At 42.1% G+C, this 288,358-nt stretch overlaps 1 protein-coding gene and 1 pseudogene across 1 annotated transcript; both read left to right on the top strand.

Moving 5' to 3' along the window:
* Nucleotides 1-87,261: 87,261 nt before the first annotated feature.
* On the top strand, nucleotides 87,262-92,448 carry LOC130879935 (elongation factor 1-alpha 1-like; annotated as a pseudogene).
* Nucleotides 92,449-103,838: 11,390 nt separating this feature from the next.
* Nucleotides 103,839-272,844, top strand: Syt9 (synaptotagmin 9). Its single transcript, XM_057779974.1, has 7 exons — nucleotides 103,839-104,192; nucleotides 152,730-153,081; nucleotides 163,723-164,269; nucleotides 218,557-218,677; nucleotides 220,575-220,746; nucleotides 223,435-223,564; nucleotides 270,662-272,844. The coding sequence occupies exons 1-7, from the start codon at nucleotides 104,048-104,050 to the stop codon at nucleotides 270,668-270,670; spliced, it is 1,476 nt and encodes a 491-aa protein (XP_057635957.1). The 5' UTR covers nucleotides 103,839-104,047; the 3' UTR covers nucleotides 270,671-272,844.
* The last annotated feature ends 15,514 nt before the right edge of the window (nucleotides 272,845-288,358 follow it).

The following is a 288,358-nucleotide window of genomic DNA, read 5'->3' as shown; positions in this document are numbered from 1 at the left end:
GTCTCAAAATCAGATAAAGATAGGTCTGGTGGACCCTCAGAGGACAAACATAGCTCTGTCTCAGGTCAGTAGATGTGGGGCAGGAAGTTTACCCACAAGCCCACCTGCTGTTTCTCAGCATCTGGCCCTAGGCAGTCAAGTACCATTATAATTCTTGGAAGAAGTGTGTTGCCCAGTACCATAATGGACAGAGTAGACAACAAGGCCCACACATGCTGCTTATCAGATGGACACTATTATGGGGAGCAAGTGTATGATTTAGTATGGGAGAGAAACACAGAACCAGAATAGTTCATGTCCTAAGGACAAAGGCGTATTTGAGGAGGTAAAAGCAGTGAGGAGCAGGCAGACATGGGTAGTGTGATTGCCACCCAGGTCCTGGTGTTGTCTGTGCCTGGGCTGCATCAGGGGCCCATGTCTGAGATCATGATCTTGATGCAACTATGATTGGCTTTGATATCCACAGCTCCTGATACCACTAAAGGCTAAGAAGAAAGCACTGTAAAAATTTGGTCCTGCTCCATTTATAGTTAATGAGAAGTCTCTGTGTGGTTATTTGGGAGCTGGCTGGTGGGACAACATACTCCTTTTATTCAGAAATATTATATTGTGCCCAATGCCCAGCATGTACACTCACATAAGGCCTGAGAAATCTTAAAAAAAAAAAAAAAACCAGACCAGAGTCAAGTCTGGCTTCCTGGTGATTGAAGTCTCTGAGATAGGCTTAGCATACAAAAAACTGCCTGCAGGCTGGAGCTAGCCACCAGTACCATTTGTTAGTGTCAGCTTAAACTGCTGAGAGCAGTTTAAGATTCATCTCATGGGATTAGAGAATACTACTGATGTTCAGTAAAGACAGAACCAAATGGTGTGTGGGGGGGGAATCCTCTAAAGTGGTTACAGCATATTTATAAATGTACTTAAGCTCAAGAGGGGAAAAAAAAACATGGCTTACACACTCATAGGAAAAATAGCCTAAAAATAATAAAGTTTTTAAGAGTAAAGTAATATTAAAAAATCACAAAAAATGGAAAATACATGGGTATTCTGAATCCTGTATGTTATTGTATTGACTTTAAATTTTTTGTTTGCTGATGAAGAAACAATAGCTGCTGAGAGACATTGGATTATGGAGGCTGCTGGATTAAGCAAACCTATGAATTTTAAAAGTGTCTTGACTTCAAAAATAGAAGTCAAAGGGTGTGTTGCTTTGGGAAAAGATTGTCATTTTGTTACCACAGAAAACAAAAGACTATGGATTTGTTCAGGGTTGAAGAAGATCCTATTTGACCAGGTGAAACCTCCTGAGTATCTTGGTTACAGACATGAAAAAGGAAGCCTAAAATGAATACATGATGGGAACAGCTCTGAGATGAGATGAGTTGAGATGAGATATGATAAATCTTGCTGGCTACAGAGTCCTTATGAGTTACTCTTACACGCCATCCTTTCATATGGCATGAATAGAGATTTATATTACAGTTTGATTATATAATCCAAGTGGAATTATAAAGTTGACAGATGCATTTTACCTGCTCAAACATAAAACAAAAAAGCATCTTTAACTGACTTATATACACCACATATTCCATATGTATAAATGAAGATATACATACTTACCTTTAAAAGTTTATGTTTTCAGAGAAAGTCATTGAGACATAATGAAAACAGATGGCCCAGGTGATTCAGTCTCTCAGAGTGCTTCTCTTGAAGTTCCCTCAGAGTTCTGAATACAGAATATCTTCAAGGCTGCTGGCTAAGATGGTCCAGCCTCACAGACTACTTCAGCCAGGATTTCAGATAAGCCTTGCATTTTTCAATTATACAGACTGGACAACAAATAATGTAGTTAACTGTCCCAAAATTTGACCATTTCCCTGATTTTCTCAGGCTTCCCCAAAGATGCCAATGCTCCCAGACAACAGGAAGCAATCTAGAGGAAACAATACCCATGAATTTTTGTCATAATTTGGGGTGGGGTGGCTTACAAGTTGTTACTGGTCATGGTCAGGAGAAAAGCTAAACAATGGAGTTAGATTTAAGGATATATTTTTGAAAGAAAAAAGAGGAATAGAAATGATTAAATAAAGGGCTAGATTATTGAATCCACTTTAATCCAAAAAGCAACTATTAGTCTCAAAATATTTTATATTGGTGTGGATTTTGGTTTATTGATACAAATTTAAAGTTATTTCTATTATACTATATGTGTGTTTCTATTCTTATTTGGGGTATTATGCTTAGGCATCTCTTTTTAAAAAGTAACTTTTAATTAAAAATACAGGCTAGTAATTAGTGGTCTATAATAATCAAACGTGTAGTCATATTAGGTATGTTTTTAAGGTTAAACAAATATATTTTGATAAATAGATGGTCTTCAAATACTTCAAAGACCTACAGAATATGGCATTTAAAATGTTTTTCTTTGTGGCAAAAGCTAGTCACTGGGCAAAGAAACTGCCCTTGCCTCAATTGCTGACAGTGTACTGTCCAAAATGAACCAACAGGAGTCAAAAGAAAGTGACTGCCAAATTTCTCAAGACAAGATAGAATAGTGAGCCAGGCGGTGGTGGCGCACGCCTTTAATCCCAGCACTTGGGAGGCAGAGGCAGGCAGATCTCTGTGAGTTTGAGACCAGCCTGGTCTACAAGAGCTAGTTCCAGGACAGGCTCCAAAACCACAGAGAAACCCTGTCTCGAAAAAAAAAAAAAAAGATAGAATAGTGATTTCAAATTCTCTGCTTCTCATAAATGTCTGTTAGATATGTTATGTTGACCAAGATTTCTGTCCCACTTGATCCTGCAGTACAAATAAACATACAGAGGCCTACCTTAATTACAAACTGATTGGCCTATTATCTCAGGCTTCTTATTAACTCATATCTTATTTTAGCCCATAAATCTTGCCTGTGGTAGTCATGTGGCTTGGTACCTTTTTCAGTGAGGCAGTCACATCTTGCTCTGTGTCTGGCTTCCTCTGTGTCTGGGTGATGACTGCAGACTAAAACTTCCCTCTTCCCAAAATTCTTGTTGCCCCACCTATACTTCCTGCCTGGATACTGGCCAATCAGCATTTTATTAAAAATAATACAAGTGACAGGATTAAAAAAAACATTGTCCCACAGCAATACTAGGCCAGTAGGCGAAAGTTGGATGCCCTAACATTACAAAGAAACTCTTGGTGATTGTCTAAGCAACCAGATGTTCCTGTCATTTGATAGTATTATATCCTTCTGGAGTCTTTGATTGAGTTAAAAGACTAAAGAGTTAGAGTAATAGGTTTTCATAGTTATGATAAAAAGGTAAATTTTATATAAAACTTTAAGCTCACAAAGATAAGACAGATAATAGAGTGTTTTCTCTAAATTTTCCAAATGCAAATGGACTGGATATTGTAACTATAATTCTTACTTGATAACTCTTTTGTTGTATATAATTTCACTACGTTAAAATTAAAGCCTTCCTGTTAATTATATTTTTTAAAAAGGCAGAAATATTGTAGAATAATCTTCTTCTGCACTATCAAGATGTACCACTCTCATTGTTTTAATAAAGAGTTATCAGTAATTAGTCAGAAAGAGGTTAGGTGAGAGAGCCAGACTGTAAGAATACTGTGACAAAGGGTGAAGTCACCCAGTCAGACCTAGAGGAAGCAGGATATGTAGAAGATGAGGTAACTAGCCATGACCCACATGACAACATGTAAATTAATAGAAATGGGTTAGTTTAAGTTGTAAGAGCTGGTCAGGAATAAGCCTAAGCTATTGGCAGAGCATTTATAATTAATAATGAGTCTCCATGTAGGTTAATTGGGAACTGGCTGCCAGGACAAAATATTTCCTTATTAGCTACAACACTATGGAGAACTGGTCCTGCCCCTCACCAGCTGAAACACTCAGAAGAGAGGGTACTACATCTCACCTGGGCAGCACAGTAGAGATGATCCTGTTTGCAGTGGCAAGGATAAGCTTGCCCTAAGGGTAGGAAAATGGGAGAGCAGGTTATGCCTGCCATGTGGTGAGGAAAAGATGATTCCCCTTGGCCTTTGCCATCTGTAGTGGGTGGGGAACCTGACCCAACCTCTCACTAGCTGCAGCACTCAAAATAACAAGCCCTCTGCCTCCTGGACAACACAGTAGAGTTGACCCTGTAGAAAAGGGCATTGATGAATCAACCCTGAGGGTGTAAGGAGGCATAGCTGGTACCACCACTCTCAGCCAGCCTTAGTACGGTGGTGGGGACAAGGAAAGATGCCCACTCCCTTAACCCAATGGCTTCCAACTGGCAAGGGAAATGACCCCTTACCAACTGTAACAATTGTGAAAACAGGCCCTGCACCTCATCTGGGAGGCACAGCAGAAATGACCCTGTTGATGAGAGCACAAGTACGCTGCCCTAGAAATGTGAGCATGGGAGACCTGGTCCCATCCCTCACCTGCTATATGATGATGTGGGTGGGCAGAGATGCTCCCCCGTCAATACCTGAGACAGATAGGAGAGCTGTCCCTGAGGTCATAAGAGCAGGAAAGCTTCCCCTGCCCCCTACCATCTGCAACACTCAGAAGAGCAGCCCCTGCACCTCATCTGGGAAGCACAAAAGAGCCAACCCAACTGGCAGAGGTGAACTAGCCCTGAAGTTGTGAATATGGGAGAGTTGCCCCATGACTCATCTCTCATGTGGTGATGTGGTTGGGGAAGAGATGTCCCCCTTACCCCTCACTGCTCACCACCTCTGACAGATGAGGGAGCCAATCCTCCCCTTTCCCAGTAGCAGCTCTCAGAAGAAGGCCTTGCTCCTCACCTAGGCAGCATAGTACAGTTGATGCTGTTGGCAGAGGTGTGGGTGAGAAAACCCCGAGGGTGTGAGAGTGGGATAGTTGGCTACACCCCAGTCATCTGATATGTAGTGGCTGATGCAAGAGAAAGATGCCCTTCTCCTCTTATCATTGCCAACTGTGGTGGGTGCAGGAGCTAACACCCCCTTACCAGCTGCAGCACTTGGGAAAGTAAACTCTGCAATTTCTTGGGCATCACGTTAGAGCTGACCCTATTGACAGGGGAACAAATAAACCACTACAAGAATGTGAACATGGGAAGACTGCTCCCACCTCTCATCTGCCATGTGGTAGCATGGGTGGGGTAGAAATTCGCTCCCCCTCCCTGCCTTTTAATGCCTGAGGTAGGTGGGAGAGCTAGCCCTGAGTTCATAAGAGCAGGAGAGATGCCCCTTCTGCCCCACCAGCTCCAACACTCAAGAGATCAGGCCCTGCACCTCACCTGGGGAGAACAATAAAGCCAATCCTGTTGACAGAAGTGTGAAAGAGCCAGCACCAAAGTTGTGAGCATGGCAAAGCTATCCCCATTACTTATCTGTCATGTGTCAGCATGGGTGGGGGAGAGATCGTCTACCTCCCACACCCACACATCAATGCCTGAGGCAGGTGGAAGAGCTGGCCTCAGGTCATAAGAACAGAACTGGTCTTTCACCACATCAACTGTAACACTGGAGAGAATGGCCCCTACACCATGCCTGTGCGATACAGTAGAGCTGACCCTGAAGGTGTAGATATAGAAGAACTGACTCTGAGGACATAGAAGCAGGGGAACTAGTGCTGCCCCTTGCTCATCATTGCAAAGGGTGAACTAGCCAGGGCAATGCAGGAGAACGCCACCCTGGTGATGAAGACAAGGAAGAGCTGGCTGGCTGACAAACCATGGAAGTACTCAGGCCCAGAACCAGAGTGAAGCATGATTAATAAAACTCAGAGACAGATATTGGGGTTCAACCTGAAGACCAGGAAAGCAAAGCAGCCAGCCACTGGCTCTTATCTCAGCCACAGTCCGAAAATGGTGATTCTGCCTCCAGGAAACCTCCAAATGAGACTAAATGCGGTCTTCTCCCATTTTATAATCCTCTCTAATTGTGGGATTAAGGGCATGCACCACTACTGCCTGGTTTCTATATGGCAAGTAAGTGTGGCTACTGGAATTAAAGGTGTGCGTCATTGTGGCTACTGGAATTAAAGGTATGTGTCATTGCTGCATAATGGGATTAAAGATATATGTCATTGCTCATTTGTAAGGATGGCTAATGTTTTACTTTTCTGATCTTCAGGCAAGCTTTATTTATTAAAAGATAAATGAAATGCCACTGCACCATCACAGTTGGCCCACCCTAACATCTACCCCATCTGTGGTCTGCTTCAGCTTGTGAAAGGACTGGTCCTGCAGACCCAAAGCTGCAGGATCTCTACAACACAGGGAAACAGCAGGATAACCATGAGGAGTTTGAGTGAAAGCTGAGCATCAATGGTATAGCAGAAACCAGAGGCCTAGAACCAGACCAATGACTCTGCAATGAATAGTTTCAAGTAAAGACATATGGGAAAAGGGTCTACTGTGTAACTCACTGTGACATACTACAGCTTCCATGCTTGATTTTTTTCATCTCCCTTTTTTTCTTCTTTTTTTTCTCTTAAATTTTGTTTTATTTTATTGGGGAGTAGGTAGCAAAGGCAGATATGAAGCAATGGGAAAATCAATGGGATAGAGATGCATGATGTGAAGGACACAAAGAGTAAATGAAAAGAAAGCTAAAAAAATATCAAAATAAAAACTATGTGGAAAGTTTATTCTTAGAAGAAAATCTAGAAGCATAGATTTATGATTGTAGAATGGAGAATAGATTCTTAATACTTACACAATTTTTTTAGCAAAAATTGTTAGCATACAGAGAGTTTTCACTGTGGGTCCGAAACTGTTCTCCATATTTCATAGGTACTAGTTACAGATAATACATTGTTCAGTTTGGTAGATGTAGCTACTGTTGTGTGTGCATTATACATCCCAGTTAATCTTCATTAGAAGGACAGTAGAGCATTAATTGATGAGTCATCATTAAAAGAATAATTACTTATTCTTACAAACTAGTCTTACAAAGGTGCATATGTAACATGAGGGCTGGCTTGCTAGTTGGGGTTTCCATCCTGCCCAGTTCCCCACAGTCGGCAAGCCCCAAAGAAAATCACACAGATCTCCATAAGTTATAAAACTGATTGGCTCATTAGCTCAGGCTACTTATTAGCTCTTGTAGCTTATATAACCCATTGTTCTTATCTATGTTAGCCACATGGCTCAGTACCTTTCTCAGCGGGGTAACTCACATCTTGCTTCTTCGGTGGGTGGTCTGGGCAGAACTGTGGAGGGAGCTTCCTGTCCCAGAATACTCCTGTTCTCCTTTCCACACCTCTACTTCCTATCTGGTTGACCCGCCTATACTTTCTGCCTGGCCCCAATCAGCGTTTATTTAAAACATGATTGACAGAATACAGACAATTCTCCTGCATCATGCATAGAGCTAGCATCAAACCCAAATGTTCCCACTTTACAGTGGGTTCTATTAAGCCTTCCTCCATGATGTCTCAAGAGCAAAAACCTTACAAGAAAATATCGATACATTTAACTACCTAAGTGTAAGTGTATATAAAATGCAAAGTTGCAAATAAAAACAAAGATATGCATGTGATATAGAAGAAGGTTTTGGTCAATGGTCGACTAATTCTATGCATTTGCTCTGTTAATTCCATTTTTTAAAATGTTAAACTAAGATTTGTTGAAAGTATCCAACCAGCTACTCTCATTTGTTTCCTATCCACCCACATCTGAATAATCACACAGAAACTATATAAATTACAACATCGTTTGTCCAATAGCTTAGGCATATACCTAACTAGCTCTTACACCTTAAATTAATCCATTCTATTAATCTGTGTATCACCATGAGGCTGTGGCCCACCTGTATAGTTCTGACTGCATCTTTGTCCTTTGGCAGCTACATGGTATCTCCTTGACTCTGCCTACTCTCTCTCTATATCTCTGTTAAGATTTCCCACCTGGCTTTATTCTGCCTTGCCATAGGCCAAAGAAGCTTCTTTATTAACCAATGGTAATAAAACATATTCACAGCATAAAGAGAGGAATCCACATCATCTTCCCTTTTCTGTCTAAATAAAAAAGAAGGTTTTAACTTTAACATAGTAAAATTATATATAATAAAACAGGTATCAAGCAAGAATTACAGTTACAATATTTTATTTATTTATTATGTATACAATATTCTGTCCGTATGCCTGAAGGCCAGAAGAGGGCACCAGACCTCTTTACAGATGGTTGTGAGTCACCATGTGGTTGCTGGGAATTGAACTCAGGACCTTTGGAAGAGCAGGCAATGCTCTTAACCACTGAGCCATCTCTCCAGCCCCTAGTTACAATATTTTTGTGAGTCTAAAGTTTTATATCTAATTCATCTTTTATTGTAACTAAGTAAAACTATAACTCTCTGCCTTCAACTCTTCAAAGACCCAAAATGATATAATATTACCTAAGTAAACAGGAAATGCATTGTAAGCAACTTCCAATGTTCTAGAATTAACAATGACATCTTGCTGCCCGAACAGTTACCCAAAGTTGTTCTGTAACATTGGGGCATCCTTCTTCAGCCTACAGAACCATAGTATTCAGTATCCAGTAATTGGTGCTGCCAGAAGCAGATATGTCTCACTGCTAAGAAAAGTCTAAGTTCTTAAAACATTTTAAATGTCAAGTTCTATAGGTCTTTAAAAGGTTTGAAGAATACATATCCATCTGAAATATATCTCTGTATATCTAGAAAACCTAACATGACTACAAGTTTGACTATTATAAATGAGTATCTATTAATGCATGATTTTAATTATATATTACATTTTAAATGAGTTGTACAAACATAATACCTTAAACAAGAGTATATATACATATACATATACATACATACATACATACATACATATATATATATATATATATATATATATAATGAATTGACCTTAAATTTGTATCAATAAACCAAAGTCCATACCAAGGTAAAGTATTCATTTCTATAACATATCCCTCATTATTTTTTTAGAAATAAACTGTGAACATTAATCATTTATAACAAACCATTTTTAAATGAAGATAAACATTTACAAAAAGCGTTTTTGGGAATTTGAGCATTATTTCCTCCAAACTGCTTTCTGCTGTTTGTTGGGTAATGTACTTTTAGGGTTGACAGAATCCTTTTGGGGGTTCTTGTTCCATCAAACCACATTGCCTGAAAGAAATCCATAAGTTCTCATCTTCTGCGAAAGCAAAAGCGGAACCTCTTTTCCAAAGCAACATATCATTAGATTCAAATCTTGAAGTCAAGCTACCTTTAAAACATATATGCTGGTTTAACTTAACAGCTCCTAGAATCAAATGTCTCTCTGTAGTCAAAAAAATTCAAAGAAAACAAAATAATATACATAATCTAGGCTTTTATATATTTTCCATCTTTATGTGGCTTACTCTAATACTTTTTAATATTTATTTTATTATATAGAACCCAGTGGGCATACAACAAAAAGACTTGATCATCCTAACACAGAAGAATCAGAAGAAAACAATCTTAAACATAACTTTATGAGGATGATGGAAATCTTTAAAGATGAAACGAAAAATTCCCTTAAAGAAATGGAGGAAGAGACAAAAAAAATGGAAGAACTTAATAAATCTCTCAAAGAAAACCAAGAAAAAAAAACAAACACGTGAAGCAAACAGTTCAAACAGCTGAAGACTTGAAGACTTAAATCGAGGCAATAAAGAAAACACAAACCAAGGAAATTCTGGAAATGAAAACTCTGAGGAAACAAACAGGAACTACAGAGGCAAGCATAATCAACAGAACAGAAGAGATGAAAGAGAGAATAGCAGGTGTTGAAGACACTACTGATGCACTCTGGGTTGTCCTTCCAATTAATTAAGCAAAATTGTGTTTGATGTTCTAATAGAAGTTAAAACTGGATTAAGCCAGAGAATAAGAATACTTCTGGTTTTTATAGGCAAAATATTTCATTTTAAACCTTTGATAAGGCTGGGAAGCAAACATGAGGATTAGAGTTTGGGCCCCCAGGATGGATGCAATGCCACTTTGGTGTGAGGGCCACCTGTAATCTAACACAGAGGAGTCAGAAACAAAAGATCCCTAGACCATGTGAGCCAATAATGAGTTCTGCATTCATATGAGAAACCTTGTATCAATATTTAAAGAAGAGAGCAGTTTAAAAAGATATTTAATGTCCACCTCTGGCCTCCACAGGCAAGTGCACACACATATATATGAACATAAATAAATACATGCAATGTACTTACCTGATTCACTACCCCCCGCCCAAATCAACAAAACCCACCAACTAATAGAAGAGAGCAAGATGAGGACTCAGTCTGCTAACAGTGAATCATTTATCAAAGCAGACTGTCAAAGGCAGTACTGCTGCTGCTGGCTTAGCAGCTGCCTTGTAGAAATGGGCTGATGGAAAAGTCAAATAAAATAAAATAAATTACTCTAGAGGATTTCATAAAGGAATTGGGAGGGAGAGGTGGGAAAAATATGACACTAGAATGAGCAGGAGACTCTGATAAACTATAACCCCAAAGAGGCCAGGGAGACCCTGGGAAATTGTGGTTACAAGACTGTACCTTAAGGCATAAGAGCAGAGGGCTTCTCACATTTACTTCATGGTTCTCAATCTAATGTACTCTTTGGGGGAAAGGTAGATTGGTAGATAATTAGACTGAGGTTTTGATTGGTGGGAACCACATGAGATTGGGGAATTATGTAATCAGCATTCATTGCTGTGTTTTTCCCCATAAAATGTATTGCCTGGTTCAGGTACTATTATACACAATAACCAGGCAATGAACAAAATGTTCTGAAGTTCCCACACTGTAATGATAAAGTCCTTGAGGGCAGGAAAGCAGGAGAGAGACATCTGGACACAGAATTTAATTCTATGACTAGAAAATCTTCCTCTAATATGGTGAAAGAAATTCAGCATAATCCTTTTATCTTGTTGCTAGATAGCAAGAGCCCCTCAAAGGAGGTGTTGTGCACTTCAAGAATCAACACCAGCTTCATCTGTGGTTGACTTAGTAGGAATGTCATTCTTAATGAAATAAATGTGAATTATTAAACTCATACACGGACTTTCTCCTTTCTATACATTTTTCATAAAATCATTTGTACCTTAATATTTTTTTTAACATGGAAACAGTAGGGATTTATTCATCACCACTCTGGAAGCTGAAAGTCCAAGAACAAGGCCCCAGCATGGCTGGGTTCTGGGGAGCGCTCTCCCGAGACTGTGGCCTTTGGCCCTTGTGTGACAAAGAGAGCCTTGGAGAGCTGGGGACCCTTTCATAGTGGTACTAACCAACCCATGTGACCGAATCACCTCCTAACTCCATCTCCCTGGAGCTTAGGGTCAACTCAACAAATAACAAATGCATAATAATTGTGTGAACAAAATTTTCATCTGTTTAGTGACAAGTGGTTGAGAATTTATGACAGTCTCTCCATCACAAACTCAGCTTCCCTAGCACTACAGACACAGAGAGACAGTGTGGCAATGAATTTTATGTCAACTTGACACAAGCTAGAGTCATCAGAGACGAGAGAACCTCAACTGAGAAAATGTCTCCATAAGATTGAGCTGTACACAAACCTGTAGGGCATTTTTTAAATTAGTGATTGATTAGGGAGGGCCTGATCCATTGTGGGTGGTGCTATCCCTGGGCTGGTGGTCCTGGGTGCTATAAGAAAGCAGGCTGAGCAAGTTGTGGGAAGCAAGTCAGTAAGCAGCACCCCTCCATGGCCACTGCACCAGTCGCTGCCTTCAGGCTCCTGCCCTGTTTGAGTTCCTGTCCTGACTTCCTTCGGTGATGGACCACAGTGTGGAAGTGTCAGCCAAATAAACCCTTTCCTACCCGACTTGCTCTTGGTCGTGGCGTTTCATCACAACCATAGGAACCCTGACGAAGATAATGACCTACAAGCTGGGAAATGGTGGCCCACGCCTTTAATTCTAGCTCTCTGGAGGGCAGAGGCAGGGAGATCTCTGTGAATTCAAGGCCAGCCTGGTCTACAAAGTGAGTTCCAGGACAGTCAAAACTAACCAGTGAAACCCTGTCACAAACAAACAAACAGACAAACAAAAGATATTGACCTACACTGAAAATTAGTTGTTTGATTATTAGAAATATGTATCATTGAGCTTGCAAGGTGGCTTAGCCAACAAAGGCACTTCCCACCATGTCTGACTGCCTGAGCTTGATCACCAGAACCCACACAGTGGAACAAGCGAACTGCCTCCTTCAAAGTGTCCTCTGACCACCACATGTGTGCCATGGCACATAGGAACATGATGAATAAGTATGTTTTTTAAAGAAAGATACATTCTCATTTAAACATATGGATTTTTTCCAAATACCAAAATTGAAATTAAATGTCAACATTTGATTCGATGCTGTATCATTTTCACTGAAACTGGAAATAAGGCATGGAAGCCTTCTGAGTCTTGTTGTCCCCAATGTACATTAGCAATCACTAAGCTGGAGGCAGTGGCTCCTGGGCCTGTTCGTCACATACTCAGGATGCATATTGGGGAGCATCAGTAGAGCTCAAGAGTTAGAGGGAAACTTGGGTGACAACAGGATCCCGTCTCAAGAACAAGCAGACAGACAAAAGAAGTAACAAAACAAAATGTATATATGTGTGCTAATAAGACCTGAGAAATCTAATAAAGACTAAATGAATAACTGGTGGCAGAACTAACTGTAACCCAAATAATACATCTTCTATATACCAGTAAGAACCAATTAGAATGCATCATAGAAAAAGTCTACTTTACTGTAACACCTAAAATCATGATATGAAAAGGGAAATTTATGAAATAACCAAACTTTACCAAAAGTCATTAAAAAAACCAATATTGTTTTTCTCTCTTTTTTTTTTTTTTTTTTTTGGTTTTTCAAAACAGGGTTTCTCTGTGGCTTTGGAGCCTGTCCTGGAACTAGCTCTTGTAGACGACCAGGCTGGTCTCGAACTCACAGAGATTCACCTGCCTCTGCCTCCCAAGTGCTGGGATTAAAGGCATGCGCCACCACCGCCCGGCTTGTTTTTCTCTTTCTTAAGTTAATTATTATTATTGTGCATTTCCATGTATCATGTGGGTAGTAGGCACTCATGTGCCATGGTGTGCATGTGGAGGTCACAGGACAAGTTTGTGGAGTTGGTTCTCTCTTTCAGCTTTTATGAGACTTCTAGAAATTGATCTCAAGTCATTGGGCTTTGATAGCAACCACTTTTATATACTGGGCCATCTCCCTGGCCCTGCATAGCATTTTAAGATAGATTCATACAACAAAGAGACCAAAGTGGGGCAAGGTAGTGCACACTTGTAACCTAGCACTTGGGATACTGAGGAGGGGTCATTACCACAAGTTCAAGATCAGCTTTTGCTACATAGAGTATCAGGTCAGCCAGGGACACATAGCAAGACCCTCTTTCAAAACAAAATCCATGTTACCCTGCATTGTTGTTTATAGCTGTAATTCTAACACTCAGGAAAGTGAGGCAGAGGAAGCGCCAAGAGTTCAAAGCTAGTCTACGATATATGGTGGAGAAAGGGGGAGGAGAGCTTAAATCCTACATCTGTTTGTACATTCAGAGTAACTCCATTAAATTCCAATAGAAAGTCTTTTCAACTTTGCAAAACAATTAGAGAAATACTCAAGTGAAAATACTAAAAAAAATATTGAGAGCAAAGGTTGACTTGATTTAGCACATATTATTGTATTATTATACAGTAAAAGTAATTTTTAAAAATACCACTAGTGGAAGCCAGATGAAATAATGGAAAGGCTTTAACTCCAGCTCATACTCAAGGTAAATGGGACTCATGTATCTTGGTCTTAGTTGGTAGGGATTGAAAAGGTTATGTAGTTAAGACAATTAGCCATTTGAAGAAAAAAAAGATCTTGTACTATTACATACAAAAATTAACTCTTGCTGAAACTGAAAAGCTCACTTATTGGTCCATAGTACAGTCTTAGGTGAGGAAGACCTTTCTAAGTTTGTCTTAAGTCTCAAAAAACATAATAAGAAAGACTGGTAAATTTGACTCCTTTCAAAAAATATAAGTTCTGTACAAAAATAAACATTGTAAAATGCTGAAAGATAAAAGGTGAATTGGAAAACTATTTGCAATAAAATGAAGACAAAGAATCAATATCCCAGACAAATAGAAGGCTTTTAAAAATCAATAAGGAAAATGTTAAATGTTTTAATGGAAAAATGGACAAAATACTTTAAGGTAAATCAACAAAGAAATACAAGGCATATGAAAAGTGCTTCATCTCACAAATAATCAAAGAAATGCTGGTAAAACATGGATAGTTCCTCCCACCCCCACATCAAATCAGAAAACTTTAAAATTACTGAGAGACTCAAATGTGTGGTTTTGAGGGGTCAATAAGCATCTTATTTAAAACTTTTGAGGGTGTGAAGCAGCCAGATGGCCTCAGGGAATACTGTTGCAATCTGTGTTAAGACGTAAGGGGACACCTTCTGCCTCACATTTGAAGGGAATTAGCCATCAGGAGTTACATATGCATTTCTCCTCTGTTCACATCATTGAAATGTGTGAAAAATCCTAGCGTCCACCAACAGTGGATGGGCAATCTAAATTATGATGTCTAAAATTCATATTGCTCTCAAAAATAAACTTTTTATTGACCACGAAGATCTTGTGAATTGAAAAATGAGAGTTTTGGAATACAGACTGTATAAAATTAGAACATTAGGTTTTGTGTCTACTTCTGAAACAGATGTTTGAAAGCATGTCTCTCTTTTCCCCCTAAAGAAACATAAAACCAATACATGTGCCATTTTTAAAAGAAATCACATTATACAGAGGTATTAAAATAAGTTAACATGCTTTGGTTCCATTTCTAAGTCCCTACATGTGCTCCACTGGCAGCAACCAAATTGTCCACCGGTTGATGATTGCTAAGATCAAAACCTCAATATTTGTATCTACTGTTTCACTAGCACAGATGGATATTGAGATATATTGTATTTCAAAGTCTATATTGAGCTGGTTATGGAGGCACACAAATATAATCCCAGCTCACCGGAGGTGGAGACAGGAAGATCAGGAGTTCAAGGTCCAGGCTCAGCTGCAGAATGAATTCTATACCAGCCTGGATTACATGACCAAATGACAAAAGCTGTTCTAATTTCACTGATTTTATATTTCATGGAGTATTGTTTGCATGTATAAAAATGCACATACCACAATGGTATATCTCTATGACTTCACACAAAATGAACATATTTGGACAAGTAGTTCCAAGATTAAACAATAACAAAGTTATCTAGAACTTCCTGGCATCCCAGAAGACCACATTTCTGTCCTACCTAGTCTCTGCTCTAGTCACTGGGGCAGGACATAGCCCTACACAACTACCTACCGCAGCCTGAGAAAGGTCTACTAATTCTTCAGAAATCTCGCTCAGGTAAAATCAGGTCCTTGGATTCAGTGTAGTGTTGTGCTTATTTAAATTGTTCTGTTCTCAATAAAGACTCCGGGGTCAGATATTGCAGTGAATACATGATAGATCAAGGAAGCAGTAGAGGAGCAACCAGCTGACTTCTCTCCATACTTCCTAGACCAAAAAGAAAGTCCAAAAGCCCATGAATCTCCACGTCCCTTCCTATTCCTTTCTGTACCTATTTATATCCTTGGTCCTCTGTACACTCTGTAACTACTTTTTGTCAACTAGTTGCTGACTACATCTCCTAATTCACAATTAACTTTATTAACAGTATCAAGGTGCCATAGTGCGATCTAATATCCCGCAACAATGTAGTAAAGAATTTTAGGACAAGCAAGTGTAAAATAGCATCAGAGTTTCTTAAAAACCTGTTTTTGCATATGTATGTATGTATGTGTCTGTGGACACATGAGTATGTTCATTGTGTGGTTACTTGTGTGTGTGCTGATGCAACTGCATGTGTGTGGAGACTGGGGGTTGACACTGAGCATCGTCCTCAATCTCCCATTTTATATACTGAGGCAGGGTCTCATTGAACATGGAGTTTGATGTTTTACCTGCCCTGACTATCCTGCTTCTCCAAAGATTCCCTGCCTCTACCTCCTAAGCAGTGCTTGGAAAGAAAGACACACCCAAGGGTAAAGGTCTGGGCACTTCTAAGAGTGAGTTGCTCTTAAGCAGCTGAACATTGACAGTGTATTATTTTGATGAATCTCAAGTTGCATCTCAAAAGGCTGCTAAGAAATTCTTTCTCTTATCCATTTCATTCCCTTCTTTTTCAGTTGATGAGATTATAAAGTGGCTTCAGACGTGCCATGGATGGTGTTACACTCTAATAAGACAAACCCAGGAGCCACTAGGATTGAGCAAGGTATGGAACATGTCTTTATATTGTAAAGTAGACTGGGAGTCTTAGAAATTGTATGTTTACATTGAGAATTGTAATTGAGAAAGGCCTTAAGTAAATACTATCAATTATAATGTAATTCTGGATTCTCAGCTAGACCAAAATACTAATAGAAACCAAAATAGATATAATAGATACCAAAATAGATACTCTTCAACTATACTCCTGTGTAAGGGGTCCTCACATGTCCCTATGGTCTTCCCTTACTTTCTATCCTTCCTTACCCTGACTGCAGACTTCTAACAAGAATATTTTAGTCAGCTTTCTGTCTTTAAAAAAAATGGAATGACTACCACAATATTTAAGGGTGTTACTTTTGTGTCTAGATTCTTTTTTAAGGAGCATATACCTAAGATAGTCCACTCTGCTGCATATAGTTGGGAATCACTTCTTACAGAGCTTTCTAGTGTTTTATTGTGTGACTGTGTCACAGCAAATGTACCCAGTGACATTCGGAGGCTTTGGAGTGGTTAATAAATTGTGCACATCCTTGCTGTTATTATAATTGTTTTGTTTGTTTCTTTGTAAGTACTAGGGATTGAACCCAGGGCCTCACCTCTGCTAAGCAAAAACTACACCACCAAAAGGGATTCCCCAGTCTAGAAATTATAGCTCTGGTGAATAGTGCTCCTGTGAACAGTCTTGTGCATGCCTTTGGGAAATAACACATATGCTTTTCTGTTCAACAAAGCATCAAAACAGCATTCAGTTTTGTGTACATGTCAAAGAAATTTTCCAAAGGCAATTTATATATTGCTTGTGATTATTAATTTTACAAAGAAGCTTTGTATGACCTCATTGTCTAGGTAGTTGGTCAGACAATTCTAAGAAAGTATTTAAAGATGATATTAACACACACACACACACAAACACATATATATATATATATATATATATATATCTCAAAGTCTAAACCAGTAGACTTTGAGTAAAGCTGGTTTTAGGTCACGGTGTGGGCTGCCTGGTGGCTATGAGAGTTCTGACCGCACACTGCCTTCAGACTTTAATTGCATGAGGGTTATTTGTGGTCAACTTGACAGGTGCTAGAATCACCTACGAGGCAAACCTCAGAGCAGGTCTATGAGGGAGTTTCTAGACTAGGTTAACTCCCGGGATGTGGATGATATCGTCATATGGGCTAGGGTCCTAGACTGAATAAAATGGAAAAAATGCATCATCTTTGATCTACCCGTTTCCTGACTACAGACGCATCGTGATCAGCTGCCACACACTCCTGCCGCTATGACTTTGCCAACAAGATGGGCTGCTCCTTTAAACTGTGAGCCAAAATAAATCCTTTTGTAGGGATAAGTCCCGCCCCTTAGGGGGCGTGTTCGCCTCTGACTAATGTTTACCTATAAATCTGGCGAGCATGTTCCCAGTGCTTGCTTCTGCTTTCCTGGTCTCCACAGGAACGGTGGTTCTGTAAGTCTATTTCCCCATTAAAGCTGTATATATTTTTACAATCTGTCTGCATTCATTTACACCGTTACATTTTGGCATCCAACATCGGGCTATTTTGCCCCCAACTAGCCGTTTTTTACTTCGCGTGACTCGGGGGCCCCAGTGCCAAGTCGGAGATACACTCGGCCACACAGGCCCATTCTGTCCCGGCTGCTCGCCAGAGCAATTAACCCCTCCCTGCCTGCCTTGGCTAAGTTTGCAGCGGAACCCCACTGCCTGAATTAGCAGAAGCTCGAGTACCTGCGGTTTTGCAACAAAAGCTGCCACAGCGGCAGATTTGGTCTGATACAAAGTGACTTGGCCAGGTGGTGGTGGCACACGCCTTTAATCCCAGCACTTGGGAGGCAGAGGCAGGTGGATCTCTGTGAGTTCGAGACCAGCCTGGTCTACAAGAGCTAGTTCCAGGACAGGCTCCAAAACCACAGAGACCACTACTGGCAGGAACCGGTCATTGCAGGTAAAAAATGTCTGAACACATTACCATTCAAGAATTTAACAGTTTTTTTAATTGTACCATGTGGGAGATTTTACAAGAGGTGTCTATCACCCCACATCTATGGATCCTTCTGGGATTCATAGTTTTCATTGGCACTAAATGGTTTGATAACAGAAATATGATAAAGTCTTTACGAGACGAATCCAGGATTCTTAAGGCAGAGATTGAATGCTTAAAAACAATTGAGAATGACAACGATCTTCTCAAGAATCAGTTTGAAGTTCTCCAGGAAGAGAACAGATCTTTGTTTAACATGACTCGATCAACCGAGCAAAATTTAAAAAAGGTACAGGCTGATGTTAAGGAGAAATTCATTACTATGGAAGAGGGAACAGCTGATTGGGATCGTAAGCTTCAGTCCCTTTCTGTAGGAACTGAAACATTAACTGAGAGAATCAAAACTGCTGAATGTGACAATCGGATTTTGTCTTAAGCTTATGACAGATTGGTGGAAAGATTGTCAATACAAGAAGGCACAGTTTATGCCATAAAAATTATGTCCAAAGATGAGATGTTATCTCTAATGGACAAACCTCATACTTTAGAATCCTCAATGAAGGCTTTGGAATATAATTCTGGACAGGAAATTCAGACATTGCAGAAGGCAATGGTGAATAGAATTGAAAAGATTGAGGAATTTCTAAATTCTGATGAAGAAGAGCAAAGGATAGAAAGGCAAATTTTAACTACATCTGTGGGTAAATCTCTCCGGGACAATTTCCACAAAGCTCTACCTACAGCTCTACCTGCCTTTCCAGTAATAACAACAGAGAAGGTGATTGGTTCCAGAAACCCTAGGGTCATCAAGGAAGATACATGGGAGCCTGTCCGTATGAATGATCTCAAAGAAATTAAACAGGCTGTCATGACTTTTGGGATGCACACCTCTTTTCTTAAAGAGATGCTAAAATCTTGGACCACGACAAGCAGAGCAACCCCCTTGGACTGGCTCCAGCTGAGCTCTGCGGTACTTGAGAGTGGACCGCAATTGAAATGGAAATGCTTATTCAGGCAAGAGGCTAGACTTTTAGAACAGCAGGAAAAAGCTAAAGGAATTGACATTTCCCTAGATAAAATTCTAGGAGAAGGGCTCTTTTCCGACCCTCAGAAACAAGCTAATTTGGATGAAAACACACTCTCCATGTGTACTACAGCAGCCTTAAGGGCTTGGGACAGGGTACAAGACCCAGGACAGAGAATGGAATCATTTGTCAGAGTTAAACAGAGTCAGAGAGAACCCTTTAGTGACTTTTTACAAAGACTAACTAAGGCTGTACAAATAGGGATATCTGACCCAGAAGCAAGACGTATAATGATTGAGTCTTTGGCTTATGAAAATGCAAACGTGGAATGCAAAAGGATTTTGGGGCCTTTAAAGCTCAGATCAGCGCCCTTGGAAGAATGGGTCTTGCATACACTGAATGTTGATACATTTGATTACGGCACTGAAGCATGGGTAGAAGAAGCAATTTCCAATGGTAAAAGGAGACACCAGAATACCAAATGTTTTAATTGTGGCAAAATGGGTCATATGAAAAGGAATTGTAAGCCGGGCAGTGGTGGCGCATGCCTTTAATCCCAGCACTTGGGAGGCAGAGGCAGGCGGATCTCTGTGAGTTCGAGACCAGCCTGGTCTACAAGAGCTAGTTCCAGGATAGGCTCCAAAACCACAGAGAAACCCTGTCTCGAAAAACCAAAAAAAAAAAAGAAAAGAAAAAGAAAAGAAAAGGAATTGTAGACAACGGATTTTCAGAAATAATAATAATGCATCTTCTAGAAATAACAGAAATAGGAGGACTCAGCCTTCAGGTTTATGAAGAAGATGTGGAAAAGGCAGACATTGGACGAATGAATGCAGGTCTACAAGAGATAGACAAGGCAACCTGATACAGATGGGAAACGTGAGAGGGGGGGCCTCACAGGCCCCCATGGCAAACATGGTTCAATCATTTCCAGTTTCTGCAGAGAACGTGCCTTGTCAGGACAATTAGGAAGCCCCATGCCTACTGTTACAAGCAATAATGATCAGAAAGATAAGTTACATGTGTTTTGGCAAACTTCTATAAATGATCAAAGACCTAAACTGAGAGTGTGTGTAAATGGCATTTTTATTACTGGCCTGCTGGACACAGGTGCTGATGTAAGTATCATTACCCCAGAATCTTAGCATCCGTATTGGCCTCTTCAGAATATAAATGTTCAGCTCCTGGGAATTGGAACCCTATCTCGAGTAAGGCAGAGCACGAGATGGGTTGAATGTATAGGGCCAGAGGGACAAATAGGAAAATTAAGGCTTTAGAACAGCTGGTACAAGAGCAATTAGATGCTGGACATATAGAAGAATCTACCAGCCCTTGGAATTCTCCTGTATTTGTGTTTAAGAAAAAATCAGGTAAATGGAGAATGGTGACAGATCTCAGGGCCATCAACAAGGTTATTCAACCTATTGGCCCTCTGCAATATGGAATTTCTTTGCCCTTTTTATTACCAAAAGGATGGCCTCTCATAATTATTGATTTAAAGGATTGTTTTTTCACTATACCTTTACAAAAAGAAGATAGAGAAAAATTTGCCTTCACACTGCCTACTCATAACAATTCTCAACCTTCGAGGAGGTACCACTGGGCTGTCCTCCCCCAGGGTATGTTAAATAGCCCCTCCCTGTGCCAATATTTTGTGAACCAACCATTGCAAATAATATGCAAGAAATTTCCCAAATCTATAGAATACCATTACATGGATGACATTTTGTTATCTGATTCAAACATGGATACCTTGAACAGACTGTTTGAAGAAATAAAGTTACTTTTACCTAAATGGGGATTGCAAATTGCTCCTGAAAAGATTCAGAAGGGAGATTCTGTTAATTATTTAGGTTATAAAATAGGTTTGCAAAAAATTAAGACACAAAAGGCACAAATTAGGAGAGATCGCCTTCAGACTCTCAATGACTTTCAAAGACTGTTAGAAGACATTTCCAGTCTACGACCAGCTATTGGGATAACACCTGATCTAATAATTCATTTGAACAAAACCTTGGATGGTGATAAAGATTTAAACAGTCCCAGAGAATTAATAGCTGAAGCAGAAAAGGAACTGACAATGATTGAGGAAAAATTACAACAGGCACATGTGGACAGGGTGAATCCAGAGCTCAATTGTATTCTCGTCATACTACCATCAAAAATTTCTCCTACAGGAATTTTAATGCAGAGAGATGATATTATCTTGGAATGGATCTTTTTACCACATAAACCAAGTAAGAAACTGAAAACTTATGTGGAAAAAGTCTCTGAGTTAATTATAAAAGGCAAGCTGTGACTTTGTCAACTAGCAGGCATAGACCCAGCAGAAATTATAGTGCCTTTCACTGCTGATGAACTAAAGAAATTATGGGAAGATAATGAACCATGGCAAAGAGCTTGTGCTAATTTTTTGGGAGACATTAATAACAACTATCCAAAAAGCAAGAGACTTAACTTCATAAAGAGAACTTCTTGGATTCTTTCTCAAATCGTCAGTGATGCTCTAATAACTGGAGTCCGTACATTCTATACTGATGCCAATAAATCAGGGAAGGCAGGTTACAAATCAGAAGACTTGGGTAAAGTGGAACAAAGTCCTTATGATTCTGTCCTGAAGGCAGAATTATATGCCATTCTTATGGTGCTAAGGGATTTTAAAGAACCTATTAATATAGTTACTGATTCACAATATGCAGAAAGAGTTATTTTCCATATTGAAACTGCTGTATTTATACCTGATGATACAGAACTAACCTCATTGTTTCTCCAGGTTCAAGATTTGATCAGGAACAGACTTTGCCCTATGTACATAACACACATCCGATCCCATATGGGCCAGCCAGGTCCTCTAGCACAAGGGAATGCAGAAATTGATCAATTATTGATTGGTAGTGTGCTACAAGCCTCTGAATTTCATAAAAAACATCATGTTAATAGCAAAGGTTTGAAGAAAGAGTTTTCTATTACATGGCAACAAGCTAAGGAGATTGTAAAGAAATGCCCTATTTGCTCTTTCTATAACCAAACGCCACTGCCTGCAGGGGATAATCCAAAGGGCACCCAAAGGAATGAAATCTGGCAGATGAATGTGTTCCACTTCACAGAATTTGGCAAATTAAAATATGTTCTTCACACCATTGACACTTATTCAGGCTTTCAGTGGGCAACTGCTTTAAGTTCAGAAAAAGCTGATTCAGTAATCACTCATTTATTAGAAGTCATGAGAAGTCATGACTATCATGGGTATACCTACACAAATAAAGACAGATAATGGTCCTGCTTATGTCTCTAGGAAAATGAAACGGTTTTTTGATTATTACACTATCAAGCATGTTGCAGGTATACCATACAATCCTACAGGTCATAGAAAGATCAAATCGAACTATAAAGGATATGTTGAACAAACAGAAAGAGGTGAAAAACACCCCCAGAAATAGGTTACATAATGCTTTGTTAACCTTGAATTTTCTCAATGCTAATGAGAAGGGAACAACGGCTGCAGAAAGACTTTGAATAATGGAAAAGTCTACTGAACTAAATCAACCAGTTTATTTCAAGGATGTGCTGACCTCACAATGGAAGCCAGGAGATGTGCTATGTTGGGGAAGGGGTTTTGCTCTTATTTCCACAGGTGAGGAAAAATTGTGGATACTGTCAAAATTAATAAAGGTTCGGTTTGAAGAAGAGAAGCCACTTAGAAAAGATAAATAACAATTCATTCACAAGGATGGCGAGCATACTGTTGGTAAGAAATACAGATAGGTTGGGGGCAGGGTTCTTTTCTTATCTCCACAGGAAAATACTCATCTAAGAAAATACTCATCTATTTAATCCCAGCACTTGGGAGGCAGAGGCAGGCGGATCTCTGTGAGTTCGAGACCAGCCTGGTCTACAAGAGCTAGTTCCAGGACAGGCTTCAAAACCACAGAGAAACCCTGTCTCGAAAAACCAAAAAAAAAAAAAACAAAAAAACAAAAACAAAAAACAAAACAAAAAAAAAAAAACAAAAAAAAAAAGGAAAAAAAAAAGAAAATATTCATCTAAGAGAAGCCACTTGGAAAAGATAAATAACAATTCATTCACAAGGATGGCGAACATACTAATGGTAAGAAATACAGATAGGTTGGGGGCAGGGTTCTTTTCCTATCTCCACAGGAAAATACTCATCTTCAAAGAAATTAAGGGACCCTGAATATTTAATTACTGATGGATGGACACATTTTGTAAGTATTAATTTATATATATATATATGTCTTATTAAACATTTCTTTATAAATATGTAGAGCTGGTTTTGAAGTTGGACTCTGGCTCAGTCCCTCTCCAATACCAAGCCTGTTAGTAAGAGAAAAACCCAGAGTTTCTGGAGTTTCTGTCTCATGTCAAGAGCCATGATTGGGACAGAAAGAAATATGAGTTTAGAAAACATCTTTGCTTTTCTTCATATCTATCATACTTTTCATTGAATATATCTATCATGCCTTTCGTTGAATATATATATGTATGTCTATATATGTCTATATGATTAATGTTTAAGTTTTTCACAATGAACAATGAGTTTTTCCTGAAGTGACATTTGAAGTTTCCAGGAAGAAGATGGGGCCCCACAACAACAACTCTACCTGGTTGATATGACATCATGATACTGATAGCGCTACTACAAGACCTGTTTTGGGACCAGCTGCACAAGATGATCCCAACTTGGTTAGCCAAAATGGTGCACATCTTGTACAACATTCTGGCCAGACCTCCACAAAATACTCAGAGACTATTTGCAATTTTAAAAGACATTGATCTTGAAATTTAACCATCATTTTACTTTCACAGGATCCCCCAGAAAGAACGTCGCCCCCATGACAGCTGGAAGTAATTTTAGAGGACGACGTCCCCTCTCCCAGGAAAGTTTGCCCCTGGGTTTAGGGACATCATTTAGGGGTTGGGAGATTGGGGAGGAATTTTATAAGCTTGGAGATCATTTTGAAAAAAAAAGAAGAGGGAATGATGGGATAATAGATTTATAATTGTGAGTTACTATTTTTAGACAAATATATTGGTATCGATTCTTGTATATTGATACAAAGTTAAATTATATTGACTATTGTATGCATGCATGTTTCTACCTCTGTTTAAAACATTTTTTATGTATTGATATATATTGTATTGATATATATATATTGTAAATATTTACCATATTGCAGTGTACATTTCTACCTCTGATTAAGATACTTATATAATGTTTGTGTATTGATATATATTTACCATATTGCAATGTATATTTGTACAGTGTTTATATTTGGAGGTCATTATCCTCATTTGTTACACAGTTGTTTATTGTTTTAGTCTTTAAGTTAGATAGATATTGAGAATTATATAGATTAATAGTCATCTAAGTTTGTCATTTATAATTAGACTAATCAGGTTCTTTAGATATATAGAGATTATACTCAGTATAGATAGATAATCTTCAACCTCTTCAAAGAGCTGTAGAAAATGGCCTTTAATCTAACTCAGAGTTTCATGATAGTGAGACACAATTGCTCCTGGCAACACCGCTTTATTCCCAAGAGAATGTTGAGCACCAAAGACACTCCACCTGGAGCCTTTCTTTTTGGCAGAACTGACGTTTGGGCAAAGAAATGCCCATACCTCAACCACTGACAGAGATACAGAGCGTGCATCAATGGATAAAACAGGACTGTCATATCCTGCCAAGACAGGGTAAGATAGTTTTGAAAAGTTCCTTGCCTTTAATAATGGTATGTCAGTTATGTTAGGCCTTAGCAAAAGTTGGTTGACTCAACATTGCAAACGAGACTTTGAGTGATTGCCCAGGTAGTCAGCTGTCTCTGTCAATTGTTGCACATTTTGGATATATCTCATTTGTTAAGTAATATTTATTCCCTTCTCAGATCTTTGACGGAGTTGAAGATTATATAATTGTAGTTACTCTCTACATTATTTAGACTCCTTGAGATAGAATGTTTAGCAAAACTTTTGTTCTCAATATTGTTTGTTATATTTATTATTTGTTGTTATTGTATATAGTTGTATTTGGTTTAGTTCTGTCTTATTTAGACAAAAGGGGGAGATGTAGGGATAAGTCCTGCCCCTTAGGGGGCGTGTTCGCCTCGGGCTAATGTTTACCTATAAATCTGGCGAGCCTGCTGCCAGCGCTTGCTTCTGCTTTCCTGGTCTCCACGGGGACGGTGGTTCTGTAAGTCTATTTCCCCATTAAAACTGTATATATTTTTACAATCTGTCTGTATCCGTTTACACCGTTACATCCTTTCTTTTTTAAATGCTTGTATCAGGTACTTTGTCACACTAAAGAGAAAAGTAAATAGTGTAAATAACAACTCCACCCTGTATCTACGGCCCACAGCTGGAACGAGTTTCTCAAAATAAATCTCTCTCTTATGGTACCATTTCTGGAAAGTCCCTGCTTAGTAGTCTCATCAGCCAGTATCTGGGAATTACTATTCCTCATCCCATCTCTAAACCCTGGATTTGCTGTCTTTCATTTGTGCAGTCTGATGGGTTCAGAGCCACTTATTTGAGCACCATCTGGGCCCACATAAGATATTTGGTTTTAAGAAGTCTAGTGCTTTAAGAGCTATATAGACCCCAGTTTGTGTTCATAGCATCTTTTATTTGACTACATCCTAATAGCAGTGATTTGAATCATCTCAGTTTTCCATGGCTATAAATAAGAATAATGAAATGGCACAGGAATGTTTTAAAATACAGTGTTTCTTCAGGCTATATTCCTGGATCTGAAATTTGGGGTCCTAAACACATATTTAAAACGATGGCCAGCATTTCCAAAGTGTCTAAATATGTACCAGTGCACGTTCCCACTGTGCTAAGCAATGATGCGCACTCTCTACCCCATTGCCAAAAAGGACGTATTTTGAAAATCTGTTTTTCATTTCATTTGCATCTCTTTATCTGCCCTGTGGAACTGAAAACCTTGTACTAGTCATGTATATTTTATTTTCTGTTTATATCTACTTTTCCTATTGAATTTGTTTCTTTCTGAATCATATGTGGCTGTTCCTTAGGCACTGCAGATATTATGTTGAATAATTTATGATGTGACTACCCCTTTAGGCTTCTGTATGTTTGGGAGGTGATAGAGTATACTGTTTAAGCGAGTAGCTTTGGAACCAGAGTTCAGTTGTTTTATATATATTTTGTTTGTCACAAGAATATCACAAGATGCGGCTCCACCTGACCTTCAGCTCCAGGCTTCCTGCGTAGATGAGACTACAGGAATGAGCTGTAAGTTTGGTTTCCACAGTGGTAAGTGAAGACAACAGCAGTCTCCCTCCCTCACCTGGGGACCTGGGATGTGGATAGTTGTGAGAACTGTCACTTGTCAAACCCCACCCTCTGTCTCTCTGGTGCAGCCTGTTCTTCTTACTGTTGCCATTTACCCTGCAGCTTTGGTTGCTTAAGCAGTTGACTTAATCTTCTTTATGACCTCCCTGTGTTGTGCCATCCTCTGGGGTGGTAAAATAATGCTCTTTGGTCCCTCCTAGCCTTAGTATAGTTGGAGATTCTTTTTTGGACTGCCAAACTATATAAGATTCGTATTTTGTATGCTATAGGGACTCACCTTTATATTCTTCAAAATAGAGAGCAAATAGTCAGAGCTACTTTATAAGTCATTTCTTCCTGGGCTTTAAATGTCACTGTTTTCATAGTAAAATGATATTTGTACTTGGACCTGTTTCAGTGTCCTTTCTGTTCCTATTGATCTGTTCTCTTTTTCACACCATGCATCTTATAGTTCAAAGTTGATGAATATGTTCACATCTGCTGGGTAAGGCTCCTATCACTTTCACTCTTTACAACAGGGTCTAATTATTGCAGATTTATGCCTCCAAATGAAATGTGGACTCAGCTGCCATAATCAACCTCCTGGGGCATGACCCTTGCTTTCTTATTGGTTTATCTTAGCTCCTTTTGATCTGTTAATCTTTCCTTGATGTTTTGATTCAAAGAATGTTTGTCCTCTAAATTCTCTGAGGATATAGGAAGGGTTTGGTCTCAAGTTTCCCTTTTTGTAATTCCCATGCATATGATCCATGCACTCTCATTTCCAGTACTTACAGCAGAGATGTCACATGCAGCTGCCCAGTTTGTCTAGTATACAATTTTAGGGGTCACTTTTTACGTAGATACAGTGCACGTGTTGCAAAATTGAGCAGATCTAATCTGTTGTCCAGAATCTTCAATTTGCTTCAAACTGTTCAACATACCGTTCTCCATGATGTTCATATCCCAAAGAAGTTAGACATGGCCGTATGACTAGAAAATGTGAGTTCAATCATATGTGTCCTTTCCCATATAAGAAGGAAGAAATGAGAGAAGGTTCTACTTTAGAATAGTGGCAATATTTGGTCTCTGGACTGAGTTACTGCACATAGTTCTGGGGAGCAGTGAGATAACTCGGGGGAGCAGAGGCATTTGCCATCAAGCCTGATAACTTCGAGTTTGATCCTCAGAACTCATATATCTAAAGGAGAGAGATAACTGCAGCAACTTATCTCCTAAACACCACATGCATACTGTGCCCCCACACTAATACATATATTAATACTTGCATATATACATGCAAACACCACATGCACACTGTGTCCCACACACTAAATACATATATTAATATATGCATATATACATATAAACACTACATGCACATTGTGCCCCCATACTAATACATACATTAATATGTGCATATATACATGTAAACAGCACATGCACCCCGTGCCCCCCACACTAATGCATACATTAATATATGCATATATACATGTAAAATCTTTACATTATCTCACTTCAGGACCTGTCTCTTTTATAGCAATAGGGTAACCTGGATGAGAGGATGCTGCATGGATACCCCTTGGACAAGGTGCAGTTTGACCAAACTTAGGGGTTGGAGTTGGATCCTGTCATGGGGCCTTAGAAAGGGGACAGGAGGTAAGAGATTCTGCTGGTCTCCAGTAGCCTATCAGTTTACCACTCATGCCAGAGGCCTCCATTAACATTCCTAAGGACAGTGTTCAGGAACCCTCTACTTGGAGAGTGATGTGAAAGTCACATCCCTACTCCCCACCCTGCCCTGACCTTTGTCTGTTCCTGAGTCATGAATGAGTGACAGGCAGTGAAGCCCTTTGTTTCAATGGATTGCCAAACCTGAAGGAGGCATGGACATCCCTGACTTATAGCCAGGCAGTCAGAGGTGCAGGCGACATCCCACAACTCTCACATGTAGTCTGAAGTAGGGTCAGCCATGTGGGTTGTCCTGTGGGCTCATGCTGGGGCCTTGGAAAAGACACCACATCTACCCATTATCCACCTCAGGATGAATGCTAAAGACCACCGCCCAGAAGGTGAAAAAGCTAAGGGCCTGTGACCCAAATTATTGGTAGATGACAGTTAACTTACCAGGAATGCTTCCCTTGGATTATAATGTGAGGAAAAAATGACTTTTTATTGAGTTAAGTCACATTCAGCATGAGGATTTGTGTACTGTAGAATATGTTTTGAAATAAAATATAGAATTTTTTTTTTTTTTTTTTTTGGTTTTTCGAGACAGGGTTTCTCTGTGGTTTTGGAGCCTGTCCTGGAACTAGCTCTTGTAGACCAGGCTGGTCTCGAACTCACAGAGATCCGCCTGCTTCTGCCTCCCGAGTTAAAATATAGAATTAATCAAACCAATGTGTGGCTTTGCTAGGCAGCTAATCAAACGTTAGCAAGCTTTCAGGTTATTGAGGATGGGCTCCTCATCATAGTAAACCTTGGGTTCTACCACCTGTATCCTTGGAAACACATTAATTTTTAAAACAGGTAGTATCATAATTGCATCTTAGTATTTGAAATGCCACGTGAAAGGAGGGAGACAGCACCACAACTTGCCTTCTTAAGGTTTAAAATACTATAAGGAGCTACCTCCCCCGGAGCAGGTACTAGGGAGAGACCTCTGAGGGAGCATGCCCCAACAGCGACCTCTGTGGGACCAGGCCCAAGCCAAAGACCTGCAAGGGATCAGGCCCAGGACAGTGACCTCCACAGGAGCAGGTACAGGGACACCAGTGGTAGCAGGCTTAAGCCAGTGATCTCCACAGGAGCAGGCCCAGGCCAGTGACCTTCATGGGAGCAGGCCCGAGCCAGAGACATCTGCAGGACCAGGCCCTAGCCAGAGATCTCTGCCAGAGCAGGCCTGAACCAGAGACCTCCTTTGGAGCAAGTACAAGGGAACAACCTCCAAGGGAACAGGCCTGAACCAGCAACCTCTGTGGGACCAGACCCAAGCCAGCGACCTCTACGGAAGCAAGCCTGAGCCAGGGACATCTGTGGGACTAAGCCTGAGGCAGCAACCTCTGCTAGGCCCAAGCCAGTGACCTCCATGGGATCAGGCCTAGGCCAACAACCACTACAGGAGTAGGTCCTAGACAGGCACACCCACAGAAGCAGGCTCAGGCCAGTAACCTCTGCAGAAACAGGCCCAAAGAAGCCACCTCCACCTCCACAGAAGCAGCCCTGAGCCACTGATCTCCCCAGGACCAGGCCTAGACCAACAACCTCCATGGGAGCAGGTCTGAGCTAGGGACATTCTCAGGATCAGGATTGAGTCAGTGACCTCCACTGGAGCAGGAGCAGGTACAAGGGAGCAATCTCTGAGGAAGTAGGCTTGAACCAGCAACTTCTGTGGAACTGGGCCACAGCCAGTGACCTCCAAAGGAGCAGGCCCAAGTGAACGACCTCTGTGGGAGCAGGCCAAGCCAGCAACTTCAACAGGACCAGGCCCAGGCCAGTGACCTCTGTACAAGTATGTCTGAGCCAGGGACATCCATGGTACCAGGCCTGAGCCAGTGACCTCCATTGGAGCAGGTACCAGGGAGCAACCTCCAGGGAACAGGACTGAGTTAGGCACCTCTGTGGGACAGGGCCTGAGGCAGCTACCTCTCTGGGAGCAGGCACAAGCAAGTAACCTCTGCAGGACCAGGCCCAGGCCAGCAACCTCCTCTGGAGTAGGCCCAAGCCAGTGACACTCTTCGAGCAGGCCCAAGCCAACCACATCTGCCAGACCAGGCCCACGGCAGTAACCTCTATAGGGGCAGGACCAAGCAACCAACCTTCATGGGAGCAGGCCCAACTGACGTCCAGGATTCCAGAGCAACCTCTAGGAGTGCCAAGAAACCTCTAGGAATGTCAAGTGACTTTTGGCTTGACTGGAACCTTGACTCCAACTCCATCATGAGGAACAAACATCTAAGCCATGGATCCACCTGCACCTGGAAGAGTGATCACTAGAGACATGACCCCAACTATACCAATTAGAGGAAACAACGGGTAGACATTGTAAGAACATTCTCAACAGCACAAAGAGCAACACGACACCAACAAAAACTAGTGACTCTAAAACAGGAAGACTTGAACACCCTAATACAGATAAAACAGAAGAAAATGACCTAAAAATTAACTTTAGGAGAATGTTTGAGGCGTTAAAGAGGAAATGAAAAGTTCTCTCAAAAAAAAAAAATGGAGGGAAAGACATTAAAAATTGGTAGAAACCAACAAATCTCTTAAAGAAAATCAAGAAAAATCAAACAGGTGAAAGAAACAAACTTACCCACAACAACTAGAAGGCAGGGAATAATCAAATTGAGAGCCGAAATCAACAAAATACAAACAAAGAAAATAATACAGAGAATCAATGAGACCAAGAGTAGGTTTTTCAAGAAAATCAATAAAATGTACAAACCTTTATCCAAAGTAACCAAAAGGCAGAAAGAGAATAACCAAATTAACAAAATCAGAAATAAAAAGGGGGACATAACAACAGATGTAGTGGGGAGCTGCAGGCCTTTTCCCACAGCCCGGCTCATGGCTGCCTGGCTAGCTTATGCCCCAAAATAATGACACACAAACGGTATTCTTTTAAACACTGCTTGGCCCATTAGCTCTAGCCCTTACTGGCTAATTCTCATATCCCGATCAACCCATCTCTAATAATTTGTGTAGCATCAGTCTTACCAGGAAAGATTCAGCATGTCTGACCTGGCGGCTTGCTTCATCGCTTCTGGCTCTGAGAGGAGCTGCCCTGCATCTGAGCTCACTTCCTCTTCCTCCCAGCATTCTAATCTGTTTACTCCACCCACCGAAAGGCTGGCCAATCAAATGGGCCAAGGCAGTTTCTTTATTAGCCAATGACCTTCCTCCATCATTTCCCCTTTTCTGTTTAAACAAAAAAAAAGGAAGGCTTTAACTTTAACATAGCAAAATTACGTAAAACAAAATAGTTATCAAGTAAAAATTACAATATTTACATCTATTTTATCTTTATCATAACTAAGAAAAACTATAACTATAACTAACTATCTATTCTTCAACTCCATCAAAGACTCGAGAAGGATACAGTATTACCCAAGCAAACAAAAAATAAGCAACTTTCAAACTCTAGAAATGACAGAGACATCTCACTGCCTTGACAGTCACCCAAAGTTTCTCTGTACCATTGGGGCATCCATCTTCGGCCTACAGGCCCATAGTTTCCAGCAGACATTTCCATGAAGCAGGAAATTTCAAAGGCAGTTCAGTCACTATCTTCTGTGTCCTGCAGAATGTCTCGCAGACTCTTTCATGAATCAGGAACCCCAAAAGATCATCTCACCTTTAGGTAAGTTCGGCAGTCCTCTCTCTGCGGGTTCTCTGTGTCCAGTTTATACAATAGTCCAGGCAAGAGCAGTTTCTTGCCCAAATAGCTATCAAACTCCATAAGATGCCTCTTCGATGCCCGTCTTCTTTCTTCTTGAAGTAGATTGGTGCTGCCAGGAGCAGACGTGTCTCATTGTCATGAAAAACCCTAAGTTATTAAAACATTTAAAATACCATATTCTCTAGCCTTTGAAAGATATGATGACTGCCTATCTGAAATATATCCATGCACATCTAGAAAATCTAACTAACATGACTACAAACTTGTCTATTATAGATGATTATCCATTAACAACCTATATACATTACATTTTTACATGAACTACACAATCACAATATCTTAATCAAGGTCAGAAATACATATACATATAACAAAATTGACCTTAAATTAATATCAATAAACAAAGATTCATATCAATGCAAATTATTCACATCTATATCATCTCCCCCTTTAAATGTAAAAGAACATTTATAAACAATATATGGGAACATGGGTGCAGTTATTTCTCTCCAAACTGCTTCCTGATGAATGGGGGCGCTGTTATTTAGGTCTTTCATGGTATAACCTGTGTGCTAGATATATCTCAGTCAGCAGTCGAGTGAAGTAATTTTTTGAAGGTATTCACAGCACCCCTTCAGGAGGGCGTGGTCCACCATACCATATTGGAATAGAAGCAATACACAGGATCTCATCCTCTGTGAAAACAAAAGAAGAAACTCCTTTCCAAAGCATCATGTCCTTAGATCCAAATTTTAAAGTCAAGGTATTTTGAAAATATCTATCTTGGATTGGTTCAGCAGCATTTATAAACAAATATCTTTTAGCATCTGTTGCTCCTTCCTCAGCATTCAAACAATTCAAACAGAGCATAATAGCATATAGTATCAAGATTCTCATTGTATTTTCCATCTTTGTGCGGCTTTATTTTAACCTCTATTTCGTTTACTTTTACTTTTATTTTATACTTTCTGTATATCTTTGTCCTGGAATAACTATTTAGACCAGGCTGTCCTTGAACTCTCAGAGATCCGTCTGTCTCTGCCTCCCAGGCATTGGGATTAAAGGTGTGTGCTACCACACCTTGAAGTCACAGAGGTCAGTCTCCCTCTGCCTCCAAAGTGTTGGAATTAAAGGTGTGTACTACCACACCCAATTACTCTCTTTCTTCTTTATTTTTTTAAGAACTTTAACTTTTAGCCTGCATATACTTTTAACACACTGTAAACCATTTAGAAATTTTCTTTGTCTTTGAATCTCTCTTACTGTATCTCTCTCTCTTTTTCTGACCACATGAGCCTTTAAATTACTGAGCAACATGGCTAGGATTAAAGCCATGACGTTGCCGGCTGGATCCAGCCCATTCCTTAGCTTTCCAGCCTCATGGCAGAGGTACCGGCTGTAGCCATGTTTATCACCCCAACTCTGTGGCATTTCAAGGTCCTTGCCAGCAAACAAGCTACAACACTCAAATGCTCTCTCTGTAGCTGACCTCCTGCCTCAAACAGTCAGAGTTTGCCCTGGCAGGACGACCCAGAAAGACGGCATTTTTAAACGGCGCATTTTTTCCTGCTACAGCTGAAAACCGAAAAGCATGCATTCAGCTTTTATCAATACCATTTAAGTGTTTCATGGCAGGACCTCTTAATGAGCTGCAGGGTTTTGCAGCTAAAGCTGAGTCAGGAAGCCTCTCTTAGATGAGAGCGCTTGCTTGCCTCTAGCAAGCAGAGCAGACCCGAGAAATTGCTGCTACCACGTTGGGCGCCATTCTGTTGAAGGAGCTGTGGGCTGTGTTCCTGCCACCCCAGCTCATGGTCGCCTGGCTAGCTTATGCCCCAAAATAATGACACACAAATGGTATTCTTTTAAACACTGCTTGGCACATTAGCTCTAGCCCTTACTGGCTTATTCTCATATCCCGATCAACCCATCTCTAATAATCTGTGTAGCATCAGTCTTACCAGGAAAGATTCAGCATGTCTGACCTGGTGGCATGCTTCATCGCTTCTGGCTCTGAGAGGAGCTGCCCTGCATCTGAGCTCACTTCCTCTTCCTCCCAGCATTCTATTCTGTTTACTCCATCCACCTAAAGGCTGGCCAATCAAATGGGCCAAGGCAGTTTCTTTATTAGCCAATGACCTTCCTCCATCAAACAGACACAGAGGAAATCCAGAGAATCATTAGGTCATATTTTGAAAACCTGTACTCCACAAAATTGGAAAACTTAAAGGAAATGGACAGTTTTCTGGATAAATATCACTTACCAAAATTAACTCAAGATCAGATAAGCAAATTAAATAGACCTATAACTGTTAAAGAAATAGAAACAGTCATCAAAAGTCTCCTAACCAAAAAAAGCCATAGACAAGATGGTTTCAATGCAGAATTCTACAAGATTGTCAAAGAAGAATTAATACTAATACTCCTAAAATGGTTCCACACAATAGAAACAGAAGGAACAAACTCTTTTTACTAGGCTACAATTATCCTGATACCCAAACCACACAAAGACATTACTAAAAAAGAGAATTATAGACCAGTCTCACTCATGAACATTGATGCAAAAGTACTCAATAAAATACTGGCAAACGGAATACAAGAACACATTAGAAAAATCATCCACTGTGACCAAGTAGGCTTCATCCCAGTGATGCAGGGATTATTTAACATATGAAAATCTGTCAATGTAATCCACCATATAAACAAACTAAAAAATAAAACCACATGATCATCTCATTAGATGCTGTAAAAACTTTCAACAAAATACAACATCCCTTCATGAAAAAGGTCTTGGAGAGAGTAGGGATACAAGGAACATGCCTAAACATAATAAAGGCAATATCAAACTAAAAGGAGAAAAACTCAAACGGATTCCACTGAAATCAGGATCAAGACAAGGTTGTGCACTCTCTCCATAGCTATTCAATATAGTTCTTGAAATTTTTCTAGAGCAGTAAGACAACAAAAGTAGATCAAGGGGATACAAATCGGAAAAGAAGAAGTCAAACTCCCAGTATTTGCTGATGATATGATAGTTTATATAGGTGACCCCAAAAATTCTACCAAGAAACTGCTACAACGCATAAACACCTTCAGTAATGTAGTAGGATACAAGATTAACTTGAAAAAATCAGTAGCCCTCCTTTACACAGATGATAAATGGACTGAAAAAAAATCAGAGAAACATCACCCTTCACAATAGCCACAAATAACATGAAATATCTTCGAGTAACTCTAACCAAGCAAGTGGAAGACCTGTATGATAAGAACATTAAGTTCCCAAAGAAAGAAATTAAAGAAGACCACAGAAAATGGAAAAAAAAATCTCCCATGCTCTTGGGTACATAGAATTAACACAGTAAAAATGGCAATCTTACCCAAACCAATCTGCAGATTTAATGCAATGCCCTTCAGAATCCCAGCAAAAATTTTCAAAGACCTCAAGAAAACAATACTCAATTTCATATGGAAAAGCAAAAAACACAGGATAGCCAAAACAATCCTGTACAATAAAGAAACTTATGAAGGCAAAATAACCCCTGACTTCAAACTCTACTACAGAGTTGCTTGGTCTTTCACTTTTAAGATGTTTGAAATCCACTGATATTTTGTATCAGCTGCTCCCAATCTGTATTTTGTCTCTGCTATGGTGGCCCTTTCCTTGGCTGGACAGAAGCACTTTCATTTGATATAATTTTGCTTGCCTATTTTGGGGTTTGATGCCCTTGCTCTTTTGGGTCTTATCCAGGAAATTCCATTCCAATGTCCTGAAGCATCTTCAGTATGTTTGTTGTCTCGTTTCATGGTTTCAGGTCTTACATTTATTTGAGTCTTTGATCCATTTTGGATTGATTTTTGTAACTGAGAGATTGGTGTCCCATTTCCTTGTTCTGTATAAGTATATCTAGCATTCCCAGCTGTGCTTATTTTGAAAATTCAGACTTCAGTCACTGAGATAGAGGTGGGAGAGCAGTAGGCATAACTCAGCGCATCTGGTGTTCATGCTGACAGAAGTGTGAAGTCAGGTTGTCAGAGCCCTAGCAGATGTGGTAGAATTTGTATTATCTGTTACATAGTATTACATTGGAGCTTTGTAAACATTTCTGTCATACAGACCAAAGATATTATATTATTTCATGTTATTCATAAATACTTATCCTGTGCACAGTACATATTTTATTAATTTAATTTGACAATTAAAACTATTAAATATTACCAATCACTTAAAAATATTGCAAATATATTTAGTCATGAGAGGTGAAAGATAAATATTGCAATGTATGGTTGTAAACACAGTGAACTCTGTGAGTAGGAAAGAGAATTATCTGTTAAGGAAACAAATATGTTTCCTGCCATCTGTGTAGATAAATAAAAGAATTATAAAGTGAAATAACTGAAACAGAAATGAAAACCAAAGATCCTTGTAGGTACTGGGGAGAGAAATGTGATTTTTCAGCTGTATAAGTGTTTCCTTTAAAATGGAAAGATTTTTAAGTATGCACCCCACAATTCTGCTAAAAGTAATGTTAGCAGTTCCATGTTGTTTATAATATAGCTAGGGGCATGCATTACCAGGACACAAAATGAGAAACTTGTTTAGCAACTTGTTAGTTGCCTACATGCTATAACCCTTAAACACCACAACCTCCATCCAGTTGTGTTAGCATGTTCATGCCATGACAACTCATTTAGTACTAAGGTATTGTTTACATGTTCCATGGTGGCCACACACACATGCACACATGTGCACAAACACATACACCCATAACAGCCCAAAGTATATCAGTGAATTTGTACCACTGCACTGCATTGTCACTGGAATGCCCCCATGGGTCAATCTACATGCAGTGTGATGTGACCACCATTACACTGATTACTGTGCAGCACCAATCAATACCAGGAAGCATCAGCCTCACATACCTGACAGCCTAAGACATCTATAATGACAACCATGTGTGCTAGCCCAGGATCTAGGAGTCCGGATGCTTTATGACAACCATCTTCATGCACTGTAACTGCTCAGTATCTGCTAAGACAGCTTTATGTGAAACAAAGCAGATAGGTTACTATGAACAGAGAGGCATTTCATATTACTTTGCAACCACCCAATATCCAAGTAGAAACTAAACCTCGTAGAAGACCAGAATGCAAAGTAAAGGCCCAGAGTGTGTCAGTTTGCTCATATGTTAACAGTTTAGAACCCTTATATTCCTTCTCAGTGACTGAAAAGTGCATTCTAAGCCATTCTGTGAGCACAATGACAAATTTGGGCAGTGACTGCCCAGAATGTGGAAGCTTGCTTGTATCAGAGCCCTCAGTGTGTACATCTTATCTGTATCAAGTCTTTTCTTCTAGGGATGCAATGCAGTGTGTGTGTGTGTGTGTGTGTGTGTGTGTGTGTGTGTGTGTGTGTGTGCATGAGTGTGTGTGCATGAGTGTGTGTGCATGTGTGTGTCCCTCACCTTGGTCTCAGAGACACTTATGTCAGTGCACTGTCCCATGTTTTGGTTGCTTGTTTTCTACTCCCACTTCCTTCAAGCAGTTTTGTCTTATCACCATTCCCCTTCCTCACTGCAGAAGACTGCAACAGCCTGCTGGCCAACTTAACTTCTCAGACTACAAACAGTTGCCAACACCAACCAGAAACTCCCTAAGATGAAATATGAATAAGTAAATAAGCAGTCACTTTAGGAAGAAATGGATTTTACAGTTTAACATCTTTTTTTCTCTTCTGACTAGGCAATCATTGCATACACACAGACACACACACACAGAGACATGCAACACGCTTGCATGTACACATGTATACACACACACAAAGAAAGGAAGAAGGAAGGGAGGGAGGGAGGGAGAGAGAGAGAGAGAAGAAAGAAACAAAGAAGCAGAGAAAGAGAGAAAGGAAGGAAGGAAGGAAGGAGGGAGGGAGGGAGGGAGGGAGGGAGGGAGGGAGGGAGGGAGGGAAGGAGGGAGGGAAGGAAGGCCAAACCTCCTAGTAAAGAAACAGCTTGGGCTCACTGTCCTCAGCTCCCATAATGCTCTCAAGTTTTCTTGCCAGCTCATTTGTATGTTACACCTTTCTGTTAACCAGGAATAAAGACCTGAAATCCCTGTTCTCTGTTTTTTAAAGATGAGAGTCCTCATGGTTTCCATTCATTCTCTTCTTCATTGCCTCTTATGTCTGGACATCTGACAGTCAGAAAAATGGCATTTCAGAAAAAAGAAAGATACCATGTTAAGTACATGGCCACATGTGAGCTGTTTTAAGAGTATGTTAGTCTAGCATAATTCTTTAAAATTTTGGAGAAGTGTTGCAGTAAGGTCTCTTGTAGCCTGGACTGGCCTCAAACATGGTATGTTGCAAAGGATGGCCTTGAACTACTGGTCCTCCTGCCTGGCCAGCACAGTATCTTCTGAAAGTGAAACATATCTCAGCTCCCAGGTTCAAAGGGGAAAATTTTTTTACCCAAACCAAACAATAGTCTAAGGATATATATGGTTTTCAGGAATTCTCACTAAACTCAGTCCTCAGCCTCCACTTCCTGAGTGCTAAGATATGTGTCATCCATGCGGCTACTGTTTATATTATATTATTTCCCATCAACGCTGGAAACTGAACCAAACCCTGCACTGCTAGCACTGACTGCATTCAGTACCTCCCTAGCTGCTTTTGTTTTGTTTTTTCTTTGAATTTATTTTGAGACCTAGTTTCATTGACTTGTCCAGGTTAGTCTTAAAGTCACTCTATGGCTCAGGCAAGCCTGTAATTTGCCGTCTTCAGCTTCCCAAGAAATCATAATTATAAGCATGGTGCCACCATGTCCAGCTTTTATTAAATTTTAATAAGAGGAAACTGAGTAGTCATGCCTATTCCAAACCTTTCGAATCAGATTTTTGGTTTTTTTTTCTTTTCCTAACCTCTACGCTTTGGAAGACATTATTATTCAAAAACATTTTGTATAGCCATCATTTTCTTAAATGTAATGAAAGAAAACTCTGCATATTTTAATCAAAGTTTCATATTTTAATGAGTTTCAGACACTATGAAAACTTTTGACTATATGAATTTGCATCATGTTAGCCACTTGAATGGGGGTCATAAACTACTATGAAGCCAAAAATCATTTTGAATTTCTGGTCTACCACCTCCACCATCTGATACTGTTGTAATTACAGGCATGTGCCACTAGGTCAAATCTGAGAATTCCTGAATATCAATCAGGCAAGCATTCTGCCCACTGAGCAACAGCCCCAACCTAGTTCTTAAATTTGTAACAAGAAAATAGATAGTATCCATCTCAGAGCATTGTGAGAGTGAGATGAAATAACTCACTGTGGCTGAATGAGTAGGAAGACCAAAGATACAGTCAGAGGGTGGCTGAGCCCCAGGTCACCTGGGACTTTATTGGTCATGGAAAAATCATAGCTTTACTTGCAACCGGATGAAACAGCACAAGCGTAGTTTAGAGCAGAAGAGAGCATGATCTTATTTCAACTTCAGAAGATTTGTTGTCTTGGCTAGAATTACAAACGAGTAGTAGAGAGAGGCAGGTCAGGTAGCAGGGAGATCATTTAGAAAACATACAGGTAGGCAATAACAAGCTTGTCCCAGAGACTATCTCAAGTGATTGATGGCCATGTTTACCTTCTCATTCAGTCATAATACACTGTCTCCAGCTGTATCAGTGTTCAGGTGGACAATTATAACATTACCTCTTACAAAGAAGGAAGATAAACTTTTGTGACTGGGCGATCTTTAGACTCAGAAGTTCACTTATTTATCTAGCTAGCAAATAGTTTAATAACATTTTTAAGTACCTATCATGTAAAACAAATAAAATCTAGAAAGAAATGATAATGAAAATATTTTAATGAGCATTATAAAGGATCCTAGTTATAAAGGATCAGTGATTAATCCTAGTTATAAAGGATCAGTGATTGATCTTAGTTATAAAGGATCAGTGATTAATCCTAGTTATAAAGGATCAGTGATTGATCTTAGTTAAAAAGGATCAATGAGGGGCGGAGACACCGGCGCACAGGCCCAGGCGGCGGAGACACCAGCACACAGACGCGGCCAATGCGGGATACTCCAAGCATGAAACAGTGAAGCCCACACTGAGAGCAGATCACCCCACTACAATTAAATCAAGTAGGTTTTGGGGGGCCTGGCCTGCAGAGTGGTAGGCCTTTTAGTGGCAAGGTTCACGGGCGAACAGGGAGCCTGGTCCTGCCCCTGAAGACCCTCCTGAGTGGGGAGAGTATTCTTGGCCTGCGGCAGGACACAAGAAATGGAGCGGGGGCATTCCCCGACCCCTTTGACCCCCCAGTTAGTCTGTGAGGGCTGGTCCCCTCTCCTGGGGCTGCTCTTCCTCTACTGTGACCTCTCTCTCCCTGACCCATCCCAGCTTGTGCCCAGGGGCCTCCTTCACTCCCCCTCCCTTCCGCGGGGCCGCAGGATCACCCAGTTTAGCCTGTTTGGGCGCTGGGTCGGGAGCTCAGGACAGAGGGCAGCAGGAAATTCTCTGTTTTGGTGACTGGTCTGCAGAGTGGTAGGCCTTTTGTTGGCGAGGTCCCTGGCAAACGGGGAGCCTGGCCCTGGTCCTGAAGACCCTTCTGACTGGTGAGAAGGATCTTGGCTTGAAGTGGGAGCCAAGAAACATATCGAGGGCATTTTGTAAGCAGGGCCCCTGGCCAGCAGGGAAACCTGATCCTGCATTAAAAGACCCATTAGATAGCTTAGATAGGAGGAGATGGGCAAGCGCCAAGGCAAGAATTCACGCAACAATCAGAAAAACAACATGAAAACACCAGAAACTAATGATCTTACAACACAAGGACTTGAACACCCTAACACAGAAGAAGAGGAAAAAATTGACTTTATGAAAGCAATAGAGTCCCTTAAACAACATGTAAAAAATGCCCTCATAGAAATGGATGAGAAGTATAACAAAAAGTTTGAAGAAATGAGTAAATACGTAATGATACCCTGGGAAACCAAGAAAAAATGATCAAACAGGTAACGGAAACAGTTCAAGAACTGAAAACTGAAATGGAAGCAAGGAAAAAAACACAAACTGAGGACCAGCTGGATATGGAAAATCTAGCAAACGAGCAGATATTATAGAAACAAGCATAATTGATAGAATACAAGAGATAGAAGAAAGAATCTCAGATTCTGAAGACACCATAGAGAAAATAAATGCACTAATCAAAGAAAACAGCAAAACCAAAAAATTCTCATCACAAAACATTCAGGAAATATGGGACACAATGAAAAGACCAAACCTAAGAATAATAGGGATAGAAGAAGGAAAAGAGTCACAGCTCAAAGACCCAGAAAATATTTTTAACAAAATTATGGAAGAAAACATTCCCAACATAAAGAAAGATATTCCTTTGAGTATTCAAGAAGCATACAGAACACCAAAGAGACTGGATGGAAAAAAAAAAACATCCCCTCGCCATATAATAATCAAAACACAAAATATACAGATTAAAAAAAGAATATTAAGAGCTGCAAAGGAAAAAGGGCAAGTAACTTATAAAGGTAAATCGATCATACTTATACCTGACTTCTCTATAAAAACCATGAAAGCCAGAAGGTCCTGGATAGAAGTACTACAGAAACTAAGAGACCATGGATGCAAACCCAAACAACTATACCCAGCCAATCTATCGTTCACTATCAATGAAGAAAACAAGACATTCCAGGATAAGAACAAATTTAAACAATACATAGCCACAAATCCAGCCATACAGAAAGTAATAGAAGGAAAATCACAGCCCAAGGAATCCAACATTGCCAACACTGCCTACAATAACTCGGGCATCTAGCGACCCTTCAACAGCACAACTCAAAGAAGGGAGACACACAAACTCTACTATCAAAAACAAGAATAATAACCAGAGTAAACAACCACTGGTCATTAATATCACTTAATATTAATGGTCTCAATTCACCTATAAAGAGGCACAGGCTAAGAGATTGGATATGAAAACAGGATCCAACATTCTGTTGTTTGCAAGAAACACATCTCAACCACAAAGACAGGCATCTACTCAGAGTAAAGGGTTGGGCAAAGGTTTTTCAAGCAAATGGTCCTAAGAAAAAAGCAGGTGTGGCCATACTAATTTCTAACAAAACTGACTTCAAATTAAAATCAATCAGAAGAGATCGAGATGGACACTTTATACTCATAACAGGAACAATTCATCAGGATGAAGTCTCAATCCTGAATATCTACACCCCTAATATAAAAGCACTCACTTATGTAAAAGAAATATTACTAAAACTCAAGGCAGACATCAATCCACACACACTAGTAGTAGGAGACTTCAACACACCTCTCTCACCAATGGACAGGTCAATCAGACAGAAACCTAATAGAGACTTAAGAGAATTGTTGGAGGTAATGAATCAAATGGACTTAACAGACATCTATAGAACACTCCACCCAAATAGGAAAGAATACACCTTCTTCTCTGCAGCTCATGGAACCTTCTCGAAAATTGACCACATACTCGGAAACAAAGGAAACCTCCACAGATACAAAAAAATATCAGTGTCCTCCTGTGTCCTATCAGATCACCATGGATTAAATTTAGAAGGCAACAACAATGCTAACCCCAAAAAGTCGACAAACTCATAGAAACTGAACAGTCAACTACTGACCCACACCTGGGTCAAGGAAGAAATTAAGAAAGAAATTAAAGTCTTCCTTGAATTTAATGAAAATACTCAAACCTATGGGACACGATGAAAGCAGTGCTAAGAGGAAAATTCATAGCACTAAGTGCCCACTTAAAGAAAATGGAGAGACTAAGGCTACCAACCCAGAGCAGTGAGTCCCTGACCAGAGGGCAGGCCTCAAGGTCCCCGCCAGGGAAAGCTGGCCCCTGCTGCTGGGGCTGCAGTCTCTGCTGTGATCTGCTGGACCTGCTCTGCCTGCGCCCTACTTCCCTTAGTCCCTGGCTCATTGGGGCATCCAGGAGTTCCTGTGTAGGTGCCGAGAAGTTTCATCGGGACGGGTGAGTGTGTGCTATCCTGGGGCGGACTGTCCCGGTAGAGAGCACAAACACCCCTCCCCCAGCTCCTGCTGCAGGGCTTGCTCTCCTACACACCCGCCCCCACCCCCACCCCCAAACCTGCCTTGTCTGCAAGGTCCTTAGCTGTGGAACAGTTTCCTGCCATTTCACTAAGGCTACCAACCCAGAGCAGTGAGTCCCTGACCAGAGGGCAGGCCTCAAGGTCCCCGCCAGGGAAAGCGGGCCCCTGCTGCTGGGGCTGCAGTCTCTGCTGTGATCTGCTGGACCTGCTCTGCCTGCGCCCTACTTCCCTTAGTCCCTGTCTCATTGGGGCATCCAGGAGTTCCTGTGTAGGTGCCGAGAAGTTTCATCGGGACGGGTGAGTGTGTGCTATCCTGGGGCGGACTGTCCCGGTAGAGAGCACAAACACCCCTCCCCCAGCTCCTGCTGCAGGGCTTGCTCTCCTACACACCCGCCCCCACCCCCACCCCCAAACCTGCCTTGTCTGCAAGGTCCTTAGCTGTGGAACAGTTTCCTGCCATTTCACTAAGGCTACCAACCCAGAGCAGTGAGTCCCTGACCAGAGGGCAGGCCTCAAGGTCCCCGCCAGGGAAAGCTGGCCCCTGCTGCTGGGGCTGCAGTCTCTGCTGTGATCTGCTGGACCTGCTCTGCCTGCGCCCTACTTCCCTTAGTCCCTGGCTCATTGGGGCATCCAGGAGTTCCTGTGTAGGTGCCGAGAAGTTTCATCGGGACGGGTGAGTGTGTGCTATCCTGGGGCGGACTGTCCAGGTAGAGAGCACAAACACCCCTCCCCCAGCTCCTGCTGCAGGGCTTGCTCTCCTACACACCCGCCCCCACCCCCACCCCCAAACCTGCCTTGTCTGCAAGGTCCTTAGCTGTGGAACAGTTTCCTGCCATTTCACTAAGGCTACCAACCCAGAGCAGTGAGTCCCTGACCAGAGGGCAGGCCTCAAGGTCCCCGCCAGGGAAAGCGGGCCCCTGCTGCTGGGGCTGCAGTCTCTGCTGTGATCTGCTGGACCTGCTCTGCCTGCGCCCTACTTCCCTTAGTCCCTGTCTCATTGGGGCATCCAGGAGTTCCTGTGTAGGTGCCGAGAAGTTTCATCGGGACGGGTGAGTGTGTGCTATCCTGGGGCGGACTGTCCCGGTAGAGAGCACAAACACCCCTCCCCCAGCTCCTGCTGCAGGGCTTGCTCTCCTACACACCCGCCCCCACCCCCATCCCCAAACCTGCCTTGTCTGCAAGGTCCTTAGCTGTGGAACAGTTTCCTGCCATTTCACTAAGGCTACCAACCCAGAGCAGTGAGTCCCTGACCAGAGGGCAGGCCTCAAGGTCCCCGCCAGGGAAAGCTGGCCCCTGCTGCTGGGGCTGCAGTCTCTGCTGTGATCTGCTGGACCTGCTCTGCCTGCGCCCTACTTCCCTTAGTCCCTGGCTCATTGGGGCATCCAGGAGTTCCTGTGTAGGTGCCGAGAAGTTTCATCGGGACGGGTGAGTGTGTGCTATCCTGGGGCGGACTGTCCAGGTAGAGAGCACAAACACCCCTCCCCCAGCTCCTGCTGCAGGGCTTGCTCTCCTACACACCCGCCCCCACCCCCACCCCCAAACCTGCCTTGTCTGCAAGGTCCTTAGCTGTGGAACAGTTTCCTGCCATTTCACTAAGGCTACCAACCCAGAGCAGTGAGTCCCTGACTAGAGGGCAGGCCTCAAGGTCCCCGCCAGGGAAAGCGGGCCCCTGCTGCTGGGGCTGCAGTCTCTGCTGTGATCTGCTGGACCTGCTCTGCCTGCGCCCTACTTCCATTAGTCCCTGGCTCATTGGGGCATCCAGGAGTTCCTGTGTAGGTGCCAAGAAGTTTCATCGGGACGGGTGAGTGTGTACTATCCTGGGGCGGACGGTCCCGGTAGAGAGCACAAACGCCCCTACACTAAGGCTACCCAACCAGAGCAGCGGGCAGGCCTCAGGAACCCCCGAAAGGGAGCGCAGGCACCTCCAGCTTGTACTGCAGTGTCGCCTGTGTTCTCCTGGACCCCGCCCGACCCCTTGCATTCGGCCTTCTTTACGCGGGTCATTGGAATACCACGCATCCATGTTTTGGTGTTGAGGAGTTCACCTGGAAGGGAACGGTTCCTGCCCCTACACTGAGGAGATACACCTAGAGAGTTAGTCACAGCAAAGACTGGTCCAAGACATCAGGCCTCTCCTGGCTCCATTTGAAGGAAAAGATGGGCAGGCGCCAATGCAAGAATTCCCCCAACAACTTGAAAGGCAACGTGACATCACCAGGATCCAGGAATCCCGAAATGAGAAGTCTAAACCCTAATACAGAAGAATTAGAAGAATTCGACTCAAAAGTGAATTTTATGAAAATAATAGAGGACCTTAAACAGGAGGTGAAAAACTGCCACAACCAATTAGAGATTACAAACAAAAAGGTAGAGGAAATGAATAAATATCTCAAAGATACCCAAGAAAACCAAGAGAAACAAGAAAAAGTAATCAAACAGGTAAGGGAAACGGTTCAAGACTTGAAGAACGAAGTGGAAGTAATAAAGAAAACAGAAACCGAGGGAAGGATGGAGATGGAAAATTTGAATAAACGAACAGGAACTACAGAGACAAGTACCACCAACAGATTACAAGAGATAGAAGAAAGAATCTCAGACACTGAAGATACCATAGAGAAAATAAACACTCTCATCAAAGAAAACAGCATAACCAACAAATTCTCATCACAAAACATTCAGGAAATCTGGGACACAATAAAAAGACCAAACCTAAGAATAATAGGGATAGAAGAAGGAGAAGAAGTACAGCTCAATGGTCCAGAAAATATATTTAATAAAATTATAGAAGAAAACTTTTCCAACCTTAAGAAAGATATTCCTTTGAAGGTCCAAGAAGCATACAGAACACCAAATCGACTGGATCAAAAAAAAAAACATCTCCTCGTCATATAATAATCAAAACACAAAACATACAGAATAAAGAAAGAATATTAAGAGCTGCAAAGGAAAAAGGTCAAGTTACCTATAAAGGTAAACCTATCAGACTTACACCTGATTTCTCTATGGAAACCATGAAAGCCAGAAGGTCCTGGATAGATATACTGCAGAAACTACGAGACCATGGATGCAAGCCCAGACTACTATACCCAGCCAAGCTTTCGTTCACTATAAATGGAGAAAACAAAGTTTTCCAGGATAAAAACAAATTTAAACAATACGTAGCCACAAATCCAGCCCTTCAGAAAGTAATTGAAGGAAAATCACAAACCAAGGAGTCCAACAATGCCCACAATAACTCAGACATCTAAAGACCCTTCACCAGCACAACTTGAAGAAGGGAAACACACAAACTCTACTACCAAAGAAAAGAAAGAAAGAAAGGAAAAATGACCGGAGTTAACAACCACTGGTCATTAATATCACTTAATATCAATGGACTCAACTCACCTATAAAGAGGCACAGGCTAAGAGATTGGATACGAAAACAGGATCCAACATTCTGCTGCTTACAAGAAACACACCTCAACCACAAAGACAGACATCTACTCAGAGTAAAGGGCTGGGAAAAGGTTTATCAAGCAAACGGACCTAAGAAACAAGCAGGTGTGGCCATACTAATTTCTAAGAAAGTTGACTTCAAACTAAAATCAATCAAAAGAGATGGAGATGGACATTTTTTACTCATAACAGGAACAATTCACCAGGATGAAATCTCAATCCTGAATATATATGCCCCTAATATAAAAGCACCCACTTATGTAAAAGAAACGTTACTAAAACTCAAGGCAGTCATCAAACCACACACACTAATAGTAGGAGATTTCAACACTCCTCTCTCACCAATGGACAGGTCAATCAAACAGAAACCTAACAGAGAAATAAGAGGATTAAGGGAGGTAATGAATCAAATGGACTTAACAGACATCTATAGAACATTCCACCCAAATAGGAAAGAATATACCTTCTTCTCTGCAGCTCATGGAACCTTCTCGAAAATAGACCACATACTCGGTAACAAAGCAAACTTACACAGTTACAAAAAAATATCGGTAACCACCTGTGTCTTATCGGATCACCATGGATTAAAGTTAGAATTCAACAACAATGCTATCCCCAGAAAGCCTATGAACTCATGGAAACTGGACAGTCAACTACTGAACCTCACCTGGATCAAGGAAGAAATAAAGAAAGAAATTAAAGTCTTTCTTGAATTCAATGAAAACGAAGACTCAACATACTCAAACCTATGGGACACTATGAAAGCAGTGCTAAGAGGAAAATTCATAGCATTAAGTGCCCACTCAAAGAAAACGGAGAAAGCACACATTGGAGACTTAATAGCCCACCTGAAAGCTTTAGAAAAAAAAGAAGCAGACTCACCTAGGAGAAGTAGAAGACTGGAAATAATCAAATTGAGGGCTGAAATCAACAAAATAGAAACACAGAAAACAATCCAAAGAATCAATGAAACAAAAAGCTGGTTCATGGAGAAAATCAATAAGATTGATAAACCCCTATCCAAACTAATCAAACGGCGGAGAGAGAATACGCAAATTAACAAAATCAGAAACGAAAAGGGAGACATAACCACAGACTCAGAGGAAATTCAGAGAATCATTAGATCTTACTACAAAAATCTGTATGCCACAAAATTGGAAAATGTTATAGAAATGGACACTTTTTTAGATAAGTACCATATACCAAAGTTAAACCAGGACCAGGTGAACAATCTAAATAGACCTGTTAGTCGCGAAGAATTAGAAGTTGTTATAAAAAACCTCCCCACCAAAAAAAGCCCAGGTCCAGATGGCTTCAATGCAGAATTCTACCAGAACTTCCAAGAAGACCTAATACCTATACTCCTTAATGTATTTCACAATATTGAAACAGAGAAGTCATTGCCAAATTCCTTTTATGAAGCTGAAGTTACTCTGATACCAAAACCACACAAAGACACAACCAAGAAAGAGAACTACAGGCCAATCTCACTCATGAACATCGACGCAAAAATACTCAATAAAATACTGGCAAACCGAATCCAAGAACACATCAGAAAAATTATCCATTATGATCAAGTAGGCTTCATCCCAGAGATGCAGGGCTGGTTCAACATACGAAAATCTATCAATGTAATCCATCATATAAATAAACTGAAAGAAAAAAACCATATGATCATTTCATTAGATGCTGAAAAAGCATTTGACAAAATTCAACATCCCTTTATGATAAAGGTCTTAGAGAGATTAGGAATACAAGGGTCGTTCCTAACTATAATAAAAGCTATTTATAGCAAGCCGTCAGCTAACATCAAATTAAATGGAGAGAAACTCAAAGCTATTCCACTAAAATCAGGAACACGACAAGGTTGTCCACTCTCTCCATACCTCTTTAATATAGTGCTTGAAATTCTAGCAATAGCAATAAGACAACATAAGGGGATCAAAGGGATTCAAATCGGAAAGGAAGAAGTTAAACTTTCATTATTTGCAGACGATATGATAGTGTACATAAGCGACCCCAAAAACTCCAGCAAAGAACTCCTTCAGCTGATAAACACCTTTAGTAGCGTTGCAGGATACAAGATCAATTCCAAAAAATCAGTTGCCCTCCTATACACAAAGGATAAGGAAGCAGAGATGAAAATCAGAGAAGCATCACCCTTCACGATAGCCACAAATAGCATAAAATATCTTGGGGTAACCCTAACCAAGGAAGTAAAGGATCTATTTGACAAGAACTTTAAGTCAATGAAGAAAGAAATTGAGGAGGATACCAGAAAATGGAAGGATCTCCCTTGCTCTTGGATAGGGAGGATCAACATAGTAAAAATGGCAATTCTACCAAGGGCAATTTATAGATTCAATGCAATCCCCATCAAAATCCCATCAAAATTCTTCACAGATCTTGAGAGGACAATAATCAACTTTATATGGAGAAACAAAAAACCCAGGATAGCCAAAACAATCTTATATAATAAAGGATCGTCTGGAGGCATTACCATCCCTGACCTCAAACTCTATTACAGAGCCTCAGTATTGAAAACAGTTTGGTATTGGCATAAAAACAGAGAAGTCGACCAATGGAACCGAGTAGAAGACCCTGATTTTAACCCACAAACTTATGAACACCTAATTTTTGATAAAGGAGCTAAAAGTATTCAATGGAAAAAAGAGAGCATCTTCAACAAATGGTGCTGGCAGAACTGGTTGTCAACGTGTAGAAGAATGAAAATAGATCCATATCTATCACCATGCACAAAACTCAAGTCCAAATGGATTAAAGACCTCAATATTAGTCTGAACACACTGAACCTGATAGAAGAAAAAGTTGGAAGTACTCTACAACATATGGGTACAGGAGATCACTTCCTACGTTTATCCCCAGCAGCACAGACATTAAGGGCAACATTGAATAAATGGGACCTCCTGAAACTGAGTAGCTTCTGTAAAGCAAAGGACACTGTCACTAAGACAAAAAGGCAACCCACTGACTGGGAGAAGATCTTCACCAACCCTGCAACAGACAAAGGTCTGATCACCAAAATATATAAAGAACTCAAGAAACTAAACTTTAAAATGCTAATGAACCCAATAAAAAAATGGGGCACTGATCTGAACAGAGAATTCTCAACAGAAGAAATTCAAATGGCCAAAAGACACCTAAGGTCATGCTCAACCTCCTTAGCGATAAGGGAAATGCAAATTAAAACAACTTTGAGATACCATCTTACACCTGTCAGAATGGCTAAAATCAAGAACACCAATGATAGCCTTTGCTGGAGAGGTTGTGGAGAAAGAGGCACACTCATTCATTGCTGGTGGGAATGCAAACTTGTGCAACCACTTTGGAAATCAGTGTGGCGATTTCTCAGGAAATTTGGGATCAACCTACCCCAAGATCCAGTAATACCACTATTGGGAATATACCCAAGAGATGCCACATCAAATGACAAAAGTATCTGTTCAACTATGTTCATAGCAGCATTGTTTGTAATAGCCAAAACCTGGAAACAACCTAGATGCCCTTCAATGGAGGAATGGATGAAGAAAGTGTGGAATGTATACATATTAGAGTACTACTCAGCAGTAAAAAACAATGACTTCTCGAATTTTGCGTGCAAATGGATGGAAATAGAAAACACTATCCTGAGTGAGGTATCCCAGACTCAAAAAGAGGAACATGGGATGTACTCACTCATAATCGGTTTCTAGCCATAAAATAAAAGACATTAAGCATATAATGTGTGATCCTATAGAAGCTAAATAAGAAAGTGAACCCAAAGAAAATCATATAGTCATCCGCATGGAGAGGGGGAAGTAGACAAGATTCCAGGGCAAAAACTGGGAACTTGCGGGTGAGGTGGCATGGGGCAAAGGGGAAATGGGATGAGAAATATGAGAAGGGGAGGATGGGAGGAGCTCGGAGGATTGGGATGGTTGGGATATAGGAAGGATGGATACGGGAGCAGCGAAGTATATATCCTATCTAAGGGAGCCATCTTAGGGTTGGCAAGAGACTTGACTCTTGAGGGGTTCGCAGGTGTCCAGGAATATGTCCCCAGCTGGTACCTTGGGCAACTAAGGAGAGGGAACCTGAAATGACCCTATCCTATACTGATGAATATCTTGCATATCACCTTAGAACCTTCATCTGGCGATGGATCGAGGTAGAGACAGAGTCTCAATTTGGAGCAACGGTCTGAGCTCTTAAGGTCCAAATGAGGAGCAGAAGGAGGGAGAACATGAGCAAAAAATCAGGACCACGAGGGATGCACCCACCCACTGTGACAGTGGAACTGATTTATTGGGAGCCCACCAAGGCCAGCTGGTCTGGGACTGAATAAGCATGGGTTGATTCCGGACTCTCTGAGCATGGCGGTCAATGAAGACTGATGAGAAGCCAAGGACAATGGCACTAGGTTTCGATCCTAATACATGAACTGGCTTTGTGGGAGCTTAGCCTGTTTGGACGCTCACCTTTCTGGACGTAGATAGAAGGACCTTGGTCTTCCCGCAGGGCAGGGAATTTGGACTGCTCTTCAGTATCGAGAGGGAGGGGGAATGGAGTGGGGGGAGGAGAAGAGGAGTGGGGATAGGGGGAGGGAAGTGGGGGGAGGGCAATATTTGGGAGGAGGGGAGGGAAATGGGAAATGGGGAGCAGGTGGAAATTTTAATTAAAAAAGAATAAAAATAAATAAATAAGTAAAAAAAAAAAAAAGAAAATGGAGAAAGCATACATTGGGGACTTAACAGCACAACTGTGAGCTCTAGAAAAAAAAAGAAGCAGACGCGCCCAGGAGGAGTAGAAGACTGGAAATAATCAAACTGAGGGCTGAAATCGACAAAATAGAAACACAGAAAACAGTCCAAAGAATCAATGAAACAAAAAGTTGGTTCTTGGAGAAAATCAACAAGATTGACAAACTACTATCCAAACTAATTAAACCACAGAAAGAGAACACGCAAATAAATAAGATCAGAAATGAAAAGGGGGACATAACCACAGACACAGAGGAAATTCAGAGTATCATTAGATATTACTACAAAAGCCTGTATGCCACAAAACTGGAAAATGCAAAAGAAATGGACAGTTTTTTAGATAAGTACCATATACCAAAGCTAAACCAAGACCAGGTGAACGATCTAAATAGACCCGTTAGTCGCAAAGAATTAGAAACTGTTATCAAAAATCTCCATTCCAAAAAAAGCCCAGGACCAGATGGTTTCAATGCAGAATTCTACCAGAACTTCCAAGAAGAGCTAATACCTATACTCCTTAATGTATTTCACGATATAGAAGCAGAAGAGTCATTGCCAAATTCCTTTTATGAAGTTACAATTACCTTGATATCAAAACCACACAAAGACCCAACCAAGAAAGAGAATTACAGTCTTATATCACTCATGAACATCGATGCAAAAATTCTCAATAAAATACTGGCAAACCAAATCCAAGAACACATTAGAAAAATTATCCATTATGATCAAGTAGGCTTCATCCCAGAAATGCAGGGCTGGTTCAACATACGCAAATCTATCAATGTAATCCACCTTATAAATAAACTGAAAGAAAACAACCAGATGATCATTTCATTAGATGCTGAAAAAACATTCGACAAAATTCAACATCCCTTTATGATAAAGGTCTTGGAGAGATTAGGGATACAAGGGTCATACCTAAATATAATAAAAGCTATTTACAGCAAGCTGACAGCTAACATTAAATTAAACAGAGAAAAACTCAAAGCCATCCCACTAAAATCAGGAACAGGACAAGGATATCCACTCTCTCCATACCTCTTCAATATTGTGCTTGAAGTTCTAGCAATATCAATAAGACAACATAAGGGGATCAAGGGGATTCGTATCGTAAAGTAAGAAGTTAAGCTTTCGTTATTTGCAGATGTATGATAGTATACATAAGCGACCCCAAAAGCTCTACCAAATAACTCCTACAGCTGATAAACACCTTTAGTAATGTGGCAGGATACAAGATCAACTCCAAAAAATCAGTTGCCTTCCTATACACTAAGGATAAGGAAGCAGAGAGAGAAATCAGAGAAGCATCACCTTTCAGGATAGCCACAAATAGCATAAAATATCTTGGGGTAACTCTGACCAAGGAAGTGAAAGATCTATTTGACAAGAACTTTAAGTCTTTGAAGAAAGAAATTGAAGAGGACACCAGAAAATGGAAGGACCTCCCTTGCTCTTGGATTGGGAGGATCAACATAGTAAAAATGGCAATTCTACCAAAAGCAATCTATAGATTCAATGCAATCCCCATCAATATCCCATCAAAATTCTTCACAGATCTGGAGAAGACAATAATCAACTTTATATGGAAAAACAAAAAACCCAGGATAGCCAAAACAATCTTATACAATAAAGGACTGTCTGAAGGCATTACCATCTCTGACTTCAAACTCTATTACAGAGCTACAGTATTGAAAACAGCTTGGTACTGGCATAAATCAGAGAAGTCGACCAATGGAATCGAATAGAAGACCCTGACTTTACCCCACAAACCTATGAACACCTGATTTTCGATAAAGGAGCTAAAAGTATACAAGGAAAAAAGAGAGCATTTTCAACAAATTGTGCTGGAAAAAGTGGAGGTCAACCTGTAGAAGAATGAAAATAGATCCATATCTATCACCATGCACAAAACTCAAGTCCAAATGGATTAAAGACCTCAATATCAGTCTGAACACACTGAACCTGATAGAACAGAAAGTGGGAAGTACTCTACAACACATGGGCACAGGAGACCACTTCCTACATATAACCCCAGCAGCACAGACACTGAGGGCATCATTGAATAAATGGGACCTCCTGTGACTGAGAAGCTTCTGTTAAGCAAAGGACACTGTCACTAAGACAAAAAGGCAACCCACTGACTGGGAGAAGATCTTCACCAACCCCGCAACTGACAAAGGTCTGATCTCCAAAATATATAAAGAACTCAAGAAACTAGATCGTAAAAGGCTAATCAACCCAATCATAAAATGGGGCACTGAGATGAACAGAGAATTCTCAACAGAAGAAGTTCAAATGGTCATAAGACACTTAAGATCATGCTCAACTTCCTTAGCGATCAGGGAAATGCAAATCAAGACAACTTTAAGATACCATCTTATACCTGTCAGAATGGCTAAAATAAAAAACACCAATGATAGCCTTTGCTGGAGAGGTTGTGGAGAAAGGGGTACACTCATCCATTGCTGGTGGGAATGCAAACTTGTGCAACCACTTTGGAAAGCAATATTGCGGTTTTTCAGGAAATTCGGGATCAACCTACCCCTGGACCCAGCAATACCACTCTTGGGAATATACCCAAGAGATGCCCTATCATACAACAAAAGTATATGCTCAACTATGTTCATAGCAGCATTGTTTGTAATAGCCAGAACCTCGAAACAACCTAGATGCCCTTCAATGGAAGAATGGATGAAAAAGTATGGAGTATATACATATTAGAGTACTACTCAGCAGTAAAAAACAATGACTTCTTGAATTTTGCGTACAAATGGATGGAAATAGAAAACACTATCCTGAATGAGGTAAGCCAGACCCAAAAAGAGGAACATGGGATGTACTCACTCATATTTGGTTTCTAGCCATAAATAAAGGACATTGCGCCTTTAATTCATGATCCTAGAGAACCTAAATAAGAAGATGAACCCAAAGAAAAACATATAAGCATCCTCCTGAATATTAACCTTCATCAGGCGATGAAAGGAGACAGAGATAGAGACCCACATTGGAACACCAGACTGAAATCTCAAGGTCCAAATCAGGAGCAGGAGACAGAGCACGAGCAAGGAACTCAGGACCGCGAGGGGTGCACCCACACACTGAGACAATGGGAATGTTCTATCGGGAACTCACCAAGGCCAGCTGGCCTGGGTCTGAAAAAGCATGGGATAAGACCGGACTCGCAGAACATAATGGTCAATGAGGACTACTGAGAACTCAAGAACAATGGCAATGGGTTTTTGATCCTATTGCACGTACTGGCTTTGTGGGAGCCTAGGCAGTTCGGATGCTCACCTTACTAGACCTGGATGAAGGTGGGTGGTCCTTGGTCTTCGCACAGGGCAGGGAACCCTGATTGCTCTTTGGGCTGAAGAGGGAGGGGACTTATCGGGGGAGGGGGAGGGAAATGGGAGGTGGTGGCGAGGAGGAGGCAGAAATCTTTAATAAATAAATAAATAAAATAAAAAAAGGATCAATGATTAATCCTAGTTTTAAAGGATCAGTGATTGATCTTAGTTATAAAGGATCAATGATGATTAATCCTAGTGAATGGAGTAAGTTTATATACCTTCAATTTTAAAATGTTTGGGCTTTTATTTGGTTGGGAAGTCTTGCTGTGTAGCCTAAGCTGGCCTGAAACTTGTGATTCTCCTGCCTTAGCCTCCCAAGTCTGTAATGATGGCTACTAACTGTCACGCTTCTCTGTAAGTCATCATTTTAGACAAATATGTTTTCATTGGGGTAAATACACAAAACAAATAATAGTCAAAGAATTTTAGAAGAACTAAATCTATACTATACACACACACACACACACACACACACATGATTATGCATTTTAAGCCAAGAACGAGCATCACTTATTAACATGACCCCACCCCATAGTTCACTGAAAACCTAGCTCTTTCCAGCTTAAAACTTGGAACCATGTAAGAACTCTAGAAGACAGAATAAAACTTCCTAAAAACTGGATTTTAATTTTTATCTCATTGACTTGTCTCTAGTCTTAGAAAATACTATGACTCCTTTTGGTTTTGGTGGGTTTGTTTGTTTGTTTGGTTGGTTGGTTGGTTTTATCATAACTATTTGGTTCTTTTTTTTTTAACTTTCTTTTTTCTTCATTTAAATAACTTTTTTCTTTTATTTTACATTCCCCACCTTCCTGTCTTACAGTCCTCTCCCCTTTCCCATCTACGCCACTCCCCATCCACTCCTCCTGCTTCTCCATTCAGAAAGGGACAGGCCTCCCATAGGCTTGCACAAAGCAGGGCACATCAGGTTGAGACAGAAGCAAGCTCCTCCCCTTCAAGGTGATTCCAGGTAATCCAGCATGGGGAACAGGTTACCAAAAGACAGTTAAGTACCAGGGAGAGGTCCTGCTCTCATGTTAGAAGCCTTACTAAGAGAGCAAGCTACATGATTGTCACACACATGAAGAGGTCCCAGGTCGGTCCCATACAGGTTCCCTGACTGTGAGCTCAGGTCAGCTGTCTCTGTGAGTTCCCCCAACATGACGAACCTTACCAGTACAATCCCTCCTTGCTTTCATCTGTAAGATGCTCAGAGCTCAGTAATCTTTGGATTGCTGACTCTGCTTCCATCCTGGATAGAGTATCTCTGATGGCAATGAGGGAAGTCATCAATCAGCTTAAAGTAGATGATCAGTTCAGGTACCCTTTCCAATCATATTTTGGGTCACCCTTATGGATTTCTGGGGATTTCCCTGGCACCAGGTTTCTCCCTAACCCTGAAATGCCTCCCATCAAGATGTGTGTGTGTGTGTGTGTGTGTGTATTAGCTAGAGAAATAAGACAACAAAAGGAGATAAAGGGGAAACAAATTGAAAAGATAGAAGTCAAACTTCTTTTGCTATTTGCAGATGATATGATAGTATATATAAGTGACCCCAAAATTTCTACCTGGGAACTCCTACAGCTGATAAACACCTTCAGTAATGTGGCAGGATACAAGATTAATTTAAAAATATTAGTAGGCCTCCTATATACAAATGATAAATGAACTGAGAAAGAAATCAGAGAAAAACACCCTTTATAATACTCATGAATAAAATAAAATATCTTGGGTTAACTTTAATCAAACAAGTGAAAGACCTGTATGATAAGAATTTTAAGTCTCTAAAGAAAGAATTTGAAGAAGATACCAGAAAATGGCCTTGTAAGAAGAGGTGTGTCATTAGGGGTGGGCCATTTCCATGCTTAGCCCTCTTACTCTCTACCTGGTACTTATGGATCTGGTGCTTATGGATCAGATGTAAGCTCTTAGCTACTGCTCCGATGCCATGCCTGCCTGCCTGTTATCATATTCCCTGGTATGATGATCATGGATGGACTTTCCCTCTGAAACTCTAAGCCCCCAATAAACTCTTCTTTTTTTCTGTAAGTTTTCTTGGTCATGGTGTTTGTTATAGCAATGGAAAAGTAACTAAGATAGTTATTACGTCTCTGTTCTGAACTTTTAATTCCTTTATCTTTCCATTGAGATGTGTTTAGATGATTTTCTTTATTGAAATCCGACAACTGTGCTGAGGAGATGACTGTTGGTAAAATGCATGCCACACTCACAACTAAGAGCTAGCACCCACCCAGGAAGCTGAGCTCAGAGTGCACATCTATAACCACAGTGCTGTGGCGGGGAGAAGAGACAAGGAGAGCCCTGAATTGTGTTGGCCAGCCAGCCTAGCAGAATCACAAGCCTCAAATTTAATGAGAGACCCTGCTTCAATGAAAGGTGAAGAAGAGTCATCAAGGAAGATACAGACTTGACCGCTGGCCTCTTCATGGCACCTGCATGTATACATGTATGTACATGTGCACACCACATGAACACATTCGTTCACCACAAGAGAGCCAGAATTCAACAACTGTGCCTTTGCTGTTAACATACAACAATGTTGAATAGAAATAAGAGTGTATATACAAAGGCTTTACAGATAACAGTGAAAGTAGAACTGATACATTTTTACTAATAAGGAGATGGCTATATTCATGCTAACATATCCATTCAGTGGAATATGCTGGAGCCCAATAAGAACTTCCCAGGAAATTAGAACTGTCTTTAAGGACTGCATCTTAGTACTTATACAAATTTATATTCTCGCTTTTTGGCAAGCGGAGCAGACTTTCTCCAATTTAATTACTCCAAGAAAATGATATGCTCATGGATGCCACACACAATTCTAGTAGATTTCAGAAGCTCTGTAAACATTATCTCTCTCAATTAAATTGTACATAGTCTCATAAACCTCAACTCCAACCATTTCTTGACTGTTGCTCCATTTTTGTGAGTTTTATCGTGTGCAGTTATCTCCAGTTCTTTTCTCACAGGATTTCAGCAACTGCGAGCCAGTCCCCCCAGAACCTCTGCAGACCTGGCGTTCCCACCTGTGCTTTGTACTCACCTGCCTTTGATATGGGTACTCTTTGTTCTACACGTCTAAAGATGCCCATGCTTCTGTGCCCAGTCCTACTGTGCAGCAATACAACTGCAGGAATCATACATGGAATGCTGATGTCACTGGCTCCAGCATGCATTCACGAGAATGGAGGAGTCACTGTGCCCTTCCTGCAGAAGGGGATGCTGGGAAATCATTTCAAAATGTGCAGTTTCACCGACAGAATAGTAACGTCTCTTCACGAGGTTGGCAGCCCAGGAGTCAGGCTGTGCTGGAGTAGCAATGGTGACTGCAAGCGAGGAAGAGATGAAAGGCTCTTAAGATTTTTAAGAACTACTCAGACCCCCTAGATAGGCCAACCAGAGTCTGTAGGGAGTGTCCAGACCCTTCTTGCTATGAGCTTATCTTAGGGGAATGAATGGGAAGTGGGTGGGTGATATTCCTAGTGAGAGGGAACCCCTTTCACCTGGACAGTTAGGACTCTGGAATATAAATTACAGTGTAGTTGGCAGTTTTGTGTCTGGGTAATAGTGAATACTGATAAAAATAAAAGTTTATCTCTGGCAAAAGAAAGAAAAAAGAAGATGCCTTGTATCTCAATGTCCTTTGATTTAATGTCTGGAGAGACTTGCCCCTCTTACAGGCTGAGGACAGATTTCATTCATTGTGGTTACAGACCTTATGTTGGCAGCTTTTCTAATCTCTGACAGAGCAACTTAAGGGACAGGAGATTTACTATGGTTCACCGTTATCATTCGTCACGACAGGGGAGCTATGGAGTTCATGCCACCAGCAGCATGAAGTGACAACTGCTCTGTGGATCATGAAGCAGAGAGCTCCAATCAGAAGCAGGACTGGGCCATACCCTTCAAACGCTTGGCCATGGTGACCCACCTGCAAAAGTCGTGCCTCTAGCCCCAAAGGTTCACAACCTCCCAAAACAGCACCCCTCCCCCCCGCTCAAGGACCAGCTGTTCTCACAGAGGTCTTCAGGTGGGACATAGCTTAGCTGGTAGAGAACTTGTCTACCATGCACAAAGCCCCTGGGTTCTGTCCTCAGCTCTGCATCAGCCAGGCACTGGAGTGCACACCTGAAACCCCAACACTTGGGAGGTGAAGGCAAGGAGTATCTGAAGTTCAAGGCCTTCCTGGGCTACAGGAGACTTTGTGTCAAAAAGAACAAGAAAAAAAGTAAAATTATTAAAAAATATATATATATTATATTAAACACAGTCCTTAATATTTCATGTGGATAGCATGGATATATTCATCCATGTACCCCAGAGTCTAGCATAGCTTCTGGCACACGGGTGTCTAATATACATTTATTGAATAGGCACAATAATGACCATTTCTTTGCCTATGGCCCATGTCCTAGTTTCTTAGTGCTATTTTGTCTGTGACTGTGCCTACTTCTGCACAGTCCTTTTCTAAGTAGAACACTATCCAAGCAGGGTGGTCCAATTTAGTCGTCTGATTCTCCAAACATCCAAAGTATCAGACTCCTCCTATGTGCTGTGATAAGGCTTGTCCTCACCCATCTCCTCATGGCCACAGCAAATCATTTAATCAGATCTCCCGGCCACACATTATCCCAGTCTTCCTTCTCAAAATGCCCCCATACAAATTTAATTTCCTAAAATATGTATCTCTAGCCTAGACCTCCCTAAACTGAGTCCCACAGATATCAGTTTGTCTAAGAAGAACCTCAAGTTCAAAAGGTTCAAAACTGAGTTTCTAGCCCTAACCCAAACAGGCCCCTTGTGTTCTCCTTGTGATTTTGGTTCATTAACTGCATTCGTTGAATTATCTTTGCTCTCTTTTTCTTTCATTGATTTCAAAGTTCTATACACTATTTTAAGTTTTCTACTGGTTTGCTCAACTTAAATGAGTATTTGAACCTTTTTATCCCTTAGCAATAGTAAGAATTAAATAGCAATTATGTTTCTGTCCTCTGAATGATATGATAATAATAAGAAGAATAGCCTTAATGGTGATAATAACAGATGATAGATCCTGACTATTAAGTTCTTATTGCCCACTAAATACTCTTCTAAATCCTTATATATTCTGATTTATGTATTTCCCAAAACAGTCTTATGAAGCCTGTGCCATTATTAATCTCATTATTACTGAAGAGGAAACCAAGGCACAAGAGGCTAAATAATTTGCCTTTCATTAGAATAGCTAGGACATGACATAAACAGCACTTCAGCCTGGGAAACTGCACTCCAACTTACTCCCATGTTGGATATTAACTTTTTTCTTATGTTATGTCCTTCCAATTTCAAAAATTCTTTTTAAACAATTTCCATAAATTTCCAGACCATAGTAACAACTATTATTTAAGTTGAATTTTCACTAGTGTCATTGATTGCCACTATTGCTCATATATCAATTTTTCTGCTGTTTTGAGATCTTTATGCTAATACAATTTTTATTCAACTGGGTTGCTTTTAATAGATTTCTATTTTTTAGGAAGAAAATATGGGTGTGATATTTTCCGAGTACTCTTACATTTTAAAAGTATGAGTCTATTGTTGTCATGGGTGAACAAAATTTGGTTGGACATGGTAATATGAAATTACCACTTATTTTCCTCTATAAACCCACTAATATCACTCCACTGAGAGGGCATTTACAATACCATAAATGAAGACATTGGTGCCAGTCTTATTACTTTTTAAAGTAATGCATAAACATTTGGATTTCATCTTTTATTTCTGAAATGTCACCAGGATATGCTTGTGTGTACACATTTTTCAATAATCTTGCCTAATATTTGCTTTTTCAGTTCAGAGAAAAATTCTTCCAATTCAATTTTTATTGCCATTTTTCCTCATAGCTTTGTTTTGTTTACTCCGTGAGTCTTCCCCTTTGAAGTGTCAGACTCCCCACTCCAGTGACCCTACTAGAGACAAAGCTTCTGCAAAAGCTAATGTAATCCTGGCATTTTATAAATCTATAAAAATGGCAGCTTCTTTTTATTTTACCCTAAAAGGTCATAGGTCAGCGGAGACTGTGGATCAGTTCATTGACTGCTTACCTAATGTGCACAAAACCTTGGATTCGGTCCATAACACAGCATAAGGGCAGTGGTTCTCAACCTTCCTAATGCTATGACCCTTTAATACACTTCCTCAAGTTGTGGTGACCCCAGTCATAAAATTACTACCATCGCTACTTTATAACTGTAATTTTGCTATTGTTATGAATCGTAGCCAGGAGGTGGTGGCAAATACTTAGGAGGCAGAGACAGGTGGATCTCTGAGTTTGAGGCCAGCCTAGTCTACAGAGTGAGTCCAGGAACAGCCAAGGCTACACATAAAAACCCTGTCTCAAAATAATAATAATAATAATAATAATAATAATAATAATAATAATAATAGCCAGGCAGTGGTGGCGCATGCCTCTAATCCCAGCACTTGGGAGGCAGAGTCAGAATTATCTCTGTGAGTTCGAGGTCAGCCTGGTCTACAAGAACTAGTTCCAGGACAGCTAGGGCTATTACACAGAGAAACCCTGTCTCAAAAAACAAAAAAACAAAAAACAGCAACAACAACAACAAAATAATAATAATAATAATAATAATAATAATAATAATAATAATAATAATATCAGAGTGTAAATATTTTTGGAGATAGTGGTTTGCCAAAGGGTCAAGACCTGCACGTTGTGAAGCTCTGGCATAAGGTGTGTTAGCACACTCCTATAATCCTGGGAAAGTAGAGGTAGGAAGATCGGGCATTCTTCAGGTAGGAAGGTCAGCCTTGGCTGTGTAGGAAATTTGACACCAGCCTGGACTACACAAGACTCTGCCTCAAAGTAAATAAAAGATCATAGGTGAGAATGGGGCAGGCCATCCCATGCATGGCCAGAGCTTCAACACTGGTAATTCTCTAGCCTCACAGAGGATAGAGTTGTCTGCGAAGCTGCAGTTGATGAACAAGTTAACCCCTCGCCAGGCTATACATGAGAGACAGTCAGGGGAGTGGCTGCAGAGTAGGCCCCTCACAGAGGCAGGCAACTGTATACATAGATTTGACTTCCAGCTTTGGCTGGTTCTGGGAAAACAGAGTAACTAAAGGCAGGTGGCACAGACCTGAGTTAGAACCAAGAAATGCCAGCTGACCACCTTCTGCCTGTGAGCAGTAGGTGCTGGCAGACAGTAGACATGAGGTTTCTTTGGCACCTCTCCTTCTGTGAGCCCGTGAAGTTGCAGGCATTCCAGTTTGAGCCCTGTTTCCCAAAGATAATAACTGAGCTTTGATTTTCTTTCAGTCTTTGTTGGACTGTTGCAGTAGTAAACAGAACTTATGTTTCTCCCTTTTCAGAATTGTACATAATTTAAACTTAATTTTTCCAAGCCTTAAATTTGTAGTAATAACATTAATTCATTTAAAGAACAGACTGTGGGGACTGGAAAGATGTCAGTGTTTAACAGTGCTTAGCGGTCTTGCAGAAGATCTGAGTTCAGTTTCTACTATCTACAAGGTGGCTCCTAGTCCAGGTGTTCCTATGACTCTTGGCTTCCTTGGGCACCAGGCACACAGGTAGTTACATACATACATTCAGGAAAATACTCATACAAATAAAATAAACAAACCCTTAAAAAATAATTAGTTAAACCCTGTCTCGAAAAAGGATGAATAAGTAAATAAATAATTAGTTGTGGTCTTAATTAACCTTACAACCCACATTTCATGGGCCACAGAATGTTCATGAGATCCTAACCAGCTGGCCCTTACCCCTAGAGTTCTTTTCCTTAAACAATAAGTCAGGTTAGAAGTGCAACGAAGAAAGTAAAAATAAGCAAAAAAGCAACATTCTCCTCTGAGTTGTATAGGAAAGGTGTGCAAACCAGATCAGCGGGAGTAAGGCACAGTGGTACAAGATGCATGATAGAATCTGGAACGTTCTGAATTTATGAAGTGTCTGATGTGTCTGCAAGAGCCGGAGCTCTGAGAGCTGGGCAGCAGCCAGACCATGAGGCATTTTAACACCATGATAAAGAATTTGAACACTATCCAGAAGGCAATCGGAACTTGCAGGCTTTTAAGGAAGGAGCAATAAGATTTAGACATGTGTTTTAAGCAAATCTTTCTAAGCAGCAGTGTGGGAAATGAGGGGGGAGGGGAAAGGGAGTAAGGGAACCCATTAGGAAGCCATTAAAGAGGTTTGGGTGAGAATTTATGAGACAGGACTAGAGTCTGTAGCAACTCGGGGAGGAGTGGAAAGACTTGAAAGCTTCTCATCAAGGCAGATAAACAAAGCTGCTCTTTGAGTCTAGGCTGAGGTGAAGCCAGAACATAGAACGACTGGATGATGCTATGACCTGAGATAGGGAATAGAGAGAGCAAGCAGACTAAGAAAGGAAGAAGACACAGGGTCTAATTTGCCAAAGATAAGTGAGAGCATATGCCCAAGCAAGCATCATGTATACATGCCAAAACGGCCAAGTAAGGACATATTGAATCATATCATATATAGGGACATCAAAAGCATATGCTTAGGTCACAGGGAAACAATTTTTAAGGCAAATACAATCTGGTGCTCTTTTTTAGTTATTTTTGTTTGTGTGTGTCAGGCTCCCTGAGTCTGTGTGCACCACATGTGTGGATATGCCTGAGGAGACCACAGAGCGTCAGATTCCCTGGAACTGGAGTTGCAGACAGTTTTGATTGCCTGATGTGGATTCTGGAAACCTTGGTTCTCGGCAAGAGCAGTGTAAACTTTTAATCACAGGACCATCTCTCTGGTGCCCCAAATTTGGGCTTCTTAATACTATACTGATGTAGTAGAGACAGACAGAAGACAGAAATCTAGAATCTCATGACTAAGAGCCAAAATCAAACAGAAGTATAAAGGAAACATGATTTAAAAATAAAATGTGGGGAAGGAAGAGAAATGATTTAAAGAATAAAAGAGTCATTCTAGTAATGTCAAAGAGGTTGCAGACTACTTGTGTTCATCAGTTAAGAGCACTGGCTGCTCTTGCAGAGAACCCGGATTCCCTTTCTGGCACCACATGGAGGTTCACGGCTACCTGGAACTCTAGCCACAGGGAATCTGATGTTCTCTTGTGTCCTCTGCAGACATGAGGCATGAATGTGGTACATGTGCATGTGCATGCGCACACACACACACACACAGAGAGAGAGAGAGAGAGAGAGAGAGAGAGAGAGAGAGAGACTCATGAACATAAAATAAAAAGAAATAAAAGTTTTATTAAAAGGCAAGGTAGCCTCAGGATGTGGAGAAGTTCAAATTTCTTCTCTTAGTATTGAATTTGGTGTTGGTTAGTTGCTCTCTGATCTAGTGTTAGAGGAAGTACTCAAGATTGGAAAGAAGTCTCTGAGAAGAAAAAGCGTTGATTGGTTATTGTTGGAAGTGAATAGCACTAAATTCCTATAATGTGAGGAAAGGCTGAGCCAATCCTGTCCCCACAGAGTGGGCGGAGACAAATGAAGGAAAGTACCTCGATGTTGCAGGGAGCCCCCTGACCTCTGCGGAAGTGTAGATGGAAACCTAGCACGATAGCACACTCCTGTGGTCCCGGCACTATGGAGGTGGGGTGAAAAGATGCGGCATGTAAAGCCAGACTCACTTGCATAGTTTGAGACCAGTGTGGACCACAGGAGACACTGCCTTTAAACAAACACCAAAAACAGATGGGAAACTCTAAGGCAACTGAACAGGCTTGAGAAGGGTGGATATCGGGAGAGGAAGATGGTGTTAGATGCTGGGGTCTTCTCAAGTCCACTTGTAGGAATAAGTTCCTCAGTTTTCTAACTCCAGAAAGGTTAAATACAAGTTGTTCATGACTAAGTGCCTCCCCAGAAATTGTGCCCAGAAAAAGTTATGTTTCTTCCCCACAGCAACCTGAAGTTAGTCACCAGTCAGTGTAGGACAACCAGGGTCTAGTCTCCTTGTCTCCGTTTAGCACATGTTCTAAGGGCCTTTTCAACTTCTGTGCTCTCATAAGACTGTCTGGAGTCTCAGCATGGTTTGCGCCTCACTCAACCTTTCTGTGACAGATTCTGCTGTCCTTCAGGCTTCCTGAGTGTTATTCCCAGGGTAGATCAGGAATTCAAGGCCAGACATGGAACCATCTTTAATAAACCTCCTGCATCATAATAATAATGTACAGAATTTCTGCGGCTCTCAGCCTAAGCAGCTGGTTTTTTATTTTAGTTTTTTTTTTTTTTTGTCAACTTGACACAGGTAGGTTCATCTGGGAAGAGGAAGCCTCAACTGAGAAAAACAACTCCATCAGATTTGCCTGTAGGCAAGTCTGTAGGACCATTTTTTTTTTGACTTATAGTTAATGTGGGAGGGCTCATCCCATTGTGGGTGGTGCTGCCCCTGAGCAGGTAATCCTTGGACCTCTTAAGAAAAGAAAAGCGAGCCTGCAAACAGCAAGCTAGTCAGCAGTGTTCCTCTGCTGTTTCTACTTCAGTTCTGGCTCCCGGTTCTTACTTGAGAACCTGCTCTGACGTCCCTGCATGATGTACCGTGATACGAACATATAAGCCAAATAAACCCTTTCCTCTTCTAGTTTATTTTGATTATGGCCTTTATCGCAACAATAAAAGGCAAACTAGTAAAGGGGTGAATTCGTAGGATAACATTTCACACATTCTCTTAGCCAAAAAGCCTTGAAATCATCGTTATAGCATCAGCTTTAGATCTACCTACCAAAACTTGATTACATCATTTTCAGACTGACCAAAAGGCTCCAGAAGTTAATTTGAGGCAGATAGAGATGGTTTCTCCATACCTACATTTTCAGCCCCATAGGCTAGTGAGATTTGATGGGGTTCTGGTACTTTAACCCATTTCCGGATGCTTGATTGCCAGGATCTCAACCCTTGGTGATCACGATGAGAGTAAGTCTCAGCATATTTGGAGTTCTATTTATGACTCTCTGCTTCTCGCCTCTAGCTATCTAGATGGTCTGGGTAGTTCTTCAGCAGCTACCCTTCTTTTTGAATCAAAATCCAAAGGTTAATAAATGCTTCCATATCTAACAGCTAAGATAGGGCTTCACTGAAATTAGAAATCTCTCCTGGATGCTGACACCTCTATCTGAGTTTCAGTCAAAGAATAAATTGGATAAGAAGAAAGCATAGGGCCAGCAGGGGAAGGGGGAAAATTCCCAGAGGTCTGACAAACTCTAGTTTGAGTGCCCTCCCCAATACTGCTTTGGGAAGTAAATCAAATTGCTCTGGTAGGAAATGATTGCTTGGGGGCTATTAGCAAGATATGACCTGAGATGCAATGTTTCCCACGGTTGTAAGGATGACTATATGTGGGAGCTGATCATTAGAAAAATGATGAAGGCTATTATTAACACATTACTCAATTACTTATTAATTACTTTAAAATGTGGCTAGAAATGAGGCAATTAGGAGTTCACAGTAGTAATTGGTATTTGGACTCACAGAGGGTGAATTGATGAGCACCAGCTGCTCTGACATTTTGCCTGGTGATCAACTACTGAGGAAGCAGGCTGCAGAGCAAGCCTGTGATCTCTCTATTCACAGCATGGCTGCACTCAGGGAGGGCAGATGTTTCTCCTGGGAGAATAAAAGAGCATTCATGCTTCCGTTTGACTGAGAGCTGTGAAGTCGGTAGAAAGTAGATGGGAAGTTGTGTCTCAGACATTCCCATAATGGACAGTGGGTCAAATCTTCACTAGAGAAATTATTAGGACAACTAATTGTTGCAGCTTAGACAGATGGGTTATTAACCATAAAGATTCATCTAGTGTGCATGTAAGTCATGCAGCCTCAGAGACTTTGTGCCTCCTAGGACAGGGCCTAAAGCATTGAAGATACCTGCATTCGGGTTCTCGGATGGCACTTCTGTGTCTTGGGATCCTGCACAGCTACTCTGGTAAGAAGTCAAGAAGCCTTAGGAAATAGCCCTCAGACAAGCTTCCCAGGGACTCCACTCTCCAAGGAGATACCTTTCAGTTGTAATTCCTATCTGGAATGTCCCCTAAAGGCTCATGGGTTAACACTTTTAGCTGATGACAATGTGTTGGGAGGTTCTGACAAAGTTAGAAGATGGGATCTAGTTGGGAAAAGTAGTTTATCGGTAGTGGGTCCTGTGCTATCTTGTCCTTGGCCCCTTCCTCTCTCTGCTTTCTGTCTGTTATAAAGAGAAGCTTTTCTTCCATAAAGCCCTGCTAACTATGATGCTCTGCACAAGAGAAAAAGAGTGCTCTGAAACCATTGGCCAAAGCAAATTTTGTTTCAGAGGGAAGAGCTGAAAATCAAATCAGGTGTCATGACCAACAATGTAATCTGTCAGTGTCAGCCTTCATAAAAACCAGAAGGGTGGGGTTCTAGGCTTCTGGATGGTGGAACATATAAAGGTTCCTACAAAGAGGATATATAGGTGAGAGGGACACGAATATGATCAAAACAACATTGTGTGTGTATGAAATTCTCAAGAACAAATAAAAATAGTATGTTAAAAGAAGTGACTAATATATTTTATACTTGTACAGGCTACCATATTACATGCTCTCTAATACTGTTATGCTTGTGTTTTTGCCCCCCCCCGTGCCTTTACTCATTTGCTTTGAAACAGAAGAGTTTTCATTAACTCTTATCTATGAAGTCTTCTCATATTCACTCTTATAAGCAAAATAATAAATTCTTTCCCCACAAAACTCAGAGTTAGTTATTTTCCAAACGTGACTTTTTCTTATAGGAAGATGGAAAGAGGTATGCCATAAAGTGGGGAAGTGAACATAGGAGGTAGAGAAGAATGAGAAAGGAATAGAGGCAGGGCATAGTAGCATATGACTCTAATCTCAGCATTTGGGAAGTTGAGGTAGGAGCATGCCATGAGTTCAAGGTTAGCTAGGGCCACATAGTGAGTACAGAAAGTCAGGGATATACAGCAAAGTCCTGTCTTAGAGAAACAAAGTAAAAAGATGTGAGGGGAGCAGGTTCCTGGCATACCTTGGTGAAATATCCCAACCATATAAAAGTAGGAGCATCTCTGACCACATCTCAAAGCTTTCACTTTCTGTATATTTTGGGAAAGGAATAGTTGCTTTGACATTCATTTCTAGGACAGTTCATGCTTGAACACATCTCTGTCATCATCTGGTCCCCACCTATTATAACATGTGCCTCAGGTGTCTGTGTGCCATTGTCTGGATCTCTGTAACTGCCATCCTCCATCACATCTATCTTCCATGTCAACCTCCATTGTTGACAGGAATTTCTGTCCTGCCCGGTCCCTCAGCCGTTCAGTCCCAAAGAAACACACAAAGGTCTACATAAATTGTAAATTGGCTGGCCTATTAGCTCAGGCTTCTTATTAACTAATTCTTACATCTTAAATTAGCCCATTATTCCCGTCTATGTTAGCCACATGGCTTAGTACCTTTCATCGGCGAGGCATTTTCATCTTGCTTCCTCTCTGTCTGGGTGATGACTGTAGACTGACTTTTTCTCTCTCCAGAATTCTCCTGTTCTCATCGCCCCACCTCTACTTCCTACCTGGCCACCCAGCCTATACTTCCTTCCTGGCTACTGACCAATCAGCATTTTATTAAAATACAAGTGACAGAATAAAATACCATTGTCCCACAGCACTCCATGAAAGACAATTCAAAGAAAGCTATTATCTTTTAGAGTTCCATATTAATTCTCCAGAGATCCATGAATAAGAGAAAATTATATGTAACTAAAGTTTAGGAATAACTAGTGAAAATTAAAGTGAATATTCTAGTGTAGAATATTTTTAATGCATTGTACAAATGACTTTTTGCTATAAGAAATATTTTCACTTTTATTGCCAACATTTTCTCTCCATTGTCTGGTAGTAGCTCCCCTCTTCCATTTGAGAAACCACCGTTTCCGTTCTATTAGCCTGTTATGCTGCCATCATGGTACCCATTCCTCCTGACAGTCTTAATTTTTCCAACAGGTAGACACAAGACAGAAACAAGGAAATCAAAGGCCTTCCTTGAAGATAAACGACACAGAAAAAAAATGGCCATCCTTTTAGTGTAGTGATGCAGATCAAAGATTTGAACTGGGAGTTGTTGCCCAGCACATTCTAGAACCATAACGAAAAAGCTCATCAGCACAACTAGAGACTGGTACCAGCACAGCGCCACATGCCTGTATTTGGTATATACCACTGGAAATTTGGAGGAGTTGGCACATAGTGTGAGCACGAGGAAGCGTTCTGCTGCTTCTGGCCTCCACTAACAGCATGCAATATAAAGTAAAGCAAGGCAAACTTTGCTTCCAGACAACTGATCTGAAAGCAGTAAAACAGCACCAGCAAATTAACATCTGCCTCTATAAGGAGATGTTCCTTGGTTCTGGATACAACAGTCAGTAGAAGAGGGCTGGGAAAATAATCCTAAAGCTTTTGAAAACAGAGAAGTTTCATTCTTTGCCTCTGTAAAGACCAAAAGGTGGTGAAAAGTGGGCAATGCAATTAGGACCTGAAACATTGGGAGTTTTGAGGAATTTATACTTGCTCCAGATAAGAGGAGCCTCCTCTTCCTTTTATTTTTCTCTAAAAATAAATTAAACATATGTAAAAGTAAAGGACAATGCCTTGGAAAGGGGAGAATTGATCCACCTCGAGATCCAGCTATACCACTCTTGGGCATACACACAACTTGGAAAGGGGAGAATTGATCCACCTCGAGATCCAGCTATACCACTCTTGGGCATACACACAAAGTAAACTTTATCCTGCCACAGAGACAGTTGCTCAACCATGTTCACTGCTGCTCCATCCATAATAGACAGAAATTGGAAATAACCAAGATGTCACCTAACAGAGGAATGGATAAAGAAAATGTGGTATATTTACACAATAGAGTATTAATTAGCTATCTGAAAAAATGAAGTCATGAAATTGGCACATAAATGGATAAAATAGAAAAAAATCATTCTGATTGAGGTATCCCAGACCCAGAAGGACAAATATGGCATGTATTCACTTTATGTGGATAGTAGCTGTTAAGCATATAATAACCAACCTACCTAACAGAGGTTAGGTAGGGAGTAAGGAGCTAGAAATGACAGATCTTGTTAGGAAAGAGAAATAGAGTAGATACTTATGGATCAATAGGGGGCTGGAATGGAAGGATCGAGTAAGGATGGGAAGAGCTGAGGGGGATGAAGAAGGGAATATGGGAGAGACAGCTAAAATTAAGGGCCATTTGAGGAGTAGAATGAAAATCTACTAGAGTAAAAACCTTCCTAAATTATATACATATATGAAGGCGATCTCAATAAAATCACCAAATAATGGGGGAGACAAAGCCCCAATTTGACATCTCTTGTCACTAAATGAAACTTCCAGACCAGGAATGAGTTACATCTAATTGTGTTGTTGTTCAAAGAGGCCCCATGGGAGTCTCCAAACAACCTTTGCCAAGACTGTAGGTTGCCCCTCACAAACTGATGGCAAAACCCTATTGCCAAAGAGAACACCTACTACACAACTCACTGAACATGAAGAAGTTCAGCTGACGTCTTCTTAGAGTCTTCAACATTACATTCCAGTGCCTTCGGTACAGGAATATACTCTGCATGTTACCAGTCACAACCTTTTGATCAAAGATGGTGTCCTGCCTGCAGGATACGCTAGTGAAATGATGGCACAAAGCTTGCAGAAGTAACTAACTCATATCTAATTTGAGGTAAGGCCTAGTCCATGAGATGGGACCCATAGCCAGCACTGCATGGGGTGACAAAGATCCTGAGACACCCAGGATAAAACCTAGTACTGCTTGTTTTAGTTATGGTTTCTATTGCGTGGCCACAGCAACTGTTATAAAGGAAAACACCTCATTTAAGTGACTTTAATTCAGAGGTTAAGTCCATTGTCATCATGGTAGGACACAGTGGTATGCAGGCAGACATGGTGCTGGAGGAGGAGCTAATAATTCTACACCTTGATACAAAGGCAACAGGAAATGGTGTGAGACATTAGGTATCACTTGAACATATATGAGACCTCAAAACCGACCTCCACAGAGACACACTTCTTCCAATAAGGTCATACCTATTCCAACAAAGCCACACCTCCTAATAGTGTCACTCTCTATGAACTTATGGGGACAATTACATTTAAACTACCACACTACTGTTAAAAGAGCAAGCAAACAAAAATGACAGCAATAACATGACTTTTAATGGTGTTCTGCTGTTCTCATAAATGAATGCTTTGTTCACCATTATCAGAGAAGCTTCTTCCTGCAGCATATGGAGACAAATGCAGAGATGCACAGTCAGAAATTATGCAGAGTGAGTGAGAGACCTTGGAATACTCAGCCTTAAACAAATTGTCTCCATCAAATCCCTCCCCTCAGGGATCAGGGAACCCCTCATTATAGGAGACAGAAAGAGTCTAAGTATCAGAAGGGGTGGGGAACACCAGAAGAACAAAACCCCCTGAACAAAGCTCATATGAACTCACAGAGACTAAAGGAGCAAGAAGAGACCTGGTCTGCATTATGTCCTTTAGTTACATAATATGGCTTGAATTTGCACATTTTTGAATGTACAAATGAGTGGGTCTCTGGCATGTCAATGTGGACCCTGAATTTCCAAATAGAGCCTTAGCAAGCTGAAAACAAACAAACAAACAAGCAAGCAAGCAAGCAAGCAATATACGACTCCTTTAAAAGGCTCTGCTGTACAGTGAGAGCTTTAATAGCCAGCACATTAAGTAAAAACAACAATCAAAGTAAAAATGCTGCCACAGTGAGGGCACCAACTTTCTAGAGGTGGAGCAGTTGAATGCAGCTCCCATTTAGAGAGTTAGATGGTTAGAAGCAGTTCTCAGTTGAATGCAGCTCTCAGCCAGGCCTGTGGCAGAAGGCTGGGTCTCACAGACTGAAGAAGGGATGAAGGCAGTTACTGGAACCATGACAGAGGGTAAAGCTACTGCTTAGCAGTTTAAGGTTTGGCTCATGAAGTCAGAAAAGGTTACAAATACACAACAAAGACTGGGCCAGATTGGGAGAAAAAAAAATACTCTTAACAGATTACTGTGTTTTAAAATGTCTTTAGGTACTTAAGAAAGAAAAGAACATGGGTATAGATCGTCATAGGAAAAAATAGTTTAAAAATGATAAAGTCTTTGAAGAGAAAGTAAAGTAATATAAAGGGAAAAGTCACATAAAGATTGGAAATACACAGTGAGTATAAATCTTATATTATGTTGTCTTGACATTGAATTTTTGAATGCCAATGAGAAAACAACCGTTGCTGAGAGATATTGGATTGTAAATGGAACTGTTGAACGAGCCAGCTTAGAAACTTTAGGGATGTCTTAACTTTAAAATGAAATTCAGAAAATGTATTGCACTGGGGGAGGGGTTATGGATATATGGTAAAGGCTGTGAATTCCTTTAAGTTTAATAGAGATCAGATCTGATTGAAGAAAACCTCCTAAAAGCCTTGGCCTCAGCATAAAGAAGTAAACCAAGAAAAACTGTAAGACAGGTAACATATACACTGATTCCTCTGCATGGGACAGTTCTGAGACTGACAACAAATGTTAGAACTAGCTTTCCTAGGACTTGACCATTGTCTCAATTTTTTTCAGGGCCCCTTGAAGATGCTGTCACCCCCAAACAACAGGAAACAGTCTAGAGAACACAAAACCCGTATTTCCAAGAAATGGGAAAGGTAGGTGGTATGTCTGTGTGTTGCTTTTACTGGTTAATGAATAAAGAACTGCTTTGAGCCTATGGCAGGGAAGAATAGACCTTGGCAGGGAAAGCTAGGCTGTATGCTGGGAGAAAGAAGGACAGAGTCAGAGAGAAACCATGGAGCCACTGGAGATAAACGCTGAAAACTTTACCAAGCAAGCCACAGCCATGTGACCATATACAGATTAATAGAAATGGGTTAAATTAATATGTAAGAGTTAACCAATAAGAAGCTAGAGCTAATGGGCTAAGCAGTAATTTAATTAATATGGTTTCTGTGTGATTATTTCGGTTCTGGGTAGCCAGGAACAAACCAGCAGCCTCTTCCAACAGGTGGTTTTTGTCATTTGGTGAGTTATGGGTGTTTGTCATCATTTAGCAGGGAAATAGGGATATAGGTTAAAAAGACAACTATTAATCTCAAATATTTTATATTGGTATGTACTTTGGTATATTTATACAAATGTAAAAATATTTTTTATTCATAGTGTTAATTTGTAGATGTTTAAATTAATTCACAGCTCAATTAAGCATCCAGTATTTGACTACATAATTCTATTTAAAGCTTATTTCTTTTACCTACTCACTCTGTAATGGATATTTTTTTATTTGACTCTGCTATATTGCAAATGGGAGATTAATTGTTTTTGCTAGTCATGTTTTATTGCATATGCATGTGAGAATTTCTCCTAATTTCTACACTTAGAAATAGAAGGTAGATTATAAAGTCTGCATAGCTGTAATTTTACCAGCTCCAAGAGTTTCTTTCTGAAATTGTCATTTATAACATACAAGAATTTTGTTTTCCTAAAGTCCTTACAAACAATTGGTACTTGCAGACTTTAAGTATTTGTTTAGCTGCTAACAAAAAATGATACTATGCTGCTATTGAAGTCTGCCTATCACAGAATTGGAAGGAAGTGCAGTTTACTGCCCTGTGATCCTCGGGACACTGTTTTTGTTTTTCTTTCTTGGTGGGAGTTCTTTGTATTCATTCTCATATGGATACTTTGCTTAGGTAGTGCTTGTCCTATCTGGACTTTGGCTCACTCTCCTCAGCCAGAAGTTGTCACCTGGACTCTGACTCTATCTTCCTATGATTGAATGCTGACTTAATCAAAAAGTTACCTTCCCTGCGCTTCATGTAAACTCTAAACTAGAGATGATAATAGTTCATCCCTTGTAGTGTTATCATGAGGATATTTTGCTTTAAGGGTTTTAAAAAAAAAGGTTGATAGTGTGCTTAATAATTTGAGGAATATAGCAGACGGGGAAACACAATGAGAAAAAAATTACAATCTGATATTATTTGCTGCTGCTGCTCCCTCCTCCTCCTCCTCCTCCTCCTCCTCCTCCTCCTCCTCCTCCTCCTCCTCCTCCTCCTCCTCCTTTTTTGCAGCAGAAATGAGACAACAAGCACAGGTCAAAACAAGTTCCTAAACCACACACTTCAGTATCCTTGCAGCATTACTTACTTCGCTTTTCCCATGCAGCAGCTTTGCCTGTCTTTATTTTGCATGCCATTCTTTGCAAAGTTAACATTAATGGTACTTCTTGAAAGAAGTCATCTGATGATACTTGGCTTCCAGAAATCTCTTACACCCAGTTCTGATATACTCCACACCTCAGCTCACCCTCAGATATTCGAGGTCATCACTGTCTCTTGGAGATTGATTAAGTGTCAGAGGGCTAGCTGATGCAGGACAAAGATAATGCTTTAAAGTTCTTTTTCATTAAATCAATAAAGAAGAGAGCAGGAGTATATGGAAGATTCATTTTGTAATCATGTGTCAAGTGTGTTTTTTATGAATTATGACATTTTACTTGGGAAGTTCAGTATACATAATACGTGCATACTGTGTACTGCACATCATGCGTGGACACATACAAACACTACATTATAAAAATGGCAGCACTGCCTGGGGAGGAGAAGAAAGTAGCTGACTAGTTCTTCCTGCAGCTTTTAACAGAGTAATAAATAGTGCTTTTCTGGGCCTTAGTACAGATTTCTGCTAAACTGAATTCCTGGACAGCAACACATCAAAGAGGAAGGAAGGTCTCATTTGGCAATTTGGCAGGTACTGCTGATACAATTGTTTCTCATGAAACAAGTTAGCTCCAGGGGAGGGCTGCCTATGAGAATAGGGTAAGAATGGTAAGTTACCAGAATTGGTACTATGTTGCCTTTCCAGGAAAGCAAGCTATTTTTTTCTGATTATGAGAAAAATGCAACCTATTTATTCTGACTGTGATAATAGTAGAAAAGGTACAGTTGAAAACCAGAAATAAAAATTCCAAGGGACAGACCTAGAGATGGCTTAGCATAAAGAGCACTTGCTGCTCTTACAGAAGACCCAGGTTTGGTTTCTAGGATCTACTAATGGCTCACAACCACCTATAACTCAGTTCCAGAGAATCTGACACATTCTTCATGTACATAGAGCACAAACATATACTCAGGCACTCACATATGAATAAATAAATCCTTTAAAAATAAACACACACACACACAATGACTGAAGTGGAACCTAGTGAGACAACTCTCTGACTTTTCTTTTGGTACTTCCCAAGGACTAGTAACATAAAACAAAGATAATCACATGAAAATATTGGCAAAAGTCCCAGCAGATCCTAAGCAAAGCTATTGTATATTGACCATAACTTTGGAAGATACTAAAGTGTCAAAGGCTAGTTCCCTATCACAGCAGCAGAAAAGCCAACATCTGTAGAACTCTCATGTTCAAATCACATATATTAAGTATGCTCTCTGTGTTTTTAAGGCGTTCAGTTCCCAGGACTCGACACAGCAGAATCAGAGAGAGATAGATTGAGCCTTGTATCCAAATATCAAATGGTTAGTAGGCACGAAAAGAAAACACAGAAAAATTCTACACTTTATCATACCTCTGAGCTAGGCAACAAATTCAGTGGTTTCCACCATATTTCCCTTGTTAGAATCCTTACAATCAATTAATATGCAAAATGTAATTGCCAAAGGTCTGTTCTATTTTAGGCTGTGATTTTCCTGTAATATTGATATTGAAACTTATTTTGAGAGGGTGATTGCAGCAGTGGATTAGCCAATTACAAGTGTGGTAACCTGGTTAATAAAGTTGTCTGGGCAGACTGCCTGGGTTAGAACCCCAGCTCTTCTGCTTGCTGTTTGTGTCACCTTGGGCAAGTGCTCCACTGCCTTCCAGGCCCCGGAGTCCGTGCCTCAGATGTGAGATAGAGGTAATACAGCAGGCAAAGTTAAAAATTATGTTGAAGAATCAGTAAGTTAATTCTTGCAAAGTGCTTAGAACAGCAACAGCTCCACAAATGGACTCTGCCTGTGTTAACACTTAATTCTGCAATGAGACAGTCAGGGAGAGGGGGCAGGGATGGACAGTGGACAAGAAAAGAAACTTTAAGCTTCTGGAGTGCAGAGAAATTCTTTTTGCCTCAGGAATCATCTTGACCCAGAAACAGTGTTAGAGGTATGACACTAGGCTATTTTGTGTCCCATAAAAATCTCATATTAATATTGATGCCCAAGAGGTAGTCCCTGGAGGCCTGCACTTGGGCCTGCTTACAATTGAGCCCTGGTGAGCCTTGACTCATACAGATTTACTCAGGCAAGTATGACCTAAACTTGAGGAAACATTTGCTTAACAAATGATTGACTCCTTTGTCTCTCTGGGAGCAGAGAAAGACATAAGCTTAAAACACCTGCATGCAAAAGAACTTTCCAGACAGCAGTCCCGGTGGTTGGGACATCATCTATTCGGGACAGAAAGCCCAATGTTGGAAGGAAGCTTCTGAGACCTGTGGCTTTCCCGGTGTCCACCTAAAGCTTTACAGTGACTTGGGTGGGGCACTAGCTCTATTAGCAGAGTGCTTAACTAGCATGCATGAAGCACTAGGTTCCACCTTTAGCCCTGCATAAACTGGATATGATGGCTCATGGTCTGGAGTTCAGGGTTATCCTTGGATGTCTAAGGAGCTGGAGGAAAGCCAGGGAGACATGAGACTCTATCTCTAATAATAATAACAACAGTAATAGTAAAAGATTTACACTGAATGGAATCCTTACAAGAACAGAAGACAGCAGCCTGGGTATAGACCAACAAGAGGCATGCGGCTCATTCATGCTTGTTCTTTGTGATAAGATCCATACCAGACAGGAAAAGGCTTCGAAATTAGAGGTTAGACTGGGGATTCTTTAGGGCTTAGAGATCTCCTATCTTCCTCACTGTATTAATCAAGATATATAAGCATATGCTCAGAGCATTTTTCTGAGTTATCTTGCATGTGTGTGCACACACACAAAGACATCTTCAAGTTACATACATACACATACTCAAGTGTGTGATAGCCATGGGTCCATGAAGATAATGAGAGGCTCATAGAAGAGGGAATGTTTTGCTCCCATCATAGAAGGAAACTTTCTGAGATGTGATCAATCTGAAACTTTGACACACAGTCCTTCACGGATCCTTTTGGTGGGATACATTGACAGTACAGTACCAGGCAAGTAATAACTAACTCTCTGTTCACATCTCAAATTATCTTAGATCATTAAAATTAAAATTAAATTATCTTTAATTTCTTGTAGAATTCTGTCAGCTTAGAATGTTGAATTCTATTCTACCATGGGATATTAAAACAAGGGGATAAGACAAATTTTAACAAGCCAATCTACAAACAAAAAAGCTTAGCTGATACCTACTATGGATCTGGCAGTGTCCTGGGCCCAGGAACTGAAATGGAGACACAATTTCTGTCCCATGGGACGCTATCAGAGGAGATGAGACTCTTGTACACATGGAACTGACTAAATCCCAGATAATTTTAGACTATCAGTATCTCAAAGGACTTTATCAAACACATTTGCTTTTGCCAGTGAGACACCTATATCAGTGATATTCTGTTGATGAATATCTATGCATGTATGTTCTTACACAATAGACCAATTCTTCTGAGCAGAATTTATCATTTGTACTCTTCTGCATTGTTTTGTGACTTTATAAATGCTTTAATTTTTTTAATTTAGTGTATCTGTGTTGGCAGGCATGTATGCCATCGTGTGTATGGAAGAGCAGTTAGAGGTCAACTCTTGGGAGTTGGTTCTCTTCTACTCCCTTGTGGGATCTGGGGATCTGAGACAGGTCACCAAGTCCATAAACAAGCACTTCAACCCACTGAGCCCATCTCACCAACCTTAAAGCTTTGTTTTAAACAAAACACTGTGCTTTGTTTTAAATAGATCTACCCATCTGCCCCACCTCCAGAATCTTGACACCCATAGGCAAGAAGATGATCTTGCACATCTATGAAGTCACTGTGACTGATGGAGTCACCATCATCCAGGGAGCACTCAAGTCACCAGCCTATCGTGATGTGAAGGAAGCAAAGAGAGCAGACTGGGAACATACCCTTGGTCCACAGTGTCATTCATTACAACAGATGTAGTGTTGAACATGAATCATGGATATAAAATCAAGGTACAACACTGCAAACACAGCCCAAATGGCAGAACAGTCTTTAAGCCCTTACATTTTCTTTCCTATATTAATCTCCACTCTTGTGTAGTTTTGCCCAGGGTCAAGGCTTTTTCATTTGAGATAGCAGAAAAGGTCAGGTTTTCCAGGTACTGTTGATTCTTCATGGGCAGAATCATGGAAAGCTTTTGATATCTGTCTCCTAAGGTATTTTTTGTTTGCTTGTTTCTACTGCGTTCCTCAGCCATCAGACTTTTTATTTCTTTTTTTTTTTTTTAACAAACTCAATTTAAAGTTTCTACACCTTACCATATACTGAAAAAGCTGTTGCCTTTAATTTGCCTGGCTGAGCTACTAAATAATTACTTTATGATCAGGAAGAAAAAAGGGTGTAACTGTCATGGTAGATGCCTAGGGCTGTTGTGACAAATTGTCACAAACTCTGTGGCTTGTACAACAGAATTATCCCTCTCTATAGTTCTTGAAAGCGTAGGTCAGAAATCCAGGTATCCTCAGAGCCTTTAGAAGGCTCCAGGAAAGAATGCTTCATTGTTGTTTAGCTTGCGGTGGGTCTGAGCAATTCCTTTGTATTCCTGGGCTTGGGACTGCATCACTCTAATTTCTGACTGTCTTTCTCATGCATCTCTCATCTCCCTCTAAGGAAGAAGTCAAGATGGTGCAGCCTACACTACATCAAGGGCGGTTTCATCTCATTCTATATAACTAATCACACATGCAGATCCCTTATTTCTGAATGAAGCTGTCTCTTGAGATTCCAAGGGCATTCGTAAGTCAACCCATGATGGCTGTCATTCCTAGCTTGGGTCTGTGAGTAAAGGACGGCAATGGAAGGAAGCTTAACTTGGTCTGCATGGATGCTTCTCCTACCTTTGTGCTGGGTCTGCAGAGTTCTAGTCTCTTACCTGTGTTTGTCTACATCCAGAATACTCTTGGAATCTGTCACCGGACTCGAATGATTCTCTAGCATTAGACATTGGCTCTTATCAGTTCAATGTTCTCTTGAGTACCCTGGCCCATCTGGATCTGAGTGTGGTCTTTCATTGTCTATTTTTAACAATTTATTCACTAGACATGTCAGGCATGATCTTGGATGCCAGTCCTCAGGACAGGCATGAGGGACAAGCTCTAGCCTTAATTTAGCAAACATGTAGGTTGGCAAAGGAATGGGATGAATGGACTATACAAGAAATAAGCAAACAAAGAAATGTTGTGGTGCACTTCAGTAATTTCAGCATTTGAGAAGTAGAAGTTGGAGGATCAGGAGTTCAAGACTAAGCTCAGTTACATAGTAAATTCAAGGCCAGCCACATAAGAACTGGTCTCAATAGCAACAAAAAATTAAACAAAGCAAAACCCTAGAGTAATAAATATTCAGTACCCAAAGCAGTTTCTGTCGCATAAAGATATTCAATAGATATAAAAATTAGCTTGGAAAGATGTAGAAGGTAGTGTCTGAGAGTGACTAAGGTTACCAATGGAAAGAACTGTTGTGAAATGGAACATCAAGGTATGACCACCATAGAAGGCTGTTGGACAAGGCATTTTCAGTCTGACATATGAAGAAATCTCAGGGGCCAGCTACAGCACATGCCCAAGCAAACAGAAGAGCAAAGGAAGCATTAGTGAGTTAGTAGCAGGCTGGGGACAGACAAGATCAATGGAACTGAGTCATCCTGAGTGAGGGGAGATCAGTTCAAGCTGGTGTGAGGAAAGGTAGGGGAGAATATCACTATCAAACAGACAGTTTCCAGGGCAACTGGAAGCCATCTGTGCATTAAGGAGTAAACTGGTGTCATTGCTGGGATGGATTTGTATCTCTAACGTATGACGTCCAGGATTAAAACCTCTACCCCACAAAAAACAGGCGTGATGGCACAATTCTGTATTCCTAACACTCTGGAAATACAGGCAGAAGGATCAAAAGTTCAGTAGACTACAAATCCTAGTTTGAGACCATTCCCAGCCACATAAGGTTGTGACTCACAAAAAAAATGAAAGAAAGAAAAAAAAAAAAACCAATGGCTAATTTAAAGAGAAAGCTCTATAGGAGGTAGGATGTGAGTGAGAACAAAAAGGAAAGGGATGTGGACCTAACAAAAGACTAGGTTGATGAAATCCGGAAATCTTCAGATTTGCTCTGGTCTTGGTGAGACTCACTGATAACCTGACCATGCTAACCAGGCAGTATCCTTCCTGTCCTTGCCTGCTACCAGGTAGGAAAGTACTGCTTGCCTCAATAGTTTTCTTGCATTCTGACCATCTTTTTATCCAACAACACATTCTTTCCATATTTGAAGAATTTTCCACTGTGGTTAACTATGGTCCTTGTAGCTGGCATCCACATACTGTGTTATTCTCCATCGTTGTATTAGAATTCCCTCTGGGAAGCCAGCATAGCAGAGGTAGTGGTGTAGCCTTGTTTCAGAAACTTTAGAGGGAAAGTCAGGGTTTGAGCAGCCCCAACAGGCTAGGATTAGCCACACAACCCAATAAATTAATTAAAGGGACACATCATGCTGAAATCCAGAGATGATTTAATCAATGTGAACACATTCAGAAAAACAGAAAAAAAAGAGTCCAGTAACCCCAGACCATATTCAGGATTTGTGAGATTTATCTTAGGGAAAGGACTGGGGCAAAAGGTGTGAATAATTAAATAGCCCGGCGTAGTGCCAGGAATTGAATCAGGGCTGCACACAGGTGAGGCAAGCACCCTTTAAACAGAACTAGATTCCTAGGCTACCTGAAACAACTTCTTCTTTCATAAATGGGCAGTGGGCTTTGATATGCAATGCCATTTCCCCAGGTCTGTACTTGGTTAGAAACTGGTTCTATCAGCAATCTCTGCCCTCTGTGTTTTAGGGGAAAGTAATACAGTCGTTCTTGAAATTTTAGTCAGTTGGATCAGATTGCCAAAGCTCCAGGTCATTTTGCCTTGGCCTAACTATTAATGGTGATTAGTAAAGAAAGGCCCTGGCTTGTGCTTGCAGGACCCAAAAGGAAGATGTGTCTGCTAGCATGACATCAGGGAGCAGCTTAGAACAACGAGCAGCACTGTCCGCAATCTCCAGGCCTCTGGTCAAAAGCATTTAATGGGGCTGCAGTCGCTTTCTTCTAACTGAGGCTGCTTTCAAGGCCTTTTTTTTCTAGTTGGTTGTTGGCCCAGCCTCAGTCCCTCAGCAGGCCAGCCTTTCTACAGAGACAGGTGAGTGATCTCAAGAAAGGCTCTGGCTACTGCTCGACTCTGCACAGGCAAGGCCATCCCTCCAGGTGTGTTTATTAGTGTAACCTTTGGATATTTTGATGTCAACATTCAGTGGGCACCTCCAGAGAAGTTGCAGGATCTTGTGTCCCAGAGAGAAGGAATTGAACACCACATGGAGAGCTGCAGAAGCAGGAAGAGTTCATTCAGAGAGGAAAACAACAAACCAAAAGACAAATTTTAGACAAAAAAAAAAAGACAGGGCCAAACAGTTCCTCTTCACTTCCTCAACCCAATTGCTCCTCACCCTGCCCACCGACTCCACTCTGTGGGACTGTTTGAAGGTAATGGCTCTTTTCATTTCAACTTGTACCTGATGTCACAGATGGATTTACTTCCAAGTGAGTTTCACTTCCATTTGAGCCTAATAACCACCAGAGACTGAAGAAAAATAGAAGCATAGTTGCGACAAGGAATGCCTTAGTATTTCTTTCTTGAATACTATTTGCAAGAAAATTTCCTCATAAATGTAATAGCAAAGGCTAAAAAGGGAAAGCCTGTGAAATAAGCCTTGAATCTCTCTTTTCAAACCCAAAACATCTCATTACCAAATCGTGAATGAGACTACCCCTTACTAATTTATTCAGATGACACAGCCAAACAACTCAGATGGAACCACTGCCATAGTAGTGCTAGTTCAAAGGCAGATGGCCACCTCCAGGTCAGTGAAGGTCAAAATCTGCATAAAACTCTCATCTGAACTTTGCAAACTTCCTTTCCTTTCAACAGACCAAACTCTCAGAGGAAGTCTGAATAAAAGATTCTTCAGGAAATGGAAAATCAGCTGTCTCCTTGGTTCACTGGGGTGTTCTCTGAGTCTCAGGGACTCTGACTCTCCCTGGAAATCAATGTTCCTTCTTAGGGAATGAAGTGGTACATGCATGTTTGCAGGGGCAGTGTTTTCCTTTACAATAAAGAGGAAGAGAAAGATAGAAACACAAAGACAGAGAGAGAAAATACTCTGGACCAAGCCCAGAAAAGAGATTTCCCCAACTAGATAACAGAGAGGGAGAGAGGAGAGAGAGAGAAAGAGAGAGAGAGAGAGAGAGAGAGAGAGAGAGAGAGAGAGAGAGAGAGAGAGGTGGGGGGGGGAACCTCTGTATAAAGTCTTTCAGATAGGAGCAGAGAACACCTGTTTGTGTGATAGTGTGAGCTGACTTTCAAAAGGAAGTCTATGTTAAAGATTTCAAGATTCTACAAGGCTGATTGGCGAATTAGAACTTCATGGTTAGAAAGTTGGAATGCTTCTTGTCTAGAACCAAAAGAATCCTGGGTATCTTTTGCTGTGGGATAATATGTCTGAACACAATAAAAATGTATTCCTCTCATTGGTTAATAACAAAAGCTCTTTAACCAATAGCCAGACAAGATAAGATTAGGTGGAACAATCAAACTGAGAACTCAGATGAGGAGGGGGCAGAGTCAAGGGAGATGCAAACCAGCCACCCAAGAAATAAGATGCCAGCAGACCAGCCTTGTGGCAATACATAGATTTATAGAAATGGGTTAATTTAAATTTAAGAGCTGGTTTGCAATAAGCCTGAACTATAGGCCAAGCAGTTTGTAATTAATATTAAGGCTCTAGTGATTATGTAGAAGCAGCTGCATGGCAGAGCAGGACAGAGAAGCCTCTGTTTACAATCTTTATTTCCCTTCAAAGCCTTTCATGATGCTCCTCTGTAATCAGAACTTTGACTACCAGGTAAAACTGTCACAATGTCTTCTTAGCTGATCACTAGCTTCCACCCAGCCAAAAACTAAGAAAGGCATCAGAGAACTTCTAAAACCTATTGCTGAGATTTCCCCATTTTGCTATAACCCACTTACCTGGTATCTCCATAACACATTGTCATATGCGTAGATTTATTGACATTTTTTTGTTCTGTGACTGTAAAAAGTCATGTAACCATGTCCATCCAGGTCAACCTGAATCTGGGTTCCCAGGCCATCCTCACTCGGGTTTGACTCAGAAAAGATCTACATCTTACTGCCTCTGGAGTGAGCCCTGTGATTTGTGTTGGCAACAGAGAACAAAACTTACTCCCGTTTATCAAACGAGAAGAAAACATAGGTGCTGATACTGGGGATGTACCGTGCAAAGTCTGCAATCTGACAGCTGCAGATAGGGAAATTAGCATCTCTCTGTTGGCAGAAGATAATACAACACATAAGGGCGTGAGGCAGAATTGTAGCAGTGGGAGAGGAAGTACAGCCGGAGACAGCCTGGAGGCAGTGCTGCTGCTGAGGAGGTGAGACCGGCTGAGCAGAATATAGGAGCAGCATGCTGCTTGTAGTCTGTGTAGTCTCCCGGGCTTTCATCAATTCTTTAGGAAGTCACATAGAACTTATTTTCAAGTTGTGTAGTTTGATTTTCCTAGGCATCATAAATATCCACTTTAGAAAATGTATTTGACTGCCCAAGGTGATCATAAAAGTCTCCAGAAATTGATATTAAAAATGAGAAGGACTCCTGTAGGTTAATTCAGACAGAAGAGTCATGGGGAGGCACATTGTAGCTGTTGAATTTAGGTCTCTGGAAACCCCTATCCTGGATTTGAATCTCTGCTCCATAGCATGCTAGTGACCTTGGGCAGGTGACCAGAGCTTTAGAGTTTTGATTTTTTTTTATAAAATTAGAATGATAATAATATTAAGGATTTTAACTAGTAGTAGTAATAACTAAAAGCACATTGACTGAAGACTGGATTCACAGCTCAGCAGTTAAAAGTATTGACTACTTTTGTAGAGAACCTGAGTTTACTTTCTAACACCCATACTGAGGATCCCAACCATCTGTAATTTCAGTCCCAGGGAACCTAATGAGCTCTTCTAAGCTTCCGGGGGTTCTGAACACATATGGTCTACAGGCATGCATACAGACAAAAGACCCATACACATAAAATAAAAACAAACCACATTAAGCATAGCAAACCCCTATGGGACACTCAACAGTTGCTCGGTGAGCTTCACCCATAAATGGATGCCCAGGACAGTTTGCAAAGCCCACACAGGTCACAAATGCGCGTTGTCAAGCCCTCCCATCCTCACGTGTAGAAAACAAAATCAAGGTCTAACTGCATTCCGCATGACTGGAGAAGGCATCAAGTCAAAACTTTTCTTTCTGGCCATCTGGACCACTTTAAAACCGGGGTTCTCATCTGGGTAACCTATAGTGGAAAAGTGACCAACAGCCAGGCTTTAAGTCACATGGGCCATGTCTGCTACCAACCAGTGTGTGAACTTGAACAGGCTACATAAATGTCTTTCTCCTCTTCTTGGTTCTCATGTAGCCCAGACTTACCTCAGACTTACTATTTAGCCTAGGCTAGCCCTGAACTCCTGATTCATTTGCCCCCACCTCCACTGCATGCTGGGATTACAGGCATACAAACCACAGCTTATGTATATTTCCAAACTTAGTTTCCTTAGGGAAAGACTAACATCTTTCCCAGTGAATTGTTATGAAGATTACATGAGCTAATTTATATAGCATTTTAAAAAGGTTTTTTGGCACATGGCATGAGCTAAAAACGACAGTAAAAATAATTAAAATATCAAAAATAAGCCTCTAGGATTCTAAATTCTACTTTGCTTCTTGATATGCTTTGCAGAATACATTTCTGGGGATAAAATAAGAAAGAACTGAAGAGGGGGTAGCAAGAAAGTTTTTAATAGAGATAAAGAATTGTGCCAAGAGGATAAAGGTTTTATATATATGTTCAGAAAAATATTTTTGAGGTAAGATAGAAGTAACTTTGCATAATTAATTCATGTGAGATATAAGAAAGCTTATTAATCGTGGAATTCAAAGTCCAACACAGAAGTTAAATTAAAAACAAAACAAAACTTTTGTATTTAATGGGCACTTGCTGGACATTGGCTGAATTGGCTGATTAATTGTAATAAAGAGGACTCCACTCCCCAAGGCTTAACTCTGGTCATGCAGTTCCTGCACCAGACTTTCCTGAGCAGTATAGCTCTCACCATCTTCAAAGAAGTTTTTTTCTACAGCACACAGAGAACCTTACAGAAATCCACCACAGGTCAAAGTGCAAAAAACAACAGGCTGTGAGGTACCAAACCCCAGTTGATACTTTGCAAACTCTACACCCAAGACTTAGGACACATAGCAGAGAGGAGGAGAAAAGATTCTAGGAACCAGTGGTTTAGGATGTCTGCTGTATGATTAACCTGAACCCGGGAAATCTCAACAATGTGGTTACTTAAAAAGATTTGCATGGCAATGTCAGTTGATAGGCCAACTTCCATGGGAGAACCTGCAAGGGGCCCCACCTCTAGATGAAGAACTACAGTCAATTAAGGACTGCAGAGACAATCCCCCTGATTGGTTAGATCTAATCCCATGTAGTCACTACTAAACAGATAAACACAAGCAACACTAAGTGGACTCAACTGGTTGCATAAATACATTCATATGCTTGCATGCATTGCAAACACACTTTGTTACATATATTTAGGTAACAATAACACTTAAAGAACAAAAGGCCTTGTAGTTGTGGAGCAGGAACATGGGAGAAGTTGGAGGAGAGGACAAGAAGGAGTAAAAATGAGGTAAATATAAATATAAATGTCTCAAAAATATTTTAGTGTTATTTTTGGTCTCAAAAATAAAAGAAATAATTATAAATTTTAAAATAAATACTGGTGTTGAGAAAAATTAAATAAATGTGATAGGAAAAGCTAGACATGGTAGACATGGTAGACCATCCTTGTCACCCCAGAAATTGGGAGATAGAGGCAGGAGGTTATCCTGGGCTATGGCTACATAGCAAATTTAGGGCCAGCTTGGGCTACATGAGCACTGTTTTAAAAGGCACACATACATAAGTACACACACACACACGTTTTTAGAAAAGTATTTTTAAAATAAAAATATTATCTGGGACCTGGAAGTAGGCTGTGGTAGAGCTCTTGCCTAGCATGCAGATGTCCTGTGTTAGTTTACCAGCACAGAATAAACCAAACTCTAATTATGAGACTGTAATCCCAGCTGTAGCAGGCAGGCCAATCAGAAATTCGAGGTAACTTCTGTTGCATAATGAATTTGAGATCAACTTGGGCTGCATGAAATCCTATATCAAAAAATAATTTTTATCCAATGGTGGATGGAGATGAGGTCCAGAAATTTGACTTCTGCTCTCTGCTCTGACCTCATTATAAACAAAGACAAACCTGTGTGACGCAGAGAAGACACAGTAAAGGAGTGCCAGGCCTGTGGCCCATCACTTTGCCTTCAGGCCTTTTGTGGTTGTCTTTACAGTGGTGTGGCTTTTAAATGATAGAGCTGATACAACTCTGCTTTCTTTAACACGAAAGAAATGGTAGTTACGATGTTGTAGCCATCAACCATTGCTAGGCTTCCTGAGCCTCCTTATTCCCCAGGGAAAGGTGAGTGCGCTATCTGCTGATTCGGTAGACCCATGATGCAGGGCAATCAGATGCAGGACAATCAGGTGTGATAGGGAGTCGAGTCAAAGCAGGAACTCAGTTTGTTACTGTGAGTGGCTGCTTATAAAGGTTAAGTGACATCCTGTGATGTGAGGGTACCTCCAGCCAATGAGAGGCGGCCAAACCGTGTCGTGTGTCGTCCCCCCCCCCCCCCCCCCCGCTGGAGGGGCGGCTACCTAATTTTTGCTGACTCATCCTCACTCAAACTCGAGTCAGGCTTTTCTCTGTCCTATAGGCCTCGAAGTCTAGGCCCTGAACTCGAACCAGGCTTTTTTCTGTCCTATAGGCCTCAAGGTACAGACCCCGAGATAATTTTGGCCCAACAAACCATAAAACTAAGAGGAAATTCACACAATCCAGGCAGGAGGAATAAGTATCTTGAACATAGTAGGACAGTCTGCTCCTTGAAATAATAGCTCAGAGAACACTCAAATGGACAAAGGGGTTTCTAACAAGTTCCCAAAAGCTTTGATTTAATCTCAAGAAAAATTTACCTAAATAGGAAAAAATGAACCTACTAGCTTACAAAGGACACTAATGACCAATGAGAAAGGAGGTGTCATAGAACATGAGCTCCAAGTCATTGCAAACCTCTTGGTCAAGAGAACTGTATGTCAGGGTCAGAGGCTACTGTGATAATGAATGAGGGTAAGGTTTGTGAGGACTTCAGGCCAGTGATAACTGTTAGCAGATAGCTCTGGGTCTCATTTCCTTTTGTATAACGCAACAATTTGGACAAGAACTGAATCAGCAGAAACTATGATTGACCAAACTCTGTCATTGGGCACCCACAGCTGCTCGTCCACAATGGGAGTAGGGTCTAGAGAGCTCATTCATGGCATCACCTCATTGCCTTTACAAGGGGTCTGCACCATGGGTAGCAGGGTGTGATCAATGAGCAGCATGAAAGTTGCACAGCACACACAGGGCTTCTACTGCTACATCCTAGGTATTGCCATCCATGAAGCAAAGTAGAAGCTGGAGGCCCAAAGGAAGCAGGAGACACAGCACCATATGCTGGGTGACACCAGAAAGGCTGCCTGACACTGACTTGCTGGGTTCGGCTTAGACACCACATTTCAGCAAGAATTTTCAGCAAATAAAGTCATGTAGCAGACAAGGGACAAGTTGATAAGAGACTTTCAAAATCTCAGCCAAAGAGTAAAGACACTGGGTACTTTCACCCTAGATGTAAAAGTACCTCCAGGTACAAAAGTTTTGCATGCAATAGTGTGGCATATAAAACAGATTCTATCTGGGTGTGGTAGCTCACTCTTGTGATACCAGCATTCAAGAAGGAAGGGAAGAGGAATCAAAAGGTTGAGGCTAGCCTCGGCTAAACAAGACTCTTTCACATAAGAACAAAAATAAACAACACCACAGAAAGAAAACATAGGCTATGGGGCCAGACATACCCTGAGTCTTGGCTGTCAGGACTAAGAACTTGGAAATGCTACTACATCTTTCTGTGCTTATTTCCTGATATGTAGAGTGAAGGAGTAACATAGGTCAAATGCAGTAACATATGTAAAGTACATGGTATGGAATAAATGCTTAAGAACTATCAGGTAGGATGACATCACCCAGAGGATGCCGTAACTACCATCAACTCTCTTTTTCCAAAGTTGCTTTTCCTGAGCATGCAAACTAATAGTTCTTAAGCTTCAAATTCAGAAGCAGTGCAGCATCAGTACCACTTGTCTAACCTGTGTGATACTTCTGTGACAGGAGAGCTGAGTTTGTTTTCTTACTTGACTTGCTGTGTAATCTCAAGTAGTCCAAGACAGGCTCGGCCTTCTTGAGCAGATCACAGGCCTGAGCCATCACTCCTAAATACCAGCAATTCTCACCATTCTGGAGTCTGGGAGTCCAAGTGGAAGGCAAGGGCCTCCATGCTGTCATGACACAGAAAATGGTGAAAAGACAAAGAAATAAAAGAGGACAACTTGTCCCTTGATAATGACGTCAATTCCATCCTCAGCCCTCTAAACCTTATCACTTTTCTGTGATCCTATTCTAATAGTGCTACAGTGGAACAATATTTCAAGGTAAGTTTGGGATACTTAGAAGAAATAATTTTGTAGGTCAGGGTGAAGCTGAGGAATCAGATTTCTTTTAAAAATGCATTTATTTATTCTCCTACAATTTCATAGCTATATGTATACTGATTGTGTCATCCCTGTCACCTAGCCTTTTATATCTTTCTTTTCTCCTATTGATCCACTTGTTCTTCCCAACAGCTTCCTCTCCTTCTTTATGACTGACTGCGTGTGTGTTCATGTGTGTGTGTGCACTTGTGTGTGACAGTGCATTTAATTGGGGTTGCTTGCATGAGTGTGGGCGTGTAGGACTGGAAGATATTTACTTGAGGAAGGGCCACTTATCAGTGACTGTACCCCTAAGGAATATGACTCCTCACTCCCCCTAGCAACCATATGAACTTTCTAAAGTTCCTTAGGAAAGGATGGGGTCTCATGAGACCCTTTCCCATATATGATGGAATGTTCTAGTCTTGTATAAACATTGTTTGTTAGCTACAGTTGCTATGTGTTTATAGGTACACTACTAGGTCATGTCCAGAAGCTATCACTTCAAAGCACTCTTTTCCATCCTCTGGATTTTAGATTCTTTCCTCCTGCTCCTCTATGATATCACGTGAACTTTGGATGGGGTGATGCAGATGTTCCACTTAGGGCTGAGCACTCATAGTCACTCCTTCTCAGCGCTTTGCCAAGTTATAAGTTTCTGCATTAACCATTGCCCATTGTAAACAGAAGTTTCTCTGACCAAAGCTGAGCAGCACTGATCTATGGCTATAAACACAATTACATAGAAGGCAGCATGATACCATGTCTACTCAACACAGGACAAGTTTTATGTCCTTCTCTAGGTCCTGTGATTTTCCAAGCCATGGACTTTACAATACCAGGCAGGAATTCCTCTTGTGGAATGTTGATCTCAACTCTAATCAGAAAGTGCTTGGTTACTCCCATAGTTACATAGATAGTTATGTTACTATTGTACCAGTGGGCACATCTTGCCTGCCAGATTGATAGTCAAGGTTGACATATGGGTAAGAGCACTGATGGCTTTTCTTCCCCAGAAAAATATTATATAATTTTTAGTAAATTTTCTTTTTGAGTCAGGTTGGCATAGAACCGACTATGAAGCTCAAAGACATACACAACTAGATTTTAACCCAAACACTAACAAGATCATGGTCATCAATATCATGCCTTCTCACTTCACATGTCATTCCATTGTAACATATTTAGAAAAGTAAAGGATATGGAGTTTTCATTTTATCCTAACAATACTTTCTTCTGAAATATCTCCTGAAAGACTGACTAGAGGTTATGTAACAGATAACTTTTTTTTTTTGAGGAGGGATTCGAGACAGGGTTTCTCTGTAGCTTTGGAGCCTATCCTGGAACTAACTCTTGTAGACCAGGCTGGTCTCAAACTCACAGAGATTTGCCTGCTTCTGCCTCCCGAGTGCTGTGATTAAAGGTGTGTGCCACCACCACCTGGCTCCAGATAACTGTTTTAATAAGTAGAAATACTTAAACCCTAAATGATATAAAATATAGTAATCACATAAATTAGAAACAGCCATTTTAAAACATGGTATTATGTACTATACATAATTGTGCACTCTCTACTTTTATGTAACCAGCAATATATGTAGGTTTGTTTATGCCAACATTGCCAAAATGAGCAATGCAGTGGGCTGCAACATTTTTATAGCTAAGACATCACTTGAGTGATAAGAATTTTTCTGTTGTGATATAGTCTATTCTTGAATGAAAATGTTATGTAGCTCATGACATCTCCCAGTTTGGGATGCTATGAATAACAGATTAAGAAATGTGTTTTGTACCAAGTATATTGCAATAGACATAAAAGAGCAACAAGAAAAATGCATGAGACTGGGCCTGGTGGAACATATCAGCAAGCTCAGTACTCTAGAGGTAGATGCAGGAAGATCATAAGTTCAAGGTCATTGGCTATATAGAGAGTTCAAGGTTGTCCTGAACTGTCTGAGACTACCTATCAGATAGATTCTACCTACTTCTATCTATCTGTCTGTCTGTATATCTATCTATGTATAAATATACACACAAACTCAGATACATATACTCTATCATAGTCAATAGCACAGTTCAAAATGCATTACTTGTACATGAATAGATTTAAATGTGTTGCTTTAGGTAATATCAGTAACAATTCAATTGTGCACATATTAGTATTATCTGATAAACTCCATGTACAAACATTTTAACTTGCAAGATGCTGGTTGCTTAGTAACTATTTTACTTCTTGAATGTCATAGAATCTGTTGTATCCTAAGGGTACTTGTTTTTATTTTTTTTAAATGGTGTTTTGTTTTGTTTTGGGGAGGGTTTGCATCAGAATGTAAGTGTTATGGAAAACCACTGCTATCTTGAAACCAAAATGAGAAAGATGAGACATCATCATTGCTGTTAACGCACATAGATTCGTCCAGGTCCACCACTACTGGCCGCCTACTCTACAAATGTGGTGGGCTTGATAGGAAGCACTGATAATCTTGAAAAAGGGGGTGTTGATATGGGAAAAGGCTCTTTCAAGGATGCCCAGGTTTTGAACAAACAGAGAGCTGTGCATGAGGTTGGTATCACTATTGACATCTCCCTGTGGATATCCAAGAGCAGCAAACATTATGTGAAATGGGCTCCCAAGCACAGTGACTTTATTAAAAAACCAAAATAAAATATATAGCTCAACAAAAATAATAAGAAATTAAATAAAAGAAAATTTAAAAACATTACTACAGATTGTTGTGCTGGCGTTAGTGAATTTTGATGCTGGTTTTTCCAAGAATGGACAAGCCTGTATGCATGCCGCCCTTCTAGCTTACACGCTGTGTGAAACAGCTAACTGTTCATGCCAACGAAGAGGATCCCATGGAGCCACACTAAAACTAGAAGTCAGCACGTACATTAAGAAAACTGGCCACAACCCTGACATGGTAACATTTGTGCCAATTTCTAGTTGGAATGGTGAAAGCACGCTGGAGTCAAATGCCAATAGACCTCGGTTCAAAGGATGGAGAGTCACCCATCAAGATGGTGGTGTAGATAGAACAATAGTGCGGGGAGCTTTGGATTACATCCTGCACCACTCATCACCTAACATGTCTGTAACTGCCCTTCCAGGGTTCTATACCTGGAGGCCTGGTAGAAACTGGTGTTCTCAGACGTGGCAACCACTGTTGAAACAAACCACGAGGCCTTGAGTGAAGCTCTTCCTGGAGACAATGTGGAACAATGTAAAGAACGTGCCTGTCAGAGATGTTAGTCGTGACAACGTTGCTGCTAACAGCAATAATGACACAACAATTGAAGCAGGTGGCTTCATTGCTCAGCCAAATTTGCACTGCCATGCCCTGTACGGGATTGTCACACAGATCACATAGCATGCAAGTCTGCTGAGATTAGAGAGAAGATTGGTGACCATTCTGGTAGAGAGCTGGAAAATGGTCTTCCATTCTTGGTATTTGGTCAATGCGGCCATTCAACAATGGTCTCGGGTAAGCCCACGTGTGCCTAGAGTTTCTCTGACTATCCTCCCTTCACTCATTTTGACGTTTTTGACATGAGGCAGACAGTTGGTGTGGAAGACAAAGCACATGGTGCTGCCAAAGTCACGAAAATCTCCCAGAAAGTTCAGAAGGCTAAATGAATGGCATCCCTAACTGTTGACAGAGGTTTCTGTCCTGCTCGATCCTGCAGTCATTCATTCCTGAAGAAACACACAGAGGTCTACATTAATCATAAACCGATTGGCCTATTAGCTCAGGCTTCCCACTAACTCTTATAACTTATATTAGCCCATAATTCTTGTCTGTGTTAGCCACGTGGCTTGGTACCTTTTTCGGTGAGGCAGTTACATCTTGCTTGTTCTGTGTGTCTGGATGATGACTGCAGACTGAGCTTTCCTCTTCCCAGAATTCTCCTATTCTCATTGGCCAACCTCTACTTCCTGCCTGGTGGCCCCACCTATACTCCTGCCTGGCTATTGGCCAACCAGCATTTTATTAAACAAGTAGAAGAAACAAATCTTTACAGGGTAAAACCATTGTCCCCCAGCACCTAACACTGACTGCGCCAGTATTCATCAAATGTGGAGGAATGGTCTCAGAAAGGTTTGCCTAAATCAGTCATTAAAGTTTGTCTAAATCAGTCATTAAAGTAATAGTCAAAGGCAAGTTAATGGTTATTGTATATTGTAAAACCTTCAGAAGGAAAGGAGAATATTTTGTGGACCATTTGTTCATTTGTGTGACAGTTTTATGTTATTAGTTTTTAAAATCAGTATTTTTGTTTGTTTTTGAGTTTATAATTTCACTACATTTTCCTTTCCTTTCCTTTCCTCCAAGTGCTTACATATACCCCTTCCAGTCTCCTTCTACTTCATGACCTCTTCTCACTAATTGTTATTGTGTGCATATATGTATTTGTATACACGATCATACACAGTCATAACCTGTTGAATCCATATAATAGTACCTGTATGTATGTTTTCGGTGCTGTTTGACAATGGATAACCAGTTGTTGTGCTCTTACGGGAAAAGACCACCTCTCCTGCTCTCAGCTTTACTCATTTGTTTGCAGTTCTTTGTGTAGGGCTGAGAGTTAGTGGGTTTTTCTCTATCCAGTTTGGCATGTCCATTAGTGCCATCTTGTTCAGTTCACATTGGGTAGGTCATATTGGTGAGACTTTGTCATCATAGCTTCTGATGTTACCAGGAGACACAATCTCACAACAAACTCCCTGATCCTTTGGCTCTTACAATTTTTGTGACCCTCTTCTGTAGTGTTCCCTGAGCCAGAGATGTGGGTGTGTTTTGAAGATGTATAAGTTGGGAGGGAGGTCCACAATTCTGCATTTTGATTGGCTATGGTATTCTGTAGTGTGTTTTGTCTGTTGCAAAGAGAAGTTTCCTTAATGAGAGGCGAAGACTATACTTACCTGTGGGTTTAAGGCCAAATGTTTATAGGCTGTTGTTAGGGATTATGCTGGCTTAGTAAATTAGTGGTTGTAGATTCTCCTCCACTAAGCATGATTTCACTAGCACTGAGCAGTTAGCTAGGTTTCCAACACTAGGTATGGTACCACTCTTGTTGAGTGGGTGTTATGTCCAAATAGAGAACTGTTCCTTACTGTCAAGATAAACAACCTAATTAAAAATCTGTCAGAGAATTCTGAGATTCATTAAAACAAGTTCAATGAGAAAACATTGTTTTGTGGTGTTTTGTTTTGTTTTTCAGACAATAGCCCAGGCTGGTCTCAAACTCCTGATCCTCCTACCACTGCCTCCCATGGGTAGTGATTATGCCTATGTACCAGGATGCCTAATTTTAAGGGCACATCTGAGCTTTCCCTCCACTGTCAAACTCTAAAATTGACAGTTGTCAATTACTTCTATTAAATATTCTTTCTTGTACTTTTGTAAATTTTCTAATTGCTCCTTTTCAGTTGAGTCACATTTTAAAGGCCAGAGTTACGTCCTATCCAGCTTTTTCTGGAAGTAACCTTCAATGTGGCAACCCTCTTTTTATTCCCGTTAATGACTGACAGACTTCTGTCATTCAACTCTAGGCTCCCAATCTTGGTGCCATCAGAGACTCATATGTCCCATATAGGCTCTTCAAACTGTGGGAGACTGGAAGGATTATGTTTTGGTTTGGTTTCTTGTTTTAGAGTGTAAATTGTTTTATTTTGTTTGTTTTGTGCTTGAGTCTCATGGTGTAGCTCTGGATAACCTGAACCTTGCTATATAGACTTGGCTGGCTTTGAACTTGAAGGAATCCTTCTGCTTCCACCTTTCTGAGGACTGGGCCTACAAATTTGGGCTACAGAGCCTAGCTCTACTCTTAAAATTTCTATGTCCTTGTTTTTTTCAGGTTCTACTGGTTACAGTCTTGATATTTGAAATGTCTTTCAAATTTGAATGTTTCTGGCATCAGCCATTGCCTCCTGTTTGGTCAAGGCTGTAACCAGATCTTGATCTCAAGTCATTACCTAACTGAATTTAAAGCTTTCAGATATTTTCTGATATCATGGCATAAGTTAAATTTTTGGGGTGTCTGGGTTCTTGACTGGTGGGCCCAACTCTCTAGAACCTAGCCCCCAGAGGCACATCTCATGGTCCCCGGCAAAGCCCCAGAGATCTAGTAGCAACCTCATCACACCTGCAACTATCCTCCACAGCAACTGGGCATCTGTGACCACCAGAGCCTTGACCCTGACTACCCCTGGAGAGGTGAGTGTCTAGGTTCCCAGATAAAAGGCCCTGCTCTCAAGGCCCTAGGCCACAGAGGAACATCCCATGCCCTACCTCCAACCACCAAACCCCAAAGACCCTGGAGCAGCCTCCTCACACCTGCAACCATCCCCCACTGCATCTATGACAATCAGAGCCTTGGCCCTGACTGCATTTGGAGAGGAGCCCCCAGAACCATATCAGTGACTACCCTGCCTGCACCAAGAGGAATGGTGACCACCTAAGCCAAAGGCTCCACCTGTACCAACTGGAGAAAGAGATGTATAGGCACCAATGTAAGAACACATTCAACAACCTCAAGAGCAACATGGCAACACCTGAACCGAGTTGTTCTACAACAGGAAGACCTGAATATCCTAACCCAGAAGAAGCAGAAAACAACCTTAAGTATAACCTTATGAAAATAATAGAGACCCTTAAAGAGGAAATGAAAAAATCCCTTAAACAAATGGAGGAAAAGACAAACAAAACATTGGATGAAATCAATAAATTTCTTTAAAAAAGCAAGAAAACTAGGAAAAAACAAACAGGTGAAGATGACAGTTCAAACAGTTTAAGACTTGAAAATTTAAATGGAGACAATAAAGAAAACACAAACCAAGGGAATTCTGGAAGTGGAAAACCTGGGTAAATTAACAGGAACTACAAGCATAACCAACAGATTACAAGAGATGGAAGAAAGAATCTCAGGAGTTGAAGATATGATAGAGAAATTAGATTCATCAGTCAAATAAAATAAAATTGGTTAAATCCAACAAATCTTTAACACAAATATCCATGAAATCTGGAACACCATGAAAAGACTAAATATGTAAAAGGGATAGAAGAAGAACTCCAGATCAAAGGCACAGAAAATATATTCAACAAAATCATAAACAAAAATTTTCCCAACCTAAATGATATGTCTATAAGGGTATAAGAAGCTTACAGAAAAACAAATAGATTGTACCAAAAAAGTCTTTTTGCCATATGCTAATCAAAACACTACACATACAGAATAAAGAAAGAATATTAAGAGCCACAAGGAAAAAACCCATGTAACACATAAAGGCAGACCTATCAGAATTACATCAACTTCTCAATGGAAATTCTAAAATCCAGGCAGTCCTGGACAGATGTGTCAGAGACATGAAGAGACAACAGATGCAAGTCCAGACTACTATACCCAACAAAACTTTTAATCACCAGAGACAGAGAAAACAAGATATTCCATGACAAAACCAAATTTAAGCAATACCCATCCACAAATCCAGCTTCACAGAAAGGAATAGAAAGAAAACTCCAACCCAAGGAAGTTAGCTGCACCCACAAAAACACAGACAACAGATAACCTCACACCTCACACCAGCAAGCCCCATAGGAGAAAAACACATAAACACTACCACCGAAAAATAACAAGAAGTAACAATCATTGGTTATTAATATCTCTTAATATCAATGGATTCAATTAACCTATAAAAAGACACAGTAGAACAGATTGAATATGAAAACAGGATCCATCCATCTGCTGCATTCAAGAAACACACCTCAACCTCAAAGACAGACATTATCTCAGAATAAAGGACTAGGAAAAGATTTTTCAATCAAATGGACCTAAGAAATAAGCAAGTGTACCTATCCTAATATTTAACAAAATAGACTTCAAACTACAATCAAAAGAGATGGAGGACACTTTATACTCATCACAGGAACAAACCATCAAGATGAAGTCTTAATTCGGAACATCTATGCTCCAAATACAATAGCACCCACATAAATGAAAGAAATATTACTAAAACTTAAATAACACATTAAACCTCACACACTAACTGTGGGAAATTTCAGCTCTTCACTCTCACCAATAGACAGGTCTGCTAGATAGAAACTTCACAGACAAATATGAGAAATAACAGATGTCATGACTCAAAGAGACTTAACAGATCTTATTAGGAAACTTCACCCAAACACAGAAGAATATAGCTTCTTCTCAGAACCACATGGAGCATTCTCTAAAATCAACCACATCCTGGTAAGAAAGCAATCCTCAACAGACACACAATAAAAATGGGAGTAACTGTTGAGGACCGGCCTAGATGAAATCACCTCTTACCAGGGTAGGGGTGTAGGAATTTTAGAAATATAAATAAAGAATATGAAGACACATAAAAAATAACAGGACAGATACCATAGAAAGTATCAGGAGGGCATTCCAGTGACTGAAAACCTGAAATTAAATCACCCGCAGTTATTTTTCCACAGCTTTTATACCCAACATAAAAGGGGGTGGGGGAGAAGGTAACAAAAGACTTTATTAACATGATACAAAGGATAACTCACACAGTCAATTGCTTTATCACTCTGAGACACCAAACATTAGCATTTTGTTGTCTAGGTAGCCAAGGTGCACTAGATCCTGAAGACCACCCCTCCCCAGGTAACCTCATAGTTACAAAAGAAGAAGCAGAAGTACGTTAGCATATCCTGACCACTTGTTATTTACTAGAATAAGCTATTTTAATGTGTTAAAAGAAAAAAAAAAACATGCATTCATGTTCTCAGTTGGGATGTGCAGCTATGCTTGTTGGTCATTTAAGCAACCTCCAAACTCTCTGACCTTTAGACAAGGTGGAAATGGGTCCATATATCTTGGGCAAGTAACCTCCTGTATCTTATCAGATTACCATGGCTTAAAGCTAGAATTCAACAATAATACTAATTGCAAAAAGTCTACAAACTGATGGAAATTGAACAATGCTCAACTAAATCACTCCCGGATCAAGGAAGGAAGGAAGGAAGGAAGGAAGGAAGAAAGAAAGAAAGAAAGACTTCTATGAAAGCAGTGCTAAGAGGAAAGCTCATAGAACGAAGTGCCTACATAAATAAAATGGAGAAATCTCATACTAGTGACTTGACAGCATATTTGAAAACTCAAGAAAAAAAAAGCAGACTCCCTCGGGAGGAGTAGACAACAGGAAATAATCAAATTGAGGGCTGAAATCAATAAAATAGAAACAAAGAAAACAATACAAAGAATCAATGAAATGAAAAAACTGGTTCTTCAAGAAAATCAACATGATAGACAAACCCTTACACAAACTAATCAAAAGGCAGAGAGAGAGAATATACAAATTAACAAATCAGAAATGAAAAGGGGGACATAACAATAGACACTGAGGAAAACCAAGCAATCATTAGGTCATATTCGAAAACCTGTACTCCACAACATTGGAAAACCTAAAAGAAATGGACAGTTTTATGTATAGGTATCACATACCAAAACTAAATCAATACCAGATAAACAATTTAAATAGACCTATAACCCCTAAGGAAATAGAAATCATCAAAAGTTACTCCCCCCCAAAAAAAAAGCCTGAGTCGGATTGTTTCAGCATAGAATTCTACCAGAACTTCAAAGAAGAGCTAATTCCTATACTCCTCAAATTGTTCCACACAATAGAAACAGAAGGCACACTTCAAACTCTTTTTATGAGGATATAGCCACCATGATATCCAAACCACACAAAGACTCATCTAAGAAAGAAAATTACCAACCAATCTCCCTCATGAACATTGAAGCAAAAAATCAATAAAATATTGGCAAACTGAGTCCAAGAACACATCAAAAAAAAAAAATCATCTACCATGATCAAGTTGGCTTCATCCTAGAGATGCAGGGATGGTGCAACATGTGAAAGTCTGTCAATGTAATCTATCTATCTATCTATCTATCTATCTATCTATCTATCTATCTATCTATCTATCTATCTTTATCTATCTCTATATATTTATATCTATATGGATAAACTGAAAGAAAAAACCATATGACCATCTCATTAGAAGCTGAAAAGTTTTTGACAAAGTCCAACACCCCTTTATGATAAAGGTGTTGGAGAGTTCAGGATACAAGGAACACATCTAAACATAATAAAAGCAATAAACAGCAAGTCGAGAGCCATCATCAAATTAAATGGAAATAAACTCAAGGAGATTCCACTAAAATCAGTAACAAGACAAGGCTATCTACTCTCTATAAAAGTTCTAACTAGAACAAAAAGACAGCAAAAGGAGATCAAGGGGATACAAATCAGAAAGGAAAAAGTCAAACTTTCACTATTCGCAGATGATATGAGAGTATATATAAGTGACCCAAAAAATTCTTCTAGGAAACTCCTACAGCTGAAAAATACCTTAAGTAATGTGACAGGATACAAGATAAACTCAAGAAAATCATTAGCCCTACTATATACAAATGATAAAAGGACTGAAAATGAAATGAGAGAAACATCAACCTTTACAATAGCCTCAAATAACATAAAATATCTGGGTGTAATGTTAATCAAAGAAGTGAAAGACTTGTACAATAAGAACTTTCACCATAATAAAAATGGCAATCTTATCAAAAGCAATGTATAGATTCAATGCAATGCCCATCAAAATCGCAGCATAAATTTTCACAGACCTCGAAAGAACAACACTCAACTTCATATGGAAAAACCAAAAACCCATGATAGTCAAAACAAACCTGTACAATAAAGGAACATCTGGAGGAATCACCATTCCTGACATCAAGCTATATTATAGAGCTACAGTAATGAAAACAACCTGGTATTGGCGTAAAAACAGACAAGTTGACCAATGGGATCGAACTGAGGATCCTGTCATTAATCCACATACTTATGAACACCTGATTTTTGACAAAGAAGCTAAAATTATACAATGGAAAAAAGAAAGCATCTTCAACAAATGGTCCTGGCATAACTTGATGTCAACATGTAGAAGAAGGCAAATAGATCCATATCTATCCCCATGCACAAAACTAAAGCCTAAATGTATTAAAGACCTCAATATCAACCCGACCACACTGAACCTTATAGAAGAGAAAGTGGGAAGTAGCTTTTAATGAATTGGCACAGGACACCACTTTTTAAATATAAGCCCAGTAGCACAGACACTGAGAGCAACAATTAACAAAGGGGACCTCCTGAAATGGAGAGTTTCTTTAAGGCAAAGGACACAGTCAGTAAGACAAAATGGCAGCCTACAGATTGAAAAAAGCTCTTCACCAACCCCACGTTGGACAGAGGACTGATCTCCAAAATATATTAAGAACTCAAGCAACTAGACATCAAAATACCAAATAATCCAATTAAAAAATGGGGTAAAGATCTAAATAGAGGATTCTGAATAGAAAAATCTCAAGTGGCTGAAAGGCACTCAAGGAATTGCTCAACATCCTTAGCCACTAGGGAAACGCAAATCAAAACGACTCTGGATATTATCTTAAACCAGTAAGAATGACTAAGATAAAAAAAAAAAACAAAAACAAAAAAAAACCACCAAAGATAGCTTATGATGGAGAGGATGCAGAATAAGGGTTGCACTCCTCCATTGCTGGTGGGAGTGCAGACTTGTACAGCCACTTTGGAAATCAGTGTGGTGGTTTCTCAGAAAATTGGGAATCAATCTACCTCAAGACCCAGAAATACCACTCTTAGGCATATACCCAAAGGATGCACACTCATATCACAAGAATATTTGCTCAACCATGTTCATAGAAGCATCATTCATAATAGCCAGAAACTTGAAACAACTTAGATGCCCCTCAACCAGATAAAGAAATGAATAAAGAAAATTTGGTATATTTACATAGTGGAATACTACTCAGCAGTACTACTCAATGTAAAAAAAAAAAAGACATTGAAATTTGCATGAAAATGGACAGAACTAGAAAAAAAAACATCCTAGGTAAGGTATCCCACATTCAGAAAGATAAACACAGTATGTACTTACTCATAAGTAGATATCAGATGTAAAGCAAAGAATAACCAGCCTGTAGTCCACAACTCCAGAGAAGCTAGGTAACAAGGAGAACCCTAAGAGAGACACACATGGATCTCCCTGGGACGGGGACATAGACAAGATCTTCTGAAAAATTTGGGAGCATGCCAGGGTGGTGGGGTGGGCAGAAGGGGAAAGAGGACGGAGAAGGGGAAGGAAGAGAAGAACATGAGTAAACTGAACGGTCAAAATGTGGGAAGGACAGAGAAGGAGAGCAATGAAAGAGATATCTTGATTGTGGGAGCCAATATGGGGGCTACCTGAAATCCTGGCACCACAGAAATTCCCAGCAATTCACAAGAATGACCCCAGCTAAGACCCTAAGCAATAATGGAGAAGGTGCCTGAACTGGCCTTCCCCTGTAATCAGATTGATGGCTACCTTAAATGTCATCATAGAACCTTCATCCAGAAACTGATGGAAGTTAAGCACTGGGACAAGCTCCCAGAGGCCAGTGGAAGAGAGGAAGGGGTGATAATATGAGCAAAGGATCATGACTACGATGGAGGTACCCACCCAAACTAATGGGAGCTCACTGACTCCAGCCGGACAGCAGAAAACCAGCATAGGACCAAACTAGTCTTTCTGAATGTGGGTGACAGTTATGTGGTTTGGGCAATCTGTGGGGCCACTGGCAGTGGAACCAGTATTTATCCCTAAAGCTTTTTGGAGCCCATTCTTTTTGGAAAGATACATTGCTCAGTCTAAATATAGAGAAGAGAGCCTTGGTCCTGCCTCAAAGTGATGCATTAGACTTTGTTGACTCCCCATGGGAAACTTTTCCCTCTCTGAGGAGTGGATGGGGAGTGGAGTGAGGTGAAAGTGAAGGGAGCAGGAGGAGGGGAAGGAGTGGGAACTGGGAAAGGAATGTAAACTGAGAAAAGCTCGTTTTAAAAAATAAATTAAAGCCAGGCAGTGGTGGCGCACACCTTTAATCCCAGCACTCGGGAGGCAGAGGCAGGCGGATCTCTGGGAGTTCGAGGCCAGCCTGGTCTACAAGAGCTAGTTCCGGGAGGGGCACCAAAGCTACAGAGAAACCCTGTCTCGAAAAACCAAAAAAAAAAAAAAAAAACAAAAAACAAAAAACAAAAACAAAAAAAATTAAAATTAAAAAAAGAGTTGCATTGCTGCATTGCTACTGTCTTTAACACACACCTCGCCTGTTTATACACAATCCTCCAGTCTGTCACCTCCACTATCTCATCTCCTCCTCCCCTGCCTCCAGTCCCAAGTGTTCCCTTCTTTGGAAGAGGAGCACCTGCTCAGTCTTTCCCAGGGCTTCTATCTCAGTTGGTTTTCTTCTCGCGGTGTGGTTTTGTCCTAGCTGTTGTTTCTTTGAGACATGTGTAGCCCAAGCTACTTCAAAAATCATTTTGCAGTCAAGGAAGACCTTGAACTTCTGATCGTCCTCTTCCGTCTGAGTGCTGGGATTATAGGCATGTGCCACTGTGCCGGCTGTATTTGGTACTGGGGATGAAATCTAGGGCCTTAGGCATGGTAGGCAAGCAAGTACTCTATCAATTGGTCTGCACCCCAGCCCTATCCCTTATTTTTAACCAAAAAGTTTTAAAAGTGGAAAAAATAAAATACAAAATAAGAAAAATAGAAGAGTCTACCTGCCTCTTTACAGCTCTTTAGAGTTACCTTTATATCCACAACTGTCCATTCTCTATTACTCCAATATAAACTCCACAAAGCCTAGCAACGCTTACCACAGAACTTCAGATTTTGTGTACTGAGGAAATATTCTTAGGGACCCTATATTACCTCTGGGGCAAAAGATTTTCTCTGAGACATTCTTAGAGACAGCACAACCTGATGGATAAGAGTGCTAGTTAACTGTTCTAGAATGAAGTTAGACATCAGGGTTATCTAACTATGAAAGAGAGGTGTGTGGGGGAAAAGAGGAAAAGAGAAGGGGAGAGGGGGAGGGCAGTCAAGGAGAGAGGGAGAGTCTAGTCCCCTATTAGGAACTTGGGCAAGTAGCACCTTTCTGAGTCTGCTTTTTCAGTGGTAACGTGGGTAATACACACACACACACACACACACACACACACACGTTCAAGGCTATCTAGAGAATTAAAATTATACAAAAGGCTGTGGCACAGTGCCTTGTGCGCACAAACAAACTCAATAATTCGTGGTTATTTCTGGGCTTAGTGCCTAAAAAACTGAAGAGATGGGTAGATGAAAGGTGATTAAGGTCTTCGCAAACATCCACAAATTCTGGATTCACTGTCTCCTGTGCTAGGGAAACGCTGACAACCTTTGCCTTTCCAATCAGCTGCTTAGAAAACCAATCAGGACCTGTGAAGCTCCAGGTAAGCCTCGGCGTCTTTCCCTGGGGTAAAGCATCTGCTGCTCTCAGTTCTGATCAGCGCCTCCACCTTCTCCAAATTACCACCGTGCTGTACATCCATTCTTTGTTGGCAAATCTTGGCTGCAAACCTCGCATTTGGGCACGTGATGTCCTTAGGCCCGCGGTTTATGCTTAGACCGCGCTTTCCAAGTTCGAAGAAGGTACTGATATACTGGCGGGTGTGGTCCACCTCCCAGCCTTAGCTTCATTCACCAGAAAATGTGCCTCGGTCCCACGCTGGGCTCCAGAGGTGCGGGGGGTGGGGTGGGGTGGGATCGCGGGATGTTAGGTTTGCATCTGGGCGGAGGAATGGGGTGCCAAGAGATTCTGGTACGCGTACCAGCTTGCCATCCCTGAATGTGGGCACCGCCATTCGGAACCTGGGGTCCCAAGCGAGTCAGGCGCTCCTCGGCAACAAACAAGCGCCTATGTCTCGGTCCACCGCTCCCCCCCACCCCTAGGCGCGTCTGCTTGGAGGCCGCAGCGAGCCCCGTCCGCGGCTCGCACCCCTGACCCGGCCCCGCCCCCGGCGGCTGCGAGTAGCGGGCGGAGCGCGGAGAGGCGCGCTGGGCTTTGGATGCGCCGCCTCTCTTCGCCTCCGGGGGAGGGACGAGGGGCCGCGCGGGAGACGGAGAAAGCCCGAGCGAGCGACTAGCGGACCTCTGCATGCAACCGGTGGGAGGCCGGCCGGGCTGGCGCTGCGGCTCGGGCTGGAAGCGCGGACCGGCCGGTGGCGGCGGCGGAGCCTCTGAGCTGGCAGGCGGAGGGCTTTCTCCCGCGCCCGCCAGCCCGGCGCGGTCCGAGGATGCGGGGGGGCGATGCCCGGGGACAGGGACGCGCTCTGTCACCAGGCGCTGCAGCTGCTGGCCGAGCTCTGTGCCCGAGGGGCCCTGGAGCACGACAGCTGCCAAGATTTCATCTACCACCTGCGGGACCGTGCTAGACCCCGGCTCCGAGACCCAGGTAAGAGCCGCCGCACGGCGCGACCCGAGGGCCCTGGGATGAGGACTTGGGGCCGCGCCAGGGCCTGAGCCCGGAGAGCAACACAGACTGGAGGAGAGCAGGGGGTGATCATTGAACCCAAGGAGCCCCCCCAAAGCAGCGCACCGTGGCCTGATGCTAGAACTGGACGGAGGCTGCTGAGCGGATGCCGAGCCGGGTGGGCTGGGGCAGGCTTGTAGGAACCACGCCCGCCACCTGCGCTTGGCTCCTGGGGGCAGCTCCTTAGCTTAGAGCTGTGCCTACCACATTACCAGCTGGCTCCAGGAGCTAAGGGAGGCCGCGGAGGCCTCGGAGCTGGGAAAGGGAATCGAAGAGCCCAGGTAACTCTCGGAAGTTGGGAGCCAGGCTGCAACTGATTCCCACCCGGAGCTGCATAACCTGAGTGCCCAGTTCCCCTCCTGCTCTGGGGTGAGAAGGGAAAGACCAAACTGTGCATGGGGCAGGGCCCTGAAGCCACACGTCTAAGGTAGCTGGGCCTGAACCCTATCGCTGCATATCGCAAGGTGTGCAGGCACAGAGAGGCCTTAGTTTCCAATTTGTCCCGCTGCAGGCAAACTAGACTGGTGGGCTTGCTGGTGGTGTCCTATGCAGTTGGCAGTTGTCCTAGTTAGAGTTGGCAGGATCCTAACTTTGAAAAGTTCATTTACTTTGGCATTTGACCAATTACGATTAGAATAAGGCTTTTTATTTGAGCAGTTTGCTTTTCCCCACTGCCCTGGGTCCCACTGTCTTCTCATTCATCACCGGTCACCAGAGATGCGTTCTTTTACAATGTTGCCTGAGCACCTTCTCAGCTGGAGGACTCAAATTCTCAGACTTTTCCCCCCAGTGTAAGTGTTTTAAATTTTAAAAGGCATATTGTGGTTGGGTTGTTCAAAATGGGATGAGAGTGATCTGTGCCTTGATGGTCCCTTGTGGAAACACTGCGATTCGCTATTGCTGTGCAAACTATTAGGTGCAAGTATTTCTCAGTTTACGCCAGTTCGTTATATAAAATACATTTACCCAAAGGATACAGAAGTGCTTGACTCTCAAAGCAGTTGACTTAAACAGCCTGCCTTTAATAAGATATTCTAAATGTGTGTGGTAAAGGCAGGTGTTAAAAGGTTGTCACATTTTTCTATAGTCAAAGGCTTTATTTTTCCTGCCCGTGGTTACATTAATAAGTTTCTCAAATGATCGCTAACGTTTTACTCCAAAGGGGAGAATGCAGTGGAGAAATACTGATTCCAGTGACTTCCTAGGAGGCTTGATTGTCCAGTCTGTGTGCGGCTCCTCAGTGGATGAGACTGTGCCTCTCAGGCCACAGACATGAATGGAAGTGCCTCACCTCACCAACAGGAGTGTGGGGTGCTGTGTGTGCATGTATCAGGACCAAGCCTATTATTAACACACTTTTCCCAAAGCGCATGTGAGTGCTGAAATCTGTGTTCCTGCCCTTGTGTGGTAGGTTTTCCTTGTTATCTCAGACAAGCTGTCATCTTTGGCTGTACAAGAGAAGGGGAATGAAGCCCATCTCTGAATTGGGGTGTAAATGCCTCATCTTTTTTGGCCAATTCTCTGCCTCTTTCCTTTACTGCAGGGACTGCTTCCCATGTGTTCAGGTTCCCCCAGTTCCCACACTGGGTGGGCCTGGAGGAAGAGTCCCAAGGAATACTCCTCTCAAGAGGAATTCTGGCTCCTTGGCTGGGAAATCGCTTTTCTAAAAGACTGCCTTGCTGCTCCCTGACTTCCTGAAAGCAGTGCTCTGCTTAAACTAGGGCACATGGCTTAGAGGCAGCTCCTGCCCCTCTGGCTCCTTCCATCCTGTCCGGAAGTAGCCTGAGCATGGGACAGGAGAGGAATCCTGAAGAGGAACCCTGCAAGTGAAAGGTCGGAGGAAATACAGCTGAAGATGGCATTCAACATGCCACCCTCTCCTTCAAGGCACTTCTGCTCAGTCCAGATCTCCCTGTCTCCCTCCCTTCCTCACCTTGCTCACAGTAATTCCTACATACATCACATGGATTTATGTCCATTCCTCTGAAGCTGTTTGTCCGAGCCAAGAGTGCCCTTAATCTCTGAGCCGTATAAGCTGAATGACTGGAGAGGCCACACTGCACGATGCTAAATGAACATTCCCCTGCTGTTGGATAATGTGACCCAGAACATCCATGTACAGCTGCCCTGATGGTCCCCAGAGAGCCCTTTGTGTAACTGGGTGACTTCCTGTTCTGTGAAGGAATCCACCTGAATGCCATGCCCCTGCCTTCTCTGCCTGATACCTATCCATGCTACCCCACGGAAGCTGTTTTCTTAAGCTCCATCCAAGATTTCAGTTATAAAAGGAGAAAACAAGTAATTTTGTATCGAGGATGTTTTTTCCCTTTTTCTGAGAAGGGGTAAGGCTGGGTCCCAAACCAGTGAACTTGAGTTAACAGGAAGAGGCTATGGAAAGGTTCTGAGGCAGGAGCATTGTGGCTATGATTCAGAGTACACTGACTTCAAGGGTGGCTGGAGGTGGAGCGTGGTCAAGGATTGGATGGGTCAGATCATGTAGGATCTTGTAAGCTCTTAGAAGGACCTTGCTTTTTACTCTGAATGAGATATGAACATTAGAAGTTGTTAGAGAAGTGGCATCCAGACTGCCATGCAGGGTGAAGACGCAAGGATGTGTCAGTGGTCTGTTTCAGAAATGTAGGAAGAGGTGCAAGCTCAGCATGGTCTTAATGGAGTCACTGAGATGTAACGGTTATGGACCACTTTGAAGGAACCACCACTAATATTTGTTGACGGGGGAATCAGGAGGATGAAAAGAGCTGAGGAGGAGTTGCAGGCCTTCTGACAGAGCAGCAGGTTTCAGGAAGAGGCTTGGAGTAGGGAGGGAAAGCAGGGGGGTTCTCTTTGGTGTCTAGCTTTTTGTGCATAACTGACTATGGCATGCGTCTTTAGTTAGCTAAGCTGTCCTGCAGCTGATGGTTTTCCTTTGTAGGAAATTGAAAACTCTCTGAGCTTCTCCTCATTCAGCTGTTGTTGTCACACTAGGGAATCGAACCCAGGGCCTCTTCTGCACCGCTGAGCTACACCCCCAGCCTTCACTGATCTTGAATGTCTCATTCTTATTCTCCATTCTCCATCTCTGACTGTTAGGAGGGAAGACATCGGAACTCTGTGCCCATTGTTTCTACAGCTAGAAAAGACAGGGTGCTCGGATGCACTTCCTAGTTTCAAACGTTATGATTCTCCTGTCTCTGCTCTGTAGGACCCTGATGGGACTGCAAGGATGCCTCGTGTAGGTCAGTTCCCCAGGTCCTCCTAACAGTCTTCTGAGATGCTGCTGCTCAAAGCAGCTGTCTTGTGCCAGGAGCGTCTGGGTCCTTGTAAGACACCCCAGATCCCAGGCCTTCTCCACACTTGCTCAATCTGCACCTTTGCTTTTGCAGGATCCCCAATTCGAGTTCAAGAAGCGTGGTCAGGATGATTGGCACGTATAGGGAAAGTGAAATCAGAAACTTAGGCTAGCCCATGGCCATGCTCTTCACCTACAGGAAGAGTTGGGCTTAAGTCAGAGTAGCATGTTAATCAGTCATGTCACATTTGCAGTTTTCCCTCAGTATCTGAAGGACATTGGTTCAGGGTTCCCACAGTGCTAAAATCTGAGGATGTTCAGCCGTTCATACAAAATGATGTAATGTTTGAAGGTGGCCTATGCTCACTCTCCCATGAACTCTGAGTAACCTGTTGATTTTGGTACCTAAGAATGTAAATGGCATGTCAGTTGTTACTGTATTGTTTACAAACTAATGGAAAGAAAAAAGTCTGCCCATGGATGTGGAGACCTTTAACACAGAGAGCTGACCGAACTCAGAACTCGGAAGTAATTGTCAGTGGCAAGACAGCCATCCTTAGACCTGCTCTCTCTATTCTGAAAGTGTATAGCGGATTAAATCCCTCAAGTGTAGGTTAAATTGTGTGGATTAGAGACACTTTACTATTTTGGTTATGAATTCTTTATCCAATATCAGTTTTCCATTCCTGTTCCACTGTCATGTTCTGGAGGATTTCCCGCATATTTTCATCATCTGAACCAAAGAAAGGCCTAGAAAATGTTTTTGTACTAGTTCAGGTATGAAGCAGAGCTTCTATGTCATGTTACCAATGACCTTTCCTTCCAGCCAAATACTACTGTATTATGGGAAGCCCCACCTCCATGTTCTATACTTTGGCTATGGATTAAAAATATTTAAGGGCTCTAACAGAAGGAAAAAATAACAACAAAAACATAACAATGACTGAGCTGTATGCTAGACCAGTTAAACCAAAGTCCCAGGCGTGGTGGTATCTGGGATGAGTATAATATATTCCTTACATTTCTTGGTTGATTCTGACTTATGGTCAGGTAGAGGACAACTCTTGTGACATAAAGTCCACCTAATGCTCCTCAACTCACGTTTCCTTACTGCAAATTATGAAAAACGATTTTAAACCCAGGAGAATTGACTGTTACCTTTGTATAGCTAGTACCCATATCAGCTGATCTATTACTTGCTTTTGATAATATTTTGCCAAGTTTTTTCTTGAGAACTTTTAATAAATGTCACATATGTTATTATGCCCATCCACTTGTAAGGGAAAAATTACATTAAAAACTGAATGTAGTAACATATATCATGTATTTGCAATCCCAGTAGTTGGTAGCTAGAGAAGTGAGATCAAGAGTTCAAGGCCAGCCTCAGCTGTGTTATCAATTTGAGGCCAGCCTGGGCTACGTGAGATCCTGTCTCCGGGCCAGAGAATGTAGCACTTTCACTGATAAAATCTGGTTTTGAGTTATAGTGAAATCTCTTATCAGGAGGTATGTGTGGAAAATAATAATTAAATATAGTTTTAAGGGAAAAATCGTTGTAACCATTGTGAATAAAAATTACCCTTAATTCAAACCTTCCAAACTAGTAAAAACAATCATTCTTAAGATATTGGTTTTTTTTTGGGGGGATAGGTTTTGGTGTGATTATGCGCAGTGGGATTAATTTTTAAAGGTTAATGTTAATTGTAACGGGGAAATAACCTTCCAAGGAGTGAGTGGCATTGGATGTACAGTATGTGAAGGTCTCATTTGCATTTACTTCAGTGACATTTTAGCGTTTCATCATAAATATTTTATTTAAACAAGTGTGTTTTCATCTCTGTGGGATTCCTCTACATGGACCAGTGAGTGGTTTAGTCACGAGGTAATTATCAAGAGAGAAAAACAAAAGCAGAGCCTGCTGCAGGCACCACAGGCAGGCCCCTGACCAGGTGCCCCTTTCAGAATAAGCAATCAAAGGCACAGATTTTTTGATGTGGGCCAGGGTGTGGCAGAAGAATGAAAGAATGAAGCTGAGCATGGAGGAACATCCCCTAAATTTCCCTCCTCCGTCACTCCTTCTCTCTCTCTCTCTCTCTCTCTCTCTCTCTCTCTCTCTCTCTGTGTGTGTGTGTGTGTGTGTGTGTGTGTAAGACAGGTGATATCACTGGAAGGCATGCTGGCACTTCTGTATGGGCGTGGTGGGTTCCCATGTGGTTGGCTTAGCAGAAATATACTCTCATTTTTTAATCAAGTGACCAAGTTCAGAACTCAGGCTGCATTAAAAGGGACTAAGTCAGAAGGGCAATTACTACACTGTGAGAGGTTAAGCGTGGAGTGTGTATTTCTGCATTCTAAATGAAGTCACAGCTTGTGCAGAAGTTTTCCGTACGGGAATTGATCTTTCTGGGATAATTCACTGTGTATCATGATATTTTTCTTATATTTCATTTATTTATTTGTTTTGAGGGGGATCTTAATGTGTAACTGATCAGGACTGACTTTGAAGTGATGCTCCTGCACCGCCTTCTAGGTGATAAGATTATAAGCAAGCACCGTTGTGGATGTTTCTACATTCGTCTTTGTGTACTTCCTTAGTTGACTCTAGGAGTATGGCTTCACAACCAAGCAAGCACAGAGGACCAGACTTTGAAGGTGTCTTTAAAAGCCTTCATGCAACCCAGTTCATAGATTTGATCACAATCTGTTGTGCATGGTATTGGAGATGGAATCAGGACCTTATGCCTTGCAGACAAACTATTGGTAAACTGGGCTGTATCTCTATACAAGAGGATATTTATTTATTTGTTTATTTATGTGTATATATTCCAAGACTGTTGTAGGTATCTCGATTAGTGTTTCTCGTGCTTGGATGTCTGTGTGAGGGTGCCAGATTCCCTGGAACTGCAGTTACAGAGAGTTGTGAGATGCCATGTAGGTGCTAGGAATTGAGCCTATTCAGGTCCTCTAGAAGAGCAACCAGTGCTCTTAGCGCTGAGGCATCTCTACAATCTCCCCTTCCCCTTTTTGAGAGAGGGTCTCACTGTGTAGTTTTGGCCAGGTAGTTCTGAGGCTGACTTCAGACCTAGGATGATCTTCCTGCCTTAGCTTCCAAAGTGCTGATATTAAAATATGTGTCACTATGCTTGCCTTATATGAAGTGTTGTGTATCAACATTAGGAGGAAGGTACCTAAGGAACAACTTTTAAGAAAACATTCCTATGTTTATTATTGCTCTTTCTCTCTCTGTCTCTCTGTCTCTCTGTCTCTCTCTCTTTGTGTGTGTGTGTGTGTGTGTGTGTGTGTGCATACATGAGTTTATGTGCAGTGCACACATACAAGGACGCTTGGATGCTAGAAGAGAGTGTTGGACCCCTGGAACTGGGGATACAGAGAGAGATGAGTCACCATGTAGGTGCTGGGTCATTTGCAAGAGCAATAAGCATTAAATGCCAAGCCAGAATAAAGAATAAAACAAAACAAACAAAAAGACTACACCCAAGGAAAACGGTGTGGTAAAATGGACTAAACAAGAGCTTTAGAGTCAGAATCTTTTCCTGTACTTGGTAGTTTAGTAACCTTGAACAAAATATTTCAACTTATTATTCATTGCTAAAATGGGAATGGCCTGTTAAGACAACTGCATGCTCAGAATAAATGCTCAGGCTGTGTTTTCCCTGCCTGGTTCCCTTTCAGTGGTGGTCCATGGACACGCCTAATTTTTTTTTTTTTTCTATTTGAACTCTCTTGCAGGCAGGGTTTCTGTTCTACTCTTTTGTAAGCATAGCATCTTCTCACTTTCTTTCCCTTTTTTCTAGCTATAGGCCTCTGAGAAAGTTTCTTCACCTCTATATCCTTGTTTTCTCATTGATAAAATGGATTGCTAATATTTTGGTTCTCATTAAAGAAGCCAAGTAAAATTCTGAATGCCATTTCAATTTAAATTTGAGATAAACATGTAATATTGTATGGGGCATACTTAGATAAAGTAGTTAGCCGTTGCTTTTCTGAAATTCAATTTGAATTTGTCGTCCTATATTTTCATTTGATTAGGTTGGCAAGCAAACTCAGTATATCATAATTCATATCAAATACTTATATAATAAATGCAGAGTAACCCTTAGCATTGTTTCTATGATTATTGTCCAGTTATAATTATCATTGTTGTTGTGATTGCTATGTATACATTCCAAAGAATGAATATAATTCATTTGGACATCTTAGCTTCTAATTTTGCTGTCCCTCTTTTCCTTCTTCCTTTCTGTCTTGTTGTGTTGTTAGTCTTTGCCTTTTGAGACAGAGTCTCACTGTGTAACCCAGGCTAACCTCAAATTCACTCTATCTCAGGCTACCCTTTAACTCCTGGTAACCCTCCTGTCTCCCTTCCAGAATGGTGGGATTAGAGATATGTGTCAGCATGCCCAGTGGTGCTTCTGTATTCTTTTCTAGTAAGATAATAACTTCTATCTATACTCCTTTGCTTTCTTTTGAGGAGTTCTTGAAATAATAATGAGTTTAAATTGATTTCTTGTGGACCTATGTCATTTAGTCCTGTTTCATATCAGCCATAAATTCATTCTGAATGGGAGACAACACATGAGCAGAAGCCTGCTGATTCAGTAGGCTCGAAGTGGCTACCTGGTGATTTTAATCTGTAGTTTGTTCTTGGTAGAACTGAATGTTTGGACTATGTTAGACCTGGCTAAGCAGGTTCTCCCAGATGAATTTTCTGTTTATTCTTGACAATGTGCATTCAAGTGTTGTTGGTTTTTGTTTTGTTTTGTTAGAGAATCTTAATACTTTTCTTACAAATTTGCATTTATAAAAATGTAAAGTTCAATCAAATTAGCTCCTAGAGGGAGCACTGTATGTTGACTTAACTCAGATTGTCTGACTATAATCAATCCATTGTACTGTGCATCCATTTTTTATCTTTGTATGGGTGTAGGCACATGTATGTATGATATATATGTGTGCATGTTTATGTATTTGAGAGCAGGCACACACGTGAAAGTCAGGATAACCTTGGTGTTTGTTCTTGTCTTCTATCTTGCTTGGGACAAGTCTCTTTTTGTTCACTACTTTACATTTTACAGACACATATTACCACAGGAGGCTTTACACAGACTCTGGGGATTTGAACTCAGGTACTCATATGGCAAGTACTTTATCCACTGAACTATCTCCTTGGCCACTTTTTAATTTCTTTTGGGACAGGATACCCTGCAGGCCCAGCTGGCCTTGAGCTTACTCTATTACTGAGAATGACCTTATGCTCCCTGCCCTCTTGCCACCATTATAACACTCTTCCAGTGCTAAGTAGTGCTTTCACTATATGAATATGAAAGGATTATGTAATTCTTCTGTGACTTTACCCCATTTCATCTGTATGTCATGTGACCTTTATGTTAGCCACACTGACATGATCACTCTTTTCTAATGAAAATTAAGTTCAGAAACATTCATTGAGTGCCTCCTAAGTGCCATGTACCAGGTTAGCCATGAGTAATTGAAAGGCACATTAGACAAGTTTACTGCCCCTATGGAACTGAGATAGAATAATAACTGCAATTAATAAAATCAAGGCAGGAAGGGAGCCATGCACTGAATACAGGGCAGGAAAAGGGAAGTAATCAGCCTGTGTGAGTGGGTCTTTAAAGACTTCCTAGAGCAGTCTATGTGTGGTGGGGGATTTCTAGGAAATTTCAAACTCAACACAGGAGAGAATAGATCCTCTGTAATAGTAAGGGCAGTGCATGTTGGGAAGGCTGAGAGGTGAGACTGTTGTCCTTAGTCCTGGTCTGCCATGGAAGTCCTTGTGGGCCATTGTCAGAATCCAGGGAGGCCAGAGCTAGGTGGGCTTGGGCACTGAGAGGCAACCTGAAAATACGTGGACCTGCTGTGAGTCCAAAGGATCCATTCTCAGCAGAGTGAGGCAGGAAGTTTTTAGGCAGGGGGAATTCTATAGTGTAGCTTTTCAAGTCCTGTCTGTCCTCTTGGGAGACATGTTCTGGTTGTCAGTTTCTTCTTCTTCAAGGTAAGGTTCTGACAGATAGGAAATCTTCTCCTAAATGATTCCAATTTTAGATTCCCAGTCATGTCCCTCTGAAATGCAAGTATAATTACCTCATATAGTTGTAAAACCTGCCTTTAACAGGCTTTGACATCTGGTTCCAACATCTGGATTCCAGATATAATTTCCAGCGATGCCAACAGTGACATCTTGCTACCTTGCCTACTTATTCAACAACGAAAAGGCTGCAAGTTCAGTTGCATTACAGTCACCTCGTCCATGAATGAGCACAGTCTGTTTTCTCTGTGTCAGCGGCACCCAGGGGTGGGTGAGCATGGGAGGCCTGTCCAGGACCCACAAATCCATGCTGTGGAGATGATTATTCTCCTCTATATGGGAACTACCTAGGAAGAGGCACTTTTGAAACAATTGAATCGAATACCTACAAGTAACAGGCTGTCTCCTTTTCCTCTCTGTACTCTGCCTCCACAAAAACTTTGCTTTCGACACTTAAAGGACACGCCTAGTTTCAGAACACATTTCAGGCTGCATACATCATAGCAGTCAGACCCCTGAGGGGCTTTCACCTAAAGACTGGCATGAAAAGATGTACTTCTGTTTTTGTTGTTTCGGGTTCACCTTGAGATAGGCCCTTGCAGTTTAGCCCATCCAGGCCTGGAACAGTGTGTACCATGTTGGCCTTGAACTCATTTCTATCTTCTTGCCTCATCCACCTGAATGCAGGGATCACAGGAATGTGCTGCCATGCCCAGTTCAGATTCACCGCTTAATTGGATTATTCTGGAATCAGGATGAAGGTTGAGTATAGAGGTTATTAAGGGTTTTGTTCATTTGTTCATCCCATTTATTGAGTTTCTTCTGTGTGTCAGGTGTTGTTGCAGGTGCAGTCACCTGTCAGTGATGGGAAAATGGTTTGAAAAGTGCAGACTTAGGCAGTTTCATTGTTTTGTAAACACAGAATAGATTCATATAAGTCTGATGGTATAGACTAGTCTGTTACCACGATCTCAGTGTAGTCAAGAGACAAGAGTTTTTCTCTTCATTTTAACAATATGATACTATCATTTATGTAGTCTGCCCTTGACCAAAATGTCATGCAACCTTATGACCACATACAATGGAGAGATGTTTAGGTATTGTACACAGATGCATGTAGTTATCTATACAGTAAAAGCACGCAAACACAAAACAGCTTTCCCTCATGGGACATGCATTATTTGTGGGAATTATTACATATAAATCAATTACAGGGTATGTTATGTATTACTCTGTGCTAAGGAGAAATAAAAAAAAGTGGAAAGAGTATAATTTGCTTATGAGTCAGAATCAGGGAGATGTGAGAATCAGACACATGCATCAAGGGAAAGAGCATGCAGGCAGGGAAATGACAGGTACAAAGGTTCTGCTGCAGGAGCATGCCTAGCATGTCCAGGTGTCAGCCAGGGGTCAGTGGGGTCATAGTGACATAGGCACGGAGGAGGGCAGCAGTGAGTGAAGGGGGAAAGATCATGACAGAGTATAGGCTCTAGGAACCATTAGGGCTGAGTATGTAGCTCCGTTAATAGGCAGCTCACAGATCTCGGGGGATTCATAAACGACATAAAGTAGTCCATGCCTATGATCCTAACACTGAGGTGGTAGAAGCAGAAGGATCTGAAGTTCAAGGTCGTCCTCAGGTATATAACAAATTCAAGGCCTGCATGGGTTATATGAGACCCTTTCTGAAAAGAAGAACAGAAATTGGAGAAGTAGCTGCTGGAGAGAGACCTGAGAGACAGATGTATGTGTGTTAGACTGGGGGAGCTCACAGCTCTTTGGTGATAGGAATAATCTGGTGTAGGAAGTAACAGTTCCTTATGGCAGACAAAGATGGAGGGCTGCTTGGGTGACATTTATGTTGCCATATGAATGCACTTCCCGGGAGTCCACAGAAGAGGTCTAGATAGCAGAAACATATTTAGGTGCGTAAGCAACATGGGCAAATTTATAGCCGAGTGATTAGATGGGAGTACTGTATTAGTCTGTTAATCCCTTCAAACAAAATTGCTCTGGATGGGGAGGAAGACTGTAAACACCAAGCATCTACGTTTTGTAGTTTTGGAGACTAGGAAATCCAATTAGGTCTTAGGTGTCAGTACCACCTGAGGTCCTGTTCCTCATAGAGAGCTCCTCTCTGTGTACTCACATGGTAGAGGAACCATACATTCTCTCAGGCCTCGATCCATCAATTGATTGATTGAGACAGATTCTTATGTGTCTTAGGCTATCCTCAGCCTTGCTATATAGGTAAAGATGACTTTGACTCTCAATCGTCCTGCCTCTACATCCTGAGTGTAGAAATTATAGGCATGTGTAACCATGCCCAGTTTGTCGTGGCATTCTTCAAGAGCGGCTCTAATCCTATCTGTGTGTGCTCTACCTTGGTTTTTATATTTGGCAGTAGTGGGAATTAAACCGTGGCCTTGTAATACTAGGCAAGTACTCATCCACTGAACTACACCCCCAGCCTTCCATCCTTATTTTATAATCATCTCCTAAAAGTCTCCACTTCTTATTTTCTTATTATTCATTCATTTATTTAATTTTTGAGACTTTTTTTTCCCTATGTAACAGCCATGGCTGTCCTGGAACTCACTTTGTAGACCAGGCTGACTTTGAATTCACAAAGAATCACCTGCCTCTGCCTCCTGCTTGCTGGGATTAAAGGCATGCGCCATCACCACCTGCCAAGTCCTCTTTGCTTAATGTTGTCACTTGGTGATTAGGTTTCAATGTGTAAATTTTGGGGCAAGACATGAATGAACATTCAGACCACAGCACTGACAAAGAGCAAATGAAGATAGGCCTCACACAACTTGTCAGAGATGAGGATCTGCCAACAAGAAACTGGGAGGACCAGCAAATAGGAGAGGAAGCAAGAAATGTGAGTGTGTGTCTAAACATGAAGAGAGAATTCTTGAGGCACAGACATGATGCTCTACATGAAATACAACTAGTAGGCCAAGCAAGGTAGCGACCAGGCTGACCATCACACTGAGTGATGGGGAGGCCCATTGGTAACCTGGAACTAAGTTATTTTGGAAAAAAAAAAAAAAAAAGCTTGAGAATGTCTAAGTAGCATCTTGAAGAAAAAGAGAAAAATTAAACAAGAAACAAAGTTGTAACAGGAAAGAAGCAAAGATTGAAAAGATGACTTTTAATAGAAAGAGAACCATTTGTATGATGGAGGGAAGGAAGAACAGGCAGAAAGGAGTGACATGCTGGGTGCAGGGTGTGCTTCTCAGCAGTTCACCCTTTGTCAGCGAGCTAAGACAGAATCCCTGGGCACAGCGGGTAGATGTGGGGAAGGTCTTGTGATTATTCTTCCCATCTCAGTGAATGAGGAGCAAAGCTTCTGAGACGGATTGATAGTCAAAGTGGTGGGGGGACTGGAAGCAGGAGTGTGGTAATAATTACCTAGAAGAATGGGAGACTGAATGGATGCCATGACTGCTGACCAGTACTGAGGTCCTGCCTCAGGCTGATGATCATGAGTTTCATGAAATGTGTCTGTATGTGTGTGTGTTACTCTCCTACCACATTCAACTCTGTTTGTATAGACAAGGAAAAGATTTGTGTTCATTTTTCTTGCGTCTTTATTTTGTGTGTATTTGGAGTGTATGTGTGAACATTACATGTATGCCACAATATTTATGTGAGGTCAGAGGACAACTTTAATGAGTTGGTTTTCACCCTCTACCATTTTGGGTCCTGGGGCTCAAACTTATAGGTCATCAGACTTGGCAGTAGGCTCCCTTACCCTAAGCCATCTGCTGCCCTGATATTTGTGTTTAAACAGGAATTATGAGTATGCATCAAAAATGAAAGAGTAGCAAAAATGTTGAGAATGCATAGCATGCAGTGATTTGACTGAAATTTATTATAATAAGGAGAGAAAGATGCACATAGAAGAGGAATAAGGGTGGGCTGGGAATGTAGTTCAATCACTAGAATCCTTGCTTAGCATGTGTGAAGCATTGGGTTTGATCCTCAGCACTGTGTAAGACCAGGCCTAGGGCACAAAGCCCATAATCTCAGTATCTCAGTAGAGACACAAGGATCAATTAAATGTTATTCCCAGCTGTATAGTGAGATTCTGGGAAATTCTATGTTAAAACAATTAAAAGAGGGGAATTAAGGATGAGAAAGATTAAACAGTCCAAGTCTCTGTCAGGGGATGGCTATCGGGAATTCATTGAAGAGGGGGAGAGAGTGCAGTTTTTCAGGGTGATGGAAATGCTGGTCTGTTGGTGAGACCAGGATCCAAGGCATTTTCACCACATAAGGTTCTGAAATAGGGCAGAGGACAAGATACTGAAAGAGAAAAGCTCAAAGAACTGCATCTAGGGTTTTGGAAGTGTGATGACTATACAAATAAAGAATTAACTGGGAATTGTGATGACAGTGGTTTTAGGGAGAGTGACAGTAAGTCAGCAAGTGAATTGTGCCAGGAATGGGGGAGCAGCCTAAACAACGGTGAGCCATGGGGAGAAAGATGGACAGTTGGGGAGCAGTGGTGTGGTTAGTCATAAAGTGGGAGAGCTAAAGCTGGGGGATTTTAGAGGAAACACCAGCAAGTTATTTATCAGGCAGAAATGTTGACGAAATATTTTAAGGCAGTAGACAGATAACTTAGAAAGTATTTAAGAGGCAGAATAGCCCATGCATGACATAAAATAGAGGGTTTCTGATTTCCAAGTGTCTGGTGGCTGTACCTAGGAAGGTGATCACATGATGTATAGGGCTTACTATAGGAAGTTGGGACTATTTTGTGTGAAAGAAAAATGAAAATAATTTTAAATACATCAAGTTCAAGAATGCATATGGTGCCTGCTGCAGGTGCCCAGAGTTATGGGGAGAAGTTAGAAGAGCATCAAAGTCTAAAGTCCATTACCATACAGAAATTCTATGGAGTAGGTCTCTGTGGGGCTGGGGCATCAGAATCAACCCAGGAATCTTCAAAGATACAAATTCCCTGCCCTGGTTGACTGAGTCGCAGTCCTCAGGTTGACCCCAAATTATCTGTGCTCCTGAGACTGATGAACGGTCAGGGCTGCAAGGGTTAGTGGCCTTCACGGGTTGAAATGACTTTTGCAACCCAATTATAAAAGAAAAATACACTCAAATCACCTGTGTAAAACTTTTATAAAAATTAGGCAAAGAAATACAGACATCCCAATGCATTTATTACATAAAATTGGTAATTTGTAAAACTACGCTAGGAATTAATACACTTAGATTATGCAGTACAACCCCACTGGCAACATAAATGGCAAATTTTGAAGAAAATTTGGCTTTGGGATGGAGCTGTAATATCCCAGCAATAAAGAAAACGTTGGCCTTCTTTATTACTAAGCATGTAACATGATTAACATCTGTGCATAACTTAGTATAACCAGACAGTAGATATGGCTGCAAAAACTCTGGGCTAGAGAAGAGAATGGTTCCTTGAGTCTTGTCAGCTAGAAATCATCTTGGAATACTGTAGCTACAAATATTCTCAGTCCTACTGGTTCCCCTGGACTGGGTTTTCTCTACCTAACTGTTCCCAAAGCCACTTATAAAATAACCACTCTGAGGCTTAATATTAATTACATACTCTTTGGCCTATTAGCTAAGGCTTTTTTTTTTTAAACTAACTCTTACATCTAAAATTAACCTGTTTCTATTATTTTATATTCTACCACGAGGCTTATGGTTTGTTACCTCACTTCTTGCTACTTAGTTGGCTGCATGATATCTGTCTGACTCCGCCTCCTTTCTCCCTGCATTCAGTTTAGTTTTCCCCCTAGCTATATTCTGCCCTGCCATAGGCCAAAGCAGCTTCTTTATTAACCAATGGTAATAAAACAAATTCACAGCCTAGAGCGGGGAATCTCACATCAGAATACCTTTTCTCCTTGCCAGAAATATTCCTGGAACAGAGAACAGATTTGACTGGATTGAGAAAGCCATTTTTAATATTTTATTCAGGAGATAAAGTGATTCAGGGAATCCCAGGCTAAACATACTTTCAATTTTATTTTTTTTTTCAAATACTACGGATGTCAGATGCCAGCATAGCTGAACTCACTCTGAAGGCTCCTCCGATATTTCCCAGGGAGTGAGGAAAACAAGCTGCCCGCCCTTCTTCAGTCTCCTCCTCTTGAACCATTGCTTTGGATCTTGTGTTACTGCAATATCTGGGATTTATATGTCATTTTTAGTCTAGGGATTTAAGTCTTTTTTGTGTATTGATTTAATTTTGAGGTAGCTAAGATTCATCACACCGTATTATCTGTTTCAGAGAGTCTACAAAGAGAACCAGAATATCCCTCAAAGTGTTTCTTTCCATGTGTTGTTGGTAAAAACACCCATTGATTCTAACTGGCACTGCTTTGCAGACATTTATATGTGAATTATTAGAGCCTTCTCTTGGGGGGAATCCAATTCCCACAGTTTGAGAGGATCCACTCTGCAAACTGATGACGATTAAAGTCACAATTCTCTTCCATTATATTGGATTTTAAAATATCTTTTAATTTTTATAGATTTGTGCTTTGGTAACCCAATCATAGCCATCTGCCCAGTGGTTCAGTCTATGGGAAGTTAAACTGGAAACACCATTGTGCATAGACAGTGATGTTCAGCAGACTGGATCCTAAGAGGTTCCAGGAAGGGAGTGGCAAGCACTGGCCATAATAATGCCAGTGAAAGCATGGGGAGTTGTCACTGAGAACTTGTGTCTGACTTGTGTTGAGAAGTTTCATTAAATATGTTGAATTAATAAGTGAAAAATACTTATCCATGGATTTTCTATTGTCTATATCTTTTCTTTTACAAAGCTTCATGCTAATTGAATTATCACTCCTATAAAAACTGTGTGCAAAGTAAATCATCACATAGAACCTATTTATATTCATAATATGAAAAACAAAGGGAACTTAGGAACCATAAACTTTTAATTAGTGGAGAAACAATTAAATGTGTAAAACTGAGTTTCCTAAGACTTTACAATCTAAGAAAATTAGAATTGGGGACCTACTGCAGTAACATGTCAAATGGACAAATAATTAGAGAGTAGAATTAACAAACAGTTAAAATTATGATGCACTTTTGGAAGTGTCTACCCACTAAGAGAAAAGTAATGTTCAGGATCATTTTAGAAACTGATAAGTACATGACCAGATCTTATAAAGGAAACACAACCTTCAGTGGGGTGAATGTTTGTGCACAGCTGAGCATGCTGGCCCATACCTGGAATCCCAGTAACTATGTCAAGAGGACCATGATGAGTTCAAAGCCAGCCTGGGCTACACAGGAAAACTGTGCCTCACCAAAAACATTCCCTAGGGCATATGTTCCACACCATGCACTTCATCCCTTCTAAGTACACAGTTTAGGTCTTTCCCACAAATCACCGAGTTTAGGTCTTTCCCACAAATCACCGATGTTCTGTTCGAGCATCACCATAAATCAGTTCTAGAAAGTCCCCATCACCCCAGAAAGGTTCCTCATGTATGTGTTCTGCTAATTCCCACTTCAGGAGGTCACTAGGCAACCTATCATCTCTAAACTTATTTCTTCTGGACGTTATAGATAAATTCTGTCTTATTACACAAGAGCTTGCTGCGGCAGGGTTCTTTGAGCATAATTTTGAAGTCCAACCATGTTCTCTGTATCATTAGTTCTCTTTACTGCTGATAGTATTTCATTATATAACTGGACTGTGTTTTATTTGTCTGTTTACCACTTTGGGGCATTTTTTCCATTTTGGTGGTATTATTAATAATGGTATTTAGAAAATTCAAGTGCAAGGGAATTTTACTAAATTAATTTATTCTTTACAAGTTTTCCAAACAATGTGTGTATGTGTATTTGTGTGTGTGTGTGTGTGTGTGTGTGTGTAAGCATGCATTGGGGTATGTGCCCACATGTGCAGGCCAGAGACTAATATTAGATATATTCATCTATTGTTCTCCACTCTGTTTTTTAAGACAAGGTCTCTCACTAAATCTATAGCTTGTGATTCAGCTAGACTGACTAGCTAGCCAGCAAGTCCCAAGTATCCTCCTTGCCTTAGTTACTTTCTATGGCCATGACCAAGGAAACCTATAAAAGAAAGAATGTTATGTGGCCTTACAGTTACAAAGAGTGAGTCTGTGACCATCAGGACAGAGAGTGTGAGGCAGGCAGACATGGTGCTGGAGCAGCAGCTGGGAGCTTATGTCTGGTCCACAAACATGAGACTGGAGAGCTAACTGGAAATGGTATTGGATTTTGAAGCCTTAAAGCCCAGTGACATACCTCCTCCAACAAGGCCACACCTCCTACTCCCTCCCAAGCTGTTCTAACCCCTGGGGACCAAATATTCAAACATGAGTCTATGAAGCCCGTTCTCATTCAAACTACCCCACCTTTTCCCCACTTTCCTCATTGTTAATAGGTGTGTGCCATTATTTAAACCTGGCTGTTCCCATGGTATAGGGGGTATACTTGGTTCATCATGTTTGTGTGGACAGCAACTAACGACTGAAACTTCTTCCTGCTTCCCTAGGTACGTTTTTATATAGATATAGTTTTTTTTTTTTTCATTTCTCCTAGCTGTGTGCCTAGAAATAGGATTTCTGGGTTGTACTGTAAATCCGCATTTAACATCTTGATGAACTGCCAAACTGTTCTCCACGATGACGGCAGTATTTTATATTCCAACCAATAGTGTACAAGGATTCTCATTTCAAAAAAGCCTTGTCAACATTTGTCATTATCTGTCTTTTTTATTACAGTCATTGCAGTGGGTGTGAAAAGCTATTTTACGATAGCTAAGATTTGCAGAAACAAATACTGTCTTCTCAGGAGGTAAGAAGAAGGCAGTGCTACTCCTGATAAAACCTTCGGAAGCAGAGGCAGTGTCTGCATGTGAGAGGGATGCTGCGGAGAGCAGCAGTCATGACAACAGCAACGATGCATTCTAGGACTGTGTCATGACAATAGCAACGATGCATTCTAGGACTGTGTCATGACAATAGCAACGATGCATTCTAGGACTGTGTCATGACAATAGCAACGATGCATTCTAGGACTGTGTCATGACAATAGCAACGATGTATTCTAGGACTGTGTCATGACAATAGCAGCGATGCATTCTAGGACTGTGTCATGACAATAGCAACGATGCATTCTAGGACTGTGTCATGACGATAGCAACGATGCATTCTAGGACTGTGTCATGACGATAGCAACGGTGCATTCTAGGACTGTGTCATGACAATAGCAGCGATGCATTCTAGGACTGTGTCATGACAATAGCAGCGATGCGTTCTAGGACGGTGTTAACCCTTTTACATAACTACTGATACAGCAGCCTTGAGGTGGGGTCTACTGATAAGCATGGTTATGTACTACCATGTGAATGCTAGGAACTGAACTAGGGTCCTCTACGGAGCAGCAAATGCTCCTAACTGCTGAGTCCATAGCCTGCTCTTTTGGAAAAATCTTTCTGAATGTCCCACTCAGCCCCCTGCTTTCATGCCATTGATTGGATTCAGTCATGTGGTCCTACCAACCTACGGAAAAAAATGAAGAAATGAAATCTTTTGGCTTGAGAGGTATCATTTCACATACAATGTTTGTTCTTCTAGAAAACTGGAGAAATAGATTAGGCGGCAACTACTTGTTTCTGTCATATCTAAGGCATATGACCTCAGAACTAACAACTGCAAAACACAAAGTTGAAAGATTCAGACAGCTATAGCAATAGAAACATTTTGACAGAAGATGCTACAAACAAAATGAAGTATACCAAGTAGGGCATGTTAATAGCAATAAATGATAGGGAATTCACATCCTTAAGTGTACAGAAATACACTTACTAATAAGAAACATGACTGTGTCTTTTGGAAAGAAAACACTGCAATTTTGATTCCTCTTTACAGGACACTGAATAGACAGACAGCTAGTAGTCTTATGTGTGCTTTTTTGGATCTTATGAGTGTTTTAATTATAATTCTCTGCCCTCAAGGGCACATTCTAGCCTCATCTGTTAAATGCTTGCCTGTGTTTCTAAACACACATATAGGGGCTGTTTGATTTAGGACAGACTCAGCAAGATTACTGGAATGATCTATTAACTGCCATGGGGAGAATCGTCTGCTTTGAGATAGATAAGAAGATCAAATCAGTGACTGTTCTCAGTGCAATGCTTTATCAGGGGTGAATGAAAGGGAAGCCATTAGTGGCTATTTCCCACATACTAATTACTCAACTTCAAATCCTAGAAAAATGTTTGCACATTCTTGGTAATTATTATAGATTGGAATTTTTTAATAGAGTTTGAGAGTTGGGAACCTTGGGAGAGCACTATTTCTGGCCAGGTTATTTAGACAATAATAATTCTTCACAGTTTTCTGATAACATCTTCTGATTTAACAAGCAATGTGGAGCCAAGGGATTCTGGCTATTTGGTATCCTTGGCAACCACTGTTAGATAGTAAATTGGATCAGTTAAAATTAATTTCTTATGAAAAATCTTCCTTCATCAAAAGGGTACTAACGTTGATGCTTACATGCACAAGAAGTACATATGCATGCACACGTATGTGCGGTGCCATCGGATATGATATCATAGATGAACTTTTAAAGCCTCATAACAAAGGCCTAGCACAGAGTGGGGAGATCGAGGGAAGGTTACAAAGGGCTCTGCCTCTAAGTATTTTTGCTTCTGTTTGGAGTGGGAAGACTTACATAAATGCAGGAACCTGAGGCATGATAGCTGCTATGTGAGTGTTAACCGCCATGACAAAGCTATTTTATTGTTACAAAAGTTTTCAAAGGACCAGAGAACACATTTTCCCAAATGTATGACAAAAAAAAAAAAAAAAAAAAGGAGGAAACAAAGCAGCCTTTAAGTGTTAAGAATTATCTGGCAAACTGAATAAGTTTAAGGTCAGCAGAAACAGACTGAGAAGTTAGGCTATGTCTGTCAGCTTTGTGCTGATAGACAAAACTCAGAAAGCTATGTGAGGGTCTTGGGGACCATGTTAGAATTACTTACTTTAAGGTAGTAATGTCTATTTTCTAATCAAATCCATAGGGCATGGGCTGGAATAGGAGAAAGGTATAAAGACAGTCTGGGGCTTATTACTTAGCCAGGCTACTGGGTTGTTCACAATGCAGGGCCAGGACTGGGCTGAGGGAGTCACCGAGATTGTATTGAGTTTCTGAAATACAGATCGGAAGGGTGTAGGACTTGTAGAGTTGAGTCTAAAATGAAAGAACTCTTTCAAGTATTATTTTGAAATTATAATAATAATCACATTCCTTTGTTGCTGGCAGCATTTTCCTTTAAACACATGATTCTGTTGCTTCTACACTCCCTCGTGTTTCTGTGTGTATAGGGGTCACGACTCCATTACATCCTCCAGGAGAGGTCACAGTACAAGAACAGAGGCGAGGTGGGAGAGGGAGCCCAGTGTGCATGTTCCGTGAAGGGGTTAGAGCAAGACAGGGTGTGTTTAGCCTACAGTGCCCAGGAGCGGCTTACAGGAAATCAGAGGTTGGCGTCTTTCCAAGAAACAGAAGTGCCATTCTAAGTGAATCTCAGAGCTGATGGCGGTGCAGGGGTTCTGGAGGGAATAGTCAAGTCTTATCCTGAGTAGACTCAGTTGCTGAGATTACAGGGCCTTCCACATCACCTAATTTCAGAAATAGCCATGATTTTTCTCTCTTGTTGAATCTATCTAAAATCTCTTGGAGTCTATTTTTATTGCTGCCCTTTTAGATAAAGTCCTCTGATATGTTTATTGCCTGCTGTGCTATGTAAAACTGCTTTGATTCGCCCAAGCTTTATTTCTCTTTTGCTTGCAGTGAAGTGCTTCATTCCGATATTTCAGGATGTGTTGTTCAGACTATATGGATAAGAAACAGCTTTTTCCTCAAAGGAGATAAGAGGTGTTTTATTCTGGAGCCAAATATGAGCGACCGTGGCCCAAGAACACAGAATCAGGTTATCCCAGATTCCATTTTCTGACATGGAGAAAGTTTCATGAAGTTTTGTAGTAACAGAACAAAAGAGTCATAGGTCAAGGCACTTCTACATTGGTGGGAACATCAGGTATGTGCTTATATCAAAGTGGAGGAGTCTCTGCTATCGCCTCAGATTTTATCTGACAACATTCTTTGCCTTTGGACTTGTGATACCTGGGGATCTGTTCCTGCATTTTAAGATCAACCCAGTAGTCATAAAGATATTAGGTCACATATACACAAGTAGGCAGCACCTGACTATTAAGGTGTTGAAGATGACACAGGATAATTTGTCTTTGAACTTACAACATCCAAACATGTCTACATCACTGATGTTCTAATCAATCAATTAACTTTTGTAACCATAGAGTCTCTCTAGAAATTTTCATTCATAAAACCATGTTTTAGTTGTTCACCCCTTCCATGGTTGCTTAGTTTTTGCTCAGATCTCTGTTAGTTCATCTTTTTATATTATTTGTGTGCTTGGTTATTTTCTCTCTGTTTACTGTGCCCTTTCTCTCCATTACTTGTTATGTTTTCTCTTCCTTTATCCTGCTTGATGCATGAAACTAAACATGACCTTGGATTTTTGGGGCCCATGCTTTCTGAATGGATGGTGGAATGAGTTTTCCCTTGCAGGATGCAGCACCCCAGGAAAGCCATCTGCATAAGAGACTTAGCCATCGGTTCCCAGCCCCCTTTCCATGGAAAAGCTCATCACAATCATGCCATATCGTGACTACAGCATCTCCTCTTACACGGGATCCCACATACACATCCGGGCATAGTTTGCTGAAAATTCTTACAAATCTGCCTGCGGAAGAAATGATAGGTGTCCCAGCTTTGCCACTCTGGCTTGCTCTGGCGGCGTCATTGATTGGAACGGGTTTCCAGGAGCCAGTGCTGTTCATGATAAGCAGGCACAGTGAGCATGCCCTCTCCCCCAGTTATGTGCACTTTGTCAGAAAGTGGGGCTTATGTTCGCCCTCCCTGACTAGCCAGTTCTGGTCTTCATGTGGATATTCTCCCTGCTTTCACAGCAATCATAAGGTACCTTTCTCTGACTGAGCACCCCCCCCGCCATGACGTCACACTACTGTAGTACAGTTCCCACCCCCACAGCTCCTGAGGCTGCACCAGCTACAGGTACCAGTGAACTGCTAATTGCTCACCCCGGAAGGCACATTTCAGTTACCAGGACTCTGCTGCATTTAAAATGGTGAACGCTAGGGGCTGGAGAGATGGCTCAGTGGTTAAGAGCAATGACTGCTCTTCCAGAGGACCCAGGTTCAATTCCCAGCTCCCACATTGCAGCTCACAACTGTCTGAAGATCCAGTTGCAGGGATCTGACACCTTCACACCAATGCACACAAAATAAAAAGTTAAATAAACCCCCCCCAAAAAAATGGTGAACGCTGCCTCCTGGCCTCAAAAACTATGTAATGATGAATCCCGTGCTTCCTTTCTTCTCTCATTGGTGTCTTGTCTTCCACTTGCTCCGTAAATGTTGACATTTTGCCCCTTAAGCTTGACCCATTGTCTCCTCATGTTGATATGTCTACCAAGTTCTCATCTCCCATCTCAAGACTTGGGAGAGTCTCATATGATGGTAATTCCAAATCAGCATTCCAGCCTGGGTTCTACTGAGCTTCAAATCTCCACTAGGACAGAGTGACTTGCGATTCAACATGATCTCATTCCTCACAGGTCCCATGTTTTTCATTAGCCTCGTTGCTCAGTGAGTAACTTCCTAGGAAGGTCTTATGGGCTTTTTCCTTTCCAGGCTTTCTTTTTTTCAAAGAACGTTATCAGCATTTTACCTAACAGTCTTTGCTTGTTTAGTGTGTGAATTCCCCCACTAGTATATAAACTGCATTTGTCCCCTTCAGTGTCCTCAGAACACCTAGACCAACTTGTGATACTCGAGTACTAGGAAAATGGCTAAGGCATTCCTCCAATTCTGCTTTTTTCTCATCTCAGTGAGTGACCCCCAGTCACTCACATCATAAAGAGGGAGTCATTTCAGAGACATTGTTGCCACTGCCACCACAACCATCCATCCAGCACCACCTATGTCCAGTAGCTTAACCTTGTAATTCTTTAGATCTGTCTTCCGTCTCCACTGTTATAACTGCCACCCAATTTCACACCATCAGACCATCCCCTACCTATGGAACCTCCTACCTGCTTCCTGCGTCTATTTTTTACTGTCAAAATCTATCTCCATGGAGGCAAGAGTAGACTGTCTGAACAGCAGATATGACTCACTGCTTTCCTTTAGAAAACTCTTCGGTGGCTCTGGTCAACAGCTGGACCAAGACCAAGGTGCTCTGTGTGGTGCACATTAGGCTGACCAGGTTGTGTTATGTGTCACCTGTCATTTTATGCTGCTTTGGCTGCTGTTTTTTTTTTTTTTTTTTTTTTTTTTTTTTTTTTTTTTTTTTTTTTTTTTTTAACTCTTAAACTGCCCCTAAGCCCAGGCTGATTCTCCTGACCCACCTTCTTTCCTTTCTCATTCATTCTTCTCCATCACTCCTTAGTTCTCAGCTTCAGAGTCCTCTGAATTCTCTGTTCACCTGTTCTTTCCCTATCCTCAGATCAGCTCTTCTCTCTGGGCATGTATCAGCTTCCTTCTTTAGCCTGGGGATTTGCTGAAGGAATATGATGCATATTTTCATCTTTTTATTCCCTCATTTATTCATTGCTCAAAGCATCATAGATGCTTGAAATATTAAAATAGATGGACGAGGATTGGATGGTCTGAGTATATATTTGGTTTTGGCTGAATTCTGGTCATTGTCTTTGTGTTATATCACAAATTGCATTTTCTAAACCTGAAAAGTGTGAGATACATGCAAAATGAGACTTTCTTGCATGTTGTATGGTAAACAATATTGTGTTTACATTTCTCAGAATGTGTCCCTGTCTTACCTTCCTCATCAGAAGTCAATGATTCAGAAATGATGAGTGAGGGCAGTACTAGGAGAGGCCATTGAAAGAATGCCCCGTCATTATATAAATCTGAAGGCTTTTCTCGAAGGGAATTTTTGGTACTGAAGTAGCTTTGCTGTTATAAGTCTATGTACTGTATTGGGCTCTGGGAAGTACAGTTTATCAGACAGCTCCTTAAGCATCCTTTATGTTTAGTTGAAAGTTGATGCCTCTTCTCCCAGACTACATGCTAGATTTGAGTTTTCAATGTTGAAAACCATGTGTTTGTTGCAAAACTTTATTACAGACTCACTGGAAATCATAGTTAGAGTATTTTCAGTTGAACAATTCTGTCACGGTGGTGTGTAAATACACTATGTAAGCAGTGTGCCAAGGATGCTGGAGGTGTGTTTAAATCCAGGAATGTGGCACAATACTTAGAATGTGGCAAAGGAGAGCAGGTTCTAAACTGAGGTAAGTGCTGAGCTTTTGCATCTGCACAGTGGTTTTAAAACTCTTGTTTCACTCAGTCTTGGGTTTCTGCAAGATTGTTTGGGGGACACCTAAGTGCATAAAGAACAGAAGCTGTGCTCTCCCCTGCTGCCCCCACAGCAACACCAGTATGCATGCGATTCATAGATGGTGGGTGTTTTTGTTTTTGTTTTTGCTTTCCCTTTTGGAGACAAGGTTTGTGAGCCTCTCTGCATCCTATAAAGGAACTTGATATATAGCTGACAGTGACCACCCATCTCCTGAGCGCTGAGATCACAAGCATGTGCCGCGATGCCTGGCTTATGAAGTGCTGGGAATTGAACCTGGGGCTTTGTGTATGGTAAGCAACCACTGTACCAACTGAACTATATACCTCCAACTCCTAGAAAGGGACTCTTTATCATATTTCAATATTCGTTTTCCTGATTTGGCTGGATGGATGTAGCTCAGTTTATGTCCTGTAATATAGATGACTTAAATGAAGGTATAGTTTTCTTATTTAAAATTTTTTTGACAGTTACCAAGTAAATAAAAGCTACTCTTTATGCAATTATATTCCAAATAACTTAAGAATGAAAATAATTTTTAAGATTTTAATGTTCCTCAATTCTTTTCTTTTTTTAAGTGGGTTTGGAGAGACCTCACTATCTTGGCTATTCTTATCTACCAGTAAGCATAGAGTAAAATGCTTTAAGGCATACAAATGAAAGAGCCTGGCTAACGTACATCTAGAAACTTTCAGAAAGCATATAGTGTGGAGATACCTTCAGGAATTTCAGTTGCTAGAATGAAATGGATTTTGGAAATATCCAGAGAATATTCAGAAATGTTGTTATTTTACTTTATGTTTAAACTGAAGAAGAAGATAGCTCCTTCCCTGGGGGAGAGAGAATAATGGTGACAGATGCTAGAAGACGTCCAATAGAGGTGGCTCCCCAGCAGATAGAGTTGGGCACAGAGCCCAGTCCTCACAGGGGAGGATACTTGAAATCTAGAAATGGAAGGTTGTCAGCTCAGTGTCCATCCCTGGCAAAGTCTTCAGCCAACTTAGCAGATGGTTCGTGAGCATTTGGAAAAGGTGTTCGAGATTCAAGCCGAGTCATAGGGAACCTCCCGTGCTTCTTTTCTGGTTCTGCCCCCTTTTCTAGGTAGATTTTTCATAAGGCTATTAGTGATAGCCAACATATGTATTTTTTTTTAAAGTTGGGAACAAAGAAACTTGGTTAGGGAATGAATGGGTGAAGGGAGATTCATGCCAGCGAAGGAGAAAAGCTAGAGAGACAGGAAGTTATCTCCTAGGGCTAGATTGATGGGACCAGAATTTGCTTAGGAGGCAGTGGGGAGCTTTGGTAACAACCATGTTTATGTTGCGTGTGTCATAACACTGCCTTTCTCACTGTGAATATCAGGCCACCCGCTGTCTTCAGGATACTGGGGGCTGTTTATTTAGAATGTAGATTCCTAAGCCTCATTAAGTATCAGTTCTCTGGAGGCTTAGCTCCCGAATCTACTTTGAGCAAACTTTTGAGGCAAGCATCAAACACACATAGATTTTGTAACTTTTCCTTCATAAATGACATTATTTGCCTTAAAGAAAGTTACCCAGAAAGAAAAGTGTGGGGATCCCTTAGTCATTTCATGAACAAATCAGGGTGTTTTTATTTATTGTTTTTGTATATGATTGTGACTCCAAGATTTCTGATCCTCCTCTACATCTAACTGCCCAGGGTCATCCCCAGTCCTGCTGCCGTCTAGTGACAGCCACTGATGCTGCACAAGCCAGGCTACTGAGGCAAGTCTTGTGAGTTCTGAAATGGACTTTTCATTAGACTTAAAGAACAGCAGGTACATGAGAAGAAGCATGGTTTAATATGATTCTGCAGGAAAGTCAGACTCTCCACTTACTGGATTGGGAAGGGTGACATCGTAGTACTATGTAGCAACTAGCTCTCCAGAATAAAATATGTCCATATAAACACACCCCTAAGTTCATAGTATCTCCCATATAAAGAATATGCAAGACAGGTTATAATAAAACACATTCCATTTTATCAATTATATTACAACTGACTCACACAGAAGGCTTTCTTCCTTCCTTTCTTTTTTCTTTTTCTTTTCTCTCTCTCTTTCTTTCTTTCTTTCTTTTCTTTTCGGTTTTTTTTTTTGGTTTTTTTTTTTTTTTTTTTTTTTTTTTTTTGGTTTTTGAAGACAAGATTTCTCTGTGTAACAGCCCTAACTGTCCTAAAACTAGCTTTGTAGACAAGACTGGCCCTGAACTCACAAAAATCGGCCTACCTCTGCCTCCTGAGTGCTGGGGTTAAAGGCGTGTGCCTCCTGGCTGCTTTCTTTTATTTTTAATTATACTCCTGTTTCAATAACAACGTTTGATAGCAACTGACAAAGGAGTGTAGGTCTACCATACATACTGGTTGATAGCTTCATTTATGTTAAGACCAAAGTGAAACACGGGCACCACATGTCAAAACCTCTCTTGTTGGCCATTAATGTAAGCAACTTGTTTGTTCAAACAGAATTGTTTTTAATCCTAGAAGACAATACCCTCAATTTTCTGTGCAATTCCCAGTGTAATGTCTGTAAGTGTGGCACAGTTTTTATCTGTGACATTGTAATTCCTGTCAGTTTCATGGGTTATCAACAGAACAATAAATCAAACCTTGCTTTTTGGTGTTGGCAATTTCATTGGTATCAATGCTTCTATCATGGCCCATTTCAAGCTACTAGAACGATATCACTGGAGGTAGAGTTGGGAAGGCATGCCTGTTTACATGTCAGTATCTAGTATGTCCACAACACAGACACCGCAGGCACTTTGAATAGGTGATAGAAATATATAGTAAGAATACTAGGAAGTGATCATTCTGGGGTATTTATTGCCTTTCTTTCCAATATCATTTATTTAATTAGAAGCTTATGTAACTTCATTTTTACCAATACCTGTGTTTAATGTCCAACTTTTAAAATTACTGAATATTTGATAATTGACTCTTAAGAGTTTCCATGAGCTGGCTATACCACATCAGCTGAATAGAAGTGCATTTTCTGAGCACACACATGTGGCAGAGTTATGTCCTTGCTATTGTGCAGGAAGAGAAATAAGTACTCAAGTACTTTTCATGTTTGCATAAGAAGGCAGCTATCCAATAACTAACACATGTGCCCCTCTCCTGGGCACCAGAGTCAGGAGGGATTCCTAAACAGATTAAGTCGGATTCAATAGAGAATCCTCTGCCATGTCTGGGAAACTATGATTTAAACAATTGCTCAGCTCCGTGCTTTGTGTCAGTGGATATGTTGACTTGGACAGGTGCTGCACTGGTGGGGCTTCCTACAAACTTCAGCCAGCTGGTTTCTGATGCCTTTCCACTCTCCACAAGTTCTTCTGAATACAACAGTGCTGTCATATTGTTGGTTTTTACTTCCCCTTCTATACCTGTCCTGTGAAAGGACATTCAGCTTCCAGTTAAAATTTGATGGCATCGTGGGTGCTGTGACCACAAATTCAGCCTTCTGGAACTCTTTGTGAAATCTCTATACAGAACTAATATAATTTTCAGGAGTTAAAATTTGAGGCTCTCTGCCACATGCAAAAATAGTAGGATATAAGCCGCAGTCTTTCTGAAAACTCTTATTTAATACAGTGCTATGTAAACTTTATTTGGAGGGAAATTTTGAATAGCCACAGAATAAGCAGTACACCGCTGATGCACTAGACTCATCGTGTTTTCTTACTGCTATGCTTGCATGCAAACTGTTAAATAACTTTATTATGTTCCCTGGAACATTTCCTGAGGTATGTTTGAATATCCCACTCTAGGTATCTGGCCTCTATCAATACTTTCTGAAATGATCCCTGTAATTATGGCATGGGGGCCTATTTACACAGAACTTTGCTTGCTGAATGCCTGTAAACACAAAATTGCTTCAAGTTGCTAATTGTTTTTTCCTGCTGTGGACATTGGCTATGACCCAGCAACTTGGCTCTAGTTCAACTCTATAAGCTCTCCTGTTGCAGGCCCTTTAATATTACCTCAAAGAAAAAATGCTCTGAGGTCCACTGGTTCTTAATTGCAGTGAAAGCCATTCTCTTTTAATATTTTCATAAACATTTGCACTGAAAAATGAGCAAAGGAACTTTTTAATATCTTAGAAGTCAAAACCAACCTTGGGGCTAGAGATGAGGAAGCCAATTGTGAGCATTTCTGATGCCATTTTTTTCCTTCTTTTTCTTCAAATCACACTGGCCCCACATGGACAATGTGTGTTTGGTGGAGCTGATTGCATGTTTCTGCGTCAGGGGAAATTGAGACCACAGCTGAGGACTTCCATTCAACATCCTATGGCAAGGTAGAAAAGAAGTGTGTATTCGCAGAAGCACCCAGGCACCCAGATGGCAGGCTGTGCACATAGGCTCTGGGGTGCCCCTTGGTAAAGCATGCTTTATCACAGTTCCTCAGTGGAGCACACCTCCCAGGACACTCTGCACTCTCTTGGACTCAGGGACCCTTCCCAGGCCATCTGGGTGCTCCACCCTGTAGTAGCCCGTGACCCTGCTGGGCAGAATCTTCCAAGAGCTTTCCTATACTCTCTGGCTGCAGTTTGTGATCCTTATTGGTCAGAAATTGTAATGGTTCAGCTTCCCGTTTTAAAGTGTGCTGTCTATCTATTAATTTAACCTCTGTCCATTTTTTTACAAGTTTAAGTATAACGATACAAGTAATATATATGTACAGTGTTTGTGTAAAATGGAGAGGGACAGACTTCAGTTCACTCCTGTGAGTCTACTCACAAAACAACCATATTTATTTACCCTTGCCTAATTTTAGCTTTATGCTAATTCACTCCTTACTGTAAACAATACTTCAGATTGTGTTTACGGGCACTAGACTCTCTTCATATACACGCACACAATGAGGAATCTTCCCATTTCTGTTGTGTGTGTGTGTGTGTGTACATGTGCAAGTGATGGGGCATCACAGGACAGCCTCCTGTACCATCTTCAGGAATACCATTATTTGCAATCTGAGCTCATGTAGCTGTCACAATATTGCAATTTTGTATAAAGGTACTCATTAACTCATTACCAAACTATGAAATATGTTGTGACCTCAGAAATGGAAACAGTTTTGAAGAATTCAGTCACTTATATCCAAAGTCTTCAGTTATATGCTTTTGAGAGATGAACGTAACATGATTACATCGTCTCTGTCTTTGACTCTTTCTTTCTTTTATGGCATCTTGTGTCTCTTAAATTGATGTATAGTATGTTCTATCCCTATACTTTTCAAACAAGCAAACTTGTCTTCCCTTATTTCTAATGTAGCTCACTCTTAGTGGATACATCTATAAAACACTCCCATACTTACACTAAGGAAAGATTATAAGAGCCAGAAGATCAAGGAATTTGTTGTAAGACTGTCTCCTAGAAATGTGAGATCTACACCCATAAAGTCTCATCAGTGTGACTGCCCAAATGTGAGCTCAACAAGGGCGACACCAAAGAACATGCTGAACTGCACAGGGAAAAACCCATGAGGCCTCAGCCCTACACAGAGAGCTATGGGCAACTGAGGAGAGCTGGGAGCAGTAGTAAGGAAGAGCACACCAAGTGATTGTGAGTGCCAAGTGGCCAGCCCTGAAAACATGCAAATAAGTAGCTTTATATGGAACCAGCAGATTATATTTAGGGTATATATGCATGAAATAAATGGTTAAAAAAGAGGCCATGAATTTGAAAAAGATTGTAGAGGGTTATATGGGAGGACTTGAAGGAAGGAAAGGAAAGGGAGAAATGTTATAATCATATGCTCTTAAGAATAATTTTTACAAGTAAATAGTAAATAAAATTATGTAAATTTAAAGGTTGAAGGGCACTGGGTTTCATGGCAAGAGTTAGAGGGAAGGGTTCTTTACAGTTAATTTTTCAGCATTGGCTAAGGGGCTTCTTACAGGTTCTTTGAGTCACAGCAGTATAAAATAAGTAGGTATTTGTCAAGGGATTAGGAACTGGGATGTCTGAGATCTCAGCAATTAGGTGAGATGGTATCGCCTTAGATAGTACTCTGGTTGGGGGCTTAAGAGGGACTTTATGTATAGATTTTATCTATAGTCTATGTAAATATTTTACTGCTATTTAGTAAACCTAAAGACATGTTTTTATCAAAGATATCTGTTCATCAGCTATCCACTGCTAGGTGATTCTTACATTTTATGACAATGTCTCATCTTTCCAACTTTTCAATATGTCTTATTTTTCATTAATTATTGTGTAATTATTGTGGGCCTAGGACACAAATGGATCTCCTGGATCAGTAACTAGTCTTTAGCTGACCAGATTAGGAAGGACCCCTGGTGTGTCATGCATTGTACTTTCCTGATTCTGCAATTGGGCCTGTGGGGGACAATAATATATTACATAAAAGGAATGTTTCTGTGGCTTTGTTATGTTGTGACTAAGACCATAGCTTTTCTAATACTCCCTCATTTATGCTCTCATTGACCTTTATTCTCACTGATATTTCTTCTGCTTTTCTTGCTTAGGCCTGTTCTTTCTGAAGTCTACCTTCTGGCCTGCTGCCAGCAATATGGCCTCGGTTTCTCTGAGTCCTGTAACTGTAAGAACCGTGCTCTCTTCTCATGCTGTAGGGAGTCCTCATTACTCCTGTCTGCAGTGCCCACATTCCTGGTATGTAGAGAGCCCCTCAAACAGTCTTTAGATGGCATCTCATGGCCATAACTGCTTGGGCCTCTCTTGATACTCATGACTACCCACAAGGGTATGAGCTCTGTGTAACCCCACAGGGGAGCATGTTTACATTCAGGGTCAGAGGATTGGGAGACTATTAGTCATCTGTGTATATGTCATATACCCATGTCATTTGGGTTGTGCCCCCAGCATCCTTCTTCACTTGGTACTTGTGCAGCATCTGCCATCCGGGTGGTGCCTCCTTCCTAGGCATCCTGCTGTCCTGCCTGTGCCCCCTATCTATAGGGCACCCTCTCATCTTTCCTATACTCTATGGCTCCAGTTCTTTTCTGTGACCCTTTTCAAAGTTAAGCTCTTGTCTTGTGACTAGCTGTCATTCAAATGATTCAAAACCCTTGGTTCACCATAGACATAAAGTAGGCAGTGCTTAGAGGAGCGTGGTGTGGGAAATGCCGACTGAAGAGGCAATGAGTACTGAGATCCGGTGTGGGACGATGAAATAGCTCTGCAAATAGGAGCAGTGAGTGTAATGCCAGTGAGCTGTGTATTTTAATGTGCAACAGTTGTATGCTATGTATATTTTACCATCATTTTTTAAAATGTAGAAAATACTGCCAGGTAGACGAGATTGTGGAAATGTTGTAGGTGAAACTGTCATTGCCTGCTTGCAGCTAAGTTCTGCCCACTGCCTGTTAGTGAAGTGCCTACAACTCATGGAGGACATCCTTGTACCTTCCTGTGAGTGTCAAGAATAGCACTGAAGTCTTAACCACTTCTTTTTTTCCTGGTTGGTGCTCCATAGAACAATTGCTGTATTTCTTCATCTTCTTTTGGCCATTCACTTAATTATACTGTTAGTAGAAATGAGTGATAGAAAAGATTCTGCTTTCATTATAATACCATTAAATATTACTAAAAGGAAATTGATTTTAAATCATATAATTTGTGGAGGAAAGGTGATGATTAAATACATAGCTTTTAACTAGTTACAAGCAGTCCCATATCACCATGTCCAAATCAATAAGTGACCTTATTGATGATTCTCTCTTAAATACTCAAACTTGTGCAGAGTTCGTAGAAGTTTCTTTTCCTTAAACACATTTTTAGTGGAGTGAGAATAGATAAAGTAGAAATGATATATAGCTTATGATTTTATCACTTATCAAACAAGCATGTGTCTTGTGAATTGATGCAAGCTGGGTCGCGGAGATTTAGAAATGGAAATTTTCACTCTATTTGAGAAGACGAGATATGGAAGGCTCTTCCATCTCAATGTGTTTTTGTTTTACATATTAGGAGTCTCCAGATAATTTTTCTTGATGTTATCCAGGCATCCAGAGCTAGGGCCAGGCCAGGGATAGGAAATAACCAGTTCTACGGTGAATTAGTCTGGGTCCTAGTGGAAGCAGGCAGCATGATCAAACTCGGTAATTAAAAACAAGGATTCTCTTCAGTATTAAGGTCAGCGTTCAAGGAAACCATTGAGAGACAATGCATACTCTAGGGCCAGTAACAGAAGGGAGCTGTCATCAACCTGTGGATTGAGAAGGACCTAGAGGAAGAGCTATGGCTTGAACATCAGGACACACATGACATGCTGGCAACAAGAAGACAGCCAAGGGATCAAATGCCTTAGCAGGCCTGTCCCCCACCATCTAGTTTTCCATTGGAACTTCCTATTGGCTAACATCAACTGGAGCAAAATTCATAAGGGTCAGGCTAGAGTGACTGAAAGCAGTGAAGAGAATGGAGGCCAGTGCATTCGGGAAGGCGGGATTTCCAGTGTCTCCCATTAAAAGAGGTGAGGACAGGGTTTCATAAGCAGGTGTTAAAAGAGGGCCTTTGACTATAAGGAATGTCATGTGCAAATAGGGAGTTAGTTATGTGATCATAGGATTTTTTTTTTTAAGTTCCTAATTTAAAAGGACACAAACATTTTGGAACCGGAACTGTGAGGTGGCTAAAGCCTAAATAACTGTCAGATAGTTATCAAAAATCATCCAATGGCTCATTGTCTCCAAAGTTTCCTGGGACTCTCCAGGAACTGTGCTCTCAAATAGGAGCAGCATGTGCTTAAGTCAAGTCGGCATAAGACAAGTCTGCACTCAAGTCTCTAGGTTGTCTCCTCGTAACTTCCCTCCCCACAGCACTCCATTCATACAAATAGAAGCTTCTGAGTCCTCCAGCCACACCAGAATAGGCCCAGGCAGCAGAAAGCCAATGTATAGTCTGCTTTCAGCCAGGCCGGATGCCTCGAGGGCAAGTCTCTGTTTTGATGGTGTCCAGCCACTTCTGATGAAGGACTCAAAGAGAAAGTCTGCTTAGTGCTGGGATCTAAAGCCCAAACCAACTTCCCAGTGTTGCACCTTGTCCTGTGCGTGTGGGCAGATGCCAGATAGGAGTGGGAGACAGGATGAGTCTGGGGTTCGTGGTCAGGCAGTCCACTTAGTTGCTGAATGATGAAGGGCTAGGAGAAGTAATCATGTTCACGGAGGGGAGCCATGCTTCTCCTGCAGAGTCTAGTGGGAAGAAGCATTCCCAGACGCTGGTCTATGAGATGTCCAAATACTAGTTCAGAACAGTGTTTGTCAGCAACCTTTTGGTCTTCTTTCCCGGTGTAGATGAGAAATTTGAGCAAAAATTGGATCAAAGTGAGAGCAGATCTGGCCTAGCAAAGGATTCTGACCGAAAAAGCTTGGGAAAGGGTCCAATGGGAGGTGTGGATCATTGGGAAACAGAATGGAAGTATCTGTGCAGATGCAGGTGTGCAGCCAGGTGAAGAGGAATGTCCCCCCATGGCAGAGGTGACACTGTAGGCTGCCAGCAGTCTCTGAGTCTCTAGGTAACTCCCACAGTGTTCTGGTTTGTGTGTATGTGGGGGGGGGAACTGTACCGTCTGTCTTGTGAACACACCAAGGAGGGTTGTTGATTCCTTCAGTCTAACTTTGTCACTGCCTGTTATATTTCAAGAAGTTCCCTGCCAGACCTCAGGCAGATAGTTCTATTCCTTCACAGATCATCTGCATATCAATCTTCAATGACTTTTTTTTTTTTTTTGATTTTTGAGACAGGGTTTCTCTGTAGCCTTTTGGTTCCTGTCCTGGAACTAGCTCTTCTAGACCAGGCTGGCCTCGAACTCACAGAGATCCGCCTGCCTCTGCCTCCCGAGTGCTGGGATTAAAGGCGTGTGCCACCACCGCCCGGCTTCTTCAATGACTTTTTTCAATAATTCTAGCACATCTGAATGTTTCTGTTTATTCTACATGTGCCAGAATCCCAATATGCTTAAAACATGGGAACTGGACATGGTGGTACAAATCTGTAATCCCAACAGAGGTAGGAGAATGGATTGCAAATTCAAAAAATAGCCTGGACACCCCTCCTCCCCTACCACACCCATCAATGCCTGAAGCAGATGGGAGAATGTCCCTGCCCACCCCTACTCCCCCTTCACCAGCTGCAACACTCAGGAGAGCAGGCCCTGCACCTCACCTAGGCAGCACAATAGAGCCAACCATGTTGGTGGAGGTGCGGGTGAGCCAGCTCTAAGGTTGTGAGCCTGGGAGAGAGAACTGTCCCTATTACTTATCTGCCATGTATGGGTAGGAAGAGATGCTCCGCTCAGCACTTGAGGTAGGTGGGAGTGTTATGATGTAGCGAGATGGAATTTTGTATCAGGTGACAGAATATGCCATACAGACAGAGCTTAAGTGTAGCTTTCATTGAAAATGGAGGGAGAGGAGAGAGTGAGAGAGAATAACAGAAGATAGAAGAGAGTGGGTAGGGCTTGTCTCTTAAAGGGACAGGGCACTGTCTACTATGCAGGCAGGTATGAGCAGGCACAGGACATGATGCTCTGTGCCAGGGTGTGCCTGAATACTGTCAGGGAGATCTGTCCCTGAGGTCATAGGAGAAGGAAAGCTGCCCCTGCACCTTATCAGCTGCAGGCCCCTACACCTCAGCTGGGAAGTGGTGCAGCAGAGCTGGCCCTGAAGGTATAAGTGTGGGAGAACTGCCCCTGCCCCCTGCTCATCACCACAAAGGGTGAATCAGCAAAGTCAGTCCTTGAGAGCCACCCTGGCAGAGAAGACAGGGGAGAACTGGTGGTCTGAACAACCCTGCAACTACCCAGGCTCAGAACCAACATCCATCTCATCTGAGATCTGCTGGGGCATGAGCTAGGGGTGGGGCGGTGTCAGCCCTGTAGACCCAGGGCTGCAGGATCTCCGTGACAGGGCAGCAAAGGGCTGTCCAGGAAGGGTCCCAGTGAGGACCCAGCAATGATGGTGCAGCAGAGACCAGGGGCCTTGAACCAGAACAAAGATTCTTTTCAATAAATGCCTGCACTTAGAATATGCGAGTAAAGGGGTTTACTTTGTAACTCACTGTCATGCTGCAGCTTCCATTTCGAGTTGTTCCCCTTCGATTTTTCTTTTCTTCCTTCCTTCCTTCCTTCCTTCCTTCCTTCCTTCCTTCCTTCCCTTTCCTTTCCTTTTTCCCCTCTTTCTCTTAAATTTTATTTTGGGGTAGGGAGGGGGATGGGTGGGATTGGGAAGCATGATGTGAGAGATCCAAATAGTAATAATTAAAAAAAAAAATCTGGATTACATAGTTCCATGCCAGCCAGAGCTACACATCTTGTGTATGTCTCAGAAACTCAAAAGCAAAAACAAAAGAAAGTGCAGATTCTACATGCATTTTGTTCCAACTAGGTAAGCGGTAAGATATAAGTAGATTTCCCCACAATCAAATAATTTCTAGAGAGAATGGAAACACAATAGCCAAACATACCATGGTGACTGAGCCTTCCTGTCATGCAGACAGTGAAGGCTTGGGTACAGCAAGCCTTGAAAGTGAGCATCATAAACACAGGTGCTGCAGCCCAGCTGTGAGTGTTTGCACCTGCAGCCCCTGTGTAGCCTCATTTGGCTGAGGCAGAGGCGACAATGATCGTGTGAAGAAGAGCTGGTCACACCCATGAAACAGCACTTTGCAAATTAAGGTGCAAAAGTATATGTCTCCCCGTGCTAATTTTAGGCCAGCTGCTTAGTTACACAGGCAGAATCATTTGGGCAGCCTTCTAAGCAAGGAATCTTTGGACACAGTCTGGTTACAGATAGACCATGCTCTGCATTAGTGACAGGAAAAAACAAAAAAACAAAAAAAAAAAAACTGCAGTTGATGCCATTTGCTAGGCTCCGTGTTCTACTTCATTTTACTCAAGGTCTTCTTAGAGTCAAGGCAGCTGCGTGTTCTGTTTACCTGGCTCAGCACCTTAATAATGGGCCTCTGCAGGCCTGAGTTAATGCTCCTTAATCCTTGCAATTTTCACCATGAGCTAGAGCTAAGAGAATCTCATGTCTGCTGCAGGAGTAAAAAGCAGGAATGGGAAAAAAAAAAAGCAGGAATGGCCATAAATTGTAGCCTCCAGTTGGATAGCACTCTGATGGTTATAATGGGAGTTATTAGGATGACTTTAGTCCTAGACAGAGGCAGACTTGTGAGCCCAAAGACAGTTGTCAGGCTTCACAAGAGCCACAGAATATATAAGAAGTGTCATGTCTAGATCAGAAGACTGTAGTGAGGCAAAGACTTAGCTATGGTCGCAGTGGATAAATGGTGCAAAGTCGGGTCTAGGTCCCTTAGAATGTGAAAGCTCCTTCCTAATCACTGTATACGTGTATGTATGATGGTTTGAATGAGAATGACCCCTATAGGTTCATGTATTTGAATGTTCGATTCCCAGTTAGTGATGTTTAGGAAGGATTATGAGCTGTGTCACTAGGGTGAGCTTTAAGGTTTCAAAAGTCCTCCAGGCCCAGTTTCAAACTTGCTGCCTCCCTGCTTGAGGTTTAGATATTAAACTGTCAGCCGCTACTCCAGCACCATGCCTGCCTGCTTCCACAGTCCCCGTCATGATGGTCATGAATTCATCCTCTGAAACTGTAAGCAAGCACCAATTAAATGCTTTTTTCTTTAAGCGGCCTTGTTCGTGCTTTCTCTTCACAACAACAGAACAGTAACTAAGACATACAGCCTATAGTAGGAATCCCTGCCCATTATTTTCTCCTTATAGTCTGTTGAAAACATAATCAGATGCTGTGAATTTGGTCTTATATGTGAAGTGTGTACATGTAGAACTAGGCTTATTAGTCTTAGTTTAGGAACATTATGGTCTTCTCTCATTGAGTGTCACTCTGATAACTTTCCATCCTTCCTTCCCATGTCTTTCTTCTGTTAGGCCGTCACCTTTTCAGTGGAAGTCACTGCTCAAGTCCGGTTCACACCTCTATTAATTCCTTACTCGTGACTCTCTTAGCCACAGCCATTGTGTTCTCAACATGCTTTTTCATTTTCTACCATTTGAAAGACTAAGAATTTTTCAAATCTAAGCTTCATTCCTGTTGGCTGTCATTTACAGTGCTGGAAGGTGCTTTGCACACTACCAGAGAAGTTATCACCCTTCTCACCCAACTGTGAAACCTATGATCTACAATAGCTACTTGTGTGCTAGTCGCTGTGTACAATGGTGCCATAGATGTTAAGGGAACAACCAATCATTGTTTGATTTGATTTAAGATCCTCCCTCTCCGCAAAATGGATCAATACCTGACACTGTGAATGAGGCTATGGAACTGTGGCTAAATAGGTCATTGATCCTAGAAGAAAAACCTGCCACTATTATTCATTAAGTGGGCATAAAATGACCCCTAATGACTTACATTTTTCAATTCTCATCAAAGAAATTTCTTCCCACAGTAAGTGGCAATTAACACAGATGCCTACAACTAATCAATATTCAGTGAATAGGAGAAATTGTAAGTTCATTTTGAAATAAGATATTTGTACTACTATCCTCAAGTCTCAGGGATCTATGCAAAAGAGGGGTGAAAAGGTTATTAAGAGTCATGGGCCATAGATGACTTAAAGAAACAGTGTTTCCTAGACATAACAGGGTGTTACAATGCACATATGAACTCACAGTGACTGGGAGAGCGATCACAAGGCCCAGCCAAGATCAAGACAGATAAAATCCCAGCGTGGAGGATGGTAGGTAGACGTGAAGTCCAGTCCCTAATTGGGGAGCTAGTAATAGTTGATTATTGATGATAGTAGAAAGAAAGATGGCTTTCTTTAATGGAGTGACACACAGTATAGCAACCACACTCCAAAGCAGACTCTATTCCTAAGGGAAGTTGGTCAACAGAAACTGGACTTGATAGGTTTGCAAAAGCAAAGTTATAAGAGAATGAAAAAGATGGAGTTGGGTAGGCAAGGAGGTGGAAGAGGAGTTGGGGGCAAGCTATGAATATAATCAAAATACATTGCATAGAATTTTCAAAGAATAAATAAAAGCATTATTTTAAACAAGAATTTTCCAAACACTTAAGTTTTATCTTTTTTTGCTTAATAAATTTGTCTTCAATTGATTTCTATCATCTTTGAAGTGTTGACATGTTTTTGTCCTGCCCAGTCCCACAGCCGTTCAGTCCCAAAGAAACACACAGAGGTCTACATTAATTGCAAACTGATTGGCCTATTAGCTCAGGCTTCCTATTAACTCTTATAACTTATATTAGCCCATAATTCTTGTCTGTGTTAGCCATGTGGCTTGGTACCTTTTTTGACGAGGCAGTCACATCTTGCTTGCTCTGTGTCTGGTTTCCTCTGTGTCTGGGTGACAACTTCAGACTCTTTCTCTTCCCAGAATTCTCCTGTTCTCATTGCCCCGCCTCTACTTCCTGCCTAGTCGCCCCGCCTATACTTCCTGCCTGGCTACTGGCCAATCAGCATTTATTTAAAATACAAGTGACATGGTACATACCATTGTCCCACAGCACTGAAGTTTCTCTTAGTTTTTACCCAAGAGGCGCCAACTTTCAATACATTAACTTAGAAATAACTGGAACTAAATTTTGTTGTTTGCACATTCTGTTTTCCACAAAAACATTGTACATGAGCACAGCTTATCCAGTTCTTCACACCATGCAGCAAAGACCACCTAAGTTCTAAAAACTCAGTTCTCGTTACCATCAGAGACACCAAGAGAAGAGTCTTTACCTCCATGTGCCTGTCAACAATCCATCCATGGCCACATGGGGATTCAGTAAGAGGGACTTTGACCAGCTCTCTTTTCATTCTCAGTTATCATCAGAATCACCCCAACAGTCCATTCCTGATCTCTCCAAGCACCCATGTCAAAACTCAGCAGTGTCTGCCTGTTGCGCAGTTCGAGAGCTGCTCTGTAGCATTCCTGCTTCCAGATCCCATCTTCAGCCTTAGGCTTTGGGGAGTTATCTGAATCCCAGATTTGGTCCCATGCTCCAGTTTCCAGCATCCAGGAGTACCCTGAATTGGGAATAGTAGTACAAGAATCCTCCTGGCTAGTACTTTCTTAAGGACATGGACTAATCTTATTTTAAGCTTCTAGTTTAGTGTTTAGTATATTTCAGTTGTGAGGGAAATACCTTCTCTTGTCCTCAGAAATTAAATGCACTAGGCACTGATCAGGCTCTCAGTGTATGTTGGTAGCTGGACCACCTCGTAAAGTCTGACTGTTTAACTGCAGGGATCACTTCATTGTGGCAGTAATAGATCTGACCATGGAGCACCCTGATCCTAGACACATCATTTATAAAAGCAAAATAATTTATACGTACTTAGCACCTATAAGTTTAATTTTTTAAAAAAGAATTTTGGTGTGTGTTGTGTGCTGTGTTTCTATATGATGTATTCATGTGAGTGTGTGGGTGTGTGTACACATAGAATCTAGAGCAGGGTGTCTATATCTTTTATCATCTTCTGCTTTATTCCTTTAAGACAGGGTCTCTCCCTGAATCTGAAGTTCACTGTTTTGGCTAAGCTGGCTAGCCACTGAGTTCCCGGGATACACCTTTCTTTGTTTGAGGAAACTGGGGTTCTTCCCAAGTGTAGCCATACCCTGCATTCTTTTACTTGGATATTGGGGATTTTAACTCAGGTCACATTACTTACACAGCAAGTGCTCTTATCCACTGGTCTATTGTCCCATCCTGAGCACCAGGAACTTTCATTACAGACAACTCCAAGATGTACAATATTACTACGACAAATAAAGATATAGAGAAATTAACCTAAGATTACACAGTGTTGAGAGAAAATCATTTTTGTTGTTTTTGCTTTGAGTCAGGGTCTTGTGTATCCCAGACTGACTAAGTAATGGAGGGTGGTCTTGAATTTGTAATTCCCAGTTTCTGCTTTCCAAGCTGAGATTACAGGGTGTGTCTCCACACCCACTGCAGAGACACACGGCATCACTGTGACCCGCATCTCTACTCATCACTGCCTACTGGGTGCCTACAATTTAATTACACAGCAATGTCTTTGCATAATTGCATTTCCAGGCAAGTTCAAACATTTTAACATCAAAGCATTTAATTTTAACCTGTTATCTATGACACGTGTCATTTTCTTTTTCTTTTATTTTTTTATTTTATTTATTCCTTGCTCGTGGTCTCTCTCCTTCTGCTCCTCAACATGCTATTCAGAAGATGCCCTGGGGCCTCCTGCAGTATGGAGCTGAGTTCCTCTGCACTGGGATTTCCAGAGGGCTGGGTTGTTTAAATGCACATTTGCCCTCCTCCCCTTCTCCTTTTCCTCCTCTTTATTTGTGTTTGAGAAGGGTTTTAGATTCACAGTAATATTATTTCTTTAAACTGTAACAGAAAAGAGTCCATTGTATTAAGTTACATATATAATGAAGTGTTAAATGTAGCAACACAAAAGAGATGTGATAGAGGAATTCTCACATAAAATTTTCTGGGTGATGCTAGAGATTCATTTTCATACGGAATGTCCTGGTTGGTTCTGTTCTCTGAAACTCTTAACATCCCTTCATGAGAGCTGTCTGGTGTTGCTGATTTTCTCTATCTAATTACATTACCACTTTCCCTGCAAGGCCCCATGTGATGGCCTCAAGTTCTACATGGCCTAATTTCCTAACAGAATTTCCTGGTGTTATCTGTATAGGTCCCAAAGATGTGACTGGTCCCAAAGACACAGAAAATGAAGTAAAAAATCAAAGATAGAAGAGGCTTAAGTTCTCTAAAACTGAAGGACAAACGGGTAGAGATCCACCAAGCATCTAGAACATGACACTATGATCTTAGATGTTTTTATTATGAAATGTAGTAAGTAAAGATTAGAGAAAGTCATAAGGTTGAGATAAAAATATAAAGACACAGGGGCTGAAATCATGATGTCTGTGAGTAAACTCCCTGCTGATCTGCAAACACAAGGACCCGAGTTCAAGTCCCCAGCATACATGTAGTGTTCTTGTGTTCTGAAAATGAGCCCAGGCAGGCACACACACACGGTTTAATTTGTACAGATCAAGATTAATTTGTAGGTATTTATCACTAATTGTAATCCATAAACCACATGTATCAGTTTCAACTGAGATTTGAGATCCTTCTTAAAATTGGAGATTCTGAGCTGGACGGTGGTGGTGCACAGCTTTAATCCCAGCACTCAGGAAGCATAGGCAGAAGCAGGCAGATCTCAAAATCCTAGGCCAGCCAAGTCTACAGAGTGAGTTCCAGGACAGCAGTTCTCAAGCAGTTAAAGTTCCAAGGCAGTTCTAAAAAATGTTACTTGCAATCTTACACACTTAATCACAATAGCATATTTGGGTAAGAAATTTTAAGTTGAATGTAGGTTTTTGTTTGCTTGTTTGTTTTTCAGAAACTTGCATGCATTTCCTTGTTGTATATAGTTTCTGGTAAGTCAGATTATCATTCCAGTTTCTTAATGTTTTAGTGTGTGTGTGTGTGTGTGTGTGTTTAATAGGATGATTTTTGTTTGTCTTTCACTGTCACCCTCTGCCTTATGTTTTGAGTCTCTTCTGACCCCAAGCTCACAGATTCCATTAGCCTCCCTGGCCAGTGAGCCCAGGGAATCTTATCCTCACATTCTCCTCTGTCGCCTCGGTGCTAGGGATACAGATGTGCATGCTCACACCCAGCTTTTACATGTATGCTGGGGACCTGAACTCAGGTCCTTGTGTTTACAGAGCAGCAGGGAGTCTACTCACAGTCATCATGATTTTAGCCCTGTGTCTTTATTATTTTTATCTCAACCTTATGGCTTTCTCTAATCTTTACTTACTACATTTCATAATAAAAACATCTAAGGTCATAGTGTCATGTTCTAGATGCTTGGTGGATCTCTACCCATTTGTCCTTCAGTTTTAGGGAACTTTAGCCTCTTCCATCTTTGATTTTTGCCTTCATTTTCTGTGTCTTAGTCTTTCAGTAATTTTTAATATTAGATCTTTGAGGGGGAAACACCCTCTGTCATTGCTTGCATTTCTGAGATGGGAGTTTTGTTCTTACTGGTTTAAGTTTATTTCTAATCAAGTTCCTTGGCTGTAGTGTTGCTGCATTGCTCTTCTGTTTGAGGAATCGTCTTATGCTATTCCCAGGTCAGATGGGATCTCCAGGGTCCTCTTTGTTGGTTAATGCTGCATCCATGCTTTTTAATCTGCACTGCTATTTCATAAATCTCAGTACAGAAATAATTTGTCTCTGGCTCTGATTCAGTTCATATCATGGGCCATTTGTTCTAAAGCCTAAGCTTGGCTGGTGTCCTTTGAATTGCTGATCTTTCTGTTTGGTTTCATTCATTGTTCTTTCTGGCCTGTGGTGGTTGCAATGAGAATAGCCCCATAGGATGTTTGAATACTTGCTTCCCCATTGGTGGAACTCTTTGAGAAGGATAAGAAGGCGTGGCCTTATTGGAGGAGGTGTGTAATGAGGTACAGGCTTTTGGTTTCAAATGACTTTACCATTTCCAGTGTCTCTCTTAGTCTCCTGCTTGGGGATCAAGATGTAAGCTCTCAGCTGCTCCCTAGAACCATGGGCTAAATCCTAAATCCTGCAAAACCATAAGCCAAATTAAATGTTTTCTTTTACAAATTGCCTTATCCCAGAAACAGAAAAGTAACTAAGACAGTGACTGATATTCTTTAGTCCATACATAACCAGTGGATGAACAAGTTCTTTTTTTCATTGGTCAGGAGTACTTGCCACTTATTAAATTTTGCAGCTATCCTTTAGGATTATAATTGTCTAGCTGGGATGCCGTGCTGCAATATTGTGTCTGGTGTGCAGCCACCACTGTTACAGTACACCAAGGGCCATGGTGAAGACCTAGTTGCAGGGCATTGTTCTTTATATCTCCACCCTTGAGAAAGTGCCACATAGCTCATACTACACTTTAATAAACAGCCCCCTGCCTGTTTCACTGCCAGCCTTCAGGGAACTGTAGCATTTGCCCAAGTCCCAAATCACCATCTAATTACTTTTTGTCCCATGGACAAAAGAACTGATTACACTGTTCTTATTCTTTAGGAAATATATGTCAGTATATTTTATCATTATTCTTTTCCATCTTTAAAATATGCCATAAATGCTACTGAGTATGTGTAATGAACATATATGGAATTTAAAGGTTATAAAGCAAATGACCACATACCTACCACCCACCTTTAAGAAATAAATTATCTCTTTAAAAATATTCAGGGATTCTAGACTGACTTCCCAATCCTACACCCCTTTGCTCAAGTCAGGTTATTAAGAAATGGGAGTGGATTTGGTGATTTGTCCTTCTTTTAGGCAGGAGAGAACAATACAAACACAGTGTCTCGAGGACACATGAGCTGTAGGTAACAGACACTCAAATGCTGCACTGAAGGCTGGTGGGGTCGCATAGGCTACCAATGCTTTCTGGGATTCTGGCAGGTGTTCTGAAGCACTGCTCACTCACCTGGTGTTTTTGTGTAAACATGAAATTTTTACTCTTGTTGGTTGCAATAACTATGTGCACACACACACACACACACACACACACACACACCTATCAGATTGTGAATCCATAAGATTCTAGCCACCTCAATAAAACACAGATAAGCAGGGATCCAGATTCCCCTTCTAACTGTACCTGAAGGAAGGCAGGGTATTCTGAAGCCATTAGAGCCTTTCTTATTTAAAAATCTAATCAGATGGTTTTGCATTTCTTTAGGGGAAGTGATTTCTTTTATTGAGTCTTCTGTTTACTCTGCCATTCACATTTACTTTTTATGTTTACTGTTCCAAATACAGTCTGCATTAAAGAATTTTAAAGTACCAAAACAAAACAACAAAAGATTCTACCCACCCGAGTTTACAGACAGCAGCCCTATCCTTTCATAATTCAAGGTCAGCAGGGAGGACGCAGAGCTCCTAAGATGGGCTTCACCATTACCTCCGCACTCACGCCAGGAATTCTTCGAAATGTTTGGCATCCAGTGTTTAGGTAGAAAAGCTCTCTGCTTTCATGATCCTTGCCCCATGACTGGAATTAAGAGCGAGTTTGTTTTTGGAAAAGGAAAGCCTAGATGCCATTTAGCAAGCTGGAGTTGTTATGAACTGGGTGATGGTTACTAGTAACAGTGGGCCAGGCTCCGTGCTGCTCCACAGGTTGTGTGTGCCAGTGGAGTCCTGAGAGGAAGTGTACTGAGGCAAATGAGCTCATGTGGGATTTATTATTTATTTTTTTATTTTTAGATAATATCTCACTCTGTATCCCTGGCTGCCCTGAAACCTGCCATGTAGACCAGGGTGATGTGTAACTCTGATGTTTCTCTTGCTTCTGCTTCCTGAGTGCAGGAAGCAGATGTATTGATCACTATACCTGGCCTGTCATGTTGAGCTCAGTCTTTGTGTGTGTATGATTGTGTGCATTTATATGCATACCTGTTCATGTGTACAGAGACCATAAGGTGTCAAGTCTTCTCCCCTTTTACTCTCTGTCTATTCCTTTGTGACAGTGTCTCCGCAAACCTGGGCATCATGTTTCCTCAGCAAGCCAGGAAGCCCCAATGAGTCTCCCATTTCTCCCCACTCAGAGCTGAATCAGAGCTGTGCATAGAATGCCTGGATTTTACATTTGTGATGAGATCCAAAATCTTGTCCTCATGATTGCACAGCAAGTATTCTTAACTGTTGAGCCATTTCTTAATTTCTTAATTGTTGAGCCATTTCTCTAGCACCACATTAAATTCCTAAGTCCAGTCTTAGTTTACCCTGAACAATCTGGGGTTAACGATCTTAACCCCATTTAGTTATTATGATATAACACTTTGTTTTCCTTTAAAGCATCCCAGCTCCTACCGGTAATTTATATGGTTATATACATTATCCAGCTCTTTTGCCCTGACACCAAACCCTTTTAAAATCACAGAGACTCTAAACGCCAACTCTTTAGATTTTACTCGTGGATCTGTGCCTCACTTGTAACTGTGTCACAGGCTGTGAGTCTGAGTTAAATTTATTCCTCGTTCTAGACTTGGTGCTTGTTCCATAAATCATTTTTTTAGGATGCAAAGGCTTGAAGATCAGCCTTGACATGAGGGCTCGCTCTTACTATCAAAAGAACCTCCAGTCTGAGGTTGGTAATTGTATTGACTCATCTTCCATTGGTAACAATGGAACAAGTCAGTGTCCCAGACCAACAAAGAGAATTGTGATTTTAACCAGCTCCATGGAGGAGAGTGTTAAGACATGGGAGAGTGATCGGTAAATAATACACAGTGACCATCTCATAGTCCTTTCCCCACTGTCTCCTACCGTCCCCCTCCTCCAGCCTTTGCAGCTGCTCTCCTTGCCGTGTTTGTCAAAAACAAAGCTGCAGTTGTTAATGAAGGAGTTCTGGCTGCATATGGAGTACAGACTGTGTCAAGGGATCCCACTGTATGTGTAGCCTGGTTTGTGTTCATATTCTCCTACGGGGGCTGGGGTTTGATGTTTGCTATGTCTGTAAGTGTGGCCCCAGCCAGCTGTTGTAGAAGTCTGCACCAATAGAGACTTCACTATGTGAAATGTCATAGCCAACTGGAGCCTGAGGTCACACCTTTTCTTCAGCACCCCAACCATGATGGGGATCTATGAAGCAAGGTGACTTTATTTTGCCTCTATCAACTGTGCAACCTACTCTCCCCACTTCTCTACCTGGGAACTTTTGTGTGTGAGAGAGAGAAGGTTTGTGGCAACCTAAACCATTCTTGAAGTCACCGTTATACCAGGGATAACACTGAAATCCTGGTACTTCTGACTCTACTTCCCAGTTGTGGGATTACAGGCATGTGCCACTATGCTTGATCCATGCAGGACTGGGAATCTGCTGGACCACCTGCATACTGGGCACGCATTCTGCTATCTAAGCTACTTCCCCAGCCCTGTCCTGCGATTTTTCATTTTTGGTTTGATTTCTGTCCCTTCATTGGCTGGTCTGAAGTGTTCACTACTGATTGGCTTTTCTACAACAACTCAAGAAATTCCTTCATGTTACTCAGTGGTGATGCTATTCCTCATAGAAAATTGCGTATCTTATTTCAGTGAGATTTTGAGCCCAGTTGATGAACGGAAACAGGAATCCCAGTGTTATAAGCAGAAATGTAATATTGTTTGATCACAACAAAGATTGATGGGAAGCATAGGGGTATCCATTTGATCCATCAGCAGCCTGGCAGCTTGCTCCTTTCAAGAGCAATTTTCATGACAAAATGATTATTATTTCATAAGAACAATCAAAGTCATGGTGAAATCATGGCTGGTGGTTGGTCGGCTTTATTCAGTGCATAAGTGGTGTAGGTCCTTCATGATTTAGCAGGAATATGACTGTCACAAATCATAGAACACTTATGGGTATTAATTTTTTAAAATTTTTCCAGAATATGAACCAATGAAGGTATGAAGACTATTATCTTACTGTGTCTCCAAAATGTAGCATACTGTTTGTGACATAATAGGCGTTCAGAATACTGTAAGGGAGCAGCGCAGTTTAACACCTGGTAGAGACAAAACCTGGGGAGAGTCTTGCGGGGCGGGGCAACACAATGAACATGTGGGAGCGTCCTTTAAAGTGTGGTATCAGGGATGACATCAAGTTCCTGATGCAGTCTCTCTGACCTGACCTTGAGACAGGAGACTACGTTTTGCCTTGAAGGGTGTGAGTATAGCTATAGAATACTGTGAGGCCGTGGGACATGTGGTCCACACACACTCACCATCATTCTCGGCTGTGTCCCCTTGCCCTTGTCCCTTTGTGGCACGCCTGCAGACCTCTACTGTGGTTTCAGCATTGGGTTCAGTGTGGGATTTTCTTCTGGCCATTGAAGCTCCTTCTTTCTCCTAGGCTGTATGCTGAAGTGCTGGTATGGAATGTTCTTTAGAACTTCCCTCAAGTTAGTGACTAACAGGAGTGGGCGGAGGAGCCCAGGATCTTCACTTCTTGGGTGGGATAGCCCTGAGGTGCACAGAACTCTTTCAGCAGTTTAGCCTGTAACTACCGCTCTAGTAACTGGATTGATATTGCACAGCATACTAGGTCCCCAACTTGGTCTGTCTGGTTTTTTTTTTTTTTCACCTTCTAAGAAAACCTCCTGCTCTTGAATAGATGTCCCAGGCTTTACTTCTGGGGAAACTCAAAATTGTGACATTCTAAGTTTTGAAGACCTAAGGGGTAGGTATTTTTGATGCTACAAAGCACACTAACCATGTGAACTTAGGGCCCTAAAAACAACAGAAAGATAAATGTGGTTTAATTCCTAACTTGTATGGATCTTTGAGATCTAAAAGACAGTTAAAAGTTCCACACTCAGAAAACCTTAGTGATAGTTGTTTCCTGTAAGATAGGCTTATGCAACCTGCAGGGCCACTCAGTCTCCTTATGCAGTGTTATCTTCTTTCTCCCTTTGCCCTTGGAGCCTCTGGTTTGTATCTGCATCCTCATTGTCAGGTAACACTGCAGCATCTCCCAGCCCGGCCTTCAGAGTTGGGTCCTTCAGTATGAGTGGACGAGATGGTCTGCACAGAAGGTAGCCCTGAGAGCCATCATTGCACTGACTGATTTTTTCCATTTCTCCTTTGCAGATATCTCTGTGAGCCTGCTAACCCTTGTGGTTACCGCCTGTGGTCTTGCCCTCTTTGGTGTCTCTCTCTTCGTGTCTTGGAAACTGTGCTGGGTTCCATGGCGAGAGCGAGGCCTGTTCTCTGGTGGCAAAGACAACAACCAGGAGCCTCTTAACTACACAGACACAGAGACCAATGAGCAGGAGAACAGCGAGGACTTCCTAGACCCACCCACACCCTGCCCTGACTCCTCCATGAAGATCAGCCACACTTCCCCCGACATTCCCCTTTCCACCCAGCCAAGTGATCAGGAGAACTGTGCCCATGCCATCCGTGTTCAGCGACAAGTCACAGAGCCAACGCCATCAGCTCGGTCAGTAATGCCCCTTCCTTTATGAATGCAAGGCAAAGGACCACCCCGCCTCCCTGTGTTTTGCCTGACTAACTGAGGGTCCAGTAATCATCGAGATGTCCACTCAGTCTCAGAAACATCAAAATAGTGCAACTCTGTGGCTCTTTGCTGGATTTAGAGCTCTACTTCGTTTCCATGGAATCCATAAAAGTAATGATGGACATTACTCCCACGTCATATACTTATTATTTTTATAAACAGTTCTAACATGGGTGCTGTTATTTTAATTTTTCAGTAAGGGAAATTTAGAATTAAGGAGGTTGTATATTAGCATGTACCCAGATCAGGATTTGGGCACTAGAATCTGAGCTGTTAGGTATTTTTTTATGGTGTCCTCCTAAAGCCATAAAGATTCACTGTGCTTCTGACCTATGCTAGCATTCACAATAGGCTGACTTTAGATGCCACAGTATACCCGGAAGTCTTGTCCATCCCCCAGGCTTTCTAACAGTTGTAGACTGCTGGGAAGGGGGATCCTATTGTCTGCATGCTGTGCGTTCCTCAGCAGTGGATAGCAAGAGTATACTGGTTAAAACCCTGTGGACTCTGGGTGTAAAGAGCTGCTTTATGTGTCCATTTCGGCTTCTGTAATAGAAGGATAGTAGAAATACCAACGTAGGAGTGGTTTTGAGTACGAAAGGGTAACACACACTTGCACAGATTTGCACTGGTAGCACTGTCACTTAGCCTTCCATGTCACTGTTTTCACACAACTCTTCCGGGATGCTGAGGTTGAGGCATTCCTTTTCCAAATGCCAAAGTTGTGCAAAGGTAACCAGTTCTAGTGACTGCATAGAAAACCTCATTTTTAATAAGGGATTTTAGGAAAGAAGACATGGGAATCAGCCTTTTTAAAAAAAAAAAAAAAAAACAACACTAAAATATTTGCTCGAGTGATAGCCAGGGGAATAACATGTGCAGTTATTTTTGAAAATATGAATATAGTTGGGAATATTTTTTTATAAAGTTCTTTCTGTTCTCTAGAAATATGAATGATAATGAAGTTTATCCTAGAGACTATACTCACTCACATTAAGTGTGGTAGAATATGACAGTTTATAGTCTGATTTTTCCCCCAGAAACTTATTTTAGTATTATTTCCAGTTTTGTATCAAAAAGCAAAACTTAAAATAGTCCTCTTTAAAGAAGCTGCTGTGTTTTTCTCTTGATTTCAGGAAAACCTCAGACTTCCTCACAAGGATTTCTCTTCAGACAGCTAGAGTTGATATCACCATGGAGTTCACACAGTGGGACAGACTTATAATAAGATCTTTTTAGTGTCCCCAAGACCTGGAGCAGGTCATGTGGGTCACTTCTCATCCAATTGCTCCTGCCTGGATTCCCTGAGACACAGAGTGATAAAAATGTTCCTAATGGATTTGATCTGCACATAGTGCCCTGTAACTAACAAGCTGTCATCAGTGATATCCCTGGAATCATCACAGTGTTTATCCTAAAAATATTTAGATAGACTGAATAAAGAGCTGTGTTTGAAAGAGGAAACCCATTGTTAGCATCACCATAGATCTGTGGAAACTCAGTAGAAGAAATTAAAAAAGAAGAACAAAAGATTAACCCCTATAAAATACATTTTATACTCAGATTATTTTAGATTTGAAGATAAGCAATTAAATTATCTTTCAAACAGTGAAAATTGGGTTCAGTAACAGCTGAGCTGCCATCAGCAATCTAAACACTTTTCAGCTACATTTGACCCAGTATTAAGAATTTGCATTGTTATGCATTTAAAACATCCATACCTAAATTACGGCTGACCTAGTTCCTTGCGTTCTTCCTGGAAATGTGTCTTTATCTAACAGTGATTTTCAAATTCATTCGCAACTGCTTTTAAGAATGTGGTGCACACCCGAGCTCCTGGAAGCACAAGGACTCTGAATCAACAGCTAGGGAGCCTGTGTGGGACCAACCTAGGTCCCCTGCAGTTTGTGACAGTCCTGTAGCTTAGTCTGTTTGTGAGGCTCCTAGCAGTGAGATCAGGACCTGTCCGTGGCACTTTGCTGGCTTTTGAGAACATGTTTCCCATGCTGGATTAGCTTGCCCAGACTTTACAGAGGGGGAGGGGCTGAGTCCTATATCAACTTGATGTGCCATGCTTTGTTCAAGCCCATGGGAGGCCTGCTCCTTTCTGAATGGAGACAGAGGAGGAGTGGGAGGATGGGGAGAGGGTAGATGAGAAGGAGGGGGGATGGGAGAAGAGGAGGGAGGGGAAGCTGGTCAGTATGTAAAATAAAGGAAAAATGCTAATAATTTTAGTTTAAAAAAGAAAGTGGTACACACACAAACACATACACATACATGAGAGAGAGAGAGAGAGAGAGAGAGAGAGAGAGAGAGAGAGAGAGAGAGAGAGAGAGAGAGAGAGAGAGAGAGAGGAGGAGGAGGAGGAGGAGGAGGAGGGAGGGAGGACACGAACTTTCCTTGTGGAGAACCAAGGTATCATTCTGTCAATGTCTAACTTGAGGAACTAATGAATTTACTTACAGGAGCATGAGTGACCGCAAAGCAGCCACACCAGCAGAAAATCTCACTTTAGCATGGACAGTAACTTCCCATAACTACATAGAAGGGTTATAGTTCCCATTGCTTCAGTTAACCTGCCACAGGCTAAATTCTCTAATACTCCCTAGGACCTTGAGGCCACATGGAATTAGGTTAGAATTGCATACAGATGGCCAGAAGTTGCAGAGAGAGGAGCAGGAACCTCTTAGGGTTCAAAGACCCTCTGTGTCTCTCCTATGAGACACAGTTAACAAGCTGGATTTTAGGGGTCTTTATCTACTTACTACTCATATCTACCCTGCTGAAGATGATGTCTGTGTGTGCTTAAAGGAAGTACTTAAAATACACACACACACACACACACACACACACTTTTTACTGACAAAATGGAAAAATGAATGAAATTTCCTTCCTTCATTCAAAAGATTGGTGTTTTTTACGGCTCTGAGGACCACAGGAGCTTGGAAACGCTAGGCACTGTCTTCTCACTGAGCTGCTTATGCAACCTTCTAAACCATTTGCAACATCCTGTTTAAGTACCATGGTTGTGGGGATAGGGGTAGGTTCTGTTAAGATGGTTCAGAATCTTTTCTCTTCCTATTTTTGACCCCTTCTGCCTTCTCATGGTTTTCAGTACAGCACCAAGGCCCAGTACACACAGTGTTCATGATACCCTCCATGTTGCCATGGTTGCCATAACTTCTTCTGTAGCATTTGCATAGGAAATCGCCACTTTACGTGGCCTCTTCTCCCTGGGAATGTTGGGCTCACCTTGTTGTCTAAAGATGAGCTATGCTTTTATCTTCTAAGAATGTCAACCAGGCAGTGATGGCACACCTCTTTAATCCCAGCACTTGGGAGGCAGAGGCAGGTGGTTCTCTATGAGTTCTAGGCCAGGAGTACACAACACAGTGAAACCCTGCCTCGAGAAACCATACACACACACACATAGACACACACACGCACACACACACACATAGACACACACACACAAAATGAAACAAAAGCATGCTTTCTGCTGTTCTCCCAAGGCCAAACTTGTTAAAATGCTGTCTGGTTAATTCAGTTACTGCTACAACAACCCAAAATTCCTGTTAATTTTTTTCATCTGGGTGATGCCTTCCTTGAAGTATTGACCTAATAATATTTTGGGAATGTGGACATCTTACTTTTCTCAGAATTTTTCAATATCAAAACTTTCTAGGAAAGCTTGAATACATGAAACTTCCTGGATCCCCAAAGTAGAGGAAACCCAAATGCGATCTGCTCAGTTTCCTGAATCATGTCCCATGATGAAAGTCCAGAGTTTTTTTATAACTCAGATTTCTTGACTAACACTTTGCCTTTATAACAACAGAACTGGTCATACCACAACTCCTCATCAGATCTGTGAAGGTCCTGCTTCCTCCTGCCAGGGCCTCTGTGAAGCACAACGCTGGAGGTTACTGTTCACTAGGGCCCAGTAGAAAGCTCAGTGCTGTCAGCTACACGCCTCCCCGGCTCCCTGGCGTATCTGAGCCTGTTCTTGCCTAGAGTCCCTGGCACACACTGTTCGCTCAGCCACTGGTGCTTTTTCTCTTATCCTTACCTTCCCTGCCTTTGCAGTGTTAGTGTCCCAGCTTAAACGTCCACGTTCAGGAGGCTCGGGCACCTACCTGAAGGATATGTTCTCTCTGCTGCCTCCCACTCCGGCTTCACATGTTTTGTTTTTGCTTCTTCATGACATTCAACTCTATTTCCAAGTTGTCATTTGTTTGTCACCCATCTTTCCTCTGTGAGCACAAACCATATCTGTTTTGTTTTCTTTGTCTAGTCCCTGATACAACTCTAGGAATAGCAGACCTTCTTCTAAGAATGGCTGAAGTAAGCAATCCATAGAGCCTTAGAAATGCCCTGCGGGGATTAAAGATGAAGATAACCCTGAGCCTTCACAGTTGGACCCCTTTATTGGTGACAACCCCAGTAAAGAGTACTGAGGCTGACGCTGCCATGACTCTATGTGACATTCTTATTTTCATGGCTGGGATCGAACCCAGAGTCTCACGCATGCTAGGCAAGTGCTCTATCACGGCATTGTATCCCCAGCTCTAAGTGGCATGCTTCTAGTAACTCCTGTTTTGGTATTGAGAACAATAAGATTTTACATTATTCTTATAGTTATTTCTATGGATTTTAATAAATGGATGATTTTGAAAATGGAAGTTGCCTAGACCTCACTGAATTCCCATGAAACCCCAAAACTGTATTTAAATGCATATTTCCCTGCTAGTAATTATGAGAAACTGTTTTATTCATGGCAATAATGCATTTACTGTACATAAATATACACATTAAGCATCTGTTATGAGGAAAATTCTATAGTGGATACCAATATCTTTTCTAACAGGCAAAGAAAACTCTCTCCTCATAGGCCCCAAAGAAGGCCACAAATCCCACAGGTTGGAATGCTCAAATTCTTAGAGGTAAAAATGCCAAATCTGTGGGATCTGTGGAGCCTAGGTACCAGGACTAATTCAGGCCTGCAGTGGTGAAGGCGTGTCTAATCTGGGTACACTTGGGAATGGAATGAGATAGTTGATAAGAGCTATGTAAAAAAGAAAATGTATTTGAAAGTCACATCAAGGTTCAAGCTTGGGTCACTTGGGAATGGGTGGGAGGGAGAAAGACACACTTCTAAGTATCTGCTGGTTCCAAGCAGATCCCTTCATCTTTACAATCTCAATCTTGAGAGAAGCCTGCGAATCTCAGATTGCCACACCTCCTTCCTTTGTAATGTGTTGATGTATCTCCCCCGGTCTAGGGTATCTCTTGTCTGTACGGTTAAGAACAAACAACTCTTCTCTCCATTAAACCGAGTTTCAGGGGAGACTGGGGTCTTGTCGCACTATTTCTTTACTTTGTTGCCCACAAAGGTAGTTCTGAAGGTCAGTTTGCCTCCTTTTTTCTCCCTTTGGTCCCTGAAGCTTGTGGAGAAAGTCGATCAGGTTTCATCTCTGAGATGAGGTCACCAAGATAAAGGAACCTAGAAGAGTGTATCCATGGTTGCTCAGGAAATAAGAAATGGGTCCTAAGCACTGGATGCTATGCACAGTAGGTTTAGCAAGGGGCTTTGGAGAAAGCTGCTGGACCACAGAGCTGAACATCCTTCCGGGAGAGCTGGGACCATGTTGAAAATTCAGTTGTTTTCCTTTGAAGTCTCCAGTATCATTGAGAATACAGCTGGGGCAAAGCCAGCTCAACTTTTCTCTCTTCCTAGTTTCCTGAGCCAGAGCTTCCTTATCCTCTCTCTGTTCCTAGACTCTAACCTGTAGTCCGTACTTATCCCCACCTGTTATACTTAAGCGCTCTTTTTTTTTTAATATTTATTTATTTATTTATTTATTTATTATGTATACAGTATTCTGTCTGTCTGTGTCTGCAGGCCAGAAGAGGGCACCAAACCCCATTACAGATGGTTGTGAGCCACCATGTGGTTGCTGGGAATTGAACTCATGACCTTTGGAAGAGCAGGCAATGCTCTTAACCACTGAGCCATCTCTCCAGCCCCACTTAAGCACTCTTGTAGAACTGTGTCTTCACCTCCCAGGCCAGTTGTCGCCTTCAGGACCTGGACTGGACTGTTTTGTTTCTCTGCACCTTTTCATGCACTCTCTCTCTGTCCACATTCTTGTCTGTTAAATTACAGTAAAGTCCTCTCTCCTTTCTAATGAAAATGGTTGGCCCTGGGGGTGTTACTTCGGGGACTGCTCTTAGGGCTGGAACTGGTTAGTTTACGTTAAAGGAAAGGGGAGGAAGAAAAGCCCCCTTGCCTTGAGAGTTCTTGTCCCTCCTGCCTTATGACTTGGGCTCAGTCCAAGGCTCAAATTCCTTCAGACATGGAAATATGTTTGCTAGTATATTACAGAAAGACTGTTCTACAAACTGTTCTAAATATCTTTGAGTGCAGACATCTTCGGCGCTCAGCTAAGGTCTGGGATAGCCAAGGGCAGCCTTCAAGTTATTTTCCCTGCCTCCTCCATGAGAAACAGCATCTTCTGACCCTGAAAGAATCAGACCTGGAGAAAGCTGAGATCTGCAACCCTGGCAGCCAGCTTCTCAGAGTCAGCAAGGCTTGTTTACAAAGGAGGCTGTCTCTCAATTCCTGGACCCATCATTCTTGGAACTTACCTTTTCCTCCCCATGTTTGTGTGTGAGTGCATGTGTGCGTGCCTGCGTGCGTGTGTGTGTGTGTGTGTGTGTGTGTGTTTCACTGTTTAAGATTATTTTATGTGTTTGAGTGTTTGCCTTCCTGTATATATGTTCACTCCCCATGTCTTTGGTACCCACAGTCACCAGAAGAGGATGCTGGATCCCCTAGAACTGGAGTTACAGATGGTTGTGAGTCACAGCAGGGGATCGAGGAACTGTACTCTTCAAGTGCAGCAAGTGCTTTTAACCTTTGAGCCATCTCTTCATTCACTATGTGCATTAAACCCTGAGTACAGCACTCCTCAGACCTACTGAGAAGACTGTATTTTAGACAAATTCCTCCTTATCACAGCCACTAAATGTTACAGTGTCGTGCAGAGACACTATAATTCTAGACTCTCCCTAGGGAACCTCTCGTTTACTGTACTGGACGTTATTCGGAACCAGGGCACCCGGTGTGGGTCAGAACATTGTCCTCCGTCTTTCCTATTTGTTTTAGACTTGCCTCTTCTCCTGCTTCCATCTGAGTACCCCATGAGAGCTATGGGATATTGATTTTCCATTTCCTTTACCTCATCTTCTCCTCTGTGTCCCCAGGGCAGCCTTCCTGCTCTGATTTCTCAGCCCACAGAGTGCTATCAGTTATGCAGGGAAGCTGTGAGTTATACCGCTTCTCTGGCTCCTTGGACCTCTCTATTCTATGTGCATGCCACTCAGACACAGAGACACATACATACAGAGACACATACATCCAGAGACACATATATATACACAGACGTACACACAAACACGTATGCACACACAGAGACACACAAAGATAGGCACACATGATCTCATAGAAACAGAGACATATATGATGTATTTGCAATATACACACAGAGAGAGATTTAATCTACTACTCTACAGTGAGATTCAACTGTTTTCCTACTAGCAGGCATGAATTAACATGTATTTGTTGTGCAATAATATTCATATTTGTGACTGATGTTTTAGAAGAATATTTAGAGAGTGTATGTGTGTTTTTTTAGGATATTTAGAGAGAGTGTATGTGCATGCATGCATGCTTCTATGTGTGTGTGTGTGTGTGTGTGTATACCATGTACATGTGTGGTACCTGAAGAGGTCAGAAAAGGGTATTAGAGCCCCTGAAACTGGAGTTACAGAAGATTATTGGCTGCAACATGGGTGCTGGGAATCGAACCCAGGTCCTCTGCAAGAACAGCCAATGCTCTTAACCACTGAGCCACAGCTCCATCCCCTCAACTCAGATTTTTGTATGTTCAAAGCAAACCCTTTACTGATGCAATTTGTTTTGGAATTTGGAATAAGGAGCTTCCTGCACCTTCTCAGGGAATGAGATTTTGCTTCTGCCTCTGAAGCACAAATGTCTCCATAATGCCCTGTCCAGTCCATTCCCTTTGCCATCTGGCAATCCCTTGTGGTTAGGAAGAGCCAAACATGTAATACTAATCTCTTCAGATTTCATGTCTAAGAGAACAGGTATGTTGAGCAGAATGTGCTTCACTGCTAAGAAGGCAATTCTGTTTATCTTAAATTTAAATTAAAATGTGCTCCGTATGATAGTTCCACAGACATGGGTGCAGACAACTTTTTTCTGTGATGACTCTCCATCCAGAACTCTAAAAGCATGAAGGTAACCTGCTGTGCACAGAGTCTACTTAGCAGAAACCCAGCAAGAGTGTAGCACAGTGCTGCTCAATCAGACTCAAGTGCTGAGTAGAAGCCCTCAGTAGCTGTCTCCTAGAAAGGGGTCTCACTTGCCACGTAGTCAAGCATGATCTTGAATTTGTGAGCTTCTTAACCTCTACCTCCTGAGTTAGGATGACAAGCATGCCCCACCGTACCCAACTTTAAGTTGTGCTGAAGATTGAACCCAGTGCTTGGCACGTGATAGGCAAGCGCTCTATCCACTGAACCATATCCCAAGGCCATATCCACTGTCTGTTAAGAGAGTGGTTTTATTTCATAAACGGTACCACTAAGTATTATCACCTATTAGTCCCATGAACTAGTCCTTAGTCAGAATGGAATAAAGTAGCTTTTACTGCAATATGGACTTCTGAATCTAACTTGGAAAGAAAGATGAAGAGCAGATAGACATGGGACTGATACCCTCATCTCTTCTGGTTTCTGTCTAGGGCAAGATGATTGTTAACTCTGTGCCTGTCCCTCTTGCAGACAAAGGCCAGCAGGGCGAGCTTAAAGCTCTCTTCTTGCTCCACAGTGGCTCCACTTCTGGATAAGGGAGTGACCTGGCTACACTAATGGACAGCCAGGTTGGCCACTTAAAAGCATCTCCTGCCTTTCTGACCTCCTCTAAATCACCTTTAGCACTGTGGATGTCTCTAGAAGAAATCATAATCTGCAGCAGTGCCTTCAGACTGTACAGTCTTGTATGCTTGGGAAATTTTATACCTAGGATATGTCTGCTCGCTGTGCGCTGCGTTGAGTGACAGGTACAAGCTGGCGGTTCTGTGACAGCAATCTTGGGCTGCTATGTGGGTGATTAGTGATCAGGGCGCTATGTTAGGATGCATCAGGATGCCTGCGTGACAACATCTGAGCTATAAAAAGGAGAATGGTTTAAAACATGTTTTGGGTCTATAGATCCCATTTTCACATGGTTATTTCATGAGGGAGTCGGGAAGGGAAGGAAAGGGAAGGGAAGGGAAGGGAAGGGAAGGGAAGGGAAGGGAAGGGAAGGGAAGGGAAGGGAAGGGAGTTAAAGGAAACATTAGGGAAACTTCTGTCTCATGTTTAGAGGTGAAGACTGACTCCATTAGCAAAGTCTAATTTGCTAATATCAGTATCTAACCTTCCTTAATTTATCTCTAATTTACGGTAGCTCTTCTTTAATTTTTTTCTCAATGGAGTTTATTTCGGAAGTGAAGCCTCTGGGGCATAGAGAATTGTGTCAGCAGTTAGAGTACTTGCGGCTCTTCAGAGGACTGGAATTTGGGGCCAGCAGCCATACTGGGTAGATGTCAACAACCGACAATTCTAGCTCAGAGGATGTGACACCCTCTTCTTCTGGCTTTTCTGGACACCCTTAGACATGTGTACACACATACAAATAATAAATTTATAGAAAGAAACCTCTCACTTGTTGATAACCCATGTGGGACAACAGACAGTGTCTTCTCTGTCCTGACAGAGGCCCCAGTCACAACAAGCACAATGTCTCACAAGCATCCAAACCCCTGTGCTGTTAATCTTTACAATAGTAAAATCTGTTTTCACAATGAAATAATTTTTTGAACCAGTAAGAATTTGTGTCCTTATAAAGCTATAAACCAGTAGTAGACATTTCATGCAATATAGAGAACGATATCTTTAGTTTGGTTGGTTTTTGCAGCATAGGCTGGCTTTGAACTCAGTGGTAACATTGCATCTCTGCTTCCCAAGTGCTAGAATTACAGGCATCAGCTACCACCACACCTAGCTTGAGAAATATCCATTCTTTCTAGCACAACACATAGTCAATTATTTTGGCGATATTATCTAAAGGTGAGTAATTTTCTTCTTCGAGAAGCTTGTTCATGCAAATCTTCACATCCTACCAGCCAGATAGGCTCTAATGCACATTAGACCATTTAGAAAGTACATGAAAACCTTTAACACTCTTGGGTCATGTGCTCTTAAGTTCGTTTCCTGATACCAAGCCTCAAGTTTTAGCCTAAAGCTGTAGGGAGCAGCTTTGGTCACATCAGTCCCATGATGAGCATTTTGAGTTTAGGACAAAAAGACAAAGAAAGACCAATAGAGATAAGACACTTTTCAAATATAACAGCACACTGACATTCCAGGCACACATTTCTGAAAGACAGTCAGCAAATGAGGTTATAACTCTGCTGTGTCTGCTCTTCATTTAAGGCACAACTCAATCCGAAGACAACTCAACCTGTCGAACCCGGACTTTAATATCCAGCAGCTTCAGAGGCAAGAGCAGTTGACTGGAATTGGTAGAATTAAACCAGAATTATATAAGCAGAGGTCACTGGACAATGACGACGGGAGGAGGAGTCACAGCAAAGCTTGTGGGAAACTGAACTTCATTTTAAAATATGACTGTGACTTGGAACAGCTTATCGTGAAGATACACAAAGCCGTCAATCTGCCTGCCAAGGACTTCTCTGGGACTTCAGATCCTTATGTCAAGATCTACTTGCTTCCTGATCGGAAAACAAAACACCAGACTAAAGTTCACAGGAAGACCCTGAACCCTGTATTTGATGAGGTGTTTTTATTTCCTGTTCCCTACAATGACCTTGAAGCGCGGAAGCTTCACTTCTCTGTGTATGACTTTGACAGGTTCTCTCGCCATGACTTGATTGGTCAAGTGGTGGTGGACCACTTCTTCGACTTGGCTGATTTCCCCAGGGAGTGCATCCTTTGGAAGGATATCGAGTATGTCACTAACGTGAGTCTAGCCTTCCTTCGTTTGGGGTGGAGGGATTGCTTCTTACTTTTCAGGGAAACAGACTGCTTACATATTTCTCTAGATGCTCTTTGTGTGTCTGGAGCCATAGGTTTTTAAATAACATTGATTTTGATATATACAAGAATAATTTGCAAAAACCTGTGAAGGAATCACTTTTCCTGTTCTTTGTCAGTCCTCACAACATGTTCTTGAGAGCTCTCTCAGGTTCTACTAACTGGGCCCTGGCTTCCAGTTCACTGTATTGTACAGCTGACAGTCCATCGCCTGATTGGCAGCAGCAAGTCCATGTCTGGGTTCTCCTACTGGTTTGGTGGTGCTTCCAAGATCAGATCCTCAATTTTAATCCTGAGCCTGGGAGTGCTTGAGAAGACTGAGCATTGTAATTTCAAACATAAAACTCATTAATTAGAATGATAAGAAAGCCAGTCTGAAAAGATGGCTGAACTGTTGCACAGATGGTCAGGTTTCATGCCAGACTTAGGAGAGGAGGCGAGAGTCTCTATAGCCATGTTTACATTTTGATGGTGCCCCATGGGATGCTTTTACTCTATTTACATCCTTGTCACTCCCTTATGAGCCTTCCTGAAGCTCCAGACTGAGCAAAACTGGACTTTCTCAGGGAACTGAAGCTTTCAAGATGCATGATCAGATTCCCTGAGGCAACTCTTGGTGCCTTTTCTTGAGGCCAGAGTTGCCCTCTTCAGCTTTGCATCACTATCTGGCTCAGGCACTCATTCAACTTGAATTGAGCCTTGGAGAACTGAAAGACTCACTCTGCTAAAGAAGAGGACCCCCAGATCTTTACCCAAGGACTAAATACCTGCACTGTACTCTTCAGGCCTCAGGTATATTTATGATCTGGGGCCTTCCTCAGACCTTAAAAGTCTCCTAAAGTACCTGTGCCAAGTTTGCCATGCTATCTATGTAAGGAAAGTGTGGCCAAGGTCATGGTGGCTCCATCTTCCCATCTGGAAGGAGGAGAAGGTGTAGAGAATAATTTGGGATATCGTGAAAGGAACAGACTTCTTCACCTTGAGAAAGTATACCATTTGTAAACTCAAAATTGCATGCTAGGGAGACCAAGAATTATCTTCAAATCCCAGCTGACAATATCAGAAGGCAACTGAGGAGGCTTAAACAAATGAAATAGAAAGGGTGTTCATCATAGGGAAGATTTATTGTCTCCAGAATAACACCTCCTGGGCCATTTAACAAATCTCTATGGGTAGAGAAGCCAACCATGATGATGAGCCCTGATGAAGTCTTGATCTCAGGTTTGATAGGGAGGCCTTGTTCACGCCATCCACACAGACTCTTTGTAAGGTTCTGGCATAGTCATCAACTAGCCAGAGAAGTTCTGGGAAGCTCAGTGGGATCTGGATGTTCCCATTTAGGTGTTTTGCAAAGAGAGCATCAGCCTGTGCACAGAGGCTGATCACAGTCCAGGTGAGGCAGGTCCGTGGTGGAAACATCTTCTCATTCCTGTGGGACAGGAGTAGGGTATCAGGCTGCGGAGATCTTCTAGCTATGAGATTAGTTCCATTGTAGCCCTCTTCCAGAACTAAAAGTTTCTAGATCATTGTTGGAAAATTGTGGATGCTAAAAGAGCTAAGAAGAATGCGTGGCTCATCATGAAATGTTTACCCAGGCTTTAGGATATCCATGGGAGAGGGGAGGTGCTGTGAGTGGAGTTACAGAATCTTTCATAATCTGCCTCATATTGTTTAATGTAACTGTGTCCAAAAACAGAGAACAGAGATTCTTTTTTTAATTTTTTATTTTTTATTGATTTTATTGAGCTATTTATTTTTCTCTGCTTCCCTCCTTTCCTTTTTCCTCCCCTCCCTTTAGCCCTCTCCCATTGTCCTCATGCTCCCAATTTACTCAGGAGATCTTGCCTTTTTCTACTTCCCATGTAGATTAGATCCATGTATGTCTCTTTTAGGGTCCTCATTATTGTCTAGGTTCTCTGGGATTGTGAGTGTGTAGGCTGGTTTTCTTTGCTTTATGTCTAAAAACCTCTTACGAGTGAGTGCATATGGTATTTGTCTTTCTGGGTGTGGGTTACCTCACTCATTATGATGCTTTCTAGATCCATCCATTTGCCTGCAAATTTCAAGATGTCATTATTTTTTTCTGCTGTGTAGTACTCCACTGTGTAAATGTACCACATTTTGCTTATCCATTCTTTGGTCGAGGAGCATTTAGGTTGTTTCCAAGTTCTGGCTATGACAAACAATGCTGCTATGAACACATGTCCTTGTGGCATGATTGGGCATCTTTTGGGTATATACCCAAAAATGGTATTGCTGGGTCTTCAGGAAAATTAGTTTCCTAATTTTCTGAGAAATCACCATACTGATATCCAAAGGGCCTGTACCCATTCTCACTCCCATCAGCAATACAGGTTCACTAAGACTTTGCTTTAGTAATGCAGAAGCATGAAATACCATGGGTATAATATATGCCAGCAGAACAATGAGAAAATAGTTAAATAAGCAGGCATAAAACCACCAGCGTGAGGAAGAGCCCATACCGTACTTTTACCCTTAGTATTCTGTTCCCAAAGTGCCTTCCACTACCCTGAATTTTACTTACATTGTGACAAGTGTGTGTGTGTGTGTTGAAATTTTGTTCCTACTTTTCATAGCTCTTCTTTGACTTACCATTTTTTACGCTCAACATTAATTATAACATTTAACAACAGAGAAGTATGCAGTGGATGTGGTTTCATAGTATACAGCATTTTGTTATTCTAACTTATGATAAATAAATATTCTTTCTGGAAGGATTTTATCAATTGATTTTTATTTTATGGGTAACTATTTTGGTTGCACGAATGTCTGTGCCTGGTACCTATGAAGGCCAGAAGAAGGTGTCAGAACTGGAGGTACAGGCAGTTGAGAGTCACTGTGTGGGTCCTGGAAACTGAGCCTGGTGCCTCTGCAAGAGCAGTAAGTGTCCTTAACTATGGAGACATGGTTCCAGCCCCTTAGCATTCTTACATTGATGACATTCAGGTTATTAATTGCTTGTGATTCAGAATAGAATAGCAGAATGTTTTTAAGTTTGTCTAACAGTTCATATGTACCACAGTTTTTTAGAGTGTATTCCCTGTTGAAGTTAAGATACAGGTGTTCAGCATTTCCAAGTACTTACAAGGCCATTTCCATGGAGGCTCCTCAAATTGATACCCCTGCTGGTGAGATGTCACCATTCCCAGTGCTCCACTTTCTCACCAACTCTTGCTCTCCTCCTGCTGGTTAGGGTATATGTGTGTCCATGTGAAGTGGCGTATGACTGCTTTCTTCTTGGCTGCAAGGTTTTTATGTGTTTGTCTTCCTTGTGAGATGCTTATTTTGCACACTCTTCTGCTGTTTTCTCTTCCATGGCAATCTAAGTTCTTTGTATAGTCTGGATGCAAGCCTATGTTAGCTATATGCACTGTAGTCCCTGTCAGTTTATGGCAGTATGTATACTTACTCTGTGGTGACTTATTGTGATTTTTACTTGTGTGATGGGGGAGAGTCTTCTGTTTTGTGTTAATTTCATTGGTTAAATAAAGAGACTGCCTTGGCCCTTTGATAGGACAGAAAATTAGGTAGGCAGAGTAGACAGAACAGAATGCTGGGAGAAAGAAGCCGAGTCAGGCGGTCGCCATGATTCTCCTCTCTGAGATGGATGCCCGTTAGACTCGTCCCAGTAAGCCACACTCAAGTGGCAATACGGATATTAGAAATGGGTTAGATCAATATGTAAGAGCTAGCCAGGTGGCGGAAAGCAGCCCCGCCGCTCCCACTACTACATTTGTGTGTGGAGGATTGAATAAGTATTTCCATTTGCCAACTGCGGAGGTCAAAGGACAACTTTGAGGAGCTGGTTCTTGCTTTAAGTAGAGCAAGATCTCTTTGGTTTTGTGCCTGAGCTTCATACTCTACGTCTCGGGGTTTGCCTGCCTTTGAGCCTATCTCCCATCTCACTGTAGAAGTGTTGAGACTGCATACACCTTCAAACTGCACCTGTTGCCAATTACTCTTATTCCATAATGCACCTTCTTTTAGTTCAGTTTCCACTGATACTTGATTTTTTGCATAATTTTTAGAGCTGTATTGTCAAACAAAAAAATCCTTTTTTAGTATCTTAAACCATCAGTATAAGAACCAGATCAAAGGAAAATATAGTTTTGTTTTTAAAATTAGATTTTCTCCCTTTCATTTTCAGCTTGTTTTAGCCATATGCTGATACAGTTCTGTAGTCTTCCCAGGGACTCTGGATCCTCAGTTTAGTTGAAAGTATTTCTACAAAGCATTTGTTCAGCCCTGTCATGGCATTGCCTGTTATGTTCTAGAGGCGTTGGGTAAAGCATTTACCTAGTATGATCAAAGGTCCGTTCTCATCTAATTTCAGAGTATGTGAAATCCATGGGGCAGTTTACTGATGTGGATGTCCTTTTGTATATGAGTTGCTTTTATTGGTTGATGAATAAAGCTGTTTTAGCCGATGGCTTAGCAGAGTAAAGCCAAGCAGGAAGGAGAGAGAGAGAGAGAAGGAGAGAGAGAGAGAGAGAGAGAGAGAGAGAGAGAGAGAGAGAGAGAGAGAGAGGAATCAGGGAGACATCATGTAGCTGTCGAAGGAGAAAGAAGCTGAATCCTTACCCGTAAGCCACAGCCTCATACTGCTACATAGATTAATAGAAATGGATTAATTCAAGATGTAAGAGCTAGCTAAAAATATGCCTGAGTACTTGGCCAAACAGTATTGTAATTAATATAGTTTCTGTGTCATTATTCAGGTCTGAGCAGTTGGGAAACAAAAGAACAGTCTCTGCCTACAGCTTACGGAAGTACACATCTCTGTATTGACAGTGTTCTTTCCGTTTATCTCGTCTTTAGTTGAAGCCTACCCTCAGGCTTTGTGGTTTTCCTACGTAAAGTTCTGGCTAGACTCTTGTTGGATTTGTTGTTAGCTATGCCTTTTGTTACCTTAAGTGGTAACTTCTAAAATAGCATTTTCTGACTACTATAGATATATATAAGTGAAATTTTGTATGTTTCTCTTGTAAAATTCTTAATTCTTATAGGTGCTACTGAATTTTCTCCATAAATAATCACGTATATATGAATTATGATGGCTTTCCTGCTTCCTGATCTATCCTATTTATGTCTTATACTACTATTTTGGTTTTATCATTTCTTAGAGTATGAACTAGTAAATATGGGAGCAGACATCTTTGACTTCTTGCGTATTTTAGACAGAATGTCTTTACATTCCTAGAGAGTATGGTTTTTCCTAGAGGAATTCTGCGGGTACCTTCATCATGTTCAGGATGCATTCCTCTGCCAAGGATGATATCTCACACCGTCAATTCCAGCATGCAAGAAACTGAAGCAAGAGAATTACAAATCTGAAGCCACCATGAGCTGCATAGGAAAACCCTGTCTCAAATAAAAAGTCTCTCATTGTTCCTAGTGGACTGAGTTACATCAGAAAGCATGTCCCTCTCTCAAATGCTGTAATTTTGAGAGACCCTTTAATCTACCATTATGGTCAATTATAGTTTTCTAATTATCACTAATCCCATAATCCTACAGTCATCCAAACTTGCTCTGACGTGTTGTCTTTTTCCGTATGCTGCAGAGTGCAGTTTGCTGATGTGTTCTACATTGTTGCGTGGGAACGGTTTGTGGTGTTCTTTCTCTTCATGTGCTATTCTTGTTTGCTCTGAGAGCACGGTCGTTTTTACTTCATCACCTTAGTTGGAGGAGTATTTTGGACCTTCCAGTCATTCCTGCTTGGTGCTTCCGGAGGCCTTTAAGTTTTTATTTCTCTCTCCACACTGGAGAGACTCCCTTGCTCTCTGTCATCTCCTGAGGATCAGACCACAAAGAAGTGAGGAGAGTGAAACTGCGAGGTCTGTTTCTGGTAATGTCCTTAGACTAGCCATAACCTTCTTTCAACCCTGCTTCTCCCAAATGTGTCTTCATTTTAAGATTATTTTTTGAAGGTGACTTTTCAGGAAATAAAAATTTAGGAGAATAAAACTCTCTGTTCCTTTGATTTGGGCAACATGAAGCTATTATTCCATGGTTTCCTAACTTCCTTTTTAAAGTCAATATTTAGTGTACATTTTACTTCGTATGTCAATTTTCCTTTTTTATTGATCTCGAGATCTTCCTTTCCTCCTTAGTGTTCTATACTTTATTTATAGCATTGCTAATTAGACATTTCTTTTTGTTTATCCTGGTTGATTATAGTCCTGAATCTGAGCATCTTCTCTCAAATCAGTTCTGGAAAATTTTAAGCCATTTATTTATTTTTTCATTATTTAACATTTTGTATTTGTCTAATTTATTTGATTACCTTCCCCCCTCAATATACTATCCTTTTCTTTTATACATTCATATACAGACCCATATATAGGTACTATACATGTATAAATGTATACATGAATGTATTTCACAGTTTTATGTGTATTTGGTTCCTCATGGCTCCAATTGAGATCTAGGCAACCCTGGTCCTTTTCCTTGGTATTTCTATTGGCTAAGAACTCATCAGGTCTTACTGCCTATTTTATTTGTAACTATAAGTTTGTCTGGCTTAAAACTTTACAGAAATCTCAATGTGTGCATTTAAAATACATTCCTTCAACCATGATTTAAGATTGTGCCTGTAAGATGTCAAGATGACCACTTTAAGCTAAATGCTGAGCTTTAGAGTTTTGAGTGGTGGGCAGTTTGTATTATCAGTTGGAAACTGGTTATAGCAATGGTTTTCCTCCTTTTTCTAGGTGAATTCCAAGACAGGATATTATCCTCACTATCTACTGTTTCAGTCATCTTAAACAATGTGACTCTTGGGCGCTAGGAACCAAGCCTTAGGCAGGACTGTCTCACAGTCCTTTGAATCCCGGGAGCTAAACACTAGAGCACATTCCACTCCTTCCAACCTCCAGGGCTTACTTATGTCTATGGATTGAAAGTTATTGTTTCTGGTGACTGAAAAATTCTATTTCTTCCTCATTAGCTCTGCTGCACACTGAGAAGGATTTTATAAGCTAGTGTTATTACTTACCTGGAGGCATTTCTGTGAATATTTGCCTTAATGCTGGGAACTGCCATACTGCCTGAAGATTGTTTTTTAAAATGCTTCTTTTTTGCTTATACTAACTGAATATCTATTTATTATGTTCATTTTGCCATCTAATAAAACTATACAAATCCTACAGTCTAAACTTTTAATTTGTCAGGTGAACCTTAGAAGGATGCCCCAGTAAGAGATTCAGCCAGGGATTTATAACTGGACAGCAGCTGAATGGGAATTGGGATTCCTTTGCAGCAGTCACTCTGTTTAGTTCACATGATGGGATATGTTGGTTTATCTCTCTGTCCTCTTCGCCTGCTAACTCCACCAAGCTCTTGTGTCCCATCTTAAGGAAGAACATTCTAAGTCCTGGATTGGAAAAAGTCCTTCTGTATTTCCTTTCCCTGTCACTCTGTATTTCTACCGTTACACACACTGTTTTCTTCTGTGCATTTGTTCAGTTGTATTTCTTCCTGGTCAACTATGATGTTAAATGCAAAAGCCAACTTGTTCTTGACTGGTACAAGTCAAGTACCTAGTGTCTAAAAATAAGGTCTATAAGATTGCTCTCATGAACTAGGATCTCACTATGTAGACCAGGCTAGCCCAGCACTGGTAATCCCCTGCTTCAGCCTCATGAGTATTGTGATTACAGATGTGTACCACAGGATAATTCAAGTCCATCTTTTATCTTACTAGAATAGTGAATAAAATGAAGTTCCTGTGAAAGCTTCATTTGGTCAGGCTCTAGGGATACTGGACTTGAAGGTGTTATGTAAAGGTAAACCCATGAACCAATTAATCTCTGTTAAGTTTTTATTCCTTTGGAGAGAGTGTGAGCTTTATAAATATTCACATTGAAATGAAATTTAATCTTCATGCTTTCCTAGATGGAATAAAATTGGAATTATTGAATATAAAAATGATAGGTTTTGATCTCAGCCATGGAAATCAGATCAGCAATAATATAATGGACCTTGGTGGAGATTTTTCTTAGTCAAGAGAGAGAGGGCAGATCCTGGCAGGAGGTCAGAATTCAGGGAGCCTGAGCTTGGTGCTCAGCAGAAACAGTGACTGTCAGGCCCATGCCCTTGACATTTATTACTAGCTCAAAGGCAAACAGGCCTGAGAGACATCAGAAATCCTTCTTGGTGCTCTGCTTCTTACCTGGTGACTCAGAGGTTCTCTGTGGTCTGCTCAGACTCTTCCTAAGAGAGGGTGTCACAGATCTTACCTGGTGACAGAGAAGTTAGGAGAACCCCATTCTGCCAACATGGATAGATTGCATTCAGAAAGGGGCATGCTACAACATAGGTCGTTAAGTCATTAATACTTTAAAGCCTATGTTTTCATTAAATTTTACTTACTAAGCCATTTTCATCAATTTGTAGTAGTCAGTTTGGGAATTTCCCTATATTTCCCATGAGCATCAGACCATTTCCAGATCTGAGAGCGATGGGTATGTAATTCTGCTGAGGCAGGAAAGGATGTCAGGGATGTCTAGCTGTGTGTGTTCTGCATGGCTGAATGCAGGTGAGGCGGGCACTCTCCAATCAGAGCTTACTAGTAGGAGTGAACATCATCCCATTTTTCTGCAATACACAGGCAATGATCATACGATTTTCCAACTGTGTCATATCTAAGGTATGCTGGTAGATGGTGTCACCAGCCTGGAGGATGGGACCCAGGGGAGAAAGGATAGCTGACCTGTAGCATTTGCTGATCCCTGTGTTATAGTTAATTCCCAGCGAGACTGGTTTCAGGTTGCCAGTGTGACATCACTGAAGGCAAGGTTGGGTGAAGATGCTGGCAACTGGCTTTTGTAGCTGGTTTCACCAGCTCAGGATATCACCACACATGGGACTAAACACCCTAAATACTGCTCGGTTCACTGATGCTAAGGACTGGAAAGCCCTATAGAAACCTAGTTTATACTAGCTGCCTCGGAAGTCACGTTGCATCTAAGTGGCTGTCAGGAAACTGGCCATTGCTGGGGTCTACTGAGCTGTGTCTCCAAGAATCCACTGACTCTCACTTTGCATTGTTTTTCTACTCATTACCCATTTCATGCATAATCACCCTGCTTTTTGGACTACTTAAGAGAGAGACATGGCAGGAAGAGCTGTGGGATGGAGCACTTGAAACAAAGGGAGCGTGAAGCTCCAGGCCTCTTACAGACAGACCTCAGGAGCTTTCATGATAGCATGATTGTTGAAACATAGCAAAGCATCTGACTTTTCAGATCAGTGAGACTTGACCTGTGTGGCCCATGACCCCTAAACCCTTTCAGAGGGGTTGCACATCAGATATTCTGCATATCAGATATTTACATTATGATTCTTAACAGTGGCAAAATTGCAGTTATGGAGTAGCAACAAAATAATTTTGTGGTTGGGTGGGTCACCACAACATGAGGAACTGTATTAAAGGGTCTCAGCGTTACCAAAGTTGAGAACCTCTGTTATAGATGGATTGTAATGCAGACAGCAGAGTGTATAGTGAATGCATATGATTTTAAAATAACAACAAATGAACACTGGTTAGTGCAGAACTTCTCTCAATAAGGAGAATATTATCAGTCTTTTCGCAGCATTCTGTGTGTCCTTTGACTGTCCCCCAAAGCTTTCTTAGAAGTAATCAATATACAGACATTTAGTTCCTTTGTTTTTTTAAATAATTTACCATATAACAATAGAGTGCCCAGTTTTTCCTACTTTTGAAATTTATTTGAAGGAAATAACATTCACTATATTATTCTGTAAACTATGTTAACTATGATGTTGTATAAATAATTGATGTTCATGTACATAATATTAGTCTTTTTAACTTAACTGTATTTATTTGTTTTTTGGTGTTTTTGTTTGTTTTTTGAGACAGAGTATCTTGGAACACATACTGTCTTTAGTCTGACTATGGAACTGAGATGACATTGAACACCAGATTCACTTGTCTCCAATACCCCAGTGTTAGGAATGTAGACAAGAGCCCCCGTGCCTAGCTTTATTTTCTGTAGTGATATTTTCACAACTATTGTATGGCATACCATAATTTATGTAGTTGATACGAAGTTTGTTTCTTTTTTTTTTTTTTTTTGGTTTTTCAAGACAGGGTTTCTCTGTAGCTTTGGTGCCTGTCCTGGCACTAGCTCTTGTAGACCAGACTGGCCTAGAACTCAGAGATCCACCTGCCTCTGCCTCCCGAGTGCTGGGATTAAAGGCGTGGGCCACCGCCGCCTGGCTACTTTGTTTCTACTTTAAAAACTATTGCCATTATACTTTCTTATGCATACTCCTACTCAATAGGAGCAAGAATTTGTCCAGTGTTTATATCTGGGAATTGTCAAAGAAAATTCTAAAGTGGTGTACTGTACCACCTGCAAGATTTCTCCTTCCAAACTGTATTCTCACCAACACCTAATATTACTACATACTGTGTCTGATACTTTAATCACAGATGGCTTACATTTTATGCATTGACTGTTGTAGCATGTATGGATAAGGACCATTTTGTTATTCGTGTGTGTGTGTATGTTACATGTATATGATATGTGTGTACATGACGTGTGTGTAAGTCATAGCACATATGTGTAATGGGGGATAGAGGTCCACCTCAAGAGTCTTCTACTATCACCTACATCCTTATCTTTTCTGAGACGGGGTCTCAGCGTCTCTCTGTGAACCCAGCTCTCACTGACTGACTAGCCTTTTTGGACAGTGAGCTCCAGGGATCTGCCTGTCTCTGCCCCTCCCCCATTGTTAGGATTACAGACATGTGTGAATACACACAGCTTTCACATGGCTGCTAGAGATCCAAACTCAGGTGCTGGTGCTTATGTAGCAAACACTTTTCCCATGGAACTACTTCTCCAGTCCCCATTTTGTTAGTCCTCTCCTTTCTCTTGATGTCTCCTGACACTCCATCTTTATTACTTGTTTGAGCATCCTGCAAGATAAACGTCTGAGGGATGCGCATACCAACCTTGTCAAGATCTGAACAGAACATGGTGGCATGGCAGAAAGATGGGAAAGGGGCAAGAAGATGAGGATACAGGAGGGACTGTGTCCCACATCACCTCTGTAGTGGAGGGACATGATGGGAACGTTGAGAAGAGACCTGATCATCTACCTCTTCATCATCCCGCCTCCTACCCTACGCTCTTCTAGGCGAGTCAACTTGCGTTGAGGTGAGCCAGCTAGTCCTGAGAAGGAGGCTGCCGAAGACACAGGATGAGTGGAGAAACTTCTTTAGATCCTGCAACAACTCAAGGAGAGCTTAATAGATTTGTCAAGGACAGCAATTTCATCTCTGAAGAAAGGTGGCAGTAGTCAGGTAGAACGTCCCCCTGGGACAAGCCTTAACGATCTGCCTTTGGAACCGTTACTGTCCAGAACAGCAAGACAGCTTCCTGACAGAAAGCCTCCTCCCCAGGATCGGCGTATGCTTGCTTGGAAAATGAGTTTTGAGCCTTTGGAGAATCCAAGCAGTCTGTGGTATTTACAGTACTGCCTTACTGTCCAGTAGCTAAGGGTGGTCTATTTCTGACAGATGGCTCTCCAGGGAAATGTTCCTTCAGATTGGATTATGCCTGCATGCTGCAATGCTCTAATTAAGGGGAGTCTAAATAAACATGGCGGGGGCGTAAGGGGGTGAGCTGTTTCTTAGGAAGCTGCTTTGGAATGCAGCCATGTTTGCAGTCTTGATCTCCTCAGCCCCACTCTCTGGCTATGTGGGAAATCTAGGCCATTGCTCTAAAGACAGGAAGCACTGGGTCATTGGCCAGTCAGGCTTCATTTCTTGCAGAGCCCCTCCTTTCCAGCAGGTCCCCATCTGGTTTCCTCTCAGTTAACTGTCACAGGGAAAAACATCCAGTATGCATTTAGGATTAAGATGAGCTTGGGTGGCTTTTTAAACATTCCAACTGACCTACACATTCAGCTACATCACACATCATAAACATTTCTCCAGGAACTGCACTACTTGGTTTTAAATATTTAACACTGAAAGGTATTCTCCTTTTTTTTTTTTTTAACATTTCTCCCCCTATTCCCCCTTCTACCTCCTTCTTTTACTCAGTTTTCTCCTTCTTTTCCCTCCCATGGCCTCCCTTCATCTTTTCCCTTGTTCTAGGAATAAAACCCTTGGCACATGTCAAGCTGCACCCCAAGCCTTCTATTGTGGCTCTTTAAAGTGTGTGTATGTGTGTGTGTGTGTACTATGGCACACATGTGAAGGGCAGAGAAAGTCTTATGAGAGTATTTTCTCCTTCCACTGTGTAGGTTCAATGGATTGAACTCAAGGTCTTCGGGCTTGGCAGCAAGTACTCCTACCTGCTGAGCCATACCACCAGCCCTTCATTATGTTTTGCAATATTAAACATGTTGAAAGCTGAATCATTACAGGGAAGTACATCCTGAGGTTGAATACCTGTGATGGATTGTTGCATAGGTGGCTTGTGAAAAAAAGTCTAGTTTGGAAGTCAAGGGTTGACTGTTGGGTCAGAAAGGAAACCCTCAAACTGGGTGGTGGTGGCACACGCCTTCAATCCCAGCTCTTGGGAAGCAGAGGCAGGTGGATCTCAATGAATTCGAGGCTACCCTGGTCTACAAAGCCAGTTATAGGACAGCCAAGAAACACAGAGAAACCCTGCCTCAAAAAGCAAAAAACAAACAAACAAACCCTGGTCTTATCTCTTACCCTGCACTCATTGTTTCTTAGATGGGAGGCAGCATTCTAGGCATTGAGGGCACAGTGGTCCCTACTGTCTTGAAGCTTAGATGGGATGGATCATGAGTAAATTACACAGGTTTCTTGCATGTGTGGCTGGCACTGTGATGCCAGTGAATGCTCCAGAGGAAATAACATTAAAGACTAAAAGATGGATTAGGAGTTTGCCTAGATACAGGCAATGTCCCCAACAAGGAAACAGGCAAATAAAAGCCCTGCAACAGGAGCAGTGTTGTCAAGTCCAGGAGCAGATCATTCAGGGTGATTAAAACGAGAGAAGCAGAAGGGAAGAGAGACTAGAACTGGAACAGAAACAATGGGGCGGGGGTTGTAGGCAAGAGTAAATGTTTAGATCTTGATGAGTCATTTTTGAAGGATTTTAGCTACATAGTAACATGAATAGAAACATTTTCTTAAAACATTACTCTCTAACTACAGTGCAGCATTGGCTCCTGGTCTGAGAAGGAAAGGTCAGCCTATTGTCAAAGCCTAGTAATTCCCAGCAGTGTGGTGGTCTTAGACATGCAGAAGGTGACAGATCCTAAAAGCATTTCAAAGTAGTCTTATTGAGGGATAATTGACATGCAATAAAGTGTATGTTTGAAGTGTGCAATTTGACAGTACATGATATGTGTGTACATTTGTGAAGTCATCATCCATAATCAAAATAACGAACATACTCATTACCCCAAACTCGCTTGTGCCCCTTTGTAACCTTCCTTCCTCTGCTGCCTGACTCGCATCTCAGAGCCCTCAGGCAACAGGATCTGTTTTCTGTCGCTCTGGGTTAGTACGTGCTTCCTGGAATTGTACGTAAGTTAGAACCATACAGTGTGTGCTTTAGCATGTCCAGCCAGCATAATTATTGCAAGTTTGATCTGTCCTGATGAGTGTCTGTCGTCCCATCCTTTTCCTGCCCAGAGCAGTTCTCTTGCAGAGATGTCCCTGCTGCTGGAGGGCCTTGCCTGTGGGTGAGCACTGGTTCATTTTCAGTTTGGGATGCTACAAATAAAGTTGCCATGAGCATCTTGTGTTAGATGAACACATCTTTCACTCCTCTCGCATACTCTCCTAGGAACAGGGTGAATGGGTCATGTCATAGGAGTGTGTGTGTGTGTGTGGTTTTAGAAACAGCCCAACTGTTTACCAGTGTCTGTGCCGGTCTGGGCTCACTCACAGTATCCGTGTTCGCAGATCCTAGCTCTGTGTCCCCACCTGTTACTGGTGAACTGGGCCTTAAATTTTAAGGCATCCTAACAGGTGTGAAAGAAAAGCACATTGTGGCTTTGCTGTCCCTGGTGCCGTATGCTGCTGAGCATGATTTCATGTGCATAACCACTGTTTCTTTACCTCGCATGAAATGTCAGCGCAACTGTTCTGTCTGCTAGATATGAGTGAGTTCTGAGAGTTCTTTATTTATTCTGGGTGCCAGTGTTTATCAATGATCTAATGGGCAAACATTGTCTCCACAGCTACGGCTTGTATTTTTATTCTCTCAGCATTGGGTTTTAGAAGGGGTAGTCCTGTATTTAAGTCTGTTTTATTAATCTTATCTTTATTTTGGGGGTGCTGATTTAGTAGTGTATCAAAGATATTTACATAATCTAAATTCATATAGTATGACTTTATTGTCTTATTGAAGATATCTATTCTTATCTCCTACATTTATGATTTTGATCTATTTGAACTAATTTTGATATGTGGATATAGTATGAGGTGTGAAATATTTTTTGTATATGTATCCAATTGTTCTAGCAACATTTCTCAAAAAGATTATTCAAACAATTTATCCAGGTAATTTCCTTTTATGTTTTTGAAGGAAGTCAGTTGAGCAAATGTTTTGTTCTGGACTCTTTTTTTTTCATTGTTCTATTTATCTAACTTTATTCCACCATAATTGAATTGTACATTTGTTGAGTCCTAAAGTGAAGCAGTCTGCATGCTCCAACTTTGTCCTACTTTTCCAGAATGGTTTTGGTTTTCCTACATTCTTTGCATTTCTGTATGTACTTTTATAATCAGCTTATATACACATAATCTTTGTGGAGTTTTCATCAAGATTGCGTCAAATATAAAATCAACTAGAAAAATTGAAATTTTAAAGAGACTGAACCTTCCCAGTTGCATTGAAGTATATCTTCTTCAATTCTCAAGCATAGCCCTCTGGTAGGTCACATTTCTTCTTTCTAGTGCTCTGACCTCCAAACTCTGGCTGGATTTGTCTCTGTAGATGCTCAAGACCATTTCTTCAGCTGGATAGGCTCTCTGGGCTCTGCGTGGATTCCCTTCTATCTATGCTGTGTCTTGGGTGCTCTGGGTATGAACTCTACCAAGCTAATTCATCTCCCATCTCTCATAGACCAAGTCTTCACTGTGTGATTCTGTGTTTTAGAAACCATTGTATCACCAACCCCACTCCCAAAGGATTGATCTCATGTCAAATCTAGAAAAAAGTGTGATTTTTCTGGCTTCCACCATGAGCAACGTAAAGAAAGATGTGTAACTATCAGTCCTCAGGTAAAGCAGAGGTTGGGTGTTCACCACCTGCCGTTAAGCCTGACAATCTGAGTTCAATCCCCAGAGCACACATGTTGGAAGGAAAGAACCAACTCCTAAATGATGCCCTATGAGCTCCACATGTGTGCACCCACACATAATACACAAGTAATAATGTTTTTAAGAAGACCTTTCATGTGAAAGACAAACGAGACTACAAACTGGAGCTTAAAGGCGAGGCTTACGGTAGAAATGTAAATTACCACCATCCACTGTTAATGCTCTTTGGATACTAGACGTTCGTGAAATGACTTAATATTAGAATGTAGAGTGATAAAGAAAACATGTATGGGATGAATTCCTGAATAGTACTAATGCATAGAATTTAAGTGAAGACCTTAAAGTAGCCAGAAATGGGACAGTGCAAGAGGTAAAGTGGTCAACTATATTATGGAAGTCACGAGAGCGATGTTTCAAGGAAACATGAGAAGGCAGATGGTTTAAAAGCTGATCCAATATTGGTTCAGAAAGGCTCAAAAAGAACCCACTGGATCCTATGCCAGGAAAGTGTTCAGTCATTTTAGTAAGATCCCCAAAGACGAGGCCTAAACTAAGAGGAAAAGGGGAATAGAAACCAGAGATTCTTTTTCACAAGATAATAGGGACTAGATTGTCTAAAAACTGAGAGGATTCTGAAGATGAAGGAAGAGAGGGTGTGAAACAGCAGATGAAGGCCCATGGATGGGAGCCCATTGGAAAGTAAGAACAGGTGAAGTCCACGGTGGAGCTGGGGAGTTCACTTTTGATAAGATGTTCTGCCTGTGCCCAGACTAAAAAGGAAAGGACAGCTGTGTTAGCGGAGGCTGCTTGTTCGTTTCCTGTCCACCAAGACCCCAAATAATCACACAGAAACTATATTAATTGCAATATTGTTTGGATAATAGTTTAAGTGTATTTCTGGCTAGCTCTTATCTTAAGTTAACCCATTTCTATTATTTTATAGTTTACCACAAGGCTCATGATTTATGGTACCGGCACTCTGGCATCTTTCTCCTCTGTTGGCTACATGGTGTCTCTTTGACTCCGCCTACTCTCTCCTCCTCTATCTGCCTAGGATTCGTGCCTTGCCCTATTCTGCACTACAATAAACCCAAAGCAGCTTATTTATTAGCCAATGGTATTCACATCCCACATCACAGCTCTATTTATGAACCCAAGCAAGAAGGATAGTGAAGCCCAGGTGCCATTTTTTCTCCAAAGCATGACAGAGCTGTGGACTGAGTGAGTCTTTGATGCCCCCACCTGCAGGGACCCCACCTTCAGGGAGCTTGTGGTCCTATGGATACTTGTATCTCCGGGTTTCTTTTATTTAACTACTATATACCTTTCTTCCTTCCTTCCTTCCTTCCTTCCTTCCTTCCTTCCTTCCTTCCTTCCTTCCTTCCTTCCTTCCTTCCTTCCTTCCTACATTCCTTCCTTTTTCTGTCCCTATCTATCTATCTATCTATCTATCTATCTATCTATCTATCTATCTATCTCTTGTCTGTCTGTCTGTCTATGTCTTTCATAGAGTCTCCCACTCTAGTTTATCTGTCCTGGAACTTCCTATGTAGACCTCATTTGGCCTCAAATCTACTTTAATTCTTCTCCCTCTGTTATCAGAGTTCAAGGATTTTAGGCATGCATCATCATGCATAGCTTCAAAATATAACATTTAAACTCAATCTCACTTTAATTTTGGTCTTTTAAAACTTTGGAATATATTTTGCTTTTCAAAATAATATGTTATGTTTTTATTTAGTAAATAATCTGCTCGTTTAAAAAATAAAATGGAAGAGTAGATCATCCTGAATGTCTTTCATAATCACTCTGAACAAAATATCCATCTCTAAAGTTTTGCCTTTCCCTAATTTAGCCTCTATCCATGGTACTCCATTTGCTTTTATTTTGTTGTTGTGTTTTGAGACAGAGTTTCTCTATGTAACAGCTCTGTCTGCCCTGGAACTTGTTTTTGTAAATGAGACTGGCCTCGAACTCCCAGAGATCTGCCTATCTCTGTCTCCAAAGTGCTGGGATTAAAGGTGTGCGCCACCACTGCCCAGTGGTACTTTATTTACAAGAACTGTCAGTGGTTCCCAACCTTCCTAATGCTTCAACTCTTTAATTCAGTTCCCTTTAATACAGTTCTATGGGGTCCCTGCATCATAACATTATTTTTGCTGCTACTTTATAACTGTAATTTTGCTGCTTTATAACTGTAATTGTGATTACATTAGGAATCATAATGTAAATATCGATACGCAGGATATCTGATATGCGACACCTGTGAAATGATCATCGACCCAAACAGGGCTATGACCCACAGGTTGAGAACAGCTTTGCCATGTGATTGTGCACTCCTAGAAGCAGAACAGTTGCGTGTCTTTGAGGATGCTCTGTCAGCAGATGAGACCCCTTTCCCTGAACAGCCGGGCAGACCTTATTTTCCCTCCCAACCAGGTAGGTATTCTCAAGCTACCAAGTCCAACATACAGCCTTCAAAGAAGTTTCTCTCAGTTTGCTTTGGAGGCTGATCTTCCTGGCTGGAGCAGTAGCTGGCCACTGATCAGTTGCCCAATACAGCATTCAAATAGTCTTCATTGATCCTTTCCAGTGAGAGCAGAGCAGCAATCATAAGGCCGAGGAAGCTCATTTACAATGTTAGTGACACTGGTTGCAGCACCCCTGCAGTAAGGCACACTGTAGGTCCTGAGAACTGAAGGACAGGGCACACGAGGCTCCCACTGGCCTTGAAGGAAAGGCACCGACCTCTGTTGACATGTGGGTAGCAGCTTGTCAAGAGGATGGAAAGCATAAGGGAGAGAAGTCTGTTGTCTTGTCATGGTAAATGGAAATGAGAAACTCAGTGAAGATAGAGCTTTGGCGAGTAAGCCAAGGGCCAGCAGTGCATTTGTTCTTTAAAAGCACAGGCCCAGTACTGGGCACTGGAGCCTATGTAGAAACTGAAGAAAGTAGATTGGAGGGGGGAGAGAAGTAGATAGTTCAGTTGACAAAGTGCTTACTATGCAAGCTTGAGGACCTTGGCACCCATTTAAAAAGTTAGACATGGTGGCTGCATTTGTGACCTCAGCTCTGATGAGGTAGAGATGGGCTGATTACAAGGGGCTTTGTCCAGTAAGTTCAGACCCTAATGAGAGACAGAGTACACACACACACACACACACACACACACACACACACACACACACTGGAGAAGGGAATTGCAGGCTCCCAGGATGGCGACTCTGGAGCATTGGAACAGGATGATTTCATGCAGAAGCAAACTGGCTCTAGCTGCATTTATTTTTGTCGTACCCTGAAGCACTGAGGCAGGATATTTATAGTTTCCTAACAGGGATCTTGCACTAATACCCAGACTTTATGTTGACTGATACTTCAGAATTAAAAGAAACTCCATATTCCCTGATGGAGAGCTTCCTCCAGTCTCTGAATAGTTAATAATTAGTGTATGACCACATTCTCATAGAAGAACAAACAAACAAACAAAACCAGGACCTTCGGAGATGTGTTCCGCTCCATGGAGCCACCCGAGAATCTTGTATTGGCTCCTGCACCAACTCTAACACACTCTCCAGTCTCTATTAATCTGTTCCCAAAAAGAAATGTCACCAGATGGTCATGCAAATGTCACCTGGCCATCAGCATGGCTTTGCTCAAAACAGGACAGTGCTAGAAAATCTATCTATGCCGTAGTTCATTACCTACATTGCAGATCAGTTTGACAGCCTTCAAAGACTTCTTAACAAACTGGGTTAGGGAGGAAGACCCCTAATACTGCTGCTACTGAAGAATATTGCTTTAGGTTAAGTGGAGGAAGGGCCCACTGAATTCCTCTCTCATTAGCATTTCATGCCAGGTTTTGCTGCCCCCTCTTTCATGAGCTGCTCACTCCCTGCATATTCTTAATGCCTTGAGCTATTTTTGGCATAATCCCTTCCAGGTATCAGGGCCATCAGACCTCCTGTTTGGTTTAAATACACACACACATACAAAGAAAATCCCCTGTATTTCCAGAGTGTGGCTGGATGTTGCTTAGGATTGAACTGGTCCATTTTAGCAGTGAGTCTCTCCCCCACTGTCTCTTAGATGTCATGTCTGCCCAGTTGTGGGCTAGTGTACTTAGTCTCCATCCTAACATGTTTTTTAAAAATACTTTTATTAATCTATATAATTTTATATAGTACATTTTGGTCATATTCAGTCTTTTTCCCTACCTCCCTCCCAAATCCAGCCTCCCCATCCCACACCCAACTTTGAGTTTTCTTCCTCTGTCCAATCAAATTCAGTTTATGTTGCCTTACTACTCTTGTACATGGAGCCTGCCCTAGAGTGTGGTCACCCTACCAAGGTCACAGTGTTAAAGAACACCTCATCTCTCTCTCCCCCAGCAACTATCAAATGCCAATGACTACACAGCTAGTGGTAGGGTTTATTGCTCTGTGCTGGGGTCTGAGCTTGTACAAATCTTGTACTTTCTGTCCTAATCTTTGTGAGTTCATGTATCCTTTGTCCTGCTTTGTCCAGAACACTATTTCCTTGATGTCATCCACCGTCTCTGTCTTTTACAGTCTTTCCTCCCCCTATTCTAGAATTGTATTTTGGAAGTAGCTGAGGTTTGTTTGACTGACCCTGAAGAAAGAAAAAGAAAAAGACAGAAGAAAATATAGGGCCACAGCTGGGCAGCAGAACCGCTGGGCTGTCAGGCAGAACAAACACTGTTGTGACTGTAAGCTGCCTATACCTTATAGGGAGTGGCTTCCATGGCTGTCAGAAATTCACAGTGGGTTGCCAGGGAGAGGATGGGAAGGTTGTTTAATGGCCCCAGTTCAGCGTGATGGGGTTAATGGAGAGGGAGAGTGCCGGTAACCGCAAGTCCTGAGTATGCTAATAGCTGCTGAAATGCACACTTAGAAATGGTTGAAGTGGTAAGTGGTGTGTCATGCCTCCTCTACCACAATGAAAAAACACAAAACAAAGCTTCCCTTGATTCCCAGAATCCAGTCCCATTACTCTGTCATCACCTGACTTTGCAGAGTCCACCCACTTCTTTCTCTACCCCCTGGGTCTCCCATCTCACCACGCATTTGCAAAGTTACTTCCTGAATACACTTGCTTGAAAAAAAAAAGAATGGAAGTCAGGATTAAACGTTTCTCCAAGCTGAGAGCCTCCATCGTTTCCAGTGGAACTACTATCTGGGCAGGATTCTCACTCAAGCCTACAGGAAGGAGGAGTGAGAGTCATCCATATGTTCTCTCTTCCAGACCCCAGTTTCACAGTTAACTTACACACCTGTGAAATGGAAAGAGAACTGAAGTAGACAGAAAGGGACCCATGACTTCAGCAAGTTTGTACCAGTATTAAAATGTGAGCCCAGGTTTGAATATTGGTCTATTTAAAGTCGGTGTTCCAAAATCCAAGCTCCTCATTTTCTGTTCTATCACTCTGCATGCTATGTGTTTTGGGATGGTGGTTTTCTCCTTGTTGCTGTTTTGAGATAGGGTTTCTGTATCCCAGGCTAGTCTTAAACTCACTGTGTAGTGGGGGATGACCTCAAACTCCCCATCTTAATGCCTTTACCTCCCAAGTGCTTGGATTACAGGCATGAGCTACTATGCCCTGCTTTTCACGGTCCCTTCATCATTCTGAATTAAGACCTGTGACTGGATTCTGTCATACTTGTGAGAACCACTCAGCAGTTCCCATTAAACTCTACCCAGTGAGTCACTCATACCAGGATCCACCTCAGTATCTTGTGCCCATAGTCTGTTTCTTGCTAAAATGGATACTGCATCAGAATGAGAATAACGAACAGGCTGGCCAGACAGCTTTCCAGAGACCTAATCAATAATGGTACTATAACATTGAAGTGGAAAGAACTATTAATCAGTGTTCTTTCTGGGAAAACATTACCTGTGGTTGGAAACAATACTTTAATAAGCCAATTAGGAAGAGTGATAACACTTCTGCTTAGCTCAGGTTGCAGAGAGCTCAGCCAATAAATCTTTTGACAGTGCAGCTTCAGGTTTGGGCCACCTGAGTGGACAGAAGAAAATAACACTTCTTCCCAAAACCCCTCCCTCTACCAGACAGAGGAATTGACCTCTGTTCTAATAAGTACTGAAATAGTATGTAAATAATACCAGTTTGAAAGAGGGCCAAGGTTATCTCTGGTTTGAGTTGCCTGTATGCTTCTCTAGTCTATCCCATAGACCATAAATCTCCATCCCTTCTTCTCTGTGTCTCAACACAGCCTGCCTCGTAGAGTTCCATGAACTACTACAATGCAATCTGTGGCCTGGCCAATTTTACCTTTTTCTCCCTTCTCCTCCTTTCCTCCCTCCCCACCCTTCTTTCTCTCTCTCCCACTTGCTCGTCCTTCCTTCTCCTTCTATTCCCTCTCCTCTTCTTTCTTTCCTCTTTCCACTCCTCCCTCCCTTCCTCCGTCTCCCTCTTGTATCCCTGGCTGGCCTCTCTCTCAGTTTCTGTATATTTGAGAATGGCCTTGAGCTTCTGCCTCTCATGCCTTCAGCTCCTGAGCACTGGGGAGGATTATCAGTTTGTACTAGACTGAAACCCAAGGCTTAACACATGCTAGGCAAGTACTGTACCCCTAGTTCCAATGCCTACTTTTTATTGACTGAGCAACATGAAATTTGGTGAGGGAAAAAAACTAAAAGCTCAATAATTCCCAAAGTCTTTATAAGAAAGCTACTATCAGTGTGTCCTTTGGGGCAATGGTTACGTTTTTGAGAGTCTGCCTTCTGTGCTAATTGATCAGAGATGTGGCTAGCCAGGGTCAAGCTCCCACAGTCAGAGCAAAATGGCCTTGAGGCTCTGGGCAGCCTGCCTGATGGCGGCTACCTAGTGCCCAACACAGTGCTGAGCCTGGCCTACTTTTGAGAGCAGGTTCTGAGTGGCACTGCCCATGTGGGAGCTGTGTGCCCAACTGGGAGTCCAGATTGTCCATTCCAGCCCAGGGTCTTACCCTGTCATTATTGATTTTACGAGGCAAGCATTTCCTTTTGTAAACACCAGCCATCATCTTCAATAAAATGATGTAATGGGATTAACGATGCACTTTCCAGAATCCTTATCGATTGTGAAGATGGAAGTACAAACTCGAGATGGAACTGAGCTCTGTTTTGTCAACATTTTGCTGCTCTAGTAAGCAGAATATTCTCAAACAGTGGGCTAATCTGAAACACAGGCTAGTGTTTGAGTACTCGGGGATGGGAGGGTTCAGTCTGTAAATATCAGCTGGGGTGTCACTGTCAGGCATAAGAGGAAGGAGACTGGAAGGAAAAAATAATAAGTGGCCAACTGTTATGGAATATTATTTTAACTAGGCAGAGATGTGTTGTGTCGTTTATTCTGCAGGCTATTACTTTAACTGTCTAAAGATGTGTTACTTTTGTTCATGCTGTGTGCGTTTAATTTTGTAAATGTGTGTTGCATCTGTTTCACCCGGCCTACCTAAGGCCCCTGATTGGTCTAATAAAGGCTGAATGGTCAATAGCTAGGCAGAAAGAGGATAGGTGGAGTTATCAGGGGGAGACAATAAATAGGAAGAGAAATCTAAGATAAAGAGAGAAAAAAGAATGAGAGAAGGAAGAAGAGAGAACTAGGGACAAGCCCACGGCAGGAAGCCAGGCAGATACCAGCCAGTCAGACAGAGAAGCAGTGGAAATGAGATATGCAGAAGGAAGAAAGGTAACAAGTCCTCAGGCAAAGGAAGATAGGGAGAAACAGGTTAATTTAAGTTAAAGAGAGCTAGCCAGAAATGTACCTAAGCTAGGCTGAACATTCGGTGATAATAATAAGATTCTGTGTCATGATTTGGGAGCTGGTTGGTGGCCCAAAGAATAAGTCTGGCACAACGCACAACTGTAGCAGGCTTTCTTGGACCGTCAGCCCCCAAATCATGACACCGACTTATTATTAATTATGAATGTTTGGACTTAGCTTAGGCTGTTTCTTGCTATTTTTTATTGTAACCCATTTCTGTTAATCTATGTGCTGCCCCAAGGCTCATTTACCCCATCTATGTACTGTCCATCCTGTTTCTTCTATGGCTGGCTGGCTGCCCTCTCCCCGTCAGCAGGCTGCCCTCCCCCTTCTCTCTCCCCACCAGCCCTGCCTATCCTTCCTTTGCCTAGGATGGCCATTGGCCAGTCAGCTTTTTATTAGACCAGTCAGGTGCCTTAGGCAGGCAAGGTGAAACAGCAAGACATCTTTACATAGTTTCACAAATGCAGAAATAAACAAAAGCAATACATCTTTACATAGCTAAGCGATTATTCCGCAACACAAACAAATGCAGCACATCTCAACATAATTGAGCAAATATTCTGTCCCACAACCGACAACTCCATTCCAGAACCTGCGAATAAGTGATCTGGCAGAGATTGGTTTGAGACTGTGTTTTCTGGGAGATAAACTTTTCTTTATGAATCAGGGGAGGCAGGAGGGAATGGGGAAAGCTGCTGATACAGCAGAAGGTGCACATCTGCTCTCAGCCGAAGGGGGGCCCAGATGTTGGGCATGCATACTGTTTGGCCAAATTTCAACTAGTTTAACAGACAGACCATTGATTACCCTCAAAGGGTTGGAAAATAGATCTTTTATGAGGTGATAGGATATCTTATGCAGAGTAGAGTCCTCTCTGCCTCAGGCAGACATCTGATTCGCATGATTTCAAAGAAAATAGCTTTTTATATTTCTTTTAGGAGCAGTGTAAACAAGGGGAGCTTCTGTGCAACTGTTGTCTCTGTAAATCAGAGACAGAGGAGAGATCAGTCTCTCCTCAGAAAGGTAGGTGGGCTCCACAGCACCGAACATTTGTGCTGTGCTGACATACACAATATGAAGATGTGACAGTTGCCATGTAGAAAGCAGTTTGGTGCTGGTCTTCAGGGGCCTTGGTTTGGGTGGGAGAATGACAACATTAACTGTTTCATGTATATTTTAATCAACTTTATTTCTCTTGATTTGCAAACTGATACAGTACGTGTTCACTTTTATAAATCAAGATGCATTTATGAAGTGGTGAATTACAGGCACTTATAAGTTACCCATTAGTCTGTGTAACTAGGCAGAAAGTGGGGCTTCATCTCCCAGTACTGTCTTCAATGGGGCTCCTGTGAAGCCCTCATTCCCCTGTTATCTCTGGGTGCCAGAGGTTTTAAGGATGAGAATACATGCTGTCTCTATCGGTTAAAATAGCAAACAAAAATGAAGGCCTAAGGTCCACACTGATGTCATTTCAGAACACCCAGTAAATCAACTGACCTGTGGGGGACAATGCCAACTCTTTGCCTAGTTCTCAGGATTTAATGTAAAATAAAATATTACAATATAAAATAATATATTGTAACATTGCTATAAAAGATAAAACACAACCTAGAAAGCACAATTAGCAATACAAACAGAATGCATGCAAAGATGTGAAACTCAGCGATAGCTCTGACCTAGGAAGACGTGACAGTTGTCGTTTAGAAAGCAGTTTGGTGCTGGTCTCCAAGGGACTTGTTTAGGTGGGAGAATGGCAGACATTAGAATGCCAGATAAAACATTAACTGTTTCATGTATATTTTAATCAACTTTATTTCTCTTGTATTTGCCTGTATAAATGCAAATTGATACACGTGTTCACTTTTATAAATCAAGATGCATTCATGAAATAGTGAATTACAGGCAGTTATAAGACACCCATTACAGGTGCTGGGAACCACACTCCAGTGTTCTGGAAAAGCAGTGAGCACTGTTCAGTCATCTCTCCATCCCTTGCTCTGGTTTTTTGAGGCAAAGTCTCATGTAGTCCAGGCTGGATTTGAACTCTCTGTGTAGCTAAGGCTTACTTTTAATCCTTCCGTTTCCACATCCCGAGTTGTTGGGATTTTTCAGCTTATGTAATCAGACCAGTCAGGATTTAATTCGTCATGTGAAAATAACCAGGCTTTTCCATTTCATTACTATGCAAATTTGCTTTTCCTTGATTTGTATGTGAACCAAATGATTGTTTTAAAATAAGTTTTGTTGTGATTTAGTCTCAGTTAATGTTTTTTTCATATATTTATTTTAGATGCCTCTACTCCCCAAAGTATAAAAAAATTCTTGGTATAAAAGTGTCACAAGTGGAAAAGTTTAGAAGATATGATTAAAGTCACTTCCTGGTCTTATTGGTAGTCTGTTCTCTGTTCCACAGCCACAGTGATTGCCAGAAAAACCATTCACCTTCTTCCTCGAGAACTTTGTTCATTCCTTGTTGCTCTTAGATAGAATAAACAGCTCCCTGAGACCATTTTGAGCTGGCTGCCTGCATACAGTCAGCCAAGTCCTTTGGATCTGATGTGCAAAACCCCAATGGGATCAAGCTGTGTCTTCTTCAACAGTCTTTTTTGCCTACTCTCCCTTACCCCCACAAACATGTGGAATTAGGGGGATATATTCTGAGGACTCTTATACCAGTGTGCTTCCTGTCAGAACCCAGATCTGGGGTCTAGGCTTCAACCTGATAGATGACACCTTCTCAGCTCTTCAGTAAGTTAAGTGTCTTTTAGTTCTGCTTCCCACTCCTCTTGGCAGATGGGTGTTCTTCTCTGTTATTTCTTCAGCAGGATGCTTTGGTGCTTTCTGTCAAGATGATGCTCACAGACCAGGCCACTGTTGTGCTTTCCAATGTGTTCTTGGAGGTGGAGATGCCGTACAGAATACACCCATCGCCTTACTTGACACTGTCACTCAACACTCACCAACAGAGACACAGCTGCCAGGTGACGCCTCCATAAATGCTCTGGTGCCGTTTCTTTTTGAGCATCACTATTCTTGTAAAGCTATCAATAGGTGTATTTACCTATGGAATTGTAGAAAATCGGTCAATGTTTGGCCTAGTACCTGTGGTGGACCAGGGATTTCAAATGAAATGGCTCTCCTGTGTGGTCCACAGGAGCGTCAGTACACTCATATGTTTTCCGTCTGTTTCTCATCTCACACATGTATACACTTCACACTACCTGAAAATTGCTATGGGACTCTTGACTCTGAGCTTCCCAGCTGACATAAGAGTTCCAGGCATAGAACATGGCTGTGGCACACACGACCTCCAAATATGCTAAAATACTGAATGTTCCTCGTGCTTTTGGGACACTGAGCTTCTTTCACTCCAGCCCCACTTCTTCACTCCACAATGTACTGGAATTGTGACTTTCTGTGTTTTTCTCAAACCAAAAGTAGGGGGAACATGCATACACACTTCACTTTTTCTCTTCTTTCTCCTCTCTTGATCTTTTGGACTCCAATGAGATCCTACCTTCCTCTTGAATTCTTCCCTGTCTTCCTCATCCAGAAGGAATACAGACACCCATCTGATCCTGGTCAGTCTGCCTTCCTTCATAGGTTCTCTTGCACTTATTATCTGATGTAGTGAGTCTACAGTTAAACAGAGACTTAGCTGCGGCCCGTGGTTATCTCTTATATGTTAAAGAGTGGGAGGAGTCACTGAGATTGATGAATGTAACCATAAAGCCCAGAACTCAATTTGTCCAGTGCTCTATAGACAGGGGAAAGGATCCTTGTCTAGGTTCATTTACCCAGTGTCACTTGGAGTTGAAATCAGAGTTCCTGGATTCGTGTAACTAGTCCACAAACATGCTCCAGGTCTTCTCTCCCATCCATACCAGGAGCCCTTTAAGGCTCCATTTCTCCTGAATGACTTTTGTCTTACCCTGGCCCAGGGTCCTGCACAGAGAAGGAGGTCATGAAATCTTTCTTCTTTGAACCTAATTGGTCACATTTAGCCCTTGACTTTTACTTGGGAATGACTTAAGTCATTAAGAGGTAATAATTTTTTTTCTGCTTATCAGCTATCTCAAGGCTAGGCTGGGAACCACTAGTGAGTTTTAGCCTACCTGAAAGTTGATATTGGCTATCATAGTTTAAGTCAAAAAGTGGAAAAGAGCCCCTCAAAGATGGAGGAAGCACCCCCAAGAGGGTGTCTGTCTGGGTCCTCCTTACAGCCTATTGCATCCTGTCGGGAAACCTGGAAGATTCTGAGGAGCTTCTAATTCTTACAATAATCATTCTTGTGTCACTCTTTAGAAATGAATTTTAAATTCCAAGTCTGACTTTTTGTTTTTTTGTAGATGTAAAACACAGTTAAGGTAAGCATCCTTGTAAACAGTGAAAGTGAAGCAACTGTGGGTCCCTCTGTAAGGAGAGGGAGGCTGGATTCTGATCCTCCTGCTTCCACATCCCAAGGGCTAGCAATATAGGCTTGTACCACCACATCTGGCCTTAGGTCAGGTTTTATAACTATTCTGTGATCTAATAATAACAATAATAATAATAATATTGCCTAAAGCTGTAGAGATGACTTAGCTGATAAAAACACTCATTGCTATTGTAGAGGACCAAGTTTAGTTCCCAGCATGCACATGGCAGATCACAACTGTCTATAACTTCAGTACCAGGGAATCCTATACCATATTCTGACCACCTCAGGCATCAGGCACACAAGTGATACACAGACATACATGTAGGCAAATTATACACATACATAAATCTCAACAATACAAACAATGCTTTCCTCCTATCATCAAATTCACAGTTAAATATGTGTCGCCTTGATCAAGCTTGATAATTATATTATTTACATAACCTATATTCTCATGTATCTTGTCTTCTTAGGTTATCCTTTACTGAAAGAGACAGTAATTTCTATCACCGTGGAACTGTTGATTTCTCCCTCTACTAAACATCTGCTGGATCAGGGTCACTTCCTACTGTCATTATGTCTGCTGAAAATGAGATCACTTGTAAGCTAACAAGTGACTGACTGAAAATATTTTCATTTATCTCAAGAAATAAGAAGTCTAGTAATAGACAGCTTAGGACTGGTCAAATCAGATAAGTAAATGCTCAAGGTTAAACCTTCTTCTCATTACCCAGCCCTCCGCCTTACAATCTTATTTTAAAGTCAAAGCCACTAAATGGCCTGCCCTTCCAGTAGCAATGTGGTATAACAGAGAGATATTACTAGAAGGTGGAAGGAAAAGCAGCCATATGCCTACTGCTTCTTTAATTCAGGAAGATAGTGGATGTCCCCAAACTTATCGCTCAGTGGATTTGCACCTACACCCCGCTGGCCAGAAATGCTCACTGCTTATCCCTTGGAGAAAGTGAACCTAGAAAACTGAATGAACTGGTGTTCTCCTGGCTGGGAAGAAAGAGATTAATACTGTAGACAGCAGTGTCTACCATATTTTTCTGATTTTTAATAATCCCTTTTTACTGCAAATCCATGTTGCCCAATATAACATCTTTTAATTTATATTGGTCACATATTTTACATTACTTTCAATGTTGTATGCTATTATATTTTAAAACCTGTATCATATAGGTCTACATTTACCCCTGTTCAGTTTTCATCTTTCAAGTGGCAGTAGAACTGGTTTATATACATTGGTAAGCATATATGCATTATGTCTGCCGTGTTATCGTTTTGCCTTCTAGTTAGCACACTGTTTTTTTTTAATTATTATTTTGAAGAGGTGGGGTAGTTTTTGCCTGTTATTTTTTCCTTGTTATTTATTGAACTGATCATTTTATTGGCTGACCAGCTGTGATCTTGACAACACTTAAACTCTCCTGGAAAATGAGCTTCTTGGGTATGTCTGTGAGGGATTATACTGACTGCTTCAAGTAGGGTCATTTCCTAGGCAGGGGATCTTGGACTGGAGAGAGCAAGCCGAGCATTAGCATTTGTCATGTACTGCTGTCCAGTTAGGATGAATGTGATGTGACCAGCCCCCCTTGAGCTATTGCCACTGAGACTCTCCCACTGTGGTGGACTGTAAACTGCAGCTGTGAGCCAGAGGAAACTCTTTCCCCTTTAAATTGTTCTTTACATGGGATTTCATCACAGCGACTGGAGTAGAAACTCAGATACCACTATACCCTCTTTCATTAATTTCTTATTAAGGATTTGGCTCCCTTGTCCCTTTTCATCAAATATTTCTTCAATTACTTCTATCATATAAATAACATTAATTTCCACTGCTACTACCTTAGTCCAAACTATCATTGTACTGAGTTGGTTGGTTTTTGTGTAACTATCTTATGAGCCTTCTGGAGTCCTCTCTGCTTTTTGAATGGCTTTTCTGGATGAGATAGAGTTATTAGGAAGACTTGGTCCAATCAAATTGAGAGTTCTTGTTATTCTATCAACATCAGTAACCCATACGAGGAAAACAGTTATAGTAATATTTATCACATTAGCATCCAGGTGAATGGTGACTCCATTGACAGAATCCAGACTACTAGTAGTAAAAAACTTTTAAAAATTGAAGATTGTAAATTCATCCTTGTACACAGGGAAGGTGAGGCTTCTGTGAGTCACTGCAGTAGTGGATGAAGCTGAATATAGACCATTAGACACATGGGTCAGAAGCTTAAGGAGAGGACCAGTCCAGATCCACTGGGGAGACCGTGCTAGATGATGTGAAGCGAAAGGGAAGCTGTGCCTGCCACCGAGCCATAAAAGCATCTTGCACTGGACGAGCATGGAAGAATTTTCCTTAAAGGAATGGAAAATGTAGGGGAAGGATGCAAGAGAAGCAAGTATGGGATCCAGAAGTGAGGCTATTCATGAGGAAGAAGTCACCTCTTCCTACAAATGCCTCTGAGAAATCCAGAAGGAAGGGGTCTTTCCAGCAAAACGGCAAAAACTTTGTCAAGACAGAGCCCAGCTGCATAAGTCAGGTAGAGGTAGCTGGGAGTGGGCAGGAGATAAGAAATGGAATGAAGTTTCTTTGCTCACATAATCCTTGAGGGAAATTTGACCAGATACGAGGAAAGTGACAGGCTGGAGGGGGAAAAACACCTTTTTAGTAAAGAGGCTTATTTTTAAGATACAGAAATTAGGGTAAAATTACTAATATAGAGACTCCATTGAAGAATGAAATACTGAAGACTGAGGAGAGTGGAAATAATCCATTGGGTTTCTGAGAGATCTTACTGGAATTGGGTGCTCATCCTACTAGATAAGTTGAGGGATACATCTTCTCAAGCTGGAAGGAGGATGCCAGTGTCAGCCTCTTCCTAAGGATGCTGGCACTTTCTGTGTGTTCCTACTTAATTACACTGACTTTCTCTGTGAAGTATGAAGCAAAGCCGTTTTCTCATAGACAAAAATAAACACAGATCTGAGAAGGAATAGGAGGCCTGTTCAATGGGGAGATAATAGCTAAATTTTGTTGAGTATCTAGTGTCAAAAATACGACTTTTCATATACCACAAAAATGCTGCTTTTAATCACTCTGTATACACAGAAATAGCTGTTAAATAATTTACTCAAACTCGCAAAGTTGAGATGTGTGCCACAAGTAGCAGAACTGAGTTTGAACTCTAACTCTACTTGATTTTAAAATTAATACTGATTTGAAAAAGTTAACAGTGTGACAGACAAAGGAATATTTTCCCAATTTTTTACTGAATTATTGAAAATTCCTCATTGTTCCTTCTTAATCATTCTGTAGTTTGTACATACACTGTTGCGTGTGTGTGTATGTGTGTGTGTTGTGAGACAGGATCAGGCTGGTTGAAAACTGGCTATAGAGCTGAGAACTTCATGTGGATATTTAAGGTCTCTTTATGAAGTTTAACCTGCTGGGCAGAGATGGTTGTCTCCAGTAGTTGCGTGTGTCTCTGATAAATGCCAAGCATCACCAGGACTAAAATAGAATTTGGGGTCAGATCCCTCATGGCTGGGGAGCTCTGCAACTGTACAGATGGATGAGAGAGCAAGTGCTAGAGGGAGAGAAGAAAGAGAAAAGATCTGTCCTAAACTGAACCTTCTGCCCACACAGGGAAGACTGCCCCCGAGACAGGCTTGAGGGATCCATTGCCAGGGCTTCTTTGCGTTGTTGGTGTGTCTGGGTGAACTTGTTCCTGGGGCATCTCAGGTTTAAACAGCATTCTTCCTGGACTCCCTCAGCCCTCATCCCCACCTCACCCTTCCCTCCTACTCTGCAGCCCTCCAGCAACCACAAGGCCTATGAGAAGATGTGATAATGCTATCCTAAGCTTTCTTTTTTCTTTCAGCACTGAAGGAAAACAAAGTAAGGAGATTCCTTAAAAATCCTCATGATGGGTGGGAAATGGGCGCAGATGACTCTGTGGGAAAATAAACACCCTAGTCTTGTAGAGTCTTTTATTCTCTCCCACTTCCAGAGAACAGTTGATTGTGTCTTCTCCACACAAGGTGGAAAACTCTCTTTTCTGTCTGTTATGTGTCATATTCTGACCGTGTGTGCTGTGCTTGACTGCTTTACGCTTATGTGCACCCCTGAGCAAGCTGCACAGGGACTCTCCTGAGGCAGGAGATGGTTGAACTCACCGTTGCTCGTCACAAACTGTGGTACCTGATGCCCAGGGTGGCTTTGTGTGCATAAATGAACAAGCTGACTGAGCAGTCTGCCCAGCGTCTTCTTACCAACTACCCCCACTGCTTTCTGTTTTCTACGATTTCCAGGGAGCTGTGTACCTCTTTTAGGTTTTTCTTTTTCTAGTTTCTGTGGTTGTTACTTTGGTTACCAAAACCACTTAAGAGTCTGAAAATATGTGAACAGAGTTAAAAGTCACCAGATATCCCACATACAGTTGGTACACTGTTCTTATCCAACTCCAGCCCACAGTGGGTTTGGCCAAAGGTCTCTAACTTGGGGTGCTGGCCCTAATCATCAACTCCTGCTCTGTTGTGTCCTGTGATCAGGCAATCTCCCACTGCTGACTTTGGCGTGTTACCAGCCCTTCAAAGGACAAAGCGTTGTCTCTAACTGGATCATCTTCTGAACACATAACTTTTGAGAGACCATCTCACATAACTCTTTGCTCTTTCTGATCATGAGAACATGCTCCTACCTCATATTGTTTCCTCTATGCCTAGCAGGTTCTCTGAAATCTGACTATCTCTGAGTCTTGGTACTTCATCTGTAAATGCATCTTTTCTTTTCCTGACCAGGCTGCCCTTCTACCCTGCTAGATCTTAGGTGCTGGCCTCTTCCTACCTACAAAGTGATATTATATATACAATCATTACTCTGAGAGTTATGGTATATATATATATTTCAGAATTTTTTCAATGCTTAAACTTAAGCAAACCCTTTGAATTTTCCCATATCAATTAACAAACGTGCACATCTTCAATTTAGGTTCTACCTTTTCTGACTATTGCTGTCCCATTGCATATGCAGATGTACCGTAGTCTATTTTAATCAATCTCAGATTGATTAATAGTTAACTATTAATTTTTGGCTTTATGCCAAGATTTCAGTTCTCATATATGCACTTTTTACTCGATTATTTCCTCAGGATTAATTCTGATATGGGCATTTTAATTTTTTATATGCCTTGTCAATTTGCTCTCTAGATTTACTATTTTGTTTTTACAAATCATGTCTAAATGCCAGTTTTGTCATTCTCTCATAAATGTTATTATTAAATTAGCTGTACTGTGGTATGAATGTTTGCATTATAAATGTACATATGCTGGTTTTATGACTTATGGAAATTGTCCCTGGCTTATAGACATTACAGTCTCTGCTCTAATCCACGCCGTAAAGAAGACAGTGCCCTTCAGTCCTCACTTCTCTCTCGGGACAACATTATCCATGGTCTCATCAGTCTTTTTGCTAGCTGTAGTTACTATTTAAGCTAGTGTGGCCCTCTCAGAACATTTTCTAAAAATATCATAATAGACTAATATGGTATGATAATGCTTGCTTATTTAAAAAGCAAAGTATAGTATGATCTTGTGTTGGTAGGATGATTTTGATGTGATTTGTGTTTATTTTAAATGTTGATGAAGTTAAACATCGTTTTCTAATGACCATTTTGTTGTGACTTGCTCTTTAGCTTTTATTCATTCTTATATCATCATGTATTACTCTTTTATTTGATATTTTTAGATCTCTTTGAAGTTAAAACTGTCAGCATTTATTTGCCTTAAGTGTTATTGTTTCTGAATTCCCATGTGTAATGTTCTCCTCTGGGAAATTCTACCTTGGCAGTCATCTTTGGAAAGTCCTTCCCACTCATGCCTTCATTTCCAGGCTCATAAAAACCACCTAAGAACTAACATCTACTTAGTGAGTTTAACCATTTGCTAAGCGCTGCTCTAAGAAATCTGTATGCTTTGTCTTCTGCATTCCTCATAAAACCCTCTGAGGGTCAAGTGATTTCATATAGTGAGTGACAGATCTTAGAATCTGGATAGTCTGACTCCAAGGGAGGCAATCTAAAATCACAGTCTCTACTTTATAATGTAAATCCATTAGAAGCTAATTGGTGTATGTATAAACTAATGATCTTAACCAAATTGCCAGCAAATAACCAGTTATCTCATTTCTATCTGAATAAACCATTTGCTGAACAACCAATATTATCATTTAACAGATTCAGATATTTTTAACTTTTGGCACAGTTATAAAGTAGAAGCCTGAAAATTGCAGTAAAATTAAGATAAATATGGAAATAATTAGAATATAAAAGCTGTTCATTGTTGTCCTCAGACAGATGTTCTCTTACTCTAAGCCTGTTGGTCGTGGGACGTACTACAATGGAAGACTATGTATAATTGTGCAGTTCTGCTGGAGAGATGATACTTGGATACAATAATGAGGCCTGGAGTTTGTATCTCCTGAACCCATGTGAAAGATGAGCAAGTGTGGAAGATGCTTTAATTCCAGCACTTGGGAGGTGTAACTTAAATCAGTTAGCTCTAGGTTCAGTGAAAAACTCTGCCTCAGGAAATAAAGTAGGTCATGACCTCAGAAGATACCTGTCTTCAACTTCAGGCCTTCACATGTCCATGCACACACATGTATACCTATATAAAAGCAAACACACATCATATATGTACACCCCACACACATATGCATGTAAATAGAAACATATTGTGCTACAAGCATGTGGTTGGGGTTAAATAAGATTTAGTTCTTGGAGAATAAACAAACCCCTGAGTATGTTTTATGCATTTTCCCATATGTTGTTACTATGAGACAATCATGTACCAAAGTAGTCAGTATTTGCATATTTTGGTCACATTTTGCATTTTGAGTTTTTTCTATTAATCTTTACATTTCTAATAACAATAATAGCATTTTATAATAATGAACTTTACCACCTAACTAGACAAATTCCCAATCTCTGAAATAATGTTATTAATTCTTTGAGAATTTCATACTTGTGTGCAGGGTATTTTGTTCATATTCACGCCATACTCTTCCCCTTAACTTTACCCCTGCTCCTCTAAGATGAACCTTCACCTCCTCTAAACTTTCTGTCCTTTTTCTAAAAAATTAAAACCCACCCAGGTCAAATTCCAGCTGCCTGTATCCTCATTGCATGGTTGACCTCGCAGGGGCCACACTAAATTGGCAACCGTCCCTTTTCTAGAATCAGTCTCACCAGCACCCTTCACCTGGGGATGGAAACTCACGAATCGCTCTCCAGTCCATGATAGAGCGGTGACGGCTTCTTCTGGTGCAGGCCGTGTGCACACAACCACACCTGCTGTGAGGTAATGAGTGCAGCTGTCCTCTCATGATCAGATTCTGCACAGTCTGTACAGAAAGAGATTTCATGTGATGATATCTGGGAGCTATATTAACCTGTGGGTATAGGTTTATAATTACAGTAGGTATAGATGATGGGTATAGAGATATATCCATTTAGCACAATAGTAGTATGTTCACCTCTGGTGCCTATGAGCTCCCCAACTCTGTGTTTCTGACCATATTTTCAGTCCTCCTGTTGAGTGGGTCTTAAATTTAATCACAAAGCAGTTGGTTTCCCCCATAACATTTGTGCCACTATTATAACAATGGAATTTTTGCCATGTCCATCATTATTTTAGCTCATAAGGTTCACAGATGAGTAAGATCGTTGATGACTTATCCCCCCCAAATCCCAAGTACCTCCTTCGGGTGCTATGAAAGCTAGTCAACAGGGAGAAAGCTCCTGTTCAGCACCAACTTGATCTCTTCATGTCCTGTATCTGAAGTGGTGGGTGTTTTCAGCAATAGAGTCTTTTCCTGTTTCTCTTCCTCCTCTTTTCCTGGAGGAAGCGTGTTTTTGAGACACAAGCTCACAGTGTAGATTAGTCTGACCCGGAACTCACTGTAGGTAGGTTGAACTTAGACTCATAGTCTAGTGCTTGGCCTCCTGAGTGCTAGGATTAGTCTTGTGCCTTCCCTGCCTAGCTTATAAACCTTCTTTATCTAAGTTTCTTATATTGTTTTTAAAGTTATTTTTCCTTCATACTTTTTCTTTTGGCTGGCATTGAAAAGTGGAAATTTTATGTTTTTAAAATATTCTGCCTTTCTGTTGAACATAGAACCTTCTATTGGATTGAAGTATAAATTATAAATAGCATAGATCTTCAGTGCTTAGTTCAATTAGAAGAGTTTGGCATTCATGGCAATCATGTAAGACCAGGTATAGTATATTTCTGTCTCTGCTGAAGGTTCCCTGGTCCTTTGCTCCCTTCGTGGTCCTCCAAGAACAGGTACATTCTTGATCAACTGCTCTTTGCCATGATTAACTTCTCTTGACATTTGTCCCCAAGATTTCCTGCTCTTTATTTCGTGTGTGTGTGTGTGCGCGCATGCGCGCGCGCACGTTGCACACAGGGAGAGTTTCTTTGCATGCTGTGGTGTTCTTGATACTTAGTTGTGCTATGGAATGTGGCAGTAGCTTTGTTGTTTTGGTTTTTTGTTTTTCATGGAAGCAATATTACACTCTGTATCTTTATTCTGCTCTTGGACACTTGGATTGTTGATTACTGGTTAGATGAAGTGAATAAATGGATAGTCTTGTTTAAGTCTTTGAGCTTATACTTCTATCTTGACTAAATGCCCAGAAGTAGAGTTTCTTGATCCTGAAATAGATTTGTGTTTATAAAAAATAAAAAAAAAAAAACCCCAGGGGGATGGAGAAATGGCTCAGTGTTAAAGTACTTGTTGCTCCTGCAGAGGACCAGAGTTCAGCTCCCATCACGCACATCAGGCAGCTCATGGCAACCTGTAATTCCAGCTCTGGGAGATCTCTTCTTGCCTCTATGGGAACCAGAACACACGTGTGCATTCTGTGTCTCCCTCTCCCCACACCCCCCTCTCTCACACACACACAACACACACACACAGACAGACACCATTTGTTATGGCATGGTGACACATCACTGTAATAGGGGCTGAGGCAGGGTTGTGAGTTTAAGTTCAACCTCGGTTATTTGTAGTATATTTTAGAACATCCAAGGCTACTTTGCGAGACCCTCCAAACAATCTGAAAAACAATCAAACAGAAAGGAAAATGAAGGCGGTTTTTCAAAGCACTGCTTTATATTCATGCCAGCTGTGCATGTATGCTCCAGCTGCTTCACATTCTTGCCAGTGTTTGCTGTTGCCATTGTGGCTTTGGCGTTTCTAGTGATGCCATCTTATTGTGATTTTCTTTATAACTAATGATTCAGAGAACATTCCTATATATATTCTTTATTAAATTTACAGTTTAGTTTTTGCTGTTGAGTTTTAATTGGGTTGTTTTTACTCTTCTTATTTGTAGGAGCTCTTTATTTTTGCCCACTTGTAATTAGCCACCTGCCTCATTAGCTTCAACAGTTTTTTTTCTTGGTTATCTTGGATTGTCATCTAAGTTCTCATTGCCTCTTTGAATAATTACAAAGCAAATGCTTTTTAAAATCATGTGTGTTTTTTTATTTTTTTTTTACATTTTCCAGTATTTCATAGAATATCCCAAACTATTTAAAAAGGGTGATTGGGTAGCATCTTTGATTACTTTCCACTTTCTTGTGCCCTGCCCTCCCTCCCTCCCCCCGTGTTTGTATGTGTCTGTGTCTATATGTGTGTGCAGAAGTGCTCACCTATATGTGCGGGTGTGGAGGCCAGAGGTCAGTGCCCGCTATCTTCCTCTGTGCTCTGCACATCACCACCATCACAGCCATCATCATCATCATCATCATCACTGTTTTTGGTAGCAGTGGGAATTGAACCTTGGGCCTCACTCTGCCACTGAGCTCCATGGTCAGCCCTTCCACCAGGGGCTCCAAAGTCAGGGCCTCATGTTTGCACAGCAGATTCTTTCCTCATTCAGCTCAGCCATCTCACTGCCATGTTATCTTTTCTATTCAGATGTTTAATTATACTCTTTCTCTAGCTAGTCATGTGATTCATTACACTCTTCATTTACTAATTCGAGTCACCATATGCCTGGAATTAAACCTACTAGTTCCAAGTATATTAATACTGGTACATTTCGTTTGTTAATATATGGGACTTTCAGCCATTTTTATGTAAGAGTCAATCTCTTGATTTGCTTGCTTAGTATTGATTTGGTGAAACTGTTAGCTTTGTGAATTTTTGTCTCATCCTGGTTTCAGGGCTAGACCAAACTCGGTGGAAGAGGTGAACTGCGGATACCGTGTCTTGTTCTTTGTCACAATTTTAACTAAAGTGACTACACATCTTACTCTATCATTGCCATTCCTGTCTGCTTTGCCCTGGAGTCCTTTTTCTCTACCTCAAATCACATGCTTCCTTATTGTGCTAAGCTCGGGTGCCTCATGGCAACATCCTTACCTGCTTGGGCCCTGATTCTGCAAGTTTAGTTGTCAGAAACATTGGCTGCCTGGGTTTTTCAGAGTCAATTCTCATTGGGGATAAGCTCCCATCAGCTAAGCTGGGGGCATGTGGTGGCAGCATCGAGGGCTGCAGTCATCACAGCCCTTACCTTAAGCTGTGCCATCAGTTGGACAACACAAAATTTACGGGATGCTATTTTCGACCTACAAAAAAAGGCAGCTTCACGGAATTCAGGCCGTTTCCTCTGAGATGTCTGGAGGCTCCTGGAAGCTGGGAAACCTTTGTTTCCTGATTGCTGAAGATCTGGAGGAGAGGCCAGCAGTGGGTACAGGTGGACACATAAAATAAAGGAAAGGCTTCCAGATGAATATTTCAAGCTCTTTCTGTCTCACACTTTTGTTCTGTTTTATTGGTTTAACTTATTTAGGGTGTGTGTGTGTGTGTGTGTGTAGAGGTATGTGCATGTGATTGCAGATGCATGAAGAGGCTAGAAAGGGGCATCGGATCCCCTGGAACTTGAGTTAAAAGTGTTTGTGAGCTGCCCAACATGAGTGTGGAGAACCAAATGGATCCTCTGGAAGAGCAAGAAATGTTCTTGACCCCTGAGCCACCACTCCAGCCCCTTAGTATTTTAAGGTAGAATCTTACCCCGGAAGCTTGAGAAATTGCTCAGTGGTTAAGAGTGTTTATTGTTCTTGCAGAGGTCCTGAATTCAGTTTTTAGCACCCAAGTCAGATAGCTCACAACTTCCTCTAACTTCAGCTCCTGGGGATCTGATGGCTGTGGCCTCTGCAGGTATCAGCACTAATATGTACATAACTCATTACATAGACCCATTCACATAATTTAAAATAATAAAATCAACCTTGTTATCGAGGTCCTTTGTGGACCAGCCCCAAGGTCCTCTTCAGGGTTCAGAGCTGATGTGACTGGAAGCAAAAGGAACATTTTTCTTAGGGCATCTAAGGGTGAATGAACACTCTCACACACATGCTATTCTGAACAAGTCTCTTTATTCTTCTGCTTCTATTCTAATTCTGTCCTCATTTTAATTCCTCCTAGCTTCTTCTCCTCTAGTCTAAAAACTCTCTTACAGGAGCCTTGGAGCAACAAAAAAATTTGCAAGAGTTCCCTCTCATTGGTCAAAAGCACATTCCTAGGATAATCGATAAGTTGCTGAGCCATTTACCATGGCAACACGAGGTTCCAAGGTTTGGGGAGTAAGACCGTAGTCAGCGTCAGGTAGCACAGGGTCCATAGGTCTTTTATCAGATAGACTTGGCAAGCGAAGAATTGGTGTGCTTTCCTTAGGGTGATTTGTGTAGCAACCTTGTTAGACACCTGTGACTCTGACCTTGTGCATAGCGTAAGGTTTTAAACTTATCTATTTACAAAAAGTCTTTAGTCTAGTTTGAACTTGCTTTGAGGTAAAAGTGAATTAATTATGTGCAGTTAGTGTAGACAAAAGGAACAAAACAGGATTTTTAAGTGTCTACAGTCCTTGTGGGACAAATGGATCTAGTTATGAAGCATGTATTTTATATATATATTATATAATATATATACTATATATAGTATATATTCTATATGTCAAAATTATACAGTATAATGAAAAGTCATTTTCCCGACCACTGACATAAATGTGCCCATAAGATTGAGATGTAATCATGAGATTACTTATACACATTACATGGGATTACAAACTACAGTGCAGATATTAAGGAGAGACCAAGCTGCTTTAGTAAGCAATGGTTGATGATCCTCCTGGACAGGATTAACCTCCACCAGAGAGTCACTCCTCTGGTGGGTTGACATCTGATTATCAACCTGATTAAAATGCTATATATTTCCATGGCTTCTGACACCTTGTACTTTAAACTGGCTTGGAATTTAATGTGTAGCCTAGGCTAGCCTTAAACACAGTCCTCCAAGTGTTAGAATAGTACACATCTTCTACCACGTCTGGTTCCTCTTACACTTTTCTATATCGTCCTAAACTCGGAAGGTCTCTTGCTTTGCTATCCCTGAGTTCTGGGGAAGAATATTTTCTTAATCTCCATTTACAACTCTTTCTATACAAAAGTAGCCTTCTTCCATATGCCACATTATCTAATACAGCAATACTTTCTAATGACTAAAGACCTTATAAAGTTAAGATAATCTCAATAATTTAGCTGGAAAAAAAAACAGTACTTGAATGTCATAAACACGGTCCTAATTTTCTCTTCTAGCCCCTTAATCTGTTACCTCTATAGAAGCTGAGGTGATTATTTTCAGTTCTTGGTTGAATCTTATTCTAATTTGACCATAGTCCTCTTGTGGTTCCTTCATTCAGTAGAGTAAAACCAGAATCCTAGCAGGCAGAAGCTCCTGGGTTCATCCCCAGCACAACATAAACTGGGTATTGTGATGCTCATTTGTAATCCCAGCATGAGAATCAAGTCCAAGGTGATCCTCAGTAATGAGTTCAAGGACAGTGGGATGCATGACACCCTGCCTTAAAGGACAACCCAAAGCCAGAGTCCTTCATGACCTCCAGGACATGGACCTGTGGCTCCCCATATTTCTCACTTCTCTGCCACCATCCTGCACACTTGGCCTCCAGCTGTGCCAGCCTCCTGCCTCTGTTGAGGCCTGCTCCTACCCCAGGACCGCTTTCTCTAATGAGCTGCTTCCCTTGTCTGAAACTTCACCCTTAAACTTTGACTTCTTTCAGGTCTTCTCTCACATAGCATCTTTTCTGAGGGCTTCCTGGCTGCGCTATATACATTTGCATTTCCCCTCACCAGCTCTGATCACCCTTTAGCTTATTAGTTACCCCAGTCAATCTAATAGTGTTACTTAGTTCTCTGGGCGCTACCATGGCAGTTTGAATGGCTATTCCATTACAGCCAGAATTCTTTCTCTTCTTTGTATTCCCAGCACCTATTGTAATGCCTAGAACATAGAACATATCCAGCAAGTAATTGTAAATACATTTAAATAAAGGGGTGTAGCTCCATGTTAGAGTACTAGCCATGCATGCACAAGCTCTGGGTTGTGTCCACACACACACACAATCAACAAGAGGAAGTCCCATATGTATCAGACTACTAGCTAGAGAAAGTTCTGGTCCTCTTATCCCACCCAAGTGTGTCATACTGGGAAAGGTGAACTAAGAAAATTGTTTCGAAATTCTACTAGTATTATTTGACACATTTTTAAAAATCATCTTTTAATGAAGACATTGAGCTCATGGGGATGGATCGGAAATATGTTGTAGACTCCTTCTTGACACCAATCAACTTCGTGGCTGTGGCCGACCTACTGTGGGCTGATGTTTAACAATGGCAGATTGTCATATGTCCTGAGAAGTTCTGTCTGCTGCCAGGGGAATTCTTCCAGCACACTTGTGTCTTCCTACTAGAGATCAGACTGTAGAGTGTCTTTGACGAAGAGTTGAGCTGGAGGAGAAGAGTCCCTGACCAAGCTGTCTCTGGTCAGTCTGTCTGTCTTCATGAAGAGACTGGTGCCACTCATCCACTGGTGTGCTCGCTTTCTGTGGGCCCACTCTGTGCCAGGAAGGAGCACACTGAGAAGACAGTGAGTTGGCACATGTATACCTGCTGCAAAGCTAATGCCTGGCATGTCTTAGCTCAGAGAGTGGGTTCAGACACAGTCTATGATTGCCCCTATTTGAAGTGTCCCTAAGAGGGTCCCTTATTACACCTTCCTAAAACTGCCCTTTATTGGACCAAATCTCCTCTTCCCTCAGTAGTGTTAGAAAATTGGACACAGAGGAGAGTGGTCTGATGTTCGCGCTTGGCTGAAATGTAGATCCTCTTTGGCTAAACCACCATTTGCCCCAGTTCTCAAAGTGGATTTAGTCGAGGTAGTGCTTTTCTCCGTTTCTCACCACTAGTTGAAAAGGCAAAAGCAGTTCCTTATGGTAACGGGTGGGACACAAAGTCGTTCCTGAGTGTGGGGATATTATGTGGCAAAAGGAAGAATCTAGATCCTTTTCTTGTTAATTTTTTTCCCTCCTGGTCCAGCTTTTCCATGTTCCCCCAAATCGTCACTATTCAAGAAAGAATGTCCCCACCTTCCCTATGATCACCTTCCCTATGAGCTTCAAAGAGAATGTTGGCTGTTACAGGGCCCCCTACACAGGAGAACTACAGGATCCGCAGTCAGACTGCCTAGTTGGCAGGGTGGCTCCCACAACAAGTAGCCTAATGACCTTGAGAAAATTAATCTCTCTTACTTAACTTCCCTGGATAAATGTGACCAAAAGAATGCCTTGCTCTTGCCTTCTGCATCTCAGACTCACAACTTTCCTTTCTTTATTCTCACATACATTACATCCCAACAGCAGGTTCCCACCACCACCTCTCCTCCCAGTTCCTCCCATCTCTTCTTCCCACCCCACCCCAGATCCACTCCTCCTCTGTTTCCCCTTGAAAAAATGGAAGAGTAGGCGTTCCAGGGATCTCTTAGTTGATTCTGTGAGCCCTCTTCTCATAATTTCTTCAAACCCTCTGGCTCCGATATTCCTTCCTCCCCCTCTTTCATGCAATTCCCTGACTTTGGATCAACCATTGGTTGCCCACATCACCATAACCCCAGCATATCTTGCAAGCAGGGCAGATTGTAGGCAAAGATTTTTGTGGATGGGTTGATTTCCAGCCCCGCTGCTGTGAGTCTTGCCTGGTTATAGAAGATGGCCAGTTCGGGTTCTATATCCCCATTACTAGGAGACTTCACTAGGTTCTCTTTCATAGATTCCAAGGAGCTCCCTCGATACTAGGTTTCTGAATTACCCCCCCCCCCCCAATACACTTGCTCAACTATGTTCATAGAAGCCAGAAACTGGAAACAATCTAGATGTTCCTCAACAGAAGAATGGATTTTTTAAAATGAGGTATATTTGCACAACAGAGTATTACTCAGCTTTTAGAAACAATGAATCATGAAATTTTCAAGCAAAAGAATGGAACTAGACAAAATCATCCCTAGTGAGGTAACACAGACCCAGAAAGACAAGCATGGTATATACTCACTTGTAAGTGGACATTAGCTGTTAAGTAAGGATAATCATCCACAGATCTAGAGAGGATAAGTAATAGGGAGGGATCAGGCAGGGATGCGTGGATCTCCCTGAGAAGCAAAAGTAGAATAGATTTTATGGGTGGACTGGGAGCAGGTGGGGATGGGAACAGGAAGGCTCATGTGGGGGGTGTAGTGTACTAGGAGAGATGATGAAATTGGGGGACATGTAGAATTGTTTTAAAAGACAGGATCCCAGCCAGGCATGGTGGCACATACCTTTAATCCCAGCACTTGGGAAACAGAGTCAGGCAGATCTCTGAGTTTGACGCCAGCCTGGTCTACAGAATGAGTTCTAGGACAGTCAGAATTGCATTGAAAAACACTATCTCAAAACCAAAACAAACAAACAAACAAACAAAAAAAAAACAGACAGGATCTCATGTACTCCATGCTAATCTTGAAATTGCTATGTAGCTGAGAATGACCTTGAACTTCTGATCCTTCTGTCTCTGTTTCCCACTATGTGGTACTGGGGAGCAAACACAGGGCTTCATGTATTCTGTGCAAGTACTCTACCAACTGAGTCAAAGTTCCAGCCCTATTAATTTCATATGATAATAGAAGTATGGACAAAGAGTTGCCAGAGCAGACAGCACAGGCTTGGAGAGATTCTGAGTACTGAGATAAGGAGCACAAACAAGTCTTAGGCTGTCAGGGTCATGTCATTGGGATAGGAGCAGTTAAGGGGACGCAAAGGCAGTGGAAGATGCAAATTGCTCATCTCCAACCACAGATGACACCAAAAATAAACATGTCCTATGATCGTCATTGGGAAGAATCTCATCCAAGGTAGAGTAAAATGGGCTTTTCTGTGTGACTGTTCGCACGAGAGTCATGTTGGTTTGACTCATTTTCCACCATGCTTCTCTCCACGGGGCATCCTTACTGGAGTCCCATCTCCAGTTTCCATAAACAGCGTGACTTCTCAGATGGAAAGTTTCAGAATGACAAAATGCTGAGGATGCAGGGTGAATTCAAAACCACTTTCAGCTCGTCTTAACGTTTTCTTCAAAAGCCAGTAAAACATGCTGTACCCAACCAAGCCAGCACACAATGCTCAATTCTGAGGATGCTCTAAGATTCCCACAGCCTTTAAATAAGAACAAATTTTCATCAAAATTTCTTTTGACTTTTTTCTATTGAGGTTGGAGAATGTTTTTTTTTTTTTTAAAAAAAAAAAAAACAACTCCTCTGACTAGTTATTGAACATTCATTTTAAATACTAGAGACTTTGGGGGGCCCTTAAATTTTGAAAAACAGCTGCTTTTATTTTATCCAATGACCTTCTTTAGCTAGACATAGCCCCTGGAAAAACAAAATGAAAAAAATCTGTTAGGAAGGCAATATTCAGAAGAGAAAGGGAAGGGGAAAGGAAAAAAGGAAGATCGCATACCTCAGATTCTGTTGCCAAGGGCACAGAGGGTTGGGACTCAGCTGCATATTTACCATCTCCCTTTATGCTCCTAGGATGTGGATTAGCATCGTTGAGCAATAGACTTCATCTCCATCATCCCTGCAAGGCAGTCACACACTCTACCTAACCATACCTCCTTAGTTCTGATAACACAACAATCTTGGCCCAGAAATCTATCGTGTCTCTTACTGTCTGGGCCAAGTGTTTCCAGGTTCTCAGTCTTTTATTTAAAGAATTGTCCCAAAGGTGCTCACAGACTGCAGAGTAGCAAGGAAACTTTATTTAAAAGAAAAACAGTAACGCAGATGAAAAAGAGACACCCTGCCAGTTATGACACCAGGCTGTGTGATTGAGAGTACACAGGGGCCTCTGGTTGTTGTCTGTGTCTTCCTTGACAGCATTCAAGAAAAGGAGTTAGATTGTGAAAGCACCTCATGTCCATGTTTCTCTGTTTTGATGGACTGGTATGGATTACATAAAACTTCTCACTGCAAATGCCTCTTGCTGGGATACATCTGAATTTAATAATATGCATATCAAATTATGCATAGGCATAATATGGCAAACTGGATGTTCCTATAAGTTTATTCAAAGGACACAGTTTGTCTTATTGAACATGCACCCAAAACTAATTCAGGCCAGATGGACCCATCTCCCTTCATTTCAGGATATGTTGTAGGACATTTTTGAATCAAACAAGACATTATCAAGGAGTTGTTAAGGGGAATAGCATATTTCCATTGTTTAAAGCAGATATATATGCAGGTGGGGCATGCCAGAAGGTTTCCTAGGTACATCGTTAGAAGAGGAGTGTGCATAGCCAAGCCAAGTAAACTCAGGTTGCTAAGCTTGCCCCTATGTTTGCCTGCCTCATTACCTGTCCCCTTATGCCTGTGACTGATCCAGGGATTAGAGGGGATCAGAACAGCAAGAGAGAAGAGCCATTCCATTTGTTTAACTGCTTTATTGATACTTGAGTCTTCTCTTACACATTAGAATTTACCAAACAGATGGGGAAGCATATCACTTTCAAAGACAGCCCATGGATTGGGATAGCAATAGAAAAGAATATTGCGGATCTCCTGTGCCTCTCACTTATGGATCCCAATTCTTCTTGTTGGAACCATTTAGAGAAAATGCAGCCCCTCTTCTGTGTGACAGTAATTCTTATTCATGCCAACAAGAATCTGTGCTTCCTGGTTATTCTTTTATTTTTCCTTAAGGCTTACTGGTTACTCCCTCTCCTGCTATGATTTCCCCATGGGGGCTAGTCTTATCTCTGTTCACATTCCAGCTACTTCCACATCTCAGAAATCTAGATGTCAAGAACAGAATGTGTATTTCAAGTGGAGGAGGGGAGCTGATGCCCCACCCTTCCTCTTCAAACTGTACCTCTGTTGGCGTAGCCTAATGCTAAATTAGTTTCTGATTATTAGACCACATTTTAGCTAAAATAATATTAAAACCTGTGATTCTTACATGCGTTAGGTTACATCTACTTTAGAAATTGTACCATTGACTTTTTAGGTCCTCAAACAGTTTATCTTAATAAATTTATTTTTTAATTGAAAATAGATTCTTCTCTCACACAATACATCCCAACCAAAGTTTCTTCTCCCTCAACTCTTCCTAGCTCCCTCCCACCTCCCTCTCCCCCAGATCCACTCCCTCTTTATTTCCTCTTCAGAAAAGAGAAGGTCTGCAAGAGAGAACAGCCAGATAGGACAAAACAAAATACAGTAAGACAAGGCAAAAGCCCTCATACCTAGGCTAGACAAGGCAACCCCATAAAAGGAAGAACCTCAAGAGCAGGCAAAAGAGTCAGAGATGCACCCACTCCCACTGTTACAGGTTCCACAAAACACCAGGCTAACAGCTACAACATATTCGCTGAGGACCTGATGCAAACTCATGCAGGTCCCGTTTGCTGCTTCCATCTCTGTGAACCCTACATAGTTGATTCAGTGAGCCATGTTCTCCCAGTGTCCTCCACCCCCTCTGACTCCTACAGTATTTCTTCCCTCTCTTCTGCAGTGTTTCCTTCTCTCTGAGAGGAGAGACCCCGATAGAGGCCTCCAATTTAGACTCTGTCTCCCTGACCCTCTTCCATCTGCTGCTAGAGGAAGCCTTTCTGCTGATGACTGCTGGACAAGACATCAATCTATAAATATAGCAGAATAGCACTAGGAATCATTTCATTGTTTTTTGTTTTGCCAGTGTGTTTCATTTTACCATAGGTCTCAGGACTATCTAGTCCAGGCAGTGTAGGGCAGGGCTCCCTCACGTGGGGTGGGCCTCAAGTTAAGCCAAACATTGGTTGGCCACTCCCACGTGTTCTGCACCACCATTGCTCTAGCATGTCTTACAGGCAGAACAGATGGTAGATGAGGGTTTTGTGGCTGGGTTGGTGTCTGGGTTTGTTTCTCTTTCTGTGTCCTGCAGAGCACCTTCTCACACCAAAGAAATTAGAGCATAGGGGTGAAAGCTCCAAGCCTGCACCAGATCAGCCTCACTGTGTTCAATGAGCTAAGTGGTTCTTTTCCTCAGCAATGGGGCCCCCACTGTTAGTTTTCAGAGGGTGTCCTAGCATCAACCTGAGTGTTTTAGATATCTCCATGGGACCTCCTCAGCCAACAACCAAATGTAACCCAATCCCAGCACTGGAAGTCTTGCCTGACTACAAAAGCTGGCCAGTTCAGACTCTGTATCCTCCATTACCAGGAGTCCTCCCTAGGTTTCTACACCACTCGCCCAGTGCTCCATATCTACTTCAGGAATTATACCAGTGACTTTTTAGGTCTTCCAATAATTTATCTTGATGAATTTATATTATTGGCTTTATATATCTCACCTAACAAGATTTTTATGGATCATGAGTCTGGATTCCCCCATACTCATGAAGTCTGTTGTATTATATCAAATTCTGATTCTTCTTGACTATTAAAGAAAATTGGAACTGGACAAGACCCGGGTTATTGAATCATTTGCTAACACCATTTATATATGGTGGTCCCTTCAGATATGAATTCACCTTTAGGCTAAATCTTCTAGATCATTTGCAAGGCTTTAAGGAGAGGACTCATGTCATGCTGAGGTCACACTGTGCCCACGCAAACTTTCTGTTCTGAATCTGCAGCTTGATTATAAAAGGAAGAGATATTAGTTTGAGAGCAACTGTTTTGAATGAGCCCATTAACTAAATGCGTTCTGGTATTGGGGTGGTGAATACATGTTCAGGAGTGCATGCAGGTGTGCATGTATGTGGTTCTCGTGCTTGTATAGCAAGCATACTCAATAATTCTTGAAAGATTTGGAAAGCACCCATCCATAATAGCTCCCGATAGCATACCTGAGATGAGAACCATGTTTGATTTTCTGGGAAAGTGGCTTAGATTTTTATACTTGAGAAGATGTCTTCCCTTTGCCAGCTGGGACCCAGGACTCCTGCCTTGTGGAGAAGCTTCACTCTGTGTTCCCAGTTGGTTGATTTCAGTATGACAGAAGTTATTTGCCTTTGGTACTGAGAAAGGCTGTCTACCAAGTAGGCCCTCTCATGGTGAGATACTGCCACCTATTAAGTCACAGTGAGTACCTGCCAGATTCCAAACCAAGCGCAGCCATTGTTTTCTTGTAGGGAGGGGACGTGGCTCCCTCAAGTTCCTCTTAGTGTTATTATCATCGTTGGTCCCATCTGCCACTGTAGCCCTGGGATACAGCTGGTTTCAAGTGTCCACAGGTGAGATGAGAGTTCTCCAGCCACCTCCCAGAACCTTTGAAAGGAAAGCCCTAGTCACACACGAGGGTTGGGCACCCCGATGTGTTCTCATGTATCCACATAGACAGCCCTTTTCTGATTCAACCCCACCTGACTCCTTGCCGATGATCAGAGTGGACTGATCCGAGACTCAGAGCCATGCTATAGTACATGTGCAAAGCGGTGTTGCTTTGCAGTAGGGTGGCGCCATAGCCAAGGGAATTGGGAAGAGCTTGCAGTAGGGTAACGCCATGGATGAGGGAATTGGGAAGATTCTAGATTTTTTTGAAGGGAGAAATGTCATGACTTGCAGATGTGGGAGGATGACAGGAGGAATATAGATCCAGTGGCAACTAGAGTTTAACTTCAGCCTTCAGGAGGTTTTGCTACACTAAATTGAAAAAGGGCTGGATAGGAAGGCTGGGGGCGGGTAAGGGAAATGAATTCCATTTGTAAAGGATGATTAAGAGTAAGATGCCTGTTAGATAACTTGCCAGGGATCGGAAGATGACATTGGATGTATGAAGCTATACTGCAAGGAGGAAACTAGACTAGATATCTAAACACTGGAGCTATTAAGTGCCATATTAAGACCAGATAAGACAGTGCTGAGAAATTTGTTATTGACCACAAGGAGCATTGCACAAGTGTTGTGTTAATTCCCTTGTCCATTCCTAGGGTCAAAGAAAATTCTTCCTTAAGGGGAACTAGACCTAGAGTCCTTTGAGAACATGTTATATGGGGGCAAGTGTGGGCTGATCCCATCCTCCCCCGGTGAGGGCTGCCGGTTCACTTGAATGCCAGCAGCAGCTCAGAAAGTGTCATCTCCAGGCACACTTCCAATGCAATTAATCATGTCAATACCTATAAATAAAGTGCAACCAACAGTCACTTTAACAGCGCATGCTAATTATCAGTAGGATTGTCGCTGAAAAAGGGCCTCTCTCTCTCTCTCTCTCTCTCTCGTGCTTTTTATTTTTTGCCCATTTTGCCATGTCTTGGGGGGAGTACCAAGAATGCCATCGGGTGTCTGAGGAGATGGGATGAGCAGATCATTAACAGAGGCCATGTTACAAAAGGATTGGGTTTGGACCCTCAATGTAATTGTTATGGGTGACAATAGAGATCATCCAGGAGAATCTCACAACTAGGATTGCACTTGGTGCTGTTTCTTACAAGGCTTTATTTTTGAAAGGGGTGCTTTAAAAACGGGGTTTCTCAGAGAGCCAGACACAGTCAAGAATATGGTGCTGGGAAGAAGAATAGACAAGAGATGAGAAGTTTCATAGCCTTGTGGTTCATTGGCCTGGAGCTCCGCTACCTGGACAGCAAGCCCCAGGTATCTGCCTTGTTTCCCTTTCCACAGTGCTGGGGTTCCATGTGGTGCCAGCACACCAGGCTTTTCATGTGGGCTGTGATGATCAGTCTCTGGACTACACTGCCTGAGCAATCACGACAGCCCCTATGTGTAATTTAACTTTCATTATCATCAACCCTGTAGATAGATAGATAGATAGATAGATAGATAGATAGATAGATAGATAGATAGATAGATAGATAGACAGACAGACAGACAGACAGACAGTTTGGGTTTTTAAAGACAGTGTTTCTCTGTATAGCCCTGTAGACCATGCTGGCCTTGAACTTGGCGATCTACCTGCCTCTGCCTCCAGAATGCTGGAATTAAGGCTGCACCACCACCACCCGGCCCGTGTTCAAATATTAATTCCCCAAAGGAGAAATCTGAGAAATGACATTGTTCCTCTAATGTTAAGTGGGCAGTCAAGGCTTTAACTGAGCTTCAGTCAGTCACATTGTATGTCCAAGCTTCAGGGGTTTTAATATAAAGATTTAGACCATTTATTTTTAATGCCACTATTGTGATAGTTTTGTTTAAATTTGTCACCTTATAATTTGCTTTTTATTTCTACTAGATTTTTCTCTCTGATCCTGTCCTCTTCCCATGGTTACCTGTCTTTTTTTAATTACTGAGTATTTCCACATACCTATATTATTTCACATTTTTACTGTTTTAGCCACAAACTCCTTTTATTATTTTAGTTCTTTCTTTGGGGTATGTATTACACATCCTTAACATACATAAGTCAATTTAAAGTGATGTTATTCTACTTTTACTAGACATCATGCAAAAAGCACATGATTTTAGTCTTATCTTCTAGTGAATAACATCAGTAAAATAAGAATTTTTAATATTTAGTGATCAGTCCTAGGGATGACTCCAACAACCCCCTTGGGTTATGTACCCATCCCTTGTCCCAACAAAGCCCAGTGTAGCGAATATAATGCTGTGGTTAGCATAGTTTCCGGCAGCACCCTTTAGGATATCACAGAGTGGGAAAGGAATTCACTAGGAGAATGCAGGAAGAATAGAAAGTGCACTAGTCAGCCGGAAAATACAGCTAATATTGACTACTACAGGCGCAGTCGGAGCAAAGAGATTACAGTTTGGCAGACAGAGAACTTAGACACACTTCTGGGCATTTCCCAATGTACCCTGCTGCACTTGACCACACCAAGCAGGAGCCAATGAGGCGTTTCTCTGCATGTCATTTCCTTTCCCCACTATCCTCCACGACACTCAGCACTGGTGATACTTCTGCATTCTGATTCTCTCTGGCTGAAATAGAAGGCAGGTATTCCACCATTTCTTTGTATTTGGCTCTTCTCAACATTCCAGAAGATGTCCGAAGAAACTCCACACTCATATACACATCGTTTCTCGATGCTGGCACAAGTCACATTTTGGACTGGATAACTGTGGCTTACCTGCGTACTGTTCTTGCAGTGAACCTGGACTGTATCTGTCTGTTAGATGTCAGTAACACATCCCAGTCCTCAAAGGTGACAATCAGAAGCTCTGGATTGTGTCAAATATCCTCCGAGGAGCAAATTCACTTCTGATTGGGAAGTATTGATTCAAGGGAATGTTCGTGGATATAGAGATTCCACAGGTTCTTGACCCCAAACCTGCATCAACTTATGGTGAGAAAGGAACATTACCATCAAATGTCAGTGGCCCCCTGGCCTACTGCCTGGGAAGCTCACGGTCCCTCAAGGGATGACGACTCTGAGTTACTATTGCAGATTCAGCCCCAAACAGTTCTTATAGCCAAATAAGATTTAAGAATAAGGAAATGAGGGCATGGAAAGATGGCCCAACGGTTACGAGCTCTTGCTGCTCTTGCAGAGAACCCAGGTTCAGTTCTCAGCAGCCACATGGTGGTCCACAACCACCTACAGCAGTTCCAGTCCCAGGAGATCTGCTGCTTCACTTGTGATTTCTGTGGACACCAGACAACACGTGGTGCACATACATATTCGCAGGCAGAACACATGCATAAGATGAAATAGATAAATCCATTAAAAAGTAAGCAAATGAATAAATAAGTGAATGAATGGATGGATGAGATCCCTAATGATTGTTCACAGTGTTACTTTGAGGAAGAGTGGCATGAGGTTGTATATATAGGAAGGGGGGGCGTATTTTATTGCTTTATTTAAGTCTTTCAATATTCAAATTTTACTGTCATTTTACCTATTAAGACTTAATTTTTCTGTGTTGTCCAAGAGTGTCAATATAAACACATGAATGCAGGTGCCAATAGCATCAGTTCTTCTGGAGCAGAAGTCACAGGTGGTTGAGCCTCCTGATGTGGCTGCTGGGAACTGAACTCAGGCCCTCTAAAGAGGAGTCTGCACTCTTACCCAATGAACCATCACTTCAGCATCATTTTATTTTTATTTAATTATTTTATAAATAAATTACTTCTATATGTAAAATTTTAAAAATTGTTTGCAGGATTTCTTTTGATTTTGTTTTTGAGACATGATCTCATGTAGCCCACTCTGCCTTTGAACTTCGATGCTGCCAAGGAAACCTTGACCTCCTGATCCTCCTGCCTCTACTTCCCAAGTGCTGTGAGTGTCCACTATCCCTGGTTTATTTGTTGCATGCTAGATAAGAGCTGTACCAACTGAGTCATACCCCCCCACACACACACACAATTTCTTTTTGAATCACTTGAAGGTCAAGAACATTCATCTTGATGATTATTTGTTAACTTATGTGTTTTAAAGATACACTTAGGGATTTTAGTCTTAGAATTTTGTTGTTATTTTTCCTTTAAACTCATGAGTATACAGTCTTACAGTAGAAATATTTATGAATGGAACTCATAGTAGGGAGGAAAAACACCACCACATACTTAGTATAGAGTACAGAAGGAATCTGACACTTCATGTTTAACTATGTTCTTCAAGAACCAGAAGTAGAATGAGCACATTTCACATCTTTCAGAGTGAGGTACACTTTGTGAACCCCCAAGAAATAGATGCTGAAAGAATTGACTATGGTACCTTCATGGGCATGATTTTGACCAATTTCAAATTGGGATTCTCTGGGCAAAATGAGGTAGGACAAGAGAGAAAGTGCTATGGAAAGGAAGACTAGAAATCAAGGACACAGGAGTGGACTTGAGTATAAAAAGCAAAGAGAGGGTTAGGCTCCTGCAGAAGTAAACACAGCATCATACAGCAACAAGAACCTGCCAGGTGTGAAGCCTCACTCCTGTGCAATGCCCCCCTAGCCTTTCCCCACAGGGAAAGATCTGGGCACCAGGGCTCCTGAGGTCAAGGTTCCAGAAACCAGGACTGCTTGGGCTGCAAGGTGAGGTGATTTTGTTTGCATGAGCCAGGCAATGCTTCTAGACACAGACCAATTCATCTGCCTTAGCTACCAAACAGATCCTTTACCTCCTCCTCCCTGTGGAAGCAGTCAAGCCAGGTTGTTGGCAAGGTGACCTTCCAAAGCTGAATCTGTGCTTCCAAAAATAGAAGCATCCTCCAAGAATCCAGAAGGGGAGGGGAGGCTGTGGATGTTGAGGCCAGAACCCAAATCCCCAGAGCACTGTCAGTATGAAACCATATTAATTAGACACAGGCACCCAGATCCATAACCTCAGGTGTCTCACAGAAATTGAAACTAAATGAACTGACTTTTTTCCTCTTCCTAGTTATACTCTCCCGGGATTTAGAAGAGGGTGGAGGGCTGGAGAAAGATTCCTATATTCTGACCTATTTGGATCAGCTGTACAGTGCCCAAGGAGCTGTCTTCCACAGGATCCCAGTAGAGGGAATGGACCTCATTCAGACACACTCAAAATAGGATGGGGCTAAGTGAGACCTTAAGAAGCAGACATCAGGGCTCCCTAAAGTCTGGGTTTTGAACTTTTCACCCTACATGGACATTTTGCAGGATGAGATTTGTGTCCCAGTGTGTCTAATTATGTGGGAACTGAGGTCAGAGGTCGTCACTATCGTACTCATGCAGTATCCTTGTCCAGAGTTAATTAGGAGCTAGAGGATTCCATGATCTGACGGAACCACATGTTACTGATCTGCAGAGGTTGTTTGCAATACTAAGGGTACAAATGGCAGTGTAGAGTGTGGAAGAGGCTGACTGGGTTATCTGGAGGGTGGGGGGATAGTGTGGCTCATTTGACCACTCTGCTCTGTGTAGATGGGCAAGCACATGGGCCAGAGTGAAGCCCTGCTGGGAAGATCACAGGAAGATCACAGGAAGTTGCGGGCCAAGTGTCTGAGCTCTGCTAGGGTGAACAGCCCTGTTAGGCTTCTCTTTGCATGGCTTGGTGCAGAGAACTCTCTCCGGATTGCAGCAGCCATGTGAATAGAGCGACGTGGAGGGGCACTCTGAGAATGCTGTGTTCTGGACTATGGGAACCTGTATGAGGCTGGACATGTGTGGCGGCTTCCTGTGGACCGGCTCTTCAGCTCTGCCATCTTAAATATGAGTTGTGCTATCCCAGCAGAGGGGTGGAGTTTGTGTGTGACATTAGGACCTCATGAGCTGACCAAGAGGAGCAGAGAGTGGCCTTTCTGACCTGCCTGCTGCTGAGCCTCCTGCACATGCGCTGAGGACAGTTTCTAATGCATCGCTCTGTGCTTTCTGAACAGGACAATGTGGATCTGGGAGAGCTTATGTTCTCACTCTGCTATCTTCCAACGGCTGGCAGGCTGACCATCACCGTGATCAAAGCAAGGAACTTAAAGGCAATGGACATAACGGGAGCATCAGGTGGGACATTCTTCACTTCCTCATCTAGTTCTCATTCAACACACTATAAAGTTGCTATTATGGTACCTTCGGTCTGGAACCAAGTTGCCGGGTTTAACCACATTCCTGCCACCTCTAGGTGCTGTGTGACCTTGGGTCAGTCACTTAACCACTCTAGGCTTCAAATTCCCATCTGTAAAGTGAGAGTAAGATTTGCCCCTGTTGAGTTGTTGTATGATGAACCGCGTTAATATGTATAAGATGTGGTATATTAAGATGCTACATGATGAGAGCTGAATCCTGAGTCTTTTACTACCCGCATTTGGGACTCAACCCACAGTTTGCATATTCTGAGGTGGTCTACCAGGTTAGGCCTTTTCTCAGACTTCACTATCTTGGGCTCATTGAAAACTGGAGACAATTCTGACTACTTACGAAAGTGAACTATAGCTTGGAATTTCTTTTCAGTGAACCAGGCATGTGCCTTTAAATTGTAAACCCTGACTCAAGATGTCTCAGTATGCAGCTCACACTGTGCACATTCATACGAGTCTTGGCCAAGTGGTCACTAATGCACAGACCACTGGTACACAGACTGGCTGAACTCAAAGAGCCTGAAATGCAATGCATTCTTTTGTTGTTGCTGGGGTGTGTGTGTATCTGTGTGAGTGTGTGTGTGTGTACATATGTATGCACGTACATATAAAGACCAGAGGTCAGTCTCATATGCCACTCCCAAGGAGTCATTTTCCCCCTAGTCCATCACTACTATCCGGCTCAAACAGGATTCCTGTATCTCTCTGCCTAACCACATGCCACCCTGAGAACTCACCCCTTCCAGAAGGTACTTTAAGCCAGAGGAGCTATATCATTTTTTTCCTTTCTTAGAAACAGCCTAGAATATAGAACATAAACTATAACAACACCTGAGTAAATGTCATCTTGACTTTGGTTTTTAAGAAAGGTTCTCTTATTGAGACCTGGGCTCACTGGTTAGACTATGACTGGGCAGCAAACACCAAGGATCCTCTTGTCTCCACTTCCCTTGCACTGGAATTACAAGTGCATGCCACCCACCATGCCCAGATGTGTAAATGGAAGATACTATGTAACTCAAGTCTTATACTTGCATGGCAAGGTTGTTACTGACTGATTTTACTCCAGGATGTTGACACATTCTATGTTCTATCCTCCAAGTTGTTTGTAAGCAAGAGAAGAGATATACAGCTCCTCTGGCTTAAGGTACCTTCTGGAAGAGGAGAGGAGTGAGGGCAGATGTGCTGAGGAAGAGAGATACAGGATTGCCTTTTGAGCTGCATGGTAGTGAGGGTTTACGGAGACCAGAGCACAGTCAGCCTGGTCACCTGTCACTCTGCCATGGTCATTCTATGAACAGTCTTCTGTCTTCTCTCTTACTGATTAGTGAACAGTGACTCCCTTTGCAAACAGACTTGCAGGAGATCCCAGTTGTAAGGCCATCCACCCCTACAGACTGCCCCATAAAGCTCATAAAGCTAGAAGCATTCTCCTTCTTAGAGGCCCATTCTTTAAGCAAAGATCTCCATGGGTAGCCCAGAGTTGCGGTGCTAAGTCCTGTCTCCCACTCCTGGGAAATGTCTGTTTCTTTTCCTTTCATAGGCAGGCGGGTCCTGAATTCTGGTTGGAATATTTTATAATTTGGCAACAGATGTTTTCACCCTATTTTTAAATTTCATGAATTTTGAGGAGACAGTGTCCTGTGTTTTTTCTTGAAGGAATAACTTAATTATTCTAAGTAGTTGCTGCCCACATCACATATCACATGAATTAAAATCCCCCAATCTAGTCTCCAGACAGAGGAAGAAAGTTTTCCCTTTTGGTCATGCACGCCCAGCATCTGCATTTGTCCTCATAGTGCCTTGTTCTCATGCCCGTGCAGATCCATACGTGAAAGTCTCACTGATGTGTGACGGCCGGCGACTGAAGAAAAGGAAAACATCGACCAAGAGGAACACGCTTAATCCCGTTTATAATGAAGCCATAGTCTTTGATGTCCCTCCTGAAAGCATCGACCAGATTCACTTGTCCATAGCTGTCATGGACTATGACCGGTGAGATGCCAGGAGCTCTCTCTCTCCCTCCTTCCCTCAATGCTGTGTGCTGTGCCCGTGCATGCACACGCAGTCTCTGGGCAGAAAGAGCAGATTAGGGAGCAGCCATTATGCGAGGTGGGGTTCCATGACACAGTGACCACAGGGACAGCATGTGGAGGACAGGCTGACTGTCCACACCATGCTGTCCTCCCACTGCAGTACTTCTGACATCTTCGCCCCTCGCTCCCCGTTTCTTATCTTTCTTCTTCTCTACTCTGCCATGTCCCACTTTTTTCCGTTCCCATTTCTGCTTACGTCTTGGTATCTCTGTGTGTCAAATTATGGTCCCACAAGTCTTGTTTTCCATTGAGCAGCCTGACTCCTTTAGTGGAAAGCTTCTATCCAAAACACAAAATGATTACTTTAGCCACGCCACCAATGTTTCTAAATATATAACTTCAGTCTTTTTTTCCCTCCTTGCACTGTGTTTAATAAAGATCATTTCCATCCACTTAAGTCTGAAAGCAAACACAGAAATGTTCTCTTGAAAATGCTAGGATCAGTATAGATGACAGGGTACATTAAAATGTATAAGATGCTAGACTTTTTAATTAATACAGCACAGAGAAGATATTTATAGCCTGCATTGTAGCCAATTGTGTATTTAAAGGATAGATTTGAAAAACAGACATTTTAATATGCAAAGGAAGTACCAACAGAGAATTATACATGTTAAACTAGTCATTAGACTGAAATGCAAAGTCTCTTTTTAATTAGAAACCTCCCACGTGGTCTGGGCACAATTATAAAAGAAAAAAATCAGTCTGGCTTCTAATATAACCTCACAAATATTGCTTGTAGCTAAAAATTTTTCCATCTACCTCTGAAATGTTAGCACAGCGGAATCAGTGACCTCAGTGCTTTTCCAGTAGATCCTACAAGAAACATGCCTTGTCTTCGGACACAGTTGCCCATGAGTACGACAGCCCATGCTGGGCATAGACCTTGTCCTGTCTTCTCTGTACACACACAACACCATAGTGCCAGGTCCCAGGAGGGGATGCTGCCCACCAGCTTGGAAGCTAGGCTGGTATTTCCCAAGCTACTGCCAAGGTTCCTGCATCAACAAATCTGATTATGTGATTTCTGCCTTAATTTAATTATCAGTAAACTCATAAATCTGGCCTGGAAAAATCCACGGCAGTATCCACAGGGTCTCTGCAAGCATTTGATTTTAATGAGCATAGACTTAAATATCCCAAACAATCCTTATCTCTTCTCCTTCTCCCCACATGAACAGAATAGAAGCCACTCTTCTTTGTTGGGAGGACAAAGAGATTATCCCAAGAGTCGAAAAATGGGCCACATACTTTCAATTATTTCAAGGGACTATTTTTTATTTTTTTTCCTAAGGAAAAAGTAAAATGACAAAAAGCAAGACCTGCTCACAAAAAGTTTTAAACTGTTAGCCCTAAGTTAAAGGAGCTGGGTGTCTTCCATAGTTGAGAACTCAAGTTGGCTCAAAGAACCAAAGCCGAGAGTAGAAAGAAAGAAAGATGTGGAAAAGATGACAGTGGTGGTCCCTAATGAAGTAAGGAGCAAGAAGATCCAGTAACCCACCCCCCCCACCCCCGGGGCTCCTCCTTGGCATCCTTGGTTGCCTCTTATGAAAACTGGAGTGGGAGTTACATCATTCTCCTTCCTAAGGGCTTCCTTTCCATTCGGTGTCTCTGTAAGCCAGCTTAGCCTCCAGCCCCAGAAGTGATATCATTACCACACATCAGGGAGTTCTTTGGACAATGTAGGCCCATATTTCTGTATGGCACAAAAGCCATAGGCCCTGTCTGAGCTGATCACGTAGCTCTGCAGGCAAGCTGTCTCTGCCTAACAAGAGCAAGGATGTACTTGTTAGAAATGTAGGTCTCCTGAGGAGAGGTGTTGACTGAAACTGGTCAGGATGTTTGGTGCTTCCTTCCTTTGTAATTTGGAGGATGTCTTTTTTTTTTTATTTACTTATTAAAGATTTCTGCCTCCTCCCCGCCACCGCCTCCAATTTCCCTCCCCCTCCCCCAATCAAGTCCCCCTCCCTCGTCAGCCCTAAGAGCAATCAGGGTTCCCTGCCCTGTGGGAAGTCCAAGGACCACCCACCTCCATCCAGGTCTAGTAAGGTGAGCATCCAAACTGCCTAGGCTCCCACTGGAGGATGTCTTATAGAGATGCTAATTTATGGCCTACCTGACTGCTAGATGCGGAGGTGACTTGAGCCCAGGCACAGTGGTTACCTAGGATACAGCCAAATGTGTTTTCCCGCTCAATTGATATGATGATATATAAGGTGTTTGGTGATTAAATAGAAGATCTTTGGAGAGAGATCTTGCCCTTCCATGATGACCATGTAAGCTGTGTCTGATTATTCCTCGTGACTCCGTTCCAGTCCAGTTAGGGAATCTGTGTTGGACCCACACGGGCACCAACAGGACAAAGGTTCTCAGAACCAAATGAACCCATGTCAGTGGGAGGAAAGTTGGATACAGTCTTGAACCCTAGGTCTATCTGCTGTTCAGCCTAGACTGTAGTTTTAAATTAGAGAATTAAAAAAAAAAAAATAGCCCACTACTTTTGAATTTCTTCCACTCATTTGAGTTGTTGCTTTTATTTCTGCATACCAAAATTTTAAGAAAAAACTATTGTGGCCCATTTTCACAGTGTAGGTCATAATGAGGTCATCGGCGTGTGTCAAGTAGGCAACGAAGCTGAGCGGCTGGGCAGAGAGCACTGGAGTGAGATGCTGTCGTATCCTCGGAAGCCCATTGCACACTGGCACTCTCTGATGGAGGTAGGACCTACCAAACATGCTCCACTCTGTGGATTGCATGCTTTGCTGCGGAAGTGTAAAGGTGTTGACAGCATGAATGTGCCAGGCTCTTTTGTCACTAGCACTGTCCCTGGTGACATTTCCCAGGACTGTTGGAACGTGCATGAAATATGAAACACAATTAATAAAAACTCAGTGAGAGAAGTCAGGGTTCAACCTAAAGACCCAATAAGCAAAGCAGCCAACCACTGGCTCTTACCTTGGCCTCAGTCTGAAATGGTGATCCTGCCTTCAGGAATTGCAGAATGAGATTATGTCTGAGAGCTGTTTCCTCCCGTTTTATAATCCTCTCTAGGACTGGGATTAAAGTCATTTATCACTGGGATTAAAGACATGAACTACCGGTTTCTTTGGCAAACTAGTATGGCTGCTGGGATTAAAGGTGTATATCATGGCTTCCTGGTCTGTAAGGCTGACCAGTGTAGCTGTTTTACCATCCCAATCACAGGGAAGCTTTATTTATTAAAATACAATTGAAGCCCTGGGCTCCCTGCAGGGGCTCTACACCCCGCATACTGCCTCTCTCTTCTTGTCCCACCCAGCTTGCATCCAGAACCCTTCTTCCTTCTGTCCCCTTTCCTCTTTGGGCACATAACACCATCCAGCTCAGTCTGTCTGGCGCTGGGGGCAAATCCTCAGGGCAAGTAGGCAGGCGAGACTTCCTTTGTTTCACTGGCCTGCTTGCACCAACCAAGGTAGGCGCTTTGTTTACGAACTACCCAACCTGCACGGAGATCTGATCTCGGCACCAGGAGAGACAGCAGTGGGGTGAGTTTGTGACCAGCGGCGGCGGAAGCAGCCCTGGACAGGGAACTCTGAAGTTCCTCATCCCCCACCCTATACTCCCCGGGCTCCCTGCAGGGGCTCTACCCCCCCATACTGCCTCTCTCTTCTTGTCCCACACAGCTTGCATCCAGAACCCTTCTTCCTTCTGCCCCCTTTCCTCTTTGGGCACATAACACCATCCAGCTCAGTCTGTCTGGCGCTGGGGGCAAATCCTCAGGGCAAGTAGGCAGGCGAGACTTCCTTTGTTTCACTGGCCTGCCTGCACCAACCAAGGTAGGCGCTTTGTTTATGAACTACCCAACCTGCACGGAGATCTGATCTTGGCACCAGGAGAGACAGCAGTGGGGTGAGTTTGTGACCAGCGGCGGTGGAAGCAGCCCTGGACAGGGAACTCTGAAGTTCCTCATCCCCCTCCCTATACTCCCCGGGCTCCCTGCAGGGGCTCTACCCCCCATACTGCCTCTCTCTTCTTGTCCCACCCAGCTTGCATCCAGAACCCTTCTTCCTTCTGCCCCCTTTCCTCTTTGGGCACATAACACCATCCAGCTCAGTCTGTCTGGCGCTGGGGGCAAATCCTCAGGGCAAATAGGCAGGCGAGACTTCCTTTGTTTCACTGGCCTGCCTGCAACAAGCAAGGAGAGACATCACTGGAGCACCAGGAGAGCTATCACTGCAGAGAGCCATCACTGGGAAGGTACATCAGTAGGCAAGGAGACCTGATCCAGTAAAAGAAGATCCATAGGGGAGCATTCGGAGAAAGAGATGGGCAGGCGCCAATGCAAGAATTCACCCAACAATCTGAAAAACTATATGAGACCACCAGAACCCAGCGACCTCCCAACAGGAGGACATGAACACCTTAATCATGAAGAAGTAGATAAAATTGACTTTATGAAAGTGATTGACGCCCTTAAACAGCATGTAAAAAATGCCCTTATAGAAATGGATGAGAAGTATAACAGAAAGTTTGAAAAATTGAGTAAATCAGTGAATGATACCCTAGGAAACCAAGGAAAAACAATCAAACAGATAATGGAAACAGTTCAAGACTTAAAAACTGAAATGGAGGCAAAGAAGAAAACACAAACAGAAGGCCAGCTGGACAGGGAAAATCTAGGTAAACGAATAGAGACTACAGAAGCAAGCATAACCAACAGAATACAAGAGATAGAAGAAAGAATCTCAGATTCTGAAGATACCATAGAGAAAATAAACACGCTGATCAAAGAAAACAGCAAGGCCAACAAATTCTCATCACAAAACATTCAGGAAATATGGGACACAATAAAAAGACTAAACCTAAGAATAATAGGAATAGAAGAAGGAGAAGAAGCGCAGCTCAACGGTCCAGAAAATATATTTAATAAAATTATAGAAGAAAACTTTCCCAACCTAAAGAAAGATATACCTATGAAGGTTCAAGAAGCATACAGAACACCGAATAGACTGGATCAAAAAAAAACATCCTCTCGCCATATAATAATCAAAACACAAAGCATACAGAATAAAGAAAGAATACTAAGAGCAGCAAAGGAAAAAGGCCAAGTTACTTATAAAGAACCTTCATCTAGCGATGGATGGAGATAGAGCCAGAGACCCACAATGGAGCACCGGACTGAGCTCCCAAGGTTATAATGAGGAGCAGAAGGAGAGAGAACATGAACAAGGAAGTCAGGACCATGAGGGGTGCACCCAACCACTGAGACAGTGGGGCCGATCTATTGGAAGCTCACCAAGGCCAGCTGGACTGCTACTGAAAAAACATGGGATAAAACCGGACTCTCTGAATGTGGCGGACAATGAGAGCTGACGAGAGGCCAAGGAGAATGGCACAGGAACTTTCATCTGGCGATAGATCGAGAGAGAGACAGAGACCCAATTTGGAGCAACGGTCTGAGCTCTTAAGGTCCAAATGAGGAGCAGAAGGAGGGAGAACATGAGCAAGGAAATCAGGACCACGAGGCGTGCACCCACCCACTGTGACAGTGGAACTGATCTATTGGGAGCTCTCCAAGGCCAGCTGGACTGGGACTGAATAAGCATGGGTTGAAACTGGACTCTCTGAACATGGCGGACAATGAAGGCTGATGAGAAGCCAAGGACAATGGCACTAGGTTTCGATCCTAATACATGAACTGGCTTTGTGGGAGCTTAGCCTGTTTGGATGCTCACCTTCCTGGGCCTGGATGGAAGTGGGAGGACCTTGGTCTTCCTGTAGGGCAGGGAATTTGGACTGCTCTTCAGTATCGAGAGGGAGGGGGAATGGACTGAGGGGAGGAGAAGAGGAGTGGGGATGGGGGAGGGGAGTGGGGGGAGGGGGGAATATGTGGGAGGAGGGGGAGGGAAATGGGAAACGGGGAGCAGTTGGAAATTTTAATTAAAAAAGAATAAAAAAAATCTAAAAAAAAAAAAGAATGAAATGAAGTGTTGAGAAAGCACAGTAAAGTTATTTTTATATCAGCATCCCTGTCTTAGCAGTGTTTAATATATAAAGATTATTTTTACTATTCACCAATTTCTTTGAGAAATAAAATTGTATATAGTCTCAGTCTCAAAAAATAAATAAATAAAAAATAAAAAATAAAATAAAATACAATTGAAATGCCTCTACATTTCCCCTTTTGTCTAAAATAAAAAGAAGGCTATAACTAATATAAGAAAACTGTATACAATAAGTGCAATTACTGTGTATGATGTATACAGGCAATAAATATATCAACAATGTCCATTTTCATTTGACAAATTCAGAGAAAATATTCCATATCTATCCTATCTTGGTGAGTCTAAAGTCTTGTACCTAATTTACTTTATATCATAACTTCCTTTCTGCATCAGATAAACAAGGAAAACTATAACTATCTAGTCTTTAAATCCCTCAAAGACCCAAGAAGGAAATAATATTAACTGAGTAAGCAGGAAGTTCAAGCAAATGACTTCCAAAAACTGTAATGACAGAAACAGCTGGCTGCCTGGACAGTCACCTAAAGTTCCTCTGCAACGTTGGGGCATGCATCTTCAACCTACAGGCCTAGCATATCCAACAACCTTTTTTAACTCTCAGATCTTCAGGCAAGCTTTATTTATTAAAATACAATTGGAATGCCACTACAGAAACCTGAGGTTCAGTATATTCTTCCCACCAGTCTAGGGTGTTTGGGTCAAAGATCATCCCTCATTTTTATTGTCTTTTTAAAATTGATTTTTAGTGAGCTCTACATTTTTCTCTGCTCCCCTTCCTTCCTCTCCCCTCCCCTTCAACCCTCTCCCAAGGTCACCATGCTCCAAATTTACTCAGGAGATCTTATCTTTCTCTACTTCCCATGTAGATTAGATCCATGTATGTCTCTCTTAGGGTCTTCATCGTTGTCTAGGTTCTCTGGGATTGTGATTTGCGTTATGTTTAAAAGCCACTTATGAGTGAGTACATGTGATAATTGTCTTTCTGGGTCTGGGTTACCTCACTCAAAATGATGTTTTCTAGCTCCATCCATTTGCCTTCAAAATTCAAGACGTTGTTATTTTTTTCTGCTGTGTAGCACTCCATTGTGTAAATATACATTTTCCTTATCCATTTTTCAGTTGAAGGGCATTTAGGTTGTTTCCAGGTTTTGGCTATGGCAAACAATGCTGCTATGAGCATAGTTGAGCATATGTCCTTCTGACACAATTGAGCATCCTTTGGATATATACCTAAAAGCGGTATTGCTGGGTCTTGAGGAAAGTTGTTTCCTAATTTTCTGAGAAATTGCCACACTGACATCCAAAGGGCTTGTACCAGCTTGCATTCTCACCAGCAATGCAGAAGTGTTCCCTTTACCCACAACCTCTTTTGCATAAGTTGTCATCAGTGTTTTTTTGATTTTGGCCATTCTTACAGGTGTAAGATGGAATCTCAGAGTTGTTTTGATTTGCATTTCTCTGATGACTAAGGATGTTGAGCATTTCCTTAAGTGTCTTTCAGCCATTTTAGATTCCTCTGTTGAGAGTTCTCTGTTTAGGTCTGTACTCCATTTTTTGGGGGGGGGGATTTTTATTGTCTTTTAAAAGGACCAGGATTTTCTGACTCCATGCTATAGCTTTGGGCTGACTTTTGGAGGGCTTCTGCATGAGACAGGAAGGGAATCCTCAGTTGTAGGACTGTCTCTGTGAGTCTTTTATTGGCTGGCATCAGGTTCAGGTTTATTTAATAAAAATAACAAAGAACAAAGCAACAATGTGTGGAAAGGCTATGTCTCTCTTCCTTACATATACCAAGTCCAAAGCAAGACAGTGTAGGGGGCAGCACCATGGTCAACAGAAGCCTAGACTTCTCTGATCTCTCTTGTTAACTGTCCCAGAAATTACCTCATTATGCAATGTGGCTGCTAAATTCAAAAACATTTTGTCTTTCATGTCACAAAAATATGGAACAAGGCAAGGGTTGAAAGAACATACAGTTCTTCTTAACGGATTCTCTTTGAGATCTCCCAAGACATTGCTTCTCGTGTGCGATTTACTCACAGGGCTTTGGACGTGTCCAGTTTCAGAGGAGCATAATAAATGTCTATCTGAGAAGTAGGGCTTTATTTTCCATGAAAGGGAAAATGCATACTGGCCATCATCCTGCCACTTTTCCTTCACCCACTTTCTTCCCTGTCCCTTCTCATTTCCTCTTCTGCTTATCTTTCCTTATTGACAAAGTTATTTGGGCATTCTCCTAAAAGGAATTGTGATTGAGGAACATTTCTGAGGATTACATGCCATGTAGACACGTGAAGCGCACACGTGAGCGAGAGGCCACTTTCCTTCTTAGCTCTTACAGACACTGCAAAACAGAAGTGTCTTTTGAAAACTAAATTTATTTATTCATTTGCTTATTGGTGGTGCCCATGCAAAGGCATATGTGTGAAAACCAGAGCACAGCTATGGGGAGTTGGTTTGTTTCTTCCACCAAGTGTGTCCTACAGATGGAGCTCAGGTTGTCAAACTTGGAACCAAGAACCTTAGCCCACTTGCCATCACACTGGCCCAAGAGAGGAAATGGAATGTGAGTCATTAAAGTGCATAGCCATAAGCTTTGTCCTTCATAGAAAGAGCAGAACACGTAAGAGAAGTGCTCCTTGAGCTTTCGGGAGACCAGAGCTGCTGGGAATTGGGAGCACCAGGAAACAGGCAGAGGCCACTGGCCCACGGTGTATGGGTTCCAGGCAGAGAACTTTCCTCTGTTCTCCCAGTGAAGGCAGCTTCTCCCCACATACACACCCTGACAGTCAGTCTCTCTGCCCTTGACAGTCACATGAATGTGACGGAGTAAACACGCAGGCGATCTGCAAGGAAGAGGGGCTCCAGCCCAGGCCTACAAACAAGGGCCACCGCCTCTGTGGGAATGCTGCATGAAAGAGACTCCAAGCATGACGGGGACTAGTTATATGCCGTGATAGACTAGGATCCCCTGATTTTCAGGTTCCTGAGTATATCTCTGCCCCTGGGCCACAGAAGCTAAACCTCTCTTTTCTGGCATCAAAATTAATCCCTAAGGGAGACCTGAAGACCTGTGAGCCACTTGAGAAAGAGCCAGGGGACCTATGCCTCATTTCCTCAGCTCCTGGTGGAATTCTCAGAGGAACCCATATACAGACTTAGTAAATTGCCCAGGCATAACTGGTGAGTGGCAGTGAGAACCACTGTAGTCTACTTCTTGTAGCCTTGGAAGTCACTTCTGATTTAAATTCTCCTTTGTGGTCAGAAATGTCAAAGCTCCGTGACAGAGATTGGAAGAGGAATAAGGTCCACAGGGGATGAGAGATGAGTCCTGATCCAAGCAGGACTTTCTCGGTGGCCTTGGCAGACAGTAACCCTTGGTGGGGGTGTGGCATGTCAGGTGTGGGATGGGAGGCACCATAGAGCTGTCCTCCACTTCACAGGGAAGAAGGCTGTGCAACTCACGTCCCTGGGCTCCTTAAACCCTTAGCTCTCAGCATTTTGCAAGTCTGTATTCAACAGTTATGTAACTGAGAAATAAGCATCTTGAGGGTTAAAGTAATGAAAGCTGGGAGTCATTTCTACAGTGGCTGGAATTACTTCAGCAAACACAATGGCCATTTCTCAATGGTTGCAGCGGAACTAAGGAAATGAAATGCCTATGTCCCCAAAATGAAAGGCAAGTAAGGCTGTTCATTCCCTGTGGTCTCTTGCCTGTCTTTGAAGTCATGTCTTGAACTCTGTGATCCATCTCCAGAGGGTCCATGCTGCCTTCCCTTTTAAAAATAAACATGTAGCTGGCAAAATTAGGGCAATGGTACCAGATGAGATTAAAGAAGGTGGAAGATGAACTGTTCTCTGTCAGTCACCGTATGGATGGAGGCAGTCACAGGGCAGGTCTGGGAAGGATGTGTGCTGGACTTGGATGGACCTAGATTCACACTGCTGTGCAGCCATGTGCTGGTCAATTGTTCTTCACCTTTGGTTTTTCTTATCTGTAAAGTTGCCATAATTGCCTATCTGTAAGAATCATTGTAAATATTCAAGTTTTGAAGGGGTGGGAGAGTTGAGGTGGGATTCACGTAGCCAAGGCTTGCTTTGAGCTTGTTATACAGTCAAGGATGACCTTGAGCTTCTAATCCCCTTGTACATCATAGGTGCTAAGAATATAGGCACACACCACCAAAACCATTTTACACAGTGCTGGGGATCGAACCTAGGTATTTTTATTTCTTTCTTTTTTTTTTTTTGGATTTTTTGAGACAGGGTTTCTCCGTAGCCTTTGGTTCCTGTCCTGGAACTAGCTCATATAGACCAGGCTGGCCTCGAACTCACAAAGATCTGCCTGCCTCTGCCTCCCGAGTGCTGGGATTAAAGGCGTGCGCCACCACCGCCCGGCTGGTATTTTTATTTCTGAGCAAGCACTCTAGACACTGAGCTATATCCCCAGCACAGGTCAAGTTAATCTATGAGAAATGCAGCTCCATGGCTGGCACCTAGCCAGTGCTAAGTAAAGTTCTCGTTATTGTGTGTCGTATTCTGGTGGGATACTGTGTGCCCTCATGGGACTCTATAACATAAGGAAATATCACCCGTGATGTTTTTCGTGGTGATAGCTAGGAACACCAGTGAGCGTCATCCCAGGTTAGAAGAGTGGCTCACTCAATACTTGACTGGACATGGATTACAGATTTTTTGTTTTGTTTTCATTTCAAGACATGGTTTTTCTGTGTAGCCCTGGCAGACCTGGAATCTGCTCTGTAGACCAGGCTAGCCTCAAACTCAGAGATCCACCTGCCTGTGCCTGCCAGATGCTGGGACTGAAGACATGTACCACTACCACATGTTTCAGGTGTACAGATTTAAGGTCTACTTCCTTTCTCCTTTAACTCTGCTGTAAAGATAACCTGCTATTATGCTCTCCTAAACCAAGACCTGCTTAATCCTCGGCTTCTTGGTGTGTGTGTGTGTGTGTGTGTGTGTGTGTGTGTGTGTGTGTGTGTATGTGTACATACATGTATGTTTGGATCACAGGGTGGAGTGAATAAGAGTGAGCATATGTTGGGATTTCATGTGTAAGAGGTTGGCCTGGCAGAAACTCTATGCTGCTAGGGACCAAGGGCCTAGGTTGGAAATGAACCCTGATAACTGCAGAGACCTGACTGTCTTCTCATCGCTGTATCCAACATACCCTGACATTGCCAGAGCAGATAGCAGATGGAGTCTTCAGAACCAATGAGTTCAAAAATCTGTTACTCTCCCTGGGCCTCGTCAGGACTTCACTGCACACCCAAAGGTCAGCCAGTATCTCTCCCTCTCCTCTTCATAATGTCATCATCTTAGAAAGCTGTGGAAGCTCCCCAGAGCAGGTTTCCTGGTACTTAGAGGTAAGAATGCCCCTCCCATGGGACTTCAGCAGATGACAGAATGCTAAGGGCTCCCTTATCATAGCATCTTCCTCTGTGTATCTATGGTAACATGGTGTTGATCAGGTCATGTCTTCACCCCTTCTCACCCTCCTGACAGTCAGGTTCACCTGCATGCAGAGCTTCAGGAGATTAACAGGGGAAAGTTCCATGTTTGCATGACTTCCCTGTGAAGTGCTACATAATGTCTGGATTGAGACTTGGAATTATGGGAAACCAGATGCTATTTGGTTAAATTATGTTTTCTTTTCTAAAATGATAAAGACAGATAACTCAATCAGAATATATCGTGAAGGTTTTATATTGATTCATAAAATGCAATAATAACACCATTTATATTATTGTGATACATGTATTTATATAATTATAATATACTAATAATCCTATACTAGGGTGCCCAGTGTGGATCCGTCTTCCTCTCCCAATTCTTTGCCTTTGTATAGACAAGTTCATTAGTCCAGAAAGTTTTTACTCCAGCAGGGCTGACTGCTGAGATCACCTGATTAACCCTTTCCTCAGGACAATGTTATAGTGAGGGCATCTTGAAGTGACCAGAGTCCTTTTTGTCTTCCTTAGATTCAGTGAAGCTATATAGAGCTTTGAAGGACCCAAAGCAAGCATCAGTAACCAAGTCTGGCCTTAAACTACATCCGTGTCCCCCTTTAAAGCATTTCTAGATAGTTTCTATCTAGTGTTCAACAAAGCCCACATAGAGTCTTCAGTCCACATATTCTCAGGGAAAACTTCTCATTTCTCAGACTGGGTTAAAGAAATATAACCCACTCCATCAACAGTGTAGGGAGTGTAGTTCTTGAGAAAGGTATTGACAAGTCAGGGACACTCAATAAAGTAACCATGCTGCTTCCCAAAGATGCAGGAGACTTAAATACCCTGGGAAAGTTGCTATTCACGACAGAGCCAGGCAATAGGATCACTTTTCAAGGAAGGATGTGAATGGAAAGGACACGTGGAACTGTGGAGCCTGGGTGCAATCACAGGCCTGTACAGACCGTCTTCCCCCTTGTTCCTGTAGCTCATGGTAATCCAGAGGCAACTTTTGCACTTAGTTCTTCCTTCAGTCCATCTGAACATAGGGTTTCAAACTTAGGTAAACTAAAATCGCCTCTCCCTGCTCCCAGGCTCTCTCGTCTGGCATTGGCATGGCTTCACTGCATACCCTCAGCTAATATAGGAGAAATGAAGCTCCACAGCTGATGTCTGACCAGCACGCAGTGAAATTCTTATGATTAATGTGCGACCTACATCCTGATGGGTCCCTCTGTGTCCTCACAGGACTCTGCTAAAGATCCTCAAGAAACTCCCCTCTGACATAGCATGATTCTTCCCTACCAAAGAATTATGTCCCAGATGCCACCGTGTCACCTGAACATGTAACTAATCTGGAGATTAGTAGGGTTTCTTTCCCTCAAGGAGGCCCAGCTCTAAGACTTTTTCTATGAATGATTGTTTACTGTTATCTGCCTTCATTTTGCATTAATTCAGTGCAGGGGACATGATTCATAGACAAGGAAAAGCAAAGGTAGTGAGTTATGTCTGATGAGTGAGAAAAATAAATGAGGTGTGTAGTGGTGGCAGCTGGGTTGCCTTCATCCTGAAACTGCAGAACCTCCGTTCAGTGGACTCCAGAGTAGAAACAGCCAAGGTGAAGGTGGCAACATTCCTGAGAGTGAATCTGTAGCAGGCGTTTAAAGGAACTGGATCTGAAGTGCTCACCCCAAGCTTTGATTACTTCTCCATTTAGAAGAAGTACATGAACAAAGATCATTTCGTCCATCCTTCCCATTTATCAGCTGGTCACCATGGCTTTGCATTTTGAGAACAATGAAGATAATATTCAATACAACTGAGAGTCCTTAGTAAAGCATGAGGCTCCCCTTGAACTGATATGGCTGTCTGGGTACTTGCTTCTTAAGAGAGAGGTTGTGCCTGGCAGTGGCGGCACACACCTATAATCTCAGCACTCAGGAGGCAGGGGAAGATGGGTCTCTGTGAGTTCAAGGCCAGCCTAGTCTACAAGAGCTAGTTCCAGGATAGGCCCCAGAGCTACGGAGAAACCCTGTCTCGCTAAATTTAAAAAATAGAAAAAAAGAAAAGAAAAAGAAGAACGTTAACACAGAGACACCCTAGAGGCCAGTAGTAGTACCCTGAGTGAGAATTACTGGAAAATGACAAGGACATTATTCCTTGAGTTGGTTTTTCTCACAAGGAAAACATTCCAGTTCCAATTTTGTACAAAGGTGTGACTTGATGCAACGTCTGTGGAGATGCAGAAGAGGAAAAGAAAGGGATGTTTTTAGACAGTGGGAAAGACCTGCTTTTGAAATTTCTTGAACTAAAAAATAAACTGTTATTTAATGGTAGGATATAGTGTGGCCATGTACAGGAACACTTGGAGCTCTTGTACCTAGACCGACTGCAGTAAATACAAAATGGCACTTCGTGGTTGGGATCTCAGAGCAGTAACTCACACGTTAGAACCTGTGCTAGTGGGTGTTACATGGTCAGAATACAGTTTAGATGAATGGGCACAGTTAATGTGAGGGAAGCACTGCGTTTCCATTCGGTGGAAGAGTGTGGTCGGCCAAGCCAAGCCAACTGAGACTTTCACAAGCAGCTCTGACTTCCTCTATGGAACTATTTGTTTAGAAAGAGAAGGATGTGAAGGATTTTCTCATTTTCAGAGAAGACACAAAATCAGAAACATTCTCAAAGGTCTGTAGAGACGTGGTTCACACAAAACACAAGAGCCCTCAAAATAAACAGTACAGATGTAAAAGGTGAATACCGTCTGATGTAAGCTGGCACTGCTGCTGAGGAGAAAAGTAACTGTGCCTCGACAGCCCTCTTTTTCACAAATGGCCTTGCTGTGGCCCCTTCTGCCCACTGGGTTATGGTCTAACAGTTACTCTACAGAAGGTAGATGACAATAAGTTTGCATTTCAGCAATGCCCATTCAGAAGGCCCTCGCTGACACATAGGGTGAATGGCTTCTTTCTTCACAGACAAAGTTAATCAGTGATTTATGACACTCCTGAAAGTGCCACTTGCAGATGCTAACCTGGTAGTCATTTGGGGGAGGACCGTCCCTTGCCTGGGACAGGAGCCAAGGGCAAAAGTGGAGCACCTGACACAGGTCATGTTGTAATAGGAGCGGCGGGCTGCGTCCCGCCACCCGGCTAGCTTCACCTGAAATAATTACATGGAAACTGTATTCTTTTAAACACTGTCTGACCCATTAGTTCCAGCCTCTTATTGGCTAGCTCTTACATATTGATCTAACCCATTTCTAATATTCTGTGTAGCATCATGAGCTGGCTTACCAGGAAAGATCTTAACTTGCGTCTGTCTGGAGTGGGAGAATCATGGCGACTGCTTGACTAGGCTTCTTTCTCCCAGCATTCTGTTCTGTCTACTCCACCTACCTAATATTCTGTCCTATTAAAGGGCTAAGGCAGTTTCTTTATTTAACCAATGAAATTAACTCCTCCATCAAGGTCATTCCAAGAGGCCACTGTTCCTAGAAAGGAGGCTTTCAGATTACCTTGTCAAATGCATCTTCCCACAGGCCACCAGTATCACTGGCTGATAGGACAGAGCTAAATTTCTTGCTTCCACCAGTAATGGAGGGGCCTGATTTCTTGTTTTTCTAGTTTGGGTTTTTATTGCTGTGAATAGAAACAATGATCATGGCCACTCCTATAAGGAAAACATTTAGTTGAGGTGGCTTCCTACAATACAGAAATCCAGTCCTTTATCATCATGGCAGGGAGTGTGTTGTTGTGCAGGCAGGTGTGGCACCGGAGCCGAGAGTCCTACATCTTGCAGGCAACAGGAAGTCGACTGACAGTCACGCCCAAGGGAAGCTTGACAAATGAGACCTCAAAGTCCACCCTCACAGTGACACACTGCCTCCACCAGGGCCACACCTCCCAATAGTGCCACTCCCTTTGGGGGGTATTTTTTTTTTAAACAACCACAATGGTTATTCCAAAATCTGACAAAATGTGCGAGAGAAATGGCACAGGTGGTGTTGGTTGCCCTGAGACCCATTTTTCTGTCTTGTTACTGGTGTTTGCCTAGTCCTAACAAAACAATTGGCACGTGGTAAACCCTCTGCAAGCTTTCCTAATGAAATAATTATTGATGTGCAAGTAACAGCTTGCATTTGACACCAACATGGCTAAAAGTAAGACATCCCACTCTCAGGAAACACATGAATGTTGTTTACAGTTAAGGAAAAACCTGTTCTCCTTTTGTTTCTGAGTGATACTTTTCACGGGAGATTCAGTTCATACATGGAGCTGAAGGACGTACGGGAAGTTCTCCGTTTAGGATTGCTCCCTGTGTTGAGAAACGCAGTTTCTCAGATCAGTCATGTGCCCATTTTTCTCCATCCCCTTCTCCATATTTTAGTTGATTTAGAATGAAAGGGAAAGTTGAGCAGGCAAGATAACTTAGCTGGGAAAGACACTTGCTTCTAAGCTTGATGACCTTCGTTTAACTCTTAGGACACAACCCACAGAAGGAGAGAACGAGACTCCTGTAAATTGTCTTCTCACATCCACGAGCATGCTGTGGTACACGTATACTCCATATTCACTTAACACACACACGTTCACACAATAAATGTAATTAAAAGTTGAAAATTATTCGGCATTAGCGCCTTTAGTAACTTTCTATTTTACTCCTGTCACTTGATTTCGAGATAAATTCCTGCTGTGTGTTGAAAATTGGCCGTCGGGAATGGTAGAATATCACCTTCCACGCATTTTAGGTACAATTTGGGACATGATGTATGATAACATTTACAACTGAAAAATCTTAAAGGAGAGTTTCCTCAAAACCAAGTAAAACTCCACAGATTGTCGCCAATTACATAAAGCGATCTGAAGTTTCATTGCCTGCTCTACAGTGGTGCGTCACATGCCGACTGCCCAAAACAAGCATTCTGTATGACACAGGAAACATCAAAGTGGTTTTGCTGCATGTGGCTGAGGATCTGAATGTCACCTGCTTACATACTTTAATATTGACAAATAAATGTTCAGATTGATAGTTGACTAGAGAAAGGTCATAAAACCAATCAAGCTAGTAAATGCCATCCAAAAATATTAAGACTGGCGACAAATTGTACTATGTAAACATTCAGGATTTTTCTTCCTGTTATTAATGCTTAATGAAGTCTCTGCAGGGGACATGGAAATTTGGATCCAAAGAAACCCACATCTCTTTGTATTTTTCTCTGGGCTTTATCTACATTTTATCTCTGTGATGGACTAAATGTTTGTTTTTTCAAAAAAAAAAAAAAGAGGAAGAAAGAAATCTTGTTAAAATCAGATCTCCAATTCGGTATTGCTAAAAAGGTAGGGGATGTTAAGTGAGGGGTCTCTGCCCCCATGGGTAGAACTAGGGCCCTACAATAAAAGTCTATCACATAAGGACACAGCAAGAAGGTCGTGGCCTTTGAAGGCTTAGAGCTAACCCTCACAAGACACCAAAGCACTGGATCCTTGATCTTAAACTTCATAGATTCCAGACTATGGGTGGTAAATTTCTGCAGCTTAGAGGTGGTACTTTGAAGCCGAGAAGACCAAGGAACCCGCCTTATTATTTGTGTCCACAGTCACATTAAGAAACAAGGATGACTTGGGCTAGGAAATAACTCCTTGCTAAGATAAAGTTGACCTTGCATAGAGGATCCTTGCCTATCAGGCTGGGTCACCCTGGATGTAGAATTGTACTGTATTGGAGTGCTTCTCACTTTACTACACAAGGTGCAGGAATGAGTTGACCATCAAGGCCCCTGGGCTATGGAAGATTACATCACACGATCCCAAAGCATGAAGTATAACATAGGAGAGCAGCCCTCTCTTTCCACCTTGAGCCTGCAGGGTAACATCTGTGTACCCGGGTTTCTATTAGAGGTCATAGAATTTAATCTCTCAACTGTATTTTAAATTTTGTGTTCAAAGGAGTTGCAGAATAGTCACTTCTAGGATTAGAGCCAATGACTCTTACATTGTTACTATTTACAAATAGTGTGGCACTTGTTACTTTTCAAGTATTAGACCAACATATGTGACTGCAGTCTTACCTAGATAGAAATCTCATCAGGAATGAGAAAGAAATAATAATTGAGTGAAACCCTATACTCTCGGTGTAACAAAGGAAAATCAGACACATAGACATTCAATTCTCCATTTGAGTATGGCAAAATCTAAGTCCTTACCCATGGCGTACCGCCACATCAGCTCCAGCTTTTTGCTTCTAACACAGCAATGGGCATAAAAGAGTTAATAGCAAAGACCTTGGGAAAGCCTCTCCTTGTTACAGGAAAATCACTTTTAGCTCCAGTTGCTGCTGTCAGAGGAGCTGCTTGAAATGTAAAAATGGGAATAATAGGGAAGAAAGGACTTTTGAATCACAGGGGAGTATTGAGGACTACTCAGTTCAGAAGCTGGTCCTCTTACTGCTTTCAGCCAATAATCTCTCAAGCCCCAAAGCACAGATATAGAGCCTCCCCGTCATCACAGATTGTGTCTTAACTCAATGGTGCCCAGGACACTGCCCTGTTAAGTATAAAACTCCATCAATAGCAGAAATTGAGCACAATCAATATAAAATAAATAGAAATAAATGGTGCTGAGCTCTAAGTACAGCGCTAAAGGAGGAAAGTCATCAACAGCTGTGAACCCAGAATACAGCACTGGCCTTCCAGGCAAGGAATGCTCAGTGGTGCAATCGTGGCAACTCTGTGATATGGGTAACCAACTGCTTTCTGATTAGAACTAAGGCAGCTCCACCAGTTAAGATCCTGTGCTAAGGACATCACAGGCCCTAGTGATGAAGCTACAGCCATTGTTCTGTTACAGGATTATGATGTGCTTTAGTGGAAGTAGAACACTAAGCAAATACAGAGTGGTAGAACCATAAATTCCACAAATGAGCCCTCCAATAGATACGGTAATGTGGAAGCAAACCACTGAACAATAGATCTGGGACCAGAGTCTAGGCTGCACTCAGTCCCATCCTAGAAGGGATGAGCAGCTGAGCACTGAGCTCCCTGTAACGCTAACCCCTCCATGCTCAGAGAACAACGTATGCCCTCTTTTGGGTGGGGGGGTTATGTGACTAATGGGATTGATTCAATTGCTGGGTAGCTATTGTGGTGGACTTGGGGTTGCTACGTGAGACTACTTCATGTGACTGAAGAAACTGAAGAAAGAGTAGAATAGATGTGGAAGACAGACAAGGACTAGAGCAGCCACTAGCCGCAAGGCATGGAGTTATTTAAATTTGTATTAACATATATTAATTATGTAACAATGTGTTTCATTATATTTTCATATATATATAAAACATATTTTGATCATATTTATCCTTTCCCCACTTACCTCTCATGTACCACTTTTGTTCCCACTAATCCTGTCTCTCTCCAATGCTTTCCTGTTTTCAATATCTATTTAAGTGACTCAATGAGTTTGATTAGGACTGCTTACCGGAGCTAGGCCATCTTGCCAGTGGGAATGCCACTGAAGAACATACTCCCTCCCATTAACTAACCCTAACTGTTTAGGTTCTCTTTGAATTCATTCCTAAAGACTGACTTGAAATAGGAATGTGTAAGACAGATCCATGAAAACACTACTGTGATCGAAGCAAACAGAAACTGAGAACATAAAATCATTTAATCAGAGTGAAATCCATGGCCCAAAAAACCATCCCGGTGGGCTACTCCGTATGCTGTTGTCACTGGTGTCTAACAGGGAGAGTCTTGTGCCAGCTCTGCCACTTAGAGCTGCTGAGCTCGAGCAAGTTACCTGATTTCTCTGAGGATCAGCTCCCTCCTGTCAACAGGAGCATTAGTGCCAAGCTGGAAGCACCCGTTGTAATTAGATGACGCACATAGGAAAGGGATTGACAAAGGATGTGGCAATAAAATATGCTCAGCGAGTGTCTTTCCTTTTTCAGCCCAGGAATATTGATTTTCTTCTCCTTCCACCCACTGGTTTTTCCAGACAGTGTCTCTCGGGTTGACCTTGAGCCCATGATCCCCCAGGCTCAGCTTCCTGAGTGCTGAGATTGATTACAGGTGTGTGCCACCACACACAGATTATGATTTTTATGTTTTTATTTTATTTTTCTTTGGTGATAAAGATCAAGCGTTGGGCCTTGCTCACTCCAGCTGGGTGGGAGCTTCACCAGCTCAGCTGCATCCCTCACCCCAGCAGCTAATCTTCCGCCTAATCTTCCATGGTGTTACTGCAGTGCACTCAGACAAGGGCCACTTCATAGACTTACTCCAGAGGTCTCTTTCACTCCCCTCTTCCTCCCCAGCTCCTCCCCTCCTTACCTCCTTCCCCTTCCTCTACCACCTCTCTCTTCCTGCTCCCTTTTGGGGTTTTCAGTGGTTTGCAGAGAACTTAGTATCTGAAATGTAGGCTGTAGCACAGTGTTGGAGCAAGTTCCCATCACACCTGGAATAAGTGAGATATACTTGTTCCTCAGTTCTGCTTGTCTCTGATCCACAATAAGAGACACATTTAAGCTGGGAATGGTACTATGTGCCTATAGTCCCATCTGTGAGGAGGCTGAGACAGCCTGTGCTAATAACGAGCTCCCCCCAAGAAAAAGCAAAAGAAAAAAAAATAAGGAAGAAAAGGAAAAAAGAAATATTTCACATTATTATAGATACATAATTATAAAACGTTTTTAAAGGTTCAATGAAAAATGTTCGTGCATGTAATGTGTTTGGGTTCTTTACATTTTTATTTCAGATTTTAAAGGAATGCTTATTAGAATCATTAAATGAATTTCACATATCCAGCAATGGGTAAATATTTTCAGTGCAAAAATTGCATACATTCGGAGAAGCAGATTCAGTTTTATTCCAAAATGGGCCTATAATGGGGGAGGTAAGGAATTGAATCATGATCAAGTGTATATATACATTTGGAATGGGATCATTGCAAGGCCCTTGGTTTGATCCCCAACAACAAAAGACAGAATACACACATTTTTGATGCTGTGTTTTCTAGCCTTTCCTAAGAAACTCCAAAATTCCAGGCTTTGCTTCACAGGCATTCGCCAGGAATCAACATCATCTAAATAGGTTGCTGCATGCCTGTGTTTGTATTACCAAGTTTCATGAACTCAAATGTTTTACCACAAATATGAAACCTTTGTTGTGGGGCTGGATTTACTACATCAGTGGTTCTCAGCCTTCCTAATGTTACGACTCCTTAATACATTTTCTCATGTGGTGGTGACCCCCAGCCACAAAATTACTTTCATGACTACTTCATAACTAATTTTGCTGCTGTTATGAATCATAAAGTAAACATAAGATATACAAGATATCTGATATGTGGCCCTTGTAAGGGTCATGACCCATGGTTTGAGAATGTTGGCTTGGATGGAAAACAGCATAGAGACACCAACTGTGTGTTTGTCATTGAAGAAACACGTTTTAAAGCCAGAGAAGGAAGAAGTGTCAATTTGTGTTGAAGTTAAGCCGTACCTGCTCTGAAAGAGCTCTTTCCAGAGGTCTCCTTCACCCTGCTAGGGTCAGGCAAAATACTGAGTGCTGAAGCTGCAGGGGTGAGGACTAAGTGCTGGCTTTCCAGGAGGCTGGGCAGGTAGATGGGCAGTAAACTGTTGCAGTATAATACGACCAATTCCATAATTGATGTGTTCATGGTGTGTATGGGAGGATGGGGAGAGCTGTGATCAGACACGTGCTGACACTGTTTGAGCAGGCTTTTCGAAATGTGTAAGAACTTTGTTCAGCAAAAAGGAGGGAAAAGAGGGATCTTTACATTCAGAGGCAGAGTCTTGAAAGGAGAGGAGCAGAACCTGGGACGGCAGATGAAATGACTGAACACTCGGGTTGTGGAGGGGACACAAACAATACCAGGAAGGGATGCACTTTCTGTTGGAACTTTGGAGTGATTTTAAGGTGAATGGCGACATGCTCTCTTACTAGGACCATAGCGAGCATGTGGAGGAGATGGACAGGAGGCTGGAGACAGATGCCAGCAGCATCGGGAGGGGTGTGCTGAAGCCGAAGAAAGGCAGACGTAGACTGGCCTTGATGGCAATGAGCTGACATCAGATGGAAAGTCAGAGAGAGGGGGAGTTTGGGACAGTAGCCAGATTTCAATGTTGGCCAGATGGATGGTCCTGCTGTTTCCCAAACTACAACGGCAGGGATGGGGATCTGGAGTAAAGGTTGAATGGGGGGAAGCGACTGATAGGAGAAAGGGAAGACTAAGGAGGATTGGTGTGTTGTACTTACTACCTTCAGAAAGATGCCCCTCTCCAGACTGACGCTGGGATTTGTCTCTACTGCATGTACTGGCTTTTTGGGAGCCTAGTCTATTTGGATGCTCACCTTCCTAGACCTGGATGGAGGGGGGAGGGCCTTGGACTTCCCACAGGGCAGGGTACCCTGCCCTCCCTTAGGACTGGAAGGGGAGGAGGGAGAGTGAGTGGGGGAGCAGGAGGGAAATGGGAGGAGGGGAGGAAGTGGAATTTTTGAATGGTATTATTTATAAAGCAATAAAAAATAAATAAATAAAAAGATGCCCCTCTCAAAAACACATCAAGTACATACCAGTTACCTAGATTTTAACCATCACCCTCCTACAAAGACACGGGAATATGCATACACACACATACACGCACGCACACACATACACGCGCACACACACACACACACACACACAGAGTGCTCCATACAGTGAGTGGCAGGCTGTTCACTAATTATTTTGTTTCAGTGAAAATGTGCCAGTAATCAGCTAACCAAAGACCAATTAGGCTCTAAGTAAGATCCCTTGGCAAAGAGCATGTCAGAAAGCTGAGTACTTGGCTGGAAAGCTTTTCCTGAACATACAGAGACTGTGGTTTGTTTGAATAGCACGTGTGTCAGTGCTAGATGGCTTCCGACTCAGCTGTGGCCTTAATGTGAAGAGAAAGGACCTCAGTTCAGACTGGTATGGGCCAGACCTTGCCACCCCTCCCAGATGAGTACAAGAATGTGGACTAGAAAAAATTCTGGAAGTGCACCAACAATTCTCAGGATCTTAGGCAGACAAGACTGTCATAGTTGGTGAAAGAGCAGAGGCTAGGGAAAGATACACAGATTACATTAATAGTACTATACACAGCAGACTGTGCAAATTAATAGCCTGAAATCTGCTCAAGTAAACTTCTATTTCAATTTGACAATGTTTTAAAATCATCCATGGGCTAGTGAAATAGCTTAGTCAAGTGTTTGCTCTGAGAGCATGAGGACTGTATTTGGTCCCCAGAACCCATTTAAACGGCTAGAAATGGTAATGTGTGTTTAGAATGCCAATGCTGGGGAAACTGAGACAGGTGGATTCCTGTCTCTGGCCAGCTAATCTGGCCTACTTGAAAAGCTCCAGGCCAAATGAGAGACTATCTCAAAAGAAAAATGGGGGGAGGTGGCCAACAAAAACCAAAAACACCTGAGGTTGTCTTCTTGCCTCCGTATGCATGTGTATATGTGTTGGTGTAAACATGACCATGCATGTACACACATAGGACCCTCACATACACATAAAATTATTTCTCAACATCAGGTCCTATCCCCAAGCCTCTTGTCATCCTGAACACAGGCTGGACTGACTACAGATGTTTGGTGGTGGCCTCTCATTGAGGAGTGATGGTATCTGCAGGCTTCACAATTGGAGAGAGGGAGACACGAATGTGGAATTGAAAAGTGAGGAGGTGGAATCTATGGCTATCCATAATTCCTTTGTCTTGATGGAAAGAGGACCTGCAGGAGATGGGCTAGGGCTAGCAAAGGAAGAAGGGTAGTGGGAGAGAAATGGGTTTTCCCTCATGGAAGCAAGAAATGTTAAGATTACATTGAATAAGAAAAGACCAATAGGGGAGACTGGGTTGATACAGGAGGAAGAGTGGATGCTTCTGTGTAGTTCTACCCAGAAACTGCTCATTTCTCCTTGCAGTATGTGTACGATGCCCTGCCCCTCCCCTAACTGGCCCATCGTGATACCACCTTGCTTCCATGGCATATGTAACTGTTAGTCTATGAGAAGTTTTAGGAAGTGCCCACTCTGCCGCATTTGACCCAGGAGAAAGGAACCTAGCATTACACAGTACCTGCCTAGGACTTCCCCAAGTGCTGGGACTAGGACACCACCTGCCTCCTGTCCCCCGGGCTTCCTGGTTACCTGGGTTTTCTCCATATAATTACTACACAGTCTACTGTCATGGAAGCAGCTCTGTCCTCTTCCATCTAGCATTGAAAGGGCTGTCCTGCCTTGGTCCTCCCGGGCCTTTTGCCAGCTTCTAGACCAGTGGTTCTCAACTTGTAGGTCATGACCCCTTCGAGAGTCACATAGCTGATACCGTGCATATCAAATATTTATATTATGGTTCATGGTAGTAGCAAAGTTAAAGTGATGAGGTAGCAGTGAGACTAATTTTGTGACTGGAGTCATCACAGCATGAGGAACTGCACTAAGGTGTCTCGGTGTTAGAAAGGCTGGGAACCACTGCTCTAGACCTGCCTGCACTTGTTTCTTCATGTGCCTTTTCATACTGTCTAGAATGACCCATCTCTCCCATGCTGCACTCCTCAGTCAAACCTCATGTGCACTGTCATCCCATGGACCTCCCACATCCCGCCCCTCACTCTTGGATGTCACATTTTTGTTCAGACTTCATCTCTGATTTCAGCATCAGCTCTTGACACAGAATGTTTTTCCTGCTAAGTCATCTCCTCCCAGGTCTGCCTCACAGCCCACACTTGCATTCATGTTCAACAAGTCCAGCTGTGTTCAGGCTTTGAGCATTTGTTCTAAAATCCTAAAAGCCTGGTGCTGATGCAAGAGACAGCCTTCACCAGTCATAAAGCTGCCATTGGGCCTCTTGGTTTCAACTGGATCACTCCCAAGACATTCAGAAGAGGAATCAGTCTGAAAAAAAAATGTTTATGAAACTCCAGTTCAGTAGGGAGTGCAAGATACCAGCAGAGAATGGAAGAGAACATAGAGATTGGATTTATACTGACCAGTAAGAACCTACAGGCAAATGTATTTTATAGAAGAAAGGAAAAAAATCACACACTTCACTATTCCCTGATGAAATGAGACCTTTATCTAGTTTAAAATGTGAATATTAACATCCTGAGAAACCAGAAAAGTGGCTAAGGAGAATCCTTATTGGAATCCAGGTAGAATTAAAGCAGCCTTCTCATCTCAAGGTTCCTCTACCACTCAGGAAGCAGCCTCAGAAACACTGCTCGGGAACATTGGATCATACAGGCTGAGGCTGCTCTAGAAGCATTTCTAGGGAGTGGAGGTCACACTCCACCGCAGAAACTGCAAACAACATCAAGTCAAAGACAGGCTTAACACCGAGAAGAGAAACTATGAGCTAAAGAATGGAAAAGATAAACAGGGGAATGAGGATTAGTGCACAGAGAAGATGAGAGACAAGTCCATCTTGGACCATATGACCCACAGTACCTGCTCAGCCTCTCCTGCACATGGCAAGACCTCACTCTCCCGGATGAAGAGGCATCTCTAAACCTATCTCTAAACATATTTCAAGTATTTTGCCTGGCCACAGATGAAGGGTCACGTTTCTAGCAGCCACTTTGTGAAGCTTCCCTATGACTTTTGATACAGTTTGATACCCCATGGCTCATTGAGACAATTGTGTTATATCAGCAAACTTTGGAAACATCATGAACATGACCAATGAGGCATCAGCAGAACCAGAAATTGAAATCATTAGCTTTACAGAGAGAATTGAAAAGGCTTAAAGGTCATGATGGAAGATAAATTGCAGGCATCAAAGAACTATAATGAGAAGAAATGTATGAAAACTAGTGGATGAAGAACATAAGAGGTAGAAAGAGGACAGAGAAGAAATAAACTAGGAAAACTTAGTCTTCTTAAGAGCAGACACTAGTTCAAAGCACTGGAGGTTCTGATGCTAAGGCCCTGGGGATTATCTTGGATGGCAAAGAGAGCTCCTGCAGCCATTTCCATCATGGGTCCTTCTGTGGGGCTTCTGTAAGAATCACTGCTATTATTATTCATGAGTATTTAAGTCAACTCAACCAAGCCTTCCAAATGTTTATTAAACACTCATGAATGAACATGTAGTCCTTGTAACCCAAGCACTCACCAGAACTAGTGTGGGTTTGGGCATGTCCAGAAGCCAGGGAGACACAAGTGTTTGCTCTAGACACTTGTTTATACATAGTATTCTGTAGTCTAACTGTGCTGAAGATGAAACCTTCAGTGATGGTGATCTCTTGAGTAGGAAAGAAACTAGAAATATCAGAATAGCACAGGCAGAGATGAGATTCATCATATTGTCTGCAATAGCAGCAGCTGAGAGATCTCCACCACAGTGGGACTAAAGCTGCGTGGAGACAAGCTAAAAAGATCTCTACTAATCATGTTTTGTTGTGATTCATGAAGAAACTGTGGGGAACTGGGTATGTGGCTCAGTTGCTAGCGTGCTTAGCTTACCTCCTGTACAAAGCCCTGGGCTCCTCTCCAGAATCTTATACAGAAGCAGGGTACGGTGACAAATGCCTATAACCCCAGCACTCAGGAGGTAGAGGCAGAATCAGGAGTTCCAGGATCAACCTGGACTACAAAAAAGGAAGAAGTGAAGAAGTGAGGAAGGAAGGAATAAAAAGGGACACAGACAGAGAAGCAAATTAACTGTGTCCCAAAGCAAGACGTCTTCCTGCTACTGAATAAGTACAGTGGAGTTTGCTAAAACTGGTCATGCTCACTGCGTATTATAGACAAAGAAAATCCCACAGGAGTGAGCATGAGTGTGTCTTCAGGGGTAGGGTTGGGTTGGGTTTGGCTTGCTTAGTTTCTATTGGACAATGATGGATTCACAATACAGTTGAAAATATGACAAATTCATGAAGCAGATGGTATTCTCATTCTTCCCACATGTTGCCCTTTGCAACTCTGGGGCACTGAGCAGTAATCAGAGATGATGATTTGTGGCTGTAGAGTTTCTTTTGAGAAATGTCCTTTTCACTGGCCCACGTGTAGCTTGGCAGATGTTATTGATATTTTGTTGCTGAATTTTTGCCGTTCTCTATAAATTTTGGACATTAGCTCCCTTTCCGGGGTATACATTGGTAAAAAACGTTCTTCCATTCTGTGGGCTATGTGTTCTGCTGATAGTTATAGTTCTGTACATAAACTTTTAATTTCATGAAGTCCCGTCTATCGAATCTTGGGATTACTTCCTGTGCTGCTGGAGTTCTGTTCACAAAGTTTCCAGCAGTATCTTGACTTTCAGATAGCAAAAGGAATTATTGGTATCCAAGAACACAGATCATATTTCAAAGACATAGGACTCTGTTTCTCAGAGATTGGTCAGCTCACTTCATCAATATTAAAACCTGATATTAGGAGATAGGGAACCTACAGAATCAAATAACCCGTGATACCATTTCATATGAATGTCATTAAGGTGGATATGGAGGGCTGGAGGAACCTTAAACAAGAAGTGTCCAGTAAATGACAGGAGATAAAATGGAAAGCTCATCTATTTGAAATATGTATGAATGTGTCCTTCAGAGAGAATAAGCAGAATATTCTAGGGCAGTGTTTCATCCTTGGAGGCATCACTGATGTTCAAGCAGGAAGGTCAGCAGACCACTTAGAAACACACAGGTATGAAAAGGAAGTACTTCCTAGAAAGATGTGCATCTGATGTTGAAAAGTTCTCGATAAACTGAAGTGTGGGGCTGAGCAGAAATTATCCATACTGGAATATCTAGGAAGAACTCAAACTCCCAAAGCAAGCCATCAGTTTAGTGCAAAGAGCCATCTAGTCATGAGGAAAACAAGTTCCTGGAAGTTTTCTTTTGTTAAGAATATGGTATCTGACAAGTCTTCGATTTGGTTTTGCTATGAGATACAGTCATAGGGTTACTTTTGATGTAAACAACAGAAATTCTACAAAAAAAAAAGCATAGATTAAGCAAGGAGAAAATGTATTATCTTGGCAGAGGGTCTAGAGAAAGGATAAGAGCTGAGGGATGGAGGGTTCAATAGCTGAGGATAATGACAAGATGGTGGACATCTTTTCTTTCTTTCATCTTCAAACGAGTGCTATTAACAGTAAACATCAAGTCCAGAGTAAATGGTGATACTATACTTCCTGTAACTCTCACTTAGGAACCAGGGAAAACCTCCTCAAGCCCCTGTCAGACTTTGATTTTACATTTCATGGCCATGAACTTGCTGGTTATTAAAACAATGTGAACGAGAAAGGCCCAAACCTGAAGATGAATTGCCTTCTTAGACACCATTAAAAGCACCTTCCCTGGCAAGACCTGTTCAACCTTCCAGCTGATTCTTCCTGTCAATTCAAAGTTTACCCTCAAGTTGAGACTCCATCATGGCATCCCAAGAGACTCAAGCCAGCATGGGTACCATGTAGCAGCAAATAAAGAAAATATTCAAGCCCCTCCCATACTGGTAGACAGGTTCCATGGAATCTTTCCAGACAAGAGATGGCTGTTGCCCATTGCCTGTCACATCTCTGCATGTGGTTGTCAACACTCTTTCCTGTGGTGAATATGGAGGATAGGAAGCTTTTTCTCTAAATCCCTGTACTCTGCCAGTGGAAGAGAACCAAGCCTGTGATGCTAACCTACCTCCTGTGGAATTCTGGATTTCAACTCCCTGCATATCTCAATCCCAGCACTGGACACTGGCTTCTCCAGCTTTCACTCAAGTGTTTCCCTCCTTTATAACACTAAGATTCAATGGACCCTTGTGAGCAATTTTTCTCCAGTCCTAGTACCCTCAATGCCACAAATAGTCAATGTAAGTTATGGGACCCTTGCATCAATGCTAAGCATCTATCTACAAAAGAGCACATAGCTGGGAAGAAGAGGCAAAGGTTGGGGAGCCCTGCAACCGTCACAACACTCTGCTACCCTTTGCTGCCCTCCCCTGGCCATTGATACCAGTGCAAGTACCTTGGGATTATGAATGCATTCTTCCAATAAATATTGAGGGCCAATCACTACCATTCAAGGTTCACGCACTGAAAAATAAAACATGTGACCCATTAAGAAGAAAGAAGAAAAGAGTAGACAAGCAGGATGGATAGCATGAATGGATTCTGCTGGGGTACCCCTGAGAGCTGAGATTTGTTCAATGTTTTGTCACTTCTCACCATTCTACTGCCCAAAATCTTGACTTAAAAGAGAGAACATGAATTTGGCCTCCCTTTCCCCTTTGAGGGAGGGTTTGAAGTCCATGGCATTCTGCTACTCAGTGTTCATGCTCATTATTGCGGCTTCTTCCTTCACAGCATTTTCAGACTCATTTTCTGAATAAAGCAAATATCTCTGAACAGGTGTCTGACACTCTGCCAGACTAAGGCACATGCTGATTTCATCCCGATAGCTGAGTAGACAGTTTGTTTAATAACAGTTCTGATGTTACCTTATGCTGTGTTCTATCCAATTCATACCTAGCAAGAGGTCTATGTGCTAAGGAAAGAACTCAGGACCCATATTTCGGGGGTATGCTATGAATAAATCACAAAGAAGCACAACCTATAACCATGGAAAGTACCCCAGGAATGCTGAATGCCTGTGGGGCTGTAGGGCTGACAGGGACAAGCGTCTCTGTCCAGCTCAGCTATTGTTAGTGGCTCATGTACACTCTCTTCCACTGTAGTATGCTCACTTAACCCAAAGTATTCACCTCTAGATGAAGCTCCTGATTTCTCAGAGTGGTTTTATGTTTAATTAAAAGTCAAGTGCAGGATAACCCAAACCACAGGCCAGTCTGATTACAGGCACCATGATTACATGGCCTTTCATATAGGACCTTGAACATTGTTTTATACATGAAAACAATTCTTAAAATGCTAAAGAGGAAGAGGGCAGTTGTGATGAGCTTAACCACTGACTGGAGGAAAGTCAACGATGTCCAATTATGCAAAGTAGAAAGAATAACCAGTTTCAATGACTTTTTTTTTAAGTTATTAGGTGTTAGGCATAAAGATGTTAGGCATAAAATAGTGAGACTCTTTAAAATGATGGACCAAGACCAGCTTTCAGAGACAAACCAAAAGAATTCATTCATTTCTATTCTTCTCCAGATTTCTGTGGTTGGTGATGAATGAATACATAATGGTTTGCATAACCATCCAAACAAGAAGTAAGTCTTTGAAAAGAATGTGGTCATGATTGGACTCACTGGATCTTTGGAGGCAGTCATTCCTGTCTGTTCTGACCAAATATAGACAGAGAATGTAATTGGACCTGTGGGTCACCAGCAAGGAGCAGACTTGGAATTGTCATGCTGGCACCGGTCTTCCTCAATGTAAGGGGTCCAGCACCATCACTGTGCTGACTTACATGTGCTCCACCTTATTGATTCTACTGTCCAGCCTCTAGAGCACAGTGTCAGTAATATTGGAGAACTCTTCCTGGAAAAAGAAAGAGGAGAGGAAAGGTTTCCTGTGGCAAGGAAGAGAGAGCAGAGCAGTGCACAGTGACAGTGATGAGCAGGGATTCAGAAAAGCTATGACAGTGCTTCCCCTTTCCAAGGCTCTGCACCTCCATCGGCTGGCCTGATGGGGCTGCCTGTACTGATGGTGACTAACTTTTCCTTAAAGATTCAGCAAAGGCTGCAACGTATTTTGCTTAAAACTACAGCAGGTTTGTAATTTTGGCCTCAGACAGTAATTACAGCTGCCAGGGCTCCTCAGAGAGATAATTATGGGAAGGATTCAGCACACTCGTTTTATCTACACACTCTGTACACTTAACCATCAATTAAATCATTACCATCTAATCCTATCCCAGAGTCTAGAAATGTTCTGTGAATATATAATTTTGAAGACATCAAAGTTTGTTTTCAGATGATTTTAAGTGAAAAATTGCTCAATTTGCATAACCCACATAGGCCCATGTGTTTGCTATCCCTATGAAGGCAGAGCCAGTATCCCTTAGCTTGTGGCCACTGCCTCTGGAAGCCGATGCCACATAGAGGGCTGAGCAGGAATGACCTGGCAGGCAATAGTCCTGACTTTGCCTTTGATCTGTACTGGAGTTCATGCTCTCCAAAGCAAGGTTCCTATTGGTACTTAAAAGTCAGTAGTAAGGCAGGTGAGAGGTCTGTTCTTCAAAGAAGTTTCCAGAAGGGCCTTCTCCTTATTGAGTTTCTGAAGGATCCCTAGGGTACTCCCAAGTGACTCAAACTTAGAAGTGGGTCTTTTCACATTGGAAGCTCAGGGCTCCAGAGCCTAGTCACTGAATTCATGTTTTGTCTGGCTCTTTTCGAGCTCTGTATCCTTGAACAAGTTACTAAATTTATTTAAGTCATATTAGTCAACACTTTGTTGAAATATCTGCGGCAGGGCGCCACTCTGTTGTAATAAAAGCGGCGGGGCTGCGTCCCCGGCACCCGGCCGCCCACATGGCTTAGCTTATGCCCTGAAATAATTACACGGAAACTGTATTCTTTTGAACACTGTCTGGCCCATTAGTTTCAGCCTCTTATTGGCTAGCTCTTAAATATTAATCTAACCCATTTTTAATATTTTGTGTAGCACCATGAGCTGGCTTACCAGGGAAGATCTTAACCTGCTATTTCAACAGAGTGGCGCCCAACGTGGGCCACCGTTTCAAAGTGTGGTACTACACATTTCCCGCGGAGCACTGGAAAAGCGGAGCAAAAGAAAAAGGGCTGCTGGGCTCACGCCTGGCAGATTTATCTGTAAACATTAGCCCGAGGCGAACACACCCCCAATGGGTGGGGTTATGTCCCTACAACACTTTAGACACACAATGAGAGATCCTACCAAATAAGAATATCAGTCTTATATGAGACCATAAAAGTAATGTTAATTGAGTACAGGGCCCAGCATTTACTAGGTAAATTGTAATGGTCAGTGTTATTCAGTATATACAGGGAGAAGCAGATGGAGAACAGGAGGGTCCAAAAAATATGACTCAAGACTCTGCGAGCACTCGGACTGATGGGCTGACTAGTGCTGACACTGGGGTGGCGCCTCGGGCCTCTCTGTCTAGCCTTGGACTTCACAGCCTCTGATCTATTAGTTCTTACCTTCTTCAAGGTGGCCCAGCTGAAGTCCCTGACTGCTGTCTTTCCCTATACCTCTGTTCTGGGTAACTGTATGCCAGTTTAACAGAGCCTAGAGTCATCTGAGAGGAGGGGACACCAATTGAGAAAATCTTTCCAATCAGTCAATCAAATTTGTAGGCACGCCTGTAAGGCATTTTCTTAATTAGTGACTTGTGTGGGAGGGCCCAGCTCATTGTAGGTGGTCCCAACCCTGACCTGGTAGCCCCGGGTTCTGTAAGACAGCAGGCTGAGCAAGCCATGAACATGATGAATAAGTAGGACTCCTCCACGGCCTCTGCATCAGCTCCTGTCTCCCTCCAGTCTCCTGCCCTAACTGCTTTAGATGATGAAGTGTTACATGGGAATGTAAATGAGATCAGTACAGTCCTTCACAAATTACTCTTGCTCATGGTGTTTCATCACAGAAATATTAGCCCTACTAAGACATCCCATCTCTCCCTGACTCAGCTGCCCATCAGCTCCTACCCTGATACCTTCCCATGAGCCTGGAGCTCTGCTGACTTCCACAGCAGTCTGCTTTCTTACATGGTTCTCCCACCAGCTTTCATGGGTCAACAATCAAACATGGCTATGCCCCACAGTTTATTCTTACCATTCTTTGTTTTCTTTACATGACTATGTTTTCAAGCAAGGGGACTGATGATTTATGAATATGCAACTGCTTCCTGCCCTCCTTACCCCAGAGAGACAAGCTTTAAAATACATATTTCAATTGTCTTGCAGTAATTGGATGTATTCATGAGTTATAATATATAACATTTTATGTATTCAGTGTGTAATGATCATATGAGGGTAATTGGCATATGTATCACTGATTTGTGTTAAGACATATCAATTATTTGTTATTAGCTGTAGTTTTCTAGTTGTGCTGTGTAATGCAAGAAGTTATCCCAGAGCTAATTCTTCCAGTAAACTGGACGTTTGAGAGAACCAGCCCCTTAAAGTCAGTACCTAGCTCTGGGATCTCAGAGATGCTCTGTACAGTGGGGCCATAGGAGAGTCCTATATTTTTCAGCCAATTCTTCAAGACTGCCACACCAGGCCTCAGCTAGTGTGTGGGCTCAGTCCATCCTGCCCATAGCACATGGCTCCCTTGCTGAAGTCACTGAAAAGCCCAGCTTTTGTAGTTAGTTTGAAACTAACCACCAGACTGGGTTTTTTACTAGAATGAGCAATAACATTGTGGGAGTCTCAATCAGGGAACAAAGTCCAGGCACAGCATGGATGTCAACTAGTTGCTGGGCTAGCCTGAAGATCAGTCACTGGATGTTACAGCTGAGCTGGGTGCTGCAAAGTAAGTGAGGAGCCTCCAACCTCTGAAGTCATGATTCCAGAAATGTCCAGTGACTATGCTCAGAAATATCATGATTGTCATGGGAGGAATATAAAAAGGATATTGGTTTTTAGCTGCTTTCAAGAATTATAAGAATTGAGTAAGTTAATATTGCAAAAGACCTACAAAGGTGCATAGTACTTAGTATATGCTGTGTGTGTAATAGTTACAGTTAGTTATCGTGATTAAAGGAGGCTGAGGAGTCCTGGTCACAAACTCTGATTCTCTTCCCTTGGGAGTTCCCAGGGGGTTCCCTTTTAGGCTAGTCCTTTGATATCACAACTTCCTGATCTCTTAATGAAGCCTGAGGTAGTCCCTTAAGAATCAGATCCTGGCTCTGCCCAGAGCAGGGAAAGGCAAAACCTTCCCTGACATCTCTACTGGTTCATGGTGATTCATTGAAGGGAAAGCAATTAGGGCAAGAGGTGTAAGACCAGCTGGTGTACTGGTATATTTCAGCTTCTCCTCCCTCCCACCCCTGAAAAGTGTGGGTAGACAGTTCTTGCCCCTCCCTTCTGTCAATGAGCTCACGTTGGCCCAGGTGCTCCCAAGAATATTCAGAATGAAATGGTGCCCAGCAGAGGACATTAAGGACTCAGTCCTTTAGAGAAGTACTGAAGGAAACATGGCACCCTGGCACTGCCTAGCATTATCCACCCTGGGGATTGGGAGCATCCATTTCAGTGCCCTCTTCTGCTGGTGTGGAGTTTGGCAATACAGAAGCTTGCGGGTCTGCAGAAAAAGTGTGGTCATGCACTGTGGCTGAAGATGCAGACCAGCGCTCTAAGGCAGTGTGGGTTCAGGTCTGACCAGTCTTGTCCTTGATCTAATCCCTCTCAGCAGCACATGGCTGCTGCTGGTTCCCTCTTGCCATAGGGGACGACAGTCCATGACCAGCTCCAGCACCTTACCCCAATTCTGTTGTTCTTTCTCTGCCTCTCCTCAGCTTTTTTTTTTTTCCAGCTTTGAATGCAAGTTCCTTACAATGTACACAGAACCCTCCACAACCTGGTTAACTCCTGTGTGGAGTTCATAACCTGTGACTGCGTCTTGGCATGATACTTACATATGAGCTACTTTCAGGACCTTTGCAGCTCTTTTTCATCCCAGGGGTCCTTTGGCTACCGGGCCATCAGGGAAAAGGAGCAGAAGCAGCAAGCAGGCCTTTATCTATTCTGTGAGCACCTTCCGGGAGACAGCTTCAGTGTTACAGCTCAACTTTAATCCAGAGTGAGGGAAATATGTAGGACAGGGGCGGCAGCTGGGACATCTCCTAATTTGCATCAGGCAGCGAGCTCCTATCACAAAGCTCCTGGTTCAGTGTCTAGTTACCATATGCGACAGCACAGTGGCTCCTAGCACAATGTCTGATTACCATATGTGCAGCAGGGGAAATCTTTTGCAGGAAACTATGTCAAAGCCACCTTTGAGTTAAATCTGGCATCCAGGCCTAGAGACAGTCTCCAAATAAGGCTAAGGAGAGAGCAAGAAGCCCTCACTGGGTAGGGCAGGGAGACCTCCATACTGCACCTAGCTCTGAGAAAGGTGTCAGGACATGGTAGAGTGCCACCTCTGACCAACAGGTGTTGACAGAGGTTTCTGTCCCGCCCAATTCTGCAGCTGTTCATCCCAAAGAAACACACAGAGGTCTACATTAATTATAACCTCGTTAGCCTATTAGCTCAGGCTTCTTCACTAATTCTTACATCATAAATTAGCCCAATTTTCTTGTCTATGTGAGTCATGTGGCTTGGTACCTTTATCAGTGAGGTGTTCTCATCTTGCTTGCTCTGTGTCTGGGTGACGACCACAGACAACTGACAACTGACTCCTCTTCCCAGAATTCTCCTGTTCTCATCACCCCACCTCTGCTTCCTACCTGGTTGCCCTGCCTATACTTCCTGCCTGGCCACTGGCCAATCAGCATTTTATTAAAATACTGTGATGGGATACAGACCACAGTCACACAGCAAGAGACCCTGAGAATGTGTCTGTCTGTGAGTCACTTTGCCCTTGCACTATGCTTCACTTTGCCTGGGCTACCTCCAGCTGCATTCTAAATCAACTTCTTTCGGGTTCTACCTGGGATAGGTTGGACATGGTTTAAATGTGTCTTCTGAGGGTCCTTGGGTCATTGGGTCAAGACGGGACTTGGGGATTGCCAACCTCTTTGACTTCTCACATGGAAAGATGACCTTCCCTTGCAGTTGAGCCCTGTCCTTGAGGCATGCCATGGTCATTGTCATCCTGGAAATGGGTATGTGAGGCTAACAAGACAGAAGAGATCCCTACCCTCCCTACGAATGTAAGTGTTTAACTATTACTGGCAGAAATGAGACTCTGCTACAATAGTGTGGCTTGGCCGGCACTTGGAGTAACTTATCCACATTCCTGTCTGTCACCCTAATTAAAATCATGGTCAACCAAACTACACTTGATTGACTTCTTTGATTTTCTTCTCTATTTAGGGTTAATAAACATTTATTCATGTCTCCTGGGTAAAGTCACACAACATTCCTATACCTGCCCTTGCCAGATGTCTTGCATCCAAGAAACCCTCAGAGTTGATTTGATATCAATCAACACTATGCCCATGAGACTCTAAGTCTATTAACTACATAAAACCTCTTTATAAAAACCATCCTGACCCAGGTATTTCATTATAGCAACAAGAAATAAGCTAATACAACATTTAGCTACAAGCTTTCTTGAAAAAATAAACCTTTTCAATAACTGTTGTAATGCAATCTTCAAATTCTCTTTGTTTTCCTGAATAAGATGTGAGCTCTCTGGAAACAGGATTCTATGTCATCCATGTATGAATAATGAAATGGTTAGGGTAGATCCAACACATAGGCAGGCCATCAGTGCTGGCTGATTGAGGAAGAGCCTGGAGCCCTTTGGTTTTACATACTTGTGCTTGGTTGGCATAAGATGTATAGATCACATTTGTAACTCACAGATTTACAAAACTGGTGACAAATCTCTTAGAATTTTAGAAGATTGTATGTTAATCTACACGTGGAAAGATGATAGGAAAAGCCCTGCTGACAATATCCTACACTTTTTCTCATAGCCTGGGATCTGCCCCCCTTGGGAGGAGCTTTAAGAGAAGCCCTTATGACCCACAAAGACAGAAATGCTACCAGACTCTGGAGTCCAACCAGGCTTCAGTATCTTGTAGACCTTGGCACTGTGAGAGTTTGTGAGTGTGAAGCTGAGAAGTGAGAGGTTCAGAGACAGCAGCCATACCCACTGTGCCGCCAACATGTGTCACACAGAGTTTTCATTTCAGAATTACTCAAGGAGTTTGATAAACTAGCATCACCTGCTCTGTGGCAGAACACAGAGAATTCTTTCAAAAAAATTCACCTTTCATGAGCCGTCACACAGATTTCTTCATGTGTGCCCAGGTCTCTAGAGCCCCCCACCCACCCAGTCTTCTGGCCAGGATGCTCAAGGATAAAATACCAACCAGGCCTTGTTTATTGGAACGGCACAGACACAGGACTTGACTGGAAAGGAAACCCAAGAGCAAGAAAGGCTTTGGTCCTCAATGAATGGTACCAGAGAGGAGAGGTTAAAGATAAACTGGGAGGGAGCACTGTATATTAAGATGGGACAGAAAGGCTGTGAGGAAGACAGACAGCCCTGCCCAGATATTGCAGGGGTGGTCTGATCTGCTGAGACCATAGGAAGACTGGAGATGGTGGGAAGAGGGCACAGGCTCTGCAAAGGGATGCAGAGCAGCCTGAAGGAGGCAGGAGCCAGAGAATCAATGGGCAGAACTTACAAGGAGTGAGGCTTAGCAGGTGTGGTCTTCAAGGGTTTCCAGTCTGCCTGGCCTGCAGGACGCTGGATGGCCAGCTGAGTGTGACAGATCCTCAGCCTTCCTCAGACCATGGCAAGCCTGTTGGAGAAGGGCCTGAATCATTGTTCACCATGAATGCCTTTGTTTCTCCATTGTATAGCGTTTATGAACATTGGGTATGACCTGCCCTTATCTCCTCACCACCTTAAACTCTATACCCTGACTGTTTGACCGCCACCTTCTCTGCTGTATTCACCAAACCTAAGTCTCCCTATCCTGCTTTTTTGTCTTTGCTTTTCTCTCAAGCTTTGTCTTTAATACAATATCTCAGATTAACACTAATACAATGTGAACTTTCTTTTGCCAAACACCTACTCTTTCCAAGACACTCTAACATGCTTTGTATATGCATCATCTGATTGCGCCCTCACTCTGTGCAATAGTCATTCTTCATGGTCAAGTGGTCCAGATTTGGAATCACCTAGGATATACACCTCTCAGTGTATCTCTAAAGTGGAGTTTCCAGAAAGATTTAGCTGAGGAAAGTAGACCCAATACCAACACCATCCCATGGGCTGGGGATCTGGCCTAAATAAAAAGTGGGAAGAAAAAGTGAGCTGAGTACCAGTTTTCATCTATCTCTGACTCCTGACTGTGGACACAACGTGACCCAATACCTCATGTTCCTGCTACCATCACTCCCCTACCACAAAGACCGTATCCTCTCAAACCGAGAGCCAAAATCAGTTCACCCTTCCCTAAGATGCTTTTGTTGAGTATTGTGTCACATGACAAGAAAAGTAAGGAATACAACCTATAAACAGGAAACAATATTGTCTCCCCATGAAATAAACTGAGTGTTAAATAATGTATTCACTGCCACCAACAAGTGAGCTTCAGAGCAATAAGATACAGTTTGTCCATAGTATTCATTCTGTATGATGTGACTCTCCCCCATCTTGTTAGAGTCTTAGATCAGTAACTATGCACATGGCCTTATTGCTCGCTGTGGTAGTGTAAATGTAATTGGCCCCCATAAACTCATAAGGAATGACACTATTAGACTTTGTTAGAGTAGTTATGGCTTTGTTGGAGGAAGTGTGTCACTATGAGGGTGGGATTTGAAGTCGTGTATATAATCAAGGCACCCGCAGTGCCTCAGACCACCTCTTGTTGCCTATGGGTCAAGAAGTAAAACTCTCACCTCCTTCTCCAGGACCATGTCTGCCTGCAAATCACTGTGTTGCACCATGATGGTAATAGACTAAACCTCTGAAAATATAAATATTTTTCCTTTATATGAGTTGCCATAGTAATAGTGTCTCTTCACAGCAATAAAAATCTTAACTAAGACACTTGCCATAGCTTGTAGAATACAGACTTTATAATAAGTCAGTTCATGTGACGACATTGGGATGCACCATGCAATACCACTTGCTACCTTTTGCCTTAGGGCTCTGTCTTGGGCACAGCACCCAAGCAGGTCTTTCGATTGTCCTGGAGTGAGAAGACAGCAGCAGGAGCCTTATTTGGCAGAGCAGCAGCCAACCCACAAACTGAGCCATAAAATGATGCTTGCTGTGTAAGGAGCTGAGACTCAGGGATGTCTACTATCTTCACAAAAGCTGACTCGTGCAGATTTAAGCCGGTTTTTTTGGTCCCAGACAATGCTTTCAGGCACAGTATTCTTCCACACCATGATGCTGGAGCGTAGCCCCCACTCCCATCCACGGTGGATCGAGCCTTGAACTGTTAATTCCACTGGTGAAGAGTAAGACCACTACTACAGTCCAAAGTCAATTTTGAAGCAAGATTTAATTAAATGCAAACCAGGTTGCTGAACTCTCTGACCAGGTTCATCCCTGGTTTCTCACAAACTGGCAAGCATGGTTTGCAGGGGCAAACATACATCCTGCTGTATTTCCTGCCTTGAACCTCCTGCCCACATGTGACCAAGCACATCCTGTATTGTTGGGTCAAACAAACTTGTTTAGGGGAGTAAAAGCACGTGGTTTGTTATCTCCCTTAAAGCATTTCGGGAACTTTCTGTCCTTGGGCAAAGGGCTTAGAGATCAGAAGCATTTTGATTTCATGGATCTTTTCGGGACAGTAATTAAGACTAAAAATGTATCTGTATCATTGGCTCCCACAGGACCCCTTGGGAAAGGTCCCCCCTCACACTTGTCACTGTAATAGTTGTGCTTCGTGTTACTATGACAGAGTACCTGACACAGCAAGAAGGGAAGGATATGTGTGGTGGATGATGAAAATGGCCCCTATAGGCTCACGTGGCCTTGTTGGAGTAGGAGTGCCATTGTGGGAGGAAGTGTATTACGGAGGTGGGCTCAAGCAAGGCCCAGTATCTCTCTCTCTGTGCCGCCTGCCTATATAAATGTAGAACTCTGGGCTCCTTCTTCAGCACCATGTCTGCCTGTGCCACCATGCTTCCTGCCATGACAATGGACTAAACCTCTGAAACTCTAAGTGAGCCACCCCAAATAAATATTTCCCTTTATAAGAGTTGGTATGGTCATTGGTGCCTCTTCATAGCAATAAAAATCCTAACTAAGACAAAGGGTATGTTTGGCTCCCTAACCCTGACTCCTAACACTGCAGGTGGGGGAGGTGTGACCAAGGATTTGAAGTATCTTGTGTCATTGCTTCCACAGTCAGGATGCAGAAAGAGAGGAATGATCTTGGCCAGCTGTTTTCTCATTTTTATGCAGTCTGGGATCCCAACCCAGGGAGTGGTGCTGCGCTCTGATAGAGTGGCTCTTCCTGCCTCAATTTACCTAAACTAGAAAATCCCTCAGACATGCCTGGAGTCTTGTCTGCTAGGTAATTCTAGATCCTGTCATGTTTACTCTCGTTATTAACCATCACTATCACTGTGATGAACCTCAACCTGTAGATATTGCCTGTGTCCCTGGACAAAGCATACACATGCCTACACATCTCCTTACAAAATGCAGCCCTACATCTCAGCTGTTAGACTTGAGTATACCACTCAGAGCTCAATCAGGGGCTTCCACGGTCTAGGGATTGCAAACATAACCGACTCTAAAAGTTGTTTTCCCCTCTGTGTTATTATTCAGCTCACTTAGCAATGCTAGAGGAAAACAAAGCCTAAGAATTCTCAGAAAGATGCTTTCGTTTCTATCCTGCTGGCATCAATTCACAGCCCCTGATGACCTCACATTCCCGAATGGTTTGTGATGTAAGAGTTTTTTGCTAATTTTTTGCTAAAAGAGTTGTTTTGATCCTGCTGTTTCTTCCCCCCACCTAATCATCTGCTTCAACATCACCATAATTTCCAAACCCAGTAGGATGCACGCTGAACAATATTGCAGTAAAATTGGAGAACCAAACTCCCTTTGTTTGGAAACCTTTAGTGCTTATGGATTTCTTTTTAATATAGTGCTATGCTGTGTCCCCCACCCAACCACTAGTTTCTTTTTAAATGTGTTCTGATCAGTTCTGGCTTCGTAGACACAAAGGCTTGGTTCTTCTAAAGCAGAACCTGATTTTCCCTAGTTATCTTAGTCTGCAATAATACCCTGACAGGAAAAGTTGGAATTTGCTAATTCAGCACTCCTCTTCTGATAAAAGGATCTCCTTTCCCTTCTGGGCTCAGCCCCCCTCCCTCTGTGCAAGTAGTTTGGAAGAAGATAACCAAATTTAAGGGTCTCTGTCCTTACTCTTAGCACATCCCAGGATTGCTTTAGGGGAAGCTCATGACCCTGTAAGTCCAGAAGTCTTAGTGGAACTTTATTAAAAAGAAAAAAGAAAAGAAAAACCACGCTGTTCCACTGTAATTGGAGCTATGAGGTGCTAATAATTTCTATCAGCTATGAGTTTCTAGCTGATGCCTTGACTTCTAAACATTAGAACCCAATACCAGAAAGGAGCCAGACAAGAAAGAGGCCACTTGAGAGTTGGAGAAAGTGATGAGGTCTGATGATGTTGTCTAGACCTATGGATCTGGCTGCTCCTGAATATGTCTCTTATGTGTGAACATGGACCTATGAAGAACAGGAATACACCTTTGCATCTGGCACAGATCCTGGTCAAAATTCCCACCCTCTACATACAGAGAGAAAACACACACATAGTCAGTTCTTCATCTTAATCTGTGAATGTACGTGAATGGTCACTAAATAGAAAAGAGCTGACAGTCAAGCAGACTTAAAACATACACACAAATCCAATAACCTTTTAAGAGACTTTACCATCAAATGAAGAAGAAATCAACCGTGTAATGGCTTTAAGCATTAGCATCTAGGAAATCTGTCCCTTAATACTATTGCTTGGCACCACCTTGCCTTCAAAGTATCAGAAAGGATTGTCATAATTGGCCTCACAGGCAGGGGGGCTTCCAGGAGCACTGTGGACTGTCTACCTCCAGGACTAAAGGCCTTTCACTCCAATTCTGTGACCTTAGAATTCTACCCATATGGAGCACTTTCCTCAGACTTTCCCATGGGCTCTCTCCTGCTGGGCTGTACAGGCTCAGGTTGGGCCCATCTCAAAGGTCAAGGGGTTGCAAAAACCGTTATATAGTCCTGAGTCTGTACAAGACAGTGGCCAAGAGAGACTTTATTCTTACAGCACAGCCTCCACAGCAGCCCATCAGTCTACCGACCTGCTAATCCACCATAAATACCTTTCATGAGACCAGAACCCTCCCCACCAATCACATCCCAAAGAGCTCACCTCTCAAATTGCATTAACTATGACGTTTGAGGGGTAACATTCCTATGGGACTTGGAGAAGACATTTAAGCCCTGAAAACTGCCTTACCCAGAAGGCTTTCATACAGAGCTGGCCCATAGCATAGTGAGAATCCCACACAGTCTAGCCCGAGAACCCCATACTGAAGAACTCTGTCCTTAGCTGCTACAGAAGCCTTGGAATGGGACAATTCTCATACCCCTGAGACAAATAATACTTTGGACTTCTGGGAACAGAAACCTCAGCTCACTGCCTTAAAGAGTGAAGTGGATTTATTGATTCATGCAAATTAAAGATGAGAAGTCTGTTTTAATGTAGAAGTTTACAGTGCCTGGAGCCTCAATTGTGGGGCTCTTGTATTCTCTTGAATCTATTTGCTTCTGTGCAAAACTCCTGCATCACCCAAGCAGCTGTCGGGCCCAGCCCCAGTTAGGAAAATAGGGGAATGCTGATGAGAACATGATGTGATGAGGGGTGGGTTAGACGGGTACAACATCTGAACCCAGTGATCCATCTTAAAGTGGCTAAAAATAGGACAACTGGACACAATGTGCTTTTTCCTTCAGCACAGCACCGCCTGCGTTAGTCAGTGTTTTCTGGAGGAACAGAACTGAGAGAATGAATACAGATCACAAAGAGGACGTATTAGCTTGCTTTACAAGCACAGCTCAGGTAGTCTAGCAATGGTTGTTTGCATGCTGGAGAGGTTGAGAGTGTAGTACCTACTCTTTCCATGAGGCTGCGTGCCTCAGCAATCCCAGCTGGCACTGAAGAAGGCCTGGAGGGTTTCTGCAGGGCTGCTGGTCTTCAGTCCATCTTGGAAGGCCAAGGAAGCTGGATTCCCATGTTAGAGGAGAGCAGGAGCAGTGGAGTTCATGGGCCCACCAGCAGGGAGTGGAAGTGAGCCGGCATTCTCCTCAGACTGCTGTATCACTGGGCAGCCAGCAGAAGGCGCTGTCCACTCTGAGAAGTAGTCCTTCCAGGAAACATCCCCACAGACCCACCCAGATCCCTGCCCTGCCCACACTGCTTCAAATCCTCTAGTACCTTGCCCTGAGCAAGCTGAAGATCAGAGTTCTTTGTGTCCAGCCTCTCTATGACTACACTTTACATTGGGGCCACAACTAATTGCTTTCTATTGACCCCACAATCTGCTTTACTTTTCTGTCTTTTTCCTGCCGCTGTTAACTGGGTAGATCCAGCTCATCATTTCAACATCTGATTGGCTGCCATTCTCAGGAAACATCCTGAAGACCTTCTAGTATGAGCTAAATGGTTTCTGTCTGTGCTTCTTTTCTTAGCTCTCTGTGTCTAGCCCTGACATAGTAGTTGGTGTCATTAATACCATCTGTATATGTGTCATCCCCAGCATTTCCAGCTGCTGCTTGAGGCTGGAGCATGCTATTCATCCTTGTATGACCTGTATCCAGTACAATGCCTGACAGAGTCCACACTGGGTACATTCCTGTTGGATGGAATTTCTCCCATCTATGATATATAAAATGATTGCTGATCTCTTACAGATTCTGCATGCCAACTTTCAAATTAGCAAGTGTAGTGGTTCCCTTATTATGTAAAAATAAGTGAGCACTGCTGTACAAACTGACATTCTCTTTTCTCGGGCACTCATTGAGCCCTGCTTTCTCTTGGACAACACTTTTTGGTTTTTCGAGACAGGGTTTCTCTGTGGTTTTGGAGCCTGTCCTGGAACTAGCTCTTGTAGACCAGGTCTCGAACTCACAGAGATCCGCCTGCCTCTGCCTCCCGAGTGCTGGGATTAAAGGCATGCGCCACCACGGCCCGGCTTTGGACAACACTTTAAAGACAAGGGCAGTCAAGGTTCTGTTTGTCATCTCAGATGAGATTTTTACAGCCTCCAGCATAATGCCTCAGACGGTCCTCATCAGCTTATCACTGTTTAAGAGGTGGACTGGGGCAGGACAGGTACTTCCTCTAGAACACTCAGAAGTCCTGATGCTTGGGATCACAGCCGTCTGCCTTGCTGTCAGCTTATCTTCGTGATCTTTCAAGACTCCTGTTTGGGTGGCATCCTTTGCTGTGCTGTGACATTCTGTTCAAGCAAGGATCAGCCAGACTTCCTTTGAAATAATCACTTTGAGGATGTAAATGCTGACTTCAAATATTTGTTCAACAGATATCAACTGAATACTCACAGTGGGTGCTGATGACACATTTGTGGTTGGGAATAGACAAAAATCCTTGCCCTAATGGGACTTATATTCTTATGGGAGAAATAGAAAATAAACATTCTAAAGGAACATATTGTGTGGTATGTCAGGGAGCTTTATAAAAATAAAGTCAGGATGATTGAAGGTGTGGTGAGCTTGCCTGTACAATAGGGAGACTAACCACACACTCCTCAGTGTCATGCTGGGGAGGAAATGACTTGCGGTAGTGTGGTCCTTAGCACCTGCTATACAGTGTGAACCAGTGAGCTAATTGTTTTAATCTTTAAAATAAAATATTCACTTTACTTTTTAGATTTCTCAATTTAACAGATTAATATCCATAAACTTCTAATCAATTTCACACTTAACCAAATTCTCATAAACATTTTTATATGAAGAAACAGTATTTTACAGATCTAACAAGCAAAATTCTCCTAAATATTCAGGTACTGTATAAGCAATTGTAGGCTGAAGCCCCTTGAACTAAAATTGCTGAATTAAAATGTAATTTTATCACATGCCTCAAACATAGTATGCAAACATAGTATGTATTAAGCAAAGTGGTTTTCAAACATCTAACGCTTATAACACTTAAACCATAAGACCTCGCACCTTTGGGTTAAATTAGCATCAGCATCTTGAAAGTAACTTAGAAGGTGCTCTCCTGGTAATTTAGACTTTGTCTACAGGTTTGACTAGTTAAACCAGGCGTGGTGGCACATGCCCAGGACTCCAGAGGCTAAAGCAGAAGAATTACCAAGAGTTTGTGGCTATCCTGAGCTACATAGACACTAAATAACACACCCCAAAAAAATAGAGAAAAATAAGTTATAGTAAATAAACGCATTAAAGTGATGAATTAAGCAATTTTCTAGTATAGAGAATTGTTAGGGATGTGGCTTACAAAACAAACAAGCTGTGCATCATGGTACAAGTATGGGTTTATACTTCCAGTACTCGGGAGGTGGAAGCCTGAAGACCAGGAATTTAAGGCTTCCCTCAGGTCTGTGTCAAGTTAGAAGATGCCATGGTCTATGTGAGATCATGTCTCAAAAACCTTAGATAAATACATTTAAAGTCAAACATAAGATAGAATTAGTATCACAAGAAAGGCATTGCTACTGAGTAAATACATTTATACAAAAGCTTCATTATTTTATCATTCACAAGTTGCAAGCATTGCACCTGTCTGGTGTTACAAAGTTAATTTTTTAATTAATAAGAATAGAATTACCAATTTAGCTCTTCATTAGTAATGGGAAATACATATGGCCATCTAGACACTTGCATCTCAAACTAAAGAGGTAAGAGGTAAGGCACAGACACAGGGTGGCATGAGTTGCCTCCTGGGGGGATGTTACCAATTCTAGGCATTAATAAGCCAAGTCCGTCTACTAAAAAACAATTGAGATTTTTGATTTTATCTCATAATCCAGTGCATTATGTACATCCTTGAGCATCCATCCTGACCCAATTTTTATGATAATCTTTTCCCTTGTGATTCTGTGATCTGGAGAGATGGTGTCATGTGTCCCACACATGTAGAGCACACAGAGCTTTCTGCTGAGAGTGGCTGCTTAGCCTCACCATCTCGTGGTTGCCTTGAGTTCTCTAAGAGGTAAATTGGCATGGTTTATCTTTGTGTTCCGGTGTTCAGTAAGTGTGTGTTGAATTTGTTGATGAGTAAACGTAATGCTACAAATGAGAGCGACTACTCCACTTGATCTCAATGGTCATTTCTGTCTTTCAGTAATTTTCCACTGTGCTACCTCATTTGAGAAAAATGTGATATTTATCTTTTGAATGGCATTGCTGCTGAAGCCTCGTCTCTGTGTGTGGTTAATGAGTTCCCCTCTGTGAACAACATATATGTGTCATACACTCACACATTACTTTTACATCCTTGACAGGGGACTTGACTCACTTTCTTGTGACATCTGAACTATTCCAATTCTCTTCCAAATGAGACTCCTTTAAGGATTTATTTATCTTTTTATTATGTGCATATGAGAGAAGGTGCCCGTGGGAACCAGAAGAGGGTATTGGATTCCACTGGACTTACAGTTGTGAGTCACCTGACATGGATGCTCAGGTCCAGACTCTACACACTCTTTTTTTTTTTTTTTCTTTTTTTGGTTTTTCGAGACAGGGTTTCTCTGTGGGTTTGGAGCCTGTCCTGGAACTAGCTCTTGTAGACCAGGCTGGTCTCGAACTCACAGAGATCCGCCTGCCTCTGCCTCCCAAGTGCTGGGATTAAAGGCGTGTGCCACCATCGCCCGGCTTCTACACACTCTTAACCACTGAGCCATCATCCCTCCAGTCTCCTGAGACCATTTTTATAGAAAGGTTCTGTGGTGACATTAAGCCTAGTGTGTTTCTCCTGAGTTGTGTGTAGATCCATGAGAGTGTGATGGCAGAGTCTGACTCTGCTCTTTCCTACCTTTGTCAAATCCCAAGGTCACCTCTTCTCTGCACTATGACTAGTTGTAGTCTCTGTATAAGCCAAGGCCAACTATAGAAGAAGCTCCTCTGCTGAGGGCTCAGAGGTGCACCACGGTATGCAGTAAGTATTTAGAAGTCACTTGGATGCTGTTTCCACCTACCTAGCACAATAGCAGTAGGTCCTACTTTAGGTGCCTGTGTCCTCCCCATCCATGAGTTACCACACACTGTCTGATTTCTTTAACACGCTAGCTCCACTAGGGGAAAACAAGAGTAAAAAAAGAATGTCATCTTTGAGGAAGGGGGTGCTCACCTGATTCTAGATGAGAAGGGTACATTAGTGGTTTTTTTATATGTAAATATTTATAAAGCTGTACTAAACAGTATCCAACAAAATGAAGAGGATTTTGTACTTTTTAGATTAAAAAAATTTTAAATACAAGAGTAACAATATTAAGTACATGTAACAGATATAAGAATCACTTCCATTTTCGACAGACTTCCTTAGTTCAAAATCCTTATATAGAAACTTCCTGTAATCAGAGCCCATTTTCAAATTCACAAAGAAGATACAATCGAATGTTCCACTCAGTTTCTCTGTGTTCTTAATTTGGGGTCAGTTTGAATGCCCTGTCTCACATCAGCTGTCATTTTTGTGATTGAAGTGTCATTGTACATTATGGTTTTCAATGGGACAGTTCTCATCTTTGATTTCAATTCAATTTAATTCCAATCAAGTTCTTATGTCTCCGGACAATTGAATTCATTTAGAAACCTTTCTGGTCAGATAGGATTGTAACCACCACTTCCTGTCATGCTGCTGAATTTTCTGAAGCCATCCAAACCCATGACATAGCCTGGAAGGCCCTTGGGTTTGCTAGCACGGAGAGAGATGCTGTGCTCAGGGTAGCAGCACTGGAACCAGCAAAGGCAAGATTGGACACTCGGTGCTTCAACCACCATTTCTGTCTCTATTCTCTTATCCCTACCGCACCCCACTAGGTCAGTGCTAGTCTGAGCTAGAGAAAACTTCCCCTAAAATCTTTTTATAAAAAGATTACATGAGAAGCAACTCATTGGATGATATAAGTTAGAAAGATGTTGCAATATATTTACTTTGTTTTGTTTTATGGGACTATATCAGTCTTTTCTTTCTTTCTTAAAATTATTTACTTATTTTTATTTTATGTGCATGGTGTTTTACCTGCATATATGTCTATGTGAGGGTGTTGAGTACCCTGGAACTAGAGTTACAGAGAGTTGCTGGCTGCCATGTGGCTGCCAGGAATTGAGCCCAGATCCTCTGCAAGAGCAATCAGTGCTCTTGACCACTGAACCATCTCTCCAGCCCCTCTTTTTCCTCTCAATGAGAGACAAAAGTGAGTTGTGTGGTAGCATTAGCCATCCATGTCAAACTCAAAATTCTCCTGAGACAACCAAACTATATTTTTTCAGATATAACCTGGATATCTGACTTTTCTGGAATGGGTGAAGTTTTCCCTTACAAGACTATTGTTAGAGATGACCAGCAATTCCTTCAGATATATCCAAATTCCTCTCTCCTGTCAACTTGTGGGCTTGGTCCCTTGCCACGTTTGTTTTGGGACCTAGTGGCAGTATCTAAGGGAGGAAAACAAAGGACATTAGACCCTGACAGGCTTGGTTGTTGAGCAGGAGGGTTTCATCTGAAGCAAGAGAAACTAGCAGGCCACTCCATAGCACTCCCTGACACTATGCCAGAGACTAGTAGTCACACACACACACACACACACACACACAAAGAAAGAAAGAAAGAAAGACACTATATGAGTACACTGCAGCTACAACACCCGGTTGGAATTTTGCCATTCCTTGGGTCACTGGCAGACTGGCCTCTGCTATTTGTTTCTCTGGATATGGGGAATAGCTTTAAAAGTCTAAGCCTAATGGAATCTATGAAAGTAACCCTAGAAAAGACTTCCAATAATGGGGATGCAGAGTCTGAACTGGCCATCTTCTGTAACCAGGCAAGGCTTCAGGTGCAGGGATTGGGACACCAACCTAGCCACAAAACCCTTTGACCTACAGTTTGTTCTACCTGCCGATGGCTCTGGGACCAGAGCCTAGCAGAATCCTCGTCAAAGAGAGACATTCAGCAGCTGATGAGAACAGATACATAGTCCCGCCCCAAACATTACTATGAACCCAGGGAGTCCTACAGAGGGAGGGAAGGAAAGATTTGGGGGAACCAGAGGGGTTGGGGACACCACAAGAACATGGCACAGAATCAATTAACCAAGACACCTGGGGGCTCACAGAGACCAGGGAGCCTGTAGGTGTCTGACCTAGGGCCTCTGCATATATGTGTGGCTGAATGGCTTGGGGTTCTTGTGTGATTCCTGGCAGTGGGAGCTGGGGGGGGGGGGGAGGAGGGGAATCTGACTCTTGACTCTTTTGCTTGCTTGCGGGACTCTTTTCCTCTTCCTGGGTTATCTTGCCCAGCCTTGATCTGGTGGCACGTGGTCTTATGGTAGCACATTTGGTTAATGGCCCTGAGAAACCTTTTTCTTTTTCAGGGCGGGGGAGAAGAGGGGATGCAGATCTTGGTAGCGGGGAGGGACTGGGGAAAAATGTCTAGCGCTCTGAACACACTCTAGACAGGGCATAACCAGCCCAGTGTAGAGGTGACTCACAAATCTGAATACCACTGTACGGGCTTGTTTATGCACCCAAGGCAATCTGTTAAGATTTGTTCAAATGACAAATGTCTATTTGCACTTCCCTGCTACCTTCAGAAAGGAATATAGCTTTCCTGAGGGATGTGTGTACACAAGCATGCACGTACTTCAAAGCCAGATGTGGCTTTCATCTCCAGCGCCTGGCTTTAATCACTTTACTTACATTGTATCTTTATTGCAGAACTTTGATTTCTGAAATACAGTCTATACATTCCAGTTTGAGAACATTCACTGTTCTATCAGGTTGTGTGTAAAATTTTGTTAGTGTATTCACGGAAGTCACTTTGCTTTCTCTCCTCACTATATGCCTGCCGTATTAATACCCTTAATCTATATTTAGTGGTGACACCATGAGTTGAATTGCAGTGGAATACTAGGTTGAGTGAGCAACACAAGAGAAACTGCTTATCTCAGTCTGAGGTCTACTAAGAAAGTTCACTTTGTAGGGCTGGGGATGTATCTTAATGATGAAACACTTGTCCAGCACAAGGACCTGGGCTCTGTCCCCAGCAAAACATATATACATGCACACTCATGTACCTTTTACAGATGGGAAACAAGGGTTGAGTGTTATGACATTTCATCACTCAAATCCCCTTCATCCAGCCCAGTAATACTTGCTACTGCTCTGCCCCTCACAATATAGTCCCTTCACCTCAGTTCTGATAATCCTTCCATGGCTCCAATTCCTTCTCCTGCCTCTGCATAAGGCGCTCTCTTCTGGCCAAATGGACCAAACTCATCTTCAGCCTAAGTGATACTTGAACTTCAAAATTCCCTTAGTCACCTCAAAGGCTTCTTTAGAAGTCTGTGTGCACCTCTATGGTTCACTTATCCCTTTATGCATCCTTTGAAATCTGGTCTTTGTGTTCCCGGCATCTGTCACAGTGCCTGGTCTTTGTTTGGGTACACATTAGAAATGTACAAGTGAAAAACCAATCGCTCTTTGTTTCTTCTTCCTACAGAAACGATGACTGTGGATAAGAAGACTGCTTGTGCCAAGGACACAGTCGGACAACTATGTAACAAAGATCTTAAGTAACTTTTCCCACCTAGCGACACCCAGATGAGTCCAGTGATGAAATACTCAGCTGTAACTGCAGCAATAACTGGCCCTCTTTCCAAATGGGATCTGGTGAATCTGAATGGTCCGTCCACCTGCTTTAGGTGACTCAAGCTGATGTGCTCTATGGAAGCTCATCCCTCACTGTCAAAAACCAAATTGGACTCTAGAAGAAAGCAAGTGGCATAGTGAAAGTCCTGAGTGCCAAGGCTCTTAGTGACTGCTGCGAGGCCTTTGGGTGTGTGGGCACGATGCTGGTCCTGGTAGCGGTCAGTCTAACGGGAAGTCACTTGACTGAATGCCCTGGAAGGACAGGATATTTTAAAAAATATATCCAGGTGCTAAATAGGCAGCAGATTTCATTTCAAACTCTACTACCTGTGAGCTAATGACTGTCTTCAGAGAACAAGTCTACCCCCAAAAGTGCTCCCATTTTCCAAGGAACGGCCCAAGAGAGTACTAGCCAGGCAAGCCTGGAGGAGGTTCCCTGCAAGGCACATGATTCATAGCAAACTCACTGTCCCCTCCCATGTACATGGCAGAATCCCACTTGGCTATGGCCATTCTTCACTGCTAAACCCAGTTCTGGGATTCTAGAACATTATTTCCAGGTAGCCAACAGCCACTTTGTTCCCAGCAGTGTGGCATTACTAGAATGAAACGTGTCATCCTTATCGGAGAATCATGCCTGTCGATGGCATGTGCATTCTGGAATATTCTTTCCTGAGCACGGGAGTGTGTGTTATGAGATAAGATTGCTGAGAGATGACACAGGATCCACTAAGAAAAGACGTAGCTTTTGGGCTTTCTTGACATGACTGCCTTCTGGGTATTTCTGTATGCAGCAGCCCAGCATCTAAACTTGGGCAGACACAGACAGACGCTCTTTCCAGTTTCAGACACATATCACTTTTGCAGCACTTGGGGAATGGAAATACCTACGAGAATAATCAAGGCCAAGGGCTCTCCCCAGGGTAGCTCCTCCATTGCCCAGCATCCGTCTCGAGCAGTCTACTGCCAGTTCTCCACCTCATCCTCCTTGCTTCTCCCTCCATGAAATGAAACCAAAGGCCTCAGCATACCCTGGATGGACCAGGAGCCGTCACCTAGAAGTCCTCTCTCGTTGTGGGTACAGAGCACCTTCCCCACATACCTACATCGCTGCTCCATGACTGCATCCCCCTTTACTGTCTCCAGGCAGAATCCAGAAGTGGGCGGCAGTTAGCCGTCCTGAACGAAGCCTTCTCATCATTTCAACTCACATTTCAGTGTAGGTTGTACTGGATAGATGCAGCATCACCTGTTATTGGAAAGTTCTGGTTGCCATACACACCTCATAGAAGAAATCCTACTGCCAGTGTCAGGTCTTCAAAGGGCGGAGGCCTTTGGTTGTGGAAGGCGGTGTTAATTTGCTCAAGCTTCGTGCATTCCCCAGCCTGCCTGATCCACTCTCATCTCTTTCCATCTTCCATATACAGGGGTTCAAAGGGAACCCCAATTCTGCCTATATCTGATAAAATGAGAAAAGACATGTTTTTCTTTCCCCGTGGGTCCTCTCTACCCAATCCCTTCCCATTCAGACATCCTCCGTCATACAAATGTTTAGAACCAAAGCATGAAGGGCGAGTGCCAACAGGATAGTGAACAGAAATAGTGTCACTAGATCCAGGCAGATGCGCCTAGAAGAGTGGTCCCAAAGAAACTAGAACGACTCCAGCGAAGGGTTATCGGGTAGCCATCTTGTGAAGCTTTGACATGTCCTTGGCAATGGGAGCTCAGGTTGGAGATCCTGAGGTATCCAGTTGTTCCCAGCTCAGGATTTCCTTGCCTTGAGCTAGCAGCCCTCAGTACAGTGAATAAACTACTGGCTCAAAGATAGTTTTGCAGGGGGCATTCAGGCAAAGAAGACTTCCCACGTGGTGGACAGATGGCTTTGTGGGTGGATAGCTTTACCTAGTAGCCAGTACAGCTGTGGCCAGAAGCTGGCTATCGATTTGAATTCCCTCAGCTCATTTGCAACTCTGCCTCTGTTCTCTTGTGTTTGGTTTGGTTGCCCTTTAGTTTCCTAGTAAATATTCCTTTTGAAAAAAACCATAATTGTTGTCTCATTAAATTGGAGGGGGCGTGAGTTTCTGGATTTTTTTTCAAGGATAGAAGGACATAACAGTATCTTGAAAAAAAATGAAAATGATGGTGGAAAGAGAAACGCCTTGATCAGATCTTAGGAAAGTCCTTTGGTGAGATCCGGTGCTGAGCGAGAGAAAGAGACCAGATGTCCTGCCAACAGTCCCCAGGTGTGTGTGTGTTAAATATAGTTTCTCTTTGTGGCTCAGGCTAGCCTCAAACTCACAGGTCTCATGCCTCAGCTTTGTGAATGCTGGGAGTAGACACATCCACTATTAGCAGACCTTAGCAGCTTAAATGGCCATATATTCTGATTCTGTGGGTTGCCTGGGCTTGGGCAATTGTTCTCTCTCTCTCTCTCTCTCTCTCTCTCTCTCTCTCTCTCTCTCTCTCTTTCTCTCTCTCTCTTCACACACACACACACACACACACACACACCTGTCAGGTGGCAACCAGGGCTGTCGTCTCATCTGAAAGCTTGGTTGGGCTGTATGCCATCTTTAGCTCCTCTACTATCTTAGTCATCTCAGCTGGAGAATGGGCTTTTCTTTCCACATGTTAAGTTTGGGCTTCCTCAGCATGTGGAGCTCTCACAGTAGTCAGACTTCTAAAGCAGCCAGAACTAACATTTTAGGAGGCCCAGGTTCACAGTCACTTCTGTAGTATGCAGTGGGTCAGGAACAAGTCATAGGACCAGGAGTTATATGGTAGTAGAATGGTATGACTCAGTGGTGTTGTCTTGAGAGACGGTAGGGGTAGGAGTGGGGATAGGAAAATTAGAGTCAAAGACCCCCCTAGGTAGCTGACACTGGAGGTAAAACCGAGAGCCTTGACTATGGGAGTCTAATGCTCTGCTGCCAGGCTACATCCCAGCCTAGGTGGCTGCCTTTTGATAAACACATACAATACTTAGCATGCATAGGCAATGGGTGGGAAAGAGAAGAGAAGGGAAAAGGGCTGTCTGTGGAGAGCTCAATAACACAAGATGAAGAAAAACAACTGGTTATAAGTCATTGAACATGACAGATGTGAGAAATGTGGATGGCAGCTATGATCACTATCACTGTTCTAACAGTACAGAAATTAGTCTGAATACCCAATTTTTCCTTCATCTCTGCACAAAACCGAAGGTGAAAACAAGGACCTCACCATGCTTGGGATTGTCCCTAGAGATAAAAGTGATGATAGAAATTGTCTGTCCCTCTTTTAAAGACTTCACAAAGAATCAATGTGACTAAGAGAAGGATTTTAGCACATCTGTTTTGAACTTACAAGTCTTTGCTGCCCCCTGCACGAGGCCCTCATATCACCGGTGTTGCCATGGTACCTTCTGCCTGACTCCTGAGGCCCTCATATCACTGGTGTTGACATGGTACCTTCTGCCTGACTCTCTCCTGAGGCCCTCATATCACCAGTGTTGCCATGGCACCTTCTGCCTGACTCCTGCAGTTGTCCTGCCCAGTGCAATGGCCTAGTTCCCTGCTCATCTCTATTCCTTGGCTTATTCCTAATTCATCTCCCTTGCTAGAACTTTCGTATGAAACTTTCATGAAAGAACTGAAGGGAAGCATGAGAAAAAAAAAAGAAAAGAATCACAGAGAAAAAAATTAACCCACTAGTAGGAAAGTTGCCCTACCAGAGAAAACCTGAAGCAGAAACCCAGTAATCGCGAACAAAGTGATGGCATCCTGGTATTCTGGGAGTTGCAGAAGGTAAGCCCGAGTCTTCTAAGTCAAGGATGCATTAAAGGTGAGCAGTTGCAAAGCATCTCTGGGCAATGCCATGGGCCAGCCTGGGATTCCTTGATGGCAGATGAAAAGTCACTTGTTTTCCCATGTGACTGGACAAGCCATTCATTCCTAGGACGGTGGCAGGAACTGATGCTTCCTTCTCCCACCTAAAAGGCCTGCTTGTTGCTGCCTGCATCCCCTGGACACAGAGGTATAACATTCACCTAGCTGTAGGATCCTCTCTGTCCCATCTTTCCCATTTGCATCCAGGGTTTCTGAGCCTGGGAAGGATTGGACAGTGGTGGCGCACGCCTTTAATCCTAGAACTTGGGAGGCAGAGGCAGGTGAATCTCTGTGAGTTCAAGGCCAGCCTGGTCTACAGAGCAAGTTCCAGGACAGCCAGAGCTGTTACACCGAGAAATCCTGTCTCTAAATAAATAAATAAATAAATAAATAAATAAAACAAAAAACAAAACCCAAGTTAAAAGAGAGCCCCGAGGGATCTAGCCCTGCATTACAGTCATCTCAACTAAGTTTCAGTGCCATTAAGGTCTCCAGTTCTTCCTCACTGGCCAGTGTCAAACTTTCATATTAGACAGCGACTATGGACACCTCCATCTGGTGGGAAAGAGATGAACAGGCCGAAGAGGACTGGCCCATTTCTGCCCTGCTGTTTCATAGTTAAAACCTCCAAAAAACACTGTATAAGACTGATTATCCTGACAGCTGGATGAACCTTGCAGACAATGCGGGAAATACATTTATCAATATGAAATGTATTGATGGTACATCTTAGAGTCTGCAAGGATATTGTGTAGTGATGAATGGCGGGCTGTGTTCCGCCACCCTGCTAGCTTTACACCCGAAATAATTACACAGAAACTGTATTCTCTTAAACACTGCCTGGCCCATTACTTTCAGCCTCTTATTGGCTAGCTCTTACATACTGATCTAACCCATTTCTAATAATCTGTGTAACCCCACAAGGTGGCTTACCAGGAAAGATCTTAACCTGCGTCTATCTGGAGTGGGAGAATCATGGTGACTGCCTGACTCAGCTTCTTTCTCCCAGCATTCTGTTCTGTCTACTCCGCCTACCTAATTTTCTGTCCTATCAAAGGCCAAGCAGTTTCTTTATTAATTAACCAATGAAAGCAACAGATAAATACAAGACCCACCTTCATCAGATATTGCTTTTATACATTTTCTTTATTAGTTGAGAATTCAGCTTGTGATTCCCCACAAAGTCACTTCTTTTTGCATTGTTGCTAAGCTTATTGTAGTCCTTATTCCAATGATTATCCATTGATTTCAACCTACTTCCAAGTCGGTATTTGACATGAAGAATATTGGCAGATTTTTCTATTAAGCAACCACCATTTTTAAGACTAATTTGTGTGTGTGTGTGTATGTGTGTGTGTGTGTGTGTATAAACATACGTGTGTATGCAGCATGTATACAGATGCCTGAGGAGACAAGAAAAGGACATAAGATCCTCTGGAACTGGAGTTAGAGGCAGCTGTTAGTCAATTTGGGTGCTGGGAACTGAACCCAAATCCTCTAGAACCACAAATGTTCTTACCCTTAACTGCTGAGCCATCTCTCCATCCAGGAAAACATCATCTTTAAGACCCTGACTCCCTTACAATTTAGATAAAATGTTTTTTCATGAAGACAGCATCTGAGCATTTTTCTAGATTTAAATTAATCAAAAACAAACAAAAACAATTCATTTGCCAAACATAAAGTTTTAGGTTTTTTGTTGTTGTTGTCATTGTTGTTTGTTTGTGTTTTTTAGTGGTTTTAAGTCAGGGTTTCTCTGGGTAACCACCCTGGCTGTCTTGGAACTAGCTCTTATAGACCAGGCTGGCCCCAAACTCACAAAGATCCACCTATCTCTGCCTCCCAATTGTTGGGATTAAAGGCATGTGCCACCACTGCCCAGATTAAACGTAAAGTTTTCATGCAAAGAAAATAATAAAACAATTTCTTCAAATACCTGGAGATACTTATGAGGGTTTCAGAGATGAGCTTCTAAATTATATGAATAAATAAATCTTCCAGAAGCAAGCTGCAAAAGGTAATGATTTTAAAAAATACCTATCTTCTTTTCAAAGGAATTTATATTTAAAATAAACTTTTTAGATAATCCTTTTCTTTAAAACAAACTAGAAAGTACAACCAACATAAGAACTTGATTAAAAAGAAACATTGCTGTGTGTGTGTGTGTGTGTGTGAGAGAGAGAGAGAGAGACAGAGAGAGAGAGACAGAGACAGAGAGAGAGAGCTGCACTTGCACATAGCTAAGGAAGCCAGAGGTTGCCATCAATATCTTCCACCACAATTCTTCTTTATCCTGTTTATTGAAGCAGAATCTCACACACCCAGGGCTTGCTGATTCAACTAGTCTAGCAAGCCATTATTGCTCAGGTTATCCCTGCTTCTGCCTTCTGTGCCCCGGGACTATAGCCTGGTTTACATGTGGGTGCTGTGAATCTGAACTATGGTCTTCAAGCTCATCCACCAAGTGTTTTACCTACTGAACCATCTCCCCAGACCCATACTGCATTTTGAAAGAAAGAAGAAAGAAAGAAAGGAAGGAAGGAAGGAAGGAAGGAAGGAAGGAAGGAAGGAAGGAAGAAAGAAAGAAAGAAAGAAAGAAAGAAAGAAAGAAAGAAAGAAAGAAAGAAAGAAAGACACTACCTTGACTGTAGGTTATGTTCACAACTCAGGCTGGGTCTCTGCAAGTTCATGGGCATTTTTAGTCAAGCAACAATACCTGAAGAGTGGCCCAATATTGTAGTTCATGCCTACAAAATGAAAAAAAAATGAATACAAAATGTTCCATTGAAAAGGAGAATCAGGCACCCTGTGCCAAGCCTGATGAAAAAGAGATGGTTTGGCCAGCCCTTAACACGGAAGAAAAGGGGCTGGAGAAATGACTCAGTCTGTAAAGCTCAAAACTAGGTAAACCTGAGTACATAAATTCAAGTCTCCAGCACCCATGTGAAAAGCTGGGCACCATGACACACACCTCCAATCCTAGCACTTGGACGGTTAAAACAGAAGGATCCCTCAGATTTGCTTTAGCCAGTCTAGCTGAATCTAGCTGAGCTGGCAACCCCCAATCTCAACAAAAGACCCCATCTCACAAAATAAGGTGGAACTGGCAAGATGGTTCAGTAAAATACAACAGTAAAAATACAACTGTGTAAGCCTATGTCTGGAGTTCAACTCCCAGAGCCCACAAATAGCCATATGTGCACATCTCAAATCCCAGAATTCCAATGAGGAGATGGAACTGAGAAATACCTGGAAACTTTTGAGCAAACTACCCTGGATTATGAGCCACGGTGGTAGAAATGAGAGACACTGCTTTGAAACAAGGGGAGGGAGAGAACCAGCTCCTAAAAGTTATCTTTTGATCCCTGCACTCATTTGTGGATATTCACATACATACATGAGAACATATACACACATACACCACAGATAAAAAGAGAGAAAATGAAAGAAAAGTTGCAATATGCTATCTTCTGAATCATAACTCCAGAGGTTCAAAGTATTTCAAATGAAAGTAAATGCATAAAAGATACAAGTTTTATCATGTTCTCTGCAAAGTTGAGTGTCATATTATCTTAAATAACACTACTGATTTTAAAAGAATTTTATTTGCTGTCATGAAATTAGCATGAAGTCTTCTGGTTTTCAACACTGGAAATTTATGTTGAGGAGTCGGTGACATGTGTTGTGGTATACCTGGTCCTGGGGAACTGGCAAGAAGAGGCTACATACATACCTGGTATGCTGTTGTGGACCTCTGGGTCTTCACTATTAGTGCCCACTGCCCTTCACTGTGACCGCCTAGATGGGTGACAATGCCCTTGCTGTAGGATTCTACAGAGAAGCTTAGACAAACCTGCTGGGGTTCCTGCACTGAGGTAACACCATCTTGGCAGCAATGGCAAGGGCACTGTTGTTTCCTGAAATTACTGAAAGGTTTTTCCTACTCCTACCCTGACTGTGGGAGCAGGGGAGAAAAAGATCAAAGGAGAATTGTCACTAAGTAAGATGAGAACAAGAATAACTCCTGTGAGGGGTGCGTGTGTGTTGCTCACTCATACATGAACACATTCAGAACAGTCAGGAACATTACCTAAAACTCAAATGCAGTGTTCCTATTTTTTGCTATGTTTAAAGTTTGCTATCTTGAAGAGTGTGTGCATTTGTGCTTGTGAGAAAAAGGGGGGGAAGAGAGAGTGTGTGTCTGTGTCTGTGGCTGTTTGGCTCAGGAATCAAACCCAGGGCATCAGGCCTACTAGACAAATACTCTACCACTAAGCCCAATCCTTGCTATGGGATGTCTTTTACTACACTGTAAATAAGTGTTGCTCTCTTTAGTTGATAAATAAAGCTTCTTTGACCTATGGCAAGGCAGGATAGAGCCAAGTGGGAAATCCAAACAGAGATATAGGAAAAGAAGAGTGGAGTCTGGGAGATGCCATCAAGCCGCCCAAGGAATAACAAGCCAAGAGACCAGTAACACCACAGCCACATGACAATACTTAGATTAACAGAAATAGGTTAGTTTAAATGAAAGAACTAACTAGTAATAAGCCTGAGCCATCTGCCAAACATTTATAATTAATATTATTTATTTGGAAATGACTGTGAGATGGGGAGGAACAGAGAAAAATCTCCAATTACAAATTTTCAGTCCTTAAATTTTACTATCTCAAATTTTTAGGAAAAATAAAGATATAATTTCAAAAATATACAGTGAGGCTAGGACTTTAATCCCAACACTAAGGAGGCAGAGGCAAAAGAATCTTTGTGAATTCGAGGCCAGCCTCTTCAATACAGAAAGTTCCAGGACATCCAAGGCTATGTAGAGAAACCCTGTCTCAAATGCACACACACACACACACGCACACGCACACGCACGCACACGCACACGCACACACACACACACAAAGGAAATTAGGGACCTATTTGTGCCTTTAAAGAGTCCTATAAAGTCAGTAAATGTAGTCAATTGTTCAAATGCTTATTAGTCATTTCCTGGGTTGTCTGTTATGTCAATCTTTCCAGCCCCTGTGGAAACAACTATCGGCTTTTGCCTTCATAAAGGACCATTCTTACATATGAAACTTCTGTATGACCCTGGGAGGGGGAATCTCTTCTGGCTTGGCCGAGATGAGATGGGCAGTTCAGGACAACAGCATGGCCTTCAGGTTGTCTGTTTTGAGAAGAGGGAAGTTCTGATAAAGGAAGGTGTTTATATAAATGAGGAAAGATTATTTGCCAGCTTTCATTTTATGACCTTTGTTGATTCCACAGGACAAAGTGAAATCACCAGTTTTGGAGACATAGCTTTCAGGCTTGAGGCTCTAATCACCCGGGGTTAAAGGGGTGCAGGGAGATTGAGCTCCCATCCACTACTTGAGACTATTCCAGTATATAAACTTAATGTTTGGGGTTCTAGCCATAAAATCTTTACCCAGTTTCTGGTGGGTAGACACCGTGGGTTGGCACTGATTAATTCCAAGGAATTGGAAAACAAAACAACAACACTTCAAAGCAGCTATCTCCAAGCAGAATGTGAGCTGTAGCCCTGCTCTGTGGAGAGCTGAGGACTCAACCCCAAAGCTCCAAGCCTCGCTGCCCTATATGTTCTTTTTCATCAGGAATCCTACTCAGACTCCTGTCAATCCCAGTGCAACCAGAACACAGAGATGTAAGGGGAAAACCAAAATCAAGAAAACAAACAAACAGTACCTGTGCTTGTGCTTGGTTGTTCTTCTAAGCATACAAAGACCTTCACTTATCCCCAAGGGATAATTGACGCATGGCCCTGGGAACCCCTTGTCTAGACCTTCCTTTCTTGGCCCAGCTTTTTACTATTCTTTTCATCATGGTGCTTAGCTCTTAGTGTGCATGCCACTGTACATATACGCAAATGCAAGCAAAGATGGAATCCATGGCTTCCTGGTTCTCTCAGAACAATGAAGCAGAGCATAGAAATCATGGCCCTGTCAGAGCGAGGAGCCCTGGCCCCTTTGCAGCAAAGAGGAATTGCTGCAAAGGTCTTACAGAAATTGCGTCATGGGAATTGTATACGTAAGTCGAGGGCCTGTGGATGTACTTGCCAATTTAGCACAGATAGGCAGTCTTCTCAGAAAAGCTCTACCTCCCTAAATACTTACCAACGGCAGACACAACAGCTCCCTTCTGGTTTTAGATAGGATCTACATAACACCTTCTTAATGTGGTTGCAGCTAGAAAAGCATCCCTGAGGTGATCTCACCTCTGATTTTTAAGAGATGTCAGAGACGCCTGCATCAAGGTGTCAGTTTATCAGAGCTGACATTTCATCTGAAAGGTTGCCATTCATGTGTAGTGTTTGTCAGGAGCACAGAACAAGGACTAGGGCACACCTTATGCGCTATGGATGGAAAACAGAGCTACGGATAGAAGCTGGGGTCTAGAATTCTCTCTTGCCTCTGATTCCTAGGCCTTCTCTGGGGAAATCTGTTTCTTCTCCCACAAGATATGGTTGACACAGTGTGTTCTGTGCTCTTCCACCTTTAAAGTTTGTGTCTCTGAATCTGGGGGCTTCTTGGAGCTGGGGCAGAGCTAAACATCCTTAGAAATATATGGTCCAGAAACCACACTTCAGTATACCTCTGCAAGGGGGGGTCCTCATTGTCAAAGGATATCCACTGCCTCTCTACTTTTTCTTTTTCTTTTTTGTGCCCCTTCCAATGACTTTTCATTTTTAACAAGTAATCTGAAAGGAATTTGAGTGTCCAAAAAGCCTCTATAATAACCACTGAAGACTACTGCAGACCATAAAACTAGGACTTATCTGCTCCAGCTTGAATTAAATACCCAAACAGGTTCTCTTTATAGCCCTCCTCCAGAGGGCTCTTCATAGTCCAGCAAGTATGCCAAAAGGAAGGAAAAGGGAAGCGAAACCACAAGGAGGTCTCTCAGGGAGAGGTGCCGCTGGACAGAGATAAAAACAAGAGTGGTTGTGTCTCTGTGGATGGCATAGCCAAAAGTAAGGAGAAAGTAGGGCACTGAGCACTCTTTCCTGGCCTACTTATTTAAGCACCAGCCTGTAATCCCTCGCCTAAGGCTCTGATAGAAACCTTCATCCCAGGAAGCTCATGGATTTGTGCACAGCTCACCACCTGTGTTTCTGATAGCATCAGGGCGGAGGTGCCTGACAACATCAAAACACAAACCCTCCTTTCTCAAATTGCACAGCTCCCACAAGGCCTCAGTATCCATCCCTATGCACAGTAGATTGAGATGTGCATGTCAAAGACCTGATGTTCTGTCAACCGCAAGAACCATCATCCTCCTGTCTCAGGCAATATTTTCAAGAGGCAAACTCAAAGTTCAGTTTAGTCATGATCAGTCAGACTGGAGCAGAGGAGAGGTTTGTGTTAGAGTAGCAAGACAGGGCCAGGGGGTGTTTCCAAAGGAGTGGAGTTAAGCATATACCTATCTTGGCAGAGCCCATAGGTCTTCATTGAGGTCTCTTCTGGAGGACACTGCCAAGGCTCATGAACACAGAGGGCACAGGCAGAAGCCATCATGGCCAAGTATATATTTTCTAGATGGAATGCATTCTCATTCAGTCTAAAAAGTCAGATGACTACCTGAAAAGTGTCTGCTCTCGATGGGTGAAGTCTCTGGAGTTCTATGAATGTTTTAGCCCACTGGACTCCCCGGTACTTAAGCTGAGGCTGGCTTTCCTGTTGCTGTTAGTGTCTCCTCCCTAAACACTGAGTTAAATTTTGTCTAAACTATTATTGATGCAAACTTTCACCCATAGAGAGCAGACACTTGGACATTTTGAAGGCTAATTAGATAGGGCTACCATTAGTAGATATTAACATCTTTATAAAATAGGAAGGAGCCTACTGTAGTGGCACATGCTTTTAATCCTAGCCCTCAGGAGACAATCTCATCTCTGTGCATTCAAGACCAGTCTGGTCTACATATAAGACCCTATCTCTAACAATGTCCAGCAAATAGCAAGAGCAGACAGAGCACACTGCTCATTTCATGAGGGTGCAGCAAGAGGCTCTGTCTATGAACCATAACATGAGCCCTTACAAGTCACTGAATCCAGCAGCACCTTAATCTCAACCTCCCAGAACCATCAGAAATAAATGCTTGTTGTGCACGAGGCTACAGTATTTGCTGTAGCAAAATCAAGACAGTTGGTGACTCCCAGCAAAAGGACCTGCTGACAGAGCTGATAAAAGTGTACCTGGCAAGGACTTGAAAAGACAAGAGTAGTGGATTACGAATGCAGTTGTACTTAGCTGAGTGTGGTAGTGGAGATGCCTGCAATCTTAGTGCTGGGGAAGTAGGGGCAGGGTTTTAAAATTGTAGGGTCTAGGGACTGAGCTCAGGTCTTCATGTTTGCATGCCAAACACTTCGCTGACCAAGCCACCTCCCTAGCCTTGCGAATTTTTTGTTTAAGAATTAATTTAGTATTCCAAGCCAACAATGCTTCCTATGTTATCTGCCACACTGACCCAAAGAAGGCTGGACTGTGAACACTGATTCTCCCTGAAAAGGCCTTTCTGCACAGCTGTCTCAAAGGCCGTCAGCTCAAATTGGTCTTTTCCTGTCTCTCTAAGATGGCAGAGAGGTGAGAGGGAGGATGTCATTCTCTTAAAGTATGACAGGACCTGAAATGTGCTCACTATTTGGGAAAGGAATTCTGTGTATCTTCAGAGGCAACAAAGAATCCTAAAATGCTACAAAGTCTTTCCCAACCATCTCTGCCCTAATTTCATGCTTTCCTTGGGGGCAACTGTGTCCTGCAGCCAGATAGAGTGTGAAGAAAGGCTGGTACAGAATTCGAGCGAGCAGAAGTGAGCATCCACCTGTGGAGGTGGGTCCCAGGAAGGTTTGGCATTCTTTCTGGAGGACCTTCATGACAATCAGCCCAAAGCCTACTGTAAATCCTGTTACAGGGACCAGTCACCAAATCAGGCTGTGGTCTACGAAAAGGAAGGAATAGAGCAGCTGTGTGAGAAGTCATGTCTAAACCTAATCCCAAACATGACTATTTCAAGTGCTAGCAGGGAACGAGCCCAGCATCGGACCATTTCAATTAAAATAAAATGATGGGGGGGGGGTTTGAAGGGGAGGAGAGGAGAGGCAGGGAGGGGAGCAGAGAAAAATGTAGAGCTCAATAAAAATAAAAAAAATAATGGACGTAGACAAGGTGGGCAGAAGGTCAGAGAACACATAAAATGTAGATCCAAAAACTAAGATTCCCTCGTAGTTCTCACCTGGTAAGAAGCCTTGCAAATTGCTTTACATACCTTCACAATCTCTGAAAAAGCCCTGTACAGTAGCAAATATTCAGAGATTTTATGTCATTAAGAAACAATAAGAGGTAAGCCTGGAGAGATGGCTCACTGGTTGCTCTTCCAGCGGATCCATTTTCAATTCTCAAACCCCATGTGGTAGTTCACAACCTGTACCATCAATCTTAGGGGATCCAATGCCCTCTTCTGACCTCTTTGGGTAATGCACACCTATGGTCTACAAACAATATCTTATGTATATTTGTCAATATACATAAGATAAAATTAAAAGTAAAAAAGCAGTAAATGACCAATGAGATGACTCCTAGATAAAGCACTTGACAAGCAAGCCTGACGATCCTAGTCAGTTCCCAAATGCCATGTAAAGGGAGCAGGAGAGACTGACTCCACAAACTTGTCTTCTGACCTCCACAATAAGCTATATATGCCCCTCAACAATAACAGCAATAACAATAAAAATTTTTAATGAAATTTTATAAACTTTATAATTTTTTTAAAATGGCGTTTTAAAAGTAAGTCTGAAATATGTTTGAGAGTAATTTTATTAAAATACAGAAGCTTAAAAATGTTTTGGTGCTTTTCAGTGGGGGGGATGCCTCCTGTCTTCTGAAAAAATACTTATTTGTGGAGCCAATCCCATTCCTTCCCCAGCAGCCGTAGAAAGATGTACAGGTTACCACAGCTCCTGTGAACTCATGAATGCAACTACCACATCATGTCCAGGACACAGAGCTGGGAGGACCCTCTGCATCCTCCAGCTTCCGTATCATGTCTAGGACACAGTGCTGGGAGGATCCTCTGCATCCTCCAGCTTCCATATCATGTCCAGGACACAGAGCTGGGAGGACCCTCTGCATCCTCCAGCTTCCGTAGCATGTCCAGGACACAGTGCTGGGAGAACCCTCTGTATCCTCCAGATCCTATATTATGTCCAGGACACAGTGCTGGGAGGACCCTCTGCATCCTCCAGCTCCCGTTATCATGTCCAGGATGCAGTGCTGGGAGAACCACTATGCATCCTCCAACTCGCACGTTTTCCTGTCTCCTCTCCACAACATTCCCTTTGAGGTTCCAAGAAGGCGATAAAGTTTCTCATCCAGGGTGGAGCATCCAACAGTCACTTATTCTCAGTTCTTCAACCAGTTAGGAGGCTCTACATTCATCATTCACTACACAGACTGTTGTGATGAAGGCAGAGAGCAGCACTAATCTTGGGTATAAACATAAATATTTAGAAGGCAGTTTGATTCTGGGTCCATTTAGTAAAGCAATGGTAGTAGGTTTCCCCTGCTAATTCTCTTCTGATCAGGTTTGCAGTACCAGACATGAATTTCTTCCTGTGGGGCAGGCTCGAATATAAACAAAAGTAGTTGGCTATCCACAGTAACGGTCCTGCCACTATTTCTCCACATCTTGCCTGTCAGGTCGGTACTGTAGTTTACAGAGTTCACAGCTGGGTAAGGTGGTTGAGGATTTGTCTGCCAGTATCCTGCTTAGCATCTTCCGATACTCTGAAATCTAGTCATCAGGAAAGAGACTTCCATCTCAGTTCCAGTTTAATTTTCTGTATTCTGCCACCAAAGTATATAATATCTTTACCAACAGAGTCTTATCATTCACTTTTGGTGGGCAACCAAGACAATGGCAATATCATGTACTGTTTAGGGTCTTTGAGGCCTCCCCCAGCAACAACTCATAAGTAGGTATCCCACATCTAGCACTGGGGATTTTTATTGAATAACCTGTGGCTTCTGGGAGCAGCATTTTCCACTCATTAAGGTACCTTTATTCAAACTTTTAAATTATATTTTGAACTACCTTACCAAAAATATTAGGTTTTCCACAGGCGTTTTTATACATCCTTAGTTTGGTTAGCCTTTCCCAGGCCTGCTGTTGTCCAAGCCCCACCTCCATGCCACATAAACCTTCCACGTTCAGTTAAAATCTTTTCTGTAATGAAACCATTACGTTTCATGAAAGCAGAAACCCTAATATACAGAGTAAAAGAAGAAAGTGCTGACACACCACAGTGTCAAGTCTGAGCAGAAATGTCTCAGGCATCTCTGGTCCAATCGTGTGGCATAACAGCTCACATGAATCTGAGTAGTCCCTTTTTTTTTAATGGTGAAAAAGTGTATATTTAGAATTAGCCAGCTGGACTCAGTTTAGATGATCTCAGTTTTGTTGGCAGCATCCAGAGCATCATATCAGGAGCCGACAGAACAAATGCCTTCTTCTCTCCGTCAGCCCTTATGAGGGTATTGCCTTTGGCCACAGAAGTGTCCTAGAGTATTTTTACAGCCTGTTTGATCTGGTACTTGTTGGCCTTGACATCACAGTGAGCACAAGTGTATTGTCTTCTTCAGGGCTGAGTCAGTGATGGGGGGGGCGATTTATGATGGCACAGTGGGCAATTTTGTTACTCCTGGGCTTGCTCTTTCAAGCGTATTAGGCCTACCTCCTGAGCCTCAGGGTCTTGGGGCACCGGAAGGCGGGTGACATGGGTGTGGATATCTTTTAGCACTGCTTTCTTGGTTTTCAAGGCCCTCACTTTGGATTCGGCTTTGGGAGGGGCAGGGGCTTCCTTCATTGCTTTCGGCGCCACCTTGGCGAAAAGAGGAGTCTGAGTATTCCAAACTTATTACCATTGCCAAACTTTCACCACCCCCATATCTAGTAATGTGAACCTCACTGATGTTGTGACACATAGTTAAAGAAATTGTGACATGCATGAAGGGTCAGTTCCAGAAGGAAGTCTGAATCCAGCCCATGAAGAAAAGGGTTAGTCCAGGCGAGGGTGTGGTGTTCAAACAGGGCTTCAAGACTGAGCAGGAGACACGTGGCAAGGGCAGGGCAGCATCTCAGACACTGGATCTGGAAAGAGTGCCCAGTTCTCAGTGGAAGCCTACTAGCCAAGGCTGCATTAAATGGAACTGAATATAGGAGTCCCCCTCCACTGGGATGTATATCCTGTACACATTTCCTCCCCCTTTTAAGACCAGCTAGTTACTCCTGTAAATCTCAGCTATGATCTAGTTTACTTGCAAAGATTTCACTGAATCTGAGGAATGTTGACTTTATTGGGAAAGAATTGGCAGATAATCAAGGCTCCTGAGCAGGAAAATTGCATAGTAAGTTGGCACATTAGCTCATCACCATGGCTACAGTGTAAACAATAGATAGAAGGGGTCAGAACGGGGGCTGACCATCAGCTAGACTCCATCTTTAGCGTGCCACTGATTCACTTAATCCATAACTAGGTTCTGTCAATTCTACATGCTATGTACAAAAACACTCTTTTAGTACCTCCTGCACTGACACTATTCTAGCTCTCATATTCTCCCACAAATCTCTTCAATGACCTTATAATCCATCTTGTGCCGTGAATTTAGTCTTGGATCTCTCCAATCTAACTTTCACCTGGCCTCCAAAGAGGGGTCACCTTAAAACACAAGTCTACTTGGTTACTCACTTTGAATTCTACGGCTCTATTATTGTTCTTATGATGACTCCTACAATGTTCATCCTGTCCTCTATAGTTGGCAATGTCCGGGTTCTCCTTATGATGCTGAAGGAGTCATCGATACATGGCCTAAATTTACTACTAAAAACAAGGATACTCATCTGTGCAGCTCTTCAAATGTTAACCACTCCCAGCTCCCAGCTGAGGCATTCTGTGGGATTTGTCCCGAGGCTAAGGAAGCTGCCTCATCAAGGAATTGATTGGCGTGGCAATGTCAGGGCAAGGACCTCTTGCCTCACTTTAGGGTATAGCTAATGGGCTCTTGTCAATGACTAATCTACACTGTCAACTTCGTTAGGTTCAGAATTACCATGGAAACATACCTCTAGGGGTCTAGGAAAATGTTTTCAGAAAGGTTTAGGTGAGGAGGAAAGAGTCACCCTGAATAGGCTGGGTTTCTGGACTGAATAAAAAGGAGAACACAATTGAGCACCAGCACCCGTCTCTGTGTCCTGAGTGCTGATGCAATGTGGCCAGCTGCCTCATGTACCACCATCCTCACTCCCCAGTAAGTCAAACCGTGAAGCAAAATGAACCTGTCTTCCTTTAAGATGCTGTTGTCAGGCATTGTTCTCACAGCAACGAGATGCAGAATTAAAATAGCTCACCCAAACTCCAACCTCCTTGTGGAATCAGTTGAGACTTGTATTGCAATGGTATTATAATTCAACTCCTCTCTCTGCCTGGTCTTCTTCCCTTCCTCCCTCATAGGATTGTTCCAAAAAAGCACACCTTCAGAGACATCTTGTGTGTGAATTGGTTCTCAGAGTCTGTCTCTGAGAACTCTAAAGTACAGCATTCTCCTAGCCCCATAGTAATGCCATGATGCATCTTTGCATTAGTTCCCCAAGTCCACTAAGAT

Source organism: Chionomys nivalis, chromosome 8, assembly GCF_950005125.1.
Source record: "Chionomys nivalis chromosome 8, mChiNiv1.1, whole genome shotgun sequence".
Lineage (NCBI taxonomy): Eukaryota > Metazoa > Chordata > Mammalia > Rodentia > Cricetidae > Chionomys > Chionomys nivalis.
The sequence above is the reverse complement of the archived record's forward strand: the minus strand, read 5'-3'. Positions and strand labels throughout refer to the sequence as shown.

Coding starts and splice junctions, on each gene's coding strand:
- Syt9 (XM_057779974.1), top strand. CDS start 104,048: ATGCCCGGGGACAGGGACGCGCTCTGTCACCAGGCGCTGCAGCTGCTG. Junction 104,193..152,729: donor ACCCCGGCTCCGAGACCCAG/GTAAGAGCCGCC, acceptor TCTCCTTTGCAG/ATATCTCTGTGAGCCTGCTA. Junction 164,270..218,556: donor ATATCGAGTATGTCACTAAC/GTGAGTCTAGCC, acceptor CTTTCTGAACAG/GACAATGTGGATCTGGGAGA.